Genomic DNA, 288358 nt, shown 5'->3' on the forward strand with positions numbered 1-288358 from the left:
TTAACTGTTGAGGGTTAGCTTCTAATGATCACTAAATTCTTACCTCTATAAAAATGATCAGAGTCGGGGCTTCCCTGGTGGCGCAGTGGTTGAGAGTCTGCTTGCCGATGCAGGGGACACGGGTTCGTGCCCCGGTCCGGGAAGATACCACATGCCGCGGAGCGGCTGGGCCCGTGAGCCATGGCCGCTGAGCCTGCGGGTCCGGAGCCTGTGCCCCGCAACGGGAGAGGCCACGACAGTGAGAGGCCCGCGTACTGCAAAAAAAAAAAAAAAAAGATCAGAGTCTAATTTCTTTGTTGTTGTTGTTGTTGTTGTGTTAAATAGCAAACAAAAAAGTTTGGAGAAGACATGTTTATATTCAGCTAGATAAGCAAAAATAAAACAACACAATAATTTGATTTAGTTATGAAATTCAGAAATATAGACAGCTCTGTTTTTTTTTGAATTTTATTTTATTTATTTTTTAAACAGCAGGTTCTTATTAGTTATCCATTTAATACATATTAGTGTATACATGTCAATCCCAATCTCCCAATTCATCCTACCCCCCACCCCCCACCCCTTGCTTTCCCCCTTTGGTGTCCATACATTTGTTCTCTACGTCTGTGTCTCAATTTCTGCCCTGCACACCGGTTCATCTGTACCATTTTTCTAGGTTCCACATATATGCGTTAATATACGATATTTATTTTTCTCTTTCTGACTTACTTCACTCTGTATGACAGTCTCTAGATTCACCCACGTCTCAGAATCTAATTTCAAATTTTGCTGAAGAAGTCTAAAACATACCATTGTATGTTCTTGGAAAATTATTTTTAATACTTGGTGTCAGTCACTACTTCCTGCTTTTATCTCTCTTATAGGATTTCGTTCTGTAAATTGCTAACATAAATAATTAGGAAGATAGTCCTAATCAAATGACTAAAGATGTCAGAGCAACTCCCCACTTCTGCTTCTGAGCTACCTTCTGAGTTAGGGAATGTTAACAGGAGTGGATAATGAACCACTTTTTTCCATCTGACACCACGCTCTTGCCGACTGTGGCCTCACTCCCCCGCTCCTGTTCTCTAGTGCACTGTCCCTACTCCCTCAGATTCAGCCTCCAGTTTTCATTAGTTATTCGGCTCTGCAGACCCACTGAACTTGCTGGGTCACCTTGGACCTCAGTATCCTCATCTATAAAATTAGGTGGTTGGCCCAGATTATCTCTAAAGTCCCTCTCAGTTCTAACAGTTTATGGTCCACAATTCACTGTCTACAACCCTCCCCCCCACCCCACTGCCCCAGTCAGATGATCATTTGAGCCTCCGCCTCTGTCCTCCCTGAGGGCATGGCCTGTCTGTGTCTACGTGAAGGGGGGAAGGGAAGCAGGTAGAAGGTGGGGCTGAGTGTATGTGAGTAAGGGTCCGTGTGGTTTAGAGTGTGGGCATGGATGAAGTTACAGGACACTACAATTTCAATTACTGTCTCCTCAGAAAATGAAGCTACTTTACAGCATGGTCTATGACTTTATTTTCAGCAACAAAGTTCTTCATAAATCATGCAAAGACAATCTGCACACATTCAAAGTGACACACTGATTTGTCACCAGTGACAGCAGTGCTGCCCAGAAATGGTGAGCCCAGCCATGTCCTTCTGTCCTTTATGTCACTTCAGTGCCCACTAACTGCCTCCATTCATAAAACAGGAAGACTGTGCTGCCAGTCACGTATATTCCCTGCTCAGGGCAGTGCAGTATAGTAGTTAAGAGGATGGGTTCTGGGTTCAAATCCTGACTCTACCACTTATATACTGTATGACCTTGAGCAAGAGATTTCAGTTCTCAGAACCTGAGCTTCCTCATCTTTAAGATGGGAATGACAATTATATCTATTTCATAGGTTTTATGAAAATCGACTCTAAAACATATGGCATGAAACTATTTTTATTAGCCTGTTCAAGTCTCAACTGTAAGGTAATGTCTTCATTTTGCAGATGACAAAACTGTGCATTTTAAAATTTTAAAACTCATTTTAAAACTCAGAGAAGTTTGTAAACTGCCCAGTCACACAGCATCAGAGAGTCGGGGTCAGGATTCCAAGCCAGGTCTTCTGCTCCAGAGCTGTCTCCCCTCCACACAGCCCCTGTGTCCCCCTGTGTTCACCTACCTCCTTCCAGTGACATCTGGGGACCTTTGAGTCACGTGACCTACCCTGTCGTGCTCACAGCACGTGAGTGGGTGGGGTCCTTCCTTGAGCACACTGCCAATCTTGAGTGTACCAAAGAAACCACTAGAAGCATAATGGATTCCCCCTGTATAACCACGGAAGCCTACACATAGTTAAAAGAACCAGAAACATTACATCAATTATTTTGGCTGAAATAATGACTAAGAGAGAGATACAAGTGATCATCCTCAAACGAAGATGGTGCTAATAGACAGTGTAAGACACAGATCAATGACCTCCACCATTACCTCAGCCCTACCTGACTGCCCAGGTCAGCCGCCGAAGCACATTAATGGCTCTCTCTGGGCTTGTGCATGGCAGCCACTGTGGTGTTCATTTACTTTAGCCTTGATATAATTAGCTCACAGATATTATTAGATGGTGATAATGTACACGTACATCACGCTCCGTTTACAGGCTTGTAGTTAAGGCCATTAGTCATGCTCCGTGTGACTACAACCAAATCTGTCACAGAGTCTAAACTGACCGATAAATCCACGTCAAGTGGAGAGAATAATTTAAATGATAATAAAAGGCAACCGGTTTAGATTTTGATTTTATTGACAGAAGTTTCCTGCTGCCTGAGTGTCATTTAACTCTTTAGGAAACAGTGCTGAGGGTCCTGAACCCTTCAGTCATCAGTGCAACAGTCAGGATTAAAAGAGATATCAGCCATCTGCGATGGTTTATTATAGATTAGATGGTGAATTGGTTATTTTTTTGGTTGCAAAACAAACTATTCCAAACTTTAAAAAAAGAGAGATACTGACCTCCTGAAGACAAGCTAATTGTGAGATCTGATTTTAAATTAATGTGTCAGACTTCCCTGGTGGCGCAGTGGTTAAGAATCTGCCTGCCAATGCAGGGGACACAGGTTTGAGCCCTAGTCCTGGAAGATCCCACATGCTGCGGAGCAACTGAGCCCGCAAGCCACAACTACTGAGCCCATGTGCCACAACTACCGAAACCTGCGTGCCTAGAGGCCGTGCTCCACAACAAGAGAAGCCACCGCAATGAGAAGGCCGCACACCACAACAAAGAGTAGGCCCCACTCGCCGCAACTAGAGAAAGCCCACGTGCAGCAACGAAGACCCAATGCAGCCAAAAATAAATATAACTAAATAAATAAATTTATTTTAAAAAATTAATAAGTGTCATCAATGGGAAAGAAGCAACTGAAAGGATTTGGGGAACACTTGGAGATGCATTATGTGGATGCAGTTACTGTGGTGATGGGCTTGTTCTCCAGGAAACAGAAGCTGGAACCCAGGACAGGCATGTGGAATCAGGAAGTCCCATCAAAGGCCATTTTGCTTCCAGCATTGTCCTAGCAGAATCAGTGGCTTCTAAGCTAATTTGCCACCAAAGTCTGGCAAATATTCCAAGAGTGATGCCTGGCCCACTTCCTCCCACAGTTAGTTACCTAGAAGGGGCAGCAGAGTGCCTATCAATATGGAGAGGAGGTGAACAAGAGTCCTGATGTCACAATGGGAGATGTGTGAATTGTTTCATAAAACTCTGCAGTTCCTAATACTGACATTCTACCTGATTCAGAAAGAAGACATGATATCTGCCTTTTGCGTAGTCTCCCTTCTACGACTGTGATGCCCAGATAACACCACTGTGGAGTCATTCCAAATCTCAGTATGAGGAACAGGGGTTAGATTCTCAAGTCAATGAGAAAGGTGGAAAATGGCGAACATTAACAATAACTGTTGCAAAATCCCTTAAATAGCAAATCAAGTACAGTGCACCAATGTTTATATAGTCTGTTCAGATATTCATATCGTATTAAACTTTGAGAACACCTGAGACACATTAAAGGAAGGAATGATGCCCTGAGTTTACTTGCTTCCAGAATACCTCACTCCTAACGGTCCTGCTGGCTTCTTCCCATCTCCCTGATGCTTCTAAGTTGGCCTGTCCCCAGTTCAGTCCTTGAGCCTCTGTTCTTATCTCTACACACTCACTCCCTTGAGGATCTGATCCAGTCTCATGGCTTTAAACCCATCCACATGCTGACTACTTTCAAACAGTCATCTTTAGCCCCTCAGACATTTCATCCAAACCCCAGATTCACATATCCAACTGCTTAATCAACACCGCCACCAGATGTTTACCTGGCATATCAAGCAAACCCACCACCAAATTTCTAATCTTTCCCCCATGAACTTGTTCTTCCTATAATTGTTTCGATCTCATTAAATAATTCCATTTTAGTTGCATGAGCCAAATACCAGTCATTCCTAGTTGGCATTTCCTGCTATCTCATGCCTTTGGGCTCGGTTAAGGAGCCCTAATACTGCAATGATCCAGTTGATCGTAGTAAAGAGCTCCATGAGGGCAGAGCCCATGCCTGTCCTGCTTTCTGTTGTATGCCAGTGCAAGAGCTGGCACAGGATGGACAAGTAGGAAACTCATCAGAGGAGGGAGATTGCTGGAGAATGAGTGAAAAGATCCTTGGGATGAGTCTGGGTACTCAGCATATCCAAATGGTGCATCTTTTCTTTTAATGGCTATGAGCCTGTTGCAAATGGGTGAGATATTTACCCACGTGGCACTGCTCCAAGCACTGTCAAACCACGTGGCTTCCTTTCCAAGCGCCATCGTGTTCCTAGTAGGATTGTTCACAACAGCCCCCTTAAACGGGTACAATCTTCAGGGCCTACCTCACTGAACATTCAGTACTTCTAAAATTGTGCTAAGAAGACTGAAAATGGTGAACTGAAAATATAAAAATAATATCCTGTTAACGAATCATGATGCCTTTTTGTGGTGCTTCATGATTTTAAAAAATCCGAGAAGGCTAGACGAAGGAACGTGATGACATATTAATGATTTCAAACGTGTGCTGGAATTGACAGAACAGAAAGTAGCATGAATAATTCAAATAAGACACCAACTATTTTTTCCTTCTTGCAAAAGTTTGAAGCATGAAAAACGGGGGAAGGGAGCCTCTGAATAGACGGAATTATATATTATGTTGTCCAGTGATCGCCTTGCTTTTGGAGGGTTAACTCAAGTTCAAGCAACACAGGACACCATCTAGTCATTCTGAGGGGATTATATTGAAATCTTTTGACACCACGTTTCGCTCCTTCTGACTCTGGCAGCTGCTGGGGAGAGTTAAGACTGAATGTTTGATGCCCAGTGAATTAAAGTCTATTTTTGAACTCAAATCTCCAAATCCTGAAGGAATGGTCACTGAGAAGAAAGGAAAGCAGGAAACAGCACTGAGGGCAGCTGGTTTAGTGTACTCTCTCCTTATCTCCGCCACGCAAACGGAGATGGGAATCGGATATGAAATGGTCTCAAAGGAAGCTCGGAGTATGGATGATGACTGGGGGGAGACCAGGAATAAAAGCTGACACAGCCGCCTTTTCGCTTTAATACCTTCTCTCCAGTGCCTTTTTTTCTTAAACTGCTTTCGAAAACATAGCTGTAGCATGCTGAAGAGGAGCCATTTATTTCAGCTGTGCATAGATTGTCATGACTTAATATGTATACGATTGAATTTCTATTAAATCAATATGATATACATTTCATATATATGTATCTATATACACATACACACATACGCATATACATGCACACATATAATAAATATATTTTGACAGTGCAGGAAAAAAATTTTTTTTTTTTTTTTCGCGGTACGCGGGCCTGTCTCTGCTGTGGCCTCTCCCGTTGCGGAGCACAGGCTCCGGTATGCGCAGGCTCAGCGGCCATGGCTCACGGGCCCAGCCGCTCCGCGGCATGTAGGATCTTCCCGGACCGGGGCACGAACCCGTGTCCCCTGCATCGGCAGGCGGACTCTCAACCACTGCACCACCAGGGAAGCCCAGGAAAAGATATTTTAAAAGAAACTTTAGTGAGTATACTCAAGGCACAAATTAAAGAGGAATGAGGATTTAAGTGATTAGGGCAAGACTAAACTTCAGCAAGACCATGAGTTTACTGTTTTCTTTCAGTAACTGTAGAGAAGATAACTCAATAGGTGCCTGAGTCAACCCATACGTTATCTGCCGTAGGTTGTCTGAGAAATTGGCCCAAAAGGATTCAAAGAAAGGGAATAGTAGAGAAATCAGCCCACAGAATCGGGCAGCAGTCTGCAGCTGGGAAAAGGGAAATCCATCCATCCATCCACTCACCCACCCACCTATCTACTCATCTACCTATCCATCTACCCACCCACCCATTTACCCATGTATCCATTCATACAGTGAGTGTATACTAATGTTAGACACTGTGCAGAGTACTGTGGATATGAAACAAAACCCAGAACCTCCACTCCACTGAGCTCTCAGCCCAGTGGGTGAGAGAAACAAGGAAACCCAGACTCTGGTTGCCATCTGCTGAGCTATGACAAGGCAGGAGTAGGGGGCTCTGGGTATATAGAGAGGGGGTAACTATTTTTCATCAAAAAGTCATCTGAGATTTCAGATTTCAAGAGTCAGAGCACCTTTCTGTAAGGATTAAACTACGTGAAAGCTGAATTTCCTATTTTATATCCTTATTTACACCAGATAACTTATATAATAGTTTTTATGCGTTTTAGAGGCACTTTCCGTATAGGTATTTCTCCATAGATTAAGGACTGACATAAATATTTTTTCACACTCATGCCCAGCTATGTGTAAATTATAGGAATAAATTTTGTTAAACATCTTACACATTGTTTAAAAATAGACTGTGTCCTTAATCAAGTAACATTTTCAGATTTTTAAATTAAGTGCCTCCTATGTGCCAAGTCTGTACCAGAAAGTTTCACAGTCATATTGCAAAAGTCCAGTGAAGAGAATATTGTGATCCTGATTTACAAAAAATATATATACATATAATATATGTATATGCATATATATGTAATATATACATATATTTATATATAATATATGTATATATATTTTGGTAAGTCATATATATGATTGTGACATGTACATATATACATATAATATAACTATAATAATACATAGTCTATATATTATATGGTATATATGTATCTACATATAATACATATATGTATACATGCATGTATATATATTTTGATAAATCATATATATATATATATATATATATGAATATGATTGTGAGAGATGAAATGAGATTTCATATGTCTCCTTGTAAGGAAGACTAAGACTTGAGCTCAGAGCTTCTGATTTCAAGTGGAGCTTTTATTATTTTTGTCATCATCATGATCATATCATTGTCGTAATTATTACCTTACCTTTGTCACATATATCATAGTATATATTACAGCTATATCTTTTTAGTCACTAATAGCTTGCAACATACTATAATACTCATGGCAAGTATTATTAGTCTAGAAAGACATTAAAGATTGTCTAATTTATGGTGGCCTGCAAGTGAAATGTGTTTTGTAGCCAGCATAGGGTTTGTTTAATTTAATTTGAATTTGGATGTTTCTCTTAGGTGTGATGGGTGGGGTGAGATGGTGAGACTGCACTTCTGCAGTTTCCAGGGCACCCAATCACAGCCTGGTCCTGAAAGCTTTGAGTTAATGATTCCTGAATCCCGGTACAAGCCCTTCCTTTTACAAGTGAGGAAAATAATGCCCAATTCACTTCCCAAAGTCACAGTTCTCAGTGGCTCAATGGCCCTTGCTTGAAGACTTTGGCATTTAGGTATGGAGACAGTCTAACTTATATGAACTACAGCAAAAAACATGACTGGGCAGCCCTGTTGGGCTCTGAACCCAGTGTATATCAGAATCACCTGAGTAGTTTTGTTTTCTGATTTTAAAAAAGAAAAAAAATAAGAAGATACTGTTTGCTTTTTATGGGGAAAAAAATAATATATGCGCTTGTTTTAAAAGAATCAAACTATTCAAAATGGCATATAATCAAAATCCTAGCCTTCTACTCTTTAGGCCAAAACTGTTAATAATTGTTTTGCATCCCTCTGAAAATTTTCCACACATAAAGAAGTAAATATGTGTGTAGGTCTCCCCACACTTCTTTAAATAGAAATGACACCTATCATGTTTTTCTTCTTTCATTTACTGTGTCATGTGACTAGTTATAAGGTTCCGTAGCTGTACATGTGGACCCATCTTACTCTTTTTTTTGACTGCATGGTACTTTCATTGATTAGGATTTCCATAATGTATTTCATCAGTCTCCAATTGACGAACAGTTAGGTTATTTCCAGTATTTCATTATTACAGATACGTTTGTAATAGATCTTTGCCTACGTAGGTAAACATATCAGTAGGATAAAATCTTAGAATTTTGGAGTCAAACGAAATATGATTCTTTAAAAAAATTTGACAGATTTTCCTAAATTGCCTAATATTGGTGTCCTAGAAGCAGCCTGTACCAGCTTGCAACAGCCAATTGTTCAATGTTCAGGCATCTCGTGAGGCAATTTAACAGTTGTTAAATTGCTTATAACGAAATCAGCCATGGTGAGAGTGTTTATACCATGAAAACCCAGGCTTCTAATTTTTATTGACTTATATATATTTTTGGCAAACCAGTTTACCAGCACACCACTACCTGTAAAGATAATTAACACTCATTTGCGGAGGCTCTTAAAGTGTGAGGCCCATGCCAGACCTACAGAATCAGAGCATCTGGGAGTGGGAACAGAGGATCTGGACTTGTAGAGAATCTCTTACGGGAGTTCAGTGTAACCCAGCTGGAGCCGATGGTGAGGGAACCTCAGTGATGATCAGGGAGGGAGAGGGTGAGGGTAGTCAGAGGGTACTTCCTGGAGAAGATACTAAATTGGAACTTACAGATTGTTCAGGAGTTAGATACACAAGGGATCCGGGAGATGGATCCAGGTGTGGGAACTGTTGTCCTCGATTACATAAAAAATAGGCTATTGGGAAGCAGAGGTCGCAGAAGGGAGGATTCCTCTCACTCGGCGGCTGTCACAGCCATCTGTCTTCTACTTCCTGTCAGAGCTCACCTCGGAACTTCCCCCTGAATCTCTCACCACCCGCGCCATCAACACAACACACACTCACATACACACCCTTGGATGAGTCCAACTTTCCCCTGTCTTCTTACCTTCAAAATCCTACCTCAGATCCAACTGAGTTAAATTTAAGTGAATAATTTCAAGGGTATTAATTTATACCCATACCAAGAGGGGCCATCTCATCTCCCTGGATTAGGTCCTGAGCTTGCGCATGTCCGATGGGGTCTTTCTGACTAAGAACATCACAAGGACAAAGAAATCCCACTCCCAGTCTCCACCTTCCAGTAGATCGCAGGGAGGTCTTATCCAAGAGGCTGTTATAACCTTTCCACCCAAGACACGCATCCCCCATGGCACTGCTCCAATGTTGTCCTAGCTAAAGGCAGAAAGAAGACCAGGTGATGCTGGTCTAAATAAAAGCAGCACAGTTCCAGGAAAAGTGAAAATGCTATTGTCTACGTCATTCTACTATTTTCCTTTTCATTAAATGACCATTTGGTTAAATAGATTGAGATAACCAAAGAAGCAGTTTAGAATGGTAGCAGTTTGGCACATAGATTCTAGACTGAGTTCATAGCTCAACTCTGCCTTTTATTAGGTCCTTGACCTTGGGTATGTGGCTTAACTTCCATGTACCTCAATTTCCTCACCTATAAAATGGGCATAATAACAGGACCTATTTCACAGTGTTTTTTGAAGCTTAAGTAAGGTAATACATGTGTGTGTATGATACACATACACATATATCACTTAGAACAATGACTGACACATTAATAATTACAATATGCAGAAGCAGTTTTGAGCGTCTGGGCAGTCTTTCAGATATTAATTCTCCACTTCAGATTGCTTCTAGATGGACAAACCCTGGGTCAGGGAAATTAAGGCCAGTTTCATCACAATAGGAGGGATATATATGATAGATGAGAGAGAGAGTAATAATAGATAGAATGCTTTAATAATAATTTTCCAGCAGTTGCACAAAAAGCACATCAAAATTATTCATTTCAACAAGCTATAGTGGGATGTAAGGTGCAAAAGTAATTGCTTTAGACCTCAATTTTGACAGACCTTATAAGAGCTCCCCTTACTTTGAAAATCACTAACTCAGGTGTGAAAAAACAAAGTTTCAATTGGGCATTATCTCCTATTTCATCATTTGAGGTTTGTTTGCCTCTCTCGTTTCATTTGGTCCTTCTGATGGGGTTTAGTAGAAGTAGTGGGAGCCAAAAAGCGGTCATAAGGTGCTAACTGACCAGGAAAACTTGCCAGGGGCAGGAGAAAGAGGTATTTCATTCATCTCTTCCCCACTCAGCCCAGCGCCCTTCCCCCAGAGGCAAAGTCACTGCAAGAGAAATGAGTCTCTGGCTGGTCTGGGCAGAGGGTGGAGAGACCCACGATCTACTTTATATTTACTGATACTGATATATACTCACTCCATGTCTCATCTGTGATTCCACTATTCATAATATAGCAGTTCTATGTCCTTATTTGTTCCTTACAAATTATGGATTTTAACAAAAAAGACTTATAATGGCATAAAGTGTATTAAAATGTCCCAAGTGTTGAAAAAGAAACGTACAGCCATAGTTTATTTTTGTATTCACTTCAGTGTAGGAAATAAAACTTATATAATGAAAAACTACATGTTGTAAAAGTGTATATATTACCGTTAACAAATTCAGTACAAGTTCCACAATTTACGTTTGCTGGATAAAACCGAATGCCAAGTCAATGAAAATTGAATTACAGCCTTTTCTCAGTGAAGTGTGTTCTGTGACAGGGAAGGCGTTGCAGGCAAAAGGAAAGGTGTGTTCAGAGACCTGTAGGGTAGAGGGAGCACGTGTATTTATTAGAGGAACATAAGGAGATCTGGGGGGTGGAAGAGAGTATAAAAACGGTGAGAGGCAAAAATAAGGCTTGTGATGGTTAATTTTATGTGTCAACTTGACTGGTCCGAGCGATGCCCAGATAGCTGGTAAAACATTATTTCTGGGTGTGTCTGTAAGGGTGTTTCTGGAAGAGATTAACATTGGATTCAGTAGACTGAGTGAAGGGATGGCTCTCACCAGTGTGGGTGGGCATTATCCAACCTGCTGAGGGCTGGAATAGAACAGGAAGGCTAAGGAGGGACGGATGAATTCTCTCTGTTTTTGAGCTGAGACGTTCATCTAATCCTGCCCTCAGAAACAGAGATCCTAGTTCTTGGGAACGTACACCATCAGCCCCTCATTCTCAGGCCTTTGGCCTCAGACTGAATTACACCACCAGCTTTCCTGGTTCTTCAGCTTGCAGATGGCAGGTGTGGGACTTTACCTTCATAACTGCGTGAGACAATTCCTATAACAAATCTCTTCTATCTGTTTCTCTACATATCCTATTCGTTCTGTTTCTCTGGAGAACCCTGACTACTACAAGGCTGCTGAGGACACCTAAGTGTAGATTGTCAGCAACTGTGTGTACCAGTGGTCCTCAAAGTGTGTCCTGGAAATAGCATCATCAGCGTCACCTGGGAACTTGTTAAAAATGCACATTCTCTGCCCCATCTCAGATCTACTGAACAGAAAACTCTGAGGTGGGACCCAGAAATCTGTGTTTTACCGAGCCCTCCAGTGATCTGAGGGAGTATAGACCATGTTGAAAGGTTTAGCGTGCACATTCGAGTCAGCTGGGAAGCTTTCAATACAGATATCTGATCCCCAGCCCAAGCCAGTTAAATCTGGGAGTCAGGCTCTAGCATTGGTATTTTCTGAAAACTTGCCTGGTATAGTTCTAACATGGGGCCAGGATTGAGGATCACTTGTTTAGACTAACGTTTTGTCATCTGTAACATGCTAATCGTAGGGAAAGTTTTACTCTCAGAGGCAATTCATTGATAACCAACTCTCTTCTAGTTTAGGCCTTGGTAACATTGATCTGTAATTAACATCATCTATCTTTTAATGGCCAATACTAGATTGCCCATGCCGTTGGCAACCATGCCTCCATGACTCTTAAAGGCCTTTTTGCATAGACAACATAAGGTAAACTTCCATTTAGCACAAACTAAGTCATCAACTAAACAATCAGAGAAGTAGGTCCAAAGTAACAACATCCTTAAGATTAAATTTACAAAGTGTTGGGGGGTGAATGAGGAGAAGGGGGAAAGTGGTAGAAGAGGGAGGGTTACAAATAAGCATTTATGAAGAAAAATAAAACTTTCATACTTTGCTTATGAATTAAGGAAATAAAGTAGGCATACTTCCTTTGCTCTAACAGGCAGCTATTAAAGTTCAAATATCATCTTCATTCATCACAAATCCTTGAACACTTGCTAACTGGGCAATCTTTAATAATGATAACCACAGTTAATTGAGCGCTTACGGTGGGATCACATTTCCAGGGATAGGTTCTAAAGATAGTATATAAGTTGAAAATCAAATAAAGTCAAAATTACCCTTGAACATGCCTTAATGGCTGAGATAGAAGAGGCACATAGAAACCAAGTCTCCGTGAGACCAGCTGACCACATCTCCAATCTCACATACCTCAGAGCTCCCCGAACGGGTTGACACTTGTCTTTATTTCTGTCACCCATGGGCTGAATGCTTGCTTTGAGTGTCTCCCCGCCCCCATTATCACTTTAAATCTTCATCACAATCCCATGATGCAGATATTATTATTATTATCGCTTTTTCTTATTTTACAGAGGAAGTAACTGAGATTTGAAGAAGTTAATTGCCCAAGGTAGAGTATTGGAGCCCAGGTTAGGATACAGTGTGTGCAACCCGAGGACTCAGACCCACTACTTCTCTAAACCAGAGCCGATTTAAAAAAAAATTTTTTTAGTGGGGTCTGTTTACTTTCAAATCATTTTCAGTAACAATAAACCTCTTCTGAATAAGTAGTTATGATCCCTGCAAGACTGGTGAGGGCCAGTGCTGTAGGATCAAGGCAGAACTAGTCCCTTCCCTCCCACAAAGGGAACCCTTGTGTACTGTTGGTAGGAGTGTAAATTGGTGCAGTCACTGTAGAAAACAGTTATGGTGCTTCCTCAAAAAATTAAACATACAATTACCATATGATCCAGTAGTCCCACTTCTGGGTCTGTATCCAAAAGAATTGGAATCAAGATCTCAAAGAGATATCTGCACGCCCATGTTCATTGCAGCGTTATTCATAGTGGCCAAGATATGGAAATAACCTAAGTGTCCATCAGTGGATGAGTGGATAAAGAAGAAGATGTGGTACATAAACATAATGGAAATTAGTCATGAGAAAGAAGAAAACCCTTCCATTTGTGACAATATAGATGACCTTGAGGGCATTACGCTAAGCCAAACAAAGACAGACAGATACTACATAGTATCATTTATGTGAAATCTTAAAAAAAAAAGAAAAAAATCAAACTCATAAAAACAGAGTAAAAAAGTGGGTGCCAGGGCCAGAGGGCGAGGGGAAATAGGGAAAGGTTAGTAAAAGGGTATAAACTTTCAGCTGTAAGACGTATGAGGTCTAAGAATCTAATGTATAACATGAAGACTATAGTTGATGTCACTGTATTGTATAATTGAAATTTGCTGAGAGCAGAACTTTAATGTTCTCACCAAAAAAAAAAAAAGATAATAAATATGTGAGATGACAGATGTGTTAATTAACTAGATGGGGGAATCCTTTCACAATGTATTTGTGTATCAGATCACCACCATATACACTTTAAACATCTTACAATTTTATTTGTCAATTATACCTCAATAAGGTTGAAAAAAATATTTTCTAAAATTAAAAAATAAATAAAAAGAGGCCACACATTCGACATCCTAATAAAATCCCCTCCGCCCCCTGCTTGGTGGTCCCTAGAGAGGAGAGCCCAGGATGAAAGGAGTTTCCTTGCAGTTGACAGACCACATATACAAGCTCCCCAAAGGGAGGCTCTGGAGGGAGAAGCAGTGGAGAATGCCAGTGGTTTGAAAAGTTATCACATCCTTCTCAGCATCTCCAGGCTCAGCTGGAATCTTCTTTCCTTTCTATTGAGAAAACAAACTCTGTGGTGGGGGGCAGGCATTTCCAATTAGTGCCTGAAATAAAGCCAGAAGAAACTCGAGAGAGGTTGGGAGATGATTGATTGCCTGCTCAGTTTAGCATCTCCCTAGGCCCATTCTCCTCCTCCCCCAACCTCCCCGCTTCGCCACTATTGCACAGAGGTGGGGGAGCTCTCCTGTTCCCCCACGTTTCCTGGGACTTCAACCCAAAGCAGGGAGGAATAGCTTTGCCTGGGAAGACAGACAGGAGCAATGGAATACCTTCCTGCTCCACAGCCACTTCCTCTTACAATAACTCCGATCCCAGTCAGTATGTAGTTAGCTGATGGAAAGCAGAGAGTGGTATGAGCCCAATTAGACGCTTTGAACTGCCACACACAGATGTGCAAGTTGCACACTGAGCAGCTCCATAGATTACCACGTGAATGGCATCCCCTGGAGTTGGGCAGTGCCTAATCGGCACAGCCACATGTGGCGGCCCTGACAACTAGCGCTGAGGTTTTGCCAAGGCAAATAGTAAAGCATAATACTGTGCATGCATTTTTTTCCAAGGCAAAACTAGAGCAGAAAACCCTGTTGTACATAATTTTCTATAATGACATGATCAAGTCTTCTAAGTAATTCAAATGCTCAGTTTCTTTCTGAAAGAATAGAATGCTTATTTGTTTATATCATTCCTTGTTACAAATGTACATATACATCTGTTCACAAATATACATGTACATATGTTCACATAAACAGAAGGGAAAGAGCAGAGCCGTATAAAGAGAAAGGATTTATGCCAACCATAGAATTAGCACGCTTAGTATAAGCATTATATTTAAATTTAATTCTGAGCCTCCTAGAAGCCAAGGCAAAATAAGGAAATACAATTGTATTATTCTTAGCTGGCGGATAAAGATATACCTGAAGTTTAGAAGACAAACCTCTTTTCCTGAATCTCAACCCTTAAAGAAATGTATCACAGTGAAGCTAACTAATTTTCTTATCTTGGCCAGGCAGCAATGGTGAGACTGGGGTGAGAGGGCAGAACTTCGATAGCTACATACAACCAAATCTACATGATGTAGTGGTTGACTTTGCAGGCATGGAAGCCAGCTGGCCAGGTTCAAATGCCAGGTGACCTTGGGCATCCACTTAGAATGGCTCCAGTTTCCTTGTCTGTAAAATGAGGGTAAAATGTACCCACCCATGATCTGCTGTGAGAGTATGTGGAATAAGGCGATGGTGTGCTTAGCACAGCGTCTGGTTCAGAGTGAGTCCTCAATATATTAGTTCTTATTACTGAAGCCCAGGAGGGGAGCTGGAGCTTGTAGCTGGGATCAAATACCAGAGTTATACCTGATGCCCAAAGAAGGATGCATGAGGAAAAGGGTCAGGGAAGCCAGGGTGAGGAGTCTTCTGGAGAAATCCTGAAATATGTCCATCCTCTGTGCTGTTGACCTGTTGCAATGCTCAGATTTCACCCCCTCAGGCAAGCCTTGGCTTTTCTTTAAAGCATGACTCTCTGCAACCAGCAGGTGACATTGTAAAGGAATAGCTATTAGGTTGATAATAGTTCTGCTGCAAATGCAGAAGGGACGTGTATATATGGCGGGTTCTTGAGTCGCCTTTACATGGATGGTCAGGGCATCCAGTGCTCTGGCAAGGCTGGAGCCTCAGGCCACAGACCTGTGTGCGTGGTGGGTGGAGGGTGGAGGGTGAGGGGATGGGCTGGTACAGGTAGCAGGCATGGGATACACAGGAACCAACGTCCCAGTCAGGAGTCAGTTGGCCTCTGGAAGGAAGGAGTGTTTGAAATGATGAGTCTCAGAGGCAGGCACAAAGCCACAATGACCTTCAAAATGAAGGGTCTGTAATGAGGTCTGACTAGAAGAGAAGGGGGTGGAAATTGGAGGACTCCTGTAAAGCAGTGCTTATCCAACTTTTCGGACCATGACCCACAGTGAGAAATGTGTTTTACATCACATCGCAGTACACATGAACACAGATAACTGAATAAAGTTTCACAAGACAGTTCTTACTCTTACCATGTACGCTGCTCTCTGATATTTTCACTTCCATTTTCTTTCTTTGTTTTAATGCTATTTTATTTCACAGTTTTAAAAACACTGCTTTAAGGAAAAAGATGGAGAAGGACCCTTTGGGGGGACAGTGGGTCCAAGATAGTGAGAGAGAAGGTTGTTTGGAACAGATATTTAGTAAGGAAAAAAGGTCTCTCGCAACCGTGTGGCTGCAAATGTTGGGCTGCAGAGGGGAAAATCAGTGAGACCCCACTAGACTGGATGTACTTTGAATCTCTCATGGCTTGCACACCGTAGGCCTTCAAAAAAGTCATTTAACGGAACTTGACCTGTGCTAACTCAAATGAACTAGCTGCCTCAAGTACACAGCCTTCTCATGACCTGACTTGACAGCTCGGTAGGACTTGGAACAGGTGGAGGAGTGCATGGATGGTGTGTCCCATTATCTTCCTTAACCGTGTCCTTTCTCACCTGGGCTTGCACAAGCACCTTGATAACAGAGATGTCAGGTTTGCACCTGACAACTCCTCTGCTAGGGCCTGGAGTACTGGCCTTCTCTGAAGATATTCTCCTCAGGACCTTCAGAGCCCAGCAGTTCCTGTCAGTTGGGAAGAGCTGAGTAGCTATTTTGAATAGTTCAGTCTACTAAATGAATTTTCTAGGAATGTTTCTCCTTCAATTCCTTCTCCATTTCCTCTTTCTGCAGTAGAGAACTTCTTTATTCCTTTTCCTCCCTCTGTGCTATTAGACTTCTCAAGTAAAAATGTTACAGGGCTTTTTTACAAGCAAGCAAGTGCTCTGAATGCTAATGCTTACCTAAGACAAAAAAGAAACGTTTATGAGAACGTAGGTCCTACCCCAGCATGTGCAATTTCCATTTTAAGCCAGAGAGTCCCAGCTCGTCCCTCAGGCTTTTTCCTTAATGCTCCCAGAAGACCTGAGCTTTCATCCTCCCTTGGTGCTCCCATTGGGAGGAGGGGCTGCAGAAGACAATAGTTCTCACTGAAGGAAGGGCTGGGGTAGGGTGTTTTTGTTTTGTTTAGTTTATAATTTTTGAATTTTATTTATTTTTTTATACAGCAGATTCTTATTAGTCATCAATTTTATACACATCAGTGTATACATGTCAATCCCAGTCGCCCAATTCATCACCCCCCCGCCACCCCCCCCGCAGCTTTCCCCCCTTGGTGTCCATAAGTTTGGTCTCTACATCTGTGTCTCAATTTTTGCCCTGCAAACCAGTTCATCTGTACCATTTTTCTAGATTCCACATATATGTGTTAATATACGATATTTGTTTCTCTCTTTCTGACTTACATCACTCTGTATGACAGTCTCTAGATACATCCACGTCTCAACAAATGACCCAATATAGTTCCTTTTTATGGCTGAGTAATATTCCATTGTATATATGTACCACATCTTCTTTATCCATTCCTCTGTCCATGGGCATTTAGGTTGCTTCCATGACCTGGCTATTGTAAACAGTGCTGAAATGAGCATTGGGGTGCATGTATCTTTTTGAATTATGGTTTTCTCTGGGCATATGCCCAGTAGTGGGATTGCTGGATCATATGATAATTCTATTGTTAGTTTTTTAAGGAACCTCCATACCGTTCTCCATAGTGGCTATATCAATTTACATTCCCACCAACAGTGCAAGAGGGTTCCCTTTTCTCCACACGCTCTACAGCATTTGTTGTTTGTAGATTTTCTGATGATGCCCATTCTAACTGGTGTGAGGTGATACCTCACTGTAGTTTTGATTTGCATTTCTCTAATAATTAGTGATGTTGAGCAGCTTTTCATGAGCTTCTTGGCCATCTGTATGTCTTCTTTGGAGAGATGTCTGTTTAGGTCTTCTGCCCATTTTAGGATTGGGTTGTTTGCTTTTACAATATCGAGCAGCATGAGCTGTTTCTATATTCTGGAGATTAATCCTTTGTCCGTTGATTCGTTTGCAAATATTTTCTCCCATTCTGAGGGTTTTCTTTTCCTCTTGTTTATGGTTTCCTTTGCTGTGCAAAAGCTTTGAAGTTTCATTAGGTCCCATTTGTTTATTTTTATTTTTATTTCCATTACTCTAGGAGGTGGATCAAAAAGGATCTTGCTGTGATTTATGTCAAAGAGTGTTCTTCCTATGGTTTCCTCTAAGAGTTTTATAGTGTCCTGTCTTACATTTAGGTCTCGAATCCATTTTGAGTTTATTTTTGTGTATGGTGTTAGAGAGTGTTCTAATTTCATTCTTTTACATGTAGCTGTCCAGTTTTCCCAGCACCACTTATTGAAGAGGCTGTCTTTTCTCCATTGTATATTCTTGCCTCCTTTGTCCTAGATTGGTTGACTATAGGTGCGTGGGTTTATCACTGGGCATTCTATTTTGTTCCATTGATCTATGTCTCTGTTTTTGTGCCAGTACCATATTGTCTTGATTACTGTAGCTTTGTAGTATAGTCTGAAGTCAGGGAGTCTGATTCCTCCAGCTCCGTTTTTTTCCCTCAAGACTGCTTTGGCTATTCGGGGTCTTTTGTGTCTCCATATAAATTTTAAGTTTTTTTGTTCTAGTTCCATAAAAAATGCCATCGGTAATTTGATAGGGATTGCATTGAATCTATAGATTGCTTTGGGTAGTATAGTCATTTTCACAATATTGATTCTTCCAATCCAAGAACATGGTATATCTCTCCATCTGTTGGTATCATCTTTAATTTCTTTCATCAGTGTCTTATAGTTTTCTGCATACAGGTCTTTTGTCTCCCTAGGTAGGTTTATTCCTAGGTATTTTATTCTTTTTGTTGCAGTGGTAAATGGGAGTGTTTCCTTAATTTCTCTTTCAGATTTTTCATCATTAGTGTCTAGGAATGCAAGAGATTTCTGTGCATTAATTTTGTATCCTGCAACTTTACCAAATTCATTGTTTAGCTCTAGTAGTTTTCTGGTGGCATCTTTCAGGTTCTCTATGTATAGTATAGTGTCATCTGCAAACAGTAACAGTTTTACTTTTTCTTTTCCAATTTGTATTCCTTTTATTTCTTTTTCTTCTCTGATTGCCGTGGCTAGGACTACCAAAAGTATGTTGAATAACAGTGGTGAGAATGGACATCCTTGTCTTGTTCCTGATCTTAGAGGAAATGCTTTCAGTTTCTCTCCGTTGAGAATGATGTTTGCTGTGGGTTTGTCGTATATGACCTTTATTATGTTGAGGTAGGTTCCCTCTATGCCCACTTTCTGGAGAGTTTTTATCATAAATGGTGTTGAATTTTGTCAGTAGCTTTTTCTGAATCTATGGAGATAATCATATGATTTTTATTCTTCAGTTTGTTAATATGGTGTATCACATCGATTGATTTGCGTATATTGAAGATTCCTTGCATCCCTGGGATAAATCCCACTTGATCATGCTGTATGATCCTTTTAGTATGTTGTTGGATTCTATTTGCTCGTATTTTGTTGAGGATTTTTGCATCTATATTCATAAGTGATATTGGCCTGTAATTTTCTTTTTTTGTAGTATCTTTGTCTGGTTTTGGTATCAAAGTGATGGTGGCCTCCTAGAATGAGTTTGGGAGTGTTCCTTCCTCTGCAATTTTTTGGAAGAGTTTGAGAAGGATGGGTGTTAGCTCTTCCCTAAATGTTTGATAGAATTCACCTTTGAAGCCATCTGGTCCTGGACTTTTGCTTGTTGGAAGATTTTTAATCACAGTTTCAATTTCATTACTTGTGATTGGTCTGTTCATATTTTCTATTTCTTTCTGGTTCAGTGTTAGAAGGTTATACCTTTCCAAAAATTTGTCCATTTCTTCCAGGTTGTCCATTTTATTGGCATAGAGTTGCTTGTACTAGTCTCTTAGGATGCTTTGTATTTCTGGTGTCTGCTGTGACTTCTTTTTCATTTCCAATTTTATTTATTTGAGTCCTCTCCCTCTTTTTCTTGATGAGTCTGGCTAATGGTTCATCAGTTTTGTTTATCTTCTCAAAAAACCAGCTTTTAGTTTTATTGATCTTTGCTACTGTTTTCTTTGTTTCTATTTCATTTATTTCTGCTCTGATCTTTATGATTTCTTTCCTTCTGCTTACTTTCCGTTTTGTTTGTCCTTCTTTATTTAATTCCTTTAGGTGTAAGTTTAGATTGTTTATTTGAGCTTTTTCTTGTTTCTTTATGTAGACTTATAGAGCTATAAACTTCCCTCTTAGAACTGCTTTTGCTGCATCCCATAGGTTTTGGTTCGTCGCGTTTTCATTGTCATTTGTCTCTAGGTATTTTTTGATTTCCTCTTTGATTTCTTCAGTGATCTCTTGGTTATTTAGTAACGTATTGTTTAGCCTCAATGTGTTTGTGTTTTTTATGGTTTTTTTCCCTGTAATTCATTTCTAATCTCATAGTGTTGTGGTCAGAAAAGATGCTTGATATGATTTCAATTTTCTCAAATTTACCAAGTCTTGATTTGTGACAAAAGATGTGAGCTATCCTGGAGAATTTTCCATGCGCACTTTAGAAGAAAGTGTAATATGCTGATTTTGGATGGAATGTCCTATAAATATCAATTAAATCTATCTGGTCTATTGTGTCATTTAAAGCTTCTGTTTCCTTATTTATTTTCATTTTGGATGATCTGTCCATTGGTGTAAGTGAGGTGTTAACGTCCCCCGTATTACTGTGTTACTGTCGATTTCCTCTTTTAGAGCTGTTAGCAGTTGCCTTATGTATTGAGGTGCTCCTATGTTGGATGCATATATATTTATAATTGTTATATCTTCCTCTTGGATTGATCCCTTGATCATTATGTAGTGTCCTTCCTTGTCTCTTGTAACATTCTTTGTTGTAAAGTCTATTTTTTCTGTTATGAGTATTGCTACTCCAGCTTTCTTTTGGTTTCCATTTGCATGGAATATCTTTTTCCATCCCCTCACTTTCAGTCTGTATGTGTCCCTAAGTCTGAAGTGGGTCTCTTGTAGACAGCATATATATGGGTCTTGTTTTTTTTATCCATTCAGCAAGCCTGTGTCTTTTGGTTGGAGCATTTAATCCATTCACATTTAAGGTAATTATCGATATGTATGTTCCTATGACCATTTTCTTAATTATTTTGGGTTTGTTTTTGTAGGTCCTTTTCTTCTCTTGTGTTTCCCACTTAGAGAAGTTGCTTTAGCATTTGTTTTAGAGCTGGTTTTGTGGTGCTGAATTCTCTTAGCTTTTGCTCGTCTGTAAAGCTTTTGATTTCTCCATCGAATCTGAATGAGATCCTTGCCGGGTAGAGTCATCTTGGTTGTAGGTTTTTCCTTTCATCACTTTAAGTATATCATACCACTCCCTTCTGGCTTGTAGAGTTTCTGCTGAGAAAACAGCTGTTAACCTTATGGGAGTTCCCTTGTATGTCATTTCTCGTTTTTCCCTTGCTGCTTTCAATAATTTTTCTTTGTCTTTATTTTTTGCCAGTTTGATTACTATGTGTCTTGGTGTGTTTCTCCTTGGGTTTATCCTGTGTGGGACACTCTGTGCTTGCTGGACCTGGGTGGCTATTTCCTTTCCCATGCTAGGGAAGTTTTCGATTATAATGTCTTCAAATATTTTTTCTGGACCTTTGTCTCTCTCTTCTCCTTCTGGGACCCCTATAATGCGAATGTTGTTTAATTTAGTCTTGTCCCAGAGGTCTCTTAGGCTGTCTTCATTTCTTTTCATTCTCTTTCGTTTAGTCTGTTCCACAGCAGTGACTTCCACCATTCTGTCTTCCAGGTCACTTATCCAATCTTCTGCCTCAGTTTTTCTGCTATTGATTCCTTCTAGTGTAGTTTTCATTTCAGTTATTGTATTGTTCATCTCTGTTTGTTTGTTCTTTAATTCTTCTAGGTCTTCGTTAAACATTTCTTGCATCTTCTCGATCTTTGCCTCCAGTTTTTTTCCGAGGTCCTGGATCATCTTCACTATCATTATTCTGAATTCTTTTTCTGGAAGGTTGCCTCTCTCCACTTCACTTAGTTGTTTTTCTGGGGTTTTATCTTGTTCCTTCATCTGGTACATAGCCCTCTGCGTTTTCATCTTGTCTATCTTCCTGTGAATGTGTTTTTTGTTCCACAGGCTGCAGAATTGTCGTTCTTCTTGCTTCTGCTCTCTGCCCTCTGGTGGTGTGGTAGGGTATTGTGAGGGCCACTGTGCCTGAACTCCAGCCTCACCCCCTGGGCAAAGCGACTCAACATGCTGACATGTCATTGCTTCTTTGGGGAAATGAGGATAATAATAACTATCTTGCAGAGCTGTTATAAAGGTAGGAAAGAACGTAAAGCAAAGGAGAGTGCAAGGCACGTGGAGATACTGAAAAGTAGCTTACTAGTAGTAGCTGTAGTTTTGCCATTGTTTTTGTCATCACCACAATTATTACCAGTTTTTTCTTAGATGGACCCAAAGAAAGCTTGGCTCATTTTGACCACCACCAAATAGGAAGGAAAAGGATCATTAGTATCATCATTACATTGTTAAGTATTTATGAGACCGCCTTCTGCTTACATCACTCTGTAAAGAGCACGAGACTCAGTGCCTATATCCAATAGGAAGGTCTTTAGGCTGGGTGACCCGGATGTATGTGATAGCATTCCATGTAATCACGTGAAATGCGTAGATCACAGGAAGCAAGAACTGGGCAACTGGCCTCCTTGGTATAGCTGTGATGTTTATGCACAGATCTTTTCTGTTCTACTAAATGAAGAGCCCTCTCACCTCACCTTAGGTCAAAGCCTCTGTTTCATTTGTTTTCAATTTTCCTCAGCCCCTCACCTTGCTCTACTCCCTGCACGGCGCAGGCACTTGGCAAAGCTTTGTCAGGTGGGTAAATGCAAATGTTAAACAATCCTATGACACTGCGTCAGATGCCCGGGTTATGTTTTAGTGCATTCGTGGTGATTGAGTGTACGGAACAAATGCTGAGTCCCTTTACAGAGGAAAGTCACTGCATTATATCCTCCAGTCCTGGGAGGAAGCAGTGGGTGAATTTTTTCAAGTAAGAGCTGGTAAGAGGCATATGGGAGGAAGCTGGTGCCTGAGCTTGTCCTAAGTGAGCCTGTGTGAGTCAGTGTCTATTGTGAGCAACTAGTTCCTTGGTAAGGGGCTTTCTGGGGAAGAGAGATTCATCAAGTTCTGAACAGCTAAAGAAACATTCACCTTGAAGGAGGATGTCGACTGAAATTCCAAGAAAATGACCTGATGTGGGGAAAGCTTGTATCTGGAAAAGCGACTTTGTGCTCTGCCTGAGGGCAAAATCTTGTTTATATCAATGCATCGGTCTGCTTTTCAGCTGGATTAGAACATTCAAAGTATGTATTAAAATTATTAGGTCTGCTTAAGTTAAGCAGAATAAACAAATCCAGGACGAGGAGAAGCTCAAATGGCTTCTTCTCACTAATTTTCAACATCATCTAAGTTAGATCTCAGAGCCTGAGTGCCTAGTTGTTCATATCTTGCAACTAACCGCACATAAAGGAACCCCTAACTGCTCTTTCACAAAACTTACTGATGTTTAGTTGGCTTTAAACAGCCCTGAACTGAAGAGAGACCAGCTAGGGCAAGGGGAACGTTTTCTTTCACTGTCCAGAATTCAATCGGAAGGTTGATGAAAACTCATCCTGAACTATTTTTTTTGCCATTCTAAAGTGACCTTTTTTGTTTGTTTGTTTCACAATTTAATGTTTCTTAAATCAGTGTAGACTGGATATTTTATATGTACAGCTAATGTGTTTATTTTTCTCAGACAAAAAAAAAAGGAGAAGCTGCTACAAAGCCAATGAAGTGTCAGATTTGATGTTATCTTAGAATTAAAGAAACAGGATGCTTCACTGTTTTTGTCCAAGTACTTTCAGCACAATGCCTTGTGTACAATCCTTGAGTTACAACCCCCCTCCTAAACAGCCTGTCCTCCCTTGGGTCCTAGAGTAATGTAGAGATGGCTTACCACAAAGGTATATCAGGACAGTATAGTCACTGCTGCCCAAGACCAGCTATATAATTTGCAGATCCAAGTGCAAAATGAAAATATGGGGACTGTCATTCAGAAATTATAAGGATGTCTACAGAGCGACAGCAGAACATTAAGGCAAGGATGGGCCTTTCCAAGCCCAGGACACTGTGCAGCTTCCCAGATCTCATGTGCGTGAGCCAGGCCTCCACTGGCCAAAGGAGCAGGTTGTACTGAGCTGCAAATGTCATACAAGTCCTCACACTCCCCAGAAGCCATCCCTCCCTAACACTTCAAGCTTTCCTCAGCCTCATTCCCACAGCTATGTCCCACCATACCTTCTTGCATGACCTATTAATTCTACACATACCCAATTAACCCATTCTGTCCTGAGGAAGGGTGATGAGAGTCTTTGGGCAGCGTGAAGGCTCAGGAGACCTCCCAACGTGGATCTAGGCAACCTGGCCCCCATCCTGGGCCCCTGCCAGTTTGGGCATCTTCTCCTCATCGATTTTGCTTTTTGTTCCCCTTTTTCCTCCTCCTTACTGTCCAGGTATCTTCTGCTTTAGACTTAGCATCCTGCCCCACTCTCCCAGGTCCTTCTTTCTCTCCATCCCATGTTCCAATCATTCTTTTCCATAAAACCAACACTCAACAGTAAACTCAATAAAGATTTTCAGCATGAGTAATTGGCCTATAAGTCAGCATTCTCCTCTATGTGAACCCTAGCACAGTCCACTGTGTTATCAAGTTATTACACCAACTTCTGAGCGAGACTTCATTCATCTGGAGCATGGTTGATGCCTGAGCTGTCTTTCTCTGGCATATTGGACTAGAATTTCTCCCCGTGAAATGATTACTGTTAATTCGTTGCCTTAACTCAAACTGCTGAGTTTGTAATCACATTTTTTTTCTGGGGCTGTGACTTTGAAATAGAAAACGCTTTCAAAATCGATGGTTTTTTAGGAGAGAGAGTGCTAAGGAACACGAGTCTAAGAAATGCAAGAAGCCCGTTTTCAACTGCTTCCATTTTCCCCAACAGGCTCCATTCACTCCCCTGGGAGGGGGTGACAGAGGGGGTGATAGGCAGTTCCACACCAGGAGAGTGGCTGGTACCAAAAAGCATGTGTGATCCTATCAGCTAATTGGTTGGCTTCATGAAAATGGTCCAGAACAATCCTTTTTTGACAGCTCAAGCTTGACCAGGTACATTCCATGGTTGAAGATAATTGGAACTGCACATGTCACTAAAATCTAATATTTCACAAGGACTCCGGAGTTGAACTTTGAAAAGTTATTAGCCATCGCGGAATTCTCTCATGCTGCTGCAATGGCACAATTTCCTTTTCTGAATCTCTTTGATTAGATGCTGAGGCTGCAGGCATATCATTCCTCACAAGGCTGTGGGGATGATTAAATGGGCAAATATGTATAAAGTGCTTGGCATACTCCCGGGAACATAGTAAGCCCTCAATAAATGTTGGCTGTGATTCTTATAGCCTCCTTTATTTTGAAATGACAGTAATTGCTGTGACAGCCAGGGTACATCGAATCGTCCTGCTGCTCTTCAAGGCAGTTTCTTCACACGGGTGCTGATGTTTACATGTTAATTTAGTTTCCAGCTAAGGAAAGAGTCAAGTTTGGATTCAAAACCCAGGTTAATCAGTTACGCTATGAACAGTGGTTCTTATCCAGGGGCAATTTTATGCCCCAGGGGACACTTGGCAATGTCTGGAGACATTTTTAGTTGTCACAACCCTGGGAGGTGCTAGTGGCATTTAGAACATAGAGGCCAGGGATGCTTCTAAATAACCTGCAGTGCACGGGACAGGCCCTCCCCTCTCCACAGAGTCTATCTGGTCCCAAGCGCCGGGAGTGCCAAGGCTGAGAAAGAAACTGAGAGAGACTTTGGTGGGATGTTTAATCTCACTGGGCCTCAGTTTTGTCATCTTCAGGAAAGAAGAGAAATATCCTACTTGCACGGTTGCTATAAATAATAGAAATAAATAGAAGAGGAAAGCGCCTCAGTGGGATCCCAGCACACGGACACCCAGGCTTGACGCCAGTAGTCCTGGAAGTGGTGGTGTGTTCTGTCTGTTCCTGTACAACAGGAGGAGTGTTCAATCTCCATGAACACTTGGGCAAAGAGAGACTCAGAAACCATTTAGGCGTTTTTATTACCAGGAAAAGAACGTGCTCTTCTCCTTTTGTTTCTCGTCTGAGCTGTTTAGACGTGTCTAGAACACTCTGCTGTGCTCACTCTCTTCCATCCCTTCCCAAACACACAAAAGTCCAAGTTGTCCATCTACGTGGACTTGAAACAACTTTTCTGTTCCGTTATTTATTCAGGTATCATTGACACTGTGTCTCTCTGCCTTAGTTAGGGTAATGCCTTCAGAGAGAAAATGATCTTTGGGGGCGTTAATAAGGCACAAAGTCTCCACAGGCCACGGAGCTGAGCCTCCATGAGCGGCCTGTGTGCTCCTGCCCCGGGGTCCTGTCCCAGCACTTCAACACTGAACACGCTATATACCCCCAGCCTCCCGACTAACACACCTCCCTGTGACGTCTTCATCCTGCCATAGACTGTTTCCTATCATCATTGCTTTCTATTCTTTTGGTGAAATGTATCTGAAAGGCAGGGTGAAGGCCAGGTTGGCAAGTATTTACCTGATTCTAGATTTCTTGTTAGTGATGTCAAGCACCTGTGGGTTCCTACCGGGAAGGACTTCAGAATGTTCTCATGTGGGCGACTAAACAGGCCATACAGGCAGGGTTTTCCTCTGGGGGGCAAATGAACCTTACTGCAAATCCTTCTAGGTCCCCCAAAGAGAACAAGGTATATCATCAGAAGTGCACAAGCCAGCTTGGCCTTTATCAGAAGGGAGAGCTGAGGGAGAAGGTTACCTACCGTCTAATATACTGTTTCCCAGCAGGAAATGGCTTTCATATAAGAGACATCATGCTCAGGCCCCATTTAGCATTCACTCAGTGAAGGACTGTTACCCAATGCCAAGCGTGCGCAGGGTGCTGTGCTGGGCACAGGACACGACAGTGAACAAGCCACGTCCCTGCTCTCAGGATGCTCGTGCTGAGCTGCTCACTCCTCCTGAAGTTCCTCCTACCCTGGTGCCTGGGACTATGAAATTATTTGCTGAGTCTTTTCCAAGGAGCTGATCCAACCTTACCCGAAATATCCTCTTTACATATTTTGATCAAAGCGCTTCCTTGATTGTTCAAAGTCTGTTCCAAATCTACCTCCTCTGCAAAACCTGCCCCAGGTCGTGAGTGTGCTCCACGCTCCCAAAAAGTTTAACTTTCTTCATCAGTCCTTTGCCATCCCCTTCATATATATACACAAAATGTAACCTACACATTCATATAAAATTCAGCCTCCTTATGCCATGAATTAGGCACAAGGCATAACCATAGACACCTAGTGGACTGGGGCTGGAAACATTGGGGAGGGGCACTGAGCTAAGCTGCTCACCAGCTGGGGCGGGCCTGGGAGGACTGGCCCAGTTATAGACGGTGCCCCTGAGAGGGCAGCGGGGCAGCCCGAGTAGAGTGCACACAGGCCTGCTTCCCTGTGCCTATTCTTGGCACATCCAGCAGGCGAACGAGACAGAACAACTGGGAATCCAGGCGATCTTTGAAAGTCAAGGCCAGACTCATAGCAGTTGTCTTTGGAGGAGACCTGTCCACGCATAACAAGACCTGGTCCACTGTCCTTAGGTGTGGCGTCAGGAATCAAACCTCCAGAAAGAACTGGCAAGAACTATCTCTAGAAAGATCGATATGAATTGAGAGCAGGATAAAGAGGGAGGAATGATGCATTCAAGCCCTATCAGTAAAGGAGAACCTAGGAAAAAACTCAGTCCCAAAGGCTGGGCAGGTTCCAAGTAGGATATGCTGCAGGGGTGTCTGGGGCACACCCAGGTCTCATTGGCAACGATAACTCACACTCACAAGGAAGTAGCAGCAGGGATCAAGGAGAGACAGTGAAGAGCACACAGTGGTAGCAGGGCCTGCGGAGCTCAAGTCTGGAAGCGACTTTTTCCCAACAGCACCCGCAGGGAAGAGGAGGACACTATTGATGCAGCCCCGTATCAGATCAGAGGAGCCCAGAACAGAGCCCTGGCCGCAGACGTGGGTCTGCGCTTTAGGGAGTCTGTGCTTCGGAGGGCCTGGCTTCAGGGCTTAAGAAGGCCGGAGGTCGAGCTGGAGGAAATAGCAGAGAGGCAGCTGATGTGCATGTCTTTAGATGTGCAAAGACAGAAATGTTGAACTTGTTGGTTGGATGTGCTTGTATATCTCCTCTGCAAGATTGAAAAGACTGTCAAGATTACAGGGCACAACTTCTCTGTGCTCTGCAAAATCCTGTGTTTGCTATGGCCAATGATCATGGTGAGGAGGAAGATGGCATATATTAAATTATGCAGTCTGTAAGTTAAGAAAAAGCAGAGCTACAGATATATTCCAATGCTTCCCTGAATCACTCATATATACGAAAGTAGCAAAGGATGACACCACCCCCAGCTATGCATGATGAGTTCACTAGCTTGAGTGTATGTCAAATCATGGTCTTTGTTTCTCACATTCTAAAAATAGTTACCCGAAGTAAAAGGGACACGATGTGCATCACCGTGAAATCTTTGGGGACTGTATCACCAAAGACCAAGGAACCGCCCTTGAGCCTGCGTGGACTTGATCTATACCATGGGTTTGAACAGCTCTGCTGAGAGGAGTTCAGGAATGCTGCCAGCCCTAAACAACTTCACTTATGAGCTAGCGCCAGTCTTACTTTCACAAAAATCCTCCCCAGCACACCCGAGAGAAAGCAGAGGTCCCTTATACTTGGAAATTAGAACCAATGCAAAGAGTAGTGAGACCTGCCCACTCTTGCCCATGACAGAAAACTTAAGAGTCAGGTCTGGGCTCAGAAGAGTGATTTAATGTTTACATACAGAATCTACGTGCTTCTCTGGATATGTAGGGTACCAGGCTCTAGAAGGCTTTACCCTTTATCATTCTTCTTTTTCAAAAATAATCTTCCAAAGAAACAGATGTTAGTTTCTTCTATCTACATCAAAGTTCAAGAGCAGGAAATTACTCAGATTATACTGAAGATAAACAGCGTTATTCTGTTCAGTTCTTCAAATAATCTTCTATTTAAATCATAGCTAATTACTATTTAGCAAATTAAACTCACTGAATACTTCAGAAATGTCTATTTCACTGTCAGAATGAATGCTTTAGGGATCCCCTGTGGTGAGGAGCCTTCTTTCTCCATTATATAGAATATTATCTAGTTGGCCTGAACCACAACAAAGATTATTTTTCAGATCCCTTAAAACAAACAAACAATACAAATCATTTTTGAAATGTCAGTTCTTCAAGTAGACATTTCTTTAGCACAAGGAGTTTCTTGGATAAGGCAGAAAGACCTTGCCAGTATCTCTAGCTGTGGTTAGACCCTCAAACCACATGTCAGGAGGTTAGGAGTGGAGAAGGGACGCTTATGGAAAGGTGTGACCTGCTGGCTGGAATAAACTAGAACCAGGCAGTGCTCTCCAAGAGAGCTGCTACCTGGGATGTATGCTCCAAGCTCCACAATCGTTCAGCCATCCAGCCTCCCTAAAACTCGAAGTCTTTTAACTAAAGATTTTAGAGAGTCAATAATGTGAATTCCTTAAGAACTAAATCCACATTACGAATGAAATCTATTTATTAAACAGTTACTAAGTATAAAGCAAACACACTACACACACAATAGAGGCATGACTGCAGAGGGATTTTGCCCACCATGTCTGTCATGGTACCAGCAGCACTGGCCTTAGACCCACGTGCTTTAGAGGGTCCCTCTCTGGCCATCCTCTAGCCACATTCCCAGCCATATCCCCCACCTCCCATAGCAAGGAGTTCAAGGGGCCAAGGGGCCTTGTCCACCTAGAACCCAAGCCCTCCCTTCTAGGCAATGATTCAGGTACTCAGGACCCTAGAATTTCCTGCTCAAATAATCCCAGGCCTACATCACTGACCTACACAGGTCTCTACCTCCATCCTTCCCCCAAGGGCAGACTGTGCCTCCAGTGTGTGTGCTCAGAGGTCCGAGGAGTGACCGGTGGAGGGGGGCTGTTGACATAGAATGTGGACAAAATTTGGACATATGGTACCATAAGAGCGGAAGCCCAGGGAGGTCCACACATATACACACAAGGCCCCATGGTGCAGGGCAGGGAGAGAATTGAGTCAGACTGCAGGCTGAGGACCAGTGAGCCAGCGTTTTCTGTCCTACAGAATCCTACATTTGAACTTAATCTTCCAGGTAGTTATGAAGGTATATTTGTTAAGACAGCAGGATGGAACATATTCGTTTAACAGTTTACCAGCCTAATTGAGGACTTCTAAATATTTAGACATACGGTGTGTGGGCCTCCATCTGTACTCCTGTCCTGGGGCCCAACAGTGTTGCAGAGTGGGAGTGCCTAGGGAAATCTCCAGTGCCGGTGAGGATCCGCTTTTTACAGCATCACCTGTGTCTGCACACCCTGCTAATCTACTTCGCAATCACATCTCAGTCCTTCAGTTATACTGAGCACAGAGAATTCTCAGTGTGTACATCTGGGGTTGCTCAAAGGCCAGTTTTGAAAGAAGGACCTTTATCAGATGTGTTCCTATTGCCCTAGTTATTTCACAGACCTGTGAAAGCTCTAGGAATTGGATCAGGAACATTACCCAATAGATCTCATCTGCCTTTTGTGTCCACCTCATCCTCATTTGAACCCATAGCTTTTGTGCTATAGCTAGCTACCCAAAATCTCTGCTGGACAACAGCATTCTCACCCAAATCTGTATCCCCATACATTGTCCTAGTCTGCCCTTCACCCACAACTTTGTTATAAAGTCCCATTTCCTCATTGAAGATGATTTTATCCAAGTGAAAGAAAAGGAGTCTGCAGACACCAATTCATACTACAGTACGAATGATTGATAGTTTCCTTCTCACACTTTCAATTGCAATTGACTATTTCAAAAAACTCTAGTTGAACAAAGCGAGTAATTTCAGCTGCCAGCTATTATAGGCATATTTTAGGAACAACATAGATAAGAAATTTTTTTTTAATGGTGAAAATTTTTATTAGCAAACATTTATTAACACTGATGAAATATATTTTTAATTTGATAAATTATCTATTTATAATTAAAACCAGTACAGTAAAATAGCCCATGTAATAAATAGCCCAGTAAAAGAAAATAGACTAATTGAAACTTAATTAGTTACTGGATCGATACCACTGACTGGCAGAGGAGAAACTTGCTTTCTCAATACTGAACATTGCCCAAAGGATCCTATTGATGAACTGTTTGCTCTAACTCCCAATTTAATTCTCACAGAATATGACTTCAGAATTTAGTAATTAAATTTGAATCATGACTGTCTCTGCTCTTCAAGCCTTCCTGAAGGTGATTTCAACCCAAGAGAGTTAATTTTAAATTTAGAGAGGGCTTGTTGGCAAATGTGTTATGAGGGGGAAAAAGTCCCTCTTATGGTTTTATAATATGTCGAATACCCTGGCAGAGATCCAAAACATGGAGCAAGGAAGACAATGCTTTTATTCTTCTGACTGCAATCAGGAGAGCACCCCAGATCTGAAAATCAGAGCATCTTGGCATCGTGGTTTCGCCTTGGACTTGTGTAGGGAGGAGTAGACATGTGACAGAGGGAGTGATTTTCCGGTTGGGATGCTTCTATCATGAGAAAGTCTCCATCAGTCAGGAACAGGGAGACAAACGGTTTGGCTAATCAGTTACGAAACAAAGGTGGACATTGGGAGAGTCTGTGTCTGTCCCTGTTATAGTTAGACAAGGGAGTCCTCCATGTGCTTTGTCTAAGTCACATGAGGAAGGGTGGTCCTTTACAGTAAGCCATTTCCAGGAACACAAAAGGGGAGGGAGATTGCTTTTCTTTTCTTTTCTCTTCTTTTTTTTGCTGTACGCGGGCCTCTCACTGTTGCGGCCTCTCTCCCATTGCGGAGCATAGGCTCTGGACGCGCAGGCTCAGCGGCCATGGCTCACGGGCCCAGCCGCTCCGCGGCATGTGGGATCTTCCCGGACCGGGGCACGAACCCGTGTCCCCTGCATCGGCAGACGGACTCTCAACCACTGCGCCACCAGGGAAGCCCGAGATTTCTTAACTATCACCATTTTTAGGAGTGCAGGGCTCATGGGAAGTTCAACATTGTCCATCCATTTGTAGAAGTGTGCATTTTCTTAAGGCACTACTGTTCTGTTTCCTGCCAACCCTTCCCTACACCCTGAGAGCAAGCGTCCACTCGGTCCCCACCCCTCACCGGCCTCGCTCTCTTTCCTCACACCAGGCCCACTCTCACCCCAGGGTCTCTGCTCATGCTGGCCTCTGCCTGGAGTGATCTGCAGGTGCCATGTTAACTATGTGTCACACGAGGTCTGGGCACTCAGGGTTAATCTCCTCCTTGCAGCAAATGAAAGTTGCACAATTTAATGAGAACTTTCTTCTCTGTTTTCTTTTTTATCTTTGGTGGGAGAAGGAAGCATAACGGCATTTCCCCGAACTTCTTATAATCCTGCAGAAGGTTTAGGTTCCCAGAGAATGAGGAGGAGAAAAAATTTTTTTAATGAAAAAGAAGGGGAAAATTAATTCTCAGGTGAGGTTTCTTTATTTTACTTTTTATTGTAAAACTAACATCATCACAAGTAATAGAATATTTTCAAGCCTTTGGAGAGTCTATGGCCCTTATAAAGATTGATTTCATTATTTCATATTTTCTTCTAGTTCCCAAGCACATGTAATTTTTCATACAGTTGCAATCATAGCATAGATAAAATTTTGTATTTTTAGGGGTTTTTTTCCTGCTTAATGATAGTCTATAAACATTACCCACATTATCTTAGTATTCTCAAAATTATCACATTTTTGTGCCTGAAGAATATTCCATTAGGTCACTGATGTACAACAGTTTACTTGTTCAGGGGTAGTTTCCCTTCTTTCTGGGCTACTTCCCTCGTCTCTTCTTTTCACTGGACCTGTTGTCAGTTGGACTTCAAAAAAATCCTCCAATTTAGTTACTTGACTTGACATAACTTGGTGTTACCCAAACTATGTTCTGCAGACCTTCCCATGTGCTACTAATAGGTGTTCTGTGCTAGGTCAGGGAAAGGAGGTGGGGAGGCTGTGAGAAGGGGAGCCTGTCCACAAATGTATTTAATAGACACATCTTGGAGTTTGAGTATCACATTTATATATTAAAGGTTCTGAGAGATCTTTCAGAAAAGGTACTTTTTTGGGGAAGTATAGTTGATTTACAATGTTGTGTTAGTTGCAGGTGTACACCGAAGTGATTCATGTATATATTCAGATATATAGACATGCATTCTTAGAAAAGGCACTTACATAACTTTAATCTAGCTCTCCCAAACTTTGATCATCAAGAACTCTTCCTGGACCACATGGTGACCATCTAAGGGAGAGAACATTCGGCTTCCCTAGAACCTGGTGCAGAAGCACTGCTCTAACCACTCTCTCTAACTGGGGTCCTGCTAGTCCGGGGACATGTTCCTCATCTTTAGTTCCTGGTCAAAGGCATCTCTATGCTCCCATTGATTTCATAGCTAGACTTTCAAAGGAGCAAACGGAAGCCCACATTGTCTTGGTTTAGCACAGGGAGGTGCTCAGGGGCTTAAGAGGTCTGGTTTCTGCTCCCAACCTTGTTACTATCTTTCTCTGTGATTTTAGGCAAATCACCACCACCTCTGCCCCACTGCTCACTCTGTCTAAAAAAAGAGAGGGTCTGGATTAGAACATTTCTGGAAGGGTAAGTCTGAACCCTGTCCCTGCAGTCTGCACACGTGCCGGGGAGACTGTAGGACGATAGGGAGTAGCCCTCTGAGTGTTGCATGGAGCCTCCAGGAAGAGGATGCTGGATCTCGCACAAGGAGGCTTCCACAGGAGCCCAACCTCTCCAGCAGAGAATACACATGATTCTCAATAGCTGGAGACATTCTCAATGGCCACCAGTGATCAAAACTTTCTCTTTTCTATTTCCTTTCCTGCTTAATTTCCTCTGTTGTCTTGCTGCGAGGTATCTTAAGCAACTCACTTCACTTCTCTAAACCTCAGTTACTTATCCTTTCTGAGCCTCAGTTTCCTCATCGTTAAAATAAAAATAATCCAACCTCTCAATGAGATAACATATTTAAAAGACCTAGTACATAGTGAACACTCAATAAATATTCGTTTTCTTTCCTTCCCTTTTCTTTACCATATTAAGTGAATACTGAGTGTCTGAAGAAGATACTGCTAAGGTTGAATAATTGCCAGGAAAACCGGATGAGCATGAAATGGCTTCAGGAAAGACCTCAGCTCCAGCTCAGAAGCATGAGAAAGTGGCTGGTGCATCTCGTCAGAGTTCAGCTGCTTGATTACTTCATGCCCATTTATATTTGGGTTACAGTGATGTCAATGAACTACAAAAAAAAAAAAAAAAAAAATCAACGAGTTTAAATGAATTTGTGGAGGATAAATTCAAAACAATAGATGACTGAGCTATATACTAAATCTTTGAAAATCTAGATCTTAGAAGGAAACTATGTACTTCTTCTAGACATCCCCAGAGGACATTATCACAGAGAAATGACTGAAATGGACTGACCATCTGGTGACCTAAGCACACCAGACAAAGCATGTAATCTGAGCACGACCCTACTTGAGCTGGGTCCCTTGGCAACTGCAGTTATTTCTACCAACACAATCCTTATAAAATTCCCTTTGGGCTCAAATTCCACAACTGACATTCAAACCATTGTTTCATTTGTATATTCCACTGATGCCTTCAATTTAAGATGGTGCTGATGAAAGAGAAAAACAAATACCGTATGCTAACATATATATATGGAATCTAAAAAAAAAAAATGGTTCTGAAGAACATAGGGGCAGGACAGGAATAAAGATGCAGACGTAGAGAATGGACTTGAGGACACGGGGAAGGGGAAGGGGAAGCTGGGACGAAGTGAGAGAGTGGCATGGACTTATAAATACTACCAAACGTAAAATAGATAGCTAGTGGGAAGCAGCCGCATAGCACAGGGAGATCAGCTCGGTGCTTTGTGACCACCTAGAGGGGTGGGATAGGGAGGGTGGGAGGGAGATGCAAGAGGGAGGGGATATGGGGATATATGTATATGTATATGTATATGTATATGTATAACCGATTCACTTTGTTATAAAGCAGAAAATAACACACGATTGTAAAGCAATTATACTCCAATAAAGATGTTAAAAAAATAAATAAGATGGGGCTTCCCTGGTGACGCAGTGGTTGGGAGTCCGCCTGCCGATGCAGGGGATGTGGGTTCGTGCCCCGATCCGGGAGAATCCCGCATGCCGCGGAGCGGCCGGGCCCGTGAGCCAGGGCCGCTGGGCCTGCGCGTCCGGAGCCTGTGCTCTGCAACAGGAGAGGCCACAGCAGTGAGAGGCCCGCGAACCGCTAAATAAATAAATAAATAAATAAATAAATAAATAAATAAATAAATAAATAAATAAATAAGATGGTGCTGACTTAAGTCGTTCCTTCCTCCTTATTCTTAATATACTTTTTTAATTGAAGTATAGTTGATTTACAATGTTGTGTTAGTTTCAGGTGTACAGCAAAGTGATTCAGATGTATATACATACATATATATGTATGTTTATATATTCTTTTTCAGATTATTTTCCATTACAGGTTATTACAAGATATTGAATATAGTTCCCTATATTCCCTGTGCTATGCAGTAGGTCCTTGTTATTTCTCTATTCTATATATAGTAGTGTGTATCTGTTAATCCCAAACTCCTAATTTATCCCTTCACCCCTTTTCCCCTCTGGTAACCATAAGTTTGTTTTCTATGTCTGTGAGTCTACTTCCGTTTTGTAAATAAGTTTATTTGTGTCATTTTTTTAGATTCCACATATAAGTGATATATGATATCTGACTTTCTCTGTATGACTTACTTCACATAGTATGATGATCTCTATATCCCTAATATAATTTTTTAAAATTAATTTTTACTGGAGTATAGTTGATTTACAATGTTGGGTTAGTTTCTACTGTACAACAAAGTGAATAAGTTATACATATACATATATCCACTCTTTTTTAGATTCTTTTCCCATATAGGTCATTACAGAGCATTGAGTAGAGTTCCTTGTGCTATACAGTGGGTTCTTATTAGTTATCTCTTTTATGTATAGTAGTGTGTATATGTCGATCCCAATCTCCCAATTTATCCTTCCCCCCCTTTCCCCCTTGGTAGCCATAAGTTTGTTTTCTACATCTGTGATTCTATTTCTGTTTTGTAAATAAGTTCATTTGTACCATTATTTTAGATTCCACATATAAGCGATATCGTATGATATTTGTCTTTCTCTATCTGACTTACTTCACTCAGTATGAAAATCTCTAGGTCCAACCATGTTGCTGCAAGTGGCATTATTTTGTTCTTTTTTATGACTGATCCCATATATAAATGATATCATATGATATTTGTCTTTGTCTGACTTACTTCACTTAGTATGATCATCTCTACGTCCCTAATATACTTTTTTTTTTTTTTTTTTTGGCCGTACGCGGGCCTCTCACTGTTGTGGCCTCTCCCGTTGTGGAGCACAGGCTGCGGACGCACAGGCTCAGCGGCCATGGCTCACGGGCCCAGCCGCTCCACGGCATGTGGGATCTTCCCGGACCGTGGCACGAACCTGTGTCCCCTGCATTGGCAGGCGGACTCCCAACCACTGCGCCACCAGGGAAGCCCCCTAATATACTTTTAACTGTAAAATTAACAAAGAGGAGGAGAGTAGAAGTGAGAAATATTCAGCTATAACTATTTCTCTAAATTTGATCTCGCATCAGAATTATCAAGGATGCTTTTTACAATTCCTATTTCTGAGCCGCATTGCAAACCTCTTGATTCAGAATTTCTAGAAGTAGGAATTAGGAATCTGCATTTTAAATAAACTACCTAGATAATTCACATGAACATTAAAGTTCAGAGCTTCACAGCTTGTGCCTGGGTCACTGCAGCTGTCGCTTAGCTGATGTCCTACCCTTGTGTTTTTCTTCTATCATTTTTGGAACACTCCTAAAGGTCTACATTTATCATGCTACCATGATAAATATGGCATGGTTCCTTTGGATCACCTCATTATATTTAGAATTGTCCCTTGATGATGAAAGGCCTTCCCTCTGTCTCCCCAATGTCTTCTCACTGGCCTCATCCCCAACTCCTCCCCAGCCCAGTTGTCCACTTGGACCAGAATAAGCTGCCTTCAAACTACTCAGCAAAGCCCTTGAGGTTCCTTCGAGAACCAAAGGGGCTGCCACTGCAGTGGGGGAGGGCAGAGTGGAACATTGGCTTATAGGCTTTCCATCCCCATTCCAACCAGAGCTCCACTTGTGCTTCCTCATAAAATTTATTTGGAGATAAGACTCTGGTAGATAGAATAAATTTTTTAAAAAACACTGTCCTAGATTAAATCTACTATACCCCTTTCCTATCTGCAAACACTTTATTTCCTTTGTGTGAAACCCTTCCCCATCTCGCCCACCGCAGGGCTTCCTTATCAACAGTCCATGGTGGGTCCATCACATTTCAAAACCTTTCTCAAGATACAGCTGGGTCTCACCTAACCGTCCAACCTCAGAGTTGTTCGTGTCATCTGGAGCTCAGGTCAAGTGACTGCAAGTGGGGTCAGTTTATTTCTCATTGTTAAGTTATACCCATCTGAGTTGTTTCCTTCATCCAACAAATATTTATCAATCCACTACTACATAGCAGGATCTGCGCTCAGCCCTGGAAATACAGTAGTGAACAAAACAGACAAAAGTCCTTGCCCCTTGTGGAGCTTACATTTTTATGTGCATGTCCTCCCCAAAGAGATTCCAAGTTCTGCAGTAGGAACTTGGTCTCCTACTGGTTTTATATCCTTTTAAAGGACTTAGTAATAATAATTCAATTAAAGCCATTATAGCAAACATGACACAAAATTCATGACAAAGCTATTTCATGTCTTCAAAACCTCGGGGTTTTATTTTCTCGTTACTTGAAAATTAATTCTGAATGATAATTTATCTGCTCTCTACTTATGTTCCAGATTCTGTTTAGAATCAAAGACCCAAAATTTAAGGGGAAAAGGTAAATGACAATTATTTGCAGTTCTTTAATTCTGTAATCAGCATGATACCATTAAATTTGTCTCATACTTTTTTTCTTAAATAGCTCTACTACCCTTATGAAAAGAACTTGCTTAAATTCCCAAACATACCCAACCAGTTTGCTTGATTTGCCAAAACTACAAGGAGCTTTTCGAAAGGAACAGTACTATTCTGTCAGTTCTCTTGATCCATTCCGGAGTTGAGAACATTTTTTAATTTTTTTTTTTCTTACCTCACCATAGATCTAGTGAGCATGAATTTCACACTCACATAACTCAAGCATGACTTCTGATGTCTAGCGATGCTGAGCTAATTTAGTCAGACCAGTCCTCCTATTGAAAGTTACTAAAAGTACTGAATAAAATATTTTTTCATCTTATTAAAAAACATCAGTAAGCCAAAACATAGTAAGGCATTACTAGGCCCAGAATAGATGAGAACAAAGAAAAGTAGGCCAAGCGCTAGGAGCTGCTTTTGTTCCAAGGGCATTTGCCTATTTGGACTATGAAACTGAGCTGTGGCTTCCATGGATTCCTGGGGTGAGAGGAATGGAAATCAGATCCCAGGGCCCACCAAATGTGGAGAGTATAATAGGAGAACCCCACATTAAAGTGGAACACAGAGGTCAGTTCATCCCCTCCCACCCCACTCAGAGAGCCATGGAAAGAGTTGCTTTAATCCAGCACAGAGCAGAGCAGGAAGAAAAGAAAAGGAAACCCAGACCCCAAGAGGCTGTAACCATAGGAATATTGGAAGCCTAAAATGTACAGCCCCAAATTTGTGTCACTGCCCAAAATCTAGTTTAGAGTGCTACCAGACTGTCTACTCAAACCCCCAAAAGAAGCAAGTGCAAACTTTCTCCAGAGGAGAAATGAAGCTCATCTTATTGAGCCTTTGAGAGTCCTCAACTTATACTTTCTCAAGTGTTATGAGCAGCACAGAATCAAAGGTAACCAAGCACACAAAGAAACAAGGCAGCAGGAGCAAGAACCAGTAGGAAGAACAGACAGCAGAATCAGACACTCAGAAACTTCCAATATTGGAATTACCCCATTCAGATTATTAAAAGAAGATGCTTGTCATAGTTAAGAAAATTTTAAAGCTTGAAAATATCTGAAAGGAGCATGAATCTATAAAATTGTCAAAGCAGTTTTTTTTAAGGGTCAAATAGAATCTCTGGAGATTAAAAAGTACAATAATTAATATAAAAAGATATGTATATGTATACATATATGTATATGTATAACTGATTCACTTTGTTATACAGCAGAAACTAACACACCATTGTAAAGCAATTATACTCCAATAAAGACGTAAAAAAAAAAAAAAGATAAATGTCTTTTTCTCCATACTTGAACTTCCTGAGCCCTTATTTCTGCTGATGTGGGAATTTCAAATGCATTGATTACATCTCCAGGTTACACTTAGTCTCCTTGGGGTAAATATTTAGTCATCAGTACTCAGTAACTCAGAACTAAAGAAGTTCCAGGGCTTGTACATCCTTGGATGGTGGTTTGGTCTGTGAGGCCTTCTGTCCTCTTCTGGTTTCTAATCCTGCTTTCTCCCCTCCTTAGGCATTCATTGGCCTCTCTCCTCAGTCGTGCCCACCATCAAAGCCCCCGCACTCACTTCTGCACTCTCTTCACTCAGATAACTCTTGTTCGTCCCAACTATAAGTCCTAGCCTGTGCCTCTAGAAAACATGGAAAATTTCCAGCTGCTGGGCTACCTTCTGGGGCCATACGCTCTCCATGGGACAGCCTCAGGTCCTCTCTGCCTAAAACCTCACCTAGGGAGCTCTATTTTTCCAGACAAGAAGTGGGGCAAGAATCCCCTGAGTCAGATCCAAACTTTTCTGGATATTTTGTCTTTCACGACCCCACTCCCCTCCCTACCCAGACTCAAGCAGAATGGGAAAGAGAGCTCTCTTTTCTCCTCTCCCTCTCTGCCAAGCTTCTCATCCATCCCAGAAATGCTTCTGTCTCCTCTCACACTGCAGGAAAATATTCTGTGCTTATTGAAGAATTTTTTCCTGTTTTATGTTTATTGTATCAAGTCTATGCTCTGAGACCTCCATGCTTTGTCTTGATATTCAAACTTTTGGAATGGAAATCATAAACAAATAATAACATAAAAAATTTTCTCTTATCAAGAATCTTGCTCTCAGCGTTGAAAGCTCTGGCTTTGAAGACTCTCTTTGAAAGCTCAAAGCTAAGAGTATGACTGTTTTTACCAGCTTGTGTTCTCCCTTCTCCAAGACGTATATTTCTCTCAGGCTGAGAGTAAAGGGAAATGACTGAGAAGGAAAAATATAGTCAGTAATATTTCAAAATATTATTCTGCTGCATCAACAACTTTTCTTATCCAGTCTCTACAAAAAGAAAATGTGTTTAACAATGAACTTGGTATAACAAAATTATCCTGTGGCAAAAATGTGTGGGCCATAGAGTTTTGTTATATAAGGATTCGATCAGCCCATAGGTTTCAAGAGCAGGCCACTGGCAAATTGTATTAATTTACCATGCATTTCTCATAACACAGGTCAAAAATAGTGTTATTGAGATAACAGAAGATTTGGAACAAAGATATATTTACTTTGGCTAGTAGCTATGAAGATAGAATCCATTTTCTTTTATTCTCAAAATTAAGAGGGCTATACTGTTACCATGATTATGTCACCCCTAATGTCATTAGGGAGGGTTTTGTTTTTTAATGAGAAATCATGCCATACATTGACAGTTCAAAAATGACTACTCATCACCTAAAAATATTACAACATTTATCATTATTAAAAATAATTTGGGTTTCATTGAAGAGTAACAGTTTTTCACAAAAATTCTAAGATCTTTCTTTCCTTTGAGGATAAAAATATATATAAAGGGAAGCAGGTGAAATCTGCCAACTTTATATTTGGAAAGAAATACAGAGATGATTTTCCTGCCAGCAGTCTTGGATATAAACCAAGTAGATAAAGTTATCAGAAAGGATTAATTGTGTCCCAACATACGTAAATGAGCTGCCACTTTTGGTATGCTGACCATTAATGTTTTAGACTAGAGAGTACAGTGCCTCTTTCAGCTAGAATTGAAATGTTCCCGAAGACCAACTGGAAAACACATTAAGAATACACTGGAATATCCATAAGTTTTTTTAGCGTATCTCTGATTGTAACTACTGATAGAGCCCATATCAGTCCTATGGAATCAGCCTCTATTCTGTACATCTGTATTTAAAGCAAACAACAACAAAATCCTCCAATTATCAGAGATTTAGCTATGAAAAAAGGATTCACCTAGAGCTGAAATTTACAAAAACACAACTATAGAACCTTCCCATTCTTAAGATTTCAGTTTAATAAGTTTTTGAGATTGTTTTTGAAAAGTGAATCTATCCATTATTAAGTCATTTACAGAGCGTTAGAGTTCAGGGTACATGTATCATGAAGGTCAGTGCTATGGTTTCCACAGCAACTATAGCTCTGTCTCACTTGACTCCTCACTTTGTGCTTTATTCAGCCTGTGGTAGTAAATGCAGGCCCATGGTGAGTACAAGTAGGTGAATATAGGCACACACGCACACCTGTGTATAGATAAGGTCTCTTCTGTAAGACCTGGGTTTTCCTTTCCATCATGTCATGATATACTTAACCTTTAAGCTTGGAATCAACAGAGCCTTTTGCAGGCCTTTCAATTCCCAGGCATTGTAGTAAAATACTTTTATAATGAGAATTATGACCTCTGGCATATTTTTTAAAAAGTTAAATGATCACATGTTCAAATAACCCAAATCTGCTAAGTTTACAACTAAGAGACCTGTCACTGATTCAAGCAAGGAGTCTTCTCTTGAGCCCACTGCTAATTCCAGGAATGAGATTGATAGAATAAGGGGATATTTCAGCTCAATTTTCCTTGAAACCAGGTATCTGGGGTTAACACAACAGCACTTCAGTTCCATCCAACTGAGCTGCTCAATTGCTTTGAGATTCTTGATAGATTGGTTGATTGGGCTAACTGTATCTATCACAGCAGACCCCAGTGCTTGAATGCTTGCTGTGTAGTGCAATTAACAGGCCACCAAGTTATTTAGAAGACTTGTCCCCACCGTGAAAGACAAGCTCCATCCCCCAAAATTCTAGAGCTTCTTGCTCCACAGTTTTTGTGGCAAGAATTCCTCCTAACGGAAACCACTGTTTGCACCTTTGGTGTTCATTTATGAATACATCCGACAAATATTTGTAGAGTGCCTACCATATGCAAGGGGCTGCACTGGGCACTCTAGGCCCTATGTTGACCCTGTCTTAAGTGCCTTGAACGGGGGTCTGAAAAGGACCCACAGCAAAGTGAAGAGTGTTAAATGTCCTCACTCTTAGGTCGTTCTCAGCTACCAAACCCTTAATATGACTTTAGCATAGCCACTGCCATGTTTTTCTCTTCCATTCCAGGCTTTCATTTACCTCCCCAGGTACTGCCCTACTATTTTTTTTTTTTTTTGGCCGTGTTGGGTCTTCACTGCTGTGTGCAGGTTTTCTCTAGATGCGGCAAGTGGGGGGCTACTCTTCGTTGCAGTGTGCAGGCTTCTCACTGCGGTGGCTTCTCTTGTTGCAGACCACGGGCTTCAATAGTTGTGGCATGTGGGCTCAATAGTTGTGGCTCGCAGGCTCAGTAGTTGTGGCACACAGGCTTAGTTGCTCTGCAGCATGTGGGATCTTCCCAGGTCAGGGCTCGAACCCGTGTCCCTTGCATTGGCAGGTGGATCCTTAACCACTGTGCCACCGGAGAAGTCCGCCTGCCCTGCTACTGATCCATCCTCCAGAGTCCCCACTCTTCCTTATTCTCTGTGTCCTTTCCTCTTACCAAATAAATCACAACTTGATCCCCACTTTCATCTCAACCCTCCCTCCCAGCTTCTCACACCCAGCTTCTCCAGCCCTCATCTAGTTTCCTTTTTTTCTTCCTTCATTCCTCTCTCACTGAGGATTTCGAAGTCTTCATAGGACAGGGAGATCCAAGGCACCATGTGGCTTTTGTCTCAATAGTTCAGGGCCTGATAGGGTTCAAGGAGTCAGTTTGGGACTCAAGAGTTGAGCCTCCTTGGCTACATCCTGGTTAAATAAGTGCTCTGGTATTGGTGTGAGGATCTAGCCACTGTTCATCTCACTGCTTTTTCGGTAAATGTCTCCATGTCCCATACAAGCCATTACCATTTTTATCTTCCCCCCGAACCAGCCTGAACTTACAGAGAAAAGACACCATCTATAAATTCACCCAAACCAGAATCCTAGGAATGATCGAAGGCCCTCCCTGCTCACTAACCCTTCCTTATCCCTTCCGTCACCAAGCCCTATGGGTTTATCTTCACTGTCGCTGCCTTATTTAGGTTCTTATCACCTCTGGCCTGAATTATTGCCCTACCCCCTCACTGATTAGTCCAATCTACCACCACCCACCACCACACACCATACTGGTGCCCCCACCTCCATCCATCAAATTCATGCCTCCAAAAGCAACCATGGAATTTTTTCCAAAATATATGTCACTTCTTGGCCTGAATCCCCACAGCTTTCAGAATAACATTCAAACTGCTTGGTTTATGACACATGGTTCATGATCAGATCTTGCTTCCATTAGTAGCTTCCTTTCCCAGCAACCTACCATCCACCCATGCACTCTTTATTCCAACCGTATAGAACAGCGCGTGGCTTCTGTAACTTCTGCTGATTCACACCTGCGCTATATCACATGTACCGCCTCCTCCTGGAATGCCCTTCTTCTCATCGTAGGGGAGGAAAAATTAATTTTCCCTCTGTCCTTCTAACTTCCCAGCTGTAACAAAAGGCAGATTAATAAAAGCAAACAAGTTTATTAACATGTATACAGGAAAGATGCCCAGGGAAAAATAAGTAACTCTCAAAGAGGTGGCTTTAGGATCCAGGCTTAAATACCATCTTAAGCTAAAAAAAATAAAAAATGGTGTGGAGGAGGCCAGTTATGGGGAGACTGCCGTGAGCAGGAGGGTTTGTTATGTAGATTTACATTCTTTTAAATCTCCATTCATGAGAGTTTCTGGTGATTTAGTCATCTTTCTCTCGCTGGTAGGGAAAGGGAAAGAAAGAGAGAGAGGCTCTAATAAATGGAGATTTCCTTTATACATATAAATTTCCCTGACAAAAGGGTAACTTCTACTCTGTTTTCAAAGCTTTTCCTCTGTCTGCTGTTTCTTAAAATAATCAGCTCAAAATAACTCTGCCAAAAGGGCACATTTTGGGGTGGCATACTTTACCACCCTTCACCTTGAATAGTCAAATGAACTCTCATTGATCTTACTGATCCTTCAGAGTCCATTTACTGTGTGTTGTGCACTGTGCTAAGAGCAGTGTATGTGTCCCTTGAACCGTAACTCCAATTTAGATGTCCTTCATTTGAGCTCCTAAGCATTCTATGAATACCTCTATTAGAGCATCAATCATAGACAACATTCATTTTGTCAGCCTCATTCATTTATTCAACCAATATTTATTTACCATATGTCATACGATAGTGGGCAACTTAGACAAGTTTTCTACTCTCCAGTTCTTATAGTCTAGGAAGGAAGAAAGACACCTGAGAAATAACAATAAAGTGGGTAAGTGTCATAGGAGGGAAAGTGGAAGGTTCTGCAGGTTATGGGGCTCTTAACACCAGCCAGCAGGTCAGAAAAGGCTTCTCTAGGGAGCCTTCCTTCAGCTGAGGCTGAGACATGTTCTAGGCAAAGAGTCAGCCCATGGAAGACCTAAAAATGAGAGAGCACATGCATTTGTAGTGAAAGGAGTTCACTACAAACGGAGACAGTCTGGCAAGACACCAAGTTGGAGAGGCGGTAGAGGCTTGGGCGAGTGGAGGGCTGTGGAAGTCATTTTAAGGAATTTAGGTTCTTATCCCCCAAATAATGGGAAGGCCATCGATCAGAATAAGATAAGAAGGGAGTGACATGATCAGACTTGCCTTTTAGAATGATCGCTGTGGCAGCCCATGAAAATGGAGTGGTTGGGGCTATCAGGAAGAGGTTAAATGCAGGGACACGAATTAGGACACTGTTACTAATCCAAATGAGAGATGATAGTAGACGAACCTAGATAGTACCAGTAGGGATGAAGAAATGTGGACAAATTTTAAAGCTGCTTGGGAGGTAGAATTGACAGGGTTCATTGACTTATTAGAAAAAAAGACATGAGGGAGAGGGAGTCAGGGATAATCCCAAATTTCTGGATTTAGAGGATCGTAGGTATCGTTCCGATAATTGGGAATGTTTGGATGGAGAGGCAGTTTTAAGAGAAAGAAGAAAGCTCAGTTTGGGACACACAGATTTTGAGGGAAACAAACAAGTAAAGTTGTCCAGTGGACATTTGAACATGCATGGACCTAAAGTTCAGAGAAGAAATGAAGACCAGTCTGGAAATGGACATCTGAAAGTCACTAGCATATATGTTGTGATTAATTAAGGCCAAGAGGATGAACATGATGCCATTAGACAGTAGGTCTAATGAGGCAAGAGCCGCACATTATTTACCTCTGTATCACCAGGGTCTAATATCGTGCCTGAAACAGAGTAGGTGCTTTGATCATTTTATTGAATGAATGAATGAGTCAATGAATGAATGTGAGTGAATAACTGAATGAACAGTGTGAAATACAACCAAGTTTAATTCAAATAACTGAATATAAAATATTGAAAGATTAAAATTATTATGGTATTCATATGCACCAAGTTTTTAGAACAACAGTACTGGAATGGATAATCTAGGGGAAAATGGTGCATAGAATAATAACCACTCCGAAGACAAATCAAATGCATTTCATTTGTACAAATTAAAGCACAGTTACAGTCCCAAAATTACCAAAGCAGATTGCAAATGCTATTTTATTATCAATATTTATACGTGTCTGTGATGGTGCAATTAAAATTTGATAATCATATTTGTCTATGCATAATGATTAGCAAGAGACAGAGTAAAGGGATAGTTAAAGAGAAGCAAAAGTGAGCAACCTTTAAACCTCACCTTTGGCGTCACACAGACCTCCTTTCAGCAGTGGCCTGCCATGGTGCCTTGCTTTCCATTTTCTACTTGCTCCACTCACAGATCTTAAATGTGAAGATACAGCAAAACTCCTCTTGTGTATTATAGTGGTAATTTTCTAATTATTTTCAAAGGGAACTCTTTGAATCTTTTTGTTCTTTCATTGAACATAACATTTAAATATAGGAACACAGTCTCTGGAACCAAACCCTGTCTACCAGCAAGGGAAACGGATGTTGGCTCCACTACTGAAAGACTCTGTCCCCGCTACTTTGTAAGCACGTCTCTTTTTTTTCTGTTGATTCTTTCATTTCATCAGAAAGCCTAGGAAGTACAACTGAGAGATTTTTATTTTCGATTTCTGTTTCATAATCCCAGTCATTAGTACAAGGCCAAAAGATAAATCTCAAGTGAGTCGTTATCAAATGCATACACAGTAGGGGGAAAACATCCCTGCCAAAGGCAGACATGGGTGCACATTGCAATGCACCTTTTCAGTAGGTGGAGGAGCTCAGCGAAGGTTGTTCGACCTGTCTGGGCCTCCGTGATCTCATCTGTAAAGTGAGGGATCGGATTTGGTTGCTTCTAAGACCCCCTACTAGCTCTATAATTTTATTATACCCTCAGGAACATTTTATTATTTTAAACTATGTAGACTTTATTAAATTTGACGTTGCTTCATCATTTTATTATATCTGTTCTCTGTTAAATACCATTTTATGATATACTGACTATGTCTCCATGGCTGGTGGAAACTAAAGGGCTGGAGACATGGGATGAGCATGGGGATGTGATAACACTAACCATAGTGCTTCCATTCTTTGGGTGTTTACATGGGCCAGGCATTGGCCTAGGCATTTGCTCTACCTCATTTAATCTTCACAGCAACCCCATATAGTAAGTATTAATATCTGCTTTTTATAGGAGATGAAACTTACGCTTGTATGTATTGATAACTTGGCAGCTAGAAAGTGGTACAGCTCAATTACAACCCCAGGCCTGCCTGCGTCCAGAGCCTCTGCTCTTAACCACTACGTTAGATCTGGATTTCTGGCTGGGTCACATTCTGAAGGTTGGCATGAACCCAGTAAAACCAGGTAGCACTTGGGGAAGAGAGTTAAACGGAGCCATCGTGGGTGCTTATCCCAAAATACAGACTTGAGAGGTAAGCAAGGGAGAGAAAGCTAAAAGTGTGCTGGAGGATTGTTCACGCTGTGGTTGTAAGGCTACATGATAATGTCACGTCCAAGAGGAGAGGCAAGAATAGACATGGGAAAATGAACAGTTGACATGGGTGACCTGTAGAATCTTAGCAGAATTCCCTCCAAGTGCTCATCATTAAGGCCAGATACAGCAGGATCATGTGGAAATTCTCCTTTAAATAGTACTAGTGGTGGCATAAGGAAATAGAGTGAAAGTATCCATAAGACAATGGAAATGGACCCCAGGAAACAGATGGCAAGTAGTTTGTGCTCAAGAGAAGCACATTAGAGAAGCTTTCTGAATTGGTCAAAGAAGGAAGGGAGAGGTGGAGAAGATGCACTGGGCAGAGATCTCATGTGCCTGAGACTTACGACTAGGAAATACAACAGGCGTCATTGGGACTGGTGTTCTGTAATGCCAGGCCATCTTGGTTCACTTCGTGAAGCCCTCAGAGGCAACCACGCCCACTGTTTAGAAAGACTTTAATCTTAACAAAAGGTGATTTAGAACATCAAAAGTAAGTGGATTGCTTTCATCAGAAAAATACAATTGGTTCTTATAAAGTATTCTTGCTTTTAAAAAAAATTAATCTGAATCTAACCAAACCTCTATATTAGTTATCAGTTTATAGCAAATGGAGGGGATAGAGAAACAAGTTAAATGATACCACAAGGAAGTAGTCAGCCAAATTTTATATTTTATAAAATCCAGTTTCTCCAACCACAAATGTCCCAGTTTCTCCAACAGACTAATGGCATGAAATAAGGGGAGATAAATGGAATAAAAGATACTTAGATCTTAATTTAGAAAGAAGTAATTGGTGTAAGAATACAACTTGTAGTCATTTCAAGGAAGTAATTGGACAATAGAGTACGTGTGTGTATGTGGGTTTCCACTGCTCTGTTGTTTATAATGGTGGAAATGCAATGCTTCCACTGAAAAGGATGCAGTATTGAGACAGAAAAGTAAAGTAAGAGGGAGGAAAAAAAGCAGGGTACAGGCAGTATGGACCATATGCATGGTATGGTAATCAGAAAACCTAGATTTTAATGTAAGGCTCTGTTAGACCTTGAGCAAATCAACCTCTCTAAGACTCTATTTCCTCATCTTAAAATAAGTTATAGTTCCTATCTCATAGAGATGCTATGAGAATTAAATATAATAATGTGAAGCACAAAGCTTGGCAGAGTAAACATTTGCTATATCCTCCTAGAATATACACCAGACTTTCTAGAGTGGTCACGGCTCTCTAGAGAGGAAATTATGGATTTTTTCCCTTTTCTGTTTTAGTTAGAATTTCATTGTCATTCAACTCTAAAGTTTTTGTCATTTTCATTGTAAGAATACATGTGTGTATCCTTCAAAAATATTAATAAACTCTATTTCTTAGAGCACTTTTAGGTTCACAGCAAAATTGAGAAGAGAGTACAGCGTCTCCACATATCCCCTGACTGCACATACATAACAAAATCCCCCACTATCAACACTGTGTCCTTTTTGAACCATGAGTTAGTTAGGTCTGATTTTTAATTTTCAAATAACTGGGAATTTTTAACAGATAATTTGATATTTAGTTGCACTGTCATCAGAGAAAATGGTTTGTATAATCTTGATTCAATAAGAATTTGTACTTAAACTTTCATTTTCCTATATAACCTAATACATGGTAAATATTTGAAAAGAAAGCATATTTTTCATATGCAGGAGTCTATATATTTTCAATATGCTCTGTCATTCTTTAACATATATTTTTAAATCCCTGACTACAACTGTGGATTTGTTCATTTTTCTTGTAATTTTTCTTGTGTTTTAAAGGTTATATAGCAACCCTCTTAATCCTGATTGATCTTTTTTGCCTCCTGTTTTATTTTGTTATGTGAACTATTTACATAAGGTAGCACAGGAGAAGTGACAGCGAGATGGGAAGACTTCCAGCAGTGCAAGATTCAGAATGCAGAAGGGTGTAGTGGTTACTGGCATGTTCTTTGGATAAAGACTGATCTAGACTGAAGTCCAGGCTTCTCATGTCTAAGCTTCAGTGTACTCCTCTGTACAATGTGGCTGATGACAATAACAGTACCCACTCCAATCCAAACTCACATCTGGTGGTGCCTTAGGCTAAAGGTCGGGGCATTGCAGAATCCAGAAAACTTTCCTAAAAGTTGTAACTGGGAAATAAATCAGTGTTGACTTGAAATAATGCATGAGCTTAAGAGGGCTTACCTACTTGTAGCAATGAAAAGGGAATTATAAAAAATCATTTCCTAGCTAAACTGAAATCCTCAGGGGGTCATTGTAGTGCCACTGGTCAGTGTTCTTGAACCCTTGGTTCATCACCAGTTTTCAGAGGCACTAGAGGAGCTGAAGAAATCCCCTGATTTCTTTTGCATTTTATCACATGCTCCACAGGCAAAGTGAAAGCTTTCCTCAGTTCTCACTTTGTGAGTAAATTCTAACTAAACCAAAGTAATTTGTTAATTCAGTCATAATATTTCTGATAACCCAAGAAACTATAATAATCTAAATAATAATGGGATTTCACTTAATGCCTGTTCCTTTTACTTTCTTACATAAATTAAGACCCTCTGTCCATCTTTTCTCCATGAAAGTACATAAAGCCAAACCTAATCTTCTCCTGACAGAACACATCCATAAAAATGAGCTTTGAAGTCTGCAGATCGCTAAAAGGAATGTTCTGCCTGGAACGGACAGTTTATAATAGTTGTGAACGTTTAACTTTCCAAAGTGTCCACAAGATTTAATAGCTTTATCCAGCTCTAAAAAAAACATACCCTTCTCTGGCCCTCATTTATCTAGAGATCAGTTCAGTTTATTAGCAAATATTTGTGCTCTGCTATGTGCCAGGCACTGTTCTAGGCTTTGGGGAAACAAAAAGTGGTTAAGACATGGTCCATGGTGAAGGGAATCCTAGTCTGTTTAGTAAACAAGCAAAGCAATGAATTAATACCTTCATTTTACAAAAACATAAGCTATACAAAAAGGAAAGTTCCGTTCTTATGGGTGGCCTGAGTCCTGGGGGAGGGGCGGCCCCGGCCGCTAGGCATCTTGCTGCTGGATGAAGGGTTGGGGATGGCTTTCATACCGTCCTGCGGGCAGATGAGCACCACAGAGGTGCCCCTGCACACCACCAGGCCCAGCTGCCGGGTGTCCTCTGTGAGCTCGTACTGGTCGTCATGGTCTCTCATGTACTCGATGGTGCCGTCCAGCATGAGGCTGAGCAGCGGGTCAAACCCTCTCAGGATTCCACTGGCCTCTCGGCCTCCTTAGAACTTCACTAGGGTCGTCTTGTCAATGTATTTGGACAGGTCCAAGATGCTCTCCTTCTTTTTCTTCTCTTTGTCCGCCATCTTGCCCAGCCGCGTCGCTGCCTATCTAGGTTTATATCAGAGGTTGAAAACAGGTAAACTGAAGACATTTGACCCACGTGGCATTTTTGTTTTTAATCCAGAAATTTCAAATAGAAATATGAGTTTTGGGGTTGTCGGGAAGAGTCAACAAATGTGAAAGAATGGCACTTTGGACTAACTTTCCTGTATTGCTGCTGTTAACCAGAATTAAGAAGCCCTGCTCCCTTCAGAAGGGACACATACTCCCTCAGGCCAGCCTGCTTCACATACTTGGGTTATCTGTCTGGCTGCGGGAGGAAGGAAGCCTGTGACCTTGATCTTTACCAAATAATCGCAAACAAGGTGGTTTGCTGAGTATCAGTGATCACTCGCACAGCACTTATAATCTGTGCTTTGATACTTCTTCGTAATCTAAAGATAAGATTCTAAATTAAATTATTTTTAAAAATACAAACCCCAGCATCGTTAGTAATGCTGCAGGAGACCCTCAGCAGCCAGGAATGATCTGGAGGTTTCTCTGACTAAAAGATAAAGGTTCTAAATATATAAAACTATCTACAGTGAACTGGACCAGATTACTCTATAAAAGAGTAGTTCCTGAACTGATTTTGTTCAAAATGGCAACATACATGTTTATAATGTTTTTGAGATCTTTTCAGCAAATAACCTATAAGTGTCGTACATGGGTAAGGAAAAACATAATTGCTGTTAAGCAGAGAACATCTGTAAAGTAATGGCCCATGTAGTCATAACCTAATTTGAAACGTGTGGGGCAGAGCTCTCTATATCTGAGAGAGCCAGTCATTAAGAGCAAGAAGCTAAGCTGAATTCTACAAAGAAAAAAAATGCACTCTGAAAATAAGTTGCCCAGCTTCCTCCTGGCAGGTGAATTTAGAAACTGATGTTAGTTTCTGATTAAAATTTTCAGAAAATGGGTACAGCGTTTGAAAGTGCAGTTGCATTCCTGCCCTTAATTTTCCGAGGTTCAACCACATGAATTTAATTATACATGGTTTATACATTTTAAAAGTTTAAAAATGTTTTTTCCAGTTCAATGAAAGGATTATTTTCTAAACCAAAGTATAACAAGAGTTTGTGATGATCTCTTGAAACAAGTAGACTTATCAATTAGGCTTGTTAAAGCCAGTCAATGGTACAATTTTTCTTGCATTTCCATTTATCAGTATAAGAGTGACAATTCTTTCTTAAACAATTGTCAGTATAGGGCTTCCCTGGTGGCGCAGTGGTTGGGAGTCCGCCTGCCGATGCAGGGGACACGGGTTCGTGCCCCGGTCCGGGAAGATCCCACATGCCGCGGAGCGGCTGCGCCCATGAGCCATGGCCGCTGAGCCTGCGCGTCCGGAGCCTGTGCTCCGCAACGTGAGAGGCCACAACAGTGAGAGGCCCGCGTAACGCAAAAAAAACAATTGTCAGTATAATTGACAAACTACATGCATTTATTCTTCATCTGTTTGCCATTCTCTGAGTGCTGAGGTTTAAAGGAGGAGGCGTTTGTTTGGGACCTTGAGTTGAATTCATACCTCTGATCTTAATTCAGCCAATGATTATAAGCCAGTGTAGTACCTTTCTGCCTGGACTGGAGAGGGAAAGGAGGACCATTCATAAAGAATCAAATGATTTAAGAATTTGAGCTTCAGTATCAAGTAAAGTTCCAGGGTGCTTATAGTTTGAATGACTAAAAACCTTATTCCACTAACCATTTGCATTGAAGGAAGTTGGTTTTCAAAATCTTCTTCTATACATGTTCTCTTTCCCTAATCATTTCCCCCTGATTAACCTAAGAACACATGGCAGAGGAAAAACCACGTCAAAGCTTGGCAGTAAAGTTACATTTGCCATTAGCTTGGGATGGATTTCACCCAAGATTTGGAGCTGACCTACCATAGAGATATGGGTAAATTATGTCACGGAAGAACTGCAGGACTGAACTAGAGGTCCCACAGCAGGACCTTTCACAATATTTTACAAAAATTGGATTCTCGAGCAATCTTGCTACTGGAGCCAACCCCTGGCACATCTCTGCTTTTGTGTTCCTAGCATTTCTGAGGCACCAGTGTCCCCCAATATAATGCACTTCATTCATACCAGCATGCTTTTGAATGGCATCCACTTACACAGTCAGGGTTTTATTCCTTTTTTTTTTTTTTTGCGGTATGCGGACCTCTCACTGTTGTGGCCTCTCCCGTTGCGGAGCACAGGCTCCGGATGCGCAGGCTCAGTGGCCATGGCTCACCAGCCGCTCTGCAGCATGTGGGATCTTCCCGGACCGGGGCACGAACTCGTGTCCCCTGCATCGGCAGGTGGACTCTCAACCACTGCGCCACCAGGGAAGCCCCCCCTTTTTTTTGGGGGGGCTGAGTTGGGTCTTCGTTGCTGCACGTGGGCTTTCTCTAGTTGCAGTGAGCAGGGGCTACTCTTCATTGCGGTGCACAGGCTTCTCATTGCGGTGGCTTCTCTTTGTTGTGGAGCACGGGCTGTAGGCGCACGGGCTCTAGTAGTTGTGGCACGTGGGCTCAGTAGTTGTGGCTCGCAGGCTCTGGAACTCAGGCTAAGCAGTTGTGGCGCATGGGCTTTGCTGCTCCGTGGCATGTGGGATCTTCCTGGACCAGGGCTCAAACCTGTGTCCCCTGCATTGGCCGGCAGATACTTAACCACTCTGCCACCAGGGAAGCCCGAGCGTTTTATTCTTAAGAAGGAAAGAACACAGGAATTCAGAGAACTTGAGTTCTTTCTTGTGTGTTGGCCTGTATTTGGACAAAAACCATTCTACTCGGTCTAAATCCAAACAAATTGTCATTCTCCAAACATACTCTTGTGGCTCTTGCCTGTGTTTTTCTCATGTTCTGAAGTATCCATCCCATGTTTCTCACTTCTTAAGCTCCCACTCATCCCTACAAGTAAAGCCTAGCTTCACCTCCTCTGGGAAGTGCTCCATGACGCCCTCTCCCAAGGCCTTCTTTATCTGCATCAAATAACATTAAATACAATGTAAGGTAATTATTGTTTTATCTGCCTATCTGTCTGCTATACAGTGGGTACAGGTGACATGTCTTTCCTATACACTTAGTGCCAAAGGTTGACCTGGGGCTCATAAAACATGCTGAATGAATAACTGAATGAATGAATATACCCATACTAAAATCTCACTAGAATGTTATTTCATTAGAATAAAGACTGCCCTGTTTGTTGCCAGTCAGTATATTGATTCCTATGATTTCCAGACACCTCCTTTTTAAATCAGGAAAGTGGAAAAGCAAGTTCCCTGCCACCTAGCAGTAGCTTAATAAATATTTCTTGAATGAATGAACATTTTTTAATGAGAAGCTATTTTTTGTATTAGGCAATTCTGTTGGAAATTAAAATGAGAATTTCCTTTACAGAAAATCATCTTTCTTCAACACCATTTAAAAAATTTGCATCCTGTTCTTGAGGCTAAAAGGATCAATGGCACAAGTGCAGCTAGGGCTTAGCAGCAATACAATTGTAACAGGATAATATCTTTAAAAATTAATTTTGTGCCTTTCTTTTCCCAACCTTCTTTTATTTGACCACATTGCCTCAAAGAGAGCAGGATGATTAGGTTGAGAATAAAAGAGAAGAATGGTACATGTTCCGCTTCGCAGCTCTGAAGCAGGATTTTGCGAATAAAAGGGACTTCTTGAGAGAGCCCAGAGATCATGACATAGACATGGAAAGAGATTAGATGAAGGGCCAAACCACCAGCCCCCATGATGACAGCACTTAGGGACAGGGAATGGAAGAGAAAAGGACCTGACCTGGGGTACCTGTGAAGTACCACAAGGAGGAGGCTTGGTGGAGGTGAAGATAGGCAACATCAGAAGATTCCCCAGCACTGCTGGAGTTCAGCACCAGGGGGAATCTGAGACTACTAGTCACCACTTGAAAGAACACTGCACAAGGCATAGGCCGAAGAGCTACTTTGCTAATCCTTCTATCAATAGGTGTCCTCATGTCACCTGTGGATTTTCCAACCTAAGAACATTTACTTGTATCTCAAGTCTTTTCTGAATTCCATCCATACCGCCCCATGTAAATAATCCCCATTTTTTATTGTCCAGGATACCTGTAAGCCTCCTACCAGTCCCTTAACAGGGTGAATGAGAATCCTTAGCCTCCAGTGAGCTGGAGAATAGAGTGGCATGGAAGAGAGGGGCCCAGCGCAGGTACTTGGGGGCCACTGGACAGTGATTAGATAATTACCTTTATTACACATATTTTAAATAGAAGTGGAAAATTTCTTCAAACTCTATATCAATCATAGGTAAGATTAGCATCTTACTTTAGAGTCTAATAAATCTGGTCAGAACACACACAAAGTTCGGATCTTTATCCTGAGTACTGAACATGACGAGCACACATTCCAGAGAATGTGGACAGATGATCATACGAGGATTGTCCCAGGTACTGGACACATGCAGCCCGAAGCAGACAAGACTTGGATGAAGGCCTTTTTGTGGGTAAGGAAAACTGGAGTTCATTAGTATGCTCCCCTGAACAATGGCACTAGCAGTCAGAGTGGTCCAAAGATGTTTCAAGAACAGTTGGTTGACCAGTTGGTTAGAATGATTCCATGGGACTTCTGATGGGTGAGTGGAATAATTAGCAGCTGGGGTGACTTCTGACTCTGAGAATCTATAAGTCTGTAAAGTAAAGATAAAAAGTCTTATTAAATCAACCAATAAACATTTATTGATCACTCACTATAGGTCAGGCACTGTGTTCTAAACGCTGGAGATGTAATGGGGCAAAATGACATGCAGCTTATGGTTTAGGGGAGAGAAGCCAGACATTGATCAAATAATTAAACAGATATAAATTTCAGTGGTGACAAGTGTTGTTACAAATAAGAAATCCATGGTGCTATGAAAGCTTTCATGAGGGCAAGAAGGTGAGGATGGCTCCCGGAGAATATGACTCTTGATTAGAGATCAAGGATGTGTAGGAGCTATCCAGGAGAGGAGGGAAGGGCAGAGCAGCCAAGGTCATTGGAAAAGAGCAGCCCTGTCTTTCCATTTCCTGGTGGAAAGCAATATGCCTCATTGAGAGACAATCTGGCCTAATTATTAAAAGATAGACTTGAATTCCATATCTTTCACTCATGAGTTGTGTGTCCTTGAACAAGTTATTTAGGCTTTCTGCACCTAAGGGTTCTTACCTGTCAAATTAGGAAAATATCTATCTCACAGCGTCGTTGGCTAAGGTAAATGAAATAATGAATATAAAATGCTTAACCCAAGCCTAATACGTAGTGTTTTTTAAAATTTGTCTATAATCCATAAATAGACATGATGTGACAATGACAATTTATTCATTGAAGGCAAAACATAAGCCTTTTCAACTGCAAACCAGTATATTCTGGGACATTAAGTATCCCAGTGTTGAGGCTGGGAGCACCAAACCATTAAAGGTAGAGAGAGTGTGAACCATGGTCCACAAACTTGTTATGAAAGAAATCTCACAATTCTTCCTTTTTCTTTGAATCTAATTAAATCTTATTCTTTACCCAGGTCAAGAAATTTTTTTGCTAGATCAAAGAATTCAAGCTCAGTTGTGATTGGATTCCTTCCCCCTCCCTAATCTTCAGTCTGTCAAGGTTATTAGTGATTAATTCATTGACAGAGATAGCTTCACCATTGAAGGCAAGCACCTCAACTGACCAAGGTCTCTGTCCATTTCCTCATCTGGGCACTCACTCCTCTCTGGTGGTGGTGGTAGTGGTGCTTCTTCCTCTTCTTCTCCCCATGCCTCATGAGGGAGGGGTTGTGCACAAAAGCATGATTATTCTTACACTTCTTTTCTCCCATTCCCTCCATCTTCTGCCAGTGCCTCCAGTGACCCCAACTGGAAACCAAAGAACAAGGGAGCCTGGTAATGTAATCCTCAAGGGCTGGGCTTCTCCGGCACAGAGTAGGTTAGAAGAGGGCAGAATGGATGGAAGCAGGGGAAGGGTGATGGTAAGTGTAGTGTAGTCATCTGTGATGAACATTTATGCCATCAAAAGAGATTAGCTAGTTTTGAAAAGAAAAAAGCATAGAAATGAAGAAACGATTAGTAGTTTTTATGGGTGGGGTTGGGAGGGAAGGGGCTGTCTATAAAAGGGCAACACGAGGGATTCTTGTGGTGATGGAAATGTTCTGTATCTTGACTGTATTGATGCCAATATCCTAGATGTGATATTGTACTATAGTTTTGTACGACACTACCATTGGGGGAAACGAGGTAAAAGGTACACAGGATCACTAATATTATTCTTAAAACAGCATGTGAATTATCTCAAAATAAAATGTTTAATTAAAAAAAGAAAAAACAGGTTAGCTTAAGATCAGATGCTAGATGTTTTCTGGCCTTACATCATCAAAGGAAGTGTAATTATTTGCTTCCCCAAAAGACTGAGTGTTGCATTTGGTTTACACAGAAATCTGTAGCTCCTGGGATTTTTACTCAGTAATAGTCACAGAACAAATTGCTTTTAGCTAAAACGTGCCTCATTCTTCAGCTTGATCACATCTTTAGAATATTCGCTAGATTGCAAAATCCCAAGCACACCCATGAATAGCCTAGGTCTGTTAAGACATAGGCAGAAATACATGCTTGAGCACACGAAAGCAGAGAGGACTGAGGAACAGGGGTCTAGTAGACATAACACAAGGAACAGAGTAGGAAAAGTGAACGCATTTTACTTAAATATTTATTCTCCATCATATTACAACAAGGATTTAAAATGGGTTTCAAACATAATACAATAGGATTTTTCTTAATATGTGAAGAAATGTGGGTGAAAAGAAAACCAATGAGTAACAATGAGACACGGTCAGGGGTGGGGTTAATACACAACATACAAGCATGATGTCACGTACGCTATGAGAAGTCAACGACTCAGGTGGCCTTTGGCCCTACCTTTCTGATAGCCAGTGCAAAAAAGCAAAACCTGATCTATTACATGCTTATAAGGTAAAATTTGACTTGAAGGAAACCTCTTTGCTGTGTTGTCACAGAGGTGACATTACAGTTTATTCAACACCCTTAGGGTTAATAGAACAACTAGTTTCATCGTTCAATAAAAGCAGTTCTCTCAGGGGCCTAAATGATGCAGTTTAGATGTACAGCATTCTGGCTTTGATTTGGGGGGCATTTTGGAGTATATTCGAAATGGAAGAGTTATATCCTTTAAGAAATAAAAAAAATCGTTTTCAGCCAATCTGTAGCTAAGGAATAGTGAGGTGGCGAACTAAAATTCCTATAGGGTCCAGGAAGGTAAAATAACTAAGAAAAGTGAGACATCTCTTAAACACACACACACACATACTACAAATACAGTGGAAATGGCCTCCAGTTGGGGAGTTCACTAAGATGTGGTGAGATCTATGCAACCTACAGGCCACTGCTCATTACCAGTCTACTGTTACCATAACCAAAATCAGGGCTGGATGTTATCAGAGCTCCTCTTTCTCCTATATATTCGTCAGAGTTCTGTTACAGAAAACAGAAACCACTCTAGCTATTGTAAGCACGAAGGGCAAAGGGCTTCAAACAGGGAATTAGGGTGTGTTAAGGCTGGGCCTCCAGGGCTGACCACCAGAAGAACAATGAAGAACCCATTCCCCTGACTCTGCCTCAGTCAGGAAGATGGGAAACAGTTCAGTTTCCCCTGAACTGTTAGCTCTAGGAACAGGCTGGAGATTAGGTCGCTACTGATGCTGTCACTGCTGGCTCCAGAGCCATACCTCACCTTTTAAGTCCATGCTAGCAACGAAAATAGCGACCAACAGCTGAAAGATGCTACTGATCTCACCCGTTGGTCCCCACAAAGCTGCTGTCAGGGATGCTGCTACAGAAAAACCCAAAGCATCCTTGACGGGCCTGCCACCAGGGGCCACTGGGACCTCTGCCTTTTACATCTCCCCTGAGTGCATCTGATTGGTCTAAGCTAAAGGTCACTTCCAGATGCCCAGTTTAGAAATGTCATTTTTAGCTGCCCAGTCTCTGGGGGTAGGGAGGGGTGTGTGGAATGCATGCGGAGCAGCAATCTATCTTATCCACCACAATGTATTTTTATGCAAAAATCACCTGAGCTTTTAAATGCTGGGAATTAAATCGATTTTTAATAAAAATTAACAGGCAGACCAGTAATGTGGGAGTTGATCAAATACGTCTGTTAACAGATTCAGCTTCATGGCAAGTAACCAGCGGGTAGTGTTTGGTCCGCTTCAGCACATGGAAGAAGAGAAGATTAAGCCCTGCCCCCTCCCCATCAGCCGATATATGAATAACAGTTTGTATGGTGCTGGGCTATATTCAAAGCACTTAAAATGTATTTATTACAAATGTAGTAAATGCTTGAAAAAACAATATTCTACCAACACATAAGTTCATACAGTAGAAGTTAGTTTTTCTTTGCTCACTTCCCGCTGTCACTCCCCAGATGTAACTTCAGGTAGCATTGTGAAATAAATCAGACTTCACCATGTTTGAAGTTGACTCTTCTAGAAGCACCCTTTGTTTCAAGTGGTCTACCAAGAGAAAGCTAGAATCAAGTGTTTGAAGCGTTTGGACTCATGTGAGAATCTATCCAACACATATTTGGGGGTTTAATTAGGCTCGTGAGTCTATTGACTAAGGAATGGGCTTACTACTAAAAGCAGAGTTCATATTCAGTCTGGGAACAAATATAATTTCCTATAACATATTTTATAGCTAAGTGAACAAATACCATTTCCTGTATCAGACATGTTTTACAAGCTTTGTGGAAATCTCGGACTTTGTGGTTAATGGTCATATTTATTGCTAATATTTGAAAATCTTAGTGTCGTCCTCTTCTCAGCAAACATGAAAAGACAGGAGTATAATATATTATATTCTAAAACACCGTAGGCAAATATTTAAATTTAAATTAGACCTTTGTTCCCCTCTGTTGTCTTTCAACAATGTTCCTCGTTTATTGTGCTCCTGTTTTCACCAGAAAGTAAATATTCTCTAACCTTCTCTTTCTTGTCTTATGGAAAAGAGTAATAATCAGCACTTCTCAAAGTACTTGGGTCAACAAGACATTTCCTTCTCAGGGCATCTCATCAAATCCATAGTGATCTATCATTTTATTTGCATTTAGCCAAGGTCAAATTAAGCTTCTGATTATTATATCCACAACTGTGTGACATATACACTTAAGCATTTATAAGATATATATTTTGTGTGTATGTATAGAGAGAGACCTGTGTGTACATGCAATGCACGTTTGTATGCATATCATTTTTTTCAAGCACTTTCACATATTTCACAAAGATCCCGCTTCCAAATACCATCACATCAAGGGTTAGGGTTTCAACATAAAAATGGGGGGAAGGGTGGAGATAGGTACACAAACATTCAGTCCCCTTAACATGAATTTAGTCCATAGCACTTTCTTTCTTTATAAATGTAAATATTTAAAAATTAAGATATACTGGGGCTTCCCTGGTGGCGCAGTGGTTGAGAGTCCGCCTGCCGATGCAGGGGACACGGGTTCGTGCTCTGGTCTGGGAAGATCCCACATGCCGCAGAGTGGCTGGGCCCGTGAGCCATGGCTGCTGAGCCTGCATGTCCGGAGCCTGTGCTCCGCAACGGGAGAGGCCACAACAGTGAGAGGTCCGCGTACCGCAAAAAAAAAAAAAAAAATTAAGATATACTGTTTATTCTCTTTACGTGTTCTTTTCCTCTAGAAATAGGAATATATCACAAATATATTTCCATGTCATTAAAGAGTCTTCTATAAGAACATTTTTAATGATTATCTCGCTGCATGGTGTCACAGTTTACATCATATCCTGGGTTGGGCTTTTAAGGGATTCCTATCCTTCACCATTCTAGATACGCTATGCTGATTTAATTTCCTGTCTCTTATGGAGCATGGCGCACCTAACCCTCACCCCACAAACAGCCCCTGGAAGAAGTAACCCTGTACATCCTATGACAGTTCTCTTCCCAGACCAACAATAGTTGATTGGATGAAGTCAGTCAATCTATTGGCACTCAGCAATCAGTCCAAATCAATCAAGAATTTTAACTAAGAGAAGCAGAAAATGCAGAAGACAATAGGCATTTCAAATGCTTTCATTTGAAAGCCTTGCATGCTTTGCAACCTAATACTTGCAACCAAAAGAAGCTAGACTAAAAAAACTGTGGCAAAGCTCAAGGCTGAATCTTTCTTTTTTAACCGATTCATGCTTATTTCATAGAATAATGCTTAGAAGTGGGATGCTAGCTCAACTTTATATATTTAAAAAATTTTTTTGACTTAATATTGCCAAATTGCTCTCTAGAAATGTTAAATCAGTTTAGTCTCTTTCCAACCATCACTAAAGATTCGTTTTTCGATTTTATTTCCAAAATCGTATCTCACTGTTTTAAGTTGCACATTTAAACTTAAAACAAGTTCCAAGTGAGCTTTAATATTTTCTGTGGGCATTAGCCATTTGTATTTCTTCTTTCATGAATTGCCGTTAGTGATCATTTGCCCGGTTTTTTCTGAAATAATCATATTTTTCTTATTGATTTAAAATAACTCTTTATATGTTACAGACTTTAATCTTGATCAGGATCCTTTTCATTGTGAGCTAGTGGGAATTAGAAGGAAGGCAGAAAAAGATGGATCAAGGATTTGGGTGAGGGTCAGCAGCCAAAAGAGGGTCAGGTCAGGGGACGCTCCACCTCCTGACTCTCCTTCCTTTTCCCTAGTTGTGTCTTAAATGTGGAATACAGGTGTTGCTGGATACTCACAGAGACTTTCAAAGGGGTATATAAACAGAGAGATCTTTAAGTCCAGATCCTCACATTTCATATAACTTTTTCCTTAAATCGACTGCCTGAGAGCTCCTTTCCTACCTCAATTTTCCAATAGTGCTTCTCCTATTTAGAAAATCTCATTAAGGTGATTTGCACTAGTTCACGCATATTGGGAGACATTGCTATAACTACCTTTACTCCCATCTATGTGAACAAAATTTCTCAGTGTTTTTACTGAGATGCATTTTCAAAAATTAAAAATTATTTTTCTTAAGAATGGCCTATCAAAAATTGTAATATAGGGGCTTCCCTGGTGGCTTAGTGGTTAGGAGTCCGCCTGCCAATGCAGGGGACACGGGTTCGAGCCCCGGTCCGGGAGGATCCCACATGCCGCGGAGCAACTAAGCCTGTGCACCACAACTACTGAGCCTGCACTCTAGAGCCCGTGAGCCACAACTACTGAGCCCACGTGCCACAACTACTGAAGCCAAAGAGCCTAGAGCCCATGCTCCACAATAAGAGAAGCCACTGCAATGAGAGGCCTGAGCAGCGCAAGGAATAGCAGCCCCCACTCACTGCAACTGGAGAAAGCCCGTGCACAGCAACGAAGACCCAGTACAGCCAAAAATAGATTTAAAAAAAAAAGTTGTAATATATCCATGCTGTTTTGATCAGTTATGGCGTATATTGATCAGGATAGTTTAAGCTACCTTACAGTAACTAATAAACCTAAAACGTCAATGGCTTACCCAACAAAAGTGTATTGCTAATTTTTATATCACAGTCTGGTGAGGACAAGGAGGCTCTTTTAGGGGACTCTTCTCCAAGGGGGCCTTAGATAACTCTGCTTCCATCTTGCATCTTTGCCATCTCAGAGTTTCCAGCTTCCAACAGAGAGAGAGAGAGAGAGAGAGAGAGAGAGAAGGAGAACTAGAGCTCAACTCACTGTGAACTAGGACAGGAAACAATACATCACTTCTGTTCAGACTCCCAAAGGGACACTGAGAAATATAAACTTCCTGTACCTCCAAGAAGTTAAAAGGATGTGGTGAACACAGCATTATTTCTGCCACAGGTATTCCCAATAATGATTGTAATGATGACTCAATCCAGGTGAATTTTTTTTAGCAGTTAGAACCTTATGACCAGAGGTAAGAAAATAAATGCTCTAATTTCACCTTATTTTTGTAGAGAAGTATGAAATGGGAAATAGTTAAATACTCTTAATCACAAAAAGACATTTTATTAGGATAAAATTCGGTAAATGAATAGAAACAAAAATACAAGGGGAAAATGAAAAGATATAAAATTTGCAACTCTTACCCAGTGTATGATAGCAGGTATCAATTTGCTGTAGTATTTATTCCATTCCATTCCATTGGATTTATCATTATTATTTATTTATTATGATGAGTTAAGTAACAGTATCACTTTAAAAAGCCGATACTGACAACAGACCATAAATTATATCCTTTGCCACTGTTCAAGATTTTGATGAAATGTTTTAACATTACAACATAAAACTGAAGGAGGGTGCATAGTTTTTCAAAATTCCATTAGGAGATAGTGAACAAAAGCATTGCAGCCCAGTGTCCTATCCTATCTTTAAGGAAACACCCACCCAGTTTGATTTCTTTCTTAAAAAACTAAGAAAGAAAAATACACTGTAATGGAACTGCTTCTGTTGCACTGGACTTGCAGACGCCATGAGCTGCAAACCACAGTAGTTTATGACACCAACTTCCCAGGAAGTCCAGAGATAGAGAGTGCCGGGTACAGAAACATATTTCTTGGCAGAGTTCACATGTCAAGGTAACAACCAGACCCACAGTCAGCCACGCCCTGCTTAGCTTTGCGGTCAAGGTCAAGCTACCTTAGGATTTAAGTCTTCCGCCCAGGAGTCGGTGAATTCTTACTGCCTTGTTCATCAGCTGGTCATATTCATCCACTCTCCCAGCTAAATAAACATCCTGCCACTTTACAGAAGAATCTAAAGCAGCCTGTCTTTTTGACTGTGGAAGATGGCAGTTTTAGACAGGGTTCTAGCTCTCCTTCCTAAAAAGGCCCATTGACCTTTATTGCAAGTGAAATAGCTTATGGAAACAGTAAATGGCTAACCTCACTATACCATAAAATAGAGCTCCCTATAGACTCTTCTCTCTCAGCTCTGGCGAGAAGCCTGTAATAGAACTCATAAAAGCCTCCGTGCCATTCCCCAGGTGCAACCCTTACAGAAGTACAAATAGGAAGTTTCCACAATTGCTTGAAGAGAAGATAGTCTAAGAATAATGCCAACTATTTAGCAGATGTTTCTTGACCGGAATTTTGAGATCACTTTCTTTTTTGCATTTGCTCTTTAACTAGTGTAAGTGACAACTGACAACATACTGGAAACATAGGAGAGGAAGCTTACATTAAAAGGCAATTGAGAATGCCATCTGATTTGGAGATTAAAAAGATAAATTCTACTTTCTGAACCAATGAAGTTAAAAGTCATAAAATAGAAACTTTTGTCAGGTTTCAAAAAATAAATAAATACCTGATTCTAAAATATTGATTGAGGGCTTCCCTGGTGGCACAGTGGTTGAGAGTCCGCCTGCCGATGCAGGGGACACGGGTTCGTGCCCCGGTCCAGGAAGATCCCACATGCCGCGGAGCGGCTGGGCCCGTGAGCCATGGCCGCTGAGCCTGCGCGTCCGGAGCCTGTGCTCCGCAACGGGAGAGGCCACAACAGTGAGAGGCCCGCGTACCGCAAAAAAAAAAAAAAAAAGTCAAGAATTCAGAAAGTCCTTTTCTGACCAACACACAGTCATCCCCTTCACATATCTTATTTTATTTTCACTATGGAGTTTATCACTACCTGACATTTTCTCCTTTATTTCTTTATTGGTCTCTCTCCCCATGAGAATGTAAGCTCCATGATGATTGAGACTTGCCCATTTTGTCCACAGCTATAACCCCAGGGTTCTGAACACAGCCCAGCGTGTCGTAGACTTTCAGCACATTTTGTCAAAGAATGAGTAAATTCCCAAGCCTCAGAAGGAGCATGGACCCACAAGGGGCAGAAATTGAAAACCCAGATACAAATAATATTCATTTATGTATTCATTAAAAAAGAGAACAAACAAAGCAATAAGACACAAAGAATTGAAGGATCTTATGGAAAGAATCAAGTTTCCTAGAGGAACTAATGATATTGGGCTTCAATTCCCTGGGCTAGTGTGGGGCTGGGGGACAGGGCAAAGTGTGAAGTATACACAGAGAATATTGGTTCCATGCCTATAACTTTATATGAAAAGAAGGATTGCTAGCAAAGACTTTATGATAGTCAACCAATTATTAAGCCTTTGTTCAGTATATTTCCTGTACCCCATATCATGTGTTAGTCAGTCCTTCCTAAATATGGGTGTCCAGATGATTCCTGGTTCTGCCCTCTCAGCTTAGGTCACACCCATAGCATCACCAAATAAAAAACCTAGTCTTTAAAAGGAAGGCAATCTGTAATCTAAGAGTAATTTAAAGAGGCCTCCACCTGGTATGAGCTCCCAAGAGCACATTTTAAGTATGTAATCTACATGATTTCAGGTTATGCTGTGATTGTCTTGCTAGGGCCTTAGGGACAGACCATATGCCTGTGGATGGGTGCATGAACACTTCCTAGAAGGGAACGAATCTTTCTTTTCACTGTCGTTCTAGAAGTTATCAATACTGCACAGAGAATAAGGGCTCTGGAAGTGGGCCTTACACTTGGGTCAGAGATTATCTTTCTCCTCTTTTATGGGGGTGGGTGGGTAGTCATATTGTCCAAACTCCAGGAAGTAGAGGTTCTCTTGGCATCTGGAGGCAGGTACCCAGCCCCAAAGGGGACCCTAAGGCCAGTCCGGGATGTGCTGTTCTATTTCTCTTCCATTCACTTCCAACTTTCAGTAATGTCTTCTTGTATTTTACCGTGGTGTTAAGTGTCTTGGAGATAGAGGGGGGAATCTGTCCCACATTGGTTGGAGTGACAGAAGGGAGAAGAGCTCCCCTTTCCTGTTACCCGCAGTGAGGCTGTTATGGGGTGAGCTGAGATGGTCACCAGCAGAGGACAGCTGAGTTCAGAAGCATCTTGTGAAGGTCTCTTGTAGTAGTGACAGCTGGGTCGAGAGAACAAAAGGAGGCTCTGCCTACCTTGCTTATGCTTTAGATGGCTTCTGAAAGCATCTGGAAACCTGGAGGAATAGCTGAGGGACAATTAGAGGAAGAACTATCCCTGGCAGTCAGTTTAGTCACTAAAATTAATAAACTTGTTCCAGATAAATTCTTAGTAAAATTGAAATTTCATACATAACTTTTTTTAACATCTTTATTGGAGTATAATTGCTTTACAATGGTGTGTTAGTTTCTGCTTTATAACAAAGTGTATCAGCTAGATGTATACATATATCCCCATATCCCCTCCCTCTTGCATCTCCCTCCCACCCTCCCTATCCCACCCCTCTAGGTGGTCACAAAGCACCGAGCTATGCGGCTGCTTCCCACTAGCTATCGGTTTTACGTTTGGTAGTGTATATATGTCCATGCCACTCTCTCACTTTGTCCCAGCTTACCCTTCCCCCTCCCCATGTCCTCAGGTCCATTCTATAGTAGGTCTTCGTCTTAACTCCCGTCCTGCCCCTAGGTTCTTCATGACCATTTTTTTTTTTTTTTAGATTCCATATATATGTGCTAGCATACGGTATTTGTTTTTCTTTTTCTGACTTACTTCACTCTGTATGACAGACTCTAGTAAGGAATTATACATTCTAATTTTTTTCCAAGGCAGCATCTTGCTCAATAGTGAAATACAAGGTTTCCCTTTAAAGTGAAGAAAAGACAACATTGGTAATGTGTTTCACATATAATATTGTTCAAGTACTACCCAATTGGATAAGAGGAAAAAAATATATAAATAATTGAAAAGGATGAGCCCCAATGATAACTATTTATAGATGATATAATCACATAGCTAAAAGCGAGCCACATGGAAAACTACTGGAAATGATAAGATAATCCAGGAAAACTGGTTATAAAATGCAATAATCTATAACCAGTAACTTTTCTACATAAAAACAAGTTAGAAAATGTAATGAAAAAAATTCCCATTTACAAGAGTGCTCAGAATAGTAAAATACTTCACAAGAAAAATAACAATAAACGTACAGGATGTTTATGACTTGGAGGAATCTTGAAAGAATAAAATGGCATTTTCAATGTTTAGATTAAAAGTTAAATATTATAATGATGTCAACTTTCTTTAAATTAAATTATTCATTGAATGTAACAGCAACAAAAATGCCAAGAAGTTTTTTTTGGTTATTGTTTGAAATCACATGTCTCAAATAAAGATATTCATTACACAATTATTATAGTTGCAATAGCCTGGAAACAATATGAATGTACATCAATAAGAGACTGGTTAAATTATAGTTTATTCCCACAGGATATCATTATGATATCCTGCTATTTTAAAAAAATAAGGGAGGGAATTCCCTGGCAGTCCAGTTGTTAGGCCTCTCTGCTCTCACTGCCGAGTGCACAGGTTCAATCCCTGTTCAGGGAACTAAGATCCTGCAAGCTGCATGGTGTGGCCAAAAAAAATAAAAAATAAAATAAAATGAAATGACATAAAATAAAACAAAATAGTAAAGTAAAATAAAATAAAATAGAATAAAGGGAGATCTGCAGGCCTGGATGTGGAATAATCTCTAAGTGTATTGTTAACTGAAAAGCTCAAGTTGCAGAAATACATACACACACACAAATGGCATACTATACCTATACATGTGTGTACATATATAAAGATATACACACATAGATATACATACACATATATACATAGATCTATTATGATGTCATGTGTAAACACACACACACACACACACACACACGTGCTTTGAAGAGCACACAAGAAGCTTTGCCACTGGAGATAAGGAATGGGGGATACCTTTTTGCCATATACCCTTTTTATGCCGTTTGGTGTTTTTACTATATGTATATCTTAACTTTTCAAGAGAAAAAAAGTTTTTAAGCAATAAAATGAATAAAAGCATAGACCTAAAAAAGATACTTGTTCAGGTTAATGGTATCAAAATGTAAATGGGCATTCCCATCTACCCACTGTCCACTTCTACTCATATCCTAGAGAAACTCCTGCCCATGTGCACAAGTAGACACGTACAAGGAGAGAGGGGCATGGCATGGAGGGGGCAACTAAAACATTATCTATCTCTATAGTATCTACCGCTTAGAATGTGAATACATATTCATAATAAAACGTTGGAAACAAATATCCATCAGCGGGAGATATTGAATAAATTTTGGTACAGCTAAGGACTATACAGATGTTAAAAGGAATGCAGTAAGTCCATACATAACATAGAAAGTTGTTCATGTTACTAAGTGGAAAATCAAATTGTAGCACTATGTATGTAGTAGTAGTAATTTTTTTGTGTAAGCATAAAAAGTATATGGAAGGAAATATATCAAACCGTAAATAGTAGATGCCTGAGTAAAACAGTATTTTATCCACTTTCTCCGAGCCAAGCCTGCTCCTCCTTATTTCCTTCCAAGCTGCTTCCTGAGAGAGTAAGAGGTTTCTGGTCTGGGCTGTGAATCCTGGTGAGCTGGGTCACTGATGTAGTCCTGGCTCCAATCTGGCCTTCAGCAACTCTTTAGTGGGGTGCAGAGCTCTCTTACAGCCACCAGCAGCGTTATACTCTTGTTCCTAATCTGCAGCTCCTTGTGTGTATTGGCTCCTCGGGGATTTTGCATGAGGGGGGAATGATGGGGTTGACGTGTTTCTGTGGCTCCACCATAACCCCTAAGACATACCTCCAGGCGTCTCTAGAGGGAACTTTCCCTTTTCACTTTTTACAATCGGCGTCCATGGATTTTTGGAAAGACAGTTTATAAAACTGTAAAACAAATGTAAATTGCAAAAAGAACTTTGACATTCCTAAGAATAAGCTTAACCTTAAACATAAAAATAACACACGTAAAATGATATATCTTTACTGATGCTTCTCACCATGATGTGCAAAGGATTTGTGACCACAAGAGGATTAATAACCACTCTACTCAACCTGTTTATTTTGTTTGTTTGGTTTTTGTTATACTCATTTTTTCCTTTCCAAAATGGGTAATATACTATTACTTGATTTGTATTTAGTTAAAAAGAATATTAAATAAGTTGGATCAATCTACATCTTTACTAGATAAATTTTAGTTTACATTATTAACATTTTGTTAGGAAAAAAATCTGTTACTTTCCTTTAAGCATTTTATTAAGTCTTGATGTATTTACACATTCATTTGGAATCACATGGTCTCCTCTCCCTTTCTTTTCCCTTCTCCCATGACAGAAATTCTCTGAAATAATTTTGGAAAAGAAAATTTGATTACTGAGTCAAAAGCTACAAAAATATTAATGCCTCCTGATGCAAGTTTTCAGTTTGCTTTTTCAGCTTAACTTCTTTGATTTTGCAATACCTTATAAGGTATAAATGTATTCATTTAATACAAGCCTCAACAGCTTTAAGCAATACATGTAATTTTTTAACTGCTAGTTAATGTACACCAAAGTTTCCCTCTTTATTCCTAAAATAGGGCCATCTTCTGAGACATATCTGTTTGTTTACTGATAAACGTCATCAGAGAATCTCTCGCTGAAAGTCTTCCCACATAAGGAAACATGTTTGTGAGACATCTTTCCTGACCATCAGTATCACATAATGCTTTATCCTTACGAGATCCACAAATCATAAGGTATTCAGTGAAAATGGACATTGTAGGATATCACTGTGATGTACAGTCAGTTCAAGGGCGACTGAATGGTAGCGCAGGTGTGTGGCGTGTGACTCATGCAGGCCCCACCCCCAGGTGCAGTGAGTCACTCAGCCGGCAGAGAGCTCCCCTGGGATAATGGCACCATCAAGAGAACCTCTTGACACTCACTAATCTAGGCTGATAGCATCATTTAGACAAGCTAAGAGCCAAAAGAATGCCAAGGTCAGTGTTTTTGTAGCAAGAATTAATTTTTAGTAATTTAAAAATGAAAATGGTAAATAACATTTAAGACAGTCTTAGAGAAATCATGTCGTAGTCCAACACTAGGAACTATACAGCTATTTTCAGTTTTGCATATGGCCTTCCATTTCTTATAGATAGCTAGCTAGTTACAATCATGGGTGTTTTATCTTCTGTTTCTCTCAGTCAGCTTTATATCACAAGCATGGTTCCATGTTTGTATAGAGCTTTCATAATTATTATTTTTAATGGCTGCATGAAGGCCATTTGATTAATTTTATTACTCTGTCTATTCCAGTGCCCATTATAATGCTCCTGATGAGAACATAGGATGGTGCTAGTCTAAGTGCTAGTGCCAAAACACCCCGGTTCAAATGTAAGTTTAGCAACCTCTGTGCCTTAGTTTTCTGGTCTTTAAAATGAGGTTGATGACAATTCCAACCACACCGGTTTGTCATGATTAAATGAATTCATTTGCATAAAGTGCTTAGAATGGTGCCTGGTACGTGGTGAGCAGTCAATAAATGTGAACTATTATTATTGATGTATAAATGACTTTCGAGCCTTCAAGTCATCTCTTGCTTTTGCTATTACAGACAGCAGTGCAATGAACATCTCTACTTATCAGATGTTTTGCTTCTGTATAATTATTTCCTCAGATTAAATTTCTAGGAATCAGATTTCCAGGTCAAAGAATTTATCACAGTGATTACTTTTAAAGAAAATCCTTGAACTATTGCCCTTGAAGAAAATGTGATGGCATGGAAAACAAATACTAGTTGATATAAAAGAGATGATCAGGAAGGGAAATCATGGCTTTATTTATAACAGTAATTTAGTAAAACCCCATTTTATTCATAAAACTGGGTAGGTAGACCTTATACAAAGAGCCTGGGTTCCATTCAACTGATTTAATCCAATAAGTATTTCCCAGTCTGCTCTATGCTTGTTCCATGCTAGGTGTTAAGCAGAGTATGGAAGGCTATGAAGTGGCCTTTGTCCTTAAAGAGTCATAATCTATGTAAGAAGGTAAGATATGAAGGTAGTATGAGACTATAGAATCAGGGGCCAAATTACTTTATTTTCATCCAAAATTTGTGGTACAGACACCAAATATTAGGCATAGTCAGCTGGCAATAAAGAGATAATATTCAGTTTCTGGTGAAGAAAAAAGTGCATGTGGGAGAGAGGGGCAATGATACAGATGAACTTCTATACAAAACAGAAATAGACCCACAGACATAGAAAACAAACTTACGGTTACCAAAGGGGAAGGGGTGGGGTATGATAAATTAGGAAGATGGGATTAACATATACTCACTACTATATATAAAACAGATAACCAACAAGGACCTACTATATAGCACAGGGGACTCTACTCAATATTTTGTAATAACCTATAAGGGAAAAGAATCTGAAAAAGAATATATATATATATATCTGAATCTCTGTGTTGTACACCGAAAACTAACACAACATTATAAATAAGCTATACTTCAATAAAAAATTAGTTCATTGATTAAATATACATAGGGAAAAAAAAAGAAAGAGAAAAGTGTGTGACCATCCAAGTGATAACTAAATTGAGCTCCACTTTTTTTCTCAGAATCTAACATTTTATAATTGCTTTCAATACACCTCAAACCAACAGGCCAGACCTGCATTTGAAATCATGCACAGAAACTGTTTGCTCTTGCTAAAACACATTCTTATCCCTGCCAGTTAAGATAAAAGCACTCCTCAGACTTCAACTGTGGGCTTTAGCCAAGGGGTCCAAAAGGGGTGCTCAGGAGTGGAGATGGCTTTGGTGGAGAACTGGGGGTGTGTGTGTCTGTTTAGGAAGGGCCTCTGCTAGCTGAAATAACAAAATCATCTCTATCTCGCCTGTTTTTAGGGAGCAGTGCTAACGTGTCTGGAACAACCAAAATCTCCCACCACCACTCCACTGTCCTCTCTCTTTTGTCTCAATGTCCAAGGAAGGGGGTCCAACTGCCTCTCCTCTTTGAGATGAGCAAGCTCACTGATTTCCAGGAAGCCAAACCTGAAATAGAAGCAGAGCCTTTTCTTATCATTGAGGAAGACTTCCCAATCACTGTAAACCCTTTCCGTAGGGGGCAAGCCCCGTATAAAGGGTTTTCCGGTCTTTGAAAATGGCCTGACAAACACCATTGTTGTGCCTTATCCAGCAGTTATCAAACTGCCTACTATGTACAGATCCTCTCAAACTGACAGGTACCAGATGCCCCCAGAAGGCTTAAGCCTCTGCAATGTCCAGAGAAGGAGATGCTTTGCCCAAACAGGTCCCCAAGCAGACAAGTGAAACTGTCTTCCTTATATGGTGAAAAGTGCCCTGTCGCTTTAAGGCCAAGAGACTGGGCTGCAGATGGTCCCTGGGAAGTTTGCGGGCAGCCCCATCCTGTATCTGAGCCTCGCAGCTGTGCAGGTGAGTTCCCAAACCTTCTTTCCCCAATTTGCCCTCTGCAGTCTCTCTCCTGGCGTGGCTGGTTGGAAATGCTGTTACAGAGGGCTAGAGAAATTCAGGGTCAGTAGAGATGGTGTTGTTTGGAGAAGTTTGAGTTGAAGGGAAAGAACAAGGTTACTAGGGAAATGTGCAGTGATGCAGCCAGTGAGGATGCTTCTAACTTCCAGTGGGGCGGAAGCATCCAGATTACAAGAGGCCCTGAGGCTTTTCAGGACAGGGCAGGGGAAACAAATTCAGCAGCGGAAGAGGGACAGATGCTAGGTAAGACCCCACAGGGCTAAGTATGGAATTCTGAGCTATAGAACCTGGTCAGCTGCAAGTTTAAACCAGACATAGGTGGGAGGAAATAATGCTTCTGCAAATGCTGAAGGCTTTGCAGAGCTACAGGGCTGACTGCAGAAGAGAAAGTGAACGCGTATGTTTGCAGCATCTACTGGAATGGAAGGCTGCAGCCTTAACCCTTCGTTCAACCTGGCTGATTAGCAAGTAGGGTTTGACAGCACAGAGCACAGGGTGAGGGTGGGGATGCCTGCGTGGAGTATTGTGGTAGAAGACTAAAATAAATGGATAAGACTATGATCGTGGAACCGCATCTCTGGTATCCCCACAGTACCGCCTGCAGAGAAAAGAGATTTTTCTAAGCTCAGAAATTCTGTGTCATCCACAAGCAAAGAACTGGAAGAAGAAGCCTCATTTAAGCTGATTACTGCTCTGTCATTTACTAATTCAGTTTCCTGACTTCTTTTAGCCCGTGGCCTGGAGCCTCCTAAAATATTAATTTGGAATTAACGAATAGAACTTTTTAAAGGCTAAAGATGAGCTAGCAAAGCCCTTTAACTGAGCCCACTCATCAGCTACAACCAAAATAGAAGTCCACCCAAGAATTTAAAAAGAGAGACGCCAGATTGTAGGACTGGGCTTGTTTTCCCTCCTGGTTGAGTCTGGGGCCATTCATCATTCAGAGGCCAGTGGTTTCTCTACAGTTGTTGTGTGGGGAGTGAACACGGAGGCTGGATTAAAATTCCTTACATACCCCATGCCTTTCAAAAATATTCATTCATCTGGGTACTCACTGAAGAATTCGTTTTATTATTAACTAACAAGTGCTCTATCTACTTGTTTTCTAAAGACAGAATGTTCATGAAAAAAGATTTGTTTTATCAACAGGGGTTTGTTAGCGCAAGGGTTCCCCTTTTCTCACTTCTGATGGCTGGGCCAAGTGGGGATTATAGCTTGCTGAATAGGAAGATCTGTTCTTGACTCTAAAAACAGCAAAGGGCTCTACTTGGGCCTTACCCATTCAGAAACGCTGATGTCCTGAGCAGAAAGTTAACTTTTGAGTTCATAATTTGGAAGGGAACAGGGTGCGTGGGTATAATGTTGCTTCCTTTGTTTCAAGTTAAATCCAGAAAGCGGTGTCAAATATACTGCTTTCAAATATGAACGCTGCCAAGAAAAATAAAATCCAATCCCCAAAGCCGGAAAATCTCTAAAAGTAACAGACTGTGACCTTTCATAAGCTAAATCAAAGTGTTTAAAAGGAAAAAAGATGTGGCTTCCTGAACATTTCACATGGTGACCCTCAATCACATACTGACTGCACAGCATCTCTTAAGCTATTTATTTTATCTGTGCCTCGGATTCCTCACCAGTAAACCGTGCATTGTTGGGAGGGACTTTCCAACGAAGTGGAAAGATCCATTGGAGCTGGAATTGAGCAAATCTGGGTTAAATTTCCAGTCCCTTCATTTATTCCATAACCTTAGACAAGGTACACAGCCAGTCTGAACCTCGGTTTCCTTATTTGTAAAGAGAGTAAATAATTAACAATGTCATTAGAATTAGAGGAACCTACCAGTACACAGGCTCAGGCCTGCGGGTCCTTGGACTTGGAGAGCAGGATGTCCTGCTCCCAAGCAGGAACCTTTGTATCTTGCATGAAAAATGGACTGTCTAAAAATGGGTGATTTTGGGATTTCCCTGGTGGCGTAGTGGTTAAGAATCTGCCTACAAATGCAGGGGACACGGGTTCGAGCCCTGGCCCGGGAAGATCCCACATGCCGCGTAGCAACGAAGCCCGTGGGCCACGACTACCGAGCCTGTGCTCTGGAGCCTGCTAGCCACAACTGCTGAAGCCCGCATGCCACAACTACTGAAGCCCGCATGCCACAACTACTGAAGCCCGCACGCCTAGATCCCGTGCCCCGCAACAAAAGGAGCCACGGCAATGAGAAGCCTGCACACCACAACAAAGAGTAGCCCCTGCTCGCCGCAACTAGAGAAAGCCTGCGCACAGCAACGAAGACCCAACGCAGCCAAAAATAAATGAATACAATAAATAAATTTATTTTTAAAAAATAAATAAATAAAAAATAAAAATGGGTGATGTTGAGAAGGGCAAGAAGATTTTAGTTCAGAAGCGGGCCTAGTGCCATACCATGGAAAAGAGAGGCAAGCACAAGACTGGGCCAAATCTCCATGGTCTGTTTGGGCAAAAGACAGGTCAGGCCCCTGGATTTTCTTACACAGATGCCAGCAAGAACAAAGGCATCTCTTGGGGAGAGGAGACACTGATGGGGTATATGGAGAATCCCAAGAAGTACATCCCTGGAACAAAAATGATTTTCACAGGCATTAGAAGGGGCTGACTTGATAGCTTATCTCAAAAAAGCTTCTAATGAGTAATAGTTGGCCATTGTCTTATTACAAAACAGAAGTGTCTCATGGCTTTTGTTTTATGTGTACCGTATTTAAATCGGCCTCATACACCAGAATTCCAATCATGAATGGCTGGTAGGATATTTCTTTTGGACGGCCCTGATTTATATAGATTGACTCCTAGTTAAATTAATATGATCAGCTTTTTGAATTTTGACACTAATTCCAGCTCAGGAAGTACTATCCCTGTTTTCCCCTTCTAAAGATATGATTGGACTTGATGTTCAACTCTTCAGAGAGATGGTGAACGCCATCTCAAAACCTACAGGAAATTGGTTTTATATTTAAATTTATATAACTGGTTATATTAATATATTTAAATACAGAGGATATCCCTTCACTGTCTCATAGAACAGTAAGACTCACCTGCATTTCACGTTGTGTTCGTTAGCCTGCTAAAGGCAAGGGCTGAAGACAAGCTGGCAATGTCCACTTTATCTTTTTGGTCTTAACTATGCCAATTAAATTAAAATTCCCTGTATCTAAAACGTTGTCTTTTACTTAATGAAAGGCATTTTAGTGTGGTTTATGTATAATATCAAATAAAGAATATTTAATACTTCTCACATTTCATAGGTGATCTATAAGATCAAATGCTTTTAAAATTTAGCATCACAAGCTATTGCAGCAAACTTTGCTTATGAATTCTTTACCAAGTCAAACTAAGTTATAATTCAGGATTGTCTTTTAAACAGCTATTCAAAAACACATGCAACTGTAGCATTACCATATATGCATGATTGGCTATGGTGCTTTTGCCAACTTGTTAGAAAGATTAGATGAGATATACCATCAGCACAAATTTGTAAATTATGTGATCCTAAGGCTGAAGATAATTAAAAACAAAGTCATGGATCAAAAATAAATAAACAAATAAAGAAAGAAGAAAAATTATTAAAGGAACTTTAGAATCCAGTAGAGTTTCCAAAAATATTATGTTACAGTTCCTTCTTTTCCTTTATGACTTAGGAAACTATATTGTTCCTTGGGGGAGGAAATGAGTTTTGAGAGTGGAAACCAGTTCTGTAGCACAACTTTAGAACCACTGCTAATTCACCCCCTTCTCCCCACCCTCCTTCAAAAAAGGATGCCCAACTGCCTTGGAAATCCATTCCTAGTTATTAACCAGGCTCATTGATCAGAAGTCCTTCTTAAAGCAAACCCACTTCTACCTATTTTGTGTTCAGAAATACAAAGAATTGTTGGTTTTCTTCCCAGGGTATAGTTATTCCATATGCGTGAAAGACAAGGTAAGCCACCTCAGAATCTCAATAAAGGTGGTCTATCCAAAAGCAAGTTTAAACAGCATTTTTAAAGGAACTTTTTTTGGTTGTTATTAGGAGCCACCTCTTACAAGTGGTTCAATAATAACTAATCGCTACCTTTCTGTAAAATCTCCTAACATGTTCACACAGCCATCTTTAAGAACATGGTTAGTGCTACTCTCAGAATTTTCATCATTCACTTCAGGCCATCGTAAGAGCAGGGTTGCCATACCTGCAATGGGGCTATGTGTAGGACACATTTTTAAACTGAAAACATTCTCTCCACCAGCTTAGAGAGGTGGTGATAAATTTCAGCAGCAGAAACATTCCATTGGAAGCACATATCACAGCACATGCATCAGCTGGGAGTTGAGAGCTGTCATTTTTAACTCAATGACAAGGACCTAAGGGTAGGTCACCCCTGTAGCCAATCTTCTAGTGGTGGATTAACACCCTCTGTCAGCAGGCTGGTGTTTAGGATCCACTCTTGGCCACTTAAAGCAGCTGTGGGACCTGGGTTAGTTCCTTTACATGTCTGAGCCTCAGTTCTATGGCCTGCCTCATGGGAATGATAGCATATCCACGTATGTGGTTATGGGAAAGACAGGAGAATTGGCAGTGCAGAGCTCAGTAATTATGTTGGATCCAAATGCCTGATGGTCTCTAATAAGGTCCTTGTTCTTTACTAATAAGACACTGGCCATAGACCTTGTCTACACCCTTTAGACCAATCTGCAAGTATGAGTATGTGGCCAAGAATGTGTGACTTAAACTTTTAATAAAAGTTAAGTTTCAAGTTAGGTGGAAGCAAAGAAAAGTAGGGGCTGAGGCCATTCTACATCGTGCTGCAGGGGTTAACTTTGGAAACAGGTTTAAAATCTGCTGGGTCACACAGGACTTTGGATTGATTACATTCTTTAAAAATATTTTATAAGTTTTGACCCCGTGGGAGGTACTTCTGTGTCTGGTACACTGGAAGAAAGAGTCAGAATGGGGGAACACGATGGTCTAGATTGAGCAGGTAGGGTACAGAAATCCTGGTGGAGCTGAATCTCTTGACACATCTTTGATGCCCCCTCCTCCCCACTGACCCCATGCACCTTGAGCTTGTCAGATGCGATTCTTTCATGAATTCACCAAGCTGGGGAAGCTTGAAAAAGTGTCTAGTCGGCTTCTTGCCTTCAGTCAGAGCTGCTCTTGAAACAACCAAGAACAAGGGCCACCTACCTCTGCTCAGGGAAAGAGCCTTTCAAGTCCCATCTGTTGTCTGCCTGCACTGGGGCTGCATTTGGGAAGTTATCCTTATGCCTTGTGCTACAAGCCCATTTTCTCCCAGCGAGCTCTGGGTCTGTCCTTTGTTGCAGCAAATTGCTATCCTGCCTGTGGAAGTGGCCACTAGGGTGGGGCATGCTCATGGTCACAGCCTCTACGAGGGGCAGCACTGCTTGTTTCCTCTCTGATTAATGAGCAGGTGAGCAGACATGCTTCTGCCTTGACGTTATCACATCTATTCCCCCTCCACCTTCCCTCTCCCTACTGCAGTGCTTCCCAAACTAGAGAGAGCGTGCATCAGGAAAGCTTGTTAACACACACAATGCTGGGACCCATCCCCAGTGTTTCTGATCTGTAGGTCTGTGCTGGGGCCTGAGTACTTGCAAGTTGTAATAAGCTCACAGGTGGTCTCGGAACCACACTTTGGGAACCACTCATCCAACACTCAGTCTCACTCTGGTGTTTCCGGTAACTTGCACCGCCTCCTACATACCAAGATAATACCTCCTCTCTGTTCCTGGGGGTGGGGATGGAGGTGTGAAATAGAGCCTTCTCCTTACCACTGTTCTGTGCGACTATTTAGTGAATTCTGATTGTAACAAGCATGGTACTAAATACTTTACAGACATTATTTGCACTTTCTCAATAACCCTACAAGTTTGATGTTATGAGACAAACAGAAAGAGTGTGAGAAACCAAGATCTCACCAGTGACCAAGAGCAGATGTGGTGTTCAAACTCAGACTGATCTGGAAAGATTTGCTCTTTCCACTATTCCAGGTCTGGCAAATAGATGTTTAACTTGTGTGTCAACTCCCATTCACTGGTAGCTGCTGCCTGGAGCACTGTGTTGAGAGTCCCATGTGGAATGGGTGCTCAGCAAGAGGAAGTACTAGGATTGGTGAGCTGTACCTGCCGAGATGCAGGAGTGGAGAATGAGAACCCAGGTGCTGTGTATTTGCCATCCCCACACGATGCCTTGTTCGGGAATCAATTTTGTCAGCTACTAAAATCAGATGAGAGATGGGTATTCAAATTTGTTCCACAGGGAACAGTAAAACTTATTTCCTTTTTCATCCCCTTCTCTAAAGGGTGAATCTAAATTTCTTTTTTAATTAATTAATTTTATTTATTTAATTTTGGCTATGTTGGGTCTTCGTTGCTGCGCGCAGGCTTTCTCTAGTTGTGGCAAGCAGGGGCTACTCTTCGTTGCGGTGCACAGGCTTCTCATTGCAGTGGCTTCTTTTGTTGCAGAGCACGGGCTTTAGGCACACGGGCTTCAGTAGTTGTGGCACACGGGCTCAGTAGTTGTGGCTCGCGGGCTCTAGAGCGTAGGCTCAGTAGTTGTGGCACACGGGCTTAGTTCATGTGGGATCTTCCCAGACCAGGGATGGAAACCGTGTCCCCTGCATTGGCAGGTGGATTCTTAACCACTGCACCACCAGGGAAGCCCCTGAATCTAAATTTTTGAGGCTAGATTTGAAAAGGTATAAAAACTTGTAAAGTAAAATGAAATGCAGCTAGTATATAGATAGTAGGAGCCACCGTGGACATTTAACCTTAAAGTGACGGGGACGAGAGAACTTATTAATTATGTATGTCTCTGTACGTTATATGTCTTTCAGTGTGACCTAATAGATCGCCTTATGCTGAAAGAATCCACTGTGACTTAATAAGGAGGCAATGACATTTCTGGTTTTATTTCTCCCTCCATCACTAATATTCAGTGTGAGATTTGTTATTTTTAGTGTCTTAGTGCTTTATCTAAAAAATGAGTTTCATAATGCTTTTCTGCTTCTTCCTAATATGTATTATGTACATGATTAAATGAAAAAATAACTTTATGGCATCTATTATTCAATCAACAAATATTTATAAAAATTTATCCCCAGGCTCTGGGGATATAGCAGCCAACAAACAGACTGCTCTCATGGAACTTACATTCTGGAGAAGGGAGACAGACAGTATACAAGTAAACAAAGAAGAAAATTGTGTATCGTGATAAGTATACGTAGTGAGAGTGACTCTGTGTGTATGCGTGTATGTGTGTATGTATTTCTATTTTAGATGGGGTGGTCCAGGGAAGGTCTTTCTGAGGTGGTGACATTTAAGCTAAGACTTGAATGTGGAAAAGGAGCCAAACTGGGTGGTCTGGGAGTGCTTCTTTTCCAGGCAGAGAAAAGAACCCATGCAAAGATCCTGAGGTTGAAGGTAGGTAAGGGCCAGATCAAGTAGGCTAGTAGGGATTTTCAGCCGGGGGTGATGCAACCCTCCTTCCCCTACCTAGGTGGTGTTTGAAGATGTGCAGCGGGTGATTTGGGTGCAAAATATGGAATCGAGGACAGAGCACTATTGGCTTTTGTGGGCAGGACCAGGGATGCTAAACATCTTATACTGCTTTGGATGAAGGCACGTGAGAAGACTTGTGCCGCTCATACTGTCCTGAAGATATTGTCTCTGTTGAGAAATCCTGAAGAATCTCCAAGGCCAGGGTGAGAAGTTTGGATTTTATCCTGTGTAGAGTGAGAAGCCCTTGGAGAGTTGTAAGCTTTAAAAGATGATCTTTAAAAGATCATTTTGGCTACTGAGTGGAGAGTGAACTGGAAGAGACAAGGGTGAAAGCAGGGAAATTCAACAGGCAGCTGTCTCGGTAATCCAGAGTAGAGACGATGGTGGCCTGGGCAGGGGGGTCATGGTGAAGGTTTTGAGAAGTATTTCTACCTTCAAGAAGAAGACTGCTTAAATAAATATAAAATGCCATGTCTCATGACACCTTATGTTATCGTTTGTCTTCCTTAAAAGACTTTACAGTTTGGGAATCCACTGGTTTCCTCTGTAGCCGTTTAAGAGAATCTTTGCGGCACCGAATTACAGACCTCGCCCTTTCAAATGCAAGTCCTTATCCTCTTGCCCTTCACCCTCACGGATCTGTGTGCATTTCAAGTTGTTCGTAGCTCGGGAAGGTAATCTGTTTGATTTGGGCTTGTAAAAAGAGAGAAAATTACATGCGCTTCTTGAATAACAATATGTGATTTCTCTCTCTGAAGGGTCAATAGGAATTAGCCTACATATATCATTTTAGGAAACCGGTTCCTAATCACATGAATAAGAGGGACCAAGTCCACATTTTTTCTGCTGAAAGAGGAACATTAAGTGAACATCAAAATCTCTTGAAGAGATTGCAGGCATCTCAGTACTAATTTTACTCGGGCATTAAAGCCTCGCCAATAGTTTTCAGGTGCATCAGCTACTCCCCAACAAAGGCAATTCAGCTTCCACAATTTTAGAGAATCCTCCTTGCTGCTACCTTCCTCTCTCTCCTCATAGCCATCTCTTCTTCCTGTCCCCCCACGGAAGTGCCCCTACACTGTCCTCGGAGTGTCCCTGCAAATGCAGAGATCCATAAAGCAACAATGTGGGAAGCTATTAGCTCACCTGCAGAAGAACCCACTTCTCAGACATCTGGGGGGAGAAGCCTCCTGGCCCCCAGGCTGAGATGCGGGGGTGGCAGGAGATGAAGAGAGAGGAGACAGCTGGTTTCAGGCCACCGCGCATGGGTGAATGGTCCCACTGAGTGTGGAAGTCAAGAGGTGGGTCTTCCCACCAGAACCTTGCGTCCTGAGAGCGGAGGTGGGGTAGTCACCAGAGAAACACTGGGAACTGGATGCAGGCAGGCAAAACAACACACCACAGCCTCCAGCTAGAGCTGGTGGAGCCAGGTACGCACCCACCGACATCCTGCCTTCCAGTTTCTAGATAAAGCTGAAGAAGAGAAACAGAAAGTGGATAGGACCATCCCCCCCAAAACAAATGATTGAAACCCATCACCTAATCTACATAAGCCAAGCTCCCAGGAATTAAAAAAGCAAGTGGTCTCACTGAACTGTAAAAACCAAGGAAGAGGAAGCTCCGCCTTCACCTCTGGGCACAGGTGTGGCCCAGCAAGAGGTGGGCCACCTCACTGCTGACCGCAAAGGGGGAAACCAGGACCACGTATTGGAAGGGAAGGAGCAAATGTTTCGCATTAGCAGATCCTGTCCCAGCTACCAAGTGGCCATGTGGATTTGGACAAGGTCACCTTCTTGGGCTTCCAAAATAGAGTTGATCAAAAGCTCTTTCAGACTCTGATGTGCCTTGAGGCTGTAATTCATAATTCAGCTCAAGGTCTCCATGGTTCCCCTAAAGCCTCTTGCAAAACAAACCTCAGCTCACCCAACTCCTATTTCCCTCTCTGTCTGAATTAGTAACTGTTCTCATGCTGCCCCCGTTGGGTCCTGAGAACTCTCCTGTTAGCACACCTAGAACACTACTGCTTCTCTTTCTTTCTTTCTTTGCATCTCTCTCTCTCCACTAGCTCTTCAACGCCCCACCCTCAAAGGGAGGTACCAATGTCAGGTCTTTTCTTTGAATCTGCAGGGTTTAACGCTATACCTGACAGTCACTTACTAGATGTTCAATAAATGTTTGTTGTTGAATGAATGGAAAGGGAGGATGTAAAAATAGAGAAGAACGAGCCTGAGCCAATTCAAAGCTCAGGAGCCAGCTGAGCCATATATTCTGCCCGTAAGATCCTGGACTCCTTGGAATTAAAAAGAGAGAAGAGAGAATTTTAGAAATTATAGCAATAATTTTCAGACCTCACAGTTTCTAATACCCTATGTCTCCACTGAGATATGCCAATTTCACAGGATTTTAGAAATACTAGAGTTTTACCTAGGCTTTATGGAATGTCTTCTATTTGTAAAAGGCTAGTATAAAATTGCTGAGTAGGAATTTCCAGATCCCTTACTTCCTGACTTCATGCCTCTTTAAGCTGTTCTCGGGGAGAAAAAAAAAAATCAGAAAGTTTAAAACTGCCTACGTCTTGTCTTCATAAACTTTGATCCTTTCACTTACTTAAAATTCATAACCACGCTGTCCTAATAATTAGAAGTGCTAAAGTACTTAGGGAAGGCCATGAGGGATGAACCCCCTGGTCTGTCTAGCCAAGTCACCAGAAATGGTGAACCCTTGCTGATACGGTGCTGGGAGGAAAGGAGGGGGCGTTGAGGCAGCCAGCAGAGGTGGCCCAGAGCATGACAGACCCAAGCTGGTCCAGTTCCAGGAGTGTGGATTTGAGGGGACTGAGATCCGGTGCAGCGTCAAAACCTTTGGGCAGCGGCCAACTGTTTGATGAGCGTTGGCCTCATCAGGGAGGACCACGCACGAGTGATTCCAGCCTCAGGAAAGGGGCCAAAAGGAAAAGGGAAACACGGTTGATTGTGCCTCTTCCTTGTACCGGGCCTGCTGCTGAACGGATGCTTCCGCAGGGCGGGGGGCAGGAAGATGCTGCCCGCAGAAGTGTGGATTCGCCAGTGGTGTCCCTGAGGGATACCGAGTGAGGGTTCCTTCCAGAACATTGCCCACAAGCAAGAACAAAGCACATCTCCAACTTCAGCGTGGTGATGTACGATGTCTGGTTCATCCATGCATTTGTCTAAGCCACTTGAGAAGCCAATGTCATGCACTCAATGATTCTTAGTTTTTCTGTTCTGTGTAAAGAAGTGAGTCCCTTTGGCCCTCATGAGTGCTGTCCTGAGAGTGGAGAAAAGCCTACCATGAGACCGTGATACAACCAGAGCTGTACTGACAATAATAAACCTTATTCAAACCAAAAAGAGCAGGGTTTTGGTAGGCTCCCAGGGGTCTTATCTAAGGGGTGCACAAGGGGAAGGCCCTGGGAGGTGGGAGGGACTATTTATCGCAGGGCTGCCGGAGGAGTTATATCAGGAGCTCACGTTTGCTGTGACTCCGCAGGCTGTTACCAAGGCATGTGCTCGATAACATGAAGGGCTGGCATCAGTTTAAGTACCCCACAGGCCTCTTGGCCAAACACATTGGATGCTGAAGCAGCAATACCACGGAGCAGCTTAGCTAAACTCTCGACCATACCTGATTGTAAAACTTTAAGGAAAGGCAAGGGCTTACGCTAAATTTTGGATCATGTTGAGGGATCAGAAGGAGAAACAGAGGGAGAAACGTGATTAGGGCGAGACACCCAGAGGGCTTCAAAGGTACCAGAATAATCTGACTTTAAATGGAGAGGTGGGAAATGCTGGTGTTCATTTGATTATTATTCTTTAAACTGTGCCTTTATGTTTTTATACCCTGATTTGTATGTATGATATATTTAAAAATAAAAAGGCATTTAATTCCCTCCCCAAAACTAAAGACCCAGAGTCTGAATGAAAGCAACTGATCAAGAACTAAAAAAAGTTGCCAAATAAGGCCACTAAGACCTTAAGTGAAAATTTAATCTCTCTCCCTCCCTCTCCCTCTCTCTCTCTCTCTCTCTCTCTCTCTCTCCCTCTCTGCCTTCACTGGTAAAATTTTTGCTGACTGGAAAAATCTCTGTGGGAGCGAGAAGCATTAGAAGTTATCTATGAATTACATTTGAGAGAAAATACTTTTTCCCCTCCCTTCCCATCCTGCTTGTCAGGGCAGGATTGATTCAGCACACGCTCTTTTCCAAAGTTGAAAAGTTAAAAATAATGCCCACCCTCTGGAAGCCATTGGACAGAAGCCCGCTTGACGTCAGAGTGTGTTCAGCTGGGCTGTCGCGCTGTCCTGCCCTCGGCCGCTGCCTTTCCCTGGGTTTGTCCGAGGCTCTCCATTACGCTCTGTGCACCAGCTCAATATTTCTTATTTTGCTTCACTCTTTACATGCCTAGAATAGCTCTTTTATTTTTCTGCTGAGCCCTGGCTTAGCCGAATTCCTTATATTTGGTTTCTTTGATCTTTCTGATCAAATTATTTTCTGTTCCACTCCTCTGAGCCCCTTCCAGTTCCCTCTATTTCTCAAGAAGCCAGGTGTTTAATAAAGAATCTGGATAAGGCTCAGGCACAATCGGGTGTACGCAGCTGCTTGCCCCCAGGTCACGTGCTGCTTTCTCCTTAAGCAGCCAAGATGGTTTACTAAAGACATGTGACATTCCAGAGACACCACAGTGCCCTGCACGTGGCAAGTGCTCAGTAATTACTGAGTGGAGGAATTAATCAGGATCTCTTTTAAATGAGCTAGCCTACATTCCAACTTACACTTAACCTGTTGCCCCATGCCACCGTCAGACCAGGCTTCTTTCTGCTCTCAGGTTTTTCTTTCCAGCCTAACGGTTATTTCACACCTTACTTCCTTGATGCTTTAGTTGACACATTTTTAAATTCAATTTTCTTTTGTTTCATGCTCATCTATTTAACCTCATTAGTTTAATTCATGTCGTAGGGTTTTGCAAGTAACTTTGTTTACCAGATTAGCATTATTTCTAAATTATTGTTTTACCCATTTCTCTAAATAACTGAAAATCACGTTCATATTGTCTTATTAATTCCTCTTTATTAGAAAATAGAGTCTGCTTACATATGTATGACTTTTCAGTGTTTTTCTAATTGGCCACAGCACAAATTCATCATATCCTGTGATTCTGACACAGGTTTGGGTTAAGAGTAAAGATCATTGTCTTAAAATGATATGGTGTCTGGGATTTGCTTCAGAATAATCTAGTAGAAGGATTACAGGTAAAACAAGATTACTGTGGGTTGATAGTTGGCCGAGCTGGGTGATGGATACATGGGGTTCATTGTACTATTCAATTATGTAAATGTTTGAAGTGTTCCCACAATAAAAAGTTTTTTAAAAAAGAAAAATATAGATATATAAATAAAAGTTGATCCAATGGATTATTTTAAGATACAGAGAGAGGGAATGCCTCCATCATTCTCCAACCTTCCCTGTCATTGTTACCTACTGGAAGTTCAGCCAATCCTCCGCGTTCATTGTGAAGTTTAGCACTTGCTCCTCCCCTTCCTTTCTTTCCAAACTCTTATTCTCACCTGGGAGATTTCCTTGTGCTGGTGTGTGGCTCTTCCAACACCTCGCATCTGCAATGCTAATCGTCTGCACCTTCATACCCTTTCAGCAGCCCACTATCCTATCCCTTGATTTAAATGGTTTTTTACATGATGCAAATCTCTATCTGCTGACTGTCTAGCACTTTGGCTAAGGCCTTCAGGTTATGTTTTGATACAGAATTTACTTTTTATCAACATCAGTCAACACATAAAACACATGTATAATCCAGCCATTTCTGGCTTAAAATCTTTCAGGTCTCTCTCTGAACTTCAAATTCAAGACCAGTAACGTTCACATCCAGTTCATGCTTTCCTACCATTTCCAGCCTCTTTCTCTACCATCCTCCAATATTCACTCTCTTTTCCAGTTATATTAAAGTGTCTCATTTGTGGGTAACAGATCGTGCTTTCTTAGCCTCTCTAAACTTTGACCATACTGTTCTCTGAGATTCAGATGTCCTCCTGTCATTTGGCCTCTGGAGGACTTCAGCAACTTTTGTTTATACCTCAAGACTCAATTCAAGCATCACTCCTTTTGGAAGACTTCCCTGAGCTGTCCACATTGAGTTAAATGCCCCCTCCAATACTTTTTTCCATTACACTCTTTGACTACGCCCACCCTAATACTCTGAAACCCAACTGTAATCACTGATGTTCTTCTTTTCCTTTCTAGACTGTGAACTCTTTGACCTCTTCCAACTCTTTCTTTCCAAAGCCCAATCCAGTGCCTGGTACAGGTATTTCAATGAATGAGTAACTGAATGAACAGAGGAATGGGAAAATGAATGCTGTTGTCTTCTTGAGGTAGCAACTCCCTACCCAAGGGCCTTCTCTAGAGGTCTGGGTCAATGCTCTGGGTCCTGGGAAGCCCCTTCAGGCTTTGTCTCCTAACTGCCTTCTTCAACCTACCTGACCCACCTGGTTCTAGCTGTAACCCAACTGTCCCTTTCTCTACGGAGTCCTTCATACTTGGTGCTCCATCTAGACAAGTGTTGCCCAAAGTGTGATACACAATAATTTTTAGGTGATACTCAGACAAATGTATTTTGACAGTCTTGTATTTACATTCATATATTTGGCAGCAGGAAATGAGCACATAAACCCTGTAATTTCATAGAGAATATTGCTCAGGATGAGACAAATGTAGTAAGTGCCATGGTAATCAACCTTACCTGGACCTCATAAATCAGGGGTGGGACGCTCAGGTATAATCATAAGTGTTCCAAGCCCTCAATAACTGAACCATTAGAAGCACAGACAGCCAGGACTCACACCAATAGGGAAGAACTCCCATTCACTGAATTCTACAGGCACCTCTGTGTTTTATTCAGTGAAATGTTGAAATATCACTTCCTGAAGTTGCTGAGTATGTATACATACATTTAAATAATACAGATAAAACAGTAAATATCTTTTGAGCTGTCTAACTATATGCTCATGGGAGTTCAGCTTTTTAGTGGGTTAATATCGAAACTGACAGATTTGTCTCATTGATATAGATCCTCATCTTTGTCTGAAATTATCAATTAGGATTTCTAGCTATTTTGATCCAAAAGTTCCATTGTCATCAACCAGAAACTTACATTCAGCCATACATTTTATACATTTTGATTTATTATATTTTTCATTTGTCCTTTTTAAAAGTTTAATAACTTTGTTTTTTATAGAATTTACTATACTTCATCAAATCTAATATACCACTGATAAGTAAAACACATCATTATGTTATGTGCTACTAAAATATGATGATGCCAATTACCATTGCAAGATGCCATTGATTCTAAGATACATCCAAATTTCAGCGGTGTTAAATTATTTTTAAAATTGATAAAATGTAGTTTGTGTACACTTCACTTCTATTTTAGCAGATAATACTTATATTCCATTTATCATAGTGATATAAAGCTTCCCCTTCAAATGAATTTAATTTAAAAACAATTGATTTAAAGAAAAATATTATGTAAATAGGAGTAGAGGTGGTATACAGTATGGCAAAATCCTGGAGGTGGTAGCCAAGTGACTGTGACTTGGACAGAAAGCCTAGACCCAGATACTGCCCCTTGCCCTACCTGCCAGCTCAGGCCAACCCGACCACCCTCCAGCACTGGGCCCAGATCCACCTGAGGGAGAGCCTGGGTCCTCCACTGAGAATGGGAGAGGAGTTTGAGGTGATCCCTACGCTCAGGTTGAGGAATATGGCTATCATTCATTGAAGGTAATTTAGGAGAGTGAAAAGAAATTCCTAGGAAGTAGACTCATTATAGGTACTGGAATAATGTGGACTTGCCTCTATTTAAATAACAGCATACTCGGAGGTTTCTGTTTTGTTTTCTTTTGAACTCAAGAAATAAGTAAGGAGGGGGAAAAGGCACTTTAGTCTCTGTTGCTGGGCAATTTATTCACTGATAATGGCTACCTAAACCCTAAACACTCAGTTTCAGTGATTATCAAACGAAAGAATGGTCAACTTGGTTCTTCATAATAGATTTATCAGTTGAGAATAACTATGAATAACTTGAAGCAAAATGTATTTCATTGAGAGAGTAGAGAAGTAGCTGATTTCCTTATTTCAGAATAGGAAAAGTGAAGAGAAATCACTTTAGAGGGAGGAGGGAAAAATGGTTAAGTTTCCATTGGGGAAACTGTGCTTTGTACAGCATCTACCTGGCTATTGCAGGGGATTCGTGTTCATCATGCTTCCAGCTCTCACTCTGTGCTAGATCCAGCCCTTGGACTGCTGTGCACATTTCTCTGAGAGCTATGCACAGAAAGAACCCTATGATTTACTCAGTGCTTATTTTTGAAGGTTATTATGAATCATTAACCACATGCAATAGTGCACGAGGTCACAAACCATATAGGTGCTACTGCTTGCCTGTTTTTACAAACTTGATTTTGAAGTTTTTAATGTAGGTGTAATTGAGAAGATAAATTGAATACATATGCCTATTCTAATAAAGGTATTCTTCCGAGTCAGCAAATAATCACATCATAGTAAGCATCAATGAACCCGTTACAGTATAATAAAATGGGAAAGTCTTATAATAAAAGATTATTTATAGCCTATTGGTTATTAGTATAATTTTAAAAATGTAATCAGAAACAATGAGTAAAATTGATAATATTGGAGATGCAGCTGTTTCTACTCACTAGCACAAATAATACTAGCAATAATTCTATATAGTAATGTCAATTGAAAGTTAAATCTCTTCCAAGTTCTTTGTTTATCCTTATGGGTGTTTTTGTTTATCAGATCACTGCTGCACATTTTATAAGAACTACTTCCTGGTATTCATAAAAGTTACTGTCACCATACAGTAAATTTTGAAATTTATTCTAATTTTTGAAATTAGAATTAAATTTTAAGAATAACCCAGTCCTGTGTCCTTTCTCCAAGCAGATGTAGTGGTCAGAAAGCCAAATATATTTAGAAAGTAGACTCACTGGGATTTGGTGTCTTGGGTCAGGTTCCCTAGAAGCAGAGCCTGAGACAGGGATTTGGGTGCAGGTGGTTTATTAAGGGATAAACCTGTAAGGAAGTGAGAGCAGCAGGATGGGACAGGAGAAATGTCAAGTAGGATGCAAATCAGATGGTCTATCCATGGCCTGATGAAGGTGGAGGGATAAATTGCACTGTAGAGGATAGCTGTGAGCCTTCATAAGCAAATATTCACAGCAGCTGGGGGGTGGGTGTAGTGGCCAGGAACAGGGATCTGCTTGGAGTACTAACAGCAGTAAATACATCATCTGGTGACTGGAGGCAAGGCCCAGGTGGGGAGGGACAAAGATGGCTCCCAGGTTTGTGGCTTGAACAAGTGAATAGATTCTTGTACATAAGAGCAACACTCCCCTCATAGTACCAAAAATCTAAGATTATAGAATTGTGAAAAGATTCTTCATTTTACAAGTAAATAAATTTTCCTTTAGCTTTTACTTTCTAGGTAAAAATAACAACTTCTTGACATATTTGCATAAGATCAGTTTTCCATTAAAAAATATATAAACTTTTAAAAAATGTTTGCTCTTTTAGACCTTTTCCATTTATTCTGCTTCCTGTTGAAAATAGATCCCAACCGGTTCTAGGACTCTAATAATTGAAGATTCACCTAGGTTCAATCCCAGTATTATGTTAGCTTTTAATGAAAAAGTAGTTATGTGTTGTTCTTATGTATTCATCGTTTACCCCAGAGGTCATCAAACTATGGTCTGTGGGCCACATCCAGCCTGCAATCTCGTTTTGTATGGCCAGAGAACTAAAAGTTTTTACATTTTAAAGGGTTACTTAGGAAAAAAAAAAAAAAAGTATATTCAACATGACTGTATGACTCACAAAGTCAAAAACAGTTACTACTTAGCCATTCACAAAAAAAGTTTGCCGGCACCTACTTCCCATTCATTAGGACCTCAAACTTTTTTCAGAAGTTTGCTGACTCAATCTATATTTTAAAGGAAAATTTGATATTCAGAAACTTTAATAAGTGATTTATGGAACCATAAAATTATTTGTTTTATAAAAGGATTCATCACAGAATATATATACATTCTAGCCCATCTGAAAAATTATCTTAATGGACTTCTTTAACAAATTTAGAATCATTCATTTTAAGTAAAATAAATATGCATAATTTGTTCTCTGTTTTATAAAATATTCCCACCTGTTTTGTGATGATCGTAAAGAAATTGAAAAACACAAATAGATACAAAGGTTAAAAAATCACCTGTAATTTTGCCATCCAGAGTTAATCACTGTTAACATTTGGCTACATCTTTTTCTAGGCATATAACCATTTAATTTTTAAAATGTGGATCACAATGTATGTCTAATAATATACCCTCTTTAATTCATTTAATGTTATAACTTTCAGAAGTATCTTATTTGACTGCATTTATTCCACAGACTGAATATGTCACAATTTATTTAAATGCCTTCCCATTTTTTGACATTTAGGTTGAAGCTAATTTCTCACTATTGTAAATTCCACAATGAGCATCTTTATGCATAAATCTAGATCCTCATTTCTGTGTCCTTACGCTACATTTTTAAAAGAGTAACTATTGTCTCTCTTCCCATTCTGTTCCTTGTCTTCCTTATAAACACATTCTTCTTCCTCCTAGATCTATACGTGATAGGGCTCCTCAGGGCTAGAGATTTGGCCTCTTCTCTTCTCACTCTATCTGTCTCCAGAGGATGTCACCTATACCCAAGCTTTCAAATACCATCTGTGTGCTGAGACTTCCATGTTTACATCACCAGCCCCAGATCATTCTTCTAAGCTCCAGACCTATATATCCAAATACCTTCATGTCATCTCCACTTGTATGTCTTATACCACCTCAAACAGAAAATGTCCAAGAAGGAGTCGATATTTCCCTTCCTTCTGCTCCCCTGCCCAAACTCCCTCCTCCTAATTGCCCAATTCAGTAGAGAGACATCACCTTTCCACGAAGTTCCCTACAATAACAATCTGGAAACCATCAGTGACATCTCTCTCTCCCTCACCACCCCCATCTATTCAGTCACCAGGCCCTGTTGAGTCTACAATCTAAATATATCTTTAATATTTCTATTTCACTCCATCTCCCCAACTCTCACCTAAGCCACAGCCATCTCTTTCCTGGACCACTATATTTGCTTCCTAATCAGTCTCTTTGCATCCACTCTTGTCCTGCTCTAGCCTTTCCCCGCGCAATTCTCCACCATGGAGAAAGTTTCTAAAATGTCAGTCTGCTTTTACAACCCCTAAGTAGCTGGTAGGATGAAGATCTTCATGGCAACCTCTCCTCACCTTCCCACCTTCATTTTGCCACTTTCCCTGAACTCTCTTGCTCCAACCTAGTGGTTTCCTTTCAGTTACTCAATTGTGCTAAGCTTTTTTCAGCCTCAAAACCTTTGTCCAAGATGTTCCTTCTGCCTGTAAGACCCTTCCCTCCCTCTTCAGCTGACCAGTCCATCTCCTGACCCTCCCGCAACACACAACACTACCTCCATGTGCCTCTCGGTGTCATATCTGTCTACTTTTTGGTACTTATTATAAATTGTAATCTAAATTGTTCTATATTTTTTTCCTATGTAATGTCTTTTCCTCCCCTACAATGAAGTTCCATTTTGGGGCAAATAGTATTTGTCTCTTTCACCTCTATATCTCCCAGTGCCTGGCACGTAATAGGTGCTCAATAAACATTTGTTGAATTAACAGACCATGGAGTATGAACTTCGTAAAGACATTTAAAAGATATTATCACATAGTATTTCAGAAAGTTTGTATGAACCAATTTATAAGCCCACCAACAGTATGTGAGTGTTCCTGCGATCACACCCATCCTGACACCGAGTGTTGTAGTTCTAAATAATTTTTAAACATTTTTACAGGCAAAATTTTACCTCATTATGATTGAAATTGCCTTTCTTTGATTACTAGTGAAGTTGAACACGTTACACAAATTGATAGCCTCTCATATATTTTCTGTGATTTTTAAAATTCATGACATAATGCTTTTATTGAACCATTTTTGTTACAATAAACAGTGCCACCAAACCTGCTTACCTTCATCTGAAGGTCTGGACAGATCTAGGAAATACTCCTCCACAAGGTTTATGTTTAGTCATTGATGATTTCCCCTTACCTGGGATGCTCATGTAATTTATCATGGAAACTGGGACACTTTTGAGAGTGAGGGAGGGTGCCATTAATAATTATGCCAAGACAACAGGTATAAAGCAGGACTGTCCTGTACAGGCCAAGATGTTTGGTCTCCCTAACTCATTTTCATATAGACTTAGAACTCTAAGGATGTAGGGCTCAGAGCAGAGGTCCAAGTGGTGATCCAGGGGTAAACTGAGGATAATCTTCTTTTTGTTCTGGATTTTAACCCAGATGGCCCTGTGCTGTGCTGTTCAGTGATTCAGTGGCTCACCCTGTGACTTCCTGTTGTCCCCGCTGCCAACTTCACTCATTTACCTCACCTACCTGACCCTTGGAGGCATCTGATAATTTCATACAACTCTCCTTTCATGATGACGCCAGTGGCCCAAAGAGCTACAGGGGCCACCTTGCCCATAAATGCAGAGCTGGCCAGTGGCAAAGCCAAGTCTCTTGGAAGAGTTCTCTCCTATCCCACCTCACCGCCTCCTTCTTCACTTAGAGTGCTTCCAAAGTTATGTCAAGAGGTGACCAGAACAGAGTTTTCACTTCCTAGAGCATCCTGCAAGGATGTTCCTCTTGTACATCAAAGTACAAGGCACGCAGTTTCTGAGCACTTCGTCCCGTATCGGGTAATGTGCACGTGCGCTTCAGTTCCCATCACTTGTAACGCTTCCCTGAGCTCATGCAGTGCGTCTACAAACTTTCCCGGCTTTTCCTAAACGTCTTTTTGTGTAATTTATACCCTTCAATAAAGCTCAAAAAATAAATTCAGAGTTGCTTGCAGACTTGCATTTTCAAGAATTGCGAGGCACTTACGGAAAGTAGCACCTGATGACAGAAAACTTCTGGAAAAAGATGGAGAGTTTAGACAAGTTGAATTTGTGTCAGTGCCATCCAATCTGAGGTATGACTTGATTAGGAAAAGAACAGCAGCCTTCCTCTTCCAATCTTGTCAACAGAGAACAAATTTCCTATCAGTGGAGTTCCTAATAGAGCCTACGTGTACTGCTGTGCACTGAACAACTCCAGGGGGCGTCACTTACATTGCCATCTATGCGAATGGTGCCAAGTGGCCCCTCCTGGCAAGGACCCGTGGTGCAGTTCACAATCCTCCTGGCACTGTACAGGGCACATTCTGTGTGACCGTATGCTAAGGTCCTGACTGACATGCTCTGTGTGACTTTTCTCTGATAAAGATGCTGTCCCTTTGTCACAGTTAGAGTTGCTTTCTTCACCAATGCCTACAGATTTTTCAGGGTAATCTTCATTTCAAACATGCATTCACCTAGTTTCTGTAAGTGCTGTAGTATTTGTCAAGCCAAGTGTCCTGGTTTCAGGTTTAGAAAATAGGTCATTGGAGCTCTCTTTTAAGGGCTGAGTTTTGCCCACATTTTGCTATTTCATCTTTATTGAGGAAAACGTAGGAAATAAATGCAATCTCATGGTTTGCTAGAGAATCAAAACAGTTCAGATGTTAATGTTTTTTAAAGTTTGTTTTCACTAAAATATAGCTCTATAAAAGGAAGAAAGAAAAAAAATTATTTTAGGTGTGTGTAGGAGCCATCTCCAAAATATCTGCACATACAGACTAATAAGTTAAGATCAACCCATTTGCTCTACAGAAATAAAGGAGAAACACGATGTACTCAACCTGCCTAAGGGAGATAGACCTTGGTTTTGAACTAGTAGAGGAACCAACTTTGTATCTCCCAAGAAAGAAAGTGATAAAATGACACAGAGACATTTCCAAAGGGTTTTTAAGCTAGAAGAAGGCTTTCAGTGCATTCACTTATTCATTCATTCAATTAATTCTTACTGTTTGCTTAACACCCTGATGATGAAATCCAGCCCCTTCATGAGGAAACTGAGGTCACAATGGCGGTTAGAGACAGGGCTGGAAAGAAAGCCCAGATGTTCTATATCAGGGACACTTCACCCCATAGTGCTATTAAATATTCCCATGTAGTTACACTCAGGTGATGAAATAGGAGAGCATCTGTGTACTGCGTGTGACTTGCATGTAATTCATGTAATAAAGATAAAATACACACCCCTCTGCGAGCCTTTCTTTATTACTCTAAATGCCACAAAAAAAGGTTCAGTGTTAGGGCTAATATCTTGAGAATTCGTTTGGGAATTTTGCAAATATAGTAAATCTTTTTTTTTTAACATCTTTATTGGAGTATAATTGCTTTACAATGGTGTGTTAGTTTCTGCTGTATAACAAAGTGAATCAGCTATACATATACATATATTCCCATATCTCCTCCCTCTTGCATCTCCCTCCCACCCTCCCTATCCCAGCCTTCTAGGTGGTCACAAAGCACCGAGCTGATCTCCCTGTGCTATGCGCTGCTTCCCACTAGTTATCTATTTTACATTTGGTAGTGTATATATGTCCATGCCACTCTCTCACTTCGTCCCAGCTTGCCCTTCCCCCTCCCCATGTCCTCAAGTCCATTCTCTACGTCTGCGTCTTTATTCCTGTCCTGCCGCTAGGTACTTCAGAACCTTTTTTAGTTTTTTTTTAGATTCCATATATGTGTGTTAGCATATGGTATTTGTTTTTCTCTTTCTGACTTACTTCACTCTGTATGACAGACTCTAGGTCCATCCACCACACTACAAATAAATAAATTTCATTTCTTTTTATGGCTGAGTAATATTCCATTGTATATATATGCCACATCTTCCTTATCCATTCATCTGTTGATGGACACTTAGGTTGCTTCCATGTCCTGGCTATTGTAAATAGAGCTGCACTGAACATTGTGGTACATGACTCTGTTTGAATTATGGTTTTCTCAGGGTATATGCCTAGTAGAGGGATTGCTGGGTCGTATGGTAGTTCTATTTGTAGTTCTTTAAGGAACCTCCATACTGTTCTCCATAGTGGCTGTATCAATTTACATTCCCACCAACAGTGCGAGTGGGTTCCCTTTTCTCCACACCTTCTCTAGCATTTATTGTTTGTAGATTTTTTGATGATGGCCATTCTGACTGGTGTGAGGTGATACCTCATTGTAGTTTTGATTGACATTTCTCTAATAATTAGTGATGTTGAGCATCCTTTCATGTGTTTGTTGGCAGTCTGTATATCTTCTTTGGAGAAATGTCTATTTAGGTCTTTTGCCCATTTTTGGATTGGGTTGTTTGGTTTTTTGGTATTGAGCTGCATGAGCTGCTTGTAAATTTTGGAGATTAATCCTTTGTCAGTTGCTTCATTTGCAAATATTTTCTCCCATTCTGAGGGTTGTCTTTTCGTCTTGTTTATGGTTTCCTTCGCTGTGCAAAAGTTTTAAGTTTCATTAGGTCCCATTTGTTTATTTTTGGTTTTATTTCCATTTCTCTAGGAGGTGGGTCAAAAAGGATCTTGCTGTGATTTATGTCATAGAGTGTTCTGCCTGTGTTTTCCTCTAAGAGTTTGATAGTGTCTGGCCTTACATTTAGGTCTTTAATCCATTTGGAGTTTATTTTTGTGTATGGTGTTAGGGGGTGTTGTTATTTCATTCTTTTACATGTAGCTGTCCAGTTTTCCCAGCACCACTTATTGAACAGGCTGTCTTTTCTCCATTGTATATTCTTGCCTCCTTTATCAAAAATAAGGTGACCATATGTGTGTCAGTTTATCTCTAGGCTTTCTACCCTGTTCCAATGATCTATATTTCTGTTTTTGTTTGATTCCAGTACCATACTGTCTTGATTACTGTAGCTTTGTAGTATAGTCTGAAGTCAGGGAGCCGGATTCCTCCAGCTCCATTTTTCTTTCTCAAGATTGCTTTGGCTATTCGGGGTCTTTTGTGTTTCCATACAAATTGTGAAATTTTTTGTTCTAGTGCTGTGAAAAATGCCATTGGTAGTTTGATAGGGATTGCATTGAATCTGTAGATTGCTTTGGGTAGTACAGTCATTTTCACAATGTTGATTCTTCCAATCCAAAAACATGGTATATCTCTCCATCTGTTGGTATCATCTTTAATTTCTTTCATCAGTGTCTTATAGTTTTCTGCCTACTGGTCTTTTGTCTCCTTTGGTAGGTTTATTCCTAGGTATTTTATTCTTTTTGTTGCAGTGGTAAATGGGAGTGTTTCCTTAATTTCTCTTTCAGATTTTTCATCATTAGTGTATAGGAATGCAAGAGATTTCTCTTAATTTTGTATCCTGCTACTTTACCAAATTCATTGATCAGCTCTAGTAGTTTTCTGGTAGCATCTTTAGGATTCTCTATGTATAGTATCATGTCATCTGCAAACAGTGACAGCTTTACTTTTCTTTTCCGATTTGGGTTCCTTTCACTTCTTTTTCTTCTCTGATTGCTGTGACTAAAACTTCCAAAACTATGTTGAATAATAGTGGTGAGAGTGGACAACCTTGTCTTGTTCCTGATCTTAGTGGAAATGGTTTCAGTTTTTCACCATTGAGAAGGATGTTGGCTGTGGCTTTGTCATATATGGCCTTTATTATGTTGAGGTAAGTTCCTTCTATGCCTACTTCTGGAGGGTTTTTATCATAAACGGGTGTTGAATTTTGTCAAAAGCTTTTTCTGCATCTATTGAGATGATCACATGATTTTTCTCCTTCAATTTGTTACTTTGGTTTATCACACTGATTGATTTGCATATATTGAAGAATCCTTGCATTCCTGGAATAAGCCCCACTTGATCATGGTGTATGATCCTTTTAATGTGCTGTTGGATTCTGTTTGCTAGTATTTTGTTGAGGATTTTTGCATCTATGTTCATCACTGATATTGACCTGTAGTATTCTTTCTTTGTGACATCCTTGTCTGGTTTTGGTATCAGGGTGATGGTGGCCTTGTAGGATGAGTTTGGGAGTGTTCCTCCCTCTGCTATATTTTGGAAGAGCTTGAGAAGGATAGGTGTTAGCTCTTCTCTAAATGTTTGATAGTATTCACCTGTGAAGCCATCTGGTCCTGGGCTTTTGTTTGTTGGAAGATTTTTAATCACAGTTTCAATTTCAGTGCTTGTGATTGGTCTGTTCATATTTTCTGTTTCTTCCAGGTTCAGTCTCAGAAGGTTGTGCTTTTCTAAGAATTTGTCCATTTGTTCCAGGTTGTCCAGTTTATTGGCATAGAGTTGCTTGTAGTAATCTCTCATGATCTTTTTTATTTCTGCAGTGTCAGTTGTTACTTCTCCTTTTTCATTTCTAATTCTATTGGTTTGAGTCTTCTCCCTTTTTTTCTTGATGAGTCTGGCTAATGGTTTATCAATTTTGTTTATCTTCTCAAAGAACCAGCTTTTAGTTTTATTGATCTTCGCTATTGTTTCCTTCAGCAAATATAATAAATCTTTTCCCCACTTCTTCTTACTCTTTATGATATAAATATTTCATTCATGCCTTTTCTCAAATGTTGCCTTTACAGATTAAAATCCTATAAATAGCACTGACCCCTAAGGAAGATGATCTCATCCATACCTTTAGGCTGTTATTCCAGACAGTTTCCTTTCCATGTCAAAATGAATACCCCAATCTCAGGGTGGCTACCTTCTTAAAGGATTTGTTTTGCGGGGAACTTAAGGCATCTAATTCATAACAATGTGAAATTCATTTTCTGAGGTGTCTATACTCTTCCTTTAGACAATGAAATCCCTCAACTTGCTGATTATTGCTGAACTTGTTGACAATTGAGGAGGTTGACTGGAGAACCTATGAGCAGAGGGGAACAGCTGCTCTTGCCAGCTGCCTTTTCCTCTGCATAGACATAAATACTGCCCAAGGAGGCTCTGCAGGGCAGGAGACAGAGAACTCATTGAGGTTGCTGCAAGGAGACCCTGTCTGATATTTTTGCTTAGTCAGTACATCTGTATGCATCTGGACCAAGGGATGCTGAGCTCTTAGCTCAATGACTGAGAGCAAGGATACTGAAGCCCATCTACCTGGTTCAAATCCTGGCTCTGCCACCCGGCTTTGACATTAGTTACTTAACCTTACTGTCTTCAGCTTCCTTACCTATTGATGGAGATACTATTTTTTTATATATAGGGTTTTTTGAGGATTAAATGTTACTATTAATAATTCCAGCAACAAATATCAAGTTCCTATTCCGTTCCAATTACCATGAACAAGATAGAAATGGCCCCTTCCTTCATGGAATTTAGAGTACTTTTTCATACTAGGAACCCTGACCCATTTAAGGCTTGTGAAGTCAGTGGTGAAGTGTGACCACATTTTGTTTTCAATGACTTAGGATAGAATTTTACAAAATAAGAGTTTTAGGAAACTTTTAAAATTTTTTTATATGTATGTGTGACCTGGGTCTTGATATAAAATGGATTTCTTGAGTCTAGTAAAGAAGATAAGAAATTAAACAGCAACCTGGATTCAGCATATGTGATAAGTTCAGTGAGTGTCATGGGAACACAGGAAAGTCACATGATCCCCTTTGTGTGGGTACGAAGAATCAGGGAAGCCTTCCAGGAGGAGGTGGCATTGAAGCTGAGACTTAAAGGATGAGTAGAAATTAACCAAAAGAAGTTGGGGGAGGTTGGGCAGGAAGCAGTTCCTTTAAGGGCAGTGAGGAGCCCTGGTGTAGGAGGAGGCGTGGGGTGGCGGTTGGTTAAGGAAGGAAGGGGAGACTTGCTCAGATTTGCATTTTAGAAAGGCACTCTGGCTGCTTGCAGAGAATGGGCAGAGAGAGTAGGGAGACTGTTTAGTAATTTCAGGACACAGTGGTGGTCTAGACTAGGGTGGGGACAGTGGGTATTGAGAGGGACAGGACCCTGGTGACTGATGGGGAAAGGTGCTAGTCTGGGATGACACCCATCTGACTCACATGTCTGACATCTAATTTACAGAGTTTGCAGGGGACACATCTAAGTCTGTAAGCCCCAAGCCCCTGACTTGAGGACCTGTTCCTGTAAACAGGAAGACAGGGCCTTTCAATCACTTTGCAAATCATCTCTCCATCCCGCTGGACATATCTGTAGACTGTTGCTGGCCTAGCAGTTGGCAGGGCTTCCTGTTCCAAAGTGGGACGGTTCTTGGCAGGAGATGGAAAGCTGGAAACAGAACGCGAACTGGGCTAGCCAGGCACCTTGCATAAAGAGAAAAGAAAAGAAAGGAAACCTGGCACTCTCCCATCTGATCCAGAATATCTGGTCAGAAAATAATTTAAAAGGACAGATAACTCAAAGATGTTTCTATTTGGCTTTGAAATGCCATGCATTTTTGGCAGTGGATTTACCTTGCCAAATGTTTTTCTAAGGCGTCATTTTGCATTCCCTGAACACAGACCATCTGGGCAGCAAAGGGCTGAACCAGAGCCCAGGAGGGAGTCTGGGTGGCTGGCTGAGGAGGTACTGATACTTGAAAATTGGACGGAGACCACAACTCTCACTTATCACCCCAGCTGATCAATACTTGTCTGTCTACCTCTGTCCTGCCACAGAGCAGGGAGCTTTTTCTGACCTAAGCCTTGCCAAGTCACATGGTGACTTGAAAAGCAGCTATCTAGTTCCCAGGACGCACCCAATGCTTTCTTCCCATATCTCTGAACACTCACAGGGCCACCTCTACTCCACAGGCGGGCAGCCAGCTGACCCAGGGCTCCACAGCAACCTCAAAATCAAACCATATTTGGAGCACGGGGCAGGCTGTTTACAGATGTCACCATAAAAGATATTTTAAGTCATAATCGGTCCTGTTTTATAGAAGGGCTGTAAAGGGGCCAGACCAGAAGGCCTCCTTTCCTGTTACTCATAAGATAGCTGCTTCCAGACAAGTTAAAAGATTAGTTTATCTTCCCTGGCTCAAGCCTACCTAAGAGAGGAAAGGGTCGCACTTCACAGAAATCACTTAAACAAAGGGTCTCTCCCATTTAGGACCTAGAAGAAATGTCAGGGTGGCAGCCACTCCCTACTAAACAATTCCAAGCATTCCCCCATTCCTCCATCTGGAGGGTGCCAAGCCAGGGTGGTGGCCTGGTCCAGACTAGAATTCACTGGGAATAATCAGTAACAGACCCAAATCTGGAAGTTCAAGGAAACTGGTTTTCCCCAATCTGTAGTAAAATTAAGCAGATATTTTTTTCTTCTTTTTCTTAAAAAATTTTTTTTGGCTTTATTGAAATATAATTGACATATAAAATTGTAAGATATTTAAAGTGTCCACTATGGTGAAAAATATATATACATACACACACACACACATATGTTGTGGAAGGATTCCCCCCATCTAGTTACATCCATCACCACACATATTTATCTTTTTTTGCCTGTGGGAGGACATTTAACTTCTAAGTGCTGTTTTTCATAATCAGAGAAGAGGGCATTTCCTACTTCCCCAGGGTTGGGTAACAGTTTCTTCACAGTAAAGTCTTAATCCTTAAAAGGTGCTCTGTGACCCATATCCGTTTTCCAAGCGTTGGTTATCTTTCCCTTCATGGAACCTTGTTCCTAAAGAGGACGAGCTGCCAAACTAAGGCCGGCGCTGTGTTTTGAAAAATCCAGCAGAGGTTTTTTTCGACTCGGTTCCCTGAAAAATTTAGGAAGCCAAGCCAGCGTCTGTGCCAGGAGCTTGTGACCTGACACCCACCTCTTCCCCTCCTTTAATGTCCCCTTGATTGGAGGTGGCCAAAGGGGACTTTGGAAGCTCGCCCAAACCTTTAGCTCAGATTCCCCACCTCCATGCCAGACAGCAATCCCATCTCACACTCCTCCATTCCTCATACACACACCTCTCATAGGTCATCCTCGGCGTGCAGCCGGGAGGGGAAAGAAAACGTGAGCTAACGCAACAGGTTCCACCCACAACCTGAACTTACAAGGGGAGACGGCCAGGCGACTGGAGCTGGGCGGTGGAGGGAGAGGAAGCGGCGAGGAGGAAGGTGGAAGGGAAATGATGGTGCATGACCACCAAGCACACGTCACTCGGACTCCCACATGGGCTTGTGTATGTGCGCATGTAGCGGGAGGGAGGTCCTGCAAGGGGTCACTTGGGGACTTCCGCGCGGGTTTGGGAGGCACCGGGCCTGCGCTTTGGGATGTGCGGGGGTTTAGGCGGGGTAATGAGCCCCGCAGAGAGGGCTTGAGGCTCTCCCAGGAAATATGAGTGTGTCTGGGGGTTAAAATTCACCACCCTCCCCAGGGCGCCGCCCCTACTAAGTGGTCCTGTCTGCGCCCCTAAAGCCCCGAGTCTCCTTCCCTCGGGCCTTTTCCCGGCCCCTCCAACGCGATCCCCGCCCGGCCTCCCACCCCAGCCTGCTTCCGAGAAAGCCGGGAGAGCGGACTGCGCCGCGCCCGGCAGCCTCTGGGCATGCTCGGTGGCGGGACCGGCTCCGTGCCGGCAGGGCGCGTCCTCCCTCCCCCAGGGCGGCGGCGGCGCCTGCAGCTACGGCCGCCGCGCCCCGGCCCCGCACACCTTTGGGGGCCGCGGGGGCCACCCTGCCCGGCGGGAGCCGAGAGCGGCCCCCACCCCGAGCCTTCTGGCGAGCCGAGAAGGGGCCGGCCGGGGAGGCGCGGAGGCGGGAGTGAGACCTCCGAGCTGCCTGCGGTTCCTTAGAAAGTAAAGCTCGGCTCGCCAGCGGAGCCGGGCTCCCGGCCGCCGGCGGGGGCGGGGCGGGGCCGGGTAGGGGGTGGTCTCGGCGCCCTGCGCTAGGTGCGAATTTAGTAGCCGCCCACCCTCTTCTCGGTCCCCGCCCCCAGGGAATTATAATTCTCTGGGAAAGTGTCTGGTTCTCGGAGAATCCCTGGGGCGGGGTGCGGGGGCGCGCCCGGCGCAAAATGGTTAAAACAAAGTCCATGCGCGCCCCGGGGTCCCTCTTATGGAAAGTCTACGTGCCGGTGGCTGGGCACCCCCTTTGCTGATTTGAGGGTTAGTTACCCGGAGGAAGTCTGCCTGTCGCAGGGGAGGGGATGGGATGAGGAAAGCCTCAGGCTGGTGCCGGCTCCCCCGCCGCAGGCCTCTTTGGGGGGCGCACCTCCAGCCAGGCGGGCGCGGGGCTCTGGGCCGGGGCGTTCGCGGCGGGCGACGGGCGGCGGCCGGAGCAGGCTCGGCCCGGCGGCTCACTCTTTCTGCCTCCTCCCCCCAGGATTACCGAGAGGATGGGATGGATCTAGGCAGTGACGCCGGCAGCAGCAGCAGCAGTAGCCGCGCCAGTTCGCAGTCCAACTCCACCAAAGTGACCCCTTGCTCCGAGTGCAAATCCTCGCCGTCGCCGGGGGGCAGCCTGGACTTGGTGTCTGCCCTGGAGGGCTATGAGGAGCCCTTCCCGGTCTACCAGAAGAAGGTGATTGATGAGTGGGCGCCGGAGGAGGACGCGGAGAAGGAAGACGAGGAGGAGCGCAGCGAGCGAGGGTACCGGGATGACCGCTGTCCTGCCCAGGAGCCGGGGGACGTGAGCGCCAGGACCCGCAGCGGCGGCGGCAGGGGCGCCACCACCGCCATGCCGCCCCCCGTGCCCAACGGCAACCTCCACCCGCACGACCCCCAGGACCTCAGGCACAATGGCAACGTGGTGGTGGCCAGCCGGCCGAGCGGCTCCCGGGGCCCCCGCCGGGCGGTCCAGAAGCCTCAGCCGGCTGGGGGCCGGCGCGGTGGCCGGGGCCCGGCGGCCGGGAGCCTCTGTCTTCAGCCCACGGACAGCGGGACGTGCGTCCCGGAGGAGCCCCCGGTGCCCCCTATGGACTGGGAGGCTCTGGAGAAGCATCTGGCTGGGCTGCAGTTCCGGGAGCAGGAGGTGCGGAACCAGGGCCAGGCGAGGACCAACTCCACCTCGGTAAGTTGCCCGGGGTGCGTGCCCACGCGCGCACACACGTACGCACCCCGCGCACAGCCCGCACGCGCCCTACCCGCGCTCCCGCCCAGCGGCGGCCCCATTCATCCTGCCCCGAGGGTGGGTGCCGGGCAGGAGAGCCTGACTTATGCTCCCCTGGGGTACCGTTGCTCAGTCTCTGAGCTGTCTGGGTTTGCAGGATGGGCGGAGAGGAGGGAGGGGGAGCCAGAGGGCAGCGGAAAGTCGGGTTAGTGGAACCAGAGACTCATTTTAATGGAATTACTTATGGAGACGAGGTTGTGAGTCACTTGCCTGAAAATAAATCCGGGGAGATTTTGGCACCGAAGTCGGTGGCCTGTGTGTGGGTGATATTTCAGGTCGTAATAGTTGTGGCTTTGTCAGCCGTGGTGGGTGTCCCTTCGTTGCCACTAATGTCTCGTCCATATACAGGCTGTCCCTGCGCACAAGCACGCATTCGCCTGCCCACACCTCCGGTGAGGCAGCAGGGATTGTTCCTCTTGGCGTTTGAGCGGATGCTCCTGAATTGTAAGGGGTTGACCGCCCTCCTCTGAGATTTTTTCCTTTCTGAAACCCGATCTATTGTTGACCTGAGGGAACGGGTGAATTGACCTGCTAGGATGAGGGAGTGGTTCTTTCCTCTGTGGGCTGACTCACCCCCTCTCCACTGAATCCCTCCTAGTTTTGATAAGCAGTTCCTTACCGGAGGCTTGTGCCTCAGTTCAGGAAACGGAGAGAGGGAAGGGTGCTGGAGTGGAAAAGAGAGAGAGAGGGAAGGAGGGATACATCTATAATAAGAAGCTCTGGCAGGTCCACACTTGTCTCAACATCTTTTTTGCCCCTGAGAGGAGAGCAGATAAATGACTTAAGAAAAGCATCATGAATGTAGCTCCCCTATTTATCACTGTTTTGAGATAAAGCAACAGTTGTAATTTGAAATCATTAATGAACGGATCCTAAATGGGGCTGAAGGGCATACAGTTTAAATGAGCTGCTTTCTGCGTGTGGCAGTGTGGGAGAATGCTTGCTTGCAGGTGTAATTTTTCGGCTCCAGGGCCCTGGGGCTACTGGAAATTGGGTGCATGCACTTCTGACTTAAAGGGTAAGGACAGTTAATTGGCACGGTTTCTATCAGAGAGAGCCCTTGCCTGACAGAGCCCACTGGTTAGTGTCCCTTGAGAAACTACCTATTAAATTAACACACTCATTTTAATACCAGCTGTTTACCACGGCCACTCGCAGACATGGAATCTTTCCATTACAGCCAGTACTCTGTCTTGTACCTTGCAATTCAAAACATGCTTTTCCCACCTAGTGCTGAGAAAAATACCTGATTAAGCTCCCTGGACTTAAACAGTGACTTGAAGATACATAAGATTCTTTTACTATGGCCTGACATTTTTACATTCCAGGAAAATGTAATGATTGGGTATACATGCAAAGTTAGGGTTTGATGATGACAATGAGTTGCGTTATTCAAAAAGTTCTTGAGCACCCATGTGTTCTGTGCTAAATTCAAGGTGTGATTCTCAGTGCTGCAGTTACACATCTGACCACGTGGGCCTGGAATTATGGTAAGCGAGGTAGGGATGCAGATTGACTCCCCGCCCCCCCCCCCCCCAGGAACTTACAAGTTAATGGCTAACCTAACAGACCAGCCTACCCCAAAACACACACACACATCTTCTTCCTTATTGTTGTAGAGACTGAATCTTTCCTTCTTGGGCCATCTTTGAAACCTGAGGGTGTCTTGTCTCCTCACCTAGCGAACAGTTTGCATTGTGGATTCCTCCCCTCTCCTTCCCTCGCCCTCCTGAAAATCTCCCCCCTGGGCATTTCCTCCACAAGTCACACCGAAATTTGGGTTCCATTGATTCGAAGTAAGTATATGTACAAAAAAAAACAGCAGAAGGAAGTAGCCTGTGAGGTTGTTTAGTATTGAAATTTTCCGTATTTTGGTTTGTATTGGAACAAAATTACTAGCTGCTGTTAGTTTAGAATAGTGTTTTTCAAACTGCAAGTTCCCCATGAAATCACCTTATCACTTTTTAAAAAATAAGATAGAATGCACTGCAGTGTGTTGCAGGTAGTCACAGTAAGATTGTTTTTTTTAGAAAGTTTTGTTTCAGTTTTATGTAGACATTGGGTTACAGTGTAAGATTTCTTTCCCACTGTGGGTCCCTGTCATAAAAGTTTGGAAAACACTGGTTAAAATCTTGTTTACTCCTGCCTGGAATAAGTGCAAGAATTTATAACCCTGAGGACAGAAGTTTGAGAGTAACAAAGGAGTTGGTGCAAAAGAAGAAGTCTGTCCTGAAGGAGTTGCTCAAATCGAGTGACATTTTTGCTCCTCCTTAAAAAGTTGTGTGTAAATACATTTAAGTGAAATTAATACATAGTACTGGGAGGAGGGGTATAAAATGAAAAAGGCAGATACAGCTCCTTCACCTGTGAAGAGACCCAAATAAGTTATTCCCACCACATGACTTTTTTTCTTTTTTGCGGTACACGGGCTTCTCACTGCTGTGGCCTCTCCTGTTGCGGAGCCTGTGCTCCGGACGCGTAGGCTCAGCGGCCATGGCTCACGGGCCCAGCCGCTCTGCGGCATGTGGGATCCTCCCGGACGGGGGCACGAACCCGCGTCCCCTGCATTGGCAGGTGGACTCCCAACCACTGCGCCACCAGGGAAGCCCACCACCACATGACTTTTGCTTGTGCTGTTACCTCTGCTTGGAATCCAGTGGCTGGTTCCTCCTCATCATCCCAGACTGTGCTCAACTCACCTCCTGAGAGAGGCTGTCCCTGGCCCCCCTCCCTAATACAGAGTAAGGCACTCCACCACCTACCAAGGCGCTCCTCGTGTATTTTCTTAGTGCTTCTCACTGCCTGACATTATCATGTTCAGTTCTCCTTCATTTTTGGTTCTCTAGAATCGAATTGGAGTGCAGGGGTCTTGCCTGCGTCGTTTAATTGCTGGAACCTAGTGCCTGCGATAGTGTCTGAGAAGTAGTAGGTTCTCAGATACTGAATAAATGAAGTGTTTATAAGACTCACACGGCCCAGACCTAAGCCAGCCCCCTTATTGTACAGTTGAGAAAACTGAGGCCTAGAGAGGTTAAGAGATTTGCCAAAGATCCCAGTAAGAAAACTACGAAAGGGCTTTTGTCCTTCCTTGTGATGCCACACTAGGTTTTCTCCTTTTGATGCTCAAAATTAGTCGAAACAAAAGGAAAGGAAAGAGCTTCCACCTTCCTGAAATAACTTAAAGGGTTTCCTAATGACAGGTCCTCTCTTGGATTTCCTTAATGTTAAGGACAGAAGTAAACGAGGAAATAAAACCCCATGACTTTACGAGTCTCTTCTCACAGACAGGGTTTGGTTTGGTTTGGTCTGAATGGAAACACATTGAGCTCTGCCCAGCAAAGCAGCGACAGCCTCCCCATCCCTGTCCAACGCCCCTGTCTTCCTCTTGGCTACAGTGATACACTGTAAACGAAAGCCTGAGATTGCAAGGATGTGTTGACGATCAGCTGTCTCTAGTCCAGGAAAGATTTAGAGGCACATTTAAAAACACACAACGTTTGGGTAGGACTTAAAACCTAGGGCTGACCTTTACCTTGGGAAGTTGTAAGCAACTCATCTCTCCCTTGGTGCCAGTGGAGGGGGGATGAGCTTGGAGGCTCCTGGGAACCACCTTTGGAGTCAGAGCAGGAGGTGCCTGGGGAGTCTTGAAGGAAGCTCTGGTGGCCTGACTTCCTGCTGTCTTCTCAGGGCTGCTCCATCACAAACCTGCCTCGCCTCACGCAGCCCACCCCCTCCTCAACGTCCCAAGCCCTCACCTTGCCATCAGAGCCCTGAGGGCAGCGAGGTCACTTTATTCCACTGCCTTATCCCCAGGAGCTCCCTTGTGCCTGAAGCACTCTTTGGGGGAGGAGTGGGGGCGGAGGGGGAGGGGAGAGGTTTCACCCAACAACCAGAACTACTCCTGGAAGTGCCCCCTCCAGTTGGCCAGACCCCTCCCCGCCCCCATCCTGTGTCCCTGTCTTTCTCATGGTCCTGCCCTGGGCCTGCAGGTGTGTGAACGCCCCCGGTAAACTCAAGGGCCACACACGACCCAGGAGTGAGATTTAGAACCAGGGTGCCAAGTCACGTGAGTCCTGCCCCCATCTGTTCGCGTTCATCCTCAATTCCCTTCTCCCTGCCTGCTCTGTGGGAACTGGCGTGGACAGTCCTGAGCGACAGTCCTGAGGGAAACCTGGAGCTTCTCTTCCCGTTTCCCTCTTCTGAGCACAGCCCCAAGCCTCTGTCTTTCTCCTGCTTCTCCAGGACCTTAGTGTGTCACAGTACCATTCTTCTGCCTCCCCATCACCAAGTGGAAGGGGGTTGCCCACTGCCTCAACCTCCTCCTCTTCCTAAGTGGAGTATAACTTCACCCTTTTTTCTCCATGGTCCTTCTGTGAGGTTTTCTTTCCCTCAGAGTCTGTGATCCTCCATGCTGAGCCTGTTCTGCTTCTGGAAACTCACCCCTTTTTTCTCCCTCCTACTTCTCCCTCCTTTTGATTCTTTAGTTTTTAAAAAAATAGCTCCATTGAGGTTGAATTGACATACAATTAACTGCACATTTAAAGTCAAGGTAATGCATCTATCTCTCACCCGCAAAAGTATCCTCTTGCTGCTTTGCAATCCTTCCCATTCTGTTCCTTGGCAACCACTGATCTTATTTCTATCACTATAAGTTAGCTTGCATTTACTAAAACTAATGTAAAAGGAATCATGTAATGTGTACTCAGTTTTGTCTGGCATCTTTCAGTCAGCATATAAGTATTTTGTGATTCATCTGTGATATCGTGTATGTCAATAGCTCATTCCTTTTTGCGGCTGCGTAGAGTTCCATTTTATGGATATACCCTACTCCCTGGTGAATGGACCTTTGGGTGGTTTCTAGTTTTTGTCTATGACAAATAAAAAGTGCTGTGAACATTCACGTACAAGTTTGTACGGACATATCCTTTCATTTCTCTTGGGAAAATACCAAAGAGTGGAATGGCTGGATCCTATGGGAGCTGTGTGTTTAACTGTTTGAGAAGTTGCCTGTTTTCCAAAGAATTTGCACCATTTGGTGTTGGTTTCCTCTCCCACCTGTTGGTGTATTCCATCTGTGTCCTTGGGGATTTGCAGGACATCTCTCTTCAGGTGACTGGGGTGACTGATCCCCTATCTCTTAAGAGAAAACAACAGCAAAGTACCAGGATCACATTTTATAGCCAACCAAAGTCATTACACCCATTGTTCAAAAAAAAGGAAAGGACTCTTTTTTAAATTAAAGAGGAGTTCTAGTTGTAGACCTGACACATTTTCATTGCAGTTTTATTATTTTTTACTGCCTGTGACAGATGCATTTTCCTCCATTAATGAGAAGATAAGAATAATTTTAATTAACATGTTAATTGGAAGCAAATTCTGATGAAGTTATTTCCAAAGTACTTGAAAGCAATTTGTCTTTTTATTTGTTTGTACTATTAACTAGTAGCAAACTTTAAATAACGCACATTTCTTCCGAGAATGGTACTAATTACAGGTTATTTTCAATGTATTATTCTGAAAGAATTACAGCCTAGTTATTCCTTCTCAGTCAATGACACTACTAAAGTAGCTTGAATGACTGGGTAGTTTGTTTCCTTAGTTACTCAGGCTATGTTTAAATTGCATGAATTCCCATTTTTACAGACTGAATTAAGAGGGCTTTATTATTCCTGAAAAATATAGTAAAGTTTATAAGTTGAATAAGTTATGTGATTCCTCAGCCTGGGATACCACAGTGAAAGCATTCTGAGTGGTTTGTAGTTACCACTTATCCCTCTTAGAGAGCACGACATGACAGTGTTAAAATCACTTTTTTTTACCATAACCGGAAATTACCGGGCTAGCTATATTCTTTGCTTCAACCTTTACCTTGAAATGTTTAGTGTCATCATTGTCTGCTTTTCTAATTTATGTTGATTTCTGTTTAAGAGCTGCAAAGGCTGCTCTGTGCATTAGCGTGTACTCAAGACTTTAAAGAAATATGGTTGGGTTTTCCAAAAACTTAGGTTGCAGGGAAGCCACAGGTTCTGAGGCTCTGTTTGTGTATTTCAGCTACCATGAGATAGTTCATCCTACTGCAGCAGAGCCTTTTGAAAATATTGTAGTTGGATTAAAGGAAATCTTTGCCCACCAACTGGTTTGCACATAGTGGTCCTTTAGAACGTTCTAAGGATCACTGTCGTGGCGCAGATCTGAAAAACAGATACAGATATTCTCATCACACATTCATTGAGCTGTTTGAACATCTCACCACTGACATCACGTCACCTTCCTCCATCCCTTTCTAGCTCAGAATGCACTTTCAACTTTAGAACCTTTGCCTGGCATTCCTTGTGACTTCACTCCCAGGAAGGCCCAGCACGAGCCCTTTGCTCTGTAGCTGGTCCACCAAACCACCCAGCAATGTCTTCCCCAAGGCGTGCTCTGATTCAGCTTCTTTGGGAAGCTGTACCTGATCATCTCGGCTCCTAGGCAACCTCTCTTCCGAACTTCTTACTCCACTTGTGTTCCACTTCCTCATTCTTAGGTTTTAAAAGGCTCATCCCTGACAAAACTCAAACCAGACCTGTCAATCTCTGGTTCCAGGCTCTTTCAGTGACATTGTTTGAATTCTCTTTTTTTTTTTGCGGTACGCGGGCCTCTCACTGTTGTGGCCTCTCCCGTTGCGGAGCACAGGCTCCGGACGCGCAGGCTCAACGGCCATGGCTCACGGGCCCAGCCGCTCCGCGGCATGTGGGATCTTCCTGAAGCGTGGCACGAACCCGTGTCCCCTGCATTGTCAGGCAGACTCTCAACCGCTGCGCCACCAGGGAAGCCCTGCATTCTCTTTTTGTGGGTATGTCTCTTATCTGCCCAACTATTTTAAATCCCTCCTCCCCTTCAAACACATACATGCACCGGCTCGGGCATTTCCTGAGGACTGGACATTTGATGAATGCTTGTTACCTGGTTAATGTATTTTGTACCACCTTTCTGTTTAGTTTTTAAATTTGCTCAAAGCCGGTATACTACGAACTTTATTAATGCTAATAATAGTAATTACAGATCCTTCCTTAAAAGTTTACCTGGACTCTGTGACATTACATTTGCATTTTAAAATAGAAATTTGTTTTTACTCCTGGACCTTTGCCTCTGAAAACATGAATGGTTTTGTTTTCTTACCTCTGAAACTCAGTCCTAAGTTGTTATTTTTTTTTAACAACAAGGACCTTTGCAAATGCTTTTCTTTAGCTGCTTTATGTCCCCTGAGCTGTTGGGACAGATGACACTTCATACTGTTGCTGCTTTATACTGTCAGTGACTGGGAGATTATTTTGCACACAGCTTTTGTAGAAATTCAAGTGCCAGTTATGAAACTGAGCATTTTTCATAGAAAAGTAATAGGATTTTAAAGACAGAAAGGATCTGAGAGGTCATCTCATCAAACCCTCGCCACTTTCAAAGGAGGAAGCAGGCTTATGAAGATTAAATGTCCTTGCCCACCTTCCTTAGCCCAGGCCTGACCCAGCCTCAAGTCACCTGACTCACAATTCCCACTTTTAATGAACTCAGCCCCCTTCAGCTACCTTCAGCAGCGAGGGTGAGGGCTGACCGTTGTGCATGTCACTTCCATTTACAATCCGTCCATTGACTGACTGTCAGGCTATGAGGCAGTGCCCAGGTTCAGAAAGACAGGACGAAGACGATTTCCACGTGGCTCACCGCACAAGTGGAAACATTTTGTTCTAACTAGACAGAGTTTTAAGTGAATCGTTTATTATAAGCCCAAAAAGGAGCAAAATAACAAAACCAAGAAGAGACTAGAAAGAAAGGCATTTGTGGAGTTCAGGAGAGGCCCATAAGTAGTCTCTATTAGGACACTGGCTTTGTTAGAATATGGATGAAAACTAGGAATAGAAAAATGGACGTCGGGGAAGGGAGATGTGTTTGGGTTTTTACGTTATGACGTTTCTGAGTTTCCCAGTTAAATCTGTAGAAGTGAATCATCACTCTTTCTTCTTGTCATGTCCAGGAGAGTTGTAATAATCCCTCTCCTTCACTTACCAAGTCTTATGAAATCCATGAGAGCACTCATTGTTTCAGATGTCCTTGGTGTGTTTGCTTTGTTTTTGTTTTGGTTTGGTTACTACTATTCACTTTTGTGAATGATTCCGTTATTTTCCTTATATATTTGTTAAATAATTATGTCAAGCATGTTCTATCACCAATTTTCATCACTTGTTTTTCTCTGTTTTCATTCAACCTTTACCTTGAAATGTTTAGTGTCATCATTGTCTGCTTTTCTAATTTATGTTGATTTCTGTTTAAGAGCTGCAAAGGCTGCTCTGTGCATTAGCGTGTACTCAAGACTTTTTTAACCTAATTTAACCTTTTTTAACCTAATTTTATTCTCTCCACCTGACCTGTTTTTCAATATTTGTGTTATGATAGGTTATTCCCATTTTTGCCTACTTTTGTGGCATTTTCTCTATAAAGTATCAATATATGCGATTCAAAGGTGACGGTTGAGAATTCCCTGGCCGTCCACTGGTTAGGACTCTGCGTTTTCACTGCCAGGGCCCGGGTTTGATCCCTGGTCAGGGAACTAAGATCCTGAGAACTGTATGGCAGAACCAAAAAAAAAAAAAAAAAAAGAGAGAAAAAAGGGTGATGGTTTAGGCTAGGAAACACCCAGGTGATAGGAATGAACTCGACCACTGCTTGTTCACTACGAGGTTGATGGTTTTTAAAGTACTTGTAAAATATTTTTTGGTTATGTTTTACTGACATGAGGTTATACTTAAAGCAAAGCTTACTGGAAGTGAAAAAGTTACTAGTTTTCTTCAGTCTAGCTTTGTATATCAGATTTCCTAATAATTGCCTCTTCTATCTGTACATTTTACTGATACCTCTGTATCTCCATCCAAATATTTTATATTTACTTGTAATTGAGTGACCTTTTTGGTGTATCCATGATCAGCACTATCATGTCACCTTTCTCTCTCTTTTTTTCCTTTCATTTCTCAAAGTCTCTCCTTAATATTGGTGGCTCATGGAAGTGGTTGTGAATCTTCCTTGGGATGTTAGCATAGTATACCAAAAAAGAAATTTCAATTTTTTTTTTTTTTTTTTTTTTTTGTGGTACGCGGGCCTCTCACTGCTGTGGCCTCTCCCGCCGCGGAGCACAGGCTCCGGACGCGCAGGCTCAGCGGCCATGGCTCACGGGCCCAGCCGCTCCGCGGCATGTGGGATCCTCCCAGACCGGGGCACGAACCCTTGTCCCATGCATCGGCAGGCAGACTCTCAACCACTGCGCCACCAGGGAAGCCCAGAAATTTCAATTTTTATGGATTACAAGGAGCACTGCATTAGTCAGCAGCTGATTTCTGCAGATTCATCGATTCAAGAGTTTTATTACCCATGTCCTAATAGAGATGATTGATTCTTCAAAACTGTTCCTTGTAGAAATAAATGTCTTAGTGATTCATGAATGTTCTGTTTTGTTTTGTTTTGTTTTTTTTAAATGTTACAAAAAGCTTCTATCGAGAAAGTGGTGGTGGCGTGGGGTTGGGGGCTTTTCCAGGTGATGCTCCGTTTGCCCAGGTGGATGGGGTTGTTTTCACGGTGCTTGAGGAAGAGCAGAGAACAAAGCAGCATCTCTACAGCCTCACAGTCGGGCCTCCAACAGGCAGATTTTCTACTGGCGCCTTCTGGACACACACCAGCCAGGCTGGTAGGTCGATGTCCCCGTGGCAGCGCATACCCATTGCTTCCTCCTCTTGGATCCCCCCACTGTGATCCACAGCCTGCCTCTGTTTCCCATCTCTCTCCTGTGTGGGTGACCTGTCTGTGCAGAGAACCAATACAAAGTCCGTAAGAAAGTGGCTTCTCTAGTACTGGGCACCTCTGGTGGCCAGAGCCCCTGGCCAGGCTCCCTCATGGACCTCTTAGTGATGGAGAGCTGAGGCACTCTCCGAGGCCAACTAGCTGTGGCCAGGGACCGTCTTGCTCACTAATAGGCTGTAGACATGCCCCAAACAAAACAACAGGTAAGTCTAGACAGCTCCTTGGTTCTGTAACTTGATTCTGTTTCCTTCTTGGTTTGCCATATATGGAAAGAACTTCGCTGTCTAAAAAAGTTTAAAGGGAATGAGGTAATTTCCTCGTAATTCCTGAGATCTCCAGCCGTGTTTTAAATTTAGATTTGAGGTTAGAGCAATAAAAACAGAAAAGTTGCTGTGTTATGAAATGCTAGGGCATTTTAAATGTCAAGTCCATCAGCATGATAGCTTGTACCCCCATTTTCTCCATCCAAAGAAAGAGTAATGTTAAACTTCTTTCTAAAATAAGAAGGGTCTGGACCTCTGGGAACCTGGCACAGTGTCTTCTTAGCAAAGAACGTAAAGCCTAATCTCCACTCCTATAAAAATAACATGTTTTCAAATAGTTTCAAAACCAACTTAGCCCTCTGTTTTTCTCCTCATGGCACCAGTGGCTAAAAATTATGCCACTTTCGAAAATTACAATTTTTTTCTTTGTGCAGTCTTACATAATTTTGGTCCATTTTGACCGGGTCTGACATTTTATTATAAGCACCAACATCTTAAGTGCTCTGTCCTTTTTTTTCCACTCTAAAATTGCTTCTGTGAGGAGTAAGACAAGACCACTGGGATTTTATTTTTGAATTCTTAAATTATGTAAATTATGTAATCAATGATCTCCTGTTAAGAGTTGTTATCCGGCCAACAGTGATCCCACCGTCTGACCCAAATAGCCCTTAAAGTAAGATCTTGTTCTAGAAGAACAACTTTAGGCAGCAGTAATTTTAATTTTTTCTGAATACTGGCTCTACTATGGTATGGTGATTTCAGTATTAGATGTATTTTTCTTTTGTTTCGTACGGGAACTTTCAACAAAGCAAACGTACAATGGTTGTGCTTAAACTAACATGTAAGACCTCTGCAGGAAGTCCAGTGCACTGGAAGCAAATTAAAATTCTCTTTTACTAGTAAACAATCACACTGAGAATGTGAATATTAGAGCTGGAAGGCACTGCATAGCAAGGGTGGCGAACTCAGATGCTTCCAGAGGCCACAGAGGAAACTAATGAGAGGAGTGGAGGACAGGTCCCAGGGCCAGAAGACAGCTGTTCTTTCATACTGCTGACTTGTTGCTGTGTCAGAGCCTCAGAGTTATGATATGTCAGGAGAAGCCCAAGACCCAGGTTTTTATGAGAAGTATCTTGAATACTAAATGCACCGCAAATAACTTTAAATAAATACAATTTTGTGGAGCTAAGAAACAGGTCTGTGGTTCAGAAGATGGCCTTGGGCTACCAGTTTTCCATCCCACACTTAACCCAACCCCTTCATTTTACAGGTAAGAAAACTGAGACCCAAAGATGTTAGATGACTTACCTGAAGTGGGGATGAGGTGGGGATGACTTGCTAAGAGGTTTGGTAAGAGTCTAGAAATGAGAGATCTCAGGGAGGAAAACTCCTGAAGGAGTGTCGGTCTTATTTACTGACACCAACGTAACATTTTTCCCCCTTTCAATGCTTAAAGTAATTTGAGACAATAACATCCAGAGGAAAAAAATAAGAGATGCCTTAGGTACACACCTTCCTCTATTTCACTTTATTTTTATATACAGTCCATGACTTAGAATTTAGTTTTCTCTTTCATCTTCAAAGCAGTTCAAAAATTGATTTGTTATTTGGATTTGGGGTATTTCGTTATTTATGAAGGACGAAAAGGGAAAGCCTCTTTAAGAACAGATTGTCTTACACATAAACATGCGTGTGCACACAGACACACACACACACATACATACAATGCAGGATATGTGGCCTCAGTTCTTTTATCTGCTGGAAACTCATCTGAGACCATTTAATTCCAAGGGGTGGTGGTAGGGGTGAGTTCTAATAAAATTTATTGTTATACAGAATCTAATGAAACTTTAATATTGATGAATTGTATTGTTTTTATTTAACTAAATATGTAGTATTTAGGAGGACTTATTGAAAGTATAGAGATTGGGAAGTTTTTTTCTTCTTCTTTAGAACTATTGGCTCTAAGTCCAAAGTCAACAGATTTCAAACAAATGAGACAATTTTGGGGTGTTAATTCACTTTCCTTTGGAAAAATGGGAAATGTTCACTTAGCTTTTTTAAAAAAAAACTTTTTATCTGGGAATAACAAGATTTACAGAGGTGTTACAAAGATAGTACAGAAAGTTTCTGAATATCCTTTACCAACCTCCCCTGATGTTAACATTGTATATAATATGTATATTATATATAATGTACACATATATAATTATTAAGAGAAATATACTTGTTTTCTGATATTTCTTCAAATATAATAAACAGTTTGAGTATATGTCAGTGTGTGTGTGGTATATATAACTGTGGTACACTTGTCAAAACTAAGAAATGAACGTTGGCACAGTATTATTACCTAAGCTGGAGGCTTTAATTGGATTTATAGTAGCTTTTAAAATTAAGAAGTTTGTATTAAAACTACCCAACAAAGGTAATAAATAACATACAGGCTGTGGCTTGAGGAGAGAGGGGAGAGTTGGATCCTTTGTATTGTCTCTCGGCTCCCACAAAGTCACCCCAAGCGAACTTGAAACCGGAACAGAGATTCTGCTAGTGTGTTTGCTTTGTAAATGCATTTTGAAGACTCCTACCTCCTCTTCCGATGAGGTTGGCTTCCCTCAGTCTCTCCGCTGCAGGAGGAAGCATGTGTTGTGAAGAATCAGGAGAGGCAGGTGAAGAGAGAAACTCTACAGGCCTGTGGAGGGCAGGCTCCTCCAAGCAGCAAGGCAGGAGTCAGGGGACTGTGTTGTGAGCCATCGTCTGCTTTCACGGGCTGCGGCCAGCCACAAATTGTCACTGTCCTTTGGAAGGGTATTTGGCTCGCCAACATCTGAATCGTTTGTTTATTTGTTTTTTAATGATTTTTTAACATCTCTTTTGGAGTATCATTGCTTTACAATGGTGTGTTCGTTTCTGCTTTATAACAAAGTGAATCAGTTATACGTATACATATATCCCCATATCCCCTCCCTCTTGCGTCTCCCTCCCACCCTCCCTATCCCACCCCTCTAGGTGGTCACAAAGCACCGAGCTGATCTCCCTGTGCTTTGCGGCTGCTTCCCACGAGCTATCTATTTTACATTTGGGAGTGAGTATATGTCCATGCCACTCTCTCACTTCGTCCCAGCTTACCCTCCCCCCTCCCCGTGTCCTCAAGTCCATTCTCTACATCTGCGTCTTTATTCCTGCCCTGCCCCTAGTTTCTTCAGAACCATCAGAAAGAGAAAAATAAATACCATATGTTTATTTGTTTTTTAATGAGGAAGAAGTATTTTGGCCTGGGAGTCTCCTTCTTTAAAGTTGAGGGTCTGGTGGAATTGCGAAGGCTCTGTGAGCCTGTGGCGTGAAAATTCCCGCAGAAGGGAGTAAGTCACAGTTGACTAGAAAGAGGTGTAAGTGGCCTGGGGGACAAAGCCCACTCAGGCTGTGAAATGAGGGCTAAGTCATGAGGAACACATTTGGGAGACTTTACAGCCTAGAAATGGTGAGGAAAGAGGTTTGAGACTCGTGAAAATGGAAAAGGAAAGGAACTTGGCATGAATGTTCAGTATTTGCTGACTGATTGAATAATCCGAATTTTCAAAACTAAACTGGCTGTGGGCTCCAGGCATAGTTTTATCAGCAATAGGAGGATGTCCCTGTGACTCAGTGACTTCTCATAAGGAACGTTCCGGTTACTCATTCCCTGCCTTTGGGTGGCCTGGTTTGGCTGGCGGGATCAGTGATTTCCTCTTAGGACTTCTTCAAATTTCCCAGAATTCTTTTGCTAATTACATGTTCAATGTATTGTGGATTATGATACTACTAAGTAAACGTTTCTTTCAGTAAAACCCATATAATCAGGTTGAAAACTGTGTGTTCTCCAGACCAAAATGTTTTTTTTCTTCTTTTTGTATTGAAGCGTAGTTGATTGACAATGCTGTGCCCATCTCTGCTGTGCAGCAAAGTGACTCAGTTATACACATATAGACATTCTTTTTTTCATATTCTTTTCCATTATGGTTTCTCACAGGATATTGCAGACCAAATGTTTTGACTAGCTGCTTCAATTTATATACTTCTTTGAAATTCACTAGAGGCTATGCTCGAGGATGGGACGTATGCACATCACTGACATCTATATTCTTAGGTTCTTCCTCCTGCGGTGGATGTGCATGGGGTTTCTGCCCAGCATGGGTTTACCTTTCCTAACAGCACCCAGGTTCTTTCTAGGGAATTACCTCTTTTCTGCTGTGTGCGATTTTGGTGGGAGGGCAATTGCAAGTGGCTGACTCCTGTTCCGGCAACCTTAGCCTAGGTTCTCCCTCCCCTGATTCTCCCACAGGTGGAAGAGCTCCCCTGGGACTTTGGGTCTAGAGTGTTCCCTGCGAGGCCCTCAGTAGCAATGGGAGGCCTCATCGCAGTGGTGACTAATGCTGAACCCTTCCCATGAGGGGACCACGACCGTGGCTTCTGCTTCCCAACCTTCCCTGCCTCCCCTGGTTTCTCAGTGCCCACCTCCTGTTGATTCTCTGAGCTTAAATCAGCCAGGGTTGGTTTTATTGCTTTCAAATCAGGAACCCTAACTAACAGCAGGCAGTCTCTCGACTTATGGCTCAGACTCAAACATGACAGTTGTGGGCCCAATAGCACTAAGTAGAGGCCTTTAAGATTTTTCGAGTCTTTCACAGAATCATTGAATATCAGAGGTGGAATGGGGACTTCCCCGGTGGCGCAGTGGTTAAGAATCCGCCTGGCAATGCAGGGGACACGGGTTTGATCCCTGGTCCTGGAAGATCCCACCTGGCGCGGAGCAACTAAGCCCGTGAGTCACAACTACTGAGCCTGCGCTCTAGAGCCCGTGCTCCGCAACAAGAGAAGCCACCGCAATGAGAAGCCCGCACACCGCAACAAAGAGTAGCCCCTGCTCGCCACAACTAGAGAAAGCCCACACGCAGCAACGGAGACCCAACGCAGCCATAAATAAATAAATTTATTAAAAAAAAAAAAGGTGGAATGGACCTTAGAGCTAGAAGGGTAACTCATGCTGGGTGCAGTCCCCTTCTTTTTTATAGGTGAGGAAATAACCACACAAAGTGAAAGTGACTTTCAAGGTGTCATAAACAGAACATGCCGCGTTGACATCCTATGCTGAGATCTCATCTGCCCAGGGCATCTTGACCTCACACCCTCCTCTACTTCCCTGACCCTGTGAGCCATGGTACCCATTTATGGGGTGACTGGCCAGAAGTCAAGACAGCTATCTGTGGCCTTGGAGACGATCAGTGGCCTTGGAAAGGAGCAAAGGTAACTGGACCACATAGGACTTCAACCTATGGCTGGTGGTGTTATAACCAATACTCAAACACTGAGCTGAAAGGTGCCCTCTGATGCCAGTCCAGACGTGTCCTCTTGATGCAGCTCAGACTTTGTATGAGGAAGTGATTATCAGCAGGCTCTGGAATCAGGTAGACCTGGCCCCAAATAGCAGGAGTAGCATCCTTACGATTAGGGGCATAAAAACAACCAATATTATGGTATAAATCTCATGGATTTTTAATGTGGATTAAAGATTGTCTTCTAGACATCCCTTATTTTATAGAAATTGTGCTTTTATGTTGTAAATGTAGCAAGTCTCCGAGCTTCGAGAGGGTAAATTTTCTGAATTCATTTTGGAGCAAAAGCTATATTTTTAAAATTGCTTATGTGAAACTTTTCAGCAAAGTGAAAAGTCTGCAATATGATGTCTGCATGATGTCTGCCAAGACTTTCCTTAATATATGTCATTATTTTTTCTTCTTAGCTTTATTCAGTCAGTGACTATATATTTGCATATCTGCTATGTGTTAGGTATGGCGGATAAGGATGAGCAGAAGCTCGCGTGCGGCTGTCATGTCGTGCGGCTCCTTGCCCTCGTGGAGCTTGCAGTCAAGCAGGGGAGACTCACATGAATCATATAAGGACACAGATGTGGCAGGTGCTGCCGAAGAAGGCCATGATGCTGTGAGAACTGCAGAGACATGCCCTAAACCTGTTTTAATGAGAGAAACAAGCTGCTGCGTATTGAGCGCCTACTGGGCACACACCGATCCGGCGGCGTTTCATTTATTTGCCTAATGCACGATGGGGCAAGTTGAATGCTGTTACCCCCATTGTACAGACAAAAAAACTGAAGTGTGTGGTGGGATCACAGAGCTAGTGCAGGTCCCTCTGGCTCCAAGGGCCATGTGCTTTCTACTTCTACTAGAAACCACTACACCAACTATTTGGAATTTAGCCCCTCTGACTTTTCATCACACAATAACTGCTTCTTTTGGCTGGTGGCTGTGGCCACATCTGAATATCTGTGATCTCTTGATATGTAATATCCACTTACACCCACGTGCTTCTATCTGAGAATTTTTCATAAACAGAAACATTAATTAATAATTAGAAATTCATTTGACCATAAAGGCGTGGCTTTCTGTTTGTGTTCTCTGTTCTGGAGGTCCCCATCACCACCCCTGTGCTTACTTTTAATCATCAAATCTATCCAGTTGTTCAGGCTCAGTCAAAAACTCACCCTGCGTATTGGCTTGAAGGGTACATAATGACCCTCTGGTTGGGTGGAGGCACGTGGAGATAAAACTGTGCATTCTCACTCCCTTGACGCCCAGTCCGGAGCTGGCTGCACCTCGTAAACTGTTGTGTGCATAGAATGGGACAATGGGTCCCTGAGGTTCCAGGCAGCCCTGAATGGCTGGAGCATGCCTCGGGAGCCCTTACCATCCGGTGGGCAATGCACTCGGAGAGCTTTCCCCCGAAAAGTCCTGGGACCACATTCAGCAATGGCTTCATCTGTGCCAGTAGGTCTAACAAAAGAGACGGTCACCTGAGGGACCAGGAAGAGGGACAGGTTTGGGTAGGGTGAAGCAGAGGGCCTCAAGCTGCAGCTGAACCCACTGCCTTCTGTGATTTTTATTTTTATTTTGCCCATTCATGTACTTACTTAATAGTCATTCACTCAGTAGCTGCACTGTGCTAGACACTATGGAGACAAGATAGCTGTGATCTTGCCCAAAGGGCCTAGTTATTCTGGTGAGGGAGGTGGACATTAAACAGCTTCCTCGGTTATTTATTGAATGCCCGAGGTAAGTGCTGTGAAGGAGAGTTCTAGGAGGCAGAGGCAGCAGGGGGAGGACAGCGGCATGGAGATCTGGAGAGGAGGGGGCCCAGCGTGAGATGGGATGGCAAGAGTTTCCTGGGGCGGAAGGGCTGTGGGGCAGGAGGGAGTTTGGAAAAGTTTGTGGAAATCAGCCAGGTCATCCCTGACCAAAATCACTCTTTCTCAGCACACACATCCCAGGCATTTGAGTCTGTACTTCACTTTTGGAACTTTCTACCACCACTCTTAAGCCATCTTTTTCGCAATAAAACCACCTTGCAATTTTCCTATAGTAAATTTTAAAAATGTCTATGCTGCAAGGAGTTTAATAATAGAGGCAATGCTTGAAATGCCATTTCCTTGTACCCAGAGAATTGGGGTACAGTGGGGGAATAGAGCCTTTTAGGAAAATAAGAGGGAAGAAGCTATTTGAATTCAGAAGTGAATTCATGTTAAACGTCTCAGGCTCCAGGAAGTTCTTGAGTGTTTTGGTTTAAAGGAGTTGGCGTATTCGTGGGGTTTTCTGCTCAGGTCTCCTGGATGCTGTGGGCTGGGAATATGTTAGAAACAGAAGGCCCAGCCTTTTTCCTAATGAGCTAGTCGTGCTTTAGACACACTAACCTAGGATGGGGCAGAGATGTCGAAATGCCAGATGCTGACAGGATTGGGGACAGAACGTCAGGCATTCTGATGCCGGCCATGTGAGCATTCCGTCCCGGGACTTCCTTTCAGAAACACCCACAATGCTCTGTGGGCAGGTCCAGGGAGGTTAGAGAAACCCCTCACCTCCCGCATCCATCCAATTCGAGATGATTGGATCTGAAGTCTTGGTTAGGAGCTAAAGGGTAATTTCTGGGTCAGAGCAGGACCAGTGAATTGTATGAGCTGAGGTAAAGCTTAATCCTGTCTTCTACCCACCCACGATGAAAAGCTGTTGAACGTCAAAGAGGGTTTGCAACTTTGAAGTGAAGACGTTTCCTGCCACATAGCATCGAGTTGAACAAGTCCACACCTGTTGGTCTGGTCGTTGGTTAGTAGAAGGAATGAAAGAGAAGACCTGCGTGCCTTTGAGCTAAGGCATTTTAAATACTTATTACTCTGATTCACTTTCTACCATTCACCTTCACTGCAGTTTTCCTTTCATCTTGACATTATAAGTAATGCATCGGCCTTCCCTATGGAACAGTGCAGATCTCATTTAAATGGTAAAAACGTCTCCAGCTCAGGCCCATTTGCTACACCAGAAACGGGAAATATTTTTCTCAGGTTGGAGCCTAAGGATTCCCTGTAACGTGGGTACCTCCCGTTGGTTTCCATGACTATATTCCTTTAACCAATGGTTTCTGTTCTTTCAGTTATCCTATAGACTAAATGGAAAAATAAACGGCTTCATAGCCTTGTGCTGGGTCTGAGAAAATGGTTTATACATCTCTATCAAAAACAAAACTGCAAAATACTAAGTAAAAGTCAAAAAACCAATCGGAATTTTCTCCTTAGTATGGCTCCTTGGCTTTATAACCTAGAGACTGAACTAGGGCCTAGAGGTTATGAACTAGACAAGTATTGCATGTTTTGGTGTTTTTTTTTCCCAACACCCTTACCCGTTAAAAAAGAAGAAAGGCTTTAGGGTGAACTCTAAGGTCTGTATTACTTTTTTAAAAAATCACAACTCTGTATCATTCGGGACATCTACCTACCAAAGGCAATACACTTAAAATGCCATATCAGAGCGGCTGTGCAACTTCTCAATTTGATAGCTTTTCTGAAAAGCGTAACCGTGCATCCGTAACTGTAATGAGAACTTTTTCATATTAAAGGCATGTTATTTGGAGATGGAATGTTTCCTTCTCCCTACATAACTGCACAGTGATTAAATATTGACTAAGAGCCAGGAGCTGACAGCCCTCGGCCTCACACTGGTAGATGCTGATGTGTGAGGCTGAATGTAAATACGGAGCCATCCCCAGCAGGGCCACAGTCTTCTGTTGGGAAGTGGGGAGCAGCAAGTGGTGAGTTATGCACGCCATGCGGTGTCAGAATTCGAGCGCTCAATAGAAAGATGCAATTTGAAACAAGTAGTTCCTTAAAAAGCAACCCAACTCTGTCAAAAGAAAAAGACATTTTCCTAATCAATCTGAAAAATAAAGAGGATGCTGGTCAGAAATTTTAACAGAACATCCAGGGTATCCACTGAACACTGCTGTTTGCAGAAACAAAAGAGCTGTCGGTCACTGGAACGGCTTATTCTTTCACAGACAGTGATTACTTGGTTTCTATGAAACAGACTGGTTGAAATCATCAGATTTATTTCTGTGATACTCACTTGATTAGGAAATTTCAATACATCGTCTGTAGTTTTCTTGTGTGTATGTTTTCTTATTTATTGTTGTTTTAAGCAGTCTGACCATTTAACACACACAATTAGCTGTTTCTCTCCTATGGGGGGAGGGGAGGGGAAATGCAATGTTCTGCTGGGTTTCTGAAAGAAAATAGTTTTCGTTCCATCCTTCTATTAATAAGGTTCATTGTATATCTAATTATTTTTAGTCTAAGACTTTTAAACGCTGCAGCGGATACCTGGAATTTGTTTCAAAATAGCTCCTGTCCAGGCTGAAGGTAGAATATGAGCTTCAGCCTAACCTCCAACCCGTTTTGTTTGTTTTGGGTTGGGTTTGGGTTGTCTTTTAAGCACTAGAAGTTGCTGAGGCACCTTCCTCTAGTTTTGCAATCCCCGTTCATCCCTCACACATTCACACCCACTTGGCCGAGGCCTGTACGTTCCGACTCCGGAAGCTGAATGACAGTGCCTGCCAGGGCCGTGCCCCAGAGTCTGCCCCTAGCTGAGTACTGAGTGTGCGGAATGGATTCATGGCGAAATGATGAATCCCCTCCCTTCCTCAAATTCTGTTTTTAAGGTGAGTGGAGAGCAAATCCAACAGACTAATTCTGAGTGTTTTTCCCCTCCGAAAAAACATCTTTGTGGTTGAACTGGGCTTTTCAGAGATCCAACCCAAGGATTGACTACTGTGTTGGAGAGGTCAGCTGTCAGCCTTGAGTCCTCCTTTCTGCCGGCCTCTGCCCCTCCACTGCACTGGGACCAGCTCCCCTCAGCCCTGCCTGAGCCGGTCAGCCAGCACAGAAGATCGGCTCTGGTTTCCATGAAACTTGACATGGGCTTCAGTAGGTGGAATGGAGAAGGTTAGCCGAGGAATGTTTACTTTTTCCGATTTCGTGTGGCAGATAGAATGACCATCCCTGAGGTTTCAAAATAGCTGAATGAAGATGACTTGAGCCATGCTCCGAGCAGTCCCCTCCACCTGGAGACCAAGCCCTGCCTTTGTTCTTCTTCGTTAGCTGCCCCACTGAGCGGCTAACACGGAAGGGAAGGGGAGCGTCCTTGCCCCTGAGTTCTGTTTCTGTCACCCGGGAAAGCACATGATTTTAGATATTTTTACCGTATTGGGGCAGACATTAAAATAGACAATGTTTGAGACAGAGTTTTCAATTTCACTCTTTCCAGAAAAGCGATGTACTGATAACAGAAGTGACGAGATGCAGTCACCATGCTCATGACACTTAAACCAGTGGGTCCTGTGGATAGCACAGAATCTTAAGAATGGCCTGCTGAGTGCTGAGCGTGCTTTCACTTGTAAGAAATTAAATTCAGAAACGCTAAACACAATTCCTTGATGTGACTTCCTGTTGGTTCATCTATATACTCTAGAAGATTCCTGAGGAGAGCTTTATTGCTCACAGGAATTCAGTGCAAGTGTCCTCCAACAGTGTTGACTGTTTTCCAAGAGCCCCCTCTCAGGGCCAAATTATCCACTTCCCTTTCTCAGTGAGTTTACTGCAGATCATACATTTATCAAAAATATAGAGAGAGCCTATTGTATTCTGGGCACTGAGCATACAGTACCGGAAGAAACTAGTAGAATCCTCCTCCTTACGTAGACATATACATTAAACCTATGAACCCACCTGTGTTAGTGAGGGTTCTCCAGAGAATCAAAACCAATAGGATGTGTTTGTGTTTGCCTGTCTGTCTATCTATCTATCGAGAGAGATTTATTTTAAGGAAATAACTCTTGTCCAGGATGGCAAGTCTGAAATCTACAGGGCAGGCCACCAGGAGTTGACGCTTCAACTTTAAGTCCAAAGGCAGTCTGGAGACAGAGTTCCTTCCAAGTCAGGGGACCTCAGTTTTTTGTTTTCCAGGGTTTTTTTGTTTCGTTTTGGTTTTTTTGCGGTACGCGGGCCTCTCACTGCTGTGGCCTCTCCCGTCGCGGAGCACAGGCTCCGGACGCGCAGGCTCAGCAGCCATGGCTCACGGGCCCAGCCGCTCCGTGGCATGTGGGATCCTCCCGGACCGGGGCACGAACCCGTGTCCCCTGCACCGGCAGGCGGACTCTCAACCACTGCACCACCAGGGAAGCCCAGGACCTCCGTTTTTTTTCTCTTAAGGCCTTCAGCTGAATAGATGAGACTGACCCACACTGTGGAGGGTAATCTGCTTTACATAAAGCCTATGTAAAATCTTAGTCACATCTAAAACAAATATCTTCACAGCAACATCTAGACTGGCATTTGACCAAGCAACTGGGCATCATGGCCTTGCCAAGTTGACACATAAAATTAACCGTCAATCCCCTACCACCCCCCCCAAATAACTATGTCATTTCAATTTAATGGCTCTCAAACTTAAGCAGGTATCAGAAACCCCTGGAGTGCTTGTTAAAACAGAATGCTGGCTCCTGTTCCCTTGACTCGGGAGGCCTGGGATTGGGCCCGAGAATTTGCAGTTCTAACAAGTCCCAGGTGATGCTGATGCTGCCGGTGCAGGGACCACACCTTGAGAACCCCTGGTCTGTGTAATCCAGGAGCTGTCCCTTAGCCTCACGGCTCAGAAACTGATTTTGTGATCGTAAGAAAGGTGGTTTTATTTCTCAGGGATGGACGCAGACAAACCAAGATTACAAAGCTGCTGTGTAAAACATCAATGCCAATTTATAGATTTATATTAAGAACTAAAACTACCACAGTGAGCAGAATAATCGTATCAGCTTGGGAGGGATCGTCTCCCCTAGGGCCGCTCAATGGAACGCTGAGCAACGAGCAGAAGCAGCTGGAGCATCAGAGCCAGGGAATGGGGATGATTGACCGTCTTCTGCAACTACCACACCACAAGGTCGGTCCTGTTCTCAGGGGCCCCTGGCCAAGGCCCTCTCTCCTTGGACTTCGTACATGGATTAAGACAGGGCTGTTGTTTGGGGAGTGGATGCTCTAAGTGGACAACTTGTTTGTACTGGTCTGAAAGAATGCTTCTCTCTGCACTGCAAACTCTACTCAGCAGTGGGGCTCAAAGTCCACAGAGATTGGAAATACTTTCAGTGAATCATTAAAAATTTAGTTTTTATAGTAACTTTTCATTAGGTGTAACACATACCGTTTTTATGAAAGCGGAGATTGGGCAGCATTAGAATTTGTCAGTGTGTGCCCTTTATATGCTGGGTATCCTTTCTTGGTTGTAGTTTGAGTGAATTTATAATCTCCCCTTGAAAGGCTGTTTTCATCTTTCTTTGCACATTAAGGGGATTTGGCTTTGAAAAAAAGTTATACGTTTCATATTTTCAAAATTTTCCATGTCCGTTTAGAAGCCATTTTTCTCTGACTTTTGGCTTTCTGCCTCCATTGTGCTATTTTTAGATTTTTACATTAAGAATGGGATTCTTAATACAGACCTTTGAACCAAATTGTGTTGCAAAAAAGTTATATTATTTGTTTCAGTGTTCTTTTTTTAAGAATCCTGCAGTTGCCTTCCTCAGTGTGAAAAGTTTGGCCTTTTGAGTAAAGATAGACCCTTAAAACTGGTTCTGAGAAATCTGTGGGCTGTCTCCGTCACCCCTCCCAGCCGGCCTGCCTTGAATTTCTTGTGAAAGACAATTGAATAAATAGCCTTCGGACAGAGGGATAGGTGGCCATGGAGCTGCCCCTGGGTTACTGTACCCGGACCTCAGTACCGATAAGAAGTAGATCTAGGGCTTCCCTGGTGGCGCAGTGGTTGAGAGGCCGCCTGCCGATGCAGGGGACACGGGTTCGTGCCCCGGTCCGGGAAGATCCCACATGCCGCGGAGCGGCTGGGCCCGTGAGCCATGGCCACTGAGCCTGCACGTACAGAGTCTGTGCTCCGCAGTGGGAGAGGCCACAACAGTGAGAGGCCCACGTACCGCAAAAAAAAAAAAAAAAAAAGAAAAAAAGAAGTAGATCTACAGCAGTTGCAGTGACACAGCAAAGCCAGGTGCATTCTCACGCTTAACCTTCCAGTCTCATTGTCCTACCAGCCCAGGGTCCAGTCAGCAAACAGAAGCCATTCTAGGAATTTCAGGGAGCTGATTTAATATAGGGAACTTGTTACACGAGTGAAGGGAGGCTGAACGAGCAAAAAAGTGGACACGGAGTTAACCTAGAGACGTGTAACTGCAAGAAGCAGCCACCACCCCTAGAACTGAGGCAACAAATGGGAAGAGATGATATGACCAGAATCTTCCTGGGAGGTGCCTCATGTGCTTAGGGCACAGCCCCTGGAGGACATGGCAAAGCTTGGGGAGCATCCTGGGGGTTGGCCATCTGGCAGCCACAGTCAGGTCACAGAAGGGTCACCCCAGGGCTGGCACTCTCTGCAGCTGCTGAAGGAATGGACCTCACAGAGCACATGCCTCTCCCCTCCACCGGCCAGTCTCCCACTGGTGCTTCCCATGGACAGGATCTAGCGAGGAGCCAGGTGGCAAAGGAGCCTGAGTGCGGTTTGCAGAGTCCCAGCCTTGGCATCGTAGAGCAGAGACTTCCTTGGCTTTCTTCATTTTCCTTCCTTCCTATGTTGGTTTTTGCTCTCAGTTTTATTCACTTATTTCTATAAAAAACTTAGTATCTCAAGTGAGGGTAATGTCAGTGATAAAGGGATCTCTAAGAACAAAAGAAGAGATCTATTAATCCATTCAGGTAATCCTACAGATGCTTCCCCGGTCGTTATTAGGAAATACTGCTATGTTAATGAGGGAAAGAAAAATTTCAGCTTATTTTTAACATTACATTTAAGTTTCCCAGAGACTTGAATGACTGTGTAATATTATCATTTCACTTTTGAGATTTTAAGTCTTGTTTTTATTTGGGGATAAAAGTACGTCCTCATAATAACCATTCTTATATGCATGCCTATCTTGCATCTAGAAAAATGGATTCATTTTTCTCCTAAAGATTAGACTTTCATGGGCATCACTTTTTGCTACAATTCCTTCGTTTGTTCATATCAGAGATGATGGAGTTGGCAATGATAATGCCCTCCTTGTACTGGATTCAGCTCAGTTCAAGGAGCCTTTTGAAGGGCTTGTCCAATGCCCGGCTGTGCCCCGAAGGCAAGGGGGAGAGCATGGCTTTGGGCTTAGGACAGACTTGGCTTTGAGTTCCAGCTCAACCACTGAAGTTTCTTACCCTGTCAAGCTCAGTTTCCTCATCTATGATATGAGGATAAACACTAGTGTTGCAGGGCTGTTAAAGGATTATATATGACAAAGCACTTGACATCATGTCTGGGACATAGTAAGTGTTCTATAAATGGTAACATGTTTTTATAGTTATTATTATTATTGGCAATAATTCATAGTTTGGGTAGGCTTTGTAGACATTATTAAATTTCATAGTAAATTTTTCATTGCTTAGATATTTGTGTTTCATCTGTACAGTTAATCAGCATTTTAGCTGTTATTGGCCTAGAAGGGAATTTTTCTTTTAAAATTTTAAAACCTTTAAACTCATAAGTTTGTTTAGGATTTATACAACTCACTTTCCTACCTCCAGAAAGGATTTTAGGAGGCTGGCTTGTCATTTATAAGGTTTTAATAAGAGAATTAAAAATAAATAACTCACATGCTTAAATCATTTTTTAGGTCTTTGCCTTTCATACTTACTTACAGGTTGACAGTTTGTTAATCAGAATGGAGATTTGATGTGGACTTGGGTGGGGAGATGTATTCTATTCCAGTGACTAGAGCACTGAATTGAAATTTTAGAAAGAACTTGGATTCTATTTTTAACCATGTCAAAGATTTGCCCATAACTGCAGGCCAACTATTTTATTCTCTCTGCTTGTTTTCATTTTGTATTTGCCATCTTCTTGATTCACAGTGGTCTTATAAGAATTAATGAGAGGGCTTCCCTGGTGGCGCAGTGGTTGAGAGTCCGCCTGCCGATGCAGGGGCACGGGTTCGTGCCCCGGTCCGGGAGGATCCCACATTCCGTGGAGCGGCTGGGCCCGTGAGCCATGGCCGCTGAGCCTGCGTGTCCGGAGCCTGTGCTCCGCAACGGGAGAGGCCACGACAGTGAGAGACCCGTGTACCGCAAACAAACAAACAAACAAAAAATAATTAATGAGAATGTTTGTAAATAGCATATAGCATATATTTTCCTTGGATGAAAAGGGCTGTGTACAAACTATATCTTACCCTTCTTTTGTTGGTATGGGGCAAGGTTCTTAGCTCTCCCTGAGTATCAACTCCCTTAGAGCCTTCAATGTATTCAGATCCAAGGCATCACCCACCCTACCCTAAGATTCTGATTCAGTTGGGACCCCAGCATTAGCGTGTGTGTGTGTGTGTGTGTGTGTGTGTGTGTGTGGTCTATCTATCTATTATCTATTTATCTATCACCTACCTATCTACCTATCTATCTATCTATCTAAGGAGGTTCTGACATGCCACCAGCCTTGAGAAACACTGGTATAAAGGATCAAGCCAACCTATGTGCTTGGTTCTTTCTCTTATGTTGTATCTATTGGCCATTTCATTGCTTATTGCATATGGGCAGATGCATTAGCTTCCTCCTGCTTCTGTGATAAATTGCCAAAAACTTGGTGGCTTAAAACAACACGTATCTATGATCTTACAGTTCTGGAGGCCAGAGTTGGGAATGGCCTTACAGGGCTAAAATCAACTTGTTGGCAAGGCTGATTCCTTCTGGAGGCTCTAGAGGAAAATCTGTTTCCTTGCCTTTTCCAGCTTCTCGAGGCTGCCTGCACTCCTTGGACATCATTCCTCCCTCTGCTTCTGTCATTACATCTCATTCTCCGACTCTACCTGCCTCTCTCTTATAAGGGACCTTGTAATTATATTGGGACCACCTGGATAGTCCAGGGTACTCTCCCTATCCCAAGACCTTAACTTAATCACATCTACGAAGTCTCTTTGGCATGTAAGGAAATTTCTATTAGGACATGGACGTATCGGGAGAGACCATTATTCTGCCTACCACAGCAGGAAAAGAATTCAAATCCCCCCATTTTCCTTGAGTACAGAAATCTCTGAGTTAGCCACAGCTTGCCTTCTCTACAGTTTTGATAGGCAGGAAAAGAACACTTTGCAGAGCCTGGAAGAGATGACACCATGTTCAAAAATTCGATCTCATTGATTTTTTAGAAGGCTACCAATTTTTAAATTTTCAGTTGCCTTAGGAATTGTTTCAGAAATAGATTGCATAACATTTGAATTTCATCAGCTCTGAAATGGTGCATTGCTAATGTAGCCCTCAGGTGGGGTACTTTTCTGTTGCTAAAACAGTGATTCTCAACTTATTCTTGAACTTATTCCTCCAACGAGCAATCATTGAGCCCCAAGTGTGTGGGATCTCTAGCCACAAGAAGACTGCATTCCTGACCTCAAAGTCAGAGTCAAAGAAGTCACCCCAAGTGGTTAATATTTTTGTATTTTAATATAATTGATGTCTTTGTAATCCTGTGGTTTTTTTTTTTTTTTTTACTATACGCATGTGAAAAACATTGTTCTGAGAGGGGGTCCACAGGCTTCGCCAGAGTGCCAAAGGGTTCCTCTTGACATAAAAATGATTAGCTCCTATGAGAGGCCAACAAATGGGATTCTACTGGAATGGTAGTTCTCACCAAAAAGATGATCATGAGACACAGGAAGCTGCCCAAGGGAGGGGGAAGCTCCTGGAAGTGGGTTTCAACTCTAGCTGCTTATTGGGATGACAGTCAGAAGGTGGGTGGGTGGTGCTACTTAAAAATACCAGTGCCTGGGACCCACCAACAGAGATTCTGACTTCCAGAGAAGGCTCCAACATCTGACACAGAAGTGATGTTGAGTTCGGTCTTGTAGAAGTGAAGCAGAACGGGGAGACCTGGAGAGTGTGGTAGAAGTCAAGGGTAAAGGCTCTGTTAACTGTTCCATAGAACTGAGATGTGGACACGGCCAGTAAGTCCATTAGCTCATCCCGCCACCCACCCGCCACCCCACTGCATGGCCCAATTCTTCTGCCAAACACTGTCTGCTGAAGACTCTGTGACCTTGGAGCAAGACAGAACCAAACTTAGACACTTGGCAGCTCAACAATCTTCTGTTCCCCACTGTTAGCCAGCTCATTTCCTTGTAGGGAAGACGGGTTTCCAGGAGTTAAGAATGTGGGCATGAGCCAGACTGCTTGGAGGCTAATCCCAACTCCTCCACTTAAATAGCTCTGCGATCTTTGGAAATTTACTTAATCTCCTTACCTCAGTTTCCTCACTAATAATAACTTCCTAGGATAGTTACCAACAGCTGAGTGGGGTAGGTACTTTTATTGGCTCTATTTAACAGATGAAACTGCGAGATATTAAGTAACTCGTCCAAGAGATCATGGCTGCTGTTATGGCCTGAATGTTTGTGTCTCCTAAAAATTCATATGTTCAAGCCCTAACTCCCAATGTGATGATATTAGGAAGTGGGGCTTTGGGGAGCTAATTAGGTTTAAATAAGGATGAAGCCCCAGTGATGGGATTAGTGCCCTTATAAGAGGAGTAATAGAGACCAGAGCTCCTTTCTCTGCCATATGAAGACATGGCAAAAAGCCAGGAAGAGGGCCCTTCAAAGAATCAAATCTGCTGGCACCTTGATCTTGGCCTTCCCAGCCTCCAGGATTATGAGAAATAAATGTCTGTTGTTTAAGTCACCCATTCTTATGGTAGTTGTAACAGCCCGAACGGGCTAAGATAGCTAGCAAAGGGGCAGAGCTGGAATTGGAGACCGTATCTTTGATTCCCAAATAGAGGTGCCTCACAAATAGGGTAGTCAGTGTGATAAAAGGATGCACTAGGCACAGTGGTGGCCCAGAGGAAGGATTCACTTCATTTGAGTAGGTTAGAGGAAAAGAATCTTTAGCTGTGTCTTGAAACAAATGAATCCTCCTGGATTTACCGGAGGGTGTGGGAGAAGGCATTCCAGGTAAGGGAACAGCACATGGAAAATTATGGTCACATGGAAGAGAGGCTGTGTTGGGGGGCATTTGGCCATGGAGTAGGATAGATGGACGGAAGCCAGCAGCAATAAGGGGTGCTGTGGAGCAGGGTTTCTCCAGGGTTGTGCTGCATCAGGTATATATATTAGAAGCACTGGATATGCAGAATCCGGGCCTCTCCCGGGAATAATGAATCAAAATCACTGAGGTTAGAGCCTGGCCATCTGCATTTTAAATGAAGCATGTCCTATGCATCTAAGAAGACTAAAGTTTGGTGAACCACACACAAGGATGTAGGGGAAAGATAAGTCGTAGAGGGTCTTCTGTGTCATCTGAGGTGTTTGGACTCGGGCAGAGCCACTGCAGGTCAAATTTGGATTTTTAGGAAGATCAATCTGAACACAGTGTAGAAGAGGAAGGTAAGCGCTTTGCAGGGGGGTGGCATCTGGTGTGGCGGGAGTGCATTCTAGCAGGGGGATAGTGGTCCTAAGTGAAAACACTCCTGAACTAAGATAGCGGATGGCAGCGGAAGAGAAAAGGGCAGAAATAGGATCCATATAAAGCGTGGAGCATCATCAGAACGTAGTGAGAGGTGGTCTCTGTGTGGAGGCGGACGGGAGAGGTGGTGGGGGTATCAGAGAGGAGTCTGGATTGTTGGTGCTTGGAATGCACTGAGTCTTTGATGTACTACTTCTTGCAAAAGAGACCTGCCAGGGTTGAGTGTCATGCACCCATCCTCCCCAGATTCCCCAGAGGAAAGCAGAGATGGAAACAGAGCATGACCAGGTGACAGCATCTGGAGGTAACAGGGAGAAAGTCATTTGTGTAACCACCGTCCTTCCTCTGTGTGACACTTGTAGGTAATGATAACCATAGTAAAGGAGACTTGCAGTTTTGATTCGGGATAGAAGTTGTGATGCAAATAGTTGAGAGTCATTGTGCTAAAGCAAAGTGCTGATCTAGAGAAATACTTTGGTGACAAAGAAGCCTTAACGTTGACCGTGGAAAAGAATCACTCTGAGAGCATACCAAGGCCATGAAATCATGAAAGGGAGATTAAAAACCAAAACTATGCACTCTCTATGTCAGGGAGGGAGAATGACTGAAAGTTTCTGGACAAGCACACCACTGTGTTTTTCTTCCAGATGATGTCATTCAGTTAGAACAAGGACTTAAAGGACCAGTGACCGGATTATCTATTTTTCCATGACTAACTGGCTTCTCCCGTTGTGTTTGGTGCTTGTATTTCTGCTCCTCGGGAGATCCACATATACTAGTCTAAAATCATATCCTTCGAAATTATTGACATGAATGGCTATTGTTTAATTCCTCTAAATTGGTGGGAGGCAATGCTACCACCCATTTCTACAGCATGGAATTGATAAGTGGTAAGGTCATTGCATGCTTTTGACCCTGGATATTTATTTTGCCCCTGTTGGTAACAATTTCCAGCAGGTCATTATAAAACTTGATTTTATAAGATGTCCTTAAATTTCTCTTAGGTTAAAATGTGGAGTCCTACAGCCCCTTATTTCTTTTTTTGTTTGTTTGTTTTTTGAATTTTTCAAGTATTTTGTTTTCCCCTTATTTCTTAAGACCTTCCTTCAGACTTTTCCTCCAAGGGATTTTTCTCTTTCTTCCCTTCCATTGTTACCTTAAAAAAAATTAAGCATTATATCAACTTTGCGAAGTTTCTTATTGTAGACAACACATTTATAAGATACAAATTAGTATTGAAGTGTTTTAAAAGTAATTCTGTACTACATTGTTCTTAAAAAGGTAAAACTAAGTATTAGAAAGTGTAATTTATATTAGTATTACAGAAACTAGTAAGTTGGTATTTCCTAGAACAAGTTTTGGAGGCATCTGGGCTGGGTCTAATCCTTTCTGTCCCATCTAGCTGTGTGACCTTGAGCAAATCACTTGACCTCTCTGTGCTTTGACTTATGCATCTGTAAAATGGGGGTATTGATAGTACCTAACTTCAGGGCTGTTAGAGGATTAATTTGTGATGTGTATACCTGACCCATAATTAAGGTTAGTTATTTTTCTTTATCACCATCATTTACTCCACTTTCATAATAGCTAAACTGGACGTATTTTTCCAGGGACCTACTGCAGTTTTCTATGCCTGGTTGGCACTTAACAAATGAATGAATCTGAACTTTTGAATTAGAATGATCATGAGATGAAACAGAAAGTGATTTAAAAATCTTTCCTTGATTTCATGAGCCTTTGTTTTTAATGATAGTCACAAAGCTCCTGGAATTTTCCATTTAGCTATCTTCCACTTGTGGCTTCACATATGCAATGAGAAAAGTTGGGTAATAGAGGGAGACGCTGGGCAGGGCAATTATTTGACCTACATTCCTTTGCTCTGGTGTTCAAGAGGCTTTATTCACAGTCTTGAGTAACAGCAAACATTCCATCTTCTGCGGGCAGCATTCTTTCTTGCTGAGGTAATAGATGCAAGCAAAGTGGTGGGGTGCTCAGACACAGGTGAGCTGCCTGGGCTGCTCTCCAGGAAAAGGAGGTGCCAGGTGCCACCACATGGCACAGTGCAAAGGAAGCAGGTTCGGGGCCACAGACTTGCACTTGAACCCTAACCCTGGGCAATGACTTAGCCTCTCTGAGCCTCAGCTTTCTCATCCATGAGATCATGAAATGAAGGATTACCAAGAGCATGGCACCGAACCTGGCACAAAATAAAGCATATATATCCAGTGAAAGTCTCCTCACTGCCTCCTTTGTGCCAGGCTCTCCTTGAGCCAGGTGCCAGGGACACAGATGACCCAGGTCACAAGACAGACAGCCTGACAGTGTTAACTGGCCAGCAGACAGACTGTCCAACAGAGGGCCATGTGAGGGAATAAAGGATGGTGGTGAGAACACATGGAAGACAGAAACTGAGACCTGATGGATGAGTTGGGAGTGTGCCACCCAACCTGGTGGGAGATGGGAAGGAAGGGTGTGCAGGAAAGTGCTGGGCACACAGAGAAGTTCAATAAAGCTAGCCAGGGCCAGAGGGGTGGGACGGGTGGGGTCTCATTTAAAAATTTGGACTTTATCCTAAGAATAATGAGAAAGCTACTGCAGGGTTTTAAGTGGAGAAGTGATACCAGAGATTTGGATTCTAGAAAGATAACTCAAGGTTGAGATTGGATTTGAGGGGGAGCTGTGCTGAGGTCTGGAGTCCAGTTCAGTTGAGAGGCATTCGAGGTCTTTTAGGTGAGAAACGATGGAGGCCTGGTCTCGGAAAGAGGAGGCTTCCAGGGAGAAAAAAGTGGTGCTTTCTTTCAATCACTTACCCCACACGTATTAATCGAGCATCTATTATGTACCATGCACTGTTCTAACTGCCTAGGATACTGTAGTGAACAAAGTCCCTTGCTCATGGAGCTGCATTCAGCACATAACACAAGTGAATATAAATGAAACGCATGTAACACTCTGATTTTATGACCAAGTTGATACCCACCTCCCCGATCCCACTTTAAGAAGGAGAGGTCAAGCAGAGCTGAGCATGTTTCAGGCCAGCCTCCCGGGGCACAGGATTAGGGCTCATCTCTGACCAAGAGAATGGCACACCTGAGTCCCAAGAGCCAGAGTTTTCTGATCTCCTCCGGGACCCCCCCTTGCAGCTGCCCCTCCCCCAGTAACAGATACAGAAAAGGGACCAATTCAAAGCTACTCAATGCCAGGGTCACAAACTCAAATGCCTTCAGGAGCAGAATATCATTATTGGCTTTATGTTACACAGATGGTGTCTGGTGCTAGAAGGTGAACTTTGCAACGAGTCCGTTGGGTCTAAGGAGCACAGACCGCCATAGTTATTGCTGCTGTGAGGCTGTAAGGCAGTGGTTCCCCACGTGTGGTCTTCAACAACTAGTGCGCCAAGAGGGTCCCAGTGACAGACGGAGAACTGAACATGCCAGATCTTTCTTTTGTTGCTCTTGGCCCATGACCTACAGCTGCATGACGTTCCATTTTCACACAGGGCAGAGGTGCATGTGCAGACCCAGACACCTTAAGTCATATGTGCAAATTCATACGTCTTCAATACAGGCCAGGCAGGTCTCTAACTAAGGAAAGCTCCCCACAGGTGCTGAGAGAGTAGACTTCATCTAAGGGGGCCCAGATAGTGCTGTACACGGCCAACTGTGTGTGGCTGTGTAGAAATGCCGGTCATGGGATTTTTATGTGAAAATCCTCCTTTTTATTTTTATTTTTTTCAGAATATAAAATAAATGTCTTGAAGAAAATCCTCATTTTTAAAATGTTGGTAACTGAGTCCATTTTTTAAGCATGCAATTTGTAATCATCTGTGGGCTGGATACTCCCTTGATCTTTTCCGAGGCTGCCGGGCAAAACCCTTCACTTCTGGCAGCTACTTTTCTACCCTTTTCACTCCCCACTGAGTCCTTTAGTCCCTCATTATGTCCAATAGGAGTGACCCAAAATTGGCCAAAATGTTCTTGCATTTATACAAAAGTTATATACAAAAAGAAGTTTGTGCATACAAGGATTTTATATAAGAAGGAATTTTCAGTTGGGGGAAGTTAGGTTGTAATGTTGTAAATGTTGTTTCTCTAAGGGGAGAAATTTCTGAATTCTAGTCAACTTACAAACACATGGAACACAAACATTTATTTATAAATAAAAGAGAGAAAGTGCATGCAGATGTATTAAATATATATTAACACACACTACATGTAAGTACATAATACATTTTTCTTAGGAATTGTCAGATACTTTTTCCTGAATCAAAGGCCTACTTAAAGTAAAAAAGAAAGAAAATCAATATATTCTGTATGGGGCTTCCCTGGTGGCGCAGTGGTTGAGAGTCACGGGTTCGTGCCCCGGTCTGGGAGGATCCCACATGCCGCGGAGCGGCTGGGCCCGTGAGCCATGGCCGCTGAGCCTGCGCGTCCGGAGCCTGTGCTCCGCGACGGGAGAGGCCACGGCAGTGAGAGGCCCGCGTACCGCAAAAAAAAAAAAAAGTATATATATTCTGTATGGATATTTTATCACTTTTATGGTGAACAGTTAGGTGAATAGGTGCCTCTATTCTGGCCTTACGTAGCTTTAGATTATTTTTAAAATTAAATTCATGTTTTAGGAAGGACCAGATGTTTTGCGCCTCCTTTTATGATTGAAATCTTTTTCTTTCTAAAATTAAGGTATTTTCTTCTAAAAGAAATAATCCATTTGATCAATACTACTACTGTATTTGTGTGCACCTTACAATTTTATAAATTTCTTTCATACACAATATCTTTATAATCACCTTCTCACTTTTATTCACATCCTTAAAAACATCTCTAGGAGGAAGAAAAACAGGTTTCACTGAAATAATAAAAATAAAAGGTTTAGTGCAGTGCCTAACACTCGATAATCATGCAACATGCCAACCGTTGTTATTGCTACGATTAATATTATCCCTCTTGTTATAAGCCTGATTGACAGTTGAAGAAACTGAGTCTTAAGTAACAAGTCCACTAGGGTTATAAAACTAGTGAGTTTTAGAGACTAAACTTATTAAGATATGGTTCTACTGATCTAAACTTTATAGACTTTCATTTATAACAAATAAAAACTAAAGAACAAATGAAAAGAAGCTTTTGTTACTAGAGCACCTATTTATGTCCTGGGTGCGTTGCACGTATTCGTTGGTTTGATTTTTTTTTTTTTTTTTTGCAGGAACTGTTTGAGATTTCATTTTATAGATAAAGACACTGGAGCTAGTAAGGGGTTAAATTACTTACCAAGGTCACATTGCAAGTAAGTGACAAAGCCAAAAAGTGCTCCTAGGTCTGAAGCCAAGGCCCCTGACTACCTTCCAGAGCACGCTGTCTCTTACTAACATTGTATCTAATTGACGCTTGCAAGTAACAAGTATTTTGTTTTTAACTGATAGTAAGCATTTGTGTCACTAGGAAAACAGTCTTCATTTCATAAAATCGCCAGCTAAAGCAGGAGAAAGCAGTCATCTTGAATAGACAGGGTTTTCTGTAAAATAAACGAAAAGGTTTTGTTCTTGTTTTCTTTTTCTTTTTTTTAAAGAAATCTTTATTTTTTTCCCTGTCTGGGAGATGGCCTTTCCGATGTTATACTGTGGATAGAATTCATTCTGTAGGACGTGAGTGGGATTTGGGGAGTATGACGGAAATAACTGATGAATCCATATCCCATTAGTAAGTGGCTTGTCACGTTAAAAACAGTGCCATTCTGATATCACAGATGCATGGAGAAAACATAGACAGTGGATATAGGGAAGTATCCATTCAGATTAGGTTTTGCAGTGAGTAACAAAACAAAACAAAAAGATGCCAGTGCCTCAAATAAGATAGAATTTTGTTTCTCATGCATGTAAAAGAAGTGTGGAGGTCAGGAATCTCAGGCAGTTTCAAGATGACTGAAGATTGTTTTCTGTTTTGCTGCTCTATCCATCCTTAATCCTCAGTACAAGGCTTTCTGCCTTGTGGTCCAGGCTGGCTGCTTAAACACCTACTACCATGTCATAATCTGGCCAGTGGGAATGAAGAAGGGCACGTCTCCCTACCTTTAAGGACACTTTCCAGAAGTCATACATGACATCTTTGCTTCGATCCATTTAGCCAGAATGTAGTCCCATGGTTGTGAACGCACACAAGGGAGGTTGCAAGGGAGGCTGGAAAATGTGGTCTTTTCGGGGGGGGGGGCGCAGGGGGGTGCGGGGACATATGTTATCAATCAGGAGTAGGGAGAGAACAGATATTGGGGGACTAGTAAAGTCTGCCACAGAAAGAATGGAAAAGAGATATAGAGAAAGATTGACTCTGATCCAGCCTCCGTTCTAGAATACCTTATGTGCACTTGCCTTAGGACAGGAATCCTAGAACAGATGTGCAGATGTGGGTCCTAAACTTGTCCTCTTTGAAGGAATGATAGAAATCTTTAGGAGCCCGTGTCTTAAAAAAAGAATCAAAGATGACAATAATCTGTGTTTTTTTAGTAGCTCCTTCGCACACTGCTTCACCACAAAGAAGATCTGCCTGGGGAATTACATCATTAATGAATCACTAGCTCCAAACCTACAGTGGCTATCCGAAGCTTTCGACTTCCATTTCAAAGTCTCTGCTGCCTGACACAGATACAGACTGTGTACAAGGGATTTCAAAAGTTCTTGGCCAACTGCTCTCATCAGTAAACATTCACCCAGGGGAATCTCACCACGGGTGGGAAGTAAATACAGTTGTTCCTCCTTATCTGTGGGGGCTTGGTACCCAGGACCTGCCACGAATACCAAACTCTGCAGATGCTCAAGTGCCGTAGCCATTTACAGTGAATCATAAACATAATACGAGGTACGAGGATGCGGACCCCATGGATGTGGAGGGCTGACTGTAGATACACTGAGAAGAATGTTAAGGGAGCTGGCCGCTTTTCTGCCAGAGTTCTCCTTTCCTCTAAAGGAATATTGAAATAATAATGCTAGCCACTATTCTTTGAATGCCAAACCCATTACATGTTACTACACTTAAACTTCAAAGCAACTCTGAAAGGTAGGGTTTTATTCATTCTCACGTTACAGACATAGAGGCTCAGAGTCACATAACTAGTATGGGGAGTTACTGAGATTTGAATTTGGGTCTGATGGACTCCAAAATCTATACCCTTTATCACCAAAAAGGAACAAGGACCCCTTCAATGTCTTTTTTGTGTGTGTGTGTAACAGCCTAAGGGAAGTAGGCACGTGCAGTCAACTTTTCCTGATCCCCGGAGTTGTGTTAAGGCTCCCTCGACCCTCTCATTGGTTCTTTACTGAACCAATGGACTATAGGTAAAACCTCAATACAGTCAACTGTAGAAAATGCCACTGTTTTAGAGCTGTGAGGGTATAGATTGCTTAGGGCTGAGCAGGTGAGAAGGTCAGTATCAAAGAGCTGGGGCTCTGTCCCCATTTTTTTGCTTTTCAAATGTATGCTTTCACCACTGTACTCTTTTTTTTTCCCAGTCACCTTCGTCTAATAGCTGTTCCTCCACACCTGGGGGTTGCCAGATGACTGTCTATATCTCTAGAGCTTTGGGTTTTTTCATCCTATTCCTTGGAGAGAGAGGGAGAGGGAGAGGGAGAGAGAGCGAGATTTACAGAAGCTCTCCCAGAAGAACAAGGAAACTACTTGCTGCCATCCTCAGAAAATTTCTTCTCAATCTCTATTGGCCCACATAGGGTCACCTGTTTATCTCTGAGCCAATACTGTGGAGTGGGGGGGTTGGATATGCAAATTAACTTAGGCGGAGCCACAAATCCCACTCCCAGATCAACTTCCCCCAAGAACCTGGACTTTTGCAAGAGCAGCTGAGAGTAGCCAAATAAAAGTTAAGGCTGTTATTAAAAGACTGGGAGTGGGGTTTGGGAAAGCAACCACGGTGTCTTTTAGACTCTCCCTGTTGTGAGAATCATCCCCCACCCACCCCTAGCAGCACCCCAGGAACTGGGGCTCTTAGCTGACTCTCGACTTTTGGAAGGCTGCTGACCCCTAGTGTTTGGAGTAGAGCACTGGAGAGGGAGAATCCAGAGATGGAGTTAAGCTGCAAAATGAGAATCACAGTAGCTGTGCCACCCGCTCCCCTTCGAGCACAGTGAGGGTGTTAGCAAAGTGAAACTTCTAGAAGTAATTTAATGAATATGTGATTTTAGTTAGAACCTTTCCAAAGACCTTCGAGACCCAGTACACAGGCCTTCCCTGACCTTGCAGACCTGCGCCTTTCAGAGCACACGCTGGAACCCTTGTCACACCTGTGAATAGTCATCCAAAGTATTTCTTCCTCCCTAAATGGAGGCTGTGCTCTCTGAGGTCAGACCTGGCTGTGAAGCCCCCAGCCTTGAGCACCCAAGCCTCAAGACTTAGTGAAAACTTGTATAAGTAAATGAAGAGCCCAGATGTTGCTCAGCTCTCCTAGCCCCTTTCCCAGCTACTACTTTCACTTACAAAGATCAAATAGATCAGCCTAATTGTACTCACAATAATAAAAAGTAAATAAATAAATAAGCAACCAATTGTGTTTGGAATATGTACGTATAAATATGAAAATATGCCAACAACCCAAAATACACGTGCTTTGTGATGATAGGTTAGCAGACAAGACTGATTTGACTTCTGTGCAAATCAGCAAGCACCACTGCTGTCAGCTCTCCTTTGATCTGTAGACAAGCCGTGTTAGATGGGGTCCTTCTTTGGTCTGTGCTTTTGGGGTAACAGGACTTTTCCGGCATTCCATGCTTTGGGATAAAGGGTGGAAAGGGAAAGCAAGAACATGGTAATGATAATACAGGATGGCTTTCAAGAAGATAGAATAAGGTTTTGTTTTGTTTTGCTCTTAATTGACTTCTAATTCAAGCGTAAATGTGACAGCTCTCAAGATAAGAGAAATTTTGCACAAACCCGTGAGTAGAATGAACTGCCACTAAGCCGTGGAGGGCACCGAAGGGGAGATGGGATTTCTCAGTCGGAGTTCAGGGAGAGAGTTCTGGGAAATGGTGGCAGCCACAGCTGTAGAAGCCCTAACCGCGGTTCGGTTCTGTTTGTCAGGGCTAGCTGCTGTGCAGGGAAGGAGCTGTGCTGGCCCAGTCCAAGGCCCTCTCCTGACACACAGCCTGCGAGGTCCCCTCCGGGAGAGGAGTCCCACACTGTCCTTCTCTTCCTTCCCCTTTTCACACGGAGAAACAAAATGGGAAAATGGGTTATGGGATGGGGAAAATTAAATCACTGATACAAAGTGACTGGGAAAACTGACCTATATCATTGTGTCCTAAAGTATTATATCCGTTTTGCCTGCCTGCTCTTATCTCTTAATTAAGTAAGGGAAATGCTGTTCATTGTCAAGACTGTTACCATTAATACAATTTGGTATTTTGGAGAGAATGAAGATAGGTACTAAATATTTATTCTGGTGTTCAGTTGACAAATTTCACCATTCCGCTTTGGATTCATTCTTCTCCTTTGAGATAGATACTTGGTGTTCTTACAGAAATATGGGTGTTATTCAGTCAGTGTTTAACTGACTTCTAAAAAGCCACTAAATTTGCAAACTGATTCCAATCAGCTAGTTTGAACAGTCTCCTATTTTACACTGTATTTGTGCTTCAGGGAGAAAGTAATGGAAAAGCGTCCATGTTGGCTTTGTCAAACCGATGTATGAATAGTAGACAAGCAATGGATGACCGGGGTTCATGCCTGCAGAGCCACTTGTACACCTGCTTTCCAAAGCACTTCACATGGTCCCACACTTTTTAATGTGCCAAGTACATGAATTTAGGTGGTGTGTTCTTCTAAGTGCTGGCTCTGATTCTGTATGAATTACATTCCTAATTCTGTTAGGAAGGTTGCAACACTTTGGGTAGGAAAAGAGAAGTATTTTTAGAAATTTGTTCTCTACGGGTTAACTTTTGTCTCCAGGGTGTTTTCTTTGGTTTTGTTTTCATTTGTTTTATGTGTGTGGTTTTTTGTTTTTGTTATTTTGCTCTTCCCCTCCCTTCCGCACCCCCCCCACGCCCTGCAGTTACAATTATGTGTGTGTGTGTGTGTGTGTGTGTGTGTGTGTGTTTGAATAGATGATATCTAATTAGGAATTCTCTTGAGAAAAATTTTCAGCCTGAGAAATATGGGGAAACCATAGCTGAAGAACTCTAAGGCAGCTGTTTAGTTTTGGCAAGAAAAAAATTAGGTCTTAATCTTCTTTATCGGGTGTGTGAGGCACCTTTGTGCCACTCTGCAGTGTGATCTGTGAGGAGAGAGGCTAGTGCACAGGCAAGTGCTTTCCACCTGCAGTCTCCTTACATCCTCCCAGTAGCCCTTTGAAGCAGGTATTATCATTCTGCTTGTACAGGTGAGGAAATTGAGGCTTAGATAAATTACGGGATTTGCCCAAGGCGTAGGCGCTAAAGGGTGTGGCGAAGTGAATCCTTGCATTTGCAAACTCAAGAGCTCTGTTCTTTCTACTATTCCAAGTGGCTCAGCTCTCAAATTTTTGTCTTAGAAATAAAAATACAAATAACAACAAACATTTGTTCAGCTTTAGTGTTTCTCAACAGAGTAACAGACAGTTTCTCTGGAGCCCTTATGTTTTCACTGAGAATTTGATTGTTTTTGATTGTTTGAATAGATGATATCTAATTAGGAATTCTCTTGAGAAAAATTTTCAGCCTGAGAAATATGGGGAAACCATGCTGAAGAACTCTAAGGCAGCTGTTTAGTTTTGGCAAGAAAAAAATTGCCAAATTTTTTACAGCGTACTCTGGAACATCTGGATCATCCCTTTATAGCAGAGTAATCCTCTATTACGTAAGCAGTGCTGGTTTTATTTGTGTTTCCACTGACCCCAAGAAGTGTTTCTCCACCCTAGAGATTGCTAGCTGCTTTACGCAATATCCACTCTTTCTTTCTTCCTTACTAACAGGACCCTGATTTGACAATACATTTCCCAGCCTTCCTTGAAATTAAGAATGGTCACATGACACTGTTCTAGCCAATAATATGCAAGAGAGTTATTGGGTGGGGCTTCCCAGAAGATTCCTTAAAGGGGGCCGACTTAGCAGGCTAATGCCTTTTACACTCTGTTCTTTCTCCTTTTGTAGCTTGGACGAAAGTCAAGCTATGACCAAGAGGGCGAGAACACATGCTAGGGATGGCTGCAGATGGAAAAGGCTGGGTCTCTAATGACTACAAGAAACATCATAACAGCCCTGGACTTGGCTGTCTACAGACACCTCATTATATGGGAACACTAGCTCCCTAATTTTTAAAGTAGCTTTATTGAGATATAATTTACATACCATAAGATTTACCTCTTTTAAATGTACAATTCAATGATTTTTAATAAATTTTCAGAGTTGTGCAAATATCACCACAATCCAAATTTAGAACATTTCCATCACCCTCAAACGATCCTGCCTGCCCATTGACGGTCAATTCCCAGTCCCACGCCCAACGCCTGGCAACTACTGATCTGCTTCCTGTCCCTATAAGTTGGACATTTCGTATAAATGGGACCATACAATATGCAATCTTTTGCATCTGGTTTCTTTCACTTAGCTTATTGTTTTTGAGATTCGTCCATGTATCAGTAGTTTATCCCTTCTTATTGCTGAATAAGATTCCATTGTATGGCCGTCCCATGTTTCGTTTATCTATTCACCAGTTGATGGATATGTGCTTGTTTCCATTCTTCTGATATAATGAATAATGCTGCTATGAGCACCTACAGGTCTTTTGTGAGATACGTGTTTTTATGGCTCCTGGGTAGGTACTTAGGAATGGGATTGCAGGGTCATAGGGTAAATTTACGTTTAATTTTCTTTTAAGAAACTGCCAAACTTTTTCATAGTGTTTGCACCATCTTACATTCCCATCAGCAAAGTATGGGCATTCTAGTTTTTCCATATCCTCACCAATAATTATTTTATCTTTTTGATTCTACCCATTCTATTGGGCATGAATCGGTATCTCATTGTTGTTTTAATTTTCATTTTCTTAATGACTAATGATGCTGAACCTCTTTTCATGTGCTTATTAGCCCATTTTTAAATTGGTTTGTTTGTCTTCTTGTTGACTTGTAAGAGATCTTTATATATTCTGGATATCAGAAATAATATTTGAACATATTTTCTCTCAGACCGTGGCTTATCTTTTTTATTATTGGTAATTTTTTAAGCACAACAATTTTAAAAAATATTTATTTATTTGCTTGTTTGTTTATTTTGGCTGCTCTGGGTCTTAGTTGCGGCACATGGGATCTTCGTTGTGGCATGCGGGCTCTTAGTTGCGGCATGCATGCGGGATCTAGTTCCCCGATGAGGGATGGAACACAGGCCCCCTGCGTTGGGAGCGCGAAGTCCTACCCACTGGACCACCAGGGAAGTCCCAAAGCACAACAATTTTAATCTTGGTGAAGTCTATTTTTTCTTTTTTCTTTTTTTTTTTTTTTTCTTTTACGGATCATGCTTTTGGTGTTATGTTTAGGAACTCTGCCTAACCCAAGCCACAAAAGATCTTCTATATTTTCTCCTAGGAGTTTTATAGTTTTAGCCCCTACATTGGTCTGTGATCCATTTTGAGTTCATTCTTGTATATGAGTGAGGTAAGTGTGTAAATTCATCTTTTTGCATGCAGATATCCAGTTGTCCCAGCACCATTTGTTGAAAGACTGCAGTTTCCCCTATTGGGTTACCTTGGTACCTTTGTCAAAAATTGGTGGGCCATAAATGTAAGGGTTTAAGACAAATATCATATGATATCACTTATATGTGGAATCTAAAAAATGCTACAAATGAACTTATAAACAAAACAGAAGCAGACTCACAGACATAGAAAACAAACTTATGGTTACCAAAGGGGAACTGGGGGGAGGGATAAATTAGGAGTTTGGGATTAGCAGATACACACTACTATATATAAAATAGATAGACAACAAGATCCTACTATATAGCTCAGGGAACTATATTCAATATCTTGTAATAAACTATAATAGAAAACAATCTGAAAAAGAATATATATATATATGTATAACTGAATATATGTATGTATATGTATAACTGAATCACTTCTCTGTACACCAGAAACTAACAGAACATTGTAAATCAACTATACTTCAAAATAAATAAATAAATTAATTAATTAAAGAGTTTATTTCTAGATTCTCAATTCTTTTTTTTTTTTAAACATCTTTATTGGGGTATAATTGCTTTACAATGGTGTGTTAGTTTCTGCTTTATAACAAAGTGAATCAGTTATACATACACATATGTTCCCATATCTCTTCCCTCTTGCGTCTCCCTCCCTCCCACCGTCCCTATCCCACCCCTCCAGGCGGTCACAAAGCACCGAGCTGATCTCCCTGTGCTATGCGGTTGCTTCCCACTAGCTATCTACCTTACGTTTGTTAGTTTATATATGTCCATGACTCTCTCTCGCCCTGTCACAGCTCACCCTTCCCCCTCCCCATATCCTCAAGTCCGTTCTCCAGTAGGTCTGTGTCTTTATTCCTGTCTTACCCCTAGGTTCTTCATGACATTTTTTTCTTAAATTCCATATATATGTGTTAGCATACGGTATTTGTCTTTCTCTCTCTGACTTACTTTACTCCGCACGACAGACTCTAGGTCCATCCACCTCATTACAAATAGCTCAATTTCGTTTCTTTTTATGGCTGAGTAATATTCCATTGTATATATGTGCCACATCTTCTTTATCCATTCATCCGATGATGGACACTTAGGTTGTTTCCATCTCCGGGCTATTGTAAATAGAGCTGCAATGAACATTTTGGTACATGACTCTTTTTGAATTATGGTTTTCTCAGGGTATATGCCCAGTAGTGGGATTGCTGGGTCATATGATAGTTCTATTTGTAGCTTTTTAAGGAACCTCCATACTGTTCTCCATAGTGGCTGTACCAATTCACATTCCCACCAGCAGTGCAAGAGTGTTCCCTTTTCTCCACACCCTCTCCAGCATTTATTGTTTCTAGATTTTTTGATGATGGCCATTCTGACTGGTGTGAGGTGATTAGATTCTCAATTCTGTTCCATTTATCTACATGTCCATCCTTATGGCAGTGCCACACTATCTTGATTAATGTACCTCTGTAGTTAAGCTTTGAAATTGGGAAGTGTAAGTTTTCCAACTTTGCTCTTTGTCCAGATCACTTTGGTGTTTCTGGATCCTTTGCTTTCCCATATAAGTTTTTGGAGCAGCTTGTCAATTTCTGCCAAAATCCTATTGAAATTTTAATAGGAATTGTGTTGAATCTATAGATCAATTTGAGGAGAATTGCCATTCCAACCCATGAATATAGAATGTCTCTCCATTTATTTAGGGTTCTTTAATTTCTCTCAACAATATTGTGTAGTTTTCAGTGAATAAATCTCATACTTCCTTTGTCCCTTAAATCTTAAGGTCATTGTTTTATGGACTTTCTTCTGCTAAATTGAAATCCTGCTGTATGTTCTAATGGCCAAATAAAATAGAAAATTAAAGGAATAGAAGTGGACTTAACATACATAAATGATATTTTTATGTGAAGGTCAAATGATGTCGTGGTTCATTGTATAAATGACAGGTTTCACAGTGGATAAAATGGAGACAAGTGTTGAGAAAATGGAATTATTACATGGCACCTCCAATTATTGCATGGCATCTCCAATCCAAATGAACCTTTGCCTTAAAGTTAGTATTGTGTGTATAAAAGCCAATAAAGCAACATCACCTGTCACAACTCCGCATTTGTTCATTGAAATTGATTGTATATCATTTTAATTTATATTTGTTTATAAATTTGTTTGTATTTTATGTGTTAGCAGCATAAAAATTTATACCTAGTTTTACATTTATTGGCCCAATATTTTTTTCCCTTCAATAAGTATCTAGTATTCAACACTGGAAAGCACTGGTTTTAGTTCATTAGTGTACAAAGCATTTTCAGTTCACCATCTTACTGTTCTCACAGCAATCCTGGAGCTTGGGTAAAATAAGGATTCTTAGTATCCCACATTATAAATGACTAAACTAAGATTCACAGAAATTAAGTGATATGTATAATTTTATACATCTATACGTGGCAATTCCGGGATTTAAAATTAGCATTTCAGGCTCCAAATCCCTTAGTCTTTTCGCTACATACATCATTGATTATTGATCACTTTCTTAAACCCTGCCAAGGATACAAGAGAAATATAAAATTTAGGTAGGGAGGGAGATAAAACCCATGAAACATGCTAAAAGTAAAGTTAGTATAACAGAGCCCACAGCGCAGACACAAAGTTCTTTTGGCAGCTACAGAATGCAGACAGGTGCATGGACCTGAATAATTGAGTAGGAACAATGCAGAGGATACCTTCAGGCAACCCAGATCCATGACGCCACCCACCCCCTTCAAAAGTGAAGCAGTGGGCTTCCCTGGTGGCGCAGTGGTTGGGAGTCCGCCTGCCGATGCAGGGGACACAGGTTCGTGCCCCGGTCCGGGAAGATCCCACATGCCGCGGAGCGGCTGGGCCCGTGAGCCATGGCCGCTGAGCCTGCGCGTCCGGAGCCTGTGCTCCGCAGCGGGAGAGGCCACAACAGTGAGAGGCCCGCGTACCGCAAAACAAACAAAAAAAAAAGTGAAGCAGTCATTCCCTGCCCACCCCCGACACTGCTGGGAATGTTGGCAGCTGACAGAGCTCATCAGAGACCCTCTTTGAGGACTGCCCTAGGTGCCTTTGGCGGAAGAGAGCTGCCTTGCCCAAGGTCATACCTTCCTTAGGGCAGCCCATATCCAATGTCCGGTTGAAGCTGAGACCTGATTCTCCCAGCTTGGGTCAACGGTCAAGGGCCAGCCTGGCTCCGAGCTCCCTTACAGGATCAGTGAGGCCTTTGCTGCAGCTGTGTCAGAATTCAGCCTCTCCTTCTGCCCTGTGTTGCTGCCTTTATTCCTTCACAGGGGTCGATCCCCAGGGTGTTCCTCAGTAAAGGTCCTTCTTGCTGGTGATCACCTCAAAGTCTGCTTCCTGGGGAACCGACCTGCATCAAATGATCTCTTGAGGTTTCCAGGCAGCAGAAACAACATGAACAGAGGCCTAGAGGCCGCAATTCCTCTCGAGGATGTAGCAGAGAGAAAATGGAATAGTGTTTTTAAAAGCCTAGAAAAAAATGACCAGATGGTGGAGGACTTTGAAAAACACGGTGAAGTGTCAGCCTTGATAGAGAACGCTCCAGAGAGCCTGGCTGACCCACCCGCTATAGGTGATGCTCCGTGAGAACATTGGAGCTCACCCTGACATTGCTTTTTTTTTTACATCTTTATTAGAGTATAATTGCTTTACAATGGTGTGTTCGTTTCTGCTTTATAACAAAGTGAGTATCATCTCACACCAGTCAGAATGGCCGTTATCAAAAAATCTAGAAACAATCAATGCTGGAGAAAAGAGAACCCTCTTGCACTGCTGGTGGGAATGTGAATTGGTACAGGCACTATGGAGAACAGTATGGAGGTTCCTTAAAAAACTACAAATAGAACTACCACATGACCCAGCAATCCCACTACTGACATTCCTTTTGAAAAGTGAATGCGTAACCCAGATACCTCAGCCCTGGCCTTGGGGCGATAAGCGCTAATCCCTCAGTGATCCTGTGAATCGGGCCCTGAAGCTGGAGAGGGAAGATCTGAATTTAAGATCTCCCTTGCCAGCTTTCTACCTGTGTGATTTTAGAGCTTCTGTTCCTCATTTGGAAAATGGATATGCCGTGAGGATTGAAGTATTCCTAATTTCACTGGCATTTCATTGGTGTCATGTGACAGGAGGCTTCCCTGGCCAAAATAACTGGGTGATGCTAGGCTAAACTTCGTTCGATGGGTTTCTTTACTGTAGGATTTCTCGGTCTTGAATATGCTGCTGTGCCTTGTGATCTCACAGAGGGGGATGAAATTCAAATCATCTTACCTTAACTTAACAGAAAGATCTTTCCCCACTCCTGACACTTTCCAGGGAGCGTCTAATAGGCTTGTGTCCTACTGAAGTCATATTGAGAAGCTGGCCCGTCACAGAGTAGGCAGTTAATAAAGGATAAACTGGATTCTATCGATCACCATAGTCTGCCCTGCCTTGGCCTTAAACTAAGTTAGGAATCTCTCAGGACTATGTTAAGACTTCTCAGGGACTCTGGTACTCAAGATCAATGTGGTCTTGCTTATTTAGATTTGGTAAGGTATAATTCACTTCAAGGGTATCCAAATCATGACATGTATCTTTTAAAGAATGATACTCTCTCAAGCCTTTAGATTAGGGGGATTCATGGGTTTCCAATGCATGCCCTCTCCATTGGACTGGCAGTGGCCACCATGCTGTGCTGAAACATATGGCGGCTGCCTCGTGGGGACAGAGCAATGTGTTGAGGAGGATGCTGGAGCTGTGTCTGGGCTGTGTGAGCAAGGATGCTCTGACGGATAAGTGATGTCATCTGTTGTCACAGCCTTAGTTACCTTTATTTCAGACCATAGTTAAATTTAACTTACACATCCCTTTACTTTTTGAAGACAGTGGGAGAATAAAGTATACAAACTATCTCAAGTGTGGCATGTTCAAAACCAACTCATCATCATCTTCTCCTCTTACTTGAGTCAGTGCCAGTACCTTTCATCTCAGCTAACGGCAATGGCCACCACCAAGGTACACGTGATTCCTCCCTACTCTTCCTTTCCTAGAATCAATCAGTCACCAAGTCTTGTCAATTTTACCTTCTAAATGTGTCTCAAATCATTCCCCTCCCCATTGCAGCTACTGCCCTAATCCTACAAATGCTATTATCTCTCACCCCAACTGCTACAGCTTCTTCCATCCGGCCTCCCTGCCTCCAGCCCTGTACCCTTTAAATCCTCCCCCAATCTACCTGTCTACCTGTTCAGGTGGGTCTCCTTCTCAAATCCTTTAATGACTTCCTCAGGGTAAAGCCTAACCTAAATGTGGCAGCAGAGGCCTCCCATATCTGGGTCCTTCCCTGGTCTCATTTCATGCTTCTGTCTGATGCTCTAAGAGAGCAATCTCTCTGACCTGCCTGATTCACCTTGTTTCTAGCTTCCATGCCTTTGCTTCTGCAGTACCCTCTGCCTGAAATGTTTCCTCCACCCTGTTCACTCTGCCCTTTACTTGCCCAGTTAATTCCTACTCATCGCTGAAACTCAGCTCGGCCATCGCTAACTACAGAAAACCTTTCCTGACCTCTCCTTCCTCCAGACTTGGTTAGGTGCCCTAACCTGTGACGTCTATTATGTATAAATAGCATAAATCTGTAATGTATAGTATGATTGTCTGTTTATGTGTCTGTCTGCACTTTGAAAATGGGGTTTGTGTTATTTCATCTCTGTTCCTTGCACCTGTTAACATGACTGCTTTATCTGAAACATTCAATAGATAATGTGTGGACCAAGTGAAGGAATTAAATATCTTTGATGAATAAAACTAAGCTAACAGCAGCCCATGCACATCAAAAATATAACCCATACTCAGGTAAAAAATTTTCTTTGTGGATTAAGAACCATTGCCATGCCTGGGTGGTGAGGTTTGAGAGAGGAAAGCAAGCGATGGGTTTCATGAGTGAGAGTAGAAGAGTCTAATACCTTAAGCGTCACATAAAGCAACGTGGACACTGAATTGCATCTGGTTTCCAGGGAAAGAAAGTCACTCTGAGAAGTGCTTACCCGGGTTTAAAGTAATTTTCCCACTTTCGTATGGCCATTTTGGTGTTGGACCCTATCTGTACTTCGTGGCTGACTTTTTAAAAATGCCTACAATTCGGCTCATTTTTCTCGTGGATTACTATAAAAAGAACACCTTCTTACTACTGATTAGATCAGATTTCAGTTAACTCGTGTGACCCTATGGTGAATGACCGAGTGGATTAAAACGTGTTTTCAACTAAAGCATTTTTTATGACAACAGAGGAGGAATTGAGTGTAGCCTGTCACCTTCTGGTTAAATTCCTTATTGTACTTCTGTCACTGTATCTTTCCTATGGCCAGGACTTCTGCCAGTGACAGCCTCTAAGCCTTGCTTTTTGAATGGCTCCGGGAATATGGACTTCCAGACTCTCTCTAGCGCCCTCATTTGTTTTGATTTTCCTTTTTATACGCATACACCCACAATAGGCCACAGTCCAGGAACTCGAATTTAAAATAAACATGCAGTCCCCTCACACTCGTCTGATGGCGAGACCCTCAGCAACTGTGGTCGACTGAAGCCTAGACACACATCCTAAACTCAGAAAACCCACTGAATGGTCAGCAGCAAAAGAGGGTTTACAAAGTCGTATATGTCACACTCAAGTAGGACAGGAGTGCATAAAGAGGTAAGCTACAATTGTGTGGCAATTTCACTCATCCTCAAATGATGCTGAATGAAAAAAACACTTTACACAAAGGTAATAGTTTCAGTGCTCTTATCACGTGGCCCCCAGGCAGAGCACTGTGTCTCATGCTAAAGTTCTAGGGATGAAAAGCAATTGAAAAGCTGTAAACAATAGCTGGGGATACTTTCAACTGGGAACAATAACACTCTGAGATTCAAAATCAAAGTGGACAGGGGCTTCCCTGGTGGTGCAGAGGTTGAGAGTCCGCCTGCCGATGCAGGGAACACGGGTGCCCCGGTCCGGGAAGATCCCACATGCTGCGGAGCGGCTAGGCTCGTGAGCCATGACCGCTGAGCCTGCGCGTCCGGAGCCTGTGCTCCGCAACGGGAGAGGCCACAACAGTGAGAGGCCCGCGTACCGGAAAAAAAAAAGTGGACAGAGTGTGCAAATAGTGCAGCAAGTCTGATCACTGTTACGCCTCCTGAACATTTTGTCATCAGCATCTCTCCCTGCTCCCCTCTTGTTCCTAATCACCTCAGGTTTGTGTCCTCTTCCCCAGGAAGGGGCAGCATGGCGCCGTGGGCAGAGCACTGTCTGGGAGTCTGCTGGGCCTTTGTGTGTCCCTAGGGCAGCCTGCGGTGGGGAAATCACTGCCACCACCATCAGCGTCCTCAGCGCCAGGAGCTGTGCCAGGTGCTTGGCACTTGTGATCTTGTGCAGCCCTCATAACCGCACTGCAAGGAGGCACTGAGGCTTGGAGGGGCCACGCTACCTGCCCAAGGACACAGAGAGAGAATCAGGCATGGCTGGCCCAGAGGCCTGCTCTGGTCTGTGCTAACATCATAGATCCTTTTCCTTCCTGGCAACTGAAGACTTTTTTTACATTAACAAAATTATATGTTATAGGCTCATAATTTAAACATGAAAAATGTTTAATTGTGTGGTCCTTACATGTCCTTACTGTCTTAGTTATCTATTGCTTTGTAACCGTTTACTATAAAATTTAATAGTTTAAAACAACAAACATTTATTATCTCACAGTTTCTGATGGTCGGAAATTTGGGAGCTGCTTAGCTGGGAGGTTCTGGCTCAGGGTCTCTTGTGAGGTTCAGTCAGAATGTCCGTGGGGCTGTAGTCATCCAAAGGCTTGACTGAGGCTGGAGAGTCCTCTTCCCAGATGGCTCACTCACATGGCTGGAGGCTGGAGGCCTCAGTTCCTCACCACGTGGCCCTCCCCATAGGCTGCCTGGGTGTTCTTGCAACCTGGCTGCTAAGTTCCCCCAGTGCAAGTGAATGGGGAGAGAGAAGAGAGAGAGAGAGAGAGAGAGAAAGCAAATGTATCTTTTTGAACCTAGTCTCTGAAGTAGCTGGTGTGTCACTTCTGCTTTTTTTCTTTTTCTTTCTATTCTATACTAGAAAGTCACTAAGTTCAGCCCACACTCAAGGGAAACAGAATGAGGCTCCACCTCTTCAAAGGGAGAGTATCAGACAATTTGTGGACGTATTTTAAACCACCCCACTCTCTCTAACCCACATCCGTACATCTTTTAAGGCAAGCAAAACAGAAGAAACCCCGATCACTAAAAAAGCAAATTGCTTTGCTCTTTATCGTTTAACTTTGTCTTGCATGTTCTGACCACCCAGTGCCTCCAGTTTCCTATCCCTAAACTGCTATCTAAGGAAATGGCTGTTTCCATAGCAGAGAAATCTTTACTTTTCCAAGGAACTTATAAGGACTGGGAAATACAGAGATACAGCTTATCCCCTTGATTAAGCCCTGACTTTGGGGGCTATCTCAAATCTGTCTCCCACTCTTTGTCCTGCAGGCCAGTGGCGTAAGGGGGGCTGAGCTGGTGCCTGGGGCACCCCACAGATTATTCCCCACATGACTTTCTCTTCCTGTCTCCTAGGTGAGGCCTGGGGCTCAGGGTGGGGCTTAGCCATGCCCCCACCCCATGACCTGGTACCCCCCCCACCCTCAGGATGGATGGCTCAGGTAATCAGGTCCTGGGAACCATCTCTCTCTGGGCCAGTTGGTCTTAGTTGCGATTGGTCAGTTATTTCCAGGTTTGAATGAAGGCTGTGTTGGTTACCAGGGTCACACGCCAGACAACTTGGACAGCTCTGCCGATGGCCATTCCCAGCTCTCTGCCCAGAGTCCAGGTGGACATTCCATAAAAAGGCTTCAGTGGTTCTAGGAGGGAAACCCCAAGGTTAATTCTGTATTTTAAAGTGATGTTCTCAGAGTAAGAGAGCAGAACCAGTTCTAGAATCAAGTTGTTTTCACCTTTCCCCTCTGCACCTACCTTAAACAGAATAAGTGTCAGGAACTTCTGCCACTTAAAGGTAAATCAGACACCAAGACTAAACACTTGAAATTATGATTTCTTCCTGTGAGGGGAAATGATTAAAATTTCTTAAAATTATAATTACAGACAAGTTATTCTTAAAGAAACATGTATATATATTTTCAAATGAATTTATCAGTAGAGTATAGCCTATTTTAAAATCTTTAGCTTTCATTCTGTCTGAAATTAAACGAATCTTACCCTAAAGCGGTACAGGCAGTTACTAGAGCAAGGTAACTGAAACCTAAAGAAAAGTAAGAAAAGAAGGAAAGTGTGTGCCTCTGTTGGATCATTCATTCAAGAAATGTTTATTGAGGTGACTGCTCTGTGTGAGGCAGTTTTCTAGATGCTGGAGACAGCTGTAAACAAAACAGTCCCTGCGGCCCTAAAGCTGAAATGATACCAGGAGTTAAACAATAAACAAATAAGCACATATATAGTATTTTCAATGTGGTAAAATTTCCTATGGAGGAAAATAAAGCAGAGCTGGGGGGTGGGGAGTGCGGGGGGCGGGGGGCAAGGAGAGGCATCGAGGTGGGATTACCACGACTTCAGACAGGGTGGTCAGGGAAGGCCTCGCTGCTAAGGCAGCATTTGAGGGGAGATCTGGAGAAAGTGTGGGAGCAGGTCACAGGCTGTGTGGGGCAAGAGAGTTCCAAGCATGAGAAGCAGAGTGCTTAACTTGATCAAGGGCTGATGAAGAGGGCTTTGTGGCAGGAGCTGAGTGAGTAAAGGAAAGAACAGGTCCACGAGTGCTGGGAGGCCGATGAGAGGTCTTTGTGGGCTCCGAGCAGGGATTTGGTTTCTACTCTGACTGAGATGGAGGCTATGAGAGGGTTTTGAGCAGACCTGAAAAGGGATGCAGTCAAATTATCTGTTAGAAGAATGAACTCTGTCTATTTTGTGGAGGGTAGACCAAGGTGGAAGACATTGGAAGGACAGAAGCAGAACATCTGAGTGGAAGACCTTTGTAACGATCTAGGTGGGAGATGGGGATGGTTCACAGAAGAATGGTAGGAATGGAGGTGGTGAGAAGTGGGCAGATGGTGGATATATTTGAAGGTCCAGCCAAAGAGGATTTGCTGGTGGGTGGTGGGATGTGAGGGGCAGGGAAGAATCAAGGATGATCCCCAGAGTTTAGGCCTGATGAACTAGAAGCATGGAGCTGTCAGTTACTAAAATGGGAAAGAACAGGTGGAAGAGTTGCAGGAGTTCAGGGCTGGCAGAGATCAGGAGTTCGTTTTAGGATTGATAAACATAAGATACTTATGAAACGTGCAAGTGGAAATGGCGAGTGGGCAGTCAGATAAAGGAGTCTGGAGTTCAGGAAATGGTCCAGGCCAAAGGTGTAAGTTTTGGAGTCACCAGCCAAGAGACTGGTTGACATTTCCAAGAGAGTGAGTTCCGATAGAGGAGAAACCCAAGGACTGAGCCTTGGGTATTCTAGTGCAGCACTGCCCAATAGAACATTCTGTGATGATGGAAATGTTCTCTATCTACTCTGTCCAGTACAGTAGCCACTAGATGTGGCTGTCGAGCACTTAGGAACTAAGGAACTAAAACTGTAATTTAATTTAATTCAAGTTTAAATTGCCACACATAGCTAGTGGCTACCATATGGGACAGTGCAGCTCCAGTAGGTTCAAGTGGAAGAAATGAGGAGGGAGCCGCAGAGGACAGGCCTTTAATGTAGGAAAAGAACCAGGAGAGAATGTTGTCTAGGCAGCTGACCGTGTTGACTGTTATTCACAGATCTAGTATGAGAAAGACTGGGACTTGTTCTTGGGATTTAGGGAGGTGTAGCCATTTCAATGGCATGGGGGAGACAAAAGCCTCCTCACTGGAGGGTGTTCAATAGAGAATAAAGGGCAGAGAGAAATTGTAGACAGTGAGTCTGGACAGCTCTCCGAAGGAGTGTTGTGGTTGTCTAGGAGAGTGTGGGAGTGAATGGATGGAGAGATATAGAGGAGACCAGGCAGCGCTGAGGGCGCCCTTGGGGTCAGTGGTCATGAATTTAAAGTGAGATCGGTTAGGATGGTTGTGTATTTTTCTCCAGCCGAGCATATCAGCCTGGGAACAGGCACGGAGTAGCACAGAGCTGAATTATCCACAGTTGGACCTTAACCAGAGGAGTGTGAAGTGAGAGGGGCAAGTGAGAAGCAGAGAGAGAATTGGTGGCTGCAGCGGGCCATGGAGTCTTTGATGTTGTAGAGAGAGAAGGGAGGACATGATGGGAGAGAGGGGTGGTAGAAAGGTGGGCAGGAAATGGGGTATAGAGCCCAGTGCAGTTGAAGAATTGTTGGAATTAGAATACTAGGGAGAGTTAGCCGGAGTGATAAAGTGAGATTGATGGAGAATAGGAGGCTTGGTCAGTGATGGCAAGGTCAGGATGAGAGCATGGGAGCAGGTATAACTGAGACAGAGTGGAAGAAGAAGGAGTCAAGGAATTTACAGGCCAAGATATGAGAGGGATTGTCTAGCCAACATGGAAACTCCTTGGAATTATAACAGGTCTTACATCGGAGAGGGACTCCTCAAGGCATGAGGCAGAGTAACCTGGGGAGGAATAGGTGACTGTAGCTAGGAGGGCTAGCTAGGGGTGACTGCGGACTCTGATGGTGGGAGAGTCAGAGCAGGGTGTTAGGGAGAGCAACAGTGGTCTGGAAGCAGGAGATGAGCAGGGAGACACCTCCCATCCAACAGGCCCTTTAGCAAGAGGGAGGTGGGAAGGAAAAGAGCCGCCACTTGAAAGAGCTGTAGGGGAGACAGTGCCTTCAGGGACTCTTAGAGCAAGACAGTGAAGCGGGGCCCCTGGAAACGCTGTGGAGGACTTTGGGAGCCAGAGGGGGGTTTACAGAGCCATTGAGGGAGCGTAGCTAGGAGTGAAAAGACCTCGCGGCAAGGTTGATGATGTGTCTCCAAGACAGACAGTGAGGGGAACGCTGCTAGTGTTGGAAGCAGGGGGAGGGTTCTCGCCCAGAGCACACAGACCTCTGGGGTCTTTGGGCTGATAGCAGTGGAGGATGAGTGGTCTTAAGCAGAGGATGTGGGTCAGGAGAGAAATTCCCTCCAGAATTACAGTACAGCCCCAGCTGTCCTGTGGTGTCTGCATCCCTTACCCCACTCTTTCTAAACTTAATGCGATTAAGCTTAAACTCATCATTGACCTCAGTTAGCTTCTGCTTCTGCAGTGTGGACTTAATCCCACGCTGGCGCAAGAAAGAATAGCACCAGTGTCAGGGCCAGCTCGGGGCCCAGCAGCTGGCATGTGGTGGGTGCTTGGTAAAGGTCATTTTCCTCTTCTCCTCAGCAGCCTCTGAAATTCCATTTCCTCTCCTACTGAGGCAAGTTACATCTTTCCATTGATATTCGCATGCCAAAATCAAAGATACTTTTTCTTTGTATCTGAGAACCCATGTAGTTCTCAAAGGAAATGTCTGTATGTCTGGTTCTCTCTCCTCCCCCATCTGCCACCCAGGGTGTCGTGGGCATGTAACCTCTGCAGTTAGCAAAGGGCCCTGGACTTCAAGGGGACCAGCTCTTGGCTTCACGCTCTGCTGCTGCCATCCTGAAATTCTTAATAATTTTTGAACAAAGGGTCCCCATTTTTTTCGCAGGGCCCTGCAGAGTATGTCGCTGGCCCTGTACTTATTCCAACCCCTAAAAGAACAAATAACAGGTAAAGATGACCATGGAGGGGTCAGGCCATTGGATTTATCATCCCGTCCACATGTCAACATTTCAGTGATGAAGGGTCATTTGCAAATAATGAAAACACCCTAACCATATCATTTGTAAATAAGAAAATAATTAAGTGCATCTGAAATCTTATGAACGCCCAATTTTTAATCATCTGTTTTTTTCAATGTTAAGAACTAGCATCACTTTCAGAAGGATTCTTCATTTATTGTCATTACCCCCATGTATTAATACATTAAAAATCTGAAAGTTATTCTTAACTCCAAGTGAAGCATGACTGAATTATTATCACGCCAAACAGAGCGTTGAATCCTTCCCTTGGAGCCTTTCATACCTGCTTGTAGGAACTCTCTTGTCTTTACAGGAGACATTCGTTTCCTATAGTGTGTACAGTCAAGAGCAGTAGCTTTCGGGGAAGGAAAGAGAAACGGTGCAGGGCAGGTATGCATACCGGTTATTTATCTGGGGATAGACGCCATACCTGCCACATTCTCTCACTGTCTGGGAAAAGCAGAGTCCCTACATAGATTAAGGCATTAATCCTGGATTAGGATGACTTGTGCTAAATGAAGAGACCCCTCAAGTTTCCCAGATTCAGCAGTGCCAGACCTGTGCTCTTTGCATCCTTTGACCAGATTCATGATTAATTTATCATCGAGACAAGGCAAGCGAGAGTCCTAAAACTTAGGTAGCTCCTTTACTGTGGAGATCACCATCGGTGATGGGGCTGTGCTGTAGAACAGTAAGTATTTTCTATGGAGATCACGCATGAGGATTAGAGAGACTCAAGCCACGTCCAGCATTTCTTCTTCAAACAGTAGAACACTTTCTGGAAAACCACAGCCTAGATTGTAGCTTGTTGCTTGTTTCTAAGCTGTCATTTTTGTTTGTTTTCCTCTAAGAAAATACATGTGCTAATTTTTTTCTTTCTAATGCCTTTTTGTTCCCACCCTGAATCTCCATGGAAGGCAGGCAGATATTTAAATGTTGATCTTTCACAAACCCAGTTCATCTTCCTACTGGTCATTTTGCATCTTATTCTTTTGGTTAGAAAACTAGTTGGGACTCTTTATCATCCTTAAATATAAGAATTCTGGGGCTTCCCTGGTGACGCAGTGGTTGAGAGTCTGCCTGCCGATGCAGGGGACACGGGTTCGTGCCCTGGTCCGGGAAGTTCCCACATGCCGCGGAGCGGCTGGGCCCGTGAGCCATGGCCGCTGAGCCTGCGCGTCCGCAGCCTGTGCTCCGCAACAGGAGAGGCCACAACAGTGAGAGGCCCGCGTACTGCAAAAAAAAAAAATTAAAAAAAAAAAAAATTCTGACTTCGTACTCTTATCAGTATCCTTTGTTTTGGGGTGTACAAGTTGCCGGTGGTAAATTGAGAAGGGAGGAAAAAAACCCACTAGGCTGTTTCCTTCTTTTTTCTTACAATTTTGGATTCAATTGGAGGCGCCAGTCTAGTGAATGCACTTTAGTGTGCGTTAACCTTACATGGGGAGCTATAAATGATTATTTTTGCCCTCAGGTCCAACTGACAGTCAGTCCTGTCCCTGAGGCAAATCTACAAGGTGAGGGGCCCCTCTCAGCCTGCCAGAGCCTGTTCATAGTGAGGAGGGAAGTGCAGCCAGAAGGGCTCACCCGGCTGACAGACTGGCCGTCACCCACTTAGCTGTCCAGGTGAGGCTTCCCCTGCTCTCTTGAGATGAGGAAGTGGCTACTTGACCGGCTTTGCCACAGTGATGAACTAAGAGCCGCTGATGGCAGGCTCTGTCCTGCCCTGGGTCCCAAGGCCTGATATGAAAGAACTTCAAAGATTTCATTCATTCATTTCTTCAAATATTTGTTGGACACCAGCTCTATGCCTGGCACTGTGCTAGGTGCTGGATGGACAACAGTAGACATGATGGATGAAGCATACTGTCTAGTGGAGCAAATCAACATTATACATCCCACAAATTAACAGATACACATTGTGGTAAGCGCTAAGAAAAGAAAACATAGCGAGCTAAGTGAACCTGAAGCAGGTCCTTATTTAGCCTGGGGGCTAAGGAAAGGCCTCCAACTTGAAGCCAGAGATGTTACTCCGAGAGGGGCGTCCAGGTTGACAAACACCTTGTAAGAAGTCCCTGAGGCAGCAGCGATCTTGGCTTTTCTAGGAAACTGAGAGGCAGCTAGTGTGCCCAGAGCTAGGTAAGCAAGAATGTGAGAGGCACAAAGGAAGGCTAGAGGGTAGAGCAGGAGCAACGTTAGGGATTTAGGATTTCAGCCTAAATGTTGTGGGAAACCACTGAGGGGTTTTAAGCCAAGATGTGACATAATCTGACTTATGTTTCTAGAAGTATTTTTCATTCACAGAAGGGAAGCCTGCCAGCGCTTAATTTTGTATAACAACTTGGGAACTAGATCGAGAAAGCACGCAGCTACGGAGACTATCAAATCAGGGGCAGCTGCGTGAGTGAACGAGGCTAAATTTCTTTTAAAGTGACGTTTTATAAATTTATGCCATCTAACATTAGGGTCATAGGTCTGATCGCCTCAGTTGTAGTGACAGCTGTGCTGAAGAAATCACTTCATCCTTTGGAAAACGAATTTGATTTTAAAGCCCTCAAAACAAGACCTAAGTAGCTTAAACCATCCGTATAAACGTCCGCCACTGTCTGCAAAGCAGACGTGAGCCTTTTCAGTGGGCTGCTATTCCTCAAGTTACACTGGGGGTCAGAGGCCATGAGAGGAGGAGAGGAAGCATGGGCGTCTAGGCAAAAGTGGATCGTGTTTATTTTCCTTTTCTTCCCGCTCTTTGACTGAAGGGCAGGAATGAGAGCAAGTGACCTCTACCTTCCTATAGCGTCATCTCTGATGAGGGGAGAGAGGGGAGAGGAGTGAGGTAAACAGGTATCCTAGGAGGCACCAGACAGCAGAAGGACTGCTAATTTCGCTCTTGGCTTTCTTAGTAAATAATGAGAAAGCCCCAGCACTTACAAGCAGCGGATGTTTTGTTGACCCAGCTTATGTGTCTGAAAGAGGCTCTCTTTGCTATTCCCAAAGGAAAACTGGTTAAATTAGGGAGTTTTAGAACACTTGCGATTAATGTGCAGATTAACTTTACTGCTTATGAATAACCCACGACTGATCTTTTTAAAAAAAAATTATTAAAATATAGTTGATTGGGCTTCCCTGGTGGCGCAGTGGTTGAGAATCTGCCTGCTAATGGTGGGGACACGGGTTCGAGCCCTGGTCTGGGAAGATCCCACATGACGCAGAGCAGCTAGGCCCGTGAGCCACAACTACTGAGCCTGCGCGTCTGGAGCCTGTGCTCTGCAACAAGAGAGGCCGCGATAGTGAGAGGCCCTTGCACCGCGATGAAGTGTGGCCCCCGCTTGCCACAACTAGAGAAAGCCCTCGTGCAGAAATGAAGACCCAACACAGCCAAAAAGTAAATAAATAAATAAATAAATAAAATATAGTTGATTTACAATGTTGTGTTAATTTCAAGTGTACAGTAAAGTGATTCAGTTATACATATATATATAAATATATATTCTTTTTTACATTCTCTTCCATTATAGGTTATTATAAGATATTGAGAAGAGTTCCCTGTGCTATACAGTAGGACCTTGTTGTTTATCTATTTTATATATAGTAGTGTGTATCCGTTAATCCCAAACTCCTAATTTATCCCTCTCCCACCCCTTTGGTAATCATAAGTTTGTTTTCTATGTCTGTGATCTGTTTTGGAAATAAGTTCATTTATATCTTTTTTTTTTAGATTCCACATATAAGTGATATCATATGATATTTGTCTTTCTCTGAGCCCATAACTGATCTTAACCCTTAACGAGTTCGCGCCTTGTCCACTGTTTGGAGTAGCACAATTTCCTAACCCTAACCTTTATATTGTGAAAGAATTTATTTCTAGAAGATGAGAAACTTTCTTAATTCAGTAGCTTTAAGATAAAGCAAGTTAATGATATCATTCTGACATTTTTATTATACTTCAAAATACTTTTTAGAATAGTGTTTTGTCTCCTGCCTTTTAGCAACTAAAATCACCTGTTTTGAGGTGCGAGAATGAGAAAGATTATAAAACCATTCCAGATTGCTGTTTAACTGGCCCTGGGAAAGCTGGTTAGAGAATTTACCTGAGGAAGCTCTTAAGTACTAAGTCCCATTATAACTCGTTGCATTTCAACACTACTCTTGTATTGAGGGGGAAAAAAAGATTTAAAGAGCACTAAAGAATTTTAATACTTCCTTAGAGATTATGTTGAGTTTAATCCTTAATTATTATGCCTCTGACCTGTGTTCAATGATAAAGTAGGACTATATGTCAGTTGGTGAACAGGTAGTTTTCAGAAGAGATATATACTCATGAATTATTATGTTTCCCTTCTTTTCATTATTTTTGTTTTCTATGAAATAAATTTTTGAAAACAGTAGCTCTAACTTTCATAATAAACTAAAACTTCATAGTAAACTCATAATCTATGTGTTTAAGTTTTGAAATACTTTTTCCCACAGTCAATGTAAAACGAAAAGTTGAAAATCATTGCCTTTCATTACATTTATATTAGGAAAGACCTTAAGTTGAAAGCAGATGGTTTTTGTGGACCTACCAAGTGCTGATATATAATGTGGTATTAATTTTGTTTTGTGGTTGATGTTGTTGCTGATTTGGAAGCCTCATCATGTAAAATAAACTTGATTTTAAAGGACAACCATATGGTAGCCTGAAAGAGGGGGGCAGAGTGGGGGTTACAAGGAGATGATAGTTTGTGAATAAACCCATTTTATAGATTAGGAAATAGAGGCTCTTCCATATGAAGTTGCCCAAGACAATACATCTAGTCAGAGGCACAGTCGAGCCCAGAACCCAGGCCTATGAATCCTGGTTCAAGGCTCCATCCGCTTCGGAACCGTCAAAGATGGCCTAGATTGTAATTTTGGATATATTAGCATTAGTGTGACTTTTATACTCTTTTATTAATGAAGACTTATGTATTTATATTTATAACTGGTATTAAAAATATCATTGAAATGTCTGTAGGACAATGGAGCATATTTTTAACATTATTTTTGTTCTCTAATCCTATTCATAGTTTGAACTGATTGCAAAACACAGTTGTCCACTAGAGGTCACCTTTCTTCAAGATGAGGGTCGGTTCCCTTCCCTAATACTCTTGAGTCTGGTTTTAAATGAACCACCACCTGAGAGAGATAAACAGCCTTTTTTGTGGTCAGGGATTTCATGTGTTGCTTTAGCTAAATGCACTTATATTGGTAGGTAAGGCTCTCAGTGGGGATGAAGGGGAGGTGTGCTCCCTTCTTCCACTATACACACACACACACACACACACACACACACACACACACACACACACACACACACACACACACACTGTGAGGTCTGGCTTGGCCCCTCTTGACAGACCAACTTATGTTTCTTTGGAAACTCTTGTGTTAGCCCTGGCAGGTTTATACTGCCTTTCATTTTTTCTGCCATTGCTTTCTCTGACTACAAAGCCAGAGACTAAATGGAGACTAAAAGAAATGGTCCTTAAACATTGGCACAATTGGGGATGAAACCATGTGGACTTCACCCAAATTTATCTGTGAGTCAGTTCCTATTTTTCTGCAGTGTGTGAATTTCAGTCAGGGCTGGCCAGAGAGTGCTATGTGGAGAGGACTGGGCTGGCCAGAGAGTACTATGTGGAGAGGACCAAGACTGTGTCCAATAAACAAGCACTTTGGCAGATTCTATTGAAATATAAACCATCTCAATATTCTAGAGGGAGAGGGAGGCCACGGCTACAGCACTGCCTGATGCATCAGGTTTCAAACTATGTGTAGAAACCCAGAGCTGCTGGAGGTATTTTTAGAGGTTCCTTTGCACCTATTATATGAACTGCTAAACACCTCAGCCCCTAAAAAATCAAATTGGAAACTAAAGAGTTCTGAGAGGTGAAAGCAATTCAGAATAGAGATGCAAATAAGATTGTGAGGCCCTGGGCATTTGGAGAAGAGTTGTCCCGTAAAGCTGTGGGGAGGAGCATATAACAACATTTCAGCCCAAATGGTAGGGGTTCATTCCCTCATATCTATGCAAAGAACTTCTCTCTGCCCCCTTTTCCGACATCAGCATATTAATTTGTCCTGCCAGGTTAAGTAGTCTTTTACAGTTCTCAAAACTGAACTTGTAAATGTGTCATTGACCGTGGAGGTGGTGGCTCTGTACTGGTCTTGCTGAAAGTTCGTGCCTGTGCATGTCCAGGTGGGAAAAATGATCTGGGCTGTCCAAGAGGCCCAGCTGGGTTCAGTGCCAGGTTAGGGGCGGCACATCTGTTTGGCACATTCCACATCAAGCCTAACAGGTGGATTGTGCAAATCACAAGCGAACGCCCAATGTATCAAATGAGGTCTGGTTCCTGGTTGATGACGTATTGTCAGTTTGGGTAGTCTGTCTTTTCTTATCTTGTTTTTAATAAGAAATGTGAGCAGTTGCTGTATGTTATTCGTAAACCAATTTTGAAATAAATTTCTTGTGACTTTGCTTTCAAGCTCCCGGACATGTTTAATGAAGAATATCCAGAGATTGCAGCGTAAGCTATTATAAAGGACTGTTACCATTTGCAACCACTTATCTGTGCGAAACAGGATTCTCTTGGTGTGGCACAAACAAAATAAAGACATAAATGTAAAAATACAGTCGGAATAAGACTGTAACTGACTTCTATAAATTCTGTTTTCAAGTGTTTGTGTATAACAAAACAGCCTCATGTTCCCTGGGAGGGATTTAATAAGTAAATAATATCAATTGGAATGAAAAATAATTTTATTTTGATTAAAAACAATTTTGATGGTTTCGTACATTAGTTTTCACTTGAAAAGCAGAGTCTAATACTTAAAAAGTGACAGCCATTGACTCACAGTTGACTCGGGCAACTGTTTTTTAATATCTGAAAGGACACACACAGGTTTAACCGTCTGCAGAATGGTCAAAACTTCTGAGTAAATTAGTTGACACATACACTTGTAAGATTCTCAGGTAATTTTGTTATAAAGATAAGAAATTACAACCTATTTTTACCCTCCTCTCTCTTCCCATTTCTGGGGCTCAGATTATGTGGGAAGAAGCTGTGGGACAATACAAATACCAAGCATCCTTTTCCGTGGGAAATGACCTTGGTGCAATGGTAGCCCCCAAGTCCACTACCAGGCACTCCTCCAAGAAGTCTCAGAACAAATTAAGATACTCAAATCACAGCTGATTAAATCAATTTAAAATCTGTATCAAGATGCAAGGGAAAGAGATGGGATGAGCTGCCATACTTAGTGTGATATTGTGATGTGGTCTTCATCCCTGCTTCTGGCGCAGAGCTCCTAAAACCCTTGGAATTTCCTAAGTGTGCCATAAAGGTGTCTCTTGCTATGTTAGTCAGGTGACTTTTGAACATACCTCAGGATGGGGACCAGTTGCCTGAAGGGCCAACCAAGGGATTAGAGAGTTGGAATTTTCAGTGCCACCGCCCTGGCCTCAGAGAGGGGCTAGAGGTTGAATCAGTCGCCAGTGGCCTGTGATTTAATCAGTCACGCCTATGAAATGAAGCCTTCATAAAAATCCAAAAAGGACAGGGTTCAGAGAGCTTCCAGGTTGGTGAGCACTTTTAGGGAGAGTGGAATGCTCAGGGAGAGGGCATGAAAGCTCTTTGCCTTTCCCCATACTTTGCACTGTGCATCTCTCCCATCTGGCTGTTCCTATGTCCTTTTAAAATAAACCAGTAATCTAATAAACAAAATGTTTCTTTGAGTTCTGTGAGCTGCTCTAGCAAATTAATGGAACCCAAGGAGGGGTTCGTTGGAACCTCCCATCTATAGCCTGTTGGTCAGGAGCACAGGTAACAACCTGGGCTCGCAGTTGGCGTGTGAAGTGGGGAGTCCTCAACCTGTGGAATCTGATGCTATCTCCAGGTAGAGAGTGTCAGAACTGAGCTGAATTGTAGGACACCCAGTTGGTATCCAAGAACCTGTGTTTTCATGTAGGGAAAACCCCACCTCCACATGAATTGGAATTGGTGCCAGAATCCTACTTGGGATATGGTCCAGGAATGTGAAGGACCGCACTACCTGAGTCTTGGGTTATGCAGTATTTACATGTCCAGCCTTTCTGCCACAGCCACCTTCCCTGTTGATGATATGGTTACAAGTCAGTCTTGAGGTTGTAGAAGGGAAGCCCAATTAGATAGAAGGTGTCTGCCAATGACACACAACCTGCTTTATCAGAGACACAGGGGCAAGTCCCTCAGGCTCCCTCTGTAGCTTACCCCCTCACCTGATGAGCAGCTATGGAATTGTATTTCTTGGGCAGAGAACACATAGGGCCAGAATGGGTGTCACCAATGGGCAGTCAGTGTACCATCTAATGAATATTGAGTGCCTAGGGGTTATTTAGTGTGTCATGAATATTAGAAGCTTCTTTAGTCTTTCCATCCCTTTCTATGCTCAGCTTGATCTAGGTCTAACACATCCATTTAACTAACTTCTTTTTTTTTTTTAATTTTTATTTTATTTATTTATTTTTGGCTACATTGGGTCTTCGTTGCTGCACGCAGGCTTTCTCTAGTTGCGGCGAGCGGAGGCTACTGTTCATTGCAGCGCGCAGGCTTCTCGTTGCAGTGGCTTCTCTTGTCGCGGAGCATGGGCTCTAGGCACACAGGCTTCGGTAGTTGTGGCACATGGGCTCAGTAGTGGTGGCTCGCAGGCTCAGTAGTTGTGGCACACAGGCTCAGTAGTTGTGGCTCACGGGCTCTAGCGCACAGGCTCAGCAGTTGTGGCCCACAGGGCTTAGTTGCTCCGCAGCACGTGGGATCTTTCTGGACCAGGGATGGAACCTGTGTCCCCTGCATTGTCAGGCAGATTCTTATCCACTGCACCACCAGAGAAGCCTCTAACTTACTTTTTAATACTTCACATCTCATGAACTCTGCCTCATCGTCTAAATCTTGCGCATTTCACTTGTGTCTGACAAGCCACTACATATTCATTATCTACACTTAACACAGCTTATAAGTTTCGTCTAGCCCATTTGTTTTTCTTCTATAGCATTAATCAGCATTACTCGAATATTCTCAAGTAATAACAGCAACACCTTCTACAAAATATCTTAGACGAGCTTCCCCTACACTGGTCCGCCTCTCTGATTCCATTCTAGCCAGCCTCCCAGTCCTTGAGGTCTTCGCCATCCTTCCTCCTTCAAGGACCCAATCAAGATACTCACCCGGGCTTCCCTGGTGGTGCAGTGGTTGAGAGTCCGCCTGCCGATGCAGGGGACGCAGGTTCGTGCCCCGGTCCGGGAAGATCCCACATGCCGCAGAGCGGCTGGGCCCGTGAGCCATGGCCACTGAGCCTGTGCGTCTGGAGCCTGTGCTCCGCAACGGGAGAGGCCACAACAGTGAGAGGCCCACGTACAGCAAAACAAAAATAAAATAAAAGATACTCACCCACGTGTGCTCCTGCATCTTTCCCCGTCTCCACTACAATCTCCTCTTTACTCAACATTCCTTTGTAATTTCACTGCCCATATCTTCATTTCCAAGGCTGAATGAAGCCCTGTTACGTGATCCTGATCTAACTTGTCCAGGACCTGGCCTTTCCAGTTATTTCCCACCCACCATAGTCAATTTCTCCCTTCTTGCTGGCTCCTTCCCTGATGCCCACACAGACGTTTGGATCTCCTTATCTTAAAGACCAACCACCTCTCTGCTTCCATTATACACTCAAGCTACCACCCCAATGCTCTAATTCATCCACAACCTTCTTTACCGACTGCTCTCTACACAGTCCCTCAACTTCTTAACCACTTGTAACTCGGCTTCCACCCCTAACACACTAGTATTCTCTCAAGGAAAACTGATGACTTCCTCGTTGTCAAAACTTACGGCTTGGGCTTCCCTGGTGGCGCAGTGGTTGAGAGTCTGCCTGCCGATGGAGAGGACACGGGTTCGTGACCCGGTCCGGGAGGATCCCACATGCCGCGGAGTGGCTGGGCCCGTGAGCCATGGCCGCTGAGCCTGCTCGTCCGGAGCCTGTGCTCTGCAACGGGAGAGGCCTCAACAGTGAGAGGTCCGTGTACCGCAAAAAAAAAAAAAAAAAAAAAAAAAAAAAAAAAACTTACGGCTTTTGGTTGTGTTTCCCTTTCCACCTGTTAGTCTTTTCTGCTTCCCTGAGGTATTTGAAGCCGTGGAGCACCCTCCCCTTGACCCCTCACTCTGTTGGTTTTCCTTCTCCTCTCACCTTGTCGGCCACACCCCCTTTGCTTCCTCTTGCCCTCTGAATGCTGGCTTTCACCCAAGGGGATTGTCGTTTTCTATTGCAGCTATAAAAGATCACCCCAAACTTAGTGACTTAAGTCAATATACATTTATCATCCTATAGCTATAGTTCTGGAGGTCAGAAATCCCTAATGAATCTCACAAACTAAAATCAGGGTGTCAGCAGGGCTGCAATCCTTCTGGAGGCTCTAAGGGAAAATCCACTTTCTTGCCTTTTCCCTTTTCTAGAGGCCTCCCACATTCCTGGGCTTGTGATCCTTCCTGTGTCTTCAAAGCCAACAACGCTGGGCAGTCGGCTCACGCCAACTTGCCAACTATCCTTGCCAACCGGGACGCGGGTTCGTGCCCCGGTCCGGGAAGATCCCACATGCCGCGGAGTGGCTGGGCCCGTGAGCCATGGCCGCTGAGCCTGCGCGTCTGGAGCCTGTGCTCCACAACGGGAGAGGCCACAACAGTGAGAGGCCCGCGTACTGCAAAAAAAAAAAAAAAAAAAAAACCTCTTTGGTAGCACTTTACTCATTCGTCATTTGTATACTGCCTATTTCCCCTACCAAACTCCTTGGGGGCAGAAACGCTTCCTCACGTGGCACATAATAGGAATTTCTTTCAACCACAAGGTTGTAAGAGTAAAAGGAGATGTTGGGGAAAGTACTTTGTAAACTGTAAAGCCATTTTCTAAGGTTTGTCGTCATTGGTGACGCAGACTGTGATCTTCTTTGGGCAGGTTATTCAAGGACCCGATTGCCTTTGATGTGAACAGGATTAATTTTCCTCATAATTCCTTTTCCTCCCTTGCCTGGTAAAGAAGCACAACATAACACCATATAAAATGTCTACCTGCTTTCCACAGATTCCTAAGGAAAAGCTTAAAAGTTATTGCTTAAAACAATGACTTTCTTGCTCATCTTCCTCACCCCCAATAACTTCATTTTTCCCCAATATTTCATTACAAACTGTTTCAAACTGAAAAGTTTTTAGGCGAATCTCCATTTATGCACCATACAGATTCTGCAATTACTGTTTTACTAAACTCCCTTTGTCAACAGCTTTCCATCTATCCATCCATCAATTCATCTCATTTATTTGATGCATTTAAAGTGAGTTGCAGACATCCCTAAGACATCCCCTAAATACTTCAGCTGCATATCATTAACTGGATCTTTTTTTATTCTTTTGAGGTAAATTTTACATACAATGAAATGCACAAATCTTAAATGTATTATTCAATGAGTTTTGACAAATGTATACTCCTCTGTAAACCAGGCCCTTTCAAGTCATACAGCTTGTGCCAGAAAGTTCCCTATGCCCTTCCCAAGTCAGTCCCTGATCCCAGTAATTCATTTTTGAAACTGTATTCTCAGATGACCTGCAGATGTGACTTTTTAACCACTGTATTTACTACCCCCCGCAAAAAAAAACCTTCATTCTGTTGCTATTTCAAAATTTCATTTATTTTAATCTTTTTTTTCAGCATTTTTGAGGTATAATTGGCAAAATTTGTATATGTTTAAGGTGTACAGTGTGATGGTTTCACATTAATATACATTGTGAAGTGATCACCACAGTCAAGCTAATTAGCATTCATTACCTCACATAGTTACCTTTTATTTCTTTTTACCCCTCGCCCCCTCTCCCTGGCAACCACCTGTTTGTTCTCTGTATCTATGAGTCTGTTTCTGTTTCGTTACGTTTGTTCATTTGTTTTGTTTTTTAAATTCCACATATAAGTGGAATTTATGCAGTATTCCACGGTGGAATACTGCAGTGGAAATCATGCAGTATTTGTCTTTTTCTGTCTGACTTATTTTACTTAACATAATACCGTCTAGGTCTAAACATGTTGTCGCAAATGACGAGAGTGCCGTCTTTTTTTTAGGCTGAGTAATATATATATGCCACATTTCCTTTATCCATTCATCTGTTGGTGGACACTTAGGTTGCTTCTATATCTTGGCTATTATAAATAATACTGCAATGAACATAGGGGTGCATATATCTTTTCAAATTAGTGTTTTTGTTTTCTTGGGGAAAATACCCAGAAGTGGAATTGCTGGATCATATGGTAGTTCTATTTTTAATTTTTTTGAGGACTCTCCATTCTGTTTTCCATAGTGGCTGCACCAATCTACATTCCCACCAACAGTGCACAAAGATTCCCTTTTCTCTACATCCTCTCCAACACTTGTTATGTGTTGTCTTTTTGATGACAGCCATTCTGATGGATGTGAGCTGGTATCTCATTATGGTTTTGATTTGCATTTCCCTGATGATTAGTGATGTTGAGCATCTTTTCATGTGTCTGTTGGCCATCTTCATTCTGTTGCTATTAATTGCCACAAATGCAAAAATGTTTTTCTGGATTTAAAGACACAATAGTTTGCTTGGTGGCAGAAACAGGATCATTAGCTTAATGAGGAAATGCTCTAATGTTTCTTCTTTGAAAACATACCTTGGATTCGGATTCAGGTAGAACCACACTGCAACCTCCCTCTTACCTTATGATGGATTTTGATTTCAAGGCCAGCCTACATTGGCTCAGTCAAAGGGGGTTTATTTCTCCAAGTCTAGTGGCCCTCAATTTAGCATTTTTTATATGAACACACTCACAAAGAAAATGTGGAGGGTTTGTTTTTCTTTTTTCCTCTTACTTTGAGGCCTTTTTGCTGCTGTTGGAGGATTTATGTTCTTGGGCATGTCACAAGTCTCTTAGGCCTCAGTTTCCATATCTGGAAAATAACAGTTTATCTCTTGAGGTCCCATGTAAATCTGAAATCCAATACTTTTTATGGGAAGAGAAGCTGAGAAGAAAAAATAATCTCTATGCTACATAGATCACACTTAAACAGTTCATCAATATTTTTTAGTCCAAAAATAACAAATGTCACTGTAGCTTGGTAAGTAATTCTAGCTTAAATGTTCTTGGAACAGCTGGTTTCTGTTTAAAGTTTTTTGTACTAGCGAATCATAGTTTAAATTATAACACAAAGTCCTTTCCAATGAATGACTATAAAGGGAAGCTTGCTTGACATATTCCTTTTTTTTTCTTTCTTATCTTGTTTATACCTCTTGAGAGGTTTTTTGACAGGATTTAGGATACAATTGTCAGAAATCTGTTCTCCCCAGAGCCACCTCTGAGTCACTTCCACTATTTATGGAACAGCAACTGTGAAGAGTGGGATCATGTTTAGGCTTTTTTTTTTTAAAAGAAAAACAGCACATGATAAATGTCTTTAGGAGTTTATGTAATATATCCCAGAGCCTTCAGTTTTCAGAAGAGAACAGAGTCCAGGAAGCAACTTCTTAGACCTTTGTATAGCTTGAAATCATGTTCCCAAGCCTTAAGGTCGTAGATTGTCAAAGTAGTAACTTGGATAAAGTTTTAACAGCCTTTCAAGTAAAGCTGTTCAGTCTTGGAAAGTTGGGATTGTGTTTTATGTTCGGCATAAAATTTCCATCTGATCTTATTTGCTACTTTGCAAAAGGAACTTTTACTTCGGCTTACTTTTCCTTGCACATACTTCGGATTCCAGAGCCTTCATCTGGGCAGTTGTGTAGCAAGGCACTCCACAGCGAAGTCTGCCTCTGTCTCTGTCCTGTAGGGATTACTCAATAAGGAGGGATGAAATTTTGGATGGGGATATGTTGCATGTTATTTCCTTTCACTGGAGAGTTTCTGTCCTCCTTTCTTCATCATCTTTTTAAGAAGACTCATAATCTAGCTCAGGCTTCTGCTTTGTTCATCAAGCTCTCATTGTGCCACCCTCCAACGAACAGGCCTCAAAAGCCTTGCACATGTTAGGTGGCCTAGCTCTCTCCTAGATTCCAGAGAGAAGGCCTGTGAGCTTTGCAGGGTGCACGTCCAGAGTGCTTTTTCCTTTGAACCCATTGGGCCAGTGCTGAAATGCCAGCCTGTGAGATCATCGGCTGGGCCTTTCCTGCCACCTCTCCACTGTCCTAAACAGGAAGCTGAAGCCAGGCTTGTGAGCGTGTCTCGGGTTGAACTCAGAGGGCCACCTTTTCTCATGTCAGAATCTCAAATCACGAAAATTAAGAATATTTAGAAAAATAGGTTTGTTTCTTTCCGAGAAGCAGAGATGTTATAAAATTAAAAATATATCACCAAATATTCCTCACACAAACTCTCAGCATTCCTTAAGATCGAGCTTGATATGAAAACTTGTCAAACATGTTGATTCCATTCGTCGGGCAAAAAGTACTTGTTTTTCTCGATTAATAGCATAATGAAGACTTTACAGTTATTAGTAAGATTATTTAAGAAGATAGATAGATATAGCTATACCAAAATAGCTTAAGAATAATATCTCTATTGATTTTTTTATTTGATGGTTTAAATTCAGTCAAGATTTTATTGAATATCATTGATTTGCTCAGAGCCATCTTATTAAGAAATAGCAAGATGAGTTGCCCTATGGCGACTAAGAAATATAGATAAGAAGATTTTATTGTGTTTAGTTTTTAAATTATCTATCATTAAATTAGCTTCACGAATTTATAAGCCTAGTTGTTCCTCTTTCTATATCCTAAAATCCTAGAACCACCCTGAAGTATTTTAGAAATCGGCTACTCTTTTTACCAGAGACATGTATGGTCCAACTTGTATGTCCTTTGATTACTATCTGAAAGCCCAGAATCCTTTCCATTACTGTCTCTTAGGTGAAATGGTCAGTCTCTACAATCATATTGTGATATATTGGGGTTGTCTATATATTCAAGTCACAGCATTGGGCCATATACATATATGGCCTTACTGTCAAAAAAAATCTTGCAGTTTAGTTTCATTTTCATGAAATGAATTAATTATACTGACTTTAATACTTTAATAAGCTCCCTCCCTAAAAAATTATAGGAAAATTATTTCATCTTATTTCTGTTTGACTTAAAAAGCATGCTGATAAGAGCCAAAAAGAAGTGGGAAATCAAAAGAATTACAAAATAATATATTTTTTTTAAAGAGTGAAGGCCCTCCTTTTAGTCATAAAGTTGACAAACATTTCAGACACTCAACACAGAGAACATCCCTTCAGTGTCAATATTCAGAATGGATTGTTTTCCCTTTCGCCTGTTAAAAGTTATGAAATGATCCTTAAGGCCTCTCGTTTCATAAGCACCATGCAGGCAGCATCTGTGGGCAGGAAGGATGGTGCCGGAGGTTAGAAATGTTCAACTGCAACATTGATTTGTGTTTGTCTCTCTCTTTCTCTCTCGCCGGCCTTTTTCCCTTTAATGAGGACTAGAATGTTTCCACATCAGTTAACTGCCTTCATAAAGCACCAGAAGGTCACACCAGCCCCAGACTGATCCTTTCCTTTGTGCCTATAATATAATTGGCTGATTGTGCCAGTGATGAGCGCGCCCCCTCCCCCAGCCCGGTCCTAGCTCCATGTTTGTAAGCCTCACTGCTGCTTTCCGAGGAGAGCAGCTCGGCTCGCTGCGCGCTTCCCGGCACAGGCAGTGCCACTGCGCAGGTTGATCAGCGAAACAGCATCCATTTTAATCTGCGGGGAGCCCCTGCCTTCCCAGGGCTTGCTCTCCGCCAGCGGATGCTCCGCGCTTTCCCTCCGCAGCTTCGCTGAGCAGTCCTGTTTGGGGTCTGCGCCCTAGGATGCACTGAGATGGTACATCAGGAGAACTGTTCGTATCAGGTAAGATTTAAAGCCTGATTGTGAGGCCGGCATCCTTTGGGAGAGGAGGCCTTCCTCTTCCAAAGCAGCAGGTTGCCTCTTTCCGGATTTTCAAGGGATTTTGCTATCCTCCACTGCTGGCCTTCATCGCATACAGTATCTGAATTGTAATTAGATTTTCTGGGGAGTAATGGGGCAGAAAACACTGCTTCTTTGGCCTTTAAAGCATATGTGAAATCCACTGAGGTGATCTGTGCTTTGCACATTCTGTATGTCTGTGCAAATGAGACGAACTGCTTTGAACTGTAATTGAATTTCAGGCGCTTTGGAGAAGGAAAATCTATCTGGAATTTCACGTAGATAACAATGAAAAATACGATTTTTGCTCATTGCATAGGGTTGCGACTTGCTTCACATACAGTTTTTAGGATTGTCTTGAAGGAAATTATATAAATAGGAAGTAATAATTGATGATCTAAGAATTTTCAAAAATTAGCTGGCATGCACTTGACGTTTAAAGTTGCTCTTGTATGTCTCTCCAAACTTATTTTTACTAGTGTGTTGTTTTAAATGACTAGTAAATAAGAATTAAGGTACCAACATGCATAAAAAACTCCAAATAGAACATTTCTAGTAATACATACTCATCTGTGTGCTAATTTGCTCTCTGGAGTGTTGAAGTAAACACAGATGATTTCAGAAGACCAGTTCTAGAGCGTGACTGGACTGTGGAGGCAACATTGAAAGTATCCTCGTTGTCAACAGACAACGAGAATGTTCTCAGAGAAATTGCTCTTTGCAGCAGCAAGCATGGCTAGTCCAAGTCCTGGATAGTTAATATCAGGGTATCACTCAACTGACCGAGTTTAGAAGCTCTAAGGGACCATTTCTCTAGTCTAACAATGCCTCTTCCTTGTGTGAGGTAGGTTACCTGAGACCAGCAGGTGTTTCTCATAAGGTCGGGTTTCACAGTGGTGACTATATGCAGGCAGGAGAGTACATCTCACAAGACTCAAGGCAGTCGTTTCTCAGCTAAGTAATGTGTGCCTAGAAAGTGTATTTATCCACTTTTGCTCTGCTTAATAATTGGAATGTTGTAACTGTAGACTTGTCTTATAGTATTTTTATTTTATAGTACATTTAGGGCCATAGATCCTAAATATCAAGATGGTACTTCGTAGGAATTCTTTCCAAGAGAAAAGGGTCATGATCTGAGGAAACAACCAAAACTTACACAGAATACAGTTTGGGAGCGTAGTGTCAACATCCAGGGAGAGCCTAACCTACTTATGGCATGGCTACAGGTGATTAAATTACTATAATAATTAAGATCATTTTTCTGCTCAGTTTTCAGAGATGCTATGTAATTTAATTTTTGAAAGGCAAGATACTATAAGATTATTCCCTATATCTTTTCATTAGGTTGAACGTGGAATCACTGGTTTTACAAGTCAAAAATTGGTCAGATATCAGCAATTTCCTCTGGAGAGGAGAGATTTTTTAGCCTACTGCTTCCAGAGGAAGACGCATTGATTTTATTTTCTATGAACTACAACATATAACAGTCATTATGTGTTCGATAGTTTTGAAGTATTTATTGCTTATTTTCACAATAAAATTACATGCATTCGGCAGATAATAATAGGCAGTAGATTCTGCGTCTCCATGGAGTTTTATAGGACTATCTTCATGTGTATGTTCTTTTGAAATGCTCTCCCTTTATTCATAACTCAGCATAAACAAAAACATTAACCTTGAAGCCATGTCTCAATCCTACTTAGAAACCTTAGTTTTAGAACCCACTGGGCACCGTGTGCGTTTGGATTCAGCAAGGGCGGTGTCTCTAAGTTCTTGGCTTGATGTTGTCACGGTCACTGGTGATATCGACAGTTTGATGTTTTTCAGAAACTTCCCCTTTTCTGATGAAGGCTTTATTTATTTATTTACTTATTCTTAAGGATGATAATGCAGTGGTTAAAGCAAATTCCTCAAGGATAGCATCTTAGTAGAAGGAATTTATTTGTAGGGCTGATTTCTTTCCTCCATCGATGTGTACCAAGGTTTCTTAATGGAGAGCCCAGGAAGGGGGCTTCGGAGGCCATTCCCCTCAAACTTACTTGGGCATTTTGGTGCACGTGTCTAGATATATGTTGTTATTACTCTTGTTACCATCAGCAGCAGTAACGGCCTCCTAACTGGGGCTGCTTCTGCCCTTGCCCCCATTCCATAGTCTGTTTTCAACAAGTATCCAAAATGATCTTTTAAGACCTAAGTCAGAGCCTGTCACCCATCTCAAAATTCTCCTCCTCGACATAAAAGCCCATGTCCTCCCAGGGCCCCACATCACCTCACCCCTGATGCCTTTCAGAGTCCTCTCCCACGTCCCCCTCCCTCCGTCCCTTCCTCCCCTCCCCCCATGCTGGCCTGGCCCTGCACTTGCTGCCCCTCCTGCCTGACATGTGCTTCCTCCGGGTACCCTGTGTAGGGTTGCAGATTTAGCAAATGATCTGCAGTGTTTGGGGCATGTTTATATTAAAAAATTGTTCACTGTTTACGTGAAATTCAGATTCACGCGGGCATCCTATATTTGTCCTGTGGGTAACCTCCATGGCTTTCTCTCTCACTTTCTTCAGATCTTTGCTCAAATGTCACCTTCTTGTGAAGGCCTTCTCTGGACTTACTATGTCAACTTCCAACTCCCCAGTTCTATCCCAATATTTCTATTACACTTTATTTTTATATTTGGCATTCATTACCAGCCATCAGACTTTTACTCATTTGTCTATTTTCTGTCTCCCTCTCTCCATGGAAGCTCCATGAGGGCAGGGATTTTTAGGTTTGTGTCAATCTGCTCTCCCAGTGCTAAGAACAAGCTCTCAAATAAAATGGATGGGTGTGCCTACTGTATATAAAATTGACTAAGAAGAAAGACACTGTAAACATTCTATAGCATTGTGGTTTGTTACATTTTGATGGCCATTGGGGTGACTTTCAATCCTATTCCTATTCTAACCTCCTACCATTAATCTGCCCCGGTTTCAGTGATTGTGGGTCCAATTATCCCCTTAATTCTTGTTACTTTTCTCATCTGTGAAATGGGATTTTTCCTAGTTAACATCCTGGCATGAGAGTTGGCAGGTCCCTGCCAGAGGCCACCTTTCTGCATAAGCAAGTCAGTTACCATGAATTAAGAGCCATCTTCTCCCATGCACATAAAGGGCCCAGGAAAACCATGCATCACTTCACTTCCCAATTATTTATTACTAATATGTAGAAGTATAGCTGATTCTCATGTATTGCTTTTCCAAATAGATGACTGTTTTGAAAAAAAAAGTTTCACTGCTTCCAAGAGCTTGAAAACCACTGCTTGAGGTGGGTGGATGCACTGTGCTGTGAACGACTTAATCCAAGGAGGGATGATCAGAGAGAAATTCTCAGGCAGAATTTTTCATGGTTGTTTTGTTTTTAAAGGTTCTCACATTGTCATCATCTTCGTGTACTTTCCTCCCTCCAAGGGTTTACATTAGCACAGAGGTTACTGAGGCATGTGTTGTCATTTTCAGTCGTAGCCGTGTTAAAGGATAGAGCTATCAACCTCCATTTTCCAGTCTTGGGAGGAAGCCAGTCTCTTCAGGAAAGAGCCTTGCCCACAGCTTCAGGCCTGGCAGCCTTCGAGAGGCCAGACTCTTCTAAACGATCTCTGATAGAAAGCTTTGAAATATCATTAACTTGAAAGTACACGCTTAGGTCAAAGGGTCCATTTTGCTTAAAAACTCCCAAATATTTTCTCCTCTCTCCCTGCAGTTAATTTTGGAGATTGATGTGAATGGAAAGCCAGTGACACGCTTTTATCCCTTTCTTTCCATTGCTTAAGTTCCCTTATCACCACCCCAGATATAAACCACACCCTCACGTTCTTAGCTACCATAGGAATGGAGGAGAAAGAAAGTAAAATGGTACGTGAATGACTCTCGTCCTTTTCCTCCCTTGGGAGCATAAAGAAACTCTTCTTCAAATACACACCTGGTCTTGAAAAAGCAGAGGAGAAATCTTTGACGCTTCCGCATTTTCTTTAGGATAAATTTCCAACCCCTTTGTATGGCAGTCAAGGCCTAACCATGATCAGAACCCTGGGCAGAAACACTCCTCCCTCCAAGCCCTATACTCCTGCCCCCAAATTGCCATCAGTCCTTTTTCTTTGCTGTGATGCCTCAGCCTACAAAGTCTGCCACACACACACCTGCTTCTACCTGTTGCAAGCTGATGTACTCTGAGGCTCAAATGTCACCTCCTTCAGGAAGCTTTCTCCTTCTCAGTGCATTTTGCTTTTACTTCTGTTAGAACCCATTTACAGCTAGTGACATATAAGTCTGTCTCCCCCATTAGACAACAGGCTTCTTGAGAACAAAGACCTGATTTTCATTTCCTGCCCTGCAAACGGAGTATGTGTTCAATAAACGTGTGTTGGACTGAATCGCATCTTCTGCAGTTGGTGCTGTTCCGAGTCCCCAGGACGAGGATTTTGCATCAAAATACCAGAGAGAAGCTCAGATCTGTGCACTGCAACGGGGAGTTGGGGAAGCTGATCCTGGTATTCCTTATAGCTGGCTTACGAGCCTCTTGCCCAGTTGCCAGCAACCCATCTGCCGAGATGGGAGACACAGTGCAAAGAAGAAAATGAAAGAGACAGACACCCCCGCTTCCCAGAGACAATGCATTAAGAACACACCTCCATACCTACCTCTCCTTCACCAAGAGAATGTTTCCAAGGTGAACCTCATGGTCCATCCCCAAGTACTTTTTCAAAATACCTGTGGTCAGTTGAGGCAAATACTCATCCTCAAGCCACCTTTCTTAATATATTGAATTTTGCAAAGTTTTCAGAAATCTTTTTACCATATAGAGGGATAATTTTACTGGCTCCTGAAACACCAAATACCTCTTGGACAAAATGTTTCAGCCCAACTGAAGTGTCATACCCAGCACATAAAATAAAAGATGTCCTATATTGGTCTCAAATGATAAAACTAGGGGTTACCTCAGTTTAAATAGTACATTAAAAATTCTTGCTGGAGAAAGTAGTAAACAGCCCTTCATGCCCAGATTCTAGTGGGTTATTTCATGGTTAACAAAAGAAAGGAAATATAGTCTGTCCCTGTTGACACCAGGGCAAGGGAGGGCTCATTTCCCAAGTCCCTCTTCCTGTGAATGAGAAAACAAGGTATCAAATTTGACTACATTTAAGATTCCACTCAATTTAAGCCTGGTTTCATCCAGAGCAGGGAAAAAATATATTGACCTAATGGAGAGGGGGATTTCAAAGCATTTAGTACACTGTTTGATACAGGCTTTTAAATATAAGTTCAATGAAAAATAAATAAAGTTAAAGTCCAATGAAGTTATTTTTCCATCTTGTTCTATAGATTTTTATTTGATTGGGAAATTTTTTTCCCCATAGTTAAGTGCTGAAGAATTCTTTGTTTTCATTGTTTTGCCTGGTTGGGGTATAGTTGTGTTTTGCCTTGTTGAGATACAGTGTGTTTGTCTGAGGAGAGAGTAACATATCCATCACCTTAAAAATTAAGAAAATAGTTCTGGATGTAAACTCGTCTGCACTTGTTTTTAGGCTGTATATCTGAAAATCTAATGTTGTATATTTTTTACCACAAAAGGAGCACAGTGATAGGTGCCCAAATGCGGGGGGGAAATCATCTTAACAGGATTTCAGCATGGGCCTGATCTGAAATAGAAATTTAGCACAAGCACATCATTCCTATTTAAAGTAGCACTGGGGGCCTCAAACATCACGTTTTAGACATCAAGCGATTTTAAGAAATAAATGTGCATATGCATATTTTAAGCCAAAAGTCTAGTATTTTCTCTTGGAAAGGGGCTGGGGATAGAGGAGGGGAAGGAAATGGAAACATCACTATGATATATATCAGCGCATGCATGATTTTTGGAGAGTAGAGACCCCACCTTCGCACACACACACGCGCACACACACACACGATCGTAAACTAAGATTTCACATGCAGAAGCTCGACATCCATAGCGCCGTATTCTATTATTTATTTCTATTCTCTATACCAAGGGAAAATTGGAAATCTTGGTGTACTTAGTATTCCCCTGGGCACTATCTAGAAGCATCAGAAATTACCAAGCTTCCTGAAATAGAAAGTACTTTGACAAAATTGCTTGAATTCAGAAGAAAACAGCCATCCGAAGGCCTAGTGACAATCAGCGTAGGAGAGCCATTAAGGGGGAAAGAATGCTAAGAACACAGAAAAACATAATGAGGGCATTAATCCTGGTCTCCCTCGGAAGCCGTGCCGCCGTCATCCAAGCGACTGCAGTTGAGTCTCTTGTACTCAGGTCTTCAGCTGGGCAGAAAGCTTCATGTCTGTGGTCCTCAGTTTTTCTGATGTGGGTCAACGACTGGCACTCTGTCTCCTCCCAACACTTTCACCTCCTCCACTCCATGCTCCCAATGCCATTAGTTTAACTTTTGAAACCTACACTGAAAAGTCCATTGCAAAATTGCACGCATATGTTCGTGGTTTATCTAGCTATCGGTATACCTTAATTGAAAAGCAAAGCAAATTTAGACGAACATTGCACCGAAGAAAATAGTTTATTTGAAAAGAGGTTATAAGTCAGGTGTCAGTTTGTATAGCGCATGGAATTTGGATATTAAGGTGGAAGGAAAGGCGGTAGGATGCTGAAGGGTTAATCAGGATGAAATAGTTTCCATCAATAGGAATAGGAAAATCTTTTGACAATGCATAAGTGATTTCCCAGTAATGCGGTCGGTGTTCTCACAGTCAATAATTTCCACCAGTGACCGATAATGATCATTTAAAAGCATTAGCTCACGTGAGCAATGCACCTTGCAGTTCAGATCAGGGCTTGACAGGAAACTGAAGCTCTCTGTTCTAGTCCTTGAATTTCAGGGCAGGGGGGTGAGCAGAGGCCCTTTCAACCTCAGGGACTGTAAGTGGCTCTGTGTACATTTTCTAAGGGGAAGCATTAGTATCTGGGCCCATGTTTTGCCAGCACAGTTCATTTTAGAGAGGGCAGCAGCAGAGGAAGGAACCAGGAAGAATTCTCTGTAGGAAAGACATGAGTGACTGTTATACCCTTGTTTGTGCGTAGCTACTACAAAACCACCAAACGTTATGTTCAGCTCAAGCCTTTTGAGGTCGTGTTTTGTTTTGTTTTTTCCTTTCCTGCATTCATTTGGACCTCTTGGAAGTGAAATTAATTACAGCGTTGATCCCAGGCATCTAAAGTCAAGATGTTGCCACCATGCCTAGAAATATGATCTAAAATAATATAATCTCTTATAATGAATGTTTTCAAGGTCTAGAGCTGTGCTTCTAAAATTTAAAGCACACTCAAAAACTCCTAGCGCTCTTTTAAAAGTGCCTTTTTTGATTCAGTAGGTCTGGGGTGAGAGCTGAGCATTTGCACTTGCAGTCCGCTCCCAGGTGATGTGGATGCTCTGGTCGGAGGACACACTTTGAGTAGCAAAGCTCTAGAAAACATCGAAGATCAGTTCACATGTCAGGAAAACAGCAGGTATTTTAAGCCGGCATAAGCCATCCAGATAGCGGTGGTACAGCTCCTTCTGGCAAGGGTCTGGACTACAAGTCTATGTGCTGAGCGCTTCTTTAGGGAGGGTGCAAAAAAAATTCATCACCACTGGGGACCAACTTTCAAGAGGACATGATTTATCACTTGTCTCTAGATAGTACTTATGAGAGAATCACTTATGCCAAGAAAAGATGTAGGGGGTAGAGGAGGGGAACGATCTTTAGTACTTTCTTAGTACTAATCCTTGCTGCTGTTATATGGCTGGAGAATTTCCATCTTTTTGAGGTTTTGAGGTGCCCTTCTCCAAAAGGTAATATATTATTAATGTATATGCATATGCATATGTATGTGGTCAGTGTATTATTGGTGTATGTAAATTAATTTGAATATGTATATACATCGTTAATAGTGAGGGTTCAGTCATTTTAACTATATATTTAAGGCCACCCTGTTAAAATTAAAGTCAAAAGGTGTCAGTAATTAGGCTTATAGTTTTATGTACTTTACTAAGTCTTGTACTCTCTAAGTTTTCATTGGGAATTCCCTGGCGGTCCAGTGGTTAGGACTCAGCGCTTTCACTGCGGTGGCCTGGGTTCAATCCCTGGTCGGGGAACTAAGATCTTGCAAGCCGCGTGGCACAGCCAAATAAATTAATAAATTTTTATAGCTGCATCCATGTTAGCTCTTGATTATAGACTGCTAAGTGGGCTAGGATGCTAACCTAGGTAAGAGACTGAAATCACTGAACTTCGCGGTAGGCCCCCTTCTTCAACCTGAGCAGACCCATGTTTACCTTCTAAATGTATGTGGTTTCCACAGAAGATTTCGGTTGAAAAGCACTCATATGAACTATTAATGTTTCCTTCTGTGGACAACGTTCCAAGGACAAGGGAGCTCTCTGCTAGAGAGAAGCCCTTCCCAAAAGCAAGTGTGGCTCGGGAGATACAACTTCCGTCAAACTGTCTGACAAAGGTACAAGATATTCTCTTGGGAACTGAGGTGGAGGATGAGGGTGGGTGGAGTTAAAGGGGTGTTTGGGTATGGGTCATGGGTTGCAGGGAAAATATTTGCTTTAAGGAAGTAGGGCTACTACAGTGAGACACCTTGATGCTACAAGTCTACCACGAATTGAATTTTTTTTAATTTGTGGAGAGGGAGGGTAGACAAGTGAATGTGAGCATGTCAGCAAAGGTTCAGATGCCAAGCGCTATCCTGAACAGCACTTTTGCTTTAGAATTCTGTCCTTAACAGCATTGAGGTTGGTCAGGAGTTCACACTGGAAGAAGCATTGACTGGTACATTTGCTGCTTCCTGTCTAAGCATGTCAGACTATAAGACCGTGCTGCTGAACAGATCCTTGGCCTTTGAATTCTTCTTTGGCCCATTTCTCCGGCACACAGTAACTTCTAAAAAATACTGGATATAAGTTTTAGTTTGTGGCAGTAGTAATTCGATAACGAGGAGTGTGTGTTTGTGTGTGCCCTTCTGTTTATCTGCTTCTTGCATCAAAACATCCTCCAGCTGTGGGCCTTTTCCTTCTCTGTATGTAAAGCCAGTAAACAAAACCAAAAGCCATGGGAAAAGGGTAAAGAGAGTGGCAGAAAGGAACGTCCTCTTTTGTGAAAAAGGCTGCCACTGGCTTTTAAAGAAAAGTTGATGAATCTTCTTCTCTTGCCTATATTAATAGAACAAAGCAGCGATCCTGGAACAGAAATGAATTTGGAAATGTGTTGGAAATGAATTTCATTCTTGTGCTGGGGTTTCTCCCTGAAGGTGAGACTTTTACATCTGATTTTAAGGAACGATTGGTTATGGGAAAAAGGAAAAAAAAGGCAAGCATCTGTCTTACAGGTTAACTTTTAAATTATACTGTTTGGTTTTGGCACGGAAGACCCGGCTTTTAACTCACCAGTGAAGTCTGCGAGGCTGGGCTTTGCATCTATTTTTATCCCATACACTCTACCCCTGGTTCAGTAAAAGGTTGCTGGGTTCCTTACAGAACTCCTATCCACATTCAGTCCTGAAGCGGGGAGTTGGGGAGTTGAATCAGCTTTTCCTCGACTTGGGGTAGAAAAGGTGCTGGGGAGAGGAATCCAGGCAGGATCATCCAGGGTAAGGTGACGGCAGACGTGGGAAGACTGGACTCAACCAGCTGAGTGTCAGGGCAGAGTTAGTCTCGGAGAACAGCAGCTGCCCCCGTGCTGGAGCGCAGGACAGACCGGGGAGGCCAGGTGGGGCGGTGTCTCTGAGAGAGAGGGGGGCAAGGTTACGTACAGCCGGACACAGACTCTTAGCCGGCTCTCCATGTCAGCATGAGCGGTAACCAGGGTCCTGGGCAACTGCACGTCAGCCTATCAGAATTCATGGGAGGTTATTTCTTAAGTGAAATTCTAAAGAGTTAAAGGATGAATTTGGACAGTGATGGAATGGATGACATCATCAGTCAAGAATCCCCATTGGACATGGAGGGGGATTATAAAAAGGTAAGGGGGGAGAGCTCTTTTGTTTGTAAACAATCGGACCATTTTTCTAACTGGGAGAAAGATCACCCTTGAGGAGTGGCCAAATTCCACACTCAGTGGCCATTGCCACAATCTATTCAGGAAGGCTAAATGCTCAGAATCGAATGCATTAAGCTGGGAGAGTTCTTCTTTCTGTGTTTCCCAGTTTGTATTCATTAATATATTATAGCAGTAACTGGAATACACATGTTGTTTTTCTGAAGTTGAAAAACATTCTATTATGCATATAGTTTCTAGGCAGGCTTTTTATGTGAAGGAATAATTTTTTAAATTACTGACATGTTGACAGTTCACCTGCAAGAAATAATTACTAGCATGTGTAATCTATCTTTCTGAGTTTGGCTTTTTTAAACAATGAAAAATATAAAGTTTTACTAAGAGAAGTGGTTTTAAAAAAAAAACTGATACAGTATCTGCTAATTCTTTGCTTGCCTTTTCTTTTGAAAGTCAGTAAATATATTTTTGGTATGTTTTTTTATGGTAATTGTCTGGTAATAACAGCCCCAAGTAAAAATAGCTTTAGTTATATGGGTGAGGTAAGGAAATTAAAACTACAAGCATATGCTTGTCTGTCCACAGAAGGCTAAACACTATGTCCTTCCCCCTTATTATTTCCCATAAGTCAAGTGTAGGTCACAACACAGCCCAGTATGAAGAATCAGGGACCTTCCATCATGGACCTGGAAAGAAAGACCTGTTTTCCCTCAAAGGCAAATACCCTAAAACAGTAAAACTTGCTCCTAAATTTTTAATTTGATCAAATACGTCACTAACTTTTTTCCCCTAGATTGAGATAGAAGCTTCTGTCTTAATAGATCTTTATGTATAATAATGTAAAATATAGTAATTTAAATCTTACGTACATAACTGTGTGTGAGTATGAGGCCTGTTTTAAGGACATACTTTATTTCTTAGAGCAGTTCACAGTAGTTTATGTTATTTCTCCAGGAGCTGAAACTTAAATAGGTTTAAATGACCTGCCTTGTTGATCTGTGTGTTTTTTGTCCTTTTTGTCCTGTGTGTTTTGTGATCCCCAAGAAGGAAGTGAGGGCCCAAGGGGATAAGTGCTCATAGAGTCTTGAAACCCTGACACCTCTCCGATGTCCCCTCTTGCCGGAAGTGGGTGTGCAAAAGATACTTGGGACACTCAGCAATCAGAGTCGGGCACTTACCCAACCCAGTAGAACAAGTGCACAGTTCTCATATTGCCTCTATTTTCAGTTCCAAAGGACTAGTCACGGTTTTCTTTGTCACAGCGTTTCTCAGCTAGGAACGTGTAGGTCAGTTTGCACTTAGGAAAATGAAAGACATACCACTGCTAATGCAATAACAATAAAGTAATGACCACTGTAGTTTCATCCTACGTAGAAACAGAGAGCCCAGATGCCTGGAATGACCGAGCCATGGTATGCAGGCAACCTGATACAGCGTTGACTAAAGTGACAAACATGTAAGGCTCAAGTAGCTTTAAAACATCAACAACAACAAAACAGAGTTGAATTGTATAACCCTTAATCTCACTAAGGCAGTAGAACACCACATGTGACTTCAAGAGAAATAGTATCTGAGAGGTTAGTACAAAAGACCACTAGATGAAACTTTTAGATGCAGAGGATGCCCAGAGATCAGTATATATTGTTGTGGACCCTAAACATGGAAGTCGTTCTGTTATCATTTCAGCTTTTAACTATTTTTCTCAGGCAAAGTGCTTTCAAATGTATGCATATCATGATAACTACAAAGGCTTCCTTTTTAAAAAAACCACTACTGATCATTTCATTAAGAACTTCTAGTGAAACAGGGCAACATATGCTTTCTTTAAAATACAAAGGATAGAAAATAATTAGCTAATATAAAAATCACTTTTCCTAATTAGAATCTTTCTTTTCTAAGTTTTTTTTCTCTGTTTGGTTTTTGCTCTTTGGCTGACTAACTAGAAAATTAAATTAGATGCCATAAAGCAGTGGTCTGTAGGGTTTTTTCACCTTGTATTCATCAGTAAAATGTTTTTGAGCCCAAGCCTTTAATATACATATATTCTATTCATAAATTACACATATATACCACTGTAAAAATACATCTTTTATGTATAAAACATATACAGTCGTCCCTTGGTATCCACAGGGGATTGGTTCCAGGATCTCCACAGATACCAAAATCCCAGGATACTCAAGTCCCTTTTATGAAATGGCACGGTATTTGCATATAACTCACACACATCCTCCTGTACACTTTAAATCATCTTTAGATTAGTTATAGTACCTAATACAGTGTAAATGCTATGCTATGTAAATAGTTGCTGGGTACATGGCAAATTCATGTCTTGCTTTTTGGAACTTTCTGGCATTTTCCCAAATATTTTTGATCTCTGGTTGGTTAAATCTGCAGATGCAGAACCCAGAGACATGGAGGGCTGACCGTATACAAATAGATCTTTTTAAGAATAAGATGTTTAAAACGTAAATAAAAATAAAAGTTTTAATAATTTCTTCTTTCATCTCCTGTCACTCTGAGGTCAGTTGTCCAAAACACTTGGAAAATCGGTATATCCCTGCCTGGGTACAGTAGAATTTTTTATACCAGTTGCACTGATAAATACCGCATGTATATAGGGATTATTTTACAAGGTTGTTTCAAAGTCAGGCAAACAGCCTTCAGGGGAAAGGTCACTTTATGATGACTAAAATTAGATTCCACCCAGGCAAAGGAAGGAAAAGAGCACACATATGTTCCAGTTCCTTGGGGAAGGTCCTGATGTTTCATTAAGGACCTCTGGTTTGTTCAGTAATAGTAGTAAGACTGTTCTCAACAGAAAGCACATCTTAGTGTCTAGGAAGGAAAGCCTGCACCTTGGCAGAATCCTAGGTGTGAAAGTCCGGTCTATCACGGCCCTGCCTTTCTCTGAGCAGCCTCTGACCCGCTGGGTCCCACAGCCCATTGTCTCGAGGACACAGAGGCACATAGCCTGCCAGTCGATGTCCTGATCCCGTCAGCCGTTACTCACCAAGAGCCTTCCTGTGTCCCTGGCATTGTGTGCGGGGCCAGCATCCCGAAAGGGAGGCTGGGCTTTCCCTCAAGGAGCTCACAGTCCAAATGGGGAGGCGTACAAACAAATAAGCTGCCGTGGAATTGATGCCACCTGGAAGGATGTGGACCTTCAGATGGTCAGTGTGGACCTAGAAAACGCACAGCCTGCACCATCTCAGGGCTGGGGATAGATCCAAATTATACCCGTGGAGAGAGAGAGGAAATCAAGAAAATGTAACATGAAGCACGGTAGAGGACTGGCTCCCACTTTGTCCCAGAGCAGAGCAAACACCGGCAGGCTGGCCTTACCTTCTGTCCCCAGGCCACTCCTGGCAGAAGGAGCTGCGGGCAGGGCCGTGTGTGGTCGGAGGATGGGCAAGCCGACTTTGCCTGGCTTTGTTTCTCCGGGGTGCTGTCTCTGGTGTGGTGCATCCAATTATGGTGAAAGATTAGGGAGGAGCCCGTGAACAAATTAAAAGGCTGGAAGGAACAATATTTAAAGTGAAGCCACAGCTGCGCCTCATGTTTTTTTAAAAAGGTGAATGGAAATGACTGCTTGCGATAAACTGTAATAAACAGGAACGCAGAATGCCAGCTGCCATTCCAGACAAGAGCTCTGCCCTCCCCACACAATTACTGAGGAAAAGCAGCCGTCGACCTCCATGAACCCTCCCGTCTTCCTGTCTGGAAGGGCTGAATATGCTTGAGGAACCCCGTTAAGTTACTGAACCCCGGAGCCCAGCCCTACCTCAGCCCCCCGGGACAGTCTCTTCCACTTTCTGGGCTAGGGTCTCCTTTTCTTTCAAGGGAGGAACGGGCCCGGTTGGTTTTAGGTCTTGTAAATATGAAGGCTCGTAACTCCTAGTTCAGGCTTCTTTGCATCGTATCACCCTGTTGGCGCACCTCGGTAAGCCAGCGTGGTAGGGAGTGGGTTCTTTCAGATAACGAGATTTTCCAGATACATGATATGTGAATTATACCTCAATTTAAAAAATAAACACACACACATTTTGGGCGGAGGGTACGGTTTATTTTTTAATTGAGATATAATTCACATACCATAAGATTGACATGTCCAAGTGTATGGTTTGATGGTTTTTAGTATTTCATAAGGTTCTACAAACCACTAGTATCTAATTCCAGGATATTTGCATCAGCACCCCCCAGGAAAAGCCTGTCCCCATTAGCAATTACTCCTAATTCCCACCTCCCCACCACAATCATCAGTGTACTCTCTGTCTTTCTGGATTTGTCTGTTCTGGACATTTCTGGATCTCTTTTATCCTTTTCTCCACTCTTCTCAGCAGGTTACCCCACCCCTACCTTTAATATTAGCAACAAGACCATTTAATGACTTTCTCTCTGGATCAGACACTGTGCCAAGTACTTTCTATATAGTATTTCATTTAATCCTTTTTATTATTATTATTATTTTAATTTATTTATTTTTTATGGTACGCGGGCCTCTCATGTTGCGGAGCACAGGCTCCGGATGCACAGGCTCAGCGGCCACGGCTCACGGACCCAGCCGCTCCGCGGCATGTGGGATCTTCCCGGACTGGGGCAGGAACCCGTGTCCCCTGCATCGGCAGGCGGACTCTCAACCACTGCGCCACCAGGGAAGCCCCTCATTTAATCCTTAATACAACCTCAAAAATAAGGTATCTTTATCCCTTTTTTCAGAAAAAGACACTGGGGCTTAAAGTGTTTCCGTAACTTGCAGTAGTAAGTGTCAGAGTGAAGAGGTTAACTTGGGTCTTCTTGGTCCCGATTGCCCTGCGCCGGGCTCCTGCTCTCCCTCCTGGTCACACACCTGTGTTCGGCTACCCCAGATCCTCAGCCCACCTTGACATGGGAGGCGGGGGACACCAGCTTCCTGGTGGTTGCTTGTGGTTTGGCTGTTGCATAACCTTGCAGTAGGTGTTTTGGACTGTTGTGTTCTGACAGTGATACTGAATGACTGAGGTGGTTTCACAGACTTGTAAAATGGCACCTGTTAAAAATAGAGTCCCCAGATAACACTGTCCTGTGTTAAAAGTAGTCTCTGAAGGCAATCATTTGAGAACCCGGGAGAGCTCAAGATGCACCCGGCAGTTCATGTTTTGGATATGCTGCTCAGAGGTGAGGAAAATTTTGAACTGTGTCCCTTTAGGATTTGACATTGAAACACTCCCACTACATAAGTCATCCTTGTAGATTGCACCCTGGGCTCCTTTACTTCCACCAGAGTTCCCATGCAGCCGGAAATGGCTACTGAACTTCAACCCTAGGGGTTTGTTAAATACTTTTGCTCCAGTCCTTAACAATTAGATGTTCAAGTGTTAGGGACTCTGCAGGACAGCACTTTTTTTTTTTTTTAAAGAAGATGTTGGGGGTAGGAATTTATTAATTTATTTTATTTATTTTTGGCTGTGTTGGGTCTTCGTTTCTGTGCGAGGGCTTTCTCTAGTTGTTACGAGCGGGGGCCACTCTTCATCGCCGTGCGCGGGCCTCTCACTATCACAGCCTCTCTTGTTGCGGAGCACAGGCTCCAGACGCGCAGGCTCAGTAGTTGTGGCTCATGGGCCTAGTTGCTCCGCGGCACGTGGGATCCTCCCAGACTAGGGCTCGAACCCATGTCCCCTGCATCGGCAGGCGGACCCCCAACCACTGCGCCACCAGGGAAGCCCAGGACGGCACTTCTGTCTGCCTGCTCATGTTTATCTCCTCTCCCTATAGCGTGAGGAGAAGGAATGCAGTCGATAGGCCAAACCATCCTCAGGGTTAACTAATTGTAAACAAACATCTCCATCCTCTGAACTGGCATCCCAACCCTTTTGATGCTGGCAAATCCTTAAGTAAAACAGATGTCAGAAGGCCCCTGGACCCTCCATGGATGCCCGTCCTGAACTTCAGGTATCTAAAGGCAGCTCTCCCATGAGTCTGATGCTGAGAAAGTCGAACCCAGGTCTCAACATTGCCCAACAGCCCGGCCTGACATCTAGTCCAGAGGACTTGTTTAGGTAGATGGGTGCGAGGATGCACAGATAAGAGATTTCAACAGCATTTCAGGAGACCTTTCTGGATTGTTTAGTGTAAGTATCTGAAATAGAAAATGTCAGAAAAACAAACTGAAAACAGAATAACCAGACTTACTATCCATTCAGTGATACAATGGAAAGATACTAGGTTATTTAACTTTCACGTCCACTAATAATTGAAAAGCTCTTCCCAGGAAGCTTGCGTCTTGAAGTAAGTTGCAAGAACTTGAAATAACCTGCACAGAGCAAGTATTTATGCTGTTGACATTCAAAAGCATACAATCCATATTTTTACAGAATGCTGTTTTCGTATTTTGATCTTGCGATAAACCCATAGTGAGAAAATAATTAGAAAGGACTATCAGTATATTTGGGTTTTCTTTTGTTTTTTGTTTTAAAGAAAATTAATAAAATTTGCCTGATTAACGAATAAGTTCTGTCCTTCTGATCCCTAACGTTTAAAAGCCTCAGAGTCCTCCACACTAGAATGCTGCCTATAAATTTAGAGTAAAACTTTCTTTCTTAAGCCGAGGAGAGAAATAAGAGTGACTATTATTTTACTAAAGGAAGAGTTCTTTTCCACCGGGAGCTCCAGAATCCCAGTTGCGTTCCCTGGTGGATGCCGCTAATGGCAATGATGCCAGATATCACTAGGCAATAGATTGCGCTGAAGCAACGGGATCATTAATTGCTTCGAAACAGGCATCCCGGCAAGGCCTTTGGCAGAGGCCAGACGGCTGCAAATGCAATGCACCTGGATCCAGAGTCTGGCCATTCCCCAGGCAACAGATCTGTGCTCAATTAAAGAAGAAGCAACTCTGTGTTGCATGTAGCTCCTCGATCTGGTCAGGTGTTTAAAGCCATGGTTCTCGGGATGTTTGAGCCAGCAGCATCTGGGCACTTGTTAGAAATGCACTTTCTCAGCCCCACCTCAGAGCTTCTGAATCAGAAAAATAGTCTCTGGTTTTGCAAGCCTTCCAGGTGATTCTCATGCATAATCAAGTTTGAGCACTACTGGCTTCAAACTTGATTAGGGTTTGAAGGGGGCCACGTTGTGCGTGTACCCACCCAGGCGATTCTCCACTTGGCACACCGACGGCACAGCAACCTCCCTGCATCCAGAGTTTCTTCCTGGGCCTTGGGGGACCAGGGTATCATTCATCAGCTTCTAGAATAATGCAGCACCCAGCCCTTAGGAAGTTTTTTCTCAATGGTACATTGCTTTCCTTTTTCCCATTGGTTATCATTGCTTTAACAGACAGGAGGCCCGTGTGGGACACCCAGGTAGAAGATGGAGAAAGAAAATTCAAGGCCTGGAGGCTTCTGCAACTTAGAGAAACTTCTTGTGAAATAGCTAACCCCTCGCAACTTCTGGGGCTTGTTAGAAATGCAGGATCTCGGGCCCAGCCCCTGAATCAGAATCTGCATTTTAATCAGATCCCCAGGGGATTTGTATGCACCCTGAAGTGTAAGAAGCACTGACAGAGGTAACAGCTTTAGCAAGGCAGAGAGGAGGCTGCTAGAAGTGGTATCTTCCTGGATTTGTAGTGAATTGTACTGAGGCAGCATTATAAAATAAGCACACCTAATGATATAACAAGCTATTTCAGTTCCCATGGTGCCCAGGTAAAAGTAAGAAACCGTGGAGCTGGGAAGGAGGCGAAGATCAATCCAGGGAAGAGATGGAAGACAGGAAACCTGGGGGGAAACATTTTCCTTTCTCCCACTTCCCTTCCCCACAACTGAATCCCATCCAGGACCTGGTTGTCCCTGCTTCCAAGCTTAACATCTGCTTTTGTTCCTAGAGCACTGCTGTGCCATTCGCATCAACTGCGCCCCCTGACTCTCTAAGCCAAGCTTCCTTAAATATCTTCCTCCTTTGGGGAGTTTAAGGAACCCCTTCCTCTGGGTCAGACAGGCCCTCTCCTTTCCAGCTATCTGGAATCAGCATCTGTGCAGGACCCACTGCTGGCAGTGTCCTGAGCAGCAGCTGGCTTTCAGTTTAGGCTCGGGATGTTATGTTCTAAAGTGTGTTTCTGAGAACCTCAGTGGGCCCGCAGCTGCCCCCAAGAACATGCAGTTTGCCAATTAAATTTTAGAAATGCACAAGACACACAGTCTTCTGCTTATACATTTATAAGACCGGCATGTGAAAGACTAGGTGGCCCCTGCTTCAGAGACACAAGGATGCTTCGAGCAAGGTGAACGGGGCGCCAGAGGGACGAAGGCAGGACCCAAGGAGGGGCTCGGGTAACCGGTGTGTAAGGGCCGGGTGCAGCTGTGTCCCGAAGAAAGTATGGAAAGGACTCGGGGACGGACCAGATTTGGAGATAGCCGATATTTACCCAAGCAGAATATTAGCTTGGGCCGTTTGCTTTTTCTTTCTTTTACCAAATCCCCCCTCTTTCTTCTCGTCGACTTTGGGGAATTGCAGCAGAACGGTGGCACAATGGGAAAGGCTGAGCACCGGCGTTCGGGGTCTGAAAGGGCTCATGGTCTGTGTTCTGAGATCTTGGCTCACAGGATGCCCTCAAAAGCCATCCTGAGCCTTATCTGCCCAGGCACAGGGGGTGGCAGCAGGGAATTCGTCGACAGGCAAGGACAAAGCACTGCCCGTGGCTGGTCAGTGGTGAGTTTGTGAGCACATTTTCACTCTTGATAATGGTCTCGATAGTCTTTCTGTCTCACAGTGATGAGCCGTTCCTCCTCAGGTGCCGTCTTGCTTTTTGCCTGCAATATCCATTTTAGACGTTTCACTTTTGTTTTATGACAATATTTCCCAAGGCCATTTTAGGAGGGGACATGGCTCTGCTTGCCATAAACACACTTGGCGAGTGTAGTTTTGAGTCCGCTTCTCCCTTTTCCTGTGCACTTCACTGTTTCTCGCCCTGGGGCATGTTTGGACTTTGGGGGTTTGGAGGACATAATTGCCCTGCAGGTGTAATTCCTTAGAGAACAAAAAAAGTTTGAAACTACACATACATACACACACACACACACACACACACACACACACACACTTATACTTTACACATGTGGGCAACAAGGAGGAAATCAGGTTCCAATTGTTGAATTTTAAGAGAAAAACTGTTTTACTAGTCAGTTGAATCATAGTTACTTGAAAGGTTAGGGCGGTTTGTTCCGAAAGGAAGATTGAGCAGTGGTGTCCAAAGAGTGGCTCTGATAACAAAATATTTGTATTGTAAGTATTTGCGGTTATGATTAGGCATGTGGTGTGTATGTTTTGCAGTCAGGTGTGTTCTCCTTTTCTGAGAAAGCATCACATCCGTCTCAGGAAAGAAGTCGATCTGAATCGAATAAGTCCCGCCTCTTATCTTCAACATGGTGTCCACGTGGACACCTTACCGATCGATGTAGAGAAGAGATGTGGAAGATCTGGCACCAGAAAGATGGACTTGAATCCTAGCTCTTCTATCTAACAGTAGGGTAACCTTCCTTCACCCTCTGTTTCCTCATCTTCAGATGAGCTATCATAATAGCTACTGTTTATTGCAGATTTACATTACCATAGGGCAGGTACTGCTACTAAGTAATTTACCTAAATTTTCTCATTTAATCCTCCAACATCAAGTGGGATCCTTTACCTCTGGACTGGGAAGGGCTTTCCAAGCACAGAGCCAGCAGACACTTAAGAGGGAGTGAGCTATTGACTTAACTGTATAACATTTAGATGCCAAACTCAGAAGGACTAATCATATGCTTACTCTAAAATGTTCAGAACTCTCAGACCTTTATAGAAAAATAAGCAAAGCTAGGAGTAAGTAGTTTAGAGAAAAGCAAGTACATTAACTGAAAAAATTTAAATATTTAATCTCACTGGTAATCAAAGAAATTAAAATAAAAAAGAATAGCACTTTTTGCCTATCAAATTAAAAACACTGGCATTTTTTTTAAGTGAAAATACTCAGTGTTAGCCAGGATATAGTGAAAACTGCACCCGTTCCGTTGCTGGTGGGCATGTACATCGGAACAGATTTTCTCTCGAGCGGTGTGACAGAATGTGTCAGGAGCTTCAACAAGTGTTCACACTCAGCTGATCTGGTAATTCCACTTGCAGGAACTTATCCTGAGGAAATAATCAGACATGTGGGCAGGAATTTATGTAAAATGCTAACTTCTCTGTATTTAATTGGATACAACCCAAATGGGTAACAATAGAAGATAACTCCAGAGGAGAGAATGATATGCAGCCATTTACAATTGTATTTTTTAAGAATTTTGAATGAAGGAGGGAAATTCTCATAATATAAACATTATGATCTCAATTTTATAAAAAAGAGAAAAATACACATATAAGGTAAAAAAAACTAGAAGAAAATATACCAAAATGTTAGCAGCGATCTGTGTCTCAGTGGTGGGATTATGGTGGCTTTTATATGCTTTATACTTTTCTTCATTTGTTCAGTGGGATCCAGAGAGAGAAGAGGAGAAGGGGAGAAAGTTTGCGTATTACAAAACAGTTGTCTTTAAACTGTTAAGGAAGTATTCCGTGTAAAACTAGTAATTAGTGTAAATAGAAATATCTTTAAGACCTTCTCCACGATCTGTAGCTTTAGCATACAAAGTAAATCAGGAAAGATAGACATGAGATCAAGCGTGTGTTCATGCCTCAGACCTGGGAAAGGTGTTTTCTTTAAATAAAACCTCTTCCAGACCCCAGGCTGGTGTTGGACAACATTAGTCATTAACACTCATGTTGTGATCTACCGATTTTATATTTGAATATTTCATTCCACTCAACAGTTTTCTGACTGTAGAGGACATTGAGTGAGATTCTCTTTTGGCTGTTATATGGATTGAGAAATAGGTTCACTGACTACATTGAATCTGTGTGGCAGATTTGGGGATTTTGAAATGAATTTGTTTTAAATAAAGATGTCAAGTGTTGTGGTTCTGTTTTGGCAGGACCATCACCAGTACCAGCCTTACATATTTGGAAGGGTGGGTTGCTTTAATTAAGGTTCCCAGCAGTACAGCTGCAAGTAGTTAGTGAAATTAAAAGCATTCTTACTTCCCTTTACGACTTCATGGTTACTTTCTCAGGGCTCAGTGCTGTGCTAGCCCAGTAACAATATGAGATCAGCATCACGTCTGTAACTGTATAAAAGTAGTCTTGGGGGCTTCCCTGGTGGCGCAGTGGTTGAGAGTCCGCCTGCCGATGCAGGGGACACGGGTTCGTGCCCCGGTCCGGGAAGATCCCACATGCCGCGGAGCAGCTGAGCCCGTGAGCCATGGCTGCAGAGCTTGCGCGTCCGGAGCCCGTGCTCCGCAATGGGAGAGGCCACAACAGTGAGAGGCCCGCGTACCGCAAAAAAAAGTAGTCTTGGGACTTCCCTGGTGGCACAGTGGTTAAGAATCCACCTGCCAATGCAGGGGACACAGATTTGAGCCCTGGTCTGGGAAGATCCCACATGCTGCAGAGCAACTAAGCCTGCGAGCCACAACTACTGAGCCTGAGTGCCACAACTACTGAAGCCTGTGTGCCTAGAGCCCGTGCTCCGCAACAAGAGAAGCCACTGCAATGAGAAGCCCACGCACACCAACGAAGAGTAGCCCCCGGTCACTGCAACTAGAGAGAGCCCGCATGCAGCAAGGAAGACCCAATGCAGCCAAAAATAAATTAATTAATTTTTTTAAAAAAAGTAGTCTTTCACCTTGTGGCTGTATTAACAGATACACACAAATACAGGAGCTCCTAGTATGACACAGTTCCACTGGTGCATGACAAAATGGGGGGAAGGGACATCTATATAGACAGATAGATTTAAATATAATTGCTAAGTATGAAAGTTGAAAGAATGCTTGTAGTGTCCACGAATTTTAAAATGTTAGAGAAAAGGAGAGTAAAGATGAGCTTTCCTTCGACCAGAAGTTCTCAAACCCATTGAAACTAAATACCCAGTGCTAGAGTCTAGGGATGTGTACTTTACACTTGATCTTAGCCCAAAGGCACAGAAGCAATGGGAATGTGCATTTTAAAGTCTCTACAGGAAGTTCTGATGCAGACCGTTGAAGCTGATGCTGTCTTAGCGGTGCTGCGCTGTCGTATATTTTATTCTGTGCTTCCCATATGATATCTACTAGCCACCTGTGGCTCTGGAGCTCTTGAAGTGCAGCTAGTATGACTGAGGGACTGACTTTTTTATTTTAATTAATTTTTCATTTGAGTGTAAATAGTTTCATGTGACTATTAACTATCATATTAAACAGCAGCCTTAACCTGTAGTATATTGCCCTTCACTTGGGGATGAAATGAGGCCATTTTTCAGCCTGTCCTTCCCATAGGTTGTACATTTCATTACTGTGACACAGTGATGCTCAGATGACGGCTCAGAGCTTTTACCCTAACTTCTGGATACTGGTAGCAGCAAACGTGGCTCCAGAACCTCCTACTGAGAGAATCAAGGCGGTCGTGCGTCCCGTAACCACACCCACTCACGTGAGCTGGGTTTCGTTATATAATTTGTTCCGCAGAGTCTTCAGCCCCCTGCTCAGAACATAAAATGGTGCTTCTCACAGCCTCCCTCATCCCACGAAACAGAAAACCAAAATCTCATTCTCACCCCAGGATGTCTAACTCATTGTTTGTTTTTTGTAGTTGTTTTATTTTTAGCTAAGGAAATCATGTCTCATCTTCTGTTGTTTAAAGGGTTTAAAAGTTCAGCATGGTGAGTTTTTATGGGACTTTTATGCGAAGCCAAGCGTTGTAAACGTATCCAAGTTATCTCAGTAGTGTAGTTTACCAAATCCTTTTCCTATGCACACCGACCTGACTTCCCTTCAAAATATGAAACAGATGGGTCCAGTGAGAGTCCTCCAGCTATTCCAGGCACTAGGTTAGGATTTCTCACAATCTAAACCTGGTGAGATGAGCTTGAATGGAAACAAGAGTCCCCATCAAGACTGTAATGGGTGGAGGCAGGGGCTGTGTCTATCCGTCCTGGGCCGTCTTCTAGCGTCACAGCGTGGCTCCTGCCTCTCAGAGAGGCTTGGTACCTGTTGGTTGAACGAATTAATGTTCTTGCCATAGAGAAAGTGGACTGAAGGGACCATGTAAAGAAGGGAAAAGATCCAGGGAGGGGCCACATTTGAGACAAAAGTGATTTGATTTAGGACAAAGTGCTTGCCCTCCGTGACTTTACTCTGTTATATTTAGCAGGTAAGAAGAAGAAAGATTATAGTGCCAAATAACCTACAGGTGACCCTTTAACAACCCCTGGGGATAGGAGCGCCGACCCTCCACGCAGTGAAAAATCTGCCTATAATTTATAGTTAGCCCTCCGTCTGTGTGGTTCCGCATACGCAGATTCAACCAACTGTGGGTGGTGTAGCACTGTAGTATTTACTGTTGAGAAAAATCTGCTGTAAGTGCACCTGAGCAGTTCAAACCCGTGTTGTTCAGGGGTCAACTGTGGTTCTGTCTTGATGATGATCATTTACTACCGGGATGGTGCTTTCCGAGACTAGTGATCATAAAGGGCTCCAAAGCACTGAAAATGCTCACAGACGTGGAATCAGGAAAGACTGGTTGAATTTCAGTCTTAATAATTCAAATGCTCTTGTGTTTTGGCTTGTTTACTTTTTGTCTGATATTATAGTTCTAAGAGACTTAGCCGTTAGATCGCCTCTGGTTGTGACGTATCTGCCTGCTCATCGGCATGTTTTATTTTCCTGAAATTTTAGGCACAGAAAAATGAAAGAGAATCTATCCGACAGAAGTTGGCACTTGGAAGCTTCTTTGATGATGGCCCGGGAATTTATACCAGCTGTAGCAAAAGTGGGAAGCCAAGCCTTTCCTCCCGGTGAGTGTTTTGATTTTCTGATATGTACCTAATGGATTTTGTCATCTGACTATGTATGTCTAATAAGAGATATCCTTTAAATCCTTGAGGATTTTTTCCCCATAATACTGCCACCTTTATTTGCGTGCTAGACAGATCCCTCTCCACCTGTTTGTTGGGTTTGTTTTTTGGGTTTTAGTTTTGGGGATTTTTTGGCCCATTTGCCCAGCCATTTGAGGTCAGATTTCTATATTTCATTTTTTTTCTAGACACAATTCTGATTTTGCATTGTGAAGGGGGAATCAAGCTACACTCTTAAGCAAGCTGACTGATGCTTGGAGAAGTGTGGCAGACCACCAGATTTCCCATTAAGCAGTCCCAAAGCATCCAGCCTAACCCCCCGATGCATTTGATTGCAATGAATACTGGTAACTGAGAAATACAATTCCCACTTTGATCATTGAATGTTTACTACAGAGCTTAACCTGTCCTGCAGGTGTTTTTTTTTTTTTTTACCTTAATTGATTTCAGGGTATCATTGATCATTTGCATAACTTCTAATTCCAATTAAAATATATTAAAATTATGATTCTATCTAGAAAATAGGATTGTAGGCCAGAGCTTCTCAAACTTTAATGTGCGTATGTATCGCCTGGGAATCGTGTTAAAATGCTGATTCTGATTTAGTAGGTTGGGGTGGGATTTAAGGTTCTGTATTTTTTTTTCTTTTTAATTAATTAATTTATTTATTTTTGGCAGCGTTGGGTCTTCGTTGCTGCACTCAGGCTTTCTCTAGTTGCGGCGAGCAGGGCCTACTCTTCATTGCGGTGTGTGGGCTTCTCATTGCGGTGGCTTCTCTTGTTGCAGAGCGTGGGCTCTAGGTACACAGGCTTCAGTAGTTGCAGCACACAGCCTCAGTAGGTGTGGCTCGCAGGCTCTAGAGCACAGGCTCAGTGGCACACGGGCTTAGTTGCTCCGCGGCATGTGGGATCTTCCCGGACCAGGGCTCGAACCCATGTCCCCTGCACTGGCAGGTGGATTCTAACCACTTCACCACCAGGGAAGTCCCAAGATTCTGTATTTCTAACAAGCTCCCAGCTGATGTTCATGCTGCCAGTCCATAGGTCACACTTTGATTAGGGAGGGTATAGACAATCTGCAAAATTAACTGTTATGAGTACAGGTATTCCAAGCGATTAAAGCACATAAAACATTGTTTTAATAAAGATGGTAGTAACTGAAGACCCATCAGCATTCTCTCAATTCCTCCCCAAATATCCATTTTGTGTCAGAATGTCTGGCTCTTCCTTTGGGCTCTCTAAGATCAAATATTCCCTGTATAAATACTAGGTATACTTACCATGTTAAACCAGGTGTGGGAGACAAATGATAGCATTCATGCATTCATTCAGCCAACGGATTTCCACTCTTTCCTTCATATAAGGCCCAGAATTAGACACTTTAGTATCGATTTTATCAAGCTTTCAGTAAGCCTCATGCTTCTGTCTGATCCTTACAGATTCATCTAAATCAGCAAAAATCAGAAAGCACACACACGCGCATATATGTGCGTATTTAGGAGTCACTCCTGATGGGTTAGGGCCTGGAGACAGGAGCTGTGGCCTGGCCATGCAGTGTTTATGCGTGTCCTCCTCAGCTGGGTGTGGGCCAGCTCAGGCTCAGAGGATTCCCTCGCTCTCGGCATATGTCATTCCAGAGTTGGAAGGTCAGCCTTCCCCTTTGCCATGGAAGCACCTCTTTCTCCTCCTAGTGGGATGTGGCAGGAGGACCTCAGGCCTAGGGACCTGGACACCTGAGGGTTAGTCCCAGTCAGCTTCTAATTCTGAGACTTGAGCAATTTACTTAGTTTTTACCATGCCTCAGTTTCCTCATTTTTGTAAAATGAGTAGATTGGACCCCATAGTCTTATAGATCTCTGCTACTGCCCTCTAGTAGTCCCCAGAGCACCAAAAAGTTTTCTTCTAGAAACCCCATCTCTTTGCTCAGCCATGTCCTATCCATCTGGTCCAAACGGAAGCTGTGGTTTTTAAAATCGAAGTTGTGTGTGTGTGTGTGTGTGTGTGTGTGTGTGTGTGTGTGTGTATTATATGACTTTGAAAGTAAAGTAGAATTAACTACAGAGTATATAATAACAACATAAAAGTAACAGTCCCTGGTCCCGTCCCTCTCTATCCTCATCTCACTCTCCAGAAACAATAACTTTTAACTCCTTAGTTGTTTAAGCTGGTATTTATATCTCTGAGTAAAATGCTTATCTTCTTACCTTTTACTTTTAAACCATTCACTGGCTGCTAAATACGGAAGGTTGGGATTTAACTCTCTTTTACAGCCCTCCCACAGACATATCTATATATCCCTCCCCATCCTCCTAATATAATTACTTTATAATTTGGGGTCAAATAACTGTTCAATTTTACATTATTAAGTTCATATATTATTCACCTTGAGCCATGTAGTAAACTATGATTACTTGAGAAATTTTATTGTTTGTTCTGAAATTTAAATGGCCCCATTTTCCCCTTTGCCAGTCCCTGATTTGACTGCTGTATTATATTCCACCAGGTGAATGTATCTCTTCTGATGATAGGCGTTGGGTTGTTTCAGAGGTTCTGCTCTTATAAACAGTGCTGCTTATAAACATCCTTGTATGTGTCTTCTGCTGTCTGTGGGCAAGAGTTTCTCTCTGGTGTGTACCTTGGACTGGTATTCCTAGGAAAATACATGAATGTTCCTGTTTAGGAGATAATGCCAAACTGTTCAAAACAGTTGCACAAGTTACACTCCTACCAGCAATGCTTCAGAGATCCTGTGGATCTATATAGCCTTTCTAACACTCAATATTGTCAACTTCTTTCACACTTTTGTTAACTGAATGTGGGTATTAAATGATATTTCATTATGTTTATTAGCCATCTCTGTTTCCCCTTCTGTGAAATGTCTTTTTGGGCCTCATGTCCAAATTTCTATTGGATTCTTTATGCTTTTTTCATTGATTTATGGAAGTTCTTTAGTTATGATTCTAATCCTTAATATGCTGTATGTATGGCAAATATCTTCTCCCAGGTTGTAACTTGTCTTTTCACTCAGTGTGTCTTTATGACCAGAAGTTCTTAATTTTAATTTTAATGGTAATTTTTATCTAACTTTTCTTTTAGAGTCAGTGCTTTCTGAGGCTTCTATAAGAAATCTTCTTCTACCCTAAGGTCCAAAAGGCGTTAACCTAGATTTCCTGTTAAGAGTTAAAAGTGTTTTTTTTTTTTAAGTCTGTAAGCAATCAGGGGTTGGTTTCCTGATTTGGAATGGAGAAGTCTAATTTCATCTTTTTCCATATACATGACCATTTTTTCCATCATATTTACTAGTAACAATTCTCTTTTACTGACTGATCTAACAGACCACTTATGTATGACTATACATTAATGGGAATACATTCTATTTCATTGGTTAGTGTTTCTATCCCTGCACCAGTACCATACAGTTTTAATTACTATAGCTTCAAAATAAGTCCTGATATCTGGACTCTTTACTCTTTTACTGCCTATTCTTGGTTTTTTATTCTTCCATATAAATTTTAAATCATCAAATCAAGTTCAGCAAAATACTGTCTTGGGATTTTTGACTAGAATTGCACTGAATCTGGAAATATTGGGTTGGCCAAAAAGTCCGTTCTGGTTTTTCCATAAGATGTTATGGAAAAACCCGAACGAACTTATGGGAAAACCCAAACGAACTTTTTGGCCAACCCAATAATTTAGGGGAGAATTACATTTTCACAGTATTAAATTTTTCCATCCCTGTTTTCCATTTAGAGATACTGCATATCTTTTGTTATATTTATTTCTAGATATTTGATATTCTGATATTATCTTAAATTCTCTTAGATGATGCTTTCTTGTTTGCTGCAGCATACTTTGTACACTAGTCGTGTATCCAGCCATTTCGTTATTATTATACCTAGTATTTCTCTACTCTCCTGTTATTTCCAGTAAAGTTGTCTGTACATTCTTTGGACGTTTAAAACAATATCATCTACAAAAAATAGCAGCTTTTAAAATTCCTTTCTGTCCTCCTACTTCTGGTTTCTTTCTTTGTTTTACTGCACTGGATAGGTACCCTAGTACACTGAGGATTAAAAATGGTAGTAGTTGGAATCCTTAGCTCATTTCTCATATTAAATGGAATGCTTCTAATGTTTCCATTTAGGATGATGTTAATTTTATGTTTTCTTTAATTTTACTCTTTATGAGATTAACATTGTTCCCTTATATTCATAATTTTAAAAACATTTTTATCATGAATGGGTATTTGATGTTATCATGTGCTTTTTCTGCATCTGTTGAGATGATTGTATGATTTTCTCTATTAATCTATTAATGAATTACATTTATAGATTTTCAAAATATTGAACAATCTTTGCATACCTATTATAAACCAAAATTGGTTGGGGGTATTATCTTTTTTTGAACAGTATTGGGTTTTATACATAATATTTTATTTAGGGTTGTTATACTTACATTCATGAGTCACATGGGTCTGTTGTATTCTTTTCTTGTAACTTTTTTTTCTGGTTTTAGTATAAGTTTATGCTGGTGTAAATGAATTAGCTACTATTCCCCCTTTCATATTGTCTAAGAAAAGTCTACATAATATTGGAATGAGCTGTTTCTTACCAGTATAACCATCTGGGCCCAGTGTCTACTTTGTATGTTTGATTTTAACAGCTTCTGTTTTTTAAGTGGTTTTAAGATTGTACACACTTTTGATTTCTTCTTGAGTCAGTTCTGATGAGTTGTATTTTCTAAGAATTTGTCCATTTTGTGTATGTTTTCAAAATTTTTCCCATCATGCTTTCTCATTTCACTGAGGGCATTAATTTTAGTTAAATTGTTCAAAATGTTTCCTTCTGATTTCTACATTGTCCATGATTTTTTCTAAGTTTTTTTTTTGTTCGTTTTGATTTCTATTAATAATTAAGTGTAAAACACTAAAAGCTGTTGTAAAGTTTCTGGTTGGGGCTTGGAGACATATATTGTCTTCTCAGAGAGACCTTCCCTGACTACCCAATTAAAAGGTAAACTCCCAGCCTACCTACCACTTTCTCTTCTCTTACCCTGCTTATCCTCTTACCCTGATTTGTTTTTCTTTGTGGTCCTTATCATTACCTGATGTTGTATTACATATATTTTTAATCTGTTCCTTGTCTTTCTCTAGTACGAAAATAATTAACCCCAAGAGAGCAGGCCTTTGTCTGTTTTGTTCACCACCATAACTATTGCTTAGACAGTGTCTAATACATAGTCACTGAATAGTTGTTGCATTAATGAATGGTGAACTTCACTTTAGAATGGTCAAATAAAAACACAGCTATTTGTAAGGGTGCATCCAATTAAAAGTGCTCAAAGCTCTTTTCTCTTGGGCTGTAAGTTGTCACAGGGAAGCACTCTTCAACTTCATCCTAAGGAATTTTAAGCCTGGCTGCCAGTGTAAGACTCTAGCAGGGGAATGGTTGACAATTCAGCACGTAGAATTTCACTTAATTCCTTTGATTTCAGTAAGGCGCTTCACTGCCACCTCAGCTGTGCCTGAGGGAGCCCTAGCCCAGAGCTCCCCTGATGCAGCCTCTCTAGATAGTAAACTTTCTCATCCTGCCAGACCACACATAGTCAGGGCAAGTTAGAAGATCTAGGTTTTCCTTTCAGTTGTTTAATCAGTTTGGTTTGTACGCAGCCTTACCCCACTCCCCTGCCTTTGGGTGCACCTGAGTACTTCCAGGATCCTGAAGTGAAAATGCATGTGCCTTCTCCACCAGCCACCCCTGCAGACACCTAGCAAATTGAAGTAGTTAAGTCAAATACCCCTCATCCATCTGCATTTTGTCTTTCAAAATATTTTCAAACTCTCTTGTGGGGGCTTCCCTGGTGGCGCAGTGGTTGGGGGTCCGCCTGCTGATGCAGGGGACGTGAGTTCGTGCCCTGGTCCGGGAGGATCCCGCATGCCGCAGAGTGGCTGGGCCCGTGAGCCATGGCCGCTGGGCCTGCGTGTCCGGAGCCTGTGCTCCACAATGGGAGGGGCCACAGCGGTGAGAGGCCCGGGTACCGCAAAAAACAAAACAAAACAAAAAAACTCTCTTGTGTGCCACTGTCTCCTTTTCCATTTCCTTTGTCCATGTAAGTTCATACCTTATTTCTTCCTTTAATATTATTTTAGTAGGATTTCAGAAGAGAGAGAAGATAAATTCCTGTGTTCGATATGCCATGTGTAACTAGAAGTCTCATGAAGGTTTTTGTTATTTTTAATAGCAGAAATATAAAATCCTGTGCAGAAACCATGTATGTAAAACAAAGCAGACCTCTGGTCCAGGAGGACTGAAGGAGGGGGGTTGGGATACTCCTGCCCAGAACATGCCATCCCCCACCATTTCCCTTCAATGCCGCTCTACTTCGCGCTCAGTGCCCCTCACCGTCCCTTCCCTAGAAACCCTCAAAGCCCACCTGAAACTCTTCTGGCAGAGCAGAATTTGAGAATCACTTAGTCATCTACCCTCTTTGGAGACACAGCTATCTAAACACATACGTATTTCACAGTAGCTCATAACAAGCTACACTTGTTGACTCGCCATAAGGAAGATTATTTATATCCTGTTCGTTCATATGTTGTCCTCTCCACATTCTGGGATGAGCTCATCCTCTCTGAGAACACGATGACTTTTTGGATCCCCCTTAGGATGATGGTTAATAATGAGACTTAACGTTCCTAAGAAATGTCACTTTTTCCCTGTAAATTTAAAGTCTGCAAAGACTGACTGCCATTCTCCTTCCTCAGTAATAATGTAGGAGAAAAGCCTTAGGAAACGTTCAGTTACAATTGTGTAACCCATATTCTCCATCTCTATTAGAATTAGTGTTTCTCTGATGTGTTACAATTCCTGAAATTCTTCATTGAGCTATTCTTACAAAAGTACTTGAGGGATGTTAGAACTTTGAGGTCACTGATGTGGCACTCCAGAATGCTCCAAAGCGCACCTGTTGAACTAGTTAAATAATCAAAACCAGGTAAATATTAGCTGACTTTACTGCTTTAAGGAGCTCAGGACTCAATTTTAAATGAGGCTGAGGACTTACAATTAATTGCCCAAGCGATGGGTTCTGAAGTGCTAAGCTTACTTTTAAGGCAGGGCCTACCCAGGTAAGTAGGATCGTTTGGCAAAATAGTGGACTTCTATTTATGCATTTTAAAGGGTGTTTACCTGTAAAAATTCACTTCATATTATGTGAGAAATTGTGAAGTAGCGGGAGGGTCCTTTGGGAAGACAAGTTTAAGCTGCTCCTGTGAGAGTAAGTCCTTCTCTGTTGGCCTTTGGGTTTCAGCCCCACTGAATTTTTCTAATTAGTGCTATCTCCTAAAGTACTTTTTAAGAGAATGACAAGCTATTAAATGTAAGCTAGACTTACGATAATCCCATAAAGACATTTCATGCCCAGTACTGCAGCAAAAGAATTTTTGATATTGCTTCATAACTCAACTAATTAAATTTGACTTATACTGAAATGTGGCCAGTATAGGAAGCGCCGTATTTTTCTTCAAAATGTGCTAATCCACACATAATCAGCCTTTTCAAACTGAGATCGTATGACCTTTGTCCGTTTTCTCTGTTTAAAAATGTTCCAGCTAAAAGCTTAAAAGGAAATGAGAGAAATGAATGACCTATTTTTGAAAGAAGTTTCTAAGAAATGTTAGATTTACTCATGTTCTTAGAAAAATTAAATATTCCTTTTCTCTTATGACTAGTATAATACTTTGCTATAAAATATTTTTTCATTGACCAAATTAATCTTGAATCAGCATTATATTTCGGATTTTGAGTTTATATAGCTTAGTGTTATTAAAGGAATGGAAACTGGCTTGGCTGCTGTGAAAACACAGGACAGAGTGGTCATTAGTAACAGACATCTAGGAAGTCTTTCATTTTTCAAACATTACAAGCTGATTTGACATCATGGAGAAAACTTTTTCTGCCATCTCCATTCTCCTTTTCTCAGAGTAACACAAAATGAACCTGACCCCCCGACTTCTCTTCTTCCCTTACCCCAAGATAGATTTTATTTACATGCACATAAATATAAATACAACATAATACAGTCTATTCACAAAGTATGCAGTGTAATATTGTAACCTGGAAAAGGCTATATACCCTTCTCTCCATGCGTTGTGAAGATTATGAAAAACAGAAATGCCCCAGAGAGCTTTTGAGACGCTCGTTTGAATAATGATTACTGTTTACTTATCTCAGCCATTCCAACATCCCCAGATCAAAACTCATTTCTTTCTTGTTCTTATAGGTTTATTGGCGAATGGCTGAGATAAGACCAGTAATAGTTACCCACCACCTCCTCTTGTGTTTGGGCTGCGTGGAGGGGAGGGGGCGGGGAGGCACCATAGCCCAGGGAGTTGTCTCGATAGGACAGATAGCAGTGATCTAGAGAGGCTTTAAAGAAATTGGATTCATAGGAGCTTCGAATGTGAGGAACTGAGAATCTGAATATATAATCTGCCACAGATCACAGGTCAAACCAGCCTCATTTTGCCAGGAAAGTAAATCATCCTTTTGTCTCTGATAGTAATAATTTTTGCATAATTTCCTGGAAGAAGTAAGCACAGTGGTCATATATACCCAGCATGAGTGAGAAGAGGTTGTCCTTTTTCAACACAATGAAATTTGCTTTCCTGAAGTAATAGGTACATACTACAACAACCTATTTGTAACATGCAACATACCTTTTGAACTTCATATTAATCTCATACATGTGTACTATTAATTTGCTTAGAAAATCCTTCATATGAGTAATTCCACAGTACCTGTCATTGCAAATGGTAGTTTGCAAATTCTCTTTTATACTCTTTGAAAATTCATCAGGTAATCTACAGAAAACCTATCATTTTTATGCCCTCCTCCAAGAATTATCTGCAGTATTCTAAAACATTACACAATTTTTAAAGGGAAGCAAAATTTGAAGTGGATCTTTTGAAGAGTAATAAGATTAAAATGGCAAAACAAATTTAATCATGTAAGCAATTCTTCTCTTTTACAAACCTGAAAGAAAAGCAAATTGGCATTTGTGAAATTTTCTTTGTCTAATAAATAGCCTCACTTTACAATAATGCCAATGACCCCAGTTTAATTAGGTGCAATTAATTTTGTGCAAGCGAAATTTGACATCTTGCTAGAGGCATATCCAGCTGTACTCTGTCTTATGAACTTTATTATTATCGCCAGTGAGAATTCAGTTGTCAGAGCTGCTGCAAAAGAGTGGGAGACAGGGAGAAAAAGGCCACAGGGGCTGCATTTTATATTTAAAAATGGCTCCAGTGGACAACCAAATGTTTAATTAAGAGAACTTCTAGAAATGATTTTTCATTGGTGCATCATCTTTGACAAGTTATCATGACTTTATTACTGAAATTTGCACTCCCTTTAGACAGTGGTCCCTCACATGTGTCTGGACACACACAGCTCATATGAAGACCAGCTCCTTCGAGAGTTTACGTAAGCACTCACTGCTATGAGAAAACAGCCTCACTGACTGCATGTGAGCTCTGTCATCTGGAGTTTTAACACAATCCTTTTGTTCAGTATTTTTGTAAAATTTTCTGTTCCCCTCAGATTATTCTCATTCAGATTATCACATGCATTAAAAACCCATGGAAGATATTTCAGAAAACCACTGCCAATTAAATGGTGACACATGCCTCCTTAACACTTAGAATTTTTTTTTTGTTTTTTGTTTTGGTGATGTGCCTTGCGGCATGCGGGAATCTTAGTTCCCCAACCAGGAATCAAACTTGCTCCCCCTGCTCTCATACTTTTACATGTACCTGTCCAGTTTTCCCAGCACCACTTATTGAAGAGGCTGTCCTTTCTCCACTGTACATTCCTGCCTCCTTTATCAAAGATAAGGTGACCATATGTGTGTGGGTTTATCTCTGGGCTTTCTATCCTGTTCCATTGATCTATCTTTCTGTTTTTGTGCCAGTACCATACTGTCTTGATTACTGTAGCTTTGTAGTAGAGTCTGAAGTCAGGGAGCCTGATTCCTCCAGCTCCGTTTTTCGTTCTCAAGATTGCTTTGGCTATTCGGGGTCTGCAGTGGAAGCGTGGAGCCCTAACCACTGGACCACCAGGGAATTCCAGAATTTTTGTTTTAGCTATTGAAAAGTCCTTTCAGGTTTATTTGGGTATGTATTTTTATCACATGTGTCTTTTGTGCATAAAAAAAATAAGAAAAAGTGAAATTGGTTAAGGTAGTCCTACACCCTTTTCACATTCACAATTCAATTCTCCATTTAACCACTTTCCCTTAGAGTTGTCCATCTTTGCTTTTCCCCCCAGTGTCACCCTTTGTGCCATCAGGAGGTGCTGTGCCTCACCTTCCAAGCCACTGTCCCCCATTCTGCAGGTTTCGATGCTGGCACTTTTTTATTATCAGAAGGCATGAATGGTCAACTACCAGAGCCCACCTCTTCTTCAGTGGTCCTTATATGGTTTGTTGGCTGACAGAGTTACAGCCCAGTAGAGCAGTCATGCCACCAGCTGCACGGGTGGCTGAGATCGTGAGACATACCCCGACGTTGAAGATGGCCAAAGATGAATAACCGTGCGTCATAGAATTAATGCAATTCAGTAAATCTACTGCATTCTTTTTAATGACTGAATAGAATCAAACGACCACAAATTAAGTCATGAAACAGAAGGTCTTTGAGATGAAGCTTACTATGGGACCAAGCCTAAATGGCAGCCCCAACATTATTTTAAACATAAACATAAGAAGTGGTGAAAGCAGTGATTCAGTGTTCAAGACAGTAAAAGAATTTCCAATTAAGATTTTCACCAAATCTAACCATAGCCCTCAAAAACATCCACAGGCACTGACTCTTCAACTGCCGTATCTTTACCCCAGCCTCACAGAGGTAAACACCGGTCCGGGAGGGGATGAGCCTAACTTCAGCTCCAGCAGCTGAAACTCATCAGCAGGTCCGGCAGATACAAGTTTAAACTCTGTCTGGGCTGAGCAGAGTAAATAGGCAGGCTGGCTTTAAAAATACAAAGAGTGAAATGTATATCCTTTACTTGAGAGTCTATCATCTATGCAGATCCAGAAAGGAGAATGGGATTGAGACTGGGTTGGGGAGGGATGGCAACAGTTGAGTCAAAGAGTCCATCCACAGAAATGTTCACTTATAAGAACATTTGTTTCTTACTGCCCTCCCCCCTGCTGGGGGCAGGATCTCCTACCCCCAGCACCCTGCCAAAAACAAAAGCCCAGGCTGACTCATACGTGAGTCATGGTCCCTGCATAGACACCATCTGAGTCAGACACGCAGCCATCCTCTTCCAGCTGTCAAATATTTAATCCTACTCACCTTTCTCCAACACACAGTGCTAATCAACTCACCCATTTTCTCTCCTTTTCCTTTTTTAAATTCCTGCTAAAGGCCACACATAGCAGCTCAGAGGCACTCAAAAGAGAAAAATTTGAAGTCAACTGAATTTCTTCCACGAAAAAATATCTAGGTATATTTCCTGCCACTTTTTCTGTACAGAGAGCTCCACATTTTTGTTTACAAACTTGGAATCATAGTATACCTGTTGTTTTAGAGCTTGGTTTTTGTTTCTGTTTTTGACTTAATACATCAGGAATATTTGCCCATATTCATAACTGTTCCATTATATATATTTTTACTAGCTGCATAATGGCCCGTCATATATTTCACCATAATATACTTTTTTTTGTAGTTCTATCAATCTTTTTTTAAATTGGGGTATAGTTGTTTTACAATGTTGTGTTAGTTTCTACTGTACAGCGAAGTGAATCAGCCATATGTATCATATATCCCCTCTTTTTTTTGTTTGTTTGTTTGTTTGTTTTTGCGGTATGCGGGCCTCTCACTGTTGTGGCCTCTCCCGTTGCGGAGCACAGGCTCTGGACGCTTAGGCTTAGCGGCCATGGCTCACGGGCCCAGCCGCTCCGCGGCATGTGGGATCTTCCCGGACCCGGGCACGAACCCACGTCCCCTGCATCGGCAGGCGGACTCTCAACTACTGCGCCACCAGGGAAGCCCTATCCCCTCTGTTTTGGATTTCCTTCCCATTTAGGTCACCACAGAGCAGTAAGCAGAGTTCCCTGTGCTATACAGCAGGTTCTCATTAGTTATCTGTGTTATACATATCAGTGTATATTTGTCAATCCATAATATACTTAATCTCTTATTGTTAGACACTGAAGTTGTTTCCAATTTTTTGTTTTGCTTTTTTTTTTCATCTTCTCTTTTATTCTTCCATTCATGAATTTATTCTAGCCTTCTTATAGTGCCCTGGCTTCTCACCACACTCTCCTAGAATAAAATGCCAGCTTTGTGACCCTGTATAATTTAACCTCTGAGCCTTAGTTTTCTCATATGCAAAATGGAGATCATAATACTTGTTTTAGGTGTATCTGAGGATTAGAGGTAATATATACGAAGTGCCTACAATATAGTAGGTGCTCAAAAGTGGTCATTCTTTTTATTTCAGAAAGTAGATTGCTGAGAAATCATTTGGCTTTAATTAAGGGAAAGGAGACCACATTTGGCACCTAGGAGAGATGGCTGTTTCATTCCATTATTATTGCAGTATCAGAAGAGTACCCTTTCTGGTCTTCAATTCGTGCAGAAAATATTTCTGGTGAAAATGCATTTTTTAACATTAAGATCCTATAATTCCAAATTGAATTACATAGAAGTGGTCATTATTGAAGGAACTAGACACTGATGTGGAATTAGAATCAGCAGCTGTCTGAGGAATGCAAGTATTTATAGCTCCCTAGAGAATCGGGTTAGGCCACAGGGGCTGCTGCTTCACCATAGCAAAGCTGGTGAACGCTAGTCCACTTCTCCATCCGTTCCTTAAGTAGTGAGAAGATTCTGTGGCCACGTGGAGTCGGATGCCCACCAGCCCTCACGCAAACACATACAGATGGAAGGGCCAGAGCTAATGAGCCTTAGAAAAGGGAGCAGAGAAAAAGTATGCGCAGGATCGGGAGAAGAAAACCCAGAGAGGGCCATTCACACTCCAGCCGCCTTCGGAGCTACCTTCCGTGGCTTCGCTGAGGAAGCCAAAAGCCTGAGTCCTGTAAGATGTGGGGTGAGGACAGGACATGAAGAGACATGGTGCCCCCCTTTCCCCCAGCCCTATCTCTAGCACAGAGTTTGAAACTGCCCTTAACTGCTCTGGGCACATAACAGCGGGAGAGCCGGCTTTCCATCCCTCTTCTGCATTTGCTTCCCCCATCCCGCAGACCACTTTTCTACTGCAGTTAGTTCCCCGCTCATTCACTCTTCTTGGTTAACACCTTACTTACTAATTAATGTCCAGGTAAGTGAAAGTGTTTCCTTGCTCATCTATAAGATAGGGAGTGTCTAGTAAGTATTTTTTTGAGTTCCCTTCCAATGCTCTATAGAGTCCACATTTCTATTTGTATATTGTGATTTAATGATCCAAGCATTTGGTACCTGTTAGAAGACCTGATTTCTGTCCCTGGATCAACTACTACTATGCATCCACTTAATATAGGGGCCGTGAACTGTAACATGCCTTCAGGGGCCAGCAAGAAACATAAAGGAATGAAGTAGCCCAGATAAAAGGCAATAGGTGGGACTGTAGTGAACTAGAAAGTGTGTGCTCTGGCCAAAGGGGAGGCATCAGCTCAGCACTGGCCAGTCGGTGCCGTGGGGTTTGCAGAGATGTTATTGCCTGATCATCAAATGAACAAACAAATGAACAGTTAAACATCCCCTTTCTTTCTAATATAGTTGTAAAAATCATTTATAATACTTCTGTGTGTATGATTATATATGTTAGACCAGCAGTGTTTGCACCTATGTGAATATCACTCTTTTTTAAAAAGTCAGCTCAGCCATAAAAAGGAATGAAATTTTGCCATTTGCAGCAACATGGATGGACTTGGAGGACATTATGCTACGTGAAATAAGTCAGACAGAGAAAGACAAATACTGTATGATATCACTTATATGTGGAATCTTAAAAAATACAGCAAACTAGTGAATATAACAAAAAAGAAGCAGACTCACAGATATAGAGAACAAACTAGTGGTTACCACCTTTGGCACCTAGGAGAGATGGCTGTGGGGAAACAGAAGCAGGAGGGGCAACATAGGGGTAGTGGAGTAAGAGTTACAAACTATTAGGTATAAAATAAGCTACAAGGATATATTGTACAACACAGGGAATAGAGCCAATATTTTATAATAACTATAAATGGAGTATAATCTTTAAAAATTGAGAATTACCGTATTGTACACCTGTAACTTATACAACATTGTACAGCAACTATACTTCAATTTTTAAATTTTTTAAATTTTTAAAAAGTCAAATTATCATCCCATGCATTGCACACTCTTTAGCAAAAGAAAGTTAACACAATCCCACTGAAGTAAAATAAGAAATAGCAGTATATTTTCACAATAACAAATATTGAGAAGTAGAAACTTTGCCTTTCCTTTTTTTTTTTTTCAATAGTAATTCTGTAGCTTTCATGGTAAATGTCAATACAAAACAGTCAGTAGGGAAAAGAAGAGTAAGGAGCAAGGTTTGGGAAATGGGAAAGGTATTTCACAATTTATTAAGGAATAGCAGCACCTCATTTTAACCCATCTCAGCACATTCTGTAGACACACCATCACACACGCAGTACATCTAGAACTTACCCAAACCTCAACTGCTTCCACGTTCTTTCTTCACGACAAATCCTTAGAAAAATGAAATGTGTTTACAGCTACCCTTGGGTAATTACAATGCACATTTTATATTCCGTCCCCTTTGAAATTCTCATGAAACAGGAAAAGATAATGGGTGATAATATTCATTATGTAGAAAGCCTTTGAATAATGCATCGGAGATTCATTAAAATAAATAGAAATAATATATTTTAACAGCCCAGCCACAAACTAGTTGGGAATACTGAGTAATGAATGGCATGGCAGGGCCAGAGGCTCTCACAGCCACACTGGTTTTGGACAGAAGATGAGCAATGCATGTTTGAAATCCATAGGCATTTCAGAGTTTCCTCTCTGTTTCTTAAGGAAACCATACGATTGCCTTGAAATTATAAGCAACTACAGGAGGCATTATGTGCTTAAAATTATATTGCCATCACAGGCAAGACCTAATATATCCAAACCAAAGGTTAAGTGCAGTGCAGTATGGGGCAAAGGCCACTGGATTCAAACACCAGAGGCCCAGCCTATAGTCTCTTGCTTCGTGATCTTGTACCATTTATCTGTTGCCATGGTGGTGATGTGTAATAAAAACCCACCCACATCGGTGGCATCCGATGATAAGCACTGATTTCCGCTGCTGATCAGAGCTGGCTTCCCACGGGGCTTACTCGTGTGTCTATGATCGATTGGCTACGGGTTGGCGAGGTACCGCTACGGCTTGCTCTTGGCTGAGCTCCGTCAGGCGCCTGGGGCTTCAGTTGGGACAACGGCCGATTGAGTTCTGTGCTACGAAGTTCCTCCTCTGCCAGCAGGCTGAGCTGGACTTGTTCTGCGGGCAGCGGCACGGTTCCTTGGGGCAGCGGGGAGTGGGGGGGTGGGCGGATGGAGGCGCTCGGAACCGGAATACTGTCACTTCCTCTGCATTCTGTTGGCCAAGGCAAGTCAGGAGGCCAGCCCAGGGGTCCGGAAATAGACTCCACCTCTTGACGGAGAACCCGCAGTCTTGTTATAGGGGGACCAGCTAGAGAGACGGGAAGAATTGGGACCATTTTAATAATCAGGCTGTCACAGATCTGGGGCAAGTTATCTGACTTCTTTGAGTAACCGCTGCCTTGCCTGGAATCCACAGGTGGTTGTAGAGCCCAAGGAGAGAATGAAGTGAACACACTTTTAAACTCAAATTCACTGTAACCATTCAAGTGAAATTAACTAAGGCATGATGCAGGGGATAGAACCAAAGAATCTTCAGCATTCCTCTGTGGACGCTGGCGGTCTAAGCTAGTGCTGGGAGATTCCTGTTTTTAAAATCAGAAAACACCAAATGGTTCTGGGATTCGGAGCTGGCCGTCAGACCAGGCCACTCCCAGTCACTGCAACCCAAGGCCAAGGACAAAGACCAGATTCCCAATGCTGCTGCCCCACTAGAGGTCACAGCAAACTTTAAGACCATCCCATCACTTCTCCCACGGAGTAAACTGGTCTTGTCCCTGTATTTTGAAAAAGGTATTGTCTTTATACCAAACCATGTCACCAGCTAGCTAGGTCTTTGAGATATCCTCTTAGTAGTTAAGATCTTGCCATCTCCATCATTCTCTCAATTCCGAGCATATCTTCATAATATCCCTGCTGACAGTAGTTGGAGGTCAGCACATGTGTTTTCTAAGTAAGTTTTCCTCACTGTAAATGCCAAGTGGACACTGGTGCTGAACAGCCTATCAACTAAATGCTTTCCCGATCCTGGCCAACAGGAACTGTCACTCAGAAAGCCACGTTCGCTCACACTGAGATGTCCAGGAAGCACACTTAGTCTCTATCTCTTCACGTTTCTGAGCCTTCTCCATCCATGACAGCCCCCTCCCCATACCCTCGGCTCCCTGTCAGTAACTCTGGGCTGCAGTGTGGTTTTTCATGGCATAAGGAGAAGAGGTTTCCGGGGTGACCAGGACGCAGACCTTCCAGTAATCAAATCCACAGGCAAGGCAGACATCAAGCAGCCTTTTGCTCATAGCCCTCTGCCGAACGCCATTCCAAACATCAAGTGACCCTGAATTGGATACCTTAAATTATATCACTAATTAGCAAGAAGAGGTTAGTGTTTTGTTTTCACCTCAGACGGTGCTTGAGAGCTCCAAGCAAATTAGCCCCCGGCTGCTGGGATTTCGCCAGACTGCATAGCCTGGTTATAGGCGAGACACCGCAGTGTGAGGGACCGGGGCTCCGAGTGGCTGGAGGGAGAGCCTCAGAACAGCCATGCCTCCTCGGGATGGGAAGGGGCCAGGAACAGGGGTTATCGTTCCTGGACCCAGTGGCACAGAGGCCCTCAGCACTGGCCGCTGCTTGGGAGCTGTGGTCGAGTTTCCCCAAGGCCGCCTTCATCTTAAACCCTCTTAAAGGCTAAAGGCAAACAAATCCTTCTTGAAACCTGAGTCCGTTTTAAGATGTCTGTACGAAAATCCCCGCTGAACTATTAGCTGTAATATCATATAATTTCCTTTTCCTGAGAGTAACCCTCTTGGTGATTACCGCTATAAGGAATTATAAGGCTCACCCTGTAAGAAGCTCTGCTCAGTTTCCCACGGCGATAATGTGTTACTAAGGCGATTTTCTGAATTTCTACCTGAGGTGTTTTTTCATTTCACTCCGACTACTAAATCCTTCCCTTTTCTTTTTTCTTGGCCTTTCCTGAGTTAGAAACACTGCATGGGATAGTTGATTTAGGTCTGAGTTGATCCTTAGCACAAAGGTCAATTTGGGGGCAGAACAACAGAATTTACGATCAGACTTTCTTCATAATGAAAATATGTATCTTTAGATGCTTTAAACCTTATTTTGCAGTGGTATCATGTGTTATTTTATATTTTTATAATCTGTGTATATAGTGTCTTCTTTTCAAGACTTTAGTTATTCAATAAATAGGAAATACTACATAATCCTTGATTCGAATTAGGTTTAATTTAAAATGTCTTTTTTATTTTAAAATATGACTTTAAAATGTCTGTTTTTAATTTGCACTTTTTTAATTTCCACTGTTGTCCGATCCATGTATCTTGAGTTTTATTGTTAAAAATGGGTTGATTTGGGTTTTTTTTTACCAACTACAGACAATAAATTTTAAAACTTAATTTATATGGGATCAAAGGGTAACCTGAACATATTATATTTCTCCAGGAAAAAAAAATATATATATTCTAATGATAGAAAGTTAAAAGGAGACAAATTCCAGCTCAATAAATATTCAAGCTGCCTAACAGTGAAAGTCAGCTCGGGACGCCCCCAGTGAGTCAGTTGTGCATCAGGAATTGCTGTGACCAGGCCAGGTATTCAAGTAGGTGACTGCAGGGGTCCCTTTACAAAGTCACATCACCTTTAAAATTCTGTGGGTGTTTTTGTCTAGGCTTTCAGGAAGTAGAGAAAGGAGGATAATGAACAGGTACAGAGCACCTGCCCTGTGCCCATCTCTGAGCTCTTTTCATCCTTTCTACAAACCACTGAATTATTCACCCTATTTTACAGATGAGGAAACTGAGGTTCATAAAGTAATGTGCCTTGGGAAAGAAGTAAGGATTCAGACCTAAGTCCTACTGATTCCAAGCACCCTGAGCTGATCACAGCAGAACCTGTCGCTTTCTGCGGCCCGCCCTAGGCCTCGGTCTGCTTGCCTGCACCGGAGGGTAGTGGGGGAATGGAACTGGACCTACAGAGGGAAAGGCTGCGTTTCTCTCCTGGGGAAAATAAGTTGGGACTTTCAGTCATTAGAGAAGTTAACAATAGGTGGCGGTACATACCCATAACAATGATGGTGCCTGTGTTAAATCAGTACATTTTCTTTTTCTGAGTTTTGTATTGTTTTCAATCAAAGTGCTTTAAATGAGTCATTTGAGCAATTTATGCAGAGCATCCATTTGAATAATAAAAAAAAAGCAAATGGGAATGTCAGCTATCAGACGAGTTGCTCTTTGCATTTCTCACTGGGACAATAATGACGCCAGAGCAGATTTGGTGTCCCCTGTCCTAAACCTGGCTTACAGGAGCCTCCTTATGACCCCTTGCTGCTTAGGAGTTTTCCTTCTGCCTTTTCTTTCTCTAAACCTACAGACTGGGGCTACTAGGGATGCTAAGAAAGTGCTTCTTGAAAAACACTTTGTTGTCAAACAACAATGAAATGTGTTCGACTTCAGATGAAGGTTAGGACACAGAGTTGGATCCACAGCCTGGTTGCGTGTATAGCAGATACACAGCCGGCTGGCCCTTTGTGACCACATTTCCGGCAACATCTCTCTGGAGCTTCCCAGATTCAGCACAAGCATAATGAGCTCCCAAGACATCTCTGCCTCTGAGGCTCTGTACGCAAGGCAGTCTGTAGAGCCTTGGGCTCCAACATTCTGCTTTTCTGACTAAGCTGGACGTTTCCTTAAGTTTCTCGAGGGTGAACCTCTGGTGTGTTTTTTTCTTAATGACATAAATGGGCTCCCTTGGTTGGCTTTTGACAACCGCCTCAAATAAAATTTTCCTTCAGACGACCTTATTTGGGAATAAAAAGGAGTCTTTCTTCGGCGAGCTCTGGCCCCGGGATGCTGTATCTAATGAGCATAACTGGATTGTCCCCGTGGGGCAGGACACTGGCTGACACCAAGCAGCCTTATTTGGCTGAGGACCCATTCCTCTTCATCGACAAAAAATGTAAACTCAGTGTCTCAACGCGTTCTTATTGTGTACCAACTATGTGTTTGATGTTGTGCTGGGTGCTACCGTGTGGCCTGAAATTACTTTTCTCCCAGCGTGAATTTGTGTGTGGAAAAAAAAACGGATACAGTATGAGTTAAAAGTTATCATCTTGTCATTTATCAGCTTATCAAGTTATCTTTCTTATCTTCTAGTAAAAGTTATCATTTGTGAGTTGGGAGTAATGTTTGCTCACTCACTGCTCCCTGTGAAGAACACATTAAACTACTTTCTTTAGCAAAATCAGGCAGTTCTTTCGGTTGCTACCAGATAACAAATAGCTGAATGGAATTAGTGTCCTGTTTCCTTCTGCCCAGCCTGCAGAGTGGGATGAACCTGCAGATATGCTTTGTCAACGACAGCGGCAGCGATAAGGACAGCGATGCCGATGACAGCAAGACCGAAACGAGCTTGGACACCCCCTTGTCTCCCATGGTGAGTCCCGAAGCCGCCACTGAGGCTCAGAGTGTGCTCTCCTGGTCGTCTAGCTTCTTTTCTGTTGTTAGTCAGAAACAAACATGTCAGAGATTAAAAAAGCGGTGTCTCATGACATTTCTTGACATGGCATGCTCCTAAAGTTGGACAGTGATTGAAAAAGCAAAACTGTGATCCAAGAAGGATACATAAGCTCTGTTAAAGTTAGCGACGACTTTCATACTAAATCGTAAGAGAAATCACATGGGCCCTAAAAATTATAAAAGAAAATACACTATATACCAGTCCTTCCCCACTGGGCTTAGAAATATGAAAGCAGACTAACAATGGGACACATTTTAAAAGGCAGGGGATGGGGTCCAGGCAGGGGTGGGAATGGTAGCACATAGCTGTTGCTCAGAGAAGCCAGCAAGGTAATGTGGGTTAAACATTGGTTACTATTCCTTGCACACGTATTACAAAAGATGGCTTGATGATCCTGGGTGCTTGTTGCTGGATTTCTTTCCTCTCTGGGAGGTCTATCGCCTTTCTTACCAAAGACTAACTAATAGGAAACCGTGTTGGTTGTTGAGTGCAATGCCGCGTCAGAACTTCATAGGATATCTGAGATCCTGTCCGCTCCAGGGAGCAGCGCACCGCCTTAGCTCTGGGTTAGTTTGCTGTGTCTGTTCACTTCAAGAAAGATTTGAGAGTAAGAATCCAAGAAATGTCTCAAGTTTGTTGCAAATATATATTCTCCCTATTATTAATTATGTTACTTTTTATGCTAAAATCAGAGTCTGTCACTGACTGAGGAAATAAAGTAGCTTTTAAAATGTTACTTGCGATGGGTACAAATCACATCAAGAGTTGAGTCCCTTGGTGGAGGGGACCCTTGGCTGCTTTGAGAGAGGGCTCAGGGAAGACTGTAAGCTCAGCTCCAAAGATGGTACCCGGCACGCAAAGCTCAGGGCTGCTCTTTTTCCCTTCACAGAGCAAACAGAGTTCTTCCTATTCCGATAGAGACACTACTGAAGAGGAATCCGAATCCCTGGATGACATGGATTTCCTCACAAGGCAAAAGAAATTGCAAGCCGAAGCCAAAATGGCCCTTGCCATGGCCAAACCAATGGCCAAAATGCAAGTAGAAGTGGAAAAACAGAACAGGAAGAAGTCTCCTGTCGCTGATCTTGTAAGCAGCGAACGCTGAAATGCAAACGAGGGTTTGGTGGCTGCAAATGGTTGAGGCTGTCCCAGTCCTTTCCCAGAGTTATGCAAACTTGGGTTTTTACAAGGCAGTGTGTAAAACGTACTGTCATTGAGAAACATTTAAGTCTGTTTCTTTTTCCTTCCTACTGTATCACTGAAGGATACACACGCAACAGATTTCACTCACAAAAGTAAACTTTGCTCTTGATTCATATCTACTGTGTTTCTTAGGGGCAGTATTAGCTGTCATGGGAATATTTTAATTCCTTTAAAGCACTCTCAGTTTAAGAACCCATTGCTATGGCAAACTCACTATTGCTTTAGCTCATGTTCCCCCCTTTTCAATGAAGACAGTATGGCAGAGTGGATGAGAGCCCTGGGCTTTGGAGCTTAAGACTAGCTCTGCCATTGACCTACTGTGGGGCTCTGGACACGTCTCAGTTTTCTCATCTATAAAATGGGTATAATAATAATAACTGTGTCAGAGCACGATTGTGGAAAAAGTAGTCAAAGCACTTAGCACAGTGCTTGTACCATGCTATAAGTTAATAAGTAGCTGATATTATTAATTTTATCCATGTCATTGACATTACTTGAGCTCCCTGGTAATTCATTTGTGGATATAATAATTGACTCTCAGTCGTAGACCAGTCCATATTTGAGTAGTGTCCCATTCTGATGCCAATAGTGTTTCAGATGATGTGCATATATGGAGGGCCTCACATTGGGAAAGTCAGATGGGGAAAGCTTTTAAGCAAGGAACCTGAAGTGGATGAATGAAGGTGGGTCTTTTAGGAGAAAACTGGGTCGTACGTTCAGTGTGCTTACAGCTCACCCCTCCATTTCTTCCCTTTCTGTCTTCAGCTGCCACACATGCCTCATATAAGTGAATGCTTGATGAAAAGAAGTTTAAAGCCCACTGACCTGAGAGACATGACTATTGGGCAGCTACAAGTGATAGTCAATGATCTCCATTCCCAGATAGAAAGTAAGTGTAAGATGCTCTGGAAAATGGGATATTAAGTGTAAAACACCATGGGATGGATAGTACTATTTCCTGGGTTCAGCTCCTTGGTACGTTTCATTGGGGTCCTCCTGTGTACTTGCAAGGAAAAGAAGAGAATCACAACGCTCTCTTTCTGTTTTTGCTTTTTTTTACTGTAAAATGTTGAGAAACTTTAAGACTTTTTCAAGGTTCACAGAGGTTAGGGATCCTTTTTATTCGCCTGAAATCCCCAGCTCCCAGCACAGTGCCTGGCATATAGTTGGCTCCCAACGCCTGTTTGTAGAATATAATTTCGTAGTTACAAGTCATTTATTATACAGTTATACGCTCAGCTTTACTTGCACGTACATTCATTTTAGGTCATCAAATTCTATTCGACTTATGCTGTGGGACTCCAGGTGGTGAAAGTATATGTGACCGATATGTGAAAATTATAGGGTGAGAAGGCGTGGGCCTTTTTCCCCCAGAATGAAGAAGGGCCTCCACAGGAAGTGTGCAGGGCCGGTGGTCAGTGGCATTCACTCGAAGTGATTGGTTACGCAGGGAAGGGCAGGTGCTGGACCAAAGAGAGAGCTCGCTCACTGGGACAGCATGCTTAGCCCAGGTGAACTCACGAGCCCTCCAGCCTCTGGAACATACAAGTCCATAAAGTCCGTAGGCTGATAGATTAAAACCACCTAAGAGACATGCCAACCAAATGCAAACCAACTAGATGTATTTACCTATTCAGGTACAATAAAGGTATTGTGGTTATGTTAAATTTTTTTTAAAAAGAGACCTGTCTTTAGAGACACATACTGAAGCATTTACAGATGAAATAATATGATGTCTGAAATTCTCTTTCAAATGATCTAGTGGGAGAAGGGGAGATAGATGAGTTCAAGCCTGCCCATGAGTTGATAACTGTTGAAGCTGGCTGGATGCATGGGGCAGGGGGATTCCTTAAACAATTCTCTTTCCTTTTGTATCTCTTTGAAGATGTCCATAATAAAAAATTTAAAACTTCATACAGAAAAGACATTCCCACACACTATGCAGGCACCCTACTGAGTACTAGTATAAAAAGCTACCCTAAGAACCCACTAGAAAAAATAAAATTGGATGTATTCAGTGACAAGTTAATACCTTCAGCATTTTAAAATCAAGAGAAAGGATTTAACATTTTAATTAGGAAACCATAGATTCACAGGCTTTTAAAAAATTCTACTACATTTTAATTTTAGTTGAGCATAAATTACTAGGAATTAAGGACTTAAAAGGCTGTCTGATCTTTTACCACTGAAACATCCTTCTTAGACTTTAAATAATAACATTGCCAGCTAGTCCTTTTCAGGAGTAGATGGAGTTTTAGACCTCTTTGTATGACTTTTTTGGTCCTTTTCTAAATTGAAAACTAATCTGAACTAAAGGCAGACTAAATGCATCGTTTGAGGTCAGGATCTCTGAAAACATTTCCAAGGAGGACCTCGCTGAATACCCCCTTCCTTTCTTTGATTTCTGGGCCCAGAGCTCTTGCTAAATGAATGCTATCCCTCATGTGTCCACATGTCCAGACCTAGAAGCTTTCACTCTTAGCTGATGTGAGGGGGGAAAAGCAAGAGAGAGCTCCCTGCTTGTTTATATTTTTCAATGGCAGAAGCCAAATTAAACCCAGTACACTGATTTCAGGAAGACTAGTTATGTTTCCATCTATTTTATGCCCGGTAGAAATCCTGAAGAATACTTTCCTCAGCACCCATTGTCCAGAGAACTCAGGGGTTGTTTCTTCAGGTCTTACACGTCTGGTTCTCACACAGCTTTAGATATTACTGTTTCCTAGAACAACCTGCACGTAGGCTCCTCGCCTCGACCCCGAGGAGCCTTTGAGCATCCTCAAGGTGCCTTCCTCCCCAGCTGGGGGGGTCTGATGGGGCTCTTGTCGGGTGCAGTGGCCCCCCCAGCTCTCCGTGTGGCAGGAGCACCCTGAAGATGAACGGTGGAAAACTTAACGTGCCCCAGACTTCCGCGTTCACATTTCTTGAAAACAAAATCCCGCTTCTTCTAACAAGCTGTTTTCCTAACGGCTAACAATTTCTTTTCCCACTCTCATGTGAATGTAATTGGATATACTTTGTACTCCTTTTCTGTCAACACTTCTATAAGTATGCAAGCTAGTCGTGCTCTCAGATTGGTGACCTCTCCTGGGCTTATGAGAAGCTAATGTAAGAACTCTACATTTTAGCAAAAAGAGTCTCCTGCTATGTTTAACTGTTTGTGTATATGTTTGTGTCTATCGTACGTACGTAATGGTGCATAAGTGGTTTCACGTCCTGACTTAGATGCAATTTTACCTGTTTCTAAATGCTTTCGTTTCTTTGCCCCAGGCTTGAATGAAGAGTTGGTCCAGCTGCTCCTCATACGAGATGAGCTGCACACAGAGCAAGACGCCATGCTGGTGGACATCGAGGACCTGACCAGGTCAGTGGTGCCTCATCTTTGCAAAGAAGGAAGGAAGCCTGGGATGGTTGGAAGTCTAAGAATTAAGGCAAGAGCGAGCTCTAGAGAACTTCTTTCCTTACTTCCATCAGTAACTCGCCTAATCTCTGCTGGTGTCAGCTGTTTAGATGGAGGGGAAGCGGCCAAAACTGCTCCCATCCAAATGCATGGCTTCTTCACAACCATCCTCCCCTAGTGATGGATTGTAAGTGCATTAGAACTTCATCCACCCCCACTTAAATCAGGTCAGCAATTCTGGCCTAAGGACATTATCCTGAAGGACTGTCCCCTTGAGAGTCGTCCCTAAGCCATTCCATGCTGGCACGATTCCAGCACGTGGTGGGTACCACCAAGTGGCACTTGGTGTTATATGACCTGACTCTTGATCGCATCTGCCATGCCCGGAAGGCAAGGACACTGGCATCTTTCCACAGCACCAGCGCCACCAGATTGCTCTCACCATGGGGAGACTCCAAGACTTGAGTTTCTAGCTGGGCCTGGTTCCGAGCGCCTGTCTGTAAAGAGGTAAAGAATGCTTCCTTCCCTGGGGCATAGGGAAACTAGGCTAATGCTGGTCAAGATCTTGCATTTCTTCATAGTTTTCCTTGTGGAAAGGCCTCTCACCATAAATATATAAAGTATATGAAATACCGTGAGCATTCCTATGATCCTGTACTGTATTTACGATGCCGCCTTTCCTGAGACGGTTTATAGGAAGTCTTTAAACCACAAGGCAACAGTTACTATTAATCCCAGAAATGGTATTCAGAGAGTAGAAGCTCCCAAGGAGAGAAAGAAAACTGCTTGTCACGGTAACATAAGGAATTAACCACATGATCCAGAACCATCCAGGAGAAGTTTGAAAACATATGTAGTGAAAATGCTCTCAGCACTCACCACAGGGACCACTTCTCAGTGTGTAACACTGGGTAAAATATTTTTCTAAATGCAGTGTTATAAAAATAGCTCGGGTAGCAAAATAAATGCTGCAGAACTATGTTTAAGTTAGTTTTTAAAGACCTATGGGCAGCACTCTGTTTTGTACGCTTTGGATGTTATATTGCCTCACCCCTAACAAAAAAACGAAAACCCAAAAACCCAGAAGGTCTTCTCATACCGTCTTAGCATATTTGCCTGCATGTGAAATATAGTAACACTCAAATACTATTATTGCCCCCTACAGCCGTATTCGGGCACTGCACCAACAATTGTAAGACACCTGCCTTTTTGTTACGCTAACAGCTTTGCATATAGGGATTAAGATTATGGGAAATCAGTAGTGAAATATACAACCAGGACATGCATCTTCTGAAAAATATATAGACTCTTTCGTCAATTCTGTGGCTTGCCTATGATAACAGAGACCGTTTCTCTGCCCCTCAGAGCAGCGTTGGCACCCCTCGTTGCTAAGACGACATTCAGAGGCTCCTCCCTTCTCTCAGAATGTTAGGCTATTACTTAGGTTTGCAGTGAATTTTGCTTATCCCTTCAGATGGTGTGATCATGGGAGACAGGGTGGGCAGAACCATGGGGTTCAAAGGAGAGGAGTCACTAATTTAAAGGTACTGGAGGAACCCTTTAAATTAGAGCAGGTGGGGAGAAGTTTCTATGCCCATTCCTGGCTGCAGAAATAGAATTTTGCTCATGGAGGGATCTAAGGATACTTAAACTTCCCTAAAGGTTGCAGTGCCAGAGTTTTGCAGCCAGATCCCAGAAGGCCAAGCGCTTGGCCGCTGGGAAGCCCTGTTCACCTATTCCCTTTACCTGTGCAGCTCCTACCATTCAGGTGTCAGTTCAGATCGGTGGTTCTCAATTTTGGCTGCACATTGGAACCACCTGGGGAGTTTTTAAAATACTGATGTCTGGGTCTCACTCCCAGAGATTCTGATTTAATTATTCTGTGAAGTAGCCTGTGCATTAGGAGTTTTTAAATCTTTCCAGATGATTCCAACGCACAGCCTAATTTGAAAACCGTGGGTTTAGATACCTCTTTGGAGAAGTGCTCCCTGATCCCCCAAGACTGATGTAGGGCCCTCTGTGCTCCTGGCAGCATGGCATCCCTCCCAAGTAGAGGCTAATCCTATTGTGTTATATGGTTTACAACCAACCTGGCTATAAGCCCCCTGAAAGCAGAGACAACACTATTTTCATTCATTGCTGTGTCCTCAGAACCTAATACAGGGCCTGCCTAGTAGGTCCTCAATAGGGATTGTTGATAAAAAGAAGTCCTTGTGGACCTACGTAGTAGGTCCTCAATAGGGATTGTTGATAAAAAGAAGTCCTTGTGGAGCTTGAGTGAAATAAATCCTAGTAAAGACTTTATAAATAGTTGACGAGAACCTTTTGGTTTTATGATCGGAAACCCTTTCCCTCCTTTATTTACAATTTTAATGAAATTCACCCTTGTATGTATGTCTCAAAATAACACCCAGCTTTCAATATTTTCTGAAGCTCTTGCCTGCCTGTTCTTTCCTTCTGTCTCAGAAAACCCCTTGTTGTTTGTATGCACGTACACACACACACACACACACACACACACACACACACACACAGATACATATTTTAAAACTGCTATAAGAAACTACACTTTAATTAGCTACCACGGAATCTTAGTCACTGGGCATCAAAATATTTCTTGAGCTGAATTTGTTCAAGTGAGGCCCATGAGCTACTTTATGAAAATGTTAAAAAAAAAAAAAAAGATGGTCTGCTAGAAGGCATAATTTCTTTTTTAGGAATAGGGTGCTATTGATGTCTTTTTCCTGAGTCCCTTTGTTGGTAAATGAATATCAGAATATTCTTTGTGGGCTGCTGCATGTGGCAGGGACGCTGCTGTCACTTCTCTGTTTCTGAATGTATTTGCCCTGTAACACAGATGGGAGACATTCTGCATAATACCAGTGAGTTTAAACTTGATGTCACTGACCACCCAAGGCTAGGCAGCACCCAGAAACTGCCCCTGGACCTTTGATGACAGCTGAAAACCACACCCTTAGATGCTTTTCTCTTGCCAGATTTATAATTTCCTAAGATCCTCCTTCAAAACATTTGTTTCTTGCAGCCTTCAGACCCTGCCACTCCCTGGGAAGACGTTTACTTAGTGCCCGATCGAGTGATGTAAGCAGCTTAGCCATTCCTCCCACTTCATCTCCACTGGCCAGCTGCTGGTTAGCCCAACTTTGGGCTCACAGGCCGTAATAGGGCTTGATGAGTAAGACTCACCCCACCCTGTGGCCCGCTCACTGCCGTGATCATGCCCTTGGGACTAACTGAGGGGGAAACAATATGCAAATGTGGGAAATCTTGACAACCACAAAGGCCTACCGTTTGTTTGGAAGACATTAGCCTTTGTAAGAATAAAACTGAACTATTGTATTATTAACAAGAGCCCTGTTAATACTTAGATTTGCATCTATGTGCGTGTTTGGATAAAGTAGTCATGCAGTTACTTTCTGTCACAACACCTTGTTTTGACTTTTTGCTTAGCACTTAATCTTCTGTCTGCTCTCTCCTTGCTTGCTGTCTGTTCCTTGCTCGTCTCTTTCCATTACAATATATACTCCATGAGAACAAAGATCACTGCTCACCACCGAATCCCCAGCTCCCGGAGCACAGAGAAGGCACATATTAAACATGTGTTGAATAAATTATCCTAGTTACTTTTCTCTTTTCATTTTTAAACACGGCACTTTTCTTCTCAAAGGAATGTGACCTCTACATGTCTCAGGTTAATCCCGTGGCTTACTAAATAAAAGGAATCATACATAGAATATAAAACTTGGAAGAGGGCGAATCCATTTGAACGAAGTACCGTTTCTTGAGTCTCTTGATTTCACTATGAGTAACTCCGAGCCTCCGTTTGGAGGATGTCTTAGCTGTTGATGGGAAAGCAGTTTGGCTTTCTCCTTAGCGCTAAATAATTGTATTATTCATTTTACAGACACGCTGAGAGTCAGCAGAAGCACATGGCCGAGAAAATGCCTGCAAAGTGAAAAGAAGCCATCCAACCAGAGGACAAGCTAGAATTTATTTTGCTTCTGTGGTTGTAAAAATGCTGTTGCTAAAGGTGGCATAGAAACAAACAAATATCAGTGTTAGTCATCGATAATGTCTGAAGCTTAACGTCCAGTGATTGGCCTTTGCTTCTTAATTTATTTTAATTTTTTTACTGTGCCACTAAATATCAGGCATTTTAATAAAATATTGTTACAAAAAATGTACAGTACTTACACCATCCCAAATCATGGTTAATCAAAGAGGGTAGTTTTAACTTTATTTTTATTTGTTTAGAGATTCTGAGTTGGAGCAGTATTTTACCATTTGACTGCTTTCATTCTTCACTGTAGTTTTAAAGAAGAACTGTAAATGACGGTGCTATCCAAGTCAAAAAATACATGCCTGCCTCGTAGTGAAGTTGTAGGTCTCTGTAATATGTATATTTTAATCAGTTTTCAACATTTTGTGAATGTTGACTACCTGAAGTTCATTTTTAGATGTGCTATTAACATTCTGTTGGATTCAGAGGGTTCCTTAAAAGTTTTATGTATAAATATGTAAAATAAAAATTAAAACTTTGTTTCATAGGATATGTCTTTTTGCTCACTAGCAAGCCCTACACTGGCTGTACTTCTTCCCTCTTCACTCTTCCTCAACTGAAATGCCCACCGGGAAGCTTTTATCAGTGAAGAAACAAAGGGCTCCGGAGAACAAGAAATGCAGGGAATGCCAAGAAGATCGTGGAGAGTATGGGAGAGTGTGTGTGTGTGTGTGTGTGTGTGTGTGTGTGTGTGTGTGTGTGTGTGTGATCCAAAGATGACAACATCAGGCACATCAGAGCCAGCATTGTTACTGCTGAAAGTTATCAGTCTGGAATTTCAATACTTTATTATTTAATAGCTGCTGGTTTTGTCAGAGCCAATGACTGCATCCAAACTGCGTTTCCCAAATTTGCCACGTGAACAGATGATGCCTGCATTTACACTTTTCCCAAGGCCAGTTGGTGCCGTTTTTCACATTTTAACCACTTCTATTGGTCTCGTGAAGAAAAATGCCAAGTCTAAAGCAGGTTACAGACTGTTCCTCAATAGGTAGAGAGTTTCAGAAAATCGACGTAATTAGCGAATGTCCACGCAGGTATTAGAGAACCTTAAACTAAAGCTGAGATGAGCAATCAACATTCCAGAACCACCCACAGACCACCTGGTTTCACTATAAGGTCCATGATGTAATCTGAAGATAGAAGGTTAGTCAGTTTCCCTTTTTAAAAATACCCAGATAGATATTTTAAGTAATTCAGAGTTGCCAATTTTCATAGCCTTCTTCTTTTAGTAAAATAGTCCGTCTTACATTGAAACACTCATCATTTCTTTATGGGCTTCAATCAAGTTATTTTCATTCGGAATAGAAAAATAATGCAGCCCATAAATATATTTTGGTTTTCGACAGTTGGCTACGGAACAGGACAGGTTGCTCGCCACTGGGCTGAAGGGTGGAGCCCGAAGTCCTCTTTGCACCAAGGTCTCTAACTGAGCCCCGAAGTCCTGCACCAGCTGTCAGTGCTCCCCTGGGGTGACCCCAGCCCTGAAAATCTAGGCACAGCTAGTGGAGCTTTGTTGCTTCAGCTGGGTGAGAATATTGTTCACTAAGCCAGCGGTTCTCATCTTCAGCGACACAGTGGAATCACTTGGGGAACTTTAGAAACCACGGGGGCCTGGGTCCCACCCCCATAGACACTGATTTAATTGGTCCAGGATTTTTTAAAGGTCCCTTGGTGACACTAATGTAAAGAACCACTACCTTGGACTTCCTTCTTTTTTTAGCTTTTCTTAAATCATTTTTTAGTATCTTTTTTTTTTGTCATTGAAATATATTCCTATTAATTTGGAACTTTGGGGGAAAGCCAACCTAGGAAGAGTGCCACGAAAATGCCTGAGCCCGAGTGAGAGTGGTAACGTGACCGAAACCTCCTACAGTGACATCTGTAACCTGAAATCCTGACGCTAAAACTCAGCCCACCAAGAAAGATGATCTTCATTTTTTAAATCCTTGCCAGAACTGCCAACTCCAATAAGAATTTAGAAATGAGTTTTCTCTTTGTCTTAAGCAATGCTGCCTCTCTGGCTTGAAATATGTTCTGAAGAAATCCATGGCCTCGAAATGCTTCAGTTGTCTGAAACCCATAATTATAAGTGAAGAGCCCTAACTCGAGAAGGAAGGAAGTGAGATTACACCCACAAGCGCCCCTCAAAACACTTCTGGGGGCAAAGCCAGCTGAAAGAAGAGCAGTTCTTCCCACCACCCCAAGACCATCAAAGGAGATTATACCAGTGTACCCATGTTCCTTTCACACTTCCCTGCCTCTGGTAGAGATGTCACCAAGTGACTCACCTCCAAGGGGATTCTTTCAAAATTGGGTCTTTCCAGCCCCTTTGATTAGCTTTTTCAGCAAGGACTGGGATTATTCCCAACAGGATTCTTATCTGCTGTAGATCACCCTTCCATACATTAATTAGCACCCTCACTAGTTTACCTGGCTGAGTTAGATGCTAGAATTCCTGAGTTAAAAAATAGGGCCACCTATCCTCCCAATTTTAAGAGAGAGGTGTAAGCAAGAATGCACAGGCTTTGGAGCCAGAAGGGACTGGGCACAATGCTGACTCTACCATCTTCCTAGTGATTTGACCTTAAGCAAGTTACTAAAGCTCTACGTTATTTTACCTTCTGCAAATAAGATCTCTTGGGATTATTCTAAAGATTGAATAAAACAGTGTCCGTGAAAGCACTGGCACCCAGTAGATACCCAATAATTGTTGACAGGAGAAGTAAATGATCACAGTTTGGGTAGAGGAGGCATTCTGTATTTTACCAGTTTCTGAGGTTTAACACATCCTTGTAGGCTTTTTCTTGTTTATTAATCATTAACTTACAAAACAGATGCTTAAGGGAAAAGTTCACTTCAATCTTCAAGCCCCCCTCCCTCCTCCAGATACTGATGTTAATACTTAGAGTGTATTCTCACACACCTTTCTCCACACTTATACAAACAGATACACACATACAGGTTTTGTGTTTCAATTTGTTTATGCAAAGGTGGGAGCACAGAAAACTCAGTGCTTTGCAACCTGCTTTGTCCGTGGACACCCTTCCAGGTCAGTACATACAGACCTAAGCCATTCTTTTTAACAGCTGTATAGTAATGCCCAGTATGCTGGAACATACTTTTATTAGTCATTCCCTTTACTGATGGACATGAAGGATCTTCCCAGATCTCTGCCACTAAAAACAGCGATGCAATAAACATGCTTGTACTTACATCTCCATGGGCTTTAATTCTGTGATGACCTCATTTTTTTCTTTAAACATTACTTGGTATTTGTTTAGATACTTCAAACTACAGAGAGCTAATTAAGGTAGGGAAGACCAGGTGAGTCTACTGAAGAGAAGTTTAGTTTCTTAAAATTAGACCAACTCCCCTTATCTGACTAACACCAACTCATTGCTAGAGCACAGGTGTTACTTCCTTGATGCAACTGTTTCTCTCTATTACACACACACACACACACACACACACACGCACGCACGCACGCGCGCGCGCAACTTAGCCTCCAAGGATTGTCATCTGCTTCCTGAATACAGATTTTTCTCTATTTCCTGTTTGAGGGTAGAGGCAAACCTCAACCATCTTTGTAATGATAGCCCTCAGCACAGAACGCAGAGTTTTCTCTCGAAGAGAAACCCTGATCATTGGGACCCACCCTTTTTCTTTGCGGTACGCGGGCCTCTCACAGTTGTGGCCTCTCCCGCTGCGGAGCACAGGCTCCGGACCGCAGGCTCAGCGGACATGGCTCACGGGCCCAGCCGCTCCGCGGCATGTGGGATCTTCCCGGACCGGGGCACGAACCCGTGTCCCCTGCATCGGCAGGTGGACTCTCAACCACTGCGCCACCAGGGAAGCCTGGGACCCACCCTTTTGACACTTCCACTAGCTGGTGGACCCTACTCTTCCTGATGCCTGACACCTCTTCTCTCAGCTGCCAGAGGAGCCCCTCAGCCTGATTTTCACTCAGGTTTAATCTCATCGTTTTCAAGCTTGAAACCCCGTGACTGGCTGACGCTTCTTAAGTCCCTCCCCTCTCAAAATTTTTGATCTATGATCCTGGAGACTTTCCTTCCACAGAATGTCATCTCTGCTGTCTCTGACAGACAGCCCTATGGAGGGTATAGCTAGCCATCTACTGAAATTCATCCCTCTCCACCATGTTCTTAGTTACATAGTTGTCCCTGGGAAGTGGCTAAACAAACAGGGACTACATTTCCCACCCACCATCCATTTGCATTTAGATGTGACCCATGACCGATTTTCATCAACAGAGTGAGTGTGATGTGTCTTAATTCTAGCCAAGGCTTTGAAGAAGTGGTCTGCCTTCTCCATGGTTTCTTTTTCTCCTTGCACCAGCTGCTATCACAAGGACCTAGCAGAAGGCAGAGCCACAATATGGAAGGAGTTTGGGTCCCTGAGTCCACTGCATGAAGAGAGCTGCCTGCTGTCCAGTAGGGTTTGCCCCATACGGTTGCAGAAGTGAGAAAAACTCTGATTATGTTTGAGCCATTATACTGCATTGAATCTCTTTGTTACCATAGCTAGCATTACCATAACTAATGCAAGTCCTTAACAAGGACAGCCATAGTCCTTTAAGAAAGAGCTGGAACACAAACCCAGGTCTCTGAAGACAAACCCTGTGTTCTTAACCACCAACCCACACTTCTAGAGGCTGTGCCTCTTCCCTCTAGAAAATCTTCTCTAGGTCAGTGACTCACCCTTTTTCACTTCATGGACCTCTTCAGTTTAGTTTAAATCCTAACCCCCAGTCTATATCTTCCTTTAGCCACTGGGGCAGAAACTGGATAAGGTCAAAATAAGATTTGTCATGAGCCAACAATCAATTCATTCCAGAAACAAGAACTTGGATTTTACTATAATGTCAGAAACACAAATATTTATCAAGTGACTACAGGAGACCACTTTGGGGTCCAACTGGAAGAGCCTTGGGTGTCTGCAATCCTCAGCACGAGGCTTTGACTATTACCACCCCAGCTGAATTCTGATGCTTAGAAACGCGATTACCTTTTGCACTGACGTTCATTTATTTTTTCTAAATAGGATATGACACATTCTTATGAAGCAGGTTGATGGGTAATGAGTTTTTCAGGATATTTTAATTGAGACTTATAGTCAGTGGTTGGTATAAATTAGTATTATAGTAAATAATTTATGAATTATGGTCTAGCTGTGCAGAATGAAAAGAACATCTCACTCCTAATTTCTGAGAGTCCAAAAGGTCTTTCATTTAGTAGCCTTGGTAGGAAATGATTCACCAGGACGAATTAATTGGCCATAAGAAATGCTTTGCCCGAGCGTCCTTCTCTCCGTCCATCCCCCTATTCTATAACAATGCTCTGCCTATGTTTGTAACACGGCCCTTGTTTTTAGGACTACTGAATCCACTTCCTCACACACTGTACAAGAGCACAAGGTAGAAAAGCGATACTTAGTGAAAGGCAGTTTTATTTTCACCCTCCAGACTAGCCATTCAAACTTCCTTCATGATTATTTACTACCACAGTCTCTCTTCTTTTATATTCAATCAATACCTTATTTGCTTTCTGGCTTTGCAGAAAATAGTGGCGTGTATCCTGACTCTGGTAGTGCACAGACAAGGCTGGAAGTGAGTTCTTTAATTTTCTGCCTCATAAGGTTACTTCCTTCCAGATGTCTGTTAGTTCTCAGTAGAAATTACAGTCTGTAATGACGTGTTCTCTCACCTTATGAGGGGGCTTTTTAGGTCACAGAGCACCCCCCATGTATTAGAAATGGCATTTGAAAGACAACCAGGGGTTCACCTTGGGAGCAATTCAGATGTGAGGGTTCAAGGTGAAAACGGTGTGGACTCTTACAGGCAACAGCGAGGGAGGACTTTCCTGTTTATCACAAAGCATCCGCTTCCTCTTTCCAGTGATGTGAAGGACTCCCGTCCCTGCTGCTTAAGAAGGCTGATTTTAAGATGTGTCATTGTCTCCGATGCAAATCAGGTTGAAAATGGAACTCCAGGCGACTCTGTCAGGCTAAGTAATTTTTTTAAGGGAAGTAATAAATGCCTCAGGAGCAATAATTCGGTGTGGGGATATTTCGTATGGGAGGAATAAATCCATCTCCCTGCAGTTCTGGCTAAACTAAGAGTGGGAGGAAAACAGAACACGGGCCTTTTCGGAGTTCCCAAACAGTCTGACCACACTGCAAGTCGGGGTGCTGGGTCTTTAGGGAGACAGCAGTTTTCACTTCCCGGACCCGAGGCCAAGAGCCGGAGAGGCAAACGTGCGGACTGGGGACGTGGACGTTTCAATGAACGGCCCAGGAAACCAGGCAGCATCTGCAGACCAGGGCGCCTCTTCTGCAGGCCTTCCCACGATGGCCACATCCTCCACGATGGCATTTTGGTGCCTGGAACCCGTTTGCCAAGCAGCTCCTGGTGCTATCGCCTCTTTGAGAGTCAGAGGCAGAGAACCCCCGGTGTGCCTTTCAGGGACTTGCAGTTTCCCATGAGGATGTTATGTTCTGCTGTCCCCAGTGGGACCTGGTGAAGCTCTGAGGCAGGCCCGCCCCCAGGAGGTCTGAGGCCTAGAAGGGGTTTGGCAAAGGCAGCCTTGAAAGGGCTGAACAACTGAGGTTTTATGAGTTTTGCAAGCAATATGTAAACAATTAAAAACCTCATTTGAGTTTCCTCTACTTCCCAAGCTGATCTGAAGCCTATCTCCCCCAAACACTCAGGCAAGAATCACTCAGGAAATGCAAATTAATGCATTAAAGGGAAGGGGTAAATCCAATAATAAAAAATAAAACATAAAAGTTTAGAATTATGCCCCTTTTGGCCACACTTGAAATTTGTTGTCCATTTGCCCCTTACAAGAAAGAGTCCTAGATAAATCGTTGTCTTGAAATCTAAACTGTATCTCAAGTCTTATTTTCTTGGTCTCTTGTTTCTACTATAATCAGCCCAGTCCCCCGATTTGCATAACTGCTGTGCCAATGTAGTACCAACAATGCCCTCCCCAATCCACTAAACTAAAAAGTCTCGATGCCCACTTCCTCTTTTCAAAAGTACACACATGTGTATCACTTCCTAAATGACACTCATTGTCAAGAATTTTGGACTATAAAATCATCCAAGAGTTGTTTTTATCTGAGACAGTTAACCGCTCCTTTAAAACATCGCAGTTGCCTTCATATCTTAAGAGCCTCTGTACATACAAGTTGGGGCCAAATATACTCATTCATCCTCAGAATTTTGAATTTCAAAGAAAGCAGGAAGTTCACATACAAATGACTTTCATTTCAGGTGTTTGCATGGATTTTCCTCTACCACCAATTAATTGGGCAAGCAGCATTGCTTTCACATCACACCAGAAAGTGAAAACCAAATCTTAGGGCTACTTCAGATTTCTGAGACAAGTACTTATGGTCATTCCCAACTCAAAGTTACTCAGGCTTCTTGGCTCAAGATGAAAGCATTTTCATTGGGAATTCCTTTGGCTTCACTTTCCAGGCCAGTCATGTAAACCATCCAAAACATAGACCAGTCTCACAACAACTGCAAGGGGGGGTGGGCGGCCAGGTCTTTATGAAAATGGTAGCTTTACCTTCCAAGTTCTGAAGCCAAGAGCACAAAAGGGTTGACCACGAGGATTTGTCCAAAGAATGGAAGAGGTATTTGATAAAACCAGTATTAGAGGCAGCTGGGAAGGGGGAAAGAAGACACTGAGGTACACCAACATGTACGTTGAGCTGTGTAGAGGGGCAAGGAGTTGGACCACTGGTTATGTACATCTCTTCCAGAGGTCACACGTGCAGACGTATTTAGGAGCCAGATTGGTAATGGAAGTAACTGAAACAAGTTGAGTATAAAACAAAAAGGAATGATGGAGAGCACATACATACCCTGGCTAAAGGGATTCACAGCTAAATAAATGCTAGCTACACACATAACTGTTGAGCTGACCCGGCTTCTGCAAAACTTTTCTAGGATTTAAAAATATCCTGGATTCGTTGCAGAGTACATCACCTCTACTAACTAATGTTTTAGCTATACGACATTATTAGCCACCATTGAAAGTCATTCTAAGAAAGAGACCCACAAAACGTACTATTATGTTTACTGACAGAAAGATCTTATTACAACATTACACCATGACAAATTTATGAGGGCCTGGGGAGATATTCCTTTCAGGTGTCAACACCAATATTAGTCAAGTTTATCTGATGATCACTGTAAATTTTTTGACTGATAATGTTGCCCTCTTTGCTTTGGTTTCCAGGAAGCAAAGAACTAAATTTGCAGCGCACCTATGACAAATTAGTTAAGAGCTTGGGATGATGTAACTGTTAAGTGACTGTATTATCCCTATAAGTTGCCTCAAATTCTTTTGAGGAACTGAGAAAGGTGTCATAAGCAAATAAATATCTCTCTATATTTATTTATTTACATTTTATCTATATATTTATCTCTATATATTTATTTAGCCCTCTCTGGCTACCAACACCTGGAAACTTCTCACAGTGGCAGAATCTCCAGGTAGCTGCCAAAGACAGAAATCTCTTTTGTTTTAGAAGATCAAGAAAATAAAAACAAGTCCTGATGTCAACAATACCCCATCCCAAATCTCTTTTGTCTGTCCTCTCTTCCATATTTCCACTATCATGCTGTAATCAGATTCTGCTCTTGTGATCAGTGATTGCTATTGTCTTTGTATTCTCAGTGCATGTTACCATTCTTCTGGCTTCTTTGGGGATCTCTTTCCAACTCTGTGTGGTTCTGCCGGGGCTGGGAGACTTGCTGCCTACCCTCTCTATCACAGGAGTGACCCAGGCAGTCACCCCAAATGGAATACCCATTCCCCCCACCCTCCATTAATAATTGGTTCATTAATGTGCATGTTACCCCAGCAGCACCAATCAGAAGCTTCCCTGGAATTGGTATACAGATACTGGACTTGCTCAACTGAGAAAATAAGAGCCTGGCAGCCCTCTTGTATACTATGTGGAGGGAGAGTTTGCATCAGAAGCTAAGGGATGGTGGGGGAGAAAGAGAAAACCTTGACGACATCCTAGAATTTGGATTTAGTCTGAAGCCAGATCCTCCCCTGGACATTTTGTTATAGCAGCCAATAATATCTCATTTTGTTCACACTAGTTCAGCCAAGTTTCTGTCAAGACTGAAAGAGTCCTGATTGTACTCTGTTTCTGATGTTATGGCCTTGTCCCTATCACCTCAACCCACCCTCCACACAGCTAAGTGATCTTGTAACATTTCTAAGAAACATCTGATCTTGACATGTCCCTGCTCAATATACTACAACCTGTCACTCACAGGATAAAATAGAAACTCTCTGCATGATGTTCAAGGCTTATTATGTGGACTGACCACCCTCAGTTACCTGAATAGGTGTTAATAATGACAATACTATGTTCTCTGGCTGAGTCAATGTTCTCTGGGCTAAGATACATTTGGGAAGAAAGTTTAGTCTTGTTGGCTTTCCTGTTGTGTGGTCTGTGATTTCTCTTGCTGACCATCAGAGTAGAACCTTGGACTGAGCCCTGAAATAGAGTTAGGTCCCTCCTTGCTAACCCTGTGATGCAGTGACACAGAAACTAACCCTATGATATTAGATCTCTCCCATGAAGTTCCCAACACTGAATCGAAACTGGGGGAAAGGGGAGACCATAGTAAAGTAGAGGTAGTAATAAGAATACCTTTCATTTATACTTTCTGGAGAACTAACCTGTTAACCTGAAAAAGTTATTGAAACTTCCCAGAGGTGTCCAACTTGCCCCCAGGAAATAATCTAGACTTTTCACATTAGTTCATTATCTCGTATGATCTCAGAACATTCCTGAGAATAAGGGAAAGCAAGCAGGTGTGTTTTTTATTTTGCAGAAAGAGAAATGGACACACAGGGATTAAGAAGGGCATTTCCCAAGGCTTGACAGTAACTGTGCAGCCAGGATTAGAATGCCACACTTGTAGTATTAGCCCAGTGGTCTTCAGACTTTTTGTTGGCATAGCCCCCAGAAAAATGTTCAAAACTCTGCACTCCTCATACATTTCTAAGGTGACTTCAAAATTTGTCCATCCTATATTTAAAGAACAGCAAAAAAATCATTTCCAGAACTTTCTAAATATAAACATTTAAAATAATATCTGATGTGTCCAATGGAATGCATCTTTTAAATGTTCGATAGAGGACTTCCCTGGTAACGCAGTGGTTAAGAATTCACCTACCAATGCAGGGGACACTGGTTCGATCCCTGGTCCGGGAAGATCCCACATGCCATGGAGCAACTAAGCCCATGCGCCACAACTACTGAGCTCACGTGGCACAACTACTGAAGCCTACGCGCCTAGAGCCCGTGCTGTGCAACAAGAGAAGCACCGCAATGAGAAGCCTGTGCACTGCAATGAAGAGAAACTAAAGAAACCACTCACTGCAACTAGAGAAAGTCCACGTGCAGCAACGAAGACCCAACACAGCCAAAACAATAATTAATTAATTAATTATTTTTTTAAAAATAAATTTAAAAAATGTCCAATAGAACTTAAATACCAAACCAATTTGAGTACCATATCCATTTTTTTTTTTTTTTTTTGGCCGCCACCACGCGGCTTGTGGGATTTTAGTTCCCCAGCCAGGGATCGAACCCAGGCCCTTAGCATTAAGAGTGCGGAGTCCTAACCACTGGACTGCCAGGGAATTCCCTATCATATCCTGTTAAAAAAAATAAATGAGTGAGCTCTTCTTTAATTTATTTATTCTTATTCTATTCTACTTCCCCCTCAAAATTTAGTACTAATGTAATTTTATTTAGTTTTTCAAAATGGTTTATTGATCACCCTATCAAACTTCTTTACACATAAGTGTGTATATATATATATATATATATATATATATATATATATCAATTTAAATTTTTAAGTTTCCTGTGACCATAAGGTTCTAAGTAAAGAAGTCTTCTATATTTGTTACAGTTACTATAATTAATCATTTGACTAAAACAACATACATATATTATAAACTTTGATGGACAATTATAGAATAAAAAGGGAAATTGTACTGGAAATGCACCTTTTATTGAGAGGAGGGTTTTTTCCCCCAATTCATTCATGTATCTGTCAATGAATATTACTTATTGACAGAATGAGACAGAGTTCTCCATCATTTCTATTCCCATTATTGTATTTATAGATGTAAATCTTGGGAAAATCCTGTTCATAATTAAGTAGGTGGGAATGGAAAGACCCTTGTACAGTGACATCAATCAATTCTTTGAGTTCCCTTTGAATTATATGCCAAAAACATGTTGTGATCTACCATCAAAAATTATTTTTAGTCATCTTTCAGATGACAACTCCATTAGTTCTTGAATTTTGTGACAGCAAAGTATTGGAAACCACTTGACTTGCAAAAATATATTAACTAGTCATTAGAGCCATTTACTGTCTCATACCTGTCCCTAGACCTCCCAGAGTTTCTTCACAGGTGTTTTTTTTACCACCTGGGGGAATGCATCTCAGTAAGACTGGAGAGAAAAGCTGTTCATTTGTGGAGTAAGAGAAGAAGGATTGTAAAACGGAAGATGGAAGAGAAACCAGCAGGACAGGTTTCTCAGTGCATTCTCAGGCAGGTCAGCTTTGAGGAATAACTCATACAGAAGTTGAGGATCTGGAAATTGATTCCCCTAAAGCTATCCATCCCATCCATCTCTTGGAAAGTCTTTGTAACCTCTTTTTGGATAGGCATACTGCAGTTTGAAGACCACTGTGTTAGCGTCTATCATCTTTTAAAATATCCTTCAAACTTGTGACCCATCCTTACACCTTGTATTTCAATCACCAATAATATGTTGGGCATTCCTCCAGTTCCTGGACATACAACAATCAATAAAAGAGACAAAATTCCTGCCTTCCATGCTAGATGAGGAGATAGACAATAAATTATGAGTTTGACTCCATTTTACACTGAGTGTGACAATGACATGGACATGCATGGCAGTGCCAGAAATAGAAAGCTCAGGCAGCTGCTGATCTTGGAACACAGCTGTCTTGCCTCCTTTGTAGCCTGCAAGGGCAGAGGATACTGTGACCTTTGTCCTAAGTTTCCCCAGCACGAAGCAAAATGCCAGCCACATAATAGGCTCCTTCATACAAATTTGTCTAATTAATTGAGTGAAGTTGCAAGTCAAAGAAATTGTATTTGTCTTTCCAAAGTGTCTGACACAATTGTCCTTTAAAGGAGGAATACTGTAGAACCATTCCTAAAATCAAAGCATTTTTAGATCCAAAAGGAAACTCAGTAACCACCTGATCCCATTTCTCCTTTTCTTTTTTTTTTAAGAAATTGTTTATTTTCCATCGACCTTATTTCCATCTTCTGTTTAAGAGCAGCTTTGAGACCACTCTGGCTGTTTCTCCCCATTTAGTGGTCTGAGCAGTGGCGGCAGACCGGCCTTCAGAGGCTGACTGCGCGCCGCGGTCCTTCCGGAGGAGCTGCTGGAAGGTGCCGAGGCCACCTGCGCCTTCAGACCCGTCTGCAACTTCGGGTTGAGTAGCAATAAGTTCGAGACCTGGAGCGGCTCATTCACCCCGGAATTCCTCCGGGGTCTCAGCCTTTTCAGCAGCCGCCTGCTCTTCCTTTTCAGTCTCTTCACGATCCCTGTAGAAGCAGAGACACGACCTGACTTCCCACGAGCGCGCACCGGAGATGGAGCCGCGCAGGCGCACAATCCCCAGGCCAGCACCACCACATCACACCCGCCGGGAGCTCCCCTCGTGCTGAAGGGATGGCAGCGTCCACACAGCGCAGGGACCATAAGACGCCTCTGTGAGGCTGGTGGTCACCCCTGATAACCGCACAACACACAGCGGAAGGCTGCCTGGATCCGGTTAGTGAAGCTGCCAGGAGTGGATGGAGCACCTGCAATAGAGAGGCTCCCGTGGCAGCAGCAAACTTCAGCACAGATCGCTGGTCCGCATTCCTGGAGGGTATGACACTGGCGTCTGCTGGGTTTTCAATGTCGACAATGGCACGAGCTGCTGGCAGAAGCTTCTCCCGGGTTCTCTTCAGATTTATGAGGTAACGCCATCACTTTTCCTTTTGTAGATGTCCTGTTCCATTTGGAAGCCAGGTTGGTGCCGTCTAAGTGGGCTCCGCTGTGAGGGATTTGAGGACACGCTCCTCCTTCATTTGCAGGACATCAAGGGCTCCGGTTATTGTGAAATTTTCCCTGTAAGTTACAAGGGGGAGCCCAGAACAACGCCGCCATATGGACCCCTCTCTGGCTAGTGTGGAAAGACTATTTTGCCTTTCCTTGAAGAAGAAAATGTAAGCCTGGAAAGGGGAAGCAACTTGTCAAGGTCATGAATCTAGTCAGTGACAGATGCTGTATTTGTGGCCAGTGGAAATTTTCTGGATACCTTCAATCCAGGCAAATTCTGCATCCAGTTTCCTTTAACGTTGCCCCAGTTTGATAGTTGCCACTGAGAAATGTCCCTGCCCCATACGCATGTAACCTCCCAACGAAACCTTAGTGTCTATATAAAAAGTGAAATAAGAAAATGTTTCTCCCTTTATTTCATGAATTCCCTTGGAATTCACAAAAAAATATATATATATCATAACAGAAACAATTGGTCAGTTGGGTCATTTAGAGTGGCTACTTCTACAACCCAAAATGTGGTTCCTGGTTTTTAGCTTGGAGAGTATGAATGGATCTTCTAATGAATGGGAGTCTTGTACAGTTTCACTGTGAATTTAACATCTGTAAATGGAGCCCCAAGGCCAAATTTCCCATAAAGGGTTAGCAGGATTATTGGTCAGGAAGATTCCTTAGACAGAGAAATAACAGTTCAAGTGGAAATGCAGTTGCTTCTGTTCTGAAGCCTCTGGGGTAAGTCCTTGGGGTGGGTGCTGCCCCTACTAGAGGGAAGTCCCTGGTAGCTGAATAAAGAGGTTCCAAGTAAAAGAAAGAAAGGGTTGTTTTATTACCCTGGCACAAAATGGAAACCAAGCAAGTAAATAAAGGAAGAGTTTCTGAGAGAAGAAGTTGTGGGTTTGGTTTCTGGGTGTGTCCCCAGTGGTTTCACTTTGCATTTCTGTGGCATTTGATTGAAGTGATATACTGTGAGAAGTTTCTGCCCCTGGCTTTCCAATAAGAAACCCTGGAAACCACACTCAAGGGTAGGGACCAATGAAACCCAAAGAAGAGATCACTTCATAGCTATCCTTCAACCTCCACTGATGACTCTCAGGTAATGAGCTCCATCCCCATGCTCTCTTTCGTGTCCTAAGCTGGATTTCTCACTCCCCTCTGGAAGTCTTTATTTGAAGGTTCCCAAAACATCTCATATGGACCCCTCTCTGACTAGCACAGAAAGACCATTTTGCCTTTTCTTCAAGAAGAAAATTTAAGCCTGGAAAAGTGAAGCAACTTCTCAAGGTCACGAATCTAGTCGGTGACAGACGCTGTATTTGTGTCCAGCGGGAAAATCTCTAGAAACCTTCAATCCAGGCAAATTATCTTCATTATCTTTGCCCCTGAAACTGCTCCTTCTCCTATTTTCTCTTGTTCAGAAAACAGCCCTACCATTTATCCAGGTACCCCAGTCTGAAACTTGGAACTTCTTCTTGACTCTTTCTCTGAAACCACTTCAAATTCAAATTCATCATCAGGTCCTGTCATGGCTGCCTTCTAAATAAATTTCACACCTTGCTCGTCCTCAGCAGGCCTAGGGCCAATGCCTCACTGGAGTGAGTCACCAGTTCTTACCAGGGCTGCTATGAAAACCTCCTCCCCAGAGTCCCAGCCTCCACGAAGTTCCCTCCAATCCATCCACCACATCATTCCTCATGCTTTTTCAGAAAAGCAAATCCAATTACCTACCTTTCCACTCTGCAAAGTCCTTCAGTGGCTCTGGCCACAGAGGCATCTATGAAATATGAAACAAGGAGGAAACCTATAAGTCAGGATGCGTGAGCAGGAATTCTATCCCTGCTACTCATCTTGGGCGAGTCACTTGTCCTGTATGAGCCTCCATTTCCTTACCCATAATATAAGGTATTTTGAACTAGGACAATAGATTTAAACTTTTTAGTCCAGGGTCAACAGTAAGAAATACATTTAAACCATCACACACACACACAGAGACACTTATGCATAAACACACAACACACACAAAAATGCACACACAAAAAACACATATATGCGCATGCAGACCACACGTATACACACACGAACTCACCTGCTACACACAAATACACATATGTACACACAAATCATATTGTAAAACACAAAGTTCCCCGATATGAAATGTAGTCTTTCTAGGTACAATGTACTCTGATACTTTTTATCCATATTATTTAATTTTTAAATTTTTAATGATTGAACTAATGCTAGTTGTGACCCACAAAACTGATGACAGGACTCACTAGGAGGCTGAAACCTGCTGTTAGATACTGAGCTACATGATTTCTAAGTTTCCTTCTAACTCTGAAGATGTAGGTGGGCCAAGTCAGAAAAAAGAAGAGCTTCCAGAATATAAGAAGAAAGGTTAGGAAGAATTCCTTCAAACTAATAAAACCCTGGGCACAATAGCCTTTCCATGTCCCCTGTTCATTGTTTGTAGGAAAAAGCCTTCAGCCTCTTAGACCTTCCCTGATTTCCAAAGGACAGATTCAAACAGGTACTCATTAGGGGAGTGAAGGAAGGCAGAAAGAAACAATAGTACCGCAATGGGACAAGGTCCTGGTTCCTCCTGGGGTGGGGTGGGGGATTGGGGGAGAACAATCTGATATATATCTCTGAATTCTTCTACAGAAACTAAGGCCTCCACCCAGGTGGAGAACGGTAGCTTCAGGCTGAGCACAAGTATGTGGACCCCAGACAGATCGGAACCAGAAGGCTGATGACTGAGATTCCTGGAACACCACCTAGCTACCTCACCACTAACCAATCAGAGGAAGGTTACACATTCTGCAGCCCTCCCCCCAAATTTTGCCCATAAAAACTTCTTCCCTGAAACACAGGCAGGAGTTCAGGTCTTTGGAGCACAGGCCACCTGCTCTCCCTGCTCGGACCTTCAATAGACCTTTCTCTGCTCCAAACTCCGACATTTCGATTTGTTTGTCCTCACTGTGCTGGGCACACAAACTTGCATTCAACAACACTAATACCATGAAAACACTCACTTCATCACAAGGTAGTCCCATATCCTAGTCAACAGCTCACTATTTTGCTAATTGCAAATATGGAAACCACAGACACCAGTTAAAAATTAACCACAGACCTCAGTTAAAAATTGTGTAATTGGCTTCATGATAGTATCCACAATTCCCCATTTCTTTAGGCAGCCAGTCCCTTTTCAAACAACACACAGAAAGTGTGGGGAACAGCTTAATTTTAGCTTAATAATTATCTTGCAGACCATTCTACTCATATATCTATAGTCAGATGCATCTCTTTCTTAATGGCTACATAGGATTCCATTTTATGAATTGAGCCTAATGTAACTAATTCCTTATTGATGGCCATTTCTACTATACTACAAACATCCTAGAAGTGAAATTCCAAAAACAAAGAATATATGCAGCTGTCATGTGATAGGTATGGCCAAGTTATCTTCCACGGAAACTTTACCAGCTTACACCCTACTTACCAAGTATGAGTGCCAGTTACCCCAGATCCTTGCCAACACTTGTTTGAGAATCAGCCACATGGATTCAAATATCAGCTTCTGCTTGATGTATGTGACCTTGAACAAGTTGCTGAACAACTCTGAGCCTCGGTTTCCCTCCTTTTGGCAAAACCCACAAGGTTGTTATGAGGATTAAATGCAATACTGAATGCAGTAGATCTTTTATAAATTATCAGGTGTGGTTGGCTGCATCTTTTTTTCCCAGCCCCATCCCAGTAATATCAATATAATATTTAACTTTAAAATACTATTGTATGTTAACTTACAACCGTAACAGTGTACTTTCCTTGAGGGTAGTCAAATTTAAACAGCATGCCTCCTAGCTTCTGTGGCAAACTTCTGTGCTCAATAAACGTTGACACATCATGAGCTCACATCTTTTTTTAAAATATATGGTTTTCAAGTGAGTCTTGCTTATTGATGATCTTGGGTATTTAAAGTCTTCCAAGTTCTTTTGCAGGACAGAAAGTGCTGAAGAACTCATTGTAGATGATCAATATCTATCACCAAAAATAGTTAATTATTGTTCTGACAGAAGTTGGTTTTGGAGTGCCATAATATAACAAAAGAAAAATTAAAACAACATTTCTTAGAGCTATTTATTAGAGCTTGAATGTTTTTAACAGAGTTGTTGATGTATAATTTACATACCTTAAAATCTATCTGTTTTGAGTATAAAATTAGTGATTTGGGATAAATTTACAGAGTTGGGCAAACATCACCAGAATCCAGTTTTAGAACATTTCTATCAACCCAGTAAGATTCCCAAACGCCCATTCACATCTCTGCAAGTTCATGGCATCGGTTAGCCAAGGATGAGTGAAGAGCTTGGATCATCTCTGGTCCCCACCCCTCCCAGCACGTGTTCAGAAGGCAGCCAGTGGGTGTGGGGTAGTTGTTCAAGTTGCTCCATAGTTGTCTCATTTCTAGGATCTCCTAATTAAATTCCTAGCTTGCCAGCCATAATACTGCTTTCCCCAACCTGGACTGCAGCCTCAGGGGAACAAAGTGCTGGCTTTCCCCATTCGCTTGGCACCAGGATCATTCCTTTAACTGACCACACAACCGGGGGTAGGTTTTCTGCCTTCTGCTAAAACTCAGTTGCACTCCCTCCAGCACTGAAGCTGCGGGCTTTATCGGTTTGTCCCATCCTTCTAGAACCTTCTCACTGACTGAGCTGGCACCGGGCTGGGAGCAGTCCAGGCAAGAATGCCACAGATTCCCACTATTCTTAATGAAATACAGCAGTTCTTTATGAAAAAAAAAAACACTTCTCAGTTTGTTGTTTGCCTTTGGACAATTTCCAGAGCCCTGAAATGGATGTGGTTGACAATGTTGTCTCGTTTTATCATTATTTTCTAAGGAGATGATTTGCTGACTTGCTTACTCTGACCTATTGGAAGTCTGGAACTTGGGTTTTAAGACGAGTAGTTTTCTTCTATTTGGCTTCTCAGTGTTCCAGCAGCTTTGATCCTTCGCCTCAGTGGACATTTCTCCTATAAGTGATGATGCCTTAGAAGGCGAGTCAAGACTCAACGTCACCATGCCAGACCTGTCAGTCAGGAGGTGGCTGGACATCACTCAGCATACACAGATTGTCTTTGTTCTTCAGGAGCAACTTGATGGGCAAAATGAGCACAATAGGACAAGAAAGCAGCAGTAAAAAGATGTACTAACTATTCAGAGAGTAATAAAACCTCCTCTGTGGTTTAAAAGCTGAGAACTGAACCCTTCCCCAGCCTAGAAAATCCAGAGGCGAAGACCTTTGGACCAATGACAACCCCGTACAGGACTGCACACAATTAGAATTCTAGGAGAGGGCTGTAGGGCTGAAAGAAGTTGTTGTTTTGGGACTGACATATTTCATTCTATGCAGTGTAGCAAATTCAGGGCTCCTCTTATATCCAGAGAGAGGAATCCCTTTACTAATATACCAAGAAGGCATATAGCATAATAGTCGATATGCAGGGTCTGGAGCCAAACTCCCTCAGCTTGAACCCATTCCCCGTTTCTGCCTGCCTCTTTTATTGCAGTGTGACCTTGGACAATTTTCATAAGCTCCCTTGGCCTCACCTGCCACATCTATAAAATGGGAAGAAGATGATATAAACAATACCAGCCTCAGAGGCCTGGTACATGTGGAAGTTCTTAGAATCCTTCCTGACCCATCACTTGAGCTCAGTAGATGTTAGTTCTTATTAATATTTTTAAACATCATCATTTCTAGGGTTCCCTAGTATATGTCACATGAGAGGCTATTGGCCGTGAAATCTCCTTACCAGCCCTGGGATAGAGCCTGGGAATGAGAGCAGGTGCTTAAGAATAGTGCTGCTTTCAGATGAAGAACTGTGCCCAGCAAAACGGCACTGAATCCAGTCAGGATGACCCACTGGCCACCACATTCCTCAGACTCGTGTTCTGAGGCTCCTTGGGATCGGTCCACCTCCACCCCCTGGGCCGTCATGCCTCCACTGTGCCTGGGCCACACCCCTACTGCCCAGCACCGCTTTCCCCAAGCTGTGCATCCAAGAGGCAAAGGTCCCTTCACCTGGGTTCCTTGCTATTCCCTTCGGCTCCTGTGGCCAGGGCCCTGGCGGCCTGAACTGCCCAGATCAGCCTGCTAGCTCGGCCTGGCTCCAGGCAATGGCTAACATGCCCTAAGGTGACACTTGGGAGCCCCATAACCCTGCCAGGACAGCAGGTATCTGTCTTTCTGATCATCTGAAGTAACAAGCCACCAGACTGATAAAGACAAACTAAGTGAAATATATATATATAGGAAATATATATATATACACTACACACATATGTGTGTGTATATATGAAACATATACACATATGTATGTGTGTATATATGAAACATATATATATACATGCATATGTGTATATATATAAAACATATATACACATACGTATGTGTGTGTGTGTATATATATATATATATATGCCGTATTCTGCATATGGGTCAAAATTACAAATATTCCAAAATCTTACTTCAGTTCTTCCTTAGGGCTGCATGAAACACCATAGAATATTTTCAGTGATTCTTAATCTCTTAGAAATATAGGCCAGTGCTATTTGGAGAGCTCAGTATTAAACACGCTAAGAGTCTTTACATTGAATTCCCACTTTCATGCCATATTAACATAAAACTCAGATCTACACCATATGGGTTTAAGTGAAAAAAATAAAGGTGAAGACAACTAAATCAAAACAAAATAAAACAAAACAAAGCACTAAGGAGGCAGCCTGTGTAGTGGATTCAAGGGTAGCCAGTGAGCACAGCCTGCCTGCGTTCATACACTCTTCCCCAAGTAGCCACGTGAGCTTGGCCAAGCTGATTGACCTTCCTGCACCTGGAAGGTCATCTGGAGGACAGGGATAATCACAGTACCTGCCCCACGGGGTTGTTTTAAGAAATAAAGTATGTAATGTGTGTAGCACACTTAGGACAGTGCCTGACACATTGTTGATGCTTATAAATGTTAGATGTTCATTATTTATTCTAATTCTTATCCTATTATTTACTGGCCAGATAAATCAGCATTTCCTAATTGCTGGTCCAGGGAACTCAAAGAGGCCACAAAAACCTACCACTAAATGGACTTAGTTTTTAAGACCAAAAACTCACATGACTCATAATCAATAAGGTAAATAACATATAGTCAATGTGTTCAATGCAATTTGTATTTTCAGTGATAAAATAAATAAAGGAAAAATTATTATTCAAATGTTTTAGTCTTTTTCTTGAAAATGTTAAGAAGAATATAGTCTATGCTTTCAAAGATTTAACAGTCTGCGGAGGAGAATTTATATATATATATATATATTTTTTTTTTTTTTTTTTTTGCGGTACGCAGGCCTCTCACTGTTGTGACCTCTCCTGTTGTGGAGCACAGGCTCCAGACGTGCAGGCTCAGCGGCCATGGCTCACGGGCCCAGCCGCTCCGCGGCATGTGGGATCCTCCCGGACCGGGGCACGAACTTGCGTCACCCGCATTGGCAGGCGGACTCTCAACCACTGCGCCACCTGGGAAGCCCAGAATTTTTATATTTTACCAACCCACACTAAGCCAGTGCAGGGACACGCTGCTAGAATAAGCACTTAGAAAGAGCCTGCTACGCTCTTTCATTAGGGTGTAAATTATAGATGCGGTAGATTAGTGACTGTCCCAGGACACAGTCAGCATCAATAACGGCATGAAAATAATTAGAAAATAGTTATTTTAACGAGAATGTTTCATTGTGCCTAAAATGTGCAAGCAGTATGGCTTATGCTGAGTACTTGCCTTCCTCTTAAGAGTCTGGAATCCTGATATGTACTAGGAAGAGTGTGCCTACATGACCAGCTCCCAGACGTCAGGAGGTGGCTACTGACCCTGGATAGATGCTGGATAGACCAGCGTCTGGATAGACGCTGATCACTGAGTCTATTTTTTTTTTGGCTGCGTTGGGTTTTTGTTGCTGCACACAGGCTTTCTCTAGTTGTGGCGAGTGGGGGCTACTCTTCATTGCGGTGCGTGGGCTTCTCATTGCAGTGACTTGTTGCAGAGGATGGGCTCTAGGTGCATGGGCTTCGGTAGCCGCAGCACACGGGCTCAGTAGTTGTGGCGCACGGGCTTAGTTGCTCTGTGGCATGTGGGATCTTCCCGGACCAGGGAGTGAACCCGGGTCCCCTTAATTGACATGTGGATTCTTAACCACTGCACCACCAGGGAAGTCCCTGAGTCTTAATGAGCTTCCCTGGTAGACAGCATTGCACACATGTTGTCCCAATCTGTGGTTGGAAGAATTCAGTGCATTCTGCATAACTCTAAACATAACTAAGATTTTTTAAGTTTTTTGAATAGGCAGAGATCAATACTTTTTAAAAACAGTAAACTGGGACTTCCCTGGTGACGCAGTCATTGAGAACCCGCCTGCCAATGCAGGGGACATGGGTTTGATCCCCGGTCCAGGAAGATCCCACATGCCACAGAGCAACTAATTCAGTACACCACAACTACTGAACCCCGCATGCCTAGAGCCCGTGCTCTGCAACAAGAGAAGCCACCACAATGAGAAGCTCGCACACCACAATGAAGTGTAGCCCTCTCTCTCTGCAACTAGAGAAAGCCCGCACACAGCAATGAAGACCCAACACAACCAATAAATAAATAAATAAATACAAATTAAAAAAACAAAAACAGTAAAATGATTTTTAATTTTTTAATGTTCACTGGAGAAATTATTGAAAATTCAACAAACAAAACTAATTAAAAAAAAAAAAAACCGTCCACAGTCCTTTCACTTTGGTTATAACTATCTGGCAGATAACTATTTGGGCTTACATCCCCTTCATCTTTTCTCCTGCAGGCATGCAGACACTTGCTCTCCCCAGTGCAGTCATTGTTAACATGATGTTTTCTCTCAACAATATGTCATAAGCATCTTTCCAAATCAATAAAAGAAGTATCAACTGATCTCAAAGAATAGATTTAATATCCTTTGTCCACAGAGCAATAAGCTCAATCAGTGTGAGATCAATGTGAGAAGAAAGAGAAAAGTACATTTGGAATTTTAAAGACATCATTCTAATAATGTATGGGTACAAGAAGAAATTGCAAGAAAATTTCAAAATATTGGTAACTAAAAGATAAAGCTCTAAAAAATCAAGATGCAACGAACGTTGTATTTGTATGGAAATGTGCAGTCTTAACTGCTTTTATTAAGAAATACAAGAAATATTTAGTAAATAAGATTTTAAAAATCTGGGTATGATATTGTGATTTATAGGAAGAAATATATATTTGGTCTTTCAGATTTCTGGCACAGAGCTTCCCAAACCCTCAGAACTTCCTAAGCATTGAGAGCTATAAAGGTGTCTTTTGTTATGTTAATGAGGTGGCTTTTGGAGAGCCCCTGGGTCATCTGAGGATGGGGATTGGTCACCAGAGGAAACAACCAAGGGATTAAAGGGTTGGAACTTTCAGTCCCCACGCCCCATCTCCAAGACGGAGAGGGGGCTGAAGGTTGAATAAATCTTCAATGGCCAATGACTTAATCACTCATAACTACTTAATGAACCCTCTGTAAAGACTCGAAGGACAGGGTTCAGAGAGCTTCAGGGTTAGTGAGCCCATGGAGACTGGGGGACAGTGGTGTGCCTGGAGAGGGTAAGGAAGCTCCGAACCCTTTCCCATACATTGCCCTATGCATCTTCTCCGTCTGGCTTTTCCTGAGTTATATCCTTTGATGATAAATTGGTGAGCTAGTAAGTGAAATGTTTCTCTGACTTCTGTGATCTTCTCTAGCAAATTAATCAAACCCAAAGAGGGGGTTTTTGGAACCTCCCACCAGAAGCACAGGTGGCATCTGAAGTGAAGGGGGAGGTACTCTTGTGAGACTGAGACCTTAACCTGTGGAATCTGATGCCATTTCCAGGTAGACAGTGTCGGAATTGTATTGAATTGCTAGACACCCAGTTGGTGTCAGAGAATTGCCTGGTGCCACGGGAAACCCTCCTCCCAGTTTCCCACACATTCGAATTGGGTGGAGAATTGTTCCTGGGTTTTAGTTACATTGGTGTCTATTACATACATATTAACTGGGGGGTGGGGAGTTTGGTTTTTGGTTTTCTGGGTGTTCAGGATATCTCATATATTAAAACTTTTGAAGAAAAATAAAGGAGTTAACTCAGGAAGCGTTTGACTCAAAGTAAACTCAAAGAAAGCAGGAAAAAAGAAATAAATACAAAAGCAGAAATTAATGATGATCAATAAAAATAAAAGCCAGTTCTTTGAAGAGACAATAAATAAATTCCTGACTACAGTGACCAAGAAAAATGAGAGAAGCCATGAATTCGGCATGGCATTAGAAAGGGGAAGACATAAATACAGATGCAGTAGAAATTGTTAAAACTGTAAGAGAACATTATAAATTTGAAAAATATAATCATATAAATAAATTTAAAGCAAAACAGAAGAGTTGAATAAGCCAACAACTATTTAAGAACTTAAGTAAGTTCCAGGGGAGAAAAGTTCCCCTCGTCCTCTCACAAATGGCACAATGTGGTTTCATAGGCAGGTTTTAACACCATTCAACAGATTATTGCTATCCAATGCAACAATCTCAGCAAACAAATTTTAAAGAGAAAGCAAGGGCTTCCCTGGTGGCGCAGTGGTTGAGAGTCCGCCTGCCGATGCAGGGGACAGGGATTCGTGCCCCGGTCCGGGAGGATCCCACATGCCGCGGAGCGGCTTGGCCCGTGCGCCATGGCCGCTGAGCCTGAGCGTCCGGAGCCTGTGCTCCACAATGGGAGAGGCCACAACAGCGAGAGGCCCGCGTACTGGAAAAAAAAAAAAAAAAAAAAAAAAAAAAAGGGAAAGCAAGCTACCAACTTATTTTCTAAGACAAAACTGTCTTCACCTGGGTTTCTCTGAAAACAGAGCCTGAGATACAGGCTTGCATGTAAGTAGTTTATTTGAAATGGGATCTCAGGAAGCAAAAGTGAGAGATAGAAGGTTGAAGCAAGAAAGGAAAAAGGTTTATGTAAGGATGCATCTTTTTTTTTTTTTTTAAAGAAGATGTTGGGGGTAGGAGTTTAATTAATTAATTAATTTTCGCTGTGTTGGGTCGTTTCTGTGTGAGGGCTTTCTCTAGTTGTGGCAAGTGGGGGCCACTCTTCATCGCGGTGCGCGGACCTCTCACTATCGCGACCTCTCTTGTTGCGGAGCACAGGCTCCAGACGCGCAGGCTCAGCAGCTGTGGCTCACGGGCCCAGCTGCTCCGCGGCATATGGAATCCTCCCAGACCAGGGCTCGAACCCGTGTCCCCTGCATTAGCAGGCAGATTCTCAACCACTGTGCCACCAGGGAAGCCCAGGATGCATCTTTGAGTCGGCTTCAGGGGAGGGATGGATTGAGGATTGATGGCTCAAGGATAAGCAGGGTATTTTGGGTTTTTTGGGTTTTTTTTTTTTGGCTGCGTCAGGTCTTAGTTGTGGCACACAGGCTCTTCGTTGAGGCCTGCAGGATCTTTCGTTACAGTGCGTGGTCTCTTCATTGCGGTGTGCGGGTTTTCTCTCTCTGGTTGTGGCTTGCGGGCTCCAGGGCACGTGGGCTCTGTAGTTTTCGGCATGCGGGCTCTCTCATTGAGGCGCGCCGGCTCAGTAGTTGTGGTGCACTGGCTTAGTTGCCTCGCAGCATATAGGATCTTAGTCCCCCGACCAGGGATCGAACTCATGTCCCCTGCATTGGAAGGTGGATTCTTTACCACCAGAGAAGTCCTAAGGATAAGCAGTTTTTTACAAGGGGTGAGGAAAAATGTCCTAAAATTGATTGTAATGATAGTTACATAACTGTAAATATACTAAAAGCCATTGAATTTTACAATTGAAATGGGTAAATTGTATGTGAATTATGTCTTAATAAAGCTGTTACAAAAACAAAAGGGGACTGACCTTCTAGATTGCGGAGGAGTAAGACGTGTAGATCACCTTCCTCCCCACAAATGCATCAAAAAATACATCTACATGTGGAACAACTCCTACAGAACACCTACTGAACACTGGCAGAAAACCTCAGACTTCCCAAAAGGCAAGAAACTCCCCACATACATGGGTAGGGCAAAAGAAAAAACAGAGACAAAAGAATAGGGATGGGACCTGCACCTCTGGGAGGGAGCTGTGAAGGAGGAAAAGTTTCCACACACTAGGAAGCACCTTCACTGGTGGACACAGTGGGTGGGTGTGGGGGAAGTTTCAGAGCCATGGAGGAGAACGCAGCAACAGGGGTGCAGAGGACGAAGCAGAGAGATTCCCACACAGAGGATCAGTGCTGACCAGCACTTACCAGCCTGAGAAGCTTGTCTGCTCACCCGCCGGGGCGAGTTGGGGCTGGGAGCTGAGGCTCGGGCTTCGGAGCTCAGATCCTAGGGAGAGGACTGAGGTTGGCTGCATGAACACAGCCTGAAGGGGGCTAGTGCACCATAGCTAGCTGGGAGGGAGTCTGGGCAAAACACTGGACCTGCCTAAGAGGCAAGAGATCATTGTTTTGGGGCGCATGAAGAGAAGGGATTCAGAGCGCTGCCTAAACGAGCTCCAGAGATGGGCATGAGCTGCGGCTATCAGTGTGGGCACCAGAGATGGGCATGAAATTCTAAGGCTGCTGCTGCAGCCACCAAGAAGCCTGTGTGCAAGCACAGGTCACTGCCCACACCTCCCCTCCTGGGAGCCTGTGCAGCCCGCCACTGCCAGGGTCCCATGATCCAGGGACAACTTCCCCGGGAGAACACATGGCGCGCATCAGGCTGTTGCAACGTCACACCTGCCTTGGCCACTGCAGGCTCACCCTGCATTCCAGTTATAACTACCATACCCCTCCCTCCCCCATGCCTGAGTGAGCCAGAGCCCCCTAATCAGCCGCTCCTTTAACCCCCTCCTGTCTGGGTGAAGAACAGTTGCCCTCAGGTGACCTACATGTAGAGGTGGGGCCAAATCCAAAGCTGAGTCCCTGGGAGCTGTGAGAACAGAGAAGAGAAAGGGAAATCTCTCCCAGCAGCCTCAGGAGCAGCGGATTAAATCTCCACAATCAACTTGATGTACCCTGTATGTGGAATACATGAATAGACAATGAATCATCCCAAAACTGAGCCGGTGGACTTTGGGAGCAACTGTAGACTTGGGGTTTGCTTTCTACATCTACTTTACTTCTGGTTTTATGTTTATCTTAGTTTAGTATTTAGAGCTTATTATCACTGCTAGATTTCTTTATTGACTTGGCTGCTCTCTTCCTTTTTTTTTTAATATATATATATATATTTTTTCCTTTTTCTCTTTTTGTGAGTGTGTATGTGTATGCTTCTTTGTGTGATTTTGTCTGTATAGGTTTGCTTTTACCATTTGTCCTAGGGATCTGTCTGTCCAGTTTTTTTTAATATAGTTTTTAGCACTTGTTATCATTGGTGAATTTGTTTATTGGTTTGGTTTCTCTCTCTTTTTTTAAATTATTTTTTAATTTTATTTAAATATTTTTTTATCTTAATAACATTTTTTTCCTTTCCTTTTTTTCTCTTTTCTCCCTTTTCTTCTGAGCCGTGTGGCTGACAGGATCTTGGTGCTCCAGCTGGGTGTCAGGCCTGAGCCTCTGAGGTGGGAGAGCCAAGTTCAGGACATTGGTCCACCAGAGACCTCACAGCCCCTTATAATATCAATCAGAGAGAGCTCTCCCAGAGATCTCTGTCTCAACGTTAAGACCCAGCTCCACTCAATGACCAGAAAGCTCCAGTGCTGGTCACTCCATGCCAAACAACTAGCAGGACAGGAACAGAACTCCACCCGTTAGCAGAGAGGCTGCCTAAAATCATAATAAGTTCACAGACACACAAAAACACACCACCAGACATGGCCCTGCCCACCAGAAAGACAAGATCCAGTCTCATACACCAGAACACAGGCACCAGTCCTCCCCACCAGGAAGCCTACACAACCCACTAAACCAACATTACCCACTGGGGGCAAACACCAAAAACAACGGGAATTATGAACTAGCAGCCTGTGAAAAGAAGACGCAAAACACAGTGAGTTAAGCAAAATGAGAAGACAGAGAAATACACGGCAGATGAAGGAGCAAGGTAAAAACCCACCAGACCAAACAAATGAAGAGGAAATAGGCAGTCTACCTGAAAAAGAATTCAGAGTAATGATACTAAAGATCCAAAATCTTGGAAATAGAATGGAGAAAATACAAGAAACATTTAACAAGGACCTAGAAGAACTAAAGAGCAAACAATGATGAACAACACAATACATGAAATTTAAAATTCTCTAGAAGGAATCAATAGCAGAATAACGGAGGCAGAAGAACAGATAAGTGCCCTAGAAGATAAAATAGTGGAAATAATTACCACAGAGAAAAATAAAGAAAAAGAATGAAAACAATTGAGGACAGTCTCAGAGACATCTTGGACAACATTAAACACACCAACATTTGAATTATAGGGGTTCCAGAAGAAGAAGGTAAAAAGAAAGAGACTGAGAAAATATTTGAAGAGATTATAGTTGAAAACTTCCCTAATGTGGGAAAGGAAATAGTCAGTCAAGTCCAGGAAGCACAGAGAGTCCCATACAGAATAAATCCAAGGAGAAATGCTCCAAGACACATATTAATCAAACTATCAAAAATTAAATACAAAGAAAAAATGTTGAAAACAGCAAGGGAAAAGCAACAAATAACATACTAGGGAATCCCCATAAGATTAACAGCTGATCTTTCAGCAGAAACTCTGCAAGCCAGAGGGTGTGGCAGGACATATTTAAAGTGATGAAGGGGAAAAACCTACAACAAAGATTACTCTACCCAGCAGGGATCTCATTCAGATTCAACAGAGAAATTAAAACCTTTACAGAGAAGCAAAACTAAGAGAATTCAGCACCACCAAACCAGCTTTACAACAAATGCTAAAGGAACATCTCTAGGCAGGAAACACAAGAGAAGGAAAAGACCTACAATAACAAACTGAAAACAATTAAGAATATGGTGATAAGAACATACATTTTGATAATTACTTTAAATGTAAATGGTTTAAATGCTCCAACCAAAAGACATAGACTGGCTGAATGAATACAAAAACAAGACCTGTATATATGCTGTCTAAAAGAGACCCACTTCAGACCTAGGGACACATACAGACTGAAAGTGAGGGGATGGAAAAAGATATTCCATGTAAATGGAAATCAAAAGAAAGATGGAGTAGCAATTCTCATATATATCACACAAAATAGACTTTAAAATAAAGACTGTTACAAGAGACAAAGAAGGACACTACATAATGATCAAGGGATCAATCCAAGAATAAGATATAAGAACTGTAAATATTTATGCACCCAACAGAGGCGCACCTCAATACGTAAGGAAAACGCTAACAGCCATGAAAGGGGAAATCGACAGTAACAAAATAATAGTAGGGGACTTTAACATCCCACTTTCACCAATGGACAGATCATCCAAAATGAAAATAAATAAGGAAACACAAGCTTTAAATGACAAATTTAAAAAGATGGACTTAATTGATATTTATAGGACATTCCATCCAAAAGCAACAGAATACACTTTCTTCTCAAGTGCTCATGGAACATTATCCAGGATAGATCATATCTTGGGTCACAAATCAAACCTTGGTAAATTTAAGAAAACAGAAATCATATCAAGAATCATTTCCAAACACAATGCTATAAGACTAGACATCAATTACACGGAAAAAAAGTAAAAAATATAAACATATGGAGGCTAACCAATACAACTACTAAATAACCAAGAGATCACTGAAGAAATCAAAGAGGAAATCAAAAACTACCTAGAAACAAATGACAATGAAAACATGACGACCCAAACCTATGGGATACAGCAAAAGTAGTTCTAAGAGGGAAGTTTATAGCAATATAATCCTACCTCCAGAAACAAGAAAAATCTCAAATAAACAACCTAACCTTACACCTAAAGCAATTAGAGAAAGAAGGAAAAAAAAACCCCAAAGTTAGCAGAAGGAAAGAAATCATAAAAATCAGATCAGAAATAAATGAAAAAGAAATGAAGGAAACGATAGCAAAGATCAATAAAACTAAACCTGGTTCTTTGAAAAGATAAACAAAATTGATAAACCATTAGCCAGACTCATCAAGAAAGAAAGGGGGAGGGCTTCCCTGATGGCGCAGTGGCTGAGAGTCTGCCAGCCAATGCAGGGGACATGGGTTCATGCCCTGGTCTGGGAAGATCCCACATGCCGCGGAGCGGCTGGGCCCGTGAGCCATGACTACTGAGCCTGTGCGTCTGGAGCCTGTGCTCCGCAATGGGAGAGACCACAACAGTGAGAGGCCTGCGTACTGCAAAATAATAATAATAATAAAATAAAATAAAGAGAAAACAATTTTTAAAAAAAGAAAGAAAAAAAAGAGAAGACTCAAATCAATAGAATTAGAAATGAAAAAGAAGTAAAAACTGACACTGCAGAAATACAAAGGATCATAAGAGATTACTACAAGCAACTCTAGGCCAATAAACTGGACAACCTGGAACAAATGGACAAATTCTTAGAAAAGCACAACCTTCTGAGACTGAACCAGGAAGAAACAGAAAATATAAACAGAAAAATCACAAGCACTGAAATTGAAAATGTGATTAAAAATCTTCCAACAAACAAAAGCCCAGGACCAGATGGCTTCACAGGTGAATTCTATCAAACATTTAGAGAAGAGCTAACACCTATCCTTCTCAAACTCTTCCAAAATATAGCAGAGGGAGGAACACTCCCAAACACATTCTACGAGGCCACCATCACCCTGATATCAAAACCAGAAAAAGATGTCACAAAAAAAGAAAACTACAGGCCAATACAACTGATGAGCATAGATGCAAAAATCGTCAACAAAATACTAGCAAACAGAATCCAACGGCACATGAAAAGGATCATACACCATGATCAAGTGGAGTTTATCCCAGCAATGCAAGGATTCGTCAATATATGCAAATCAATCAATGTGTTAAACCATAGTAACAAATTGAAGGAGAAAAACCAAATAATCATCTCAATAGATGCAGAAAAAGCTTTTGACAAAATTCAACACTGATGTATGATAAAAACCCTCCAGAAAGTAGGCATAGACGGAACTTATCTCAACATAATAAAGGCCATATATGACAAACCCACAGCCAACATCATTCCCAATGGTGAAAAACAAAAACCATTTCCACTATGATCAGGAACAAGACAACGTTGCCAAACTTCACCACTATTATTCAACATAGTTTTGGAAATTTTGGCCACAGCAATCAGAGACAAAAAAGAAATAAAAGGAATCCAAATCTGAAAAGAAGAACTAAAGCTGTCACTGTTTGTAGATGACACGATACTATACATAGAGAATCCTAAAGATGCTACCAGAAAACTACTAGAGCTAATCAATGAATCTGGTAAAGTAGCAGGATACAAAATTAATGCACAGAAATCTCTTGCATTCCTATATACTAATGATGAAAAATCTGAAAGAGAAATGAAGGAAACACTCCCATTTACCGTTGCAACAAAAAGAATAAAATACCTAGGAATACACCTACCTAAGGAGACATAAAACCTGTATGCAGAAAACCATAAGACACTAATGAAAGGAATTAAAAATGATACAAACAGTTGGAGAGATATGCCATGGTCTTGGATTGGACGAATCAACATTGTGAAAATGATTATACTACCCAAAGCAATCTACAGATTCAATGCAATCCTTATCAAACTACCAATGGCATTTTTAACAGAATTAGAACAAAAAATTTCACAATGTGTATGTAAACACAAAAGACCCCGAATAGCCACAGCAATCTTGAGAAAGAAAAACAGAGCTGGTGAAATCAGGCTCCCTGACTTCAGACTATACTACAAAGCTATGGTAATCAAGGCAGTATGGTACTGGCACAAAAACAGAAATATAGATCAATGGAACAGGATAGAAAGCCTAGAGATAAACCCAAGCACTTATGGTCACCTTATCTTTGATAAAAGAGGTAAGAATATACAGGGGAGAAAAGACAGCCTGTTCAATAAGTGGTGCTGGGAAAACTGGACAGCTACATGTAAAACAATGAAATTAGAACACCATACACAAAAATAAGCTCAAAATGGATGAAAGACCTAAATGTAATCCCAGACACTATAAAACTCTTAGAGGAAAACATAAGTAGAACACTCTATGACATAAATCACAGCAAGATCCTTTTTGACCCACCTCCTAGAGAAAGGGAAATAAAAACAAAAATAAACAAATGGGACCTAATGAAACTTAAAAGCTTTTGCACAGCAAAAGAAACCATAAAAAAGATGGAAAGACAACCCTTAGAATGGGAGAAAATATTTGCAAATGAAACAACTGACAAAGGATTAATCTCCAAAATTTATAAAGAGTTCATGCAGCTTAATAACAAAAAAACAAACAGCCCAATCCAAAAATGGGCAGAAGACCTAAATAGACATTTCTCCAAAGAAGATATACAGACTGCCAGCAAACACATGAAAGAATGCTCAACATCACTAATCATTAGAGAAATGCAAATCAAAACTACAATGAGATATCATCTCATACCAGTCAGAATGGCCATCATCAAAAAATCTAGAAACAATAAATGCTGGAGAGGGTGTGGAGAAAAAGGAACCCTCTTGCACTGTTGGTGGGAATGTAAGTTGATACAGTCACTGTGGAGAACAGTATGGAGGTTCCTTAAAAAACTACAAATAGAACTACCATATGACCCAGCAATCCCACTCCTGGGCATATACCCTGAGAAAACCATAATTCAAAAAGAGTCATGTACCAAAATATTCATTGCAGCTCTATTTACAATAGCCCAGAGATGGAAACAACCTAAGTGTCCATCATTGGATGAATGGATAAAGAAGCTGTGGCACATATATACAATGGAATATTACTCAGCCATAAAAAGAAACGAAATTGAGCTATTTGTAATGAGGTGGATAGACCTAGAGTCTGTCATACAGAGTGAAGTAAGTCAGAAAGAGAGAGACAAATACCGTATGCAAACACATATATATGGAATTTAAGGGAAAAAAATGTCATGAAGAACCTAGGGGTAAAACAGGAATAAAGACACAGACTTACTAGAGAATGGACCTGAGGATATGGGGAGGGGGAAGGGTAAGCTGTGACAAAGCGAGAGAGAAGCATGGACATATATATACACTACCAAACGTAAAGTAGATAGCTAGTGGGAAGCAGCAGCACAGCACAGGGAGGTCAGCTTGGTGCTTTATGTCCACCTAGAGGGGTGGGATAGGGAGGGTGGGAGGGAGACGCAAAAGGGAGGGCATATTGGATATATGTATATGTATAGCTGATTCACTTTGTTATACAGCAGAAGCTAACACACCATTGTAAAGCAATTATACTCCAATAAAGATATTAAAAATAAATAAACAAATTTTTTAAAAAACACAAAAGGAAAAGAATTATTTGAAAATTATTCACAATATTTAAAAATAAGAAAATAAGACCAAAGTAATAAAGAGAAGAAAGAGAAAAAGAAGAAGAATGCAAAGAAGGTGGTGCACAGGGAGAGGGAGACATAGTGAAAAAGAAGAATAAAATTTCTTTGAATCAGTAGGTAAATACAAAATTGTTAATTTCTTGTGATATAATTGTATATATTTAAAAGTTGACTCTTCAGACAAACCCTTTAAATGTTGCTGAATCCAAGGTTAATACACCAAAATCAATAGCAGTCTGTAGCAGGCTTGTTAATGGCTCTCAGTTATATCAGGTCCTAATCCCTGGAATCTAATACATGTTGCCTTATTTGAAAAAAGGATCTTTGCAGATGCGATTAAGTTAAGCATCTTGTGATGAGGAGACGATCCTGAATTATCCAGGTGGATCTTTTTTATGTTTATTTTTTATTTATTTTTTCTTATTAGTCATCCATTTTGTACACATCAGTGTATACATGTCAATCCCAATCGCCCAATTCATCACACCACAACCCCCACTTTCTGCCACTTTCCCCCCTTGGTGTCCATACGTTTTTTCTCTACTTTTGTGTCTCAATTTCTGCTCTCCAAACAGGTTCATCTCTATCATTTTCTAGGTTCCACATATATGCGTTAACATACGATATTTGTTTTGCTCTTTCTGACTTACTTCACTCTGTATGACAGTCTCTAGGTACATCCACATCCCTACAAATGACCCAGTTTCGTTCCTTTTTATGGCTGAGTAATATTCCATTATATATATGTACCACATCTTCTTTATCCATTCGTCTGTCGATGGGCATATAGGTTGCTTCCATGTCCTGGCTATTGTAAATAGTGCTGCAATGAACATTGGGGTGCATGTGTCTTTTTGAATTATGATTTTCTCTGGGTATATGCCCAGTAGTGGGATTGCTGGGTCATATGGTAATTCTGTTTTTAGTTCTTTAAAGAACCCCCATACTGTTCTCCATAGTAGCTGTATCAATTTACATTCCCACCAAGAGTGCAAGAGGATTCCCTTTTCTCCACACCCTCTCCAGCATTTGTTGTTTGTAGCTTTTCTGATGATGCCCATTCTAACTGGTGTGAGGTGATACCTCTTGTAGTTTTGATTTGCATTTCTCTAATAATTAGTGAGTTGAGCAGCTTTTCATGTGCTTCTTAGCCATCTGTATGTCTTCTTTGGAGGAATGTCTATTTAGGTCTTCTGCCCATTTTTGGATTGGGTTGTCTGTTTTTTTAATATTGAGCTGTTTATATATTTTGGAGATTGATCCTTTTTCCGATGATTCATTTGCAAATATTTTCTCCCATTCTGAGGGTTGTCTTTTTGTCTTGTTTATGGTTTCCTTTGCTGTGCAAAAACTTTTAAGTTTCATTAGGTCCCATTTGTTTATTTTTGGTTTTATTTCCATTACCCTAGGAGGTGGATCAAAAAATATTTTGCTGTGATATACGTCAGAATCCTCTTCCTATGTTTTCCTCCAAGAGTTTTATAGTGCCCGGTCTTACATTTAGGTCTCAAATCCATTTTGAGTTTATTTTTTGTATATGCTGTTAGGGAGTGTTCTAATTTCATTCTTTTACATGTAGCTGTCCAGTTTTCCCAGCACCACTTATTGAAGAAACTATCTTTTCTCCATTGTATATCCTTGCCTCCTATGTCATAGATTAGTTGACCATAGGTGCATGAGTTTATCTCTGGGCTTTTTATTCTGTTCCATTGATCTATATTTCTGTTTTTCTACCAGTACCATATTGTCTTGATTACTGTAGCTTTGTAGTCAGGGAGTCTGAATTCAGGGAGTCTGATTGCTCCAGCTCCGTTTTTTTCCCTCAAGACTGCTTTGGCTATTCGGGATCTTTTGTGTCTCTATACAAATTTTAAGATGATTTGTTCTAGTTCCTTAAAAAAATGCAATTAGTAATTTAATAGGGATTGCAATGAATCTGTAGCTTGCTTTGGGTAGTATAGTCATTTTCACAATACTGATTCCTCCAATCCGAGAACATGGTATATCTCTCCATCTGTTTGTATCATCATTAATTTCTTGCATCAGTGTCTTATAGTCTTCTGCGTACAGGTTTTTTATCTATGTAGGTTTATTCCCAGGTATTTTATTCTTTTTGTTGCAATGGTAAATGGGAGTGTTTCCTTAACTTCTCTTTCATCTTTTTCATCATTAGTGTATAGGAATGCAAGAGATTTCTGTGCATTAATTTTGTATCCTGCTACTTTACCTGATTCATTGATTAGCTCTAGTAGTTTTCTGGTGGCATCTTTCGGGTTCTCTATGTATAGTATCATGTTATCTGCAAACAGTGACAGTTTTACTTCTTCTTTTCCAATTTGTATTTCTTTTTCTTCTCTGATTGCCATGGATAGGGCATCCAAAACTATGTTGGATAATAGTGGTGAGAGTGGACATCCTTGTCTTGTTCCTGATCTTAGAGGAAATGCTTTCAGTTTTTCACCATTGAGAATGAAATTTGCTGTGGGTTTGTCGTATATGGCCTTTATTATGTTGAAGTAGTTTCCCTCTATGCCCACTTTCTGGAGAGTGTTTATCATACATCAGTGTCGAATTTTGTCAAAAGCTTTTTCTGCATCTATTGAGATGATCATATGGTTTTTATTTTCAATTTGTTAATATGGTGTATCACATTGATTGATTTGTGTATATTGAAGAATCCTTGCATCTCTCGGATAAATCCCACTTGATCATGGAGTATGATCCTTTTAATGTGATGTTGGATTCTGTTTGCTAGTATTTTGTTGAGGATTTTTGCATCTATATTCATCAGTGACAGTGGTCTGTAGTTTTCTTTTTTTGTAGTATCTTTGTCTGGTTTTAGTATCAGGGTGATGGTGGCCTCATAGAATGAGTTTGGGAGTGTTCCTTCCTCTGCAATTTTTTGGAAGAGTTTGGGAAGCATGCGTGTTAGCGCTTCTCTAAATGTTTGATAGAATTCACCTGTGAAGCCATCTGGTCCTGAACTTTGGTTTGTTGGAAGATTTTTAATCACAGTTTCAATTTCACTACTTGTGATTGGTCTGTTCATATTTTCTATTTCTTCCTGGTTCAGTCTTGGAAGGTTATACCTTTCTAAGAATTTGCCCTTTTCTTCCAGGTTGTCCATTTTATTGGCATAGAGTTGCTTGTACTAGTGTCTAAGGATGCTTTGTATTTCTGCGGTGTCTGCTGTAACTTCTTTTTCATTTCTAATTTTATTGATTTGAGTCCTCTCCCTCTTTTTCTTGATGAGTCTGGCTAATGGTTTATCAATTTTGTTTAGCTTCTCAAAGAACCAACTTTTAGTTTTATGGATCTTTGCTAATGTTTTCTTTGTTTCTATTTTATTTATTTCTCCTTTGATCTTTATGATTTCTTTCCTTCTGCTTCCTTTGGGTTTTGTTTGTTCTTTTTTTCTCTAATTCCTTTTGGTGTAAGGTTAGAATGTTTGAGACTTTTCTTGTTTCTTGAGGTAGGCTTGTATTGCTATAAACTTCCCTCTTAGAACTGCTTTTGCTGCATCCCATAGGTTTTGGATCATCGTGCTTTCATTGTCATTTGTCTCTAGGTATTTTTTGATTTCCTCTTTGATTTCTTCAGTGATCTCTTGGTTATTTAGTAACGTACTATTTAGCCTCCATGTGTTTGTGTTTTTAAGTTTTTTTCCCTGTAATTCATTTCTAATCTCATAGCGTTGATGTCAGAAAGATGCTTCATATGATTTCAATTTTCTTAAATTTACTGAGGCTTGATTTGTGACCCAAGATGTGATCTATGCTGGAGAATGTTCCGTGTGCACTTGAGAAGAAACTGTAATCTGCTGTTTTTGGATGGAATGTCCTGTAAATATCAATTAAATCTATCTGGTCTATTGTGTCATTTAAAGCTTGTGTTTCCTTATTAATTTTCTGTTTGGATGATCTGTCCATTGGTGTAATTGAGGTGTTAAAGTCCCCCACTATTATTGTGTTACTGTCGATTTCCTCTTTTAGAGCTGTTTGCAGTTGCCTTATGCGTTGAGGTGCTCCTATGTTGGGTGCATATATATTTATAATTGTTATATCTTCTTCTTGGATTGATCCCTTGATCCTTACATAGTGTCCTTCCTTGTATCTCATAACATTCTTTATTTTAAAGTCTATTTTTTCTGATATGAGTATTGCTACTCCATCTTTCTTTTGATTTCCATTTGTATTAAATATCTTTTTCCATCCCCCACTTTCAGTCTGTATGTGCCCCTAGGTCTGAAGTGGGTCTCTTGTAGACAGCATATATATGGGTCTTGTTTTTGTATCCATTCAGCAAGCCTGTGTCTTTTGGTTGGAGCATTTAATCCATTCATGTTTGAGGTAATTATCGATATGTATGTTCCTATTACCATTTTCTTAATTGTTTTGGGTTTGTTTTTTTAGATGCTTTTCTTCTCTTGTGTTTGCCACTTAGAGACGTTCCTTTAGCATTTGTTGTAGAGCTGGTTTGGTGGTGCTGAATTCTCTTAGCTTTTACTTGTCTGTAAAGCTTTTGATTTCTCCATCGAATCTGAATGAGATCCTTGCCGGCTAGACTAATCTTGGTTGTAGGTTCTTCCCTTTCGTCACTTTAAGTATATCATCTACTCCCTTCTGACTTGTAGAGTTTCTCCTGAGAAATCAGCTCTTAACCTTATTGGAGTTCCCTTGTATGTTATTTGTCATTTTTCCCTTGCTGCTTTCAATAATTTTTCTTTGTCTTTCATTTTTGCCAATTTGATTACTATGTGTCTCGGTGTGTTTTTCCTTGGGTTTATCCTGTATGGGACTCTCTGTGCTTCCTGGACTTGGGTGGCTATTTCCTTTCCCATGTTAGGGAAGTTTTCCACTATAATCTCTTCAAATATTTTCTCTGGTCCTTTCTCTCTCTCTTCTCCTTCTGGGACCCCTATAATGCAAATGTTGTTGCATTTAATGTTGTCCCAGAGGTCTCTTAGGCTGTCTTCATTTCTTTTCATTCTCTTTTCTTTATTTTATTCCACAGCAGTGAATTCCACCATTCTGTCTTCCGGATCACTTATCTGTTCTTCTGCTTCAGTTATTCTGCTATTCATTCCTTCTAGTGTATTTTTCATTTCAGTTATTGTATTGTTCATCTCTGTTTGTTCTTTTATTCTTCTAGGTCTTTGTTAAACATTTGTTGCATCTTCTTGATCTTTGCCTCCATTCTTTTTCTGAGGTCTTGGATCATCTTCACTATCATTATTCTGAAATCTTTTCCTGGAAGGTTGCCTATCTCCATTTCATTTAGTTGTTTTTCTGTGGTTTTAACTTGTTCCTTCTTCTGGTACATAGCCCTCTGCCTTTTCATCTTGTCTATCTTTCTGTGAATGTGGTTTTTGCTCCACAGGCTGCAGGATTGTAGTTCTTCTTGCTTCTGCTGTCTGCCCTCTGGTGGATTAGGCTATCTAAGAGGCTTGTGGAAGTTTCCTGATGGGAGGGACTGGTGGTGGGTAGAGCTGGCTGTTGCTGTGGTAGGCAGAGCTCAGTGAAACTTTAATCTGCTTGTCTGCTGATGTGTGGGGCTGGGTTCCCTCCCTGTTGGTGGTTTGACCTGAGGCAACCCAACACTGGAGCCTACTGGGCTCTTTGGTGGGGCTAATGGTGGACTCAGGGAGGGCTCACACCAAGGAGTACTTCCCAGAACTTCTGCTGCCAGTGTCCTTGTCCCTTGGTGAGACACAGCTGCCCCCACCTCTGCAGGAGACCCTCCAACACTAACAGGTAGGTCAGGTTCAGTCTCCTAAGGGGTCACTGCTCCTTTCCCATGGGTCCCGATACACACACTACTTTGTGTGTGCCCTCCAAGAGTGGAGTCTCTGTTTTCCCCAGTCTTGCCAGAGTCCTGCAATCAAATCCCACTAGCCTTCAAAGTCTGATTCTCTATTAATTCCTCCTCCCATTGCCAGGACCCCAGGTTGGGAAGCCTGACGTGTGGCTCAGAACCTTCACTCCAGTGGGTGGACTTCTGTGGTGTAAGTGTTCTCCAGTTTGTGAGTCACCCACCCAGAGGTTATGGGATTTGATTTTATTGTGACAGTGCCCCTCCTACCATCTCCTTGCAGCTTCTCCTTTGTCTCTGCATGTGGGGTATCTCTTTTGGTGTGTTCCAGTGTCCTCCTGTCGATGATTGTTCAGCAGTTATTTGTGTTTCCAGTGTTCTTGAAAGAGGGAGTGAGACCATGTCCTTCTACTCTGCCATCTTGAACCAATCTCTCCAGGTAGATCTTAAATGCAATCATATGTATCATAGGAGGGAGATTTCACACACACACACACACACACACACACACACACACACACACACACACTGGAGAAGGCAATGTGAAGACAGAGCAGAGAAGGATTTTAAGACTGACCTTGAAGATTGGAATAATGCTGCCACAAACCAAGGAACACCGGCAACCACCAGAAGATGGAAAAGGTGAGGAATGGATTCTACCCTGGAACCTCTAGAGGGAGAGCAGCCCTGCCAACAGCTTGATCTCGGCCCAGTGGTATTTCTTTGTGCTTCTGGCCTCCTGAACTGTGAAACAATAGATTTCTGTCGTTTTTAGTCATCAAGATTTTAGAAATTTTTACGGCAGCCATGGGAAACTAATGCACAGTCCTATAGCACCCACCAGAAGAAATGAATTAAAAGGTATAATGAACAAAAGTTCCTAATCACAAAGCAATAAACACTTCAAGATACTTAGGAACAGATCTCACACTATACAGCACTCATCATGGACTTTCTGTATGCACCCAGGTCTGGCTTCCCTATCAGAGCAAAAGTTCTCTGAGATTGGAGAACACATCTTTAGGAATGATGTGTCAAGTACAGGTGCTAGAGATTTTAAAATAAATAGACATAGACATAGATCCTGTCTTCAAATCAGACAGACAGGTAATAACAGTAGAATTCAGTAAGTATCTCAATGGTAATGAGTTCCGTGGGAATTTGGTAGGGAAGAGGGTAGGAGCAACTAGCCTTGAAAACTACCTTGAAAAATTAAGAAAGTTTCAGAAAGGAGATAGCACCAGAACTGGCTCTACAAACTTCAGACCAAGAAGAGGTGGGGAGGTCAGTGCAGGTCGAGGGAACAGTGAGTGCAAAGATAAGGAAGTATCAGGAAAGAACCTGACATATTTGGGGAAGGGTACAAAGTGCACTCGGATTACTTACACTGCGGGCGCTATTCCATACGTATTATATACTTCATAGGAAAAAAGCTAGAGAGTCAGAAGAAGCCAGATCAAAAAGGAAAATTTGCCTTAAACGAAACAAAAGTGCTCCTTGGTGAAAAGGGAGATAGAGAAAGTCTTCAGCTGTGGAGCAGATTTGATTTTTTCTAGCCCACTCTGGTGGCGGTGGCAGCGGACTGGTATCAGGCCAGTTAGGAAACCATGAAGCCGTCTAGGTAAGAGGTGATGAGAGCATGAGGAAAGCAGTGGGGATGGGGGACAGGGGACAGATTGGAGAGGTTTTAAGCATTGAGGACACGGAGACCAACTAGACATGGAGGCGAAGGGGAAGGAACAGTCCTCCAGAATGGCAGCCCCACAAGGACAGGGAATTTTTATACCCTGCTGTATCCTTGGCATTTACACAAATTCCTGGCACATGGTAAGTGCTCAGAAAACAACCGTCTAATGAATAAATCACGTATGGTTCCCAGTTTCTAGGTTGGAAGATAGATTCAATGGTGACACGAATAAGCAAAAACATGGGAGGGAGAATCAATTTATGGGCAGAAGTGCAGTGGCTTATTTGAGTCCTATTGGTTTACGTGCCTGTAAGTGAGATGTGGGTTTGGAGCTCAGGAAAAAGTTTGAAACCACTGGAAAAAGATGAAATTTCCCAGGAAAAAAGCACCAGAACAAGAAGGGATAAGATCAAGAATGGACCTGTCCCCTTACTCAGTCTGCTTGGGCTGCCATAACCGTAGATTGAGTGGTTTAGGCAATAGAACTTTATCTTCTCTCAATTTTGAAGGCTTGAAGTCCAAGGTCAGGGTGCCAGCATGGTGGGCTTCTGGTGAGAGCTCTCTTCCTGGCTTGCAGATGGCTACGTCCTCCCTGTGTCCTCACATGGCAGAGAGAGAGAGAAAGAGAGGGCTCCCTAGCATCTCTTCTAATAAACTCACCAAGCTCATCATGATGGTCCACCCTCAGGACCCCATCTAAACGTAATTACCTCCCAAAGACTTCATCTCTAAATACCATCACATTGGAGGTTAAGGCTTCAAAATGTAAATTTGGCGGGTTGGGAGAGGACACAATTGAGTCCGTGGCAGAGATTGTTAATGCCCTTTGCGAGAGCTGCTTCAGAATTGTGGGAGGAGCAGAAGCAGATGACAATGGTAGAAAGTGGATGGAAATAACTTACATTTTTAGCCCTTTGTGCCTGGAGTATAGTAGGACCTCAACAGACATTCCTTAAGTGAATGTTTGGGGGGATTCTCTGAACCTGAATCTGCCCCCTTCCTCACCTAAAATATTCAATAGTTACACCTTATCTTGAGTTTCTCCTGCATCCTTCCACCAAATCCCTCTGGACTAATTTTTGCTGTAGATTTCACAGTTGTTCTGGTGAAAGTGCCTGATAACCATGCCCCAGTGGAGAGCACCAGCCCGAGACCCAGAAGCTGGCTTCACACTGGGAAGACCAAGGCTGAGACATGCTGTGCTGAATGTCTACAAGATCATGGCTGTGATCGTAGACCTCAGTGTCCAGAATGCTTTGGGAAGGCTATTCCTGGGCTTACAAACTAAAAAAAAAAAAAAAAAAAAAAAAATTAACAGCTGAGCAGGTGAAATAAATGAGTAGAGAGTGGGGACGACTGGGGAGTGTCCACAGGTCTGCATAAGGCGACCTTGACTCAGTTCCAGCCAACTAGCCCACGAAGAACTGTGGTCCAGAGCTGCCGGATATTGGTATCTTCCAAGAGAGGCCATCATCTCAGATTATTCTATAAAGCTGCCCAATTTTTAATCTTGACAACTAATTCAAGTTAGTCATGGGGGTTCAACAGGGCACACCTGCAGGGCCATGAGACACTCAAGTCACAGGAGACTCTCAAGTTGCCTGTGGTGGCCCTGCCTTAGATCTTGCAAGAAGTAAATGAAAGATTCATGAAGAAAAGTTTTACTCCTACATTATAAGTCATCAAGTTAGAAACCTCATTAACCCCCAGGGTATGATTTGGGTTGAGAATAAAAGTCAGGTCTCATTAAATTCATGGAAACAGAACCAAATTTGAAATTATGGAGGACACCCCGAGATGTCAGGCACATCCCTAACTGCTCAAGAAGGACAAGCAGGCTGTTGACAACACAGCCCGCCATGTCCCCATCAGAACAGACCCTGTGAGGAATGGCCCACAGGGCGATGATGTCGTGCAGATCCTCTCTCTCATTAGGAGCGGGTGGGAGTAGCAGTGGGGGGACAGTCAGGAAAAACAGGACAGGATCAGCTTTCTCATTTATACAACAAAGAGGTTGAGCCTGAGATATTCTCTCCCGTCCCTTCTACTCTGCAACTTGCACAGAACGATGGGCCGACTTCATTGCTGCTCTGCTGCTCTGACACTGCGTTGTTTTCTGACCGGCAGGAAGAAGCTGTACCTCCTAGACTTGATGAAAAGCTGTCACCACAGGCCTCAACAGTCAGCACACTGAACGAACGTCTTGGGGAAAAAGAAAAAAACGTGCCAGAAATTCATCTTCATAACCAGTAAGTGAAGACTGGCCAAGGAGAAAGACAAGACCAGCAGGAATAATCTGGTATTTTTTGGTTTTCCACTCAGCAACACTTCCCTTATTAGAAGGAAAGAGACAACTTAAGAAAAAGTCTTTCTCTGGGAGAGTAAATTACACTCATTTATCCATTCAGTCACTCACTCAACAAGTATTTATTGAGTCCTCCAGGCTCCAGGCCCTGTGTGAGGTAATACAGATTTTATTTTTTTTAAAGATTTTTTGATGTGGACCATTTTTAAAGTCTTTATTGAATTTGTTACAATATTGCTTCTGTTTTGTTTTTGGTTTTTTGGCCACAAAGCACGTGGGATCTTAAAACTCCCCAGCCAGGGATCAACCCCTCACCCGCTGCACTGGAAGGTGAAATCTCAACCACTGGCCTGCCAGGGAAGTCCCAAGATTATATATTTTTAAATTTTATTATTATTTTTTATGAGCTATGAAAGAAGGCACCATGTGCTGTGATAAAGTAACTTTAGGAGTTGTGCAGAGGCCCCTTTAAAAATGATATAATGATATAACATGATAAGCTGGAAGTTGGAGGAGGAGTATGTGGAAGGAACGGCTCAGGGAAGGGTGTTATAGGAAGAGGACATAGAAGTCCAAAGAACTGAATCAGAAAGAGCTTAGCAAGTCCTAGAAACCATCAGAGGCCCAGTTGGCCAGAGCCTGCTAACAAGAGGGTGAGTAAACCGAGTCTGAGATTACTGGAGAGGTGCTGGGACTCCGATAGCCACCATGAGGAGTTTGGATTTTGTTTCAAGGGCAGTGGGGAGCTGTTTTTAAGGGGATATAAGGAAGGGCTTGACATTATCTGAATTTTTTCAAAGATCCCTCTGGCTGCCACATGGAGATTCGATTGCAGGAAGGCAGGAAGCTCATTACAAAACAGATAGCAATCATCCAGGCCAGAGAGACGGCTCCGGAGAGCAATGAATGGACTTGGGATGCGTCTTAGAGGCAGAACAGAGAGGACTCTTGATGGGTTGGGTGTAGGTGATGCAGGAAAGAGAGGAATAAAGGATGACCAATAGATATTTGACCTGAGGCACAGACATTTGTGAGTACCATTTACCACAGTGGGGAAGGCTAGAGAAAAAGTGGGTTCAAAGAAGAAAAAATGGTTACATTAGTAAGTAAGTGACTGGGCTTTGGAAACACTGTCCTGGAAGATCCCACAATGTCCCACGTCACAGTGTTGATCATACCATGGCCTTGCCTGAAACATACCAACAACTTCTCAATGCCATTGAGACACATTGCGAAGTAGCAAGGAGTCGAAAACGCTTTATGGTTTGGGCTCAACTTTATTTCATCAACTTTATTTGCCAGCTTCCTCTGCTTCCACTTGCTACACACATTCTACCCTCTTTTCTTTCTTTTTTTTTTTTTAACATTTTTATTGGAGTAAAATTGCTTTACAATGGTGTGTTAGTTTCTGCTCTATCACAAAGTGAATCAGCTATACATATACATATATCCCCATATCCCCTCCCTCTTGCGTCTCCCTCCCACCCTCCCTATCCCGCCCCTCTAGGTGGTCACAAAGCACCAAGCTGATCTCCCTGTGCTGTGCGGCTGCTTCCCACTAGCTATCGGTTTTACATTTTCTACCCTCTTTTCTTCATTATTATTATTTTTGCCATTCCACATAATTTGCAGTTGCTTGAATACGCCTTTCTCTCCTCACACCTTTTAGCCTTTGGACTTATTGTTTGGTTTCCCTAGAATAGGCTTCCTTCTTCATTCACTTGCTGAACTCAACTCAGCTCAAAAGTGATGCCTCTTCTAAGAAGCCTTCCTTGATTGCTCCAGGCGGACTTGCCTGTTTTCTAACTGGGCAACATAGTATTAATTTAGAACATAAGAACAGGGAGTCAGAGGGCCTGGGTTCTAATCTACCCAGCAGCTGGGAGTTCCTCAACGTCAGGGAATACACCTGGATCAACTCCGTACCGCCAAAGCGCCTGGGACAATCCTTGGCACAGAGTACGGAGTTGCCTGGTGAAGATCTGGTGAAGGGGTGTAATAGACCTCACTGTTCATGCTAGGCTTCGAATCCTCAAACCAAGTTCTTAAATCTTCCTTCTAAACTGAGAGGATACACTCCAGAAACATCTATGTCTGCACTACTAAAGGGCCCCAGATGAGAAGTGGTTGCACTCATTTTCCTCCAGTGCTTTCTCTCCCCTGTGACTTTTTTTCTCGTCCCAGCCCTCCAGGCTCACCTCTGTAGAGCCAATCCTTACCCCAACTGCCAATACCCCAGCCCTCATCGGGAGTGGAGGAGGTCAAGCGGTGGTCTGCAAGATTTCCAGATACACTTCAAGGATCATTTAAATTTCCCAGAACCTACTGACTGAAAATTAATTATTGAAAGCCTACTATGTGCCCACTACCAAGCTAAATGTCTTGATGGATCAAAGTTTTATATTATGGGTTGTGAAACATGTACAAATGCTGGGATCTTTTAAGAGAAATAATATAAAGTAACAAATACAAGTTTAGGAACAGAGTCCGGAAAAGCATGGTAAAGTGAGGGACCTTGAAGCTGAGACTCTATTAGCTGCACATAAATCTGCTTCTAGCTTAAGAGCGCTTAACCTATTTTGTGCCATTTGATAGCCTGGTAAAAGTACAGGCCTCTTTTACATTTTTAAATGCATAAAATAAAACACAGAGCATTACAAAAGAAATAATTTATATTGAAATACATCTGGGAAATACATTCGAAAAACAAATTTGTGATATAGTCATCTGTTTTTCTTTATTAGGGCATTAAACATCAAGATCTTGCAACAGGTCAAAGAACCAGTGCTTTCCTTTCTTTAGAAGAATTTCCCTACTGTGAGTTCAGTATCTACTTTGTCTCAGTAACCAGCACCCTCTTGGGTGCCTCGCACGTGGGTGAGCTGAACACCCCCCAGTGTTCACAGCTGTGCCAGCCAGCTTATGGGTCCTCGTGCTCTGGCTCTAGTAACCAGTAGTGGCGGCACCAGCTTGAAAGTTGGAGCCATAATCACATGCTCCCCACATGTATGCTGTCCATTTCTTCCTTATTCAACCATCCAAAAGATCTCATGTTAGGCTGGAGATTTGCACCACTGGCTGGGAGGCACAGGAAGAAAGAAAAGCAGCAAGATTCACAGTCTGCAATTCTGGGTTCAGCTAGTTAGGTGGTCTTAGCAACCACTCTGAATCAAATCTCCAAAACGGGCAGAAGGAAGGTTTCTGCCCTGCAGGGGTGTTCTGCATACCGGAAGGTATGTTAAAAGCACTTTGATAACTAAACATTTCCAGGAAGAAGTTATATAATTTGACATCCTGAAAGAGGAAGAGAGAATATTGAATGTAGTGATGCTTCCAGCCAACCATTCTCTCAGTATGGTGAGAAGTGCATTAACATTCATTGCCAAGTTTATTAAAATTGATTGTCTGACATAGTATGTGCTCTGCCCCAAGGCACATGATAGAGTAAAGCAGGGCTGGGTTCAAACTCAGGTCCCTGGGTTCTGAGTCCACTAGTTTTTCCATTCGGCTGGGCAACTGGGTTCCAGGTCAGCTGGGAGCCAGCCTCCGTGCTCAGGGGGCCAGACCATAGTGTACAGTGTACATAGTGTCCTCATATATTCCTCTACTTCGGTCACCCAAATTCTGGTTGTCCCCCTTTTCTTCATGCCTTCAGTACTCCTCAAGACCACAAATCCATCCGTTTGAGCAGACCTCTTCCTCTTCCTGAAGGTCTTGGTCCCTGGGGTGAGGTCTAGCTGTTAGTACAGCTGTTAGAACAGCAGTTATTGCTTCATAACAAGTCTTTACTCCCCTTCACAGGACCCTCAAGCAATTCATGCACACATTTAAAACGTCTTGAATACCTACAATGTGTTAGGCACTGTCCCAGGCCCTTTGTGGGGGGACAGATTTGACCCAGGTAGAGTCAGTCCCTGACCTTGAGAACCCCCAGATGATGGAGTTAGGATGTGAACCCAGGCAGGTTATGAGTTTTATTTTTTTTAATTTTTATTTTATATTGAGTATAGTTGATTTACAACATTAGTGGTTATGAATTTTATATGGAAAGCGTTCTCAGAGTTCACTGGATCCAGTCCTCCCATTTTACAGATGAAAACACTACTTCCATAGTTACTAGGTGCCAGGCAGTATGCTAAGGACTTTAAAAATGTGAAATAGGTACAAAAGGAAAAATGAAGGCAAAGAACTTTTAAGTAACTTGCCTAAGGTCACATAGCCAGGAATAAACGGCAGAGCTGGGCTTCAAACCCAGAAAATCCAGCTTCGGCATTCACACTCTCAACCTGTTTTACTGAGGGAGGAGTGGGATGCCGGCCCCTCTGCCGGGTTGCCAGCCCTTCCCCCCCACACGTGTCCGGAGGCACCCCCAAGCATCTGGCAGGCCAGACCCGATCCAGTCTTGAGTCAGAGAGCAGAGATGCCATCAGTGACAACCCTGAGAACAAACAAGAGACGAGCTTGTTCTCTGCTATTTTTTTCCAGCCTTTAGTCAGCCTGGAGTGGTTAGTTTCCCAGCATTTCCAGTCACAGAGAAAAGCCCCCAAGACACAATGGAGACGGAGCAAACAGCGGCCCCCACCCACCCTTCCAGCTAAGCCTTCTCCACTCTTCTCTCCCAAATCCTGCAGCCTCCTTTGCCCTTGACCTGACTTTGAAAGGACAAATCACCAGCCTCCCATTAGGGCTGACATTTGAGTGGAGGAACATCAATAGATGTGTTGAGAGAGATCTGCTGATTGGATCCAGGCAGTTCATGAAATGTGGCATCAAAAGCCCCTCCGGGGGCTCCCAGGCAAAGTGCTCCAGCTGGCCCTGGGCAGAGCAGACCCGCAGAATCTAGACAGAGACCTCAAGCCTGCCAGCCCCGAGTCTTGGCTGCAGAGACACTCTCTTCCTTGCCCAGTACATTTTTGCAGCTCCTTCCTGCTGCCAGAGAAGAACAAACTGGTCTCCTCTGCGCTGTTGTTTCCAGGTCCCAGCTGTTGTCAGCATCAACCCCTCTCATACCCCTGCAATACAAGGAGCCTGGTCTGAAAACACCCCAGACTCTGGCTGGTTTCAGGGTCTCACAATTGCTTTCAAGCCATCATTTGTCCCATACTTATTGAGCATCTACTATGTGCCAGGCATTGTGCTCCATGCCAGAGATCAAGTAGTAAATAAGGCAAATATGATCCCTGCCTTTAAGGAACTTACAGTCCAGTGGGGACAAAGGCAATCACGACAAGGACTAACAAGCACAGGACAAGAGGAATGTAGCCATTGTCTGGGTGGTCAGGGAAGGCTTCCTGGAAGAAGAGATATCTAATCTAAGATCTGAAGAATTAGGCTTAACTAAGCAGAAGTAAGAGGAAGGAGAACTGGGTGAAAAAGGATTTGAGGCAGAGAAAGGAACATATGCAGAGGTCTTCATGAGAGGAAACACTTGGCTTTCAAGAAATGAATGTTGTGAAGAACGTGAAGGGCAGAAAGGTCATGGAATGTGGAGAAAGGCTGGAGTGGTTACAAAGGGCTATAGACCAAGGTAGAAGTTAGATTTATGAAGATAATCAAGGCCATTATTGGGTTTTATGTAAGCAAGAGTGTGTCTGGCTGACCACTCATCATTCCTCTTGCCATAATTTAAGTGACCTGGCCCTTCAGCTCATGTCAGTTCCACAAAAGGGCTGTCCTTGAGCATCTAGCTTGCAAAAGGAGGAGGGTCAGAGCTCTGGCTTGAGTGAAGGTTGGACATTTTGACTGAGCTCGTCTGTGACTGAGAAGCTATGAGACCTGGCTGGGCTGAATCCTAAAGAGGGATTCAAAGATCTCAGTCAGCCACAGCTCTTGGAAAACTAAAGCCTCCCAACTTATAGACAAAGGGTAGAAGCTCTTCCCTGAAACCAGTTCCACAAGGTCAGGGAATCCCTCGAGACAGTGAACGCCAGAGGGAACCAAAGCCGGGCCTTTGAGGAAGAGGTGTGAGGAGAATGTGGGCGTTTCTCATAAAAGGGTAAACAGGAACTTTCATTTTCTCTTGGCCTCAGGTAGGTATGAATTGCAAAACCAAAATATTGAGCCTTTTCTCTCACAACAAACCACCCTGACAGGAGTCTCATTACTCAGCTCTAAGGGTTTAAAAACCCCACAGGGCTTAGCAGCAACGCTGAGAGAAGTGAGAGAAGAGGAGACCTGTGAGCTCATGGGGTGAGAGGGGGACCCTCTGCAAGGGCAGGACCCGCACCCACCTGAGAAACCAAAATAAAGAAGAGGCACAAACACAGAGTGCGTTGGAAGACAGCTGGTCACCTCCAAAAGAGGGAAATGAAACCACAAATGCGAGTGGAACCAGGGTGAGCGGAATTTCCTCCTGCTGTTCAGGAAGGAGGGTTTCATGAGGCAGGTCTCCAAGACAGAAAGCACAGCGCTCTGTGTCTGCCTGGGCTCCATCCTCGGAAGACCCTCAGGAAGAAATGAGGTCCTAGTGCTCAAAAGTTCCCATCAGTCTTTTCTCTTGAAAGGCCATTGTGAAAAGCCTGACGAAAACTCAACAAATGTAAATATTAACGCTGTGCTGAGTGAAGAGAACTTCTCAAGCAAGAAACTAGCCGCTATTTTTACAGATGTGTATAAAATAAATATCGCCCCCTGGAAACACGTCTTTCTATCTCTAACACCACATCTCAAGTGGTGCTTAAGGTCCACCCAGGCTCTGGGCTCTGAGAGGAGAGTGTTTCTTTTTTTTTTTTTAACATCTTTATTGGAGTATAATTGCTTTACAATGGTGTGTTAGTTTCTGCTTCACAACAAAATGAATCAGTTATACATATACATATGTTCCCATATCTCTTCCCGCTTGTGTCTCCCTCCCTCCCACCCTCCTGAGAGTGTTTCTTGATTCAGGTGAGACTCGCATGGACCAGCTTTGAGTAAGTCTGGCTTCTAAGTAAGTTCGGAAACCGGGGGACTCCTTGGTGATCAATGAAAATGACAAATGGGCTGGAAAAGTGACCATTATGTGGGAAGGCTACAGAAATTGAAGTCTTTTTTTTAGTCTGAAGAAATAGGTTGAAGAAGAAAAGCCTGGGGAACCGGCGGGGCTTGGGGAGCAGAGCACTTGATAACAGTCATTAGATATATCAAAAGCTATGTGTAAGATGTGAGTAAGGTCTTTTCAAATGCAGTGGGGAAAAATGAGAAAATGCACTTAACTAGCCTCTCAGTCCTCTAACCCAGTTTGCACACTCCCTCCCCCCAACTACTATCCTCTGCTCCAAAAGCTATTTAGAGAACCCGGGAGTTTGTGTGTGTTTCAAGACCACATATACTCTTCACTCATCCTACGGCTTTATCTCTGCAGCTATCATTTTTCAGAGTAGCTTCCAAACAACTATGGAGCACTGTTTGACAGAATATGAGATCGTTAGTAAAATACAAGATTTCATATGAGTAAGCACACTATCTCAGCTATCACTTCTGTCCTTAACAGTCCCCTCCTTACCCACGGCCAAAGTCATAGGCACCTCATAAAAATAATGATAAAGAGACTTTAAAAATTTCGAGAACTCTTGGCTTCTCTCACATTTGGATTCAAGCCCTCTCACTTTAATCTGGTTTCCTAAGATACCATTCTGTTGCCGCAAACCTGGAGTCTCCACAGGGCCTCTGGATGGATGACTCAGTTGTCCTGAAACATTGGTTTTGTTTTTTGTTTCAGCCCAACTTCATTTACGGTCTCATCTTCGGTTTTGTAGTTTACAGTCTATGAGCAAATCCCACCCAACGTTATTGGTCAGCTCCACAGTTCAGCTCCCTGAGGAAGGCTCCTATTCTCTAGAGGGAGGAGCCTACAAGTCCTGTTGGCTGGAAGGTTAACATAAGCTCAGGAAGACCCAGCCAACATCTCACAAATGGCATTCTTTGGAACAAGCCATGCTAACATCAGGATTGCAGAGTCAGATAAGTGGGGAGAATGCTGGGCTTAAGTTTATCACTCTATCCCAGTGCCTAGAACAGTACCTGACACACAATAAATATGCAAGAGTTGTTGATTGAATATGTGAATTAAATACCTATCAATAGGACTTCTCAAAAGCTTTAAAGTGCTGGTGTGCATTATAATCCTCCAGGAGGGTGACAATTTGCTCAAAACTTCCTCAAGGGATCCCTCTCTTATTTTTCACCAAATACCAATTAACATCTCATGGGACACGATTATACTGAGGAACTCAGTTTGGGAAATGCTGACCTAGTTTCTTTTTCCCCTCCAATGTGATTTATCTACTGTTTTAGATAGTCATATCTTTGAAGCCAAAGCTACCTAAAAATAAATAACTATTTTTTATAATGCATATTTTCCTCCAAACTGCAAAAGAGAGTTTCCTAGCTGTGGAATCCGTTTTTTATGTAGTTCCCCAAAGTAGCAGCACAGGAGAGAATGACTGGCCCTTTAGAGGAGCCATATGCGTTAAGGATCTTGAGTGACTGGTTGAATCCCAAGAAATAGAGGCTATTTGGTGATGTGCTATTGTTATTTTCTGGCCAAAAATATCTGATTCAAATAAACTTAGGTAAAGTTTTAATATCAGTATGGTTTTCACACAGTAGCTTTAAATTAAAGGTCATTTTTCCTAGAAGTTTGAGTGCCAGATAGCATTTAATGTAGCTGTGCCTCAGTTTCTCCTGATTCATGAGACATCCTCCTCCTCCTGCCTTCTATGGATGCTAAGAAAATGCCTGAGTCACCCATAAACTCAACAACAAAAAACCCAAACAATCCAATTAAAAACTAGGCAGTGGATCTGAATAGATTTTATTTTTTCAAAGAAGACATACCGATGGCCAACGGGCACATGAAAAGATGTTCAACGTCACTAATTATTAGGGAAATGCAAACCAAAACCACAATGAGATATCACATCACACCTGTTAGAATGGCTATTACTGAAAAGACAAGAAATAATAAATGTTAGAGAGGATGTGGAGAAAAGGGAAGCCTCATCTATGGTTGGTAGGACTGAAAATTGGTGCAGCCGCTATAGAAAACAGATCCCTCAAAAAATTAAAACAGAACTATCATATAGCCTGGCTATTCCACTTCTGGGTATTTATCTGGAGAACAAGAAAACATTACGTTTAAAAGATATATACACTCCTATGTTCACTGCAGCATTATTTACAGTAGCCAAATATGGAAACAACTTAAGTGTCCATCAATGGATGAATGAATAAAGAAGATGTAGTACACATACACAGTGGAATACTACTTAGCCATAAAAAAGAATGAAATCCTGCCATTTGCAACAACATGGATGGACCTTGAAGGTACGCTAAGTGAAATAAGTCAGAGAAAGACAAATACCGTATGATTTCACTCATATGTGGAACCTAAAAACAAAGAACAAACAAGACAAAAACTCATAGATCAGAGATCAGATTAGTGGTTACCAGAGGGGAAGGGGATTGGGAGTAGGTGAAATGGATGAAGGGGGTCAACTGTTTGATGACAGATGGTAACTAGACTTGTGGTCTAGTGTGGGAATCACTTTTTAGTGTATACAGATGTCAAAGTATAACGCTGTACACCTGAAAAGATATATATATATATAAATGCCTGGGCTTCCCTGGTGGTGCAGTGGTTGAGAGTCCACCTGCCGATGCAGGGGACATGGGTTCATGCCCCGGTCTGGGAAGATCCCACATGCCGTGGAGCAGCTGGGCCCATGAGCCATGGTCACTGAGCCTGCACATCTGGAGCCTGTGCTCTGCAACGGGAGAGGCCACAGCAGTGAGAGGCCCATGTAACGCAAAAAAAATAAATAAATAAATAAAAAATAAAAACAAAATAATAGTAATAAATAAATGCCTGAGCCAATAGATGTAAAGAACCTACAACTTTTCATACATCTCTGCTTTGTATGTATTCACAATTAATTATAACATTTATCTACCATGCAATTATTTATCAGGAGCAGACAGAAATTATGAAGTTCGAATGGTCTCAAAGTGGCCAAAAGAAACAACTATTTCATGGTTTTGCCCTGAAGTTTATACACCTTCCTCCCTGTAGTGATTCTCATATTTTCACTCAGAGCCAACTTTTCTTTTTTTTAATCACTTGGACAACTTCTCAATTTTAAAAAATTAAAAGAAATTTTAAACATTTTAATACAATTTTTAAAGGATACATTTCATTTACAGTTATTATAAAATATTGGCTATATTCCCCATGTTGTACAATAATATATCCTTGAGCCTATCTTACACCCAATAGTTTGTACCTCCCACTTCCCCACCCCTATATGCCCCCACCCCACTGGCTACCACTAGTTTGTTCTCTATATCTGTGAGTTTGCTTCTTTTTTTGTTATATTCACTAATTTGCTGTATTTTTCAGATTCCACATATAAGTGATATCATACAGTGTCTTTCTCTGTCTGACTGATTTCACTTAGCATAATGCCCTCCAAGTCCATCCGTGTTGCTGCAAATAGCAAAATTTCATTCTTTTTTATGAGGGCTAAGTTTTTTTTTTTTTTTTTTGTGGTACGCGGGCCTCTCACTGTTGTGGCCTCTCCCGTTTCGGAGCACAGGCTCCGGACGCGCAGGCTCAGCGGCCATGGCTCATGGGTGCAGCCGCTCCGCGGCATGTGGGATCTTCCCGGACCGGGGCACGAACCCGTGTCCCCTGCATCGGCAGGCGGACTCTCAACCACTGCGCCACCAGGGAAGCCCGAGAGCTAACTTATTTTTATCTCACACATAATGCTAACAAGTTTAAGAACTAGTTTAAAACTTTAAGAACAAACAAGTTTCTGAGAAGTTAAAAAAAAACAAAAAAACCAAGCCTGGAGCTCTTCAGCCTGATGGACAAATGACCTTACTGCAGTGATCTGTTTAACCCCTTGTCCTGGCATCCCTTTCATTTTGATGGCTGTGGGTTCTGTCTCTTTACATCTGTAAGTCTGGCTGATGTCCCACAGCCGGAAGCAATCCTCCTTGGGAGGCCCAGGAAGAATAAGGAGCCACCAGTTCTTTGGTAGCTCAGCACCACACTGGTTTTAGAGCCCTGCTCTGACAGCAGTACCCCAGCTGTCCATCACTGAGTTCTGCCGCGTTCTGAAGATATATCCCTGCCTTATACCAATCTGGTTCCCGATGAAGTCAGTTTGGGGGCCAGTCTACTTTAGGACACTCTAATTTGAAAGCTGATATTTTTTTCCTTTAAAAATGATGACTCCATTTTCAAAAACAAAAATTAGGACAAAATCTGATGACAAATAATTTTCTGACTTGCGTCTCACATTTAGTGGCACATTTAATACATTATCATTATTGAAGCAAAGACAGAAATAAATTCAGCTATTTACATCTATATGTAATCAGCTATACAATTATTAAACATTAGAAGTTGGAATTTTCTTTGAAATCTGGGTTACATGGCCACCTTTGTTGCAGATACCTGTAGGTAGACATATTTGCTTCTTGAATTAACTTTATTTCTCTCTGCTATGGGAATATTTCTACATATAAAAACAGGCTCAAGCATTTTAGTTTCTATGGCACTAGGAAAAAATGAAAACTGTTTTCTTTATGAAAAAAGAAAAAGAAAAAGGAGCCCATTTCTATGCGTGTAGGCATATGTGTCTCCCTCTGGCTTCCTGGCCAAGTCAAACAGGTTGGTTCAGCGCAGAGGCCTTTTATAGTGTGGCGATCTGGGCTGCACGTGTCTCATCTGTAAAAAGAAAGCACAGAACGAGGGTTTCTGTCAGTTTCAAATGGATGATATGCATGCTAGTGCTTTGAGAGGGGCTATAAAAATACAAGGCATATTATTACCAGTGGGGTGGGGATTCCAGCCAGGTACCACGATAAATGTGGTCAGGAGATGGGGGAAAAGACTCTCAGGAAGCCCCTGAAGGCCTTGCCCACCTACTCCTTAAGCTGCAGAAAGGCCTCCATCCTGACCCTGGCAGGATGAGAGAGAGAGACTCAACCTCTCCTTTTCTGCTTCTTGTGGTCCTAGAACTCTGTTCCCTTCTGACCACCGTCTGCGGAGAGAAAGTAAAGTAAAATAGATGGCAATAGAAGAATGCAATGTGTACGCATTCTTATGAGCCTGGCCATGTTAATACCAATCCTTTCCTGGGACAACTGCTTCATCCCTGTAAGTCTGGCTGACCTCTCAACTCTGAAACAATCCACCTTGGGAAGGATGGGGCAGGATAAGGAGCTTTTATATGGTTGCGTATATTGCTCCTAAAAAAAAGTATTTCTACATAAGATATATACACATATAATATATATATGACATGTGTATAAGATATAGATATAAACATATAAAATCTGGAGTTTGTATCGGTATCCAGCCAGTCCTTTCACTGGAATCATGGACTTTCATTAGAATCACTGTCCTTCTATCAGAGGTCCCCAACCCCGGGCCACAGCCCGGGATCAGCCCTCCTATGATACAGGGCAGAGCTGTAAATGTTGAAGAATGGATCTAAAAGTAAAAACGCCCAAGACTGGCCCAGGTATTAACAGTTAAAATATGAAAATTGGTCTTCCAGTAGCTGGAGCTAATGGGCTTCAGGAGGCAAATCACTGGGTAAATAAAGGCTTGTTCTCTAAATCTCTGGTCACTCTAACAAGGGGGAAATCCTCTTTTTTGGTTGAAAGAATTCGTAAGTAAAATACTTCATTCTACAGGTAGCAAAACCATGGTATTGTTACTCAAGAGAGGTTGAAAATATAAACAGAGTTATACGCTTAGGTAAATTAATTCCATAAAAATGCATTTAGCACCTATGATGTTCAAGTTGCAAAGGCAGAGATTCCTAAATGATGTGGTCATGGCATTCTGGAGTGCTATAAGCCAGGGGTCCCCAACCCCCAGGCCGCGGACTGGTACCGGTCCTCGACCTGTTAGGAACTGGGCCACACAGCAGGAGGTGAGCAGCGGGCAAGCCCGCAAAGCTTCATCTGCCGCTCCCCACCGCTCCCCACCGCTCCCCACCACTCCGCATCGCTCCCCACTGCTCCCCACCGCTCCCCACTGCTCCCCACTGCTCCCCATCGTTCCCCACCGCTCCCCACTGTCCCCCCTCGCTCCCCACCGCTCCCCACCGCTCCCCATCGCTCCCCACCGCTCCCCACCGCTCCCCATCCCTCCCCACCACTCCTCATCACTCCCCATCGCTCCCCACTGCTCCCCATTGCTCGCATTACTGCGTGCACCACCCCCCCCCATCGCCTGCCATAGAAAAATTGTCTTCCACGAAACTGGTCCCTGGTGCCAAAAAGGTTGGGGACCACCACTTCTACAGCTCCTTTGATGTCTTTCTATTGATGGGCCAGCCAAAATATCTAACTAGTTATCTACCAGGACAGTGTACATGGAAACAACACAGCCCGCTTGCAGCAACTTCTCCAGCCATAGAGCATCTTAGGTCAAGACTGGCTTTCTTAGTGTTTCCCTGTGGACAAAACTTACTGCAAATGATAAACTCTCTCTCTCTGGATTGTATGTCTATTCCCCTATGTTCGTGCGCTGCTCTATACCTGGATACATGTTCTTTAATCACTCATTCATTCATCAAGGATGTATTGATCTTCTTCAAGGAGTCAGATTTGACTAAAATGCTTTTTTTAAAAACAAAGACCCTTTGCCTTCTCTCCTCCAGAGCCAAGCCACATACCACCTCCTTGGGGCCACCTTCTTTGTGAAGAATTGCTCATTGCATTTATCACACTATATTTCACCTGCTCACTGCCTGCCTCCCTCACCAGGCTATGAGCACCTTCAAGGCAGGGCCCAATCTTGATCATTTTTTAATTCCTAGTTCCAAATACTGGCACATAGGAGACAGTCAATAAACGTTTGTTCACTTGAATTCTATGTGACAGATCCAGGGTCAGGCATGGCAATAAAAAGATGATCAAGACAAGGACCTGGGGACTTCCCTGGTGGCACAGTGGTTAAGAATCCACCTGCCAATGCAGGGGACACGGGTTCAATCCCTGGTCCAGGAAGATCCCACATGCCGTGGAGCAACTAAGCCCCTGTGCCACGACTACTGAGTCTGCGCTCTAGAGCCCGTGTGTCACAACTACTGAGCCTGCATGCTGGCTGCAACTACTGAAGCCCACGCACCTGGAGTCTGCGCTCCACAAGAGAAGCCACAGCAATGAGAAGCCCGCACACCGCAACGAAGACCCAACGCAGCCAAAAAAATAAAAAATAAAAAAATACAAGCACCTTTCCTCAAGGAGCTCACAGCCAACCCCTCCCAGTTCACCTTACATAAGCCTGGGAAGTATCCATGCCCTTTCATCTTTTCCTTGTTCTTTCTAGTCCTGCATTAAATATTAAGCAAAATAAGCACGTGCTTACTTGTTCAAGGGGAAGGGACACCTTAGCATTTTCCCCTACCTCAGGCCCTTAACTTTCGCTGCTACTCTAGATAGACCTGAGCAGAATTGTTTTGTAATTGTCATTATCCGCTTATGTTCAATTCTAATCAGCATTGTTAAAAACAGTTTTCTTTGACTCACTGACTAAATTTTAAGTTTGATTTGAAGGTGTCGTCAGATATCTCATTTGTTTCCACCTCATGGTGTGAGAGTTTCACTTCCATTCAGTGTAAACACAAGGGCTGGGTCTGACTAGCATTTAACGTATCAGCTGATTTGTGTAACAGACCTGTATTTGAGGTGATGGACCAGCAAAGGAGGCAGCATTGTTGGTCTGTGTTCAGGGCATCAATTGACCTTAATCTAGCCCTGCTCCCTCCATTACTTGTTAGCAACTGTGGTGAAAGGCTTGTTGTGGGAACATGAAACATCTGGATAAAAAGAGGCACCTTGGGTATCGAGTCCAATCTGGCCTTGGTCTAACTGCTCAGTCTTTTTTCTTACATGTACCCACCCCTGTGCTCCATTCCACTTCCACTGGGACCCTCAGTTTCTCCCCAAATCACTCCCCTCCACAATATGGACTTCTTCTCCATCCTATTCACTCACCTAGAGTTTATCCCTAGGAGGACTCAGCTTCAGTCTGGCCTCCTCCACGGGGCCTGTTTGGAAAATGCCTGGAACTCATAACACATCGTAATAGGCATGGAGCGTCCTTATCCAAGGTCCCATGAGCTCTTGTGTGTCATTTTTGAATGTTCACTTTAAATATTTTTTAACTCTCAATTAGCAAGTTCCTGGAGGTCTGAGTTTGTGTTTTTTGGTACAGGGTAATGTGAACAGTAGGTGCACAAAAAATGTCTTGTATTAAATACTTCCCAGATTTCAGTTGTTCATGGGACCCCCATCTCTCCCCATTCTCCCCTTTCCCAAATCACAGATCGTGGTTGTCACTCTTTAATCCAAATTCGGGCACATTTAAGAGTCTTGTCTGCATCTCTCCCTTAAGGGAGGACAACCCCATGAAAATTCAAATAAACATAGTTATGGGAAGTTTGAACCTGACACCCTCATTTATGTGTCCTCCTGAAGAGCAGTGGAGAGTTTCACTTCCTTATTGTAGTAAAGTTCTCTCCTGTCTTTCAACAAGTGAAGGAGGTCTCCTGGGAGGGATTAAGCAGGATCTAAACAAGGAAATCTCAATATGTCAAGTACCTACCATCAGCAGAACTGTCTCCTGGAGCCACGGGCAGGGACTGCTGGCCTGAGCAAGGTGGGCAAGGTGACAAGTTTGGAGTTGAGCAGGACGGCAGCAGCAGTAAGCTCATCTGCCACTCTGCATCTGCCATAAGCCGGGTGTTCTGCGAAGAACGTGACAGGCACACTATCCTTCAATCCTCACAACACTCCCATGAAAGCGGGACTATGATTGCCCCCATTTAACAGATGAACAAACTGGGGCTCTATCTAACGGCATGCCTGAATTCCAGCATCAGCCCAGCCACTACACCACACTGAGTGGGGTTTTCTAATAACTACTTAGGCTCGAGTCCAAGAAATAAAAATGTTAAACATGAGCTGAGTATTCTTTATGAGCATGAACTGATTCTGAAGTTGAGGCTTCTAAAATAGCTCCAAACATAATTTCAAGTAATTTCCAAGTGTTTAGATTTATTGGGTCCAGAAAGCTCTGAGGATTATAGAAAAAGGTTGTTATATGATGCAGCAAGACCAGCTGCCCGCTCTGGCCAGTCCTGAAAGCTTCACTAAACACAGACAAAAATATAAACTCACCCGACTGCAGAATGGTGCTGCGGGTGACCCTTCCTGACCCAGCTAGGGATCCCACCTTGACCTCTAATTGCCTTTATTGTAGACGTGATGGGCAGGGCCAAAGATATGACAATAGCCGTTGATTACAAGTCACTCAGCTGCTGGGAAGGGATGATTCAAGAGTTTTAGTGCAGTGTTCTGGAGCTCAGCTTTTAAAATGCATTGGTTGTGGTACATGTCTCTTTTTGAATTATGGTTTTCTCAGGGTATATGCCCAGTAGTGGGATTGCTGGGTCATATGGTAGTCCTATTTTTAGTTTTTTGAAGATCAGCTCAGTGCTTTGTGACCACCTAGAGGGGTGGGATAGGGAGGGTGGGAGGGAGGCTTAAGAGGGAGGGGATATGGGGATATATGTATACATATAGCTGATTCACTTTGTTATACAGCAGAAACTAACACTACATTGTAAAGCAATTATACTCCAATAAAGATGTAAAATGCATTGGTTATCTGTTAAATCATTGTAGTGGGTAGTTACCAGCATAAGAGAGAGAGAAATGGGGGTGGGGGAGGAAGAAAGAAAGAAAGAAAGGAAAGAAAGAAAGAAAGAAAGAAAGAAAGAAAGAAAGAAAGAAAGAAAGAAAGAAAGAAAGAAAGAAAGAAAAGAAGAGAAAGAAAAGAAAGAAAAGAAAGAAAGAAAGAAAAGAAAGAAAGAAAGAAAAAAGAAAGAAAGAAAAGAAAGAAAGGTGGAGGGAGGGAGGGAGAGAGGAGAGAGGGAGAGGAGAAGAGGGATGGGGAAAGGGGAAAAAAGAGAGAAAATGGAGTGCATTTCACACAGTTTAAGTATTGTTTTGTTGGAAATCATTTTTTAAATATATAGGTTTACTGGAACATGATGTAGAAATCATAGTCTAAAACCACATGAGAAACAGTGGCTTTGATCCTTGAAGTAAAAAGTTTCTTCAAAATACAGACTATTGAACTTCCACAATGACTGGACTAAATGGAAACCCTTCCAAAATTTTCCTCCCTTCCCACCTAGCTTAGCTCGCTGGAGACGTTTGAGAATATTTCACGTTTGTTTAACATGTCCACAAGATTCCCTCCCTATCCTCCATCCTTGGGAGCTAAGAAAACACATGAGTGACTATTTTCCGAACGCTTTTTCCTAGCCACCTAAAAAGGTTTCAAACTGTCTTAAGTTTCTGAGCATTTCTTGGGCTGGGCACTGAGTGTAGGATGCAGACCCCCAATGAGCCCAGGCTGAGTGAGTGACCCCACTGTGCTCCCATCTCATCTTTTCCTTTGTCTCTCACCAAATTGGGATGCCTTGTGCTTAGAACTATTTACTCTCTCTGCATCCCCACAATTCAGTGTGCTGTATGCAAGAGGCACTCCGTAAATGTTTGGTGAATTAAAAAAAATAGGAGTGAATCTGCTATCAGTAAAGATCAGCTAGGGCGAAGAACATTTAGCTTTGTTAAGGTCTTTCATTGACCAAGAGGTTAATGAAATTTGCTTGCCTAGTCAGTGTCTGGCTTTGAACCCAATTAAAATTCATCTTCCTCTCATTAACAGGGTTAAGTGAAGGTCTCCAAATTACAGTAAAGGATCTAGGAGATGCGTGTTCCCATCTCATAAATGGTGGCCCTGGCGAGCATTGCCAGGAGACCAGTTATTTGCCTAAGAAAGCAAATAAATAATACCTGAAAGAGGAAAAATGCTTCTGCGTTTGGGAGACAGACAGGTGAACAAAGGAGAAAGGGGAAAAGGCAGACTCAGCCTCACAGGGAGAACCCTGGTGGATCAGGAATTCACCCAGAGGCCAGAGAAGATGCTGGGTGTCACACTGGAAACCAGTGAGGACTGGTGGGAAGAGACACTTCTGGGTGCCACACACATGATGCCTCTCAGATGTCCCCCAACTTTGCCCCAAGGGAGTTTAGTGTCAGTCCTTGAGAGAGAGGGCTATGAAACATTAGACCATACAGCACCCTTTCTGGGCTAATTCAGGAGCTGTGTCACTAGGGCGGAGCGACGGTCTCCCACCTCAGTCCACCCAGAGTGAAATCCCAACAGTAATGGCATCACAGAGATTGCCTCAGGGTGAGAGACCAGAGCTGCTGAGGCTCCTGGTCAGACTCCCAGCATGACAGCGTGAAGCCTACGCCCATAGCAGAAATACTCCGAAAGGCATCGCGGAGAACTATGGAGTTGCTCAGAGACTGAGGAAAGGAGAATCCTGTGTGCTCTGGCCCAGGCTGTTGGGTAGCTGCTCAGCGCTAAAGCCAGCTTCCCTTCCTGTCACCATTATTAGCCAGCCCTTCATCTGACCCTTCTCAGCTGATGTGGCCTGGCAGAAAATAGGGCTACACAGCACTGTGGAAAATCCTCCAGCATCAATCAGCCTTTTTCCAAAGAATTCAGGTATCTGTCAACCCAGCTCTGGGGAGCTCATTCATGTCCAGGAAATGTGCTAGTGAGTCAGGCCCTGGGAGCCTAATTTCATTATTAAACAAGGTTCCTATCCTATGAGGAACTACAGATCTGGACTCTGTCTCTCTCAGAGTATTCTAAATTTAGGATACGGGGTTCCATTGTGCAAAGCACACTTCTCTACGAAGCCACAGAAATCCCTTCTGAAATTACAGCCAGGCAATACTCTTTTGTTTCTATTCCATTATCACATCAATTCACAGGACAACATGTACCAAAACATCTAGGAAATTTTCAAGCTTTGTACAACGGTTGAAGAGACTTATACAGAGGAATACTGTCATTGACTCACGGTTTCCAGTAAGAGGGAAAAAAAACAGGTTCCTTATTTCTTAAGAAAAGTCTATCCATTGAAATGTCATCCACTTGTTTTGTTAAAGACCTTGGGGGCTCGCGTGCCCTATAAGCTCTTGAGGTGGAGACAGTGTGTCCTCATGTTAAAGGAGGGAGAAAACATTGGCGGGCTGAGGGGTGTCTCATGCTTTTAAGATGTAAATTTCTACATTGCACGTTCGATTGGAAAGCTACCAAAACCAGCTGCAACAGTAATAGCTGTTGTTTATTCTGTATTTACCATATGCCAAACACTGTCTACGCAGTGTGTTGTTTAATCCTCAAAACAACCCAAGGAGCAGAGCTGACATTCAGCCCGTGTGCAACAGTAGGTTTATAAGCTACTGAAGTATCTCCTTACTGGTTGGTAAAATATTCCCTGCCCTGGGACCCCTGTATGGCAGCTCCCACCCTCCCCACGTGCACAGCGTGCTGTCTATCCTTTCTCTCCTCTGGGGACCTCCAGGACTGTGGTTCTCTAGACTAAAGTGTTAATGCTGGTGACTGTTGTGATTGGCAGTGTCTAGGCTGCACTCCTGATTAAATATTTTCAGTGTCTCCCCTGCCTTATAAGGTGCATATCGTTATCCTCATTTGCAGATGAAGATCGGGAAGCTTTAGACAGTATGGCAGACTCTCTTTTCCAAAATTAGCTCCAACGATATTTCCAAGCACACATGCTCTTCAAGAACCTTGTCACTTCCCCATCAAGAGTTGGTATCTATCTCCCCTTCCCTAGAAACTGGGTGGGCCTGTGTGGTTGTCTCAATGAACAGAACGTGGCAGAAGCAATGCTGTGTGACTTCTAGGGCTAGGTCAGCAAAGGTGATCCAGTTTCCACTTGGCTTTCTCCGGA

The 288358-nt window shown here is 42.4% G+C and overlaps 2 protein-coding genes and 1 pseudogene across 9 annotated transcripts; 2 read left to right on the top strand and 1 right to left on the bottom strand.

The window, feature by feature from the left end:
- Window positions 1-50677: 50677 nt before the first annotated feature.
- On the bottom strand, window positions 50678-50988 carry LOC307186275 (U6 snRNA-associated Sm-like protein LSm7; annotated as a pseudogene). The gene has a single exon. The product of its transcript is annotated as a U6 snRNA-associated Sm-like protein LSm7 (transcript).
- Window positions 50989-74516: 23528 nt separating this feature from the next.
- LOC307186703 (cytochrome c-like) lies at window positions 74517-74964 on the top strand (the record flags this gene model as incomplete). Its single annotated transcript, XM_079922131.1, has 1 exon — window positions 74517-74964. Exon 1 carries the CDS (start codon window positions 74755-74757, stop codon window positions 74962-74964), a length of 210 nt encoding a protein of 69 aa, XP_079778257.1. The 5' UTR covers window positions 74517-74754.
- A 26354-nt stretch (window positions 74965-101318) lies between these two features.
- On the top strand, window positions 101319-226460 carry SCHIP1 (schwannomin interacting protein 1). 7 transcript variants are annotated; one of them, XM_079921285.1, is made up of 8 exons: window positions 101319-101932; window positions 102150-102836; window positions 197163-197281; window positions 217093-217210; window positions 218184-218381; window positions 219263-219386; window positions 221768-221861; window positions 225820-226460. In XM_079921285.1, the coding sequence occupies exons 2-8, from the start codon at window positions 102168-102170 to the stop codon at window positions 225869-225871; spliced, it is 1374 nt and encodes a 457-aa protein (XP_079777411.1). In that variant the 5' UTR covers window positions 101319-101932; window positions 102150-102167; the 3' UTR covers window positions 225872-226460. The 7 variants fall into 7 exon arrangements, with proteins under 7 accessions (XP_079777411.1, XP_079777414.1, XP_079777410.1 ...); XM_079921288.1 differs by lacking the exon at window positions 101319-101932 and adding an exon at window positions 222288-222404 and having other exon boundaries at window positions 102132-102836; XM_079921284.1 differs by lacking the exon at window positions 101319-101932 and adding an exon at window positions 222314-222404 and having other exon boundaries at window positions 102132-102836.
- The last annotated feature ends 61898 nt before the right edge of the window (window positions 226461-288358 follow it).

This window comes from Stenella coeruleoalba (genome assembly GCF_951394435.1).
Source record: "Stenella coeruleoalba genome assembly, chromosome: 5".
NCBI lineage: Eukaryota > Metazoa > Chordata > Mammalia > Artiodactyla > Delphinidae > Stenella > Stenella coeruleoalba.

Bases quoted from the DNA above. Each gene is read 5' to 3' on its own strand.
- SCHIP1 (XM_079921288.1), top strand. From the start codon at position 102,168: ATGGATCTAGGCAGTGACGCCGGCAGCAGCAGCAGCAGTAGCCGCGCC. The intron at 102,837-197,162 runs GTAAGTTGCCCG...CTGAAATTTTAG, and splicing joins CGAGGACCAACTCCACCTCG to GCACAGAAAAATGAAAGAGA. The intron at 217,211-218,183 runs GTGAGTCCCGAA...TTCCCTTCACAG, and splicing joins ACACCCCCTTGTCTCCCATG to AGCAAACAGAGTTCTTCCTA.